General features: G+C 44.9%; 3 protein-coding genes across 10 annotated transcripts in view; 2 read left to right on the top strand and 1 right to left on the bottom strand.

The window, feature by feature from the left end:
- Positions 1 to 52,921, bottom strand: part of GRAMD4 (GRAM domain containing 4) — a 119,769-nt gene extending 66,848 nt beyond the window's left edge. For all 7 annotated transcript variants that reach the window (XM_068401629.1, XM_068401630.1, XM_068401632.1 and 4 more), the window contains exons 1-3: positions 52,773 to 52,921; positions 24,686 to 24,890; positions 16,077 to 16,197 (exon numbers count right to left, since the gene is read on the bottom strand). In XM_068401629.1, coding sequence (XP_068257730.1) covers positions 16,077 to 16,197; positions 24,686 to 24,890; positions 52,773 to 52,801 — 355 coding nt within the window. In that variant the 5' untranslated portion in view covers positions 52,802 to 52,921. The remainder of the gene's footprint in view (positions 1 to 16,076; positions 16,198 to 24,685; positions 24,891 to 52,772) is intronic.
- Positions 52,922 to 53,311: 390 nt separating this feature from the next.
- LOC137663843 (histone H2B 5-like) lies at positions 53,312 to 74,954 on the top strand. Of its 2 annotated transcripts, none has more exons than XM_068401441.1 (2): positions 53,312 to 53,501; positions 69,100 to 74,954. In XM_068401441.1, the coding sequence occupies exon 2, from the start codon at positions 69,129 to 69,131 to the stop codon at positions 69,507 to 69,509; it is 381 nt and encodes a 126-aa protein (XP_068257542.1). In that variant the 5' UTR covers positions 53,312 to 53,501; positions 69,100 to 69,128; the 3' UTR covers positions 69,510 to 74,954. The 2 variants fall into 2 exon arrangements, with proteins under 2 accessions (XP_068257542.1, XP_068257541.1); XM_068401440.1 differs by having other exon boundaries at positions 53,314 to 53,396.
- Positions 74,955 to 101,148: 26,194 nt separating this feature from the next.
- On the top strand, positions 101,149 to 284,021 carry CELSR1 (cadherin EGF LAG seven-pass G-type receptor 1). The gene is given in 38 exon segments (XM_068401357.1): positions 101,149 to 101,457; positions 101,459 to 104,345; positions 180,358 to 180,996; positions 201,994 to 202,216; positions 206,578 to 206,693; positions 209,823 to 209,911; positions 232,070 to 232,227; positions 233,353 to 233,516; positions 234,961 to 235,086; positions 239,936 to 240,102; positions 240,559 to 240,744; positions 241,073 to 241,186; positions 241,511 to 241,685; positions 242,418 to 242,559; positions 244,541 to 244,661; positions 245,908 to 246,091; positions 247,246 to 247,347; positions 249,141 to 249,235; positions 249,544 to 249,753; positions 252,427 to 252,610; positions 255,128 to 255,271; positions 256,454 to 256,655; positions 256,991 to 257,158; positions 262,680 to 262,806; positions 263,200 to 263,400; positions 268,614 to 268,788; positions 273,346 to 273,458; positions 274,788 to 274,867; positions 276,145 to 276,271; positions 278,232 to 278,357; positions 278,667 to 278,803; positions 279,314 to 279,417; positions 280,190 to 280,357; positions 281,265 to 281,300; positions 281,303 to 281,410; positions 281,413 to 281,505; positions 281,811 to 282,075; positions 283,997 to 284,021. Coding segments are annotated over 38 exon segments (8,790 nt in total).
- The last annotated feature ends 4,337 nt before the right edge of the window (positions 284,022 to 288,358 follow it).

Raw genomic sequence — 288,358 nt, 5'->3', positions numbered from 1 at the left:
CACTGGCAGTATCCCTGTTCATGACCTTATTTTACTCTAGAGCTACGATGAGATCACTATCACTGATTGCTTTTCCCAGGCAGGTATACAAGAGACATGACAAAAAGACTGTGAATCTCTCTCTTTTTTTTTTTTTTTCCTTTTTAAACAAAAAAATTACTCTGCATTTTGGTCTCTGAGCTGGTTTTTAAGCTCAATCTCAACAATAAATAAGAGAACAGCAGGTGTATTTCAAGCTTAAAGCAAACCAGAACAGAAAATACTTGCTAATTCCACTATCAACACAGACACAGGGGTTCAGACTTTAAGTCGTTTTACAAGATTCATGTATTATGTTCTACCCTCCAGCAACCTCTTCTGTTTCTTTTCACATTTTGCCATGTAAATCTTTGATAACCAGATAATTTTGATATCTGAGCCTCTCTGACTTCAATCATTATGTGTTTTGAGAAGGTCTGAAGCCCTAGTGCAAATATTCAGAACTGATAAACTCCCCCTGCTCTGTAGGAGGCTCTTGTGCAGTATCTCCCATCATTTTACCCGCTGTGTAAGTTAGGTGGTGGTAGATTAACTGTATTCCTGCAGCACTAAGAGGTTTAGAGCACAGAATTAGGAGAGACGGGAAAAAGATACATGAATCGAGAGGACACTACAATGTGACGCTTCCACCATGAGGCTACAGGTTGAACTCCGCCAAACTGAAAGGACTGCTGTCCTCTCGCCACTGATGCTTTGTTCGTGACCCCAGAAAGACGAGTTGGAGCACAGATACCAAGTTATCCTCCAGCAACTAAAACTGGAATTTATTTCTGAGGGTAGGGTAGGGAACTTTCACTGCTGCAGCAGGTATTGTCTCTCCTGTAAATAAACTGAAAGATATGGACATAAGGGCACACCTATACATTGAGTAGTTCCTAATTACATGTCCACAAGAAATTTTAAAGTCAACAAGAAAACTACATTTATGATTAGCTCACCCTACTTTCAAGGGCTCGCCTTGTTCCAGAACAAGAAGAGCATGCACACAGCTGAGGGGAAACATCTGTTGCACTTCAGATGCACTGGAGCTTGTGCAATATCATGACGATATCACAAAAAGTTCCAAAGCTTGATTGGGATGTTATCTTCTCAAGACCATTAAAGCAAAAAAATTCTTCACTAAGCACTTCTTTTTTTAAAGAGGAAGTGACTATGCATTGTGTGTACATAAGAAAACCACAAGTAGTGTAAATTAACTTCAATGCCCTTGAAAGTCTACTCAGACCTTCCAGCTTCCTTAATTCCAGTTGTTCTGATTGCGCTACATCTTGTTCTATTAAAAACAAAACAACACCCCCAGAAACTTGACCACTAGGATGACAAGCAGTACCAGAGATGCAGAATTTCTTTATGCAAAGAGGCAGAGTTAAAGGGTACACAACAAACACGTCAGAACTCCTATAAAGCAAAACAAAAAATACAGCATCTCATCATTAAGGATTGCCACAGCTTCCCGCTTCACAGCATTTCCTAAATTTCAAGTACATAACTTTGCAATTTAAATCCACCCCACTACAACTGCTCTGGCCCCTCCAACTCTTTAAAGCAGCATTTGTTGCTACTTTGGCAGCAGTGAGGTCTGGCATTGTAAAATCTCCGTGTTTGGTTAGTTAAATACTTTACGTTTGCTAAGCAACGGAAACCATGGGAAAGGTGGCAAAAAAGAAAAAAAAAAAAAGAGGGTTCTTCCTTGCCTTCTCCCCTGAAATAATCTACCATTTGGCCAAGCTGAACTGAACTTACAGAGGACATTTCTCTAGCCCTGAGGGCTCCTCCTGCAGAACAAGTGAAGCTGGCTACAAAGAGAAGCGGTCATGGACCTGTAAGAACATTTCACCATGAAAGTTTCATCTACCATGGTATCTATTACTGAGCTTTACAGATGAGTATCCTCCTTGACAATGAGAACAGAGTGCTCCTTGGATTTCATCTTCAGACAATCAAAATTCAAACATCCCCCTCCACATGCACACAAAAGGGTAAAACATAAAAGGTCAAGCTTCAGGTCCAAGATTAATCAGCTTTCATAACTTCCCTCCCAGGCATATCAATCTCAGCTCCCTATCTCTTGCTGGGCAAGAAACATTAAAATATTACAAGTGGCTCAGTGCATGTCTTAACTGGACTTGCAGGTGATGTGAGCAGCCATAAAGGTGACCTGGTTAGAAGGGGAAAATTACTGAACAAAGTGTCTGCTGAAATACTGACAGAGAAAATGCCTGCCAGCCTGGGAACTACACCTGGGATCAGAAGCATCCTTGAGAAGTGCAGCTGGCCTTAGAAGTACACAGCTAGGTACCTAGAAACTGGAGACATCCTGAGATACCATTGATATGTGCAAAATCAAGGAACTGTAGCAGTAACATCATCGGAAAAGGTGAAAAACAGTCTGAAAAAAGGGAAAAATATCCTGAGAAAGTAAGAATTGGTAACTGCCATTGGTTGTTCTATCTGCAAGAACAGAAAAACAGTCTGGAAAGATGAAAATTGACCTTAGAGAAAAGAAAACAACATCATCTACTGGAGGTGAAAAATGTAAATTAACAACATTTATTTGCTGCATGAAGTGGTAGTGTCCTACCCCTCCCTCTTTCTCTGTGATATAAAAATGACTTTATTTTTACCCAAAATGAAGCTTCTCTCTTTGAGAACTTCCCGTGCTGCACATGCTTTTCCTTTCCTAAATAGGTTGAACTCTCCGCCCAAACTTCTAAGAGATCTTGGACCCTCGCTGAGGAGGGTTTGGTTTGTCCTCCCACTTCTGGGATGGTTGGGTCCCCCTCTGGGATCAGTTTGTCCTCCCTGCTGGGATGGTTTGGCCCATTCTGAGATCTGTCCAATAAGCTTGATACTGGTATTATTGTAAACATATGTATATGTGCATATAAGTAATATATCATAATTACATCTGCTGCTAGATTATTGATAAGTTTGCTTCACTAGTGATGTTTGTAGTAACCTATAATAGTATACATTTACTTGGTTGCTGCCACACTATTGATTGCTGCCAATAATTTGTAACAGCTTTATATATATTTCTTTTTATTGTTTTTTATTTTCATTCATAGATATATTCACTTTATCAATCATATATAGAATTGCTAGTGGTGACTTTTGTGGTACTTGTGGCAGTCTCTTCCAACCTGATTGATTCTGTGAATCTGTAACAAAGTAGAGCAATTTAGAGTAAAAAGCTTCTGTGTCCTTGTATATTACCGAATCCTATCAACCCATGGTCACAATCTCCACATACCTGCAGGCTGGGTAACCCTTTCGGTCGTGACAGCAGGTGTGACCCTGAAAAAATGCTTTAAAATCTCTCTAGCAAAGTCAACTTGTGTAGAAGAGCAGGACAGTATCTGGATGCTATAGCACTTTTAAAAATGAGCTTTAGAAGTCTGTGAGACAAGGCAAGAATAGTGTTTCAACCACATTAACCTGCATTATTATTGCACTGCAAACTCTAGGAGAATGTCCCCATAGGAAAAACCATCATCAGCGATGCACCTCACAGGCTACCAAAAAAATTTATCCATTTCAGTTTTTCTACAGCATTTTATCATCTATTAGGTGTAACATACCTGTTACACTTGAACTATAAGGATTTGACCATTTAAATTTAAAGATTTAACATTTCAGAAAGTTTAGTTGACATCACACAATTGCTAGAAGACAAGCTACTGAGTGTTTCATTGCATCATCATATGCCACCAGCCACTTGAGCAACTGAAAAATTTCAGTTTGCTCCTCAGAATACACCAGCTTATACGAAATGTTTTGATAAAAAGCTCTTAAATACCGAAGTATTTAGTTCAGGTCAGACTGAACAGAATCTGAGCAGTATTTAGAAAAGACGGATGATACACGAGGCTGGGAAAGAGTGGCAGCAGGTCAGATTTCTAATTCAACACTGCATGTGCAGTAAAGCGGATGTGTCCCTTAATGTGGGGATTAGAAGTGGATTAGGGAGTCTCCTAGTAGCTGTTTTACATAATAACATTCTTCCGTAAGCCTACAGGTACGCTGCAAAATCCCCTTCTGGGACAAAGTGACCAAAAACTTCTTTCAGAGCATAGCTAGAGGCTGCAGACCACTGTTTCTAGCTACCAAATAATTTAGTGTTAAATCTAAGGAGACGGAGCTAAAAACTAAAAATTCTAAAAAAATAACGTATGTGCACCATGTCATATGTACGTGGGGAAACACCAATACTAAATAAGACAGAAATAACCCTTCTACGTCTATGCTAATCATGGCAAATCTCCCTACAACCCTTTGAACATCACCAGAGTTCAAGTACGTTGTTTAATTGGTACTAAATGCACTAAATCCCAACCACCCACCATCAAATGCGATGTCACCAGGAGAAGTAAGAGTCAAATGTTGGAAGTTATCTCCAGTGCAGGCAGCTTCTACCCTTGCCAGACTCCCAACTCCTACAGAAAGCTAATATTTTAAGTTTGTCCCAAGTAAACCAACTATATGTCATTAGTAACAAGATGTTAGCAGTCTAAAAACATGTCTATTTTCATCATCATAGACATTGAAGAGCTTTTCGTCTTTATCTTAAACACCAGCAGCAAATGGCAGTGCTGTGAAAGACATGGAACAGCTACACCACTTCTGACAAAGCAAAGACATACAAAGAACATAGTCTGACCAACAAGCAGTGATGGAGGAAGGAAGATCCACAACAGAAATCCCTGGAGTTTTTTCCTGTTTACAGTTATTTTGTAATTCATGTTCTCCTCTGGAGACAAGTTCACAATTCATAGCTACAACTGGATACAGCTTAATTGCGTACTATTTGTTACCCGTTCTTCTGATCTCTCACTCTCCTTCCCCAGGGCTTATGTTCTCTCCACCAGTGACTCGAGAACCACAGAGACTACCAAAGACTTACCACAAATCTATCCAAAAGACTTCAGATAAAACATTGGCCTTTAACCCCAGACACTGCAAGACATTCTACTACTTTGCATGCCAGATGCTTGGAAAAGAAAAGGGCTTGCCTAAGCCATCGCTCTAGCAGCTCCACTTTATTATCTGTCCATCCTTCTTTAAGTCACCTCTTAAGTTCATATCCTCTTTCATGCTTGGACTTCTACACTTCACTTGGGAAGCACAAAGCTCACCTGCTTAGGACTACTCTTAGCATTTTAAGAACCAAGAACCTAAAAACCTCCCTTCTCAAGCCCCAAACTCCAGGTTGACTGTCTAACCCTTCCTTTGTCTTGTGTGGTTAGATGCTCGCTTCGAAAACCAGCCTTCTTGTTCTTCATAGCTCTTCCAGAGCTGGACAAAAGTGGTCTGGAGAGTCATCTCAGCAGACAGACAGCAGCAACAGTAGGAATAGGATGGTAGATGCAGCCTGACTGTGGCGTTATCTGATCACGGTTTCAGAAATTCCTTCCTGCTATAACCATACCAGATACTATCACCAAGAAGATTCACCACAACACTGTAAACTGATTGCACTTTAAGTGAGAGTTCTTCACACTATTTTTTTTCTGGACACTGTCCTCACATTCTTTGCTGGAAAAGTAGGAATCCACATTATCTTGACTTTAAGTCCAGCAATCCTTTTACATCAACAGACTAAAGCCAACCTATGTTCCTACTCTAGATTTTTATTTTTCTATTCCCTTTAATTCAGAAAAGGCATGAGTGAACTTGGCGAGGCATAATGATGGGTTTCAGCATCACTGATCCCTCCTTTGCCAAGTGCTTCCTCAGAATTTGTTTTGGTAACTACGTTTTATGTGGACTCCATATTACACGATTTAGTAGATTAAGGGGAGGTCCTGTTAAACTGAAGGCAGATCAGACTTTGTCTAGCTCAGAGGTTGTTCTTTATGACAACTCAAGCACAAAGATGACAATATTTTTTTTTTTCTATTTATCTTGCCATAGATATTTTGTAAGCAACATTGAGGAGGCTGTGTCATATACACACATTTAGCAGCTACATGAATGAAACGAAAGAGTAACTGAGCTCAGCATCCTGTTTGGCGATGGTGAGGAAGAGGCACTCCTCCATCAGCACAAGAAGAGGGACTTGTGGCAGTACCCTCTGAACCACCACCCACCTGCAGTGCAGGAACTTCCTCTGCCAGGCATACTGCACGGTGCTAAGGAGTCAGTCGGAACAGCAGCCAATGTCACAGCATCACAGAGAGTATTACACAAAAACTATTCCCAAAACACTGATTACAGTTTCCTCTTTCTAAGTGCACAGTTTAAGGTGCCAGTGAAAGCATTAGCTACTTAGAAGGAACAGAGCCATCTACAAGCCCTGATTCACCTCCATAACCTTTAGCACTTACTGTCAAAATGAAATTCCCCATAGCAAGACTGAACTCCCGTCATACTTTTTCTATCATTCAACTACTTATTTATTCAGTGGTGAGGAACCCTAGGTGAGCAAAGAAACCCCTGTATGGAAAAAATAAAATCAAAAGTGAAAAAAAACCAAACCCAAACCACTCCAAAGCCAACACCTCCACTACTATACAGGGATCAAAATGCGTTGTTCACACATTCACCTACACAACTAATCCCCAGTGAACTCTCATTCCTTCTTCCTAAAAAACTACTTTTCATATTGTTCCAAAAGACTCATCCCGAACTACTTTTATCTTCAGCTGATCTTTGCTCAGCTACACTGTGTAGAAGAAAACAATGATAAAAACATGAAGATTATTTTTTAACCCAACCAGCCTATGGATAGGGACAAAAAGTAAGACGTCCAAATGCTAATCAGATAAGCAAAACCAAACAAAACAAAAACAAGGCAGCAAAGAAGGAAAACTGAAGGAATAACTATTTGGGGTTTTTTGCATTTGAGAACACCTTGCTTTGTCAATTTAATGGTTTTCCCTTGTGGTCAGGCCTCTTGCTTGTTTGCATGAGGCTTGTCTGCATTTGTCTTACATACAGAAAAAAAAGGGAAAAAAGATTTTCTAATAAGAACACTGGTGTCATAAAAAGCCAAAAACACCAATGGAAACATTAACTACATTTATTGAGTGCATATCCTTTTCTCCTCCCTACTCCATTTTATATAGGCATTTTGGTAGAGTGGAGAAATGAAACTGTTAAATATAAAAACCACTTTCACTATAACCTTCCTCCAGCTCCGTCTGGTTTATCTGCACACATCAAAACGAAGAAGAGACTTCTCATATTCGGAAACAGTCATGTCAATTTGCCTTAAAAAACCCCTAACACAGGTTTGGGGGCTAAACAATTCCTCTTCATACTTTTTTGTTTCCATCATTCTGTTGTGCCTCTCTCTACTCTTTCAAAGGCAGAGCTCCTGCTCCACTACTTACAATAAGCATAGCTTTTGAGGACCAATTTTTGAGGCTCTTTGGATACGCCTACAGGGCAGGAAGCAGCATGGGCTCTCTCTAGGTGGATAGGAAATAAGCCAGCTCTGATCCAAAAGCAGTGGAGGGAAGGCTAAGTCTGAACCATCATCCTGCTTCTCAGTGCAATTAACATTCTCCTGGTACTATTATCCTCATCTCAATAGCAGAGTTTCATATGAAGTGTTCTTCTATTTCATGCGATGAGGGAGACTGACTTACAAAGCACATCATATTTGACAAGGTCTTTTTCCTCTGTGCAAACCACTCTAGTCTCCTCTCTCACCATTCCTGTTATGTCCCACTTCGACCGGGTGAGGTTAGAAAGAATTAAGATGTCATTACTATGGTATGTACAAAATAGTTATGCTAACAACCAATTAATAACTTCACATTTACATACAGTGTTTTCAGTGGAGTTTTACTGTGTTGTAAGAGACACGGGATCATTTCCCCTTCATTACGGAAGGATTTTAAATTAAGCTTCCTGAAAATATGCAAACTATCTTAAAAATCAATACCTTACTGAGACAGGTCCCCCTCTCAAAACATCAAGTGGAAAGTTTTCTATTGCAGGATACACTTTTGCCAGCTTAAAAGTCACGAAAAGTGATGCTGCTCTATGAATTTTCAGAAATTTCAGAGACAAAATGTCAGAAGAGTTGCAGAATCCATCTAAAATGGAGCTGTGAAATTTTTGTCATTATTGCAGGAACTGTTTTCACTCCCTAGTTGTGGCAGAAGTGAAACAGGCTATAAACACTGAAATAACGTCTGGCTTGGGAATGGCAGCAGGCTCGTCCAAGGCTTTTGTGTTACTAAGCCGAGCAGGGAAGGGCAGTTTCTACATGGGGCTCCCAAAATCTCTGCAAGTCATGAAGCCAAGTTGGGCATGCAAAAAAAGGCAGAAGCAAGAGTACACCCCACCTACGTAACGTGATGTGTAGGCAGTATCTGTTCGAGGCAGTGGAGGAGCTAAAACAATACATCTCTGTCAGCGCAGTGCTGCACTTCGGTTAATTGGCCCCATGAAAAGGCGGTGTGATGGCACGTGATCCTCCTGGGTTGGGCCCTCCAGCGTTCCGGTGTCTTCATGCCACCACCATTTATGTGCTCTGTCCAATGACAAGGGCAGATTGCACAAGCCAGGCCCAGAACAAGGACCAGCCCAGGACCCCAGCCTGCTGCCAAGCTGGGCTGGAGTCTCACCCTTTCCCTCTCCCCTGGTCTCGGGAAGCTTGTGCTCTTGGAAGCTGAGTTGAGAGCGAGTAAGAGCACAATCCATCCTCCACCAGTCAGAGCAGAGTCCTTGCAGATGAGAAATGGAGGGCTGAATTCTCCTCAGTCTGTACTGAGGCCCCCTAAACCCCAGACAAGTGCTCTAACCTGCTCATGACTGCCTCTTCCAACAATGTTTCTGGGAAAAATGAGCCTGTGTCTAGCAGAGTCCCTCAAGGGTCGGTACTGGGACCAGTACTATTCAATATATTCATTAACGACTTGGGTGAGGTAATAGAGTGCACTGTCAGCAAGTTCGCTGATGACACAAAACTGGGACGAGTGGCTGACACACCGGAAGGCTGCGCAGCCATTCAGAGAGACCTGGACAGGCTGGAGAGTTGGGCGGGGAGAAACTTAATGAAATATAACAAGGGCAAGTGTAGAGTCCTGCATCTGGACAAGAACAATCCCACGTACCAGTACAAGTTGGGGACACACCTGTTGGAGAGCAGCGGAGGGGAAAGGGACATGGGGGTCCTAGTGGACAGCAGGATGACCATGAGCCAGCAGTGTGCCCTTGTGGCCAAGAAGGCCAATGGCATCCTGGGGTGTATTAGAAGGGGTGTGGTTAGCAGGTCAAGAGAGGTTCTCCTCCCCCTCTACTCTGCCCTGGTGAGGCCGCATCTGGAATATTGTGTCCAGTTCTGGGCCCCTCAGTTCAAGAAGGACAGGGAACTGCTAGAGAGAGTCCAGCGCAGAGCCACGAAGATGATTAAGGGAGTGGAACATCTCCCTTATGAGGAGAGGCTGAGGGAGCTGGGTCTCTTTAGCTTAGAGAAGAGAAGACTGAGGGGTGACCTCATTAATGTTTATAAATATGGAAAGGGCAAGTGTCATAAGGATGGAGCCAGGCTCTTCTCAGTGACATCCCTTGACAGGACAAGGGGCAATGGGTGCAAGCTGGAACACAGGAGGTTCCACATAAATAGGAGGAAAAACTTCTTTACAGTGAGGGTAACTGAACACTGGAACAGGCTGCCCAGAGAGGTTGTGGAGTCTCCTTCTCTGGAGACATTCAAAACCCGCCTGGACACGTTCCTGTGTGATATGGTCTGGGTAATCCTGCTCCGGCAGGGGGATTGGACTAGATGATCTTTCGAGGTCCCTTCCAATCCCTAACATTCTGTGATTCTGTGATTCTGTGAGCCAGAGCTTTGGAGGTGTTTTATTTTTTTGTCCAGGAAGGCTAGACATGAACTCAATATGCATGGTGCATCGTGTAAGCACCTCTGGGTATACACAAAACCTCTGCTCCACCTCTTAATAAATGTTTCCTAGTTTTATGAGAAGCCTCTCAGTCAGAGTCAGACCTAGAAAAACTTCTGAACAAGTTTGTTAGTACAAAGCAAGTGAGAGTGGCTCTGGTGAACAGACAGCTCTGCAGCAAAGCCTGGACTCACGTCTTTTCCCTGTGACTTCTCTGGGTGCCCAGGGAAAACGTTCAAGAAGATTCCCCATGAGTCACCATACACAAACCACAGTCCTCATCACAGGAACTCCACAAGGGTGAGGGACATGTGCAGATCACCCAGGAACACCCTGTTAGTGTCTGGGAGTCCAGGATCTTAAGCTGAAAGAAAGGAGGCTTAGGGGAAGGAGCAAAGGGTGAGAGAAGCCCAGGGTAAGCTCCACTGCCACAGCAGCCTCGGTGCTCACCAGCACCAGCACGCTTTAAGAGCCCATGCTGCAGCGTCAGGATCCCTTGGCCAGGGTTGCCATCTATCAAGGAATGGCTACTATGGTCCACAGCTGGTATTTGAATGCCTCAGATATACACAGCAGCTACTTACTCTCTTACCAGCGTCTTCACTTGCTACACAAATCAACTCTTTATTCTGCTTCAAGATTTCTGAACCAAAGGTGGCTATAAGGCTGCCAGGTCAGGAGGAAGACAGCAAAACCAATGAGTGAAACTATTCCTCTGCTCCTCTCTAGCTCTGCTACTGCAGCAGGTGTTTGACCCTCACATCAGGAGAAACTACACCAAGGGTGTTCTGATGCAGCTGGTAATTGGACTCTGACTCAGCTTCATAGTCAATTTGTTGCATACAATTACCTCGTCTGTTCCAGGAGGTATTAGCATTTCTGTACAGAACAGGACTTTGTAGTACAGGTCTTTTGCTGGTCACAACCACCACCACACACTTCACCTCTAAGGTTTACCACTTTTTAACATCTCAGATCTGCCCAAGGACCACATACTGTTTTCAAGAGCTCTACTTTCATGAGGTCTATATTCTGCTAGGTAGCTCTTCATATAAAGAATCACTGGGTCATTTATACCAAAAGCAGAAGCCAGAGAAAACACTGTGGAGTTAGTCACATACACGGTTTAAAAAGACACATGAGAATGAGGAGTGTGGGGAAGCTGAAATTTCAATGAGAAAGCAGCATAATCCCAACTTCTTTTGTAACATTGGTATAAAAATTGTAACTGAAACCAGCAGTTTTGTAAGCCCCTAGAGACTCCTGCCACAGCCTGCTGTAGAGTGAAATGCAAAACCCTTGCGGGAGAGGACTGTACTTCCTCCTGAAGCTTTTCATCCTCACACGGAGTCTCTTCAATTTACCGATTCATGACTAACCGTCTTCTCTAACAGCCACCTGGTTTGTTTACTCTTAGCTGCTGCTACTACCACCTCGTCTTCCCTGAGCTGCTAAAATTAGCGTTGCAAAAGGTTGAATATCCTTGAATGAGAATTAGCTAATACTCCATGTAAACCACAGGATGCAGGTGTGCTTACAAAGCACCTTGTAGCACAGGGACCAGAGCGCTGATATCTGCAAAATTGCCCTCCATAAGCAGGCACAGACAGTAACAGGAAGAAAAGCAGAACATTTACCTCAATAAGGTGCAGACCCAGAAGGATATTGCCTATTGTTTTGTCCTTCAAATGCAAGAGCAGCAAGCACATTTTTATTTCTTGTTTAGATACAATTAGGGTTTGAAATGGAAGCACTAAAACCGCTACTAACAGCGTATTGATCTAGCTGCCCCAGTTCAGTAGTTGCCTTCTCAGTCTGAACCCTCAGCTAACGCCAAGGCAGTGGTCATGTACATTAAAAACGAGGCTACAGTAATACACAAAGTCCCTTAGAAATGGATGATTCTGATGGCAACAGCTCCAACACAAAGCTTCTTCCATCCACATGCATTCGGATGTCCAGCAAACTAAGCTCTTTGTGCTTCTCGTTCAGCAGCTGTTCAAGCCTTGCTCTGCAGGCACCCACCCCACACCACAGTCTCGACAGACCCAACACGCACGTTTTCAGCGTTCAATTTACACAGTACACGTTTCCTGTACTATGGCTCAGGAGAAACCACTAGATTACAGAGATTAAGACCATTCCCGCACAGACAGGAAAAGCAACTTTAGCCCTTTTGACTGGAAGAGTCAGATGATCCCTCCCTTCCTTAAGACTTCATTATCCAAGATCTGTTCCTCTGCGTGCCTCATCCTCCTGTCAGTCTGCAGCTTAAACCCCTCACATTTCCAGTCACATTTTGTTTGCATTTACAGCTATGCAACACGCCAAGCACATCTCCGGATGTTTATATTATCTCTTTGCTAAGGAAAAGATTCATCCAGCATTAGATGAAGATGCGTTCCCCTTACAGACAACGGTTTGTCTCCAGTAACTATTTGCTCCAGCCTTCCCCTGCAGCTTGTAGAGGCTACAGTTAGGTTTGGGATGTGTTTTGCTGAAAACAATACTGAGCCAAACTGCACCTTTTATTTGTGCCTACTAATGGCTGAATGGAGTTTAGGGAAGACTAGCAGTTTACTCTTGCTTTAGCCAGGCACTTGCAACTACAAACCCACACTGACTTGTAGCTGTGTTGTATATGTGTACATTATACACAACATTATACACAACACAGAAATCACACAGAATCAACCAGGTTGGAAGAGACCTCAGGGATCATCGAGTCCAACCGTTGCCCTGACACCACCCTGTCAACTAGACCATGGCACTAAGTGCCATGTCCAGTCTTTTCTTAAACACATCCAGAGATGGTGACTCCACCACCTCCCTGGGCAGCCCATTCCAATGTCTAATAACCCTTTCTGTAAAGAAATTCTTCCTAATGTCCAACCTGAACCTCCCCTGGCGAAGCTTGAGGCTGTGTCCTCTTGTCCTATCGCTAGTTGCCCGGGAGAAGAGGCCAACTCCCACTTCACTACAACCTCCCTTCAGGTCATTGTAGACTGCAATAAGGTCACCTCTGAGCCTCCTCTTCTCCAGGCTAAACAACCCCAGCTCCCTCAGCCGTTGCTTGTAGGTCAGACCCTCCAGACCCTTCACCAGCTTGGTCACCCTCCTCTGGACTCACTCCAACACCTCAACATCTTTCTTGAAGTGCGGGGCCCAGAACCGAACACAGTACTCAAGATGCGGCCTCACCAGTGCCGAGTACAGAGGGACGATCACTTCCCTAGACCGGCTGGCTACACTATTCCTAATAGAGGCCAGGATGCCATTGGCCTTCTTGGCCACCTGGGCACACTGCTGGCTCATGTTTAGCCGGCTGTCGATCAGCACCCCCAGGTATCTTTCTGCTGGGCCGCTTTCTAACCACTCTTCCCCCAGCCTGTACCGCTGCATGGGGTTGTTGTGGCCGAAGTGTAAGACCCGGCACTTGGTCTTGTTGAACCTCATGCCATTGGACTCAGCCCATCTATCTAACCTGTCCAGATTCCTCTGTAGGGCCTTCCTACCCTCCAGCAGATCGACACTCCCATCCAGCTTGGTGTCATCTGCAAATTTGCTGAGGGTGCACTCAGTCCCTACGTCTAGATCATCTATAAAGATATTGAACAGCACCGGCCCCAGAACTGAGCCCTGGGGAACACCGCTAGTGACCGGCCGCCAGTTGGACTTTGCCCCATACATACAGCTAGCTAGTGCCCCACAACATACAGCTAGGAGGAAATCTCTTCTCTTTATACCTCCTAGCTAATAACACACCTATAGAAGTAAGAGGTACGGAAGAGGCAAAAATAAAGTTACAGGATCAGGCTGACAGCACTTAGAAACTCAAAACATTAAAAAGTAAATCCATGGAACTTTAAATATTTCCCCCACATACTAGCAGGTGGTTTGATTTTTGCACACCTAGCTACAGGAAATGGAGTAAGAGAAAGTGGCAAACGGTTTATGTAAAAATAAAATTACAGCAAGGTGTCCTTAAGGAATTCCATAATTAAAAATAGTAACGCAAATGCAGCTGAGTGACTTGCCTTCTTAAAAAACACCTACTGCAGCAACAGGATTTAAAAAAAATAATGATCAGACTTTCTTCCAAGGGCAAATTAAACAAACTGCACATTTCAGTAATGTTTTTCTGCTCACCATCAGCTCATTTTTGGGAGGAAAAAAACCCAAAGCATTACTAGTAGGAAAAAAACCCTGACATTAACTCAAACAGCAAGAGGAAGAAAATAGAAGAATATAGGAACCATATCCAAAAAGTGAGCTCCTACTTCACTCCAGCTGACATAGAGTTACATATTTCAGCCCAAAATTTTGAATGAGGTGTAGGGGAATAAAGGATAAGTTTTACTGTGCTTACTGCTCTACCAGTTTATAATTCTTTCTCTTGTTTTTACATACAGAGCTACACCCAACTTGCCAGGACAACTCTGTAATTGCAGCTACAGCAAAGCTCAGGCTTTGGTGAAGAGCTCTTGACCTAGCAGTAAGGGCTGGAGACACCCAGGACTGACCCAGCCACCCAGGACTGACCCAGCCACCCAGCTGAACTACCCCATTGGCCTGAACCTCCAACTATCTGCTCAAAGTCTATATGAAAGGGTGAGCTTCATTACCCTTTACCTTGGAGTTTGCTACAAAGGTCTGTGCAAATCAAAAAGATTCAGCTAAAAGTGGTACCATAGTTGATTAGAAGGTTTTCAAACTACAGCAAGAACCTGAAGAGTAAAAATATTCACACATATTCACAAAAATGTGTGCCCCAAGTAGTTACTGTAAGCACATACTAAGGACTGAGAATGGATTCCCCAGCCATGGAAGTGTTTGGGAACCACATCGTGGTTTTTATAGCAAAAAGCACGTCCTAGTGCAAACCAGAAATCAGTTATGGGAAGTCCTACTGTTTCTGTTACACACCAGATTACATCAGGAAATCACAAATGTCCCATCTAGTTTAAAAAACAATTTGATAACAGGAGCTTAAACAATATGTCTTTGGGGATGGAAGAAGTACATGGTAACTCCATACTGCATAGTTAAATAAGAGTTCAAACACATCAACGAAACCAACAAGGCAAGTCAGAACTTTCAGTTTTTGCTTGATATTCCAATCATGATACCTCTTCCAGACATCTGTGGAAGCTGATAGCAGCTCGCTATAAATTCTTGCCCAGTCTTCTTTATCAGGCCTCCCTCTCAAACACACGGGGGAAAAAATACCAAAGAAATATTGCAAACAATAAACAAGTCACAGAAAATTAATTCAAAATCCTTGAGAATATGCTGAAGATAAAACACAAGTCTCATTGTTAGATTATAAACTAGAAATTGAATAGAATCTATACCCTTTTTTCTACCCCTTAGAAAATACCTGACAAGCTTTGAACACATAAAAACAACCCTCATGTTCTGAAGTTCAAAACCAATCCATTAAAATGACCTTTTTGGGAAGCAACTGAGCAAGAATTCTCGTTGATTTATTACAGAGGTCTCTACTTCTATCAAGTTAAAGGAATGCTTGTCTTCCATTTTTCTGGTTTTAACTATCCTGTCTTACAAGTCAGCAGTTCAGATCTGCTGAGAAAAAATCCCCAAAGTCTTACGGGTGCCTCTAGCCATGAATGACAATTTTGTCTCATATACACACACACACATACATATACACACACATAAACCCAAACACGTAACACTCAAAATCTGCAGATACTCTTAACTCTATTTCTTACACCACTTACCAGTAATTCATATACTGTTAAGAAATGTGTGTTTTAAGACTTATTACTTGTTGAAAGGAGCTGCCAAGGAAATGCATTGGTCGCCTCTCCATAAATCTCTTCTTACAATTACTACTAGACAAAAAAAACACCTATTGCAACCACATTAAGGCTGAGTTCATTCTAACCTGCAGATGTCAACATCAACACTTCAACTAAGAAGCTTTTGTCATGTAGTGAGGTATGTTGTGAGGAATGGGATGAGGAAAAAAAATATCCAAGTGACCCAGAAACCCTGGGAATGCCTTTAAGTTCCTCCTAGGGAAGCATCAGTCCACGTGCTATCCACACATCAGCACACCTCAAAAATTCTGATGCCAACTTTTGCAGTTTAGAGAAGCCTTATTTCAGCAGGCTTAGGCCATTTCTTTCCACAGAGCATTAATTTTATACTTACGTAAAAAGTGTTTTTCCAGTAAGGCTATTTCCAGGTGACCTTTGATCTCATTCAGTCTGTCGGACTCCGTTCTGTTAAAATCCTGGACTCCTGAAGCCATGATGATGGTCCCTGGACCAGCCTATAAGAAAGCCAGAACACATTGACAGCTCAGAGGCACGTGGGGTTTTTTGTCATTTAAATACATCAACTTACTTATCATAGCATCATCATTTAGCCTTTAAATCAGCAGAAGAAAAGGCATATTTATACTATCCCTCTCGGCTCCCAATTAAATGAACGATCAATGCAGCATACTTCACATACAGAATTGTGAAGCTAGCAAAAGTAATACTTTCCTATATATTCACTGAGCTATTAGAAAACAATATATTGTATATTTTAATATCCATTTATGGAATGTGTAATTCTGAAGACCACGGTCTCTCTGCAAGGAAGGGGTCCCCTGCTCCCCCACCTCCAGCACAGCCCAGTTACTGCTGAAGGATGTCATAAGTGCCCAGCAGCTCATCCTGGCAGGCCAGGAGCAGGGGGAGTCAGGAGATTGTGTGTCTTGACAGATTTACCAGCACCTCTCGAACGAACTCGGCACTGGAAATACTGCAGAACGCAGGAATTAACAATTTGATGAGTTAGGAAGAGCAGTGACAACCACCACCTCCACAAAGTGAGGACAGAAAGACCCCGAGCCCAGAGAGAAGGCGGCAGGTAATGCTGTCTTCCTCTGATGAAGTGGGCATTTTCAGACAGCCGGGGAAAGGGTGGGTGAGGGCATCTCCTTGGTAATGGCTGTTCAAGCACTAGGTAGAGTTCCTACCAGGTACAAAAAGTCTGTCAACGAGAATTACAGGAGCTTCTCCAAAAGCTTATACTCAAAATCAAAGTGCTAGATTACAGAAGTCTACATCTAAGAAACGATCTCAAGACAAAACCGGATTTATTTACCTACCCTAATCATTCCCCCAGCCCTTGTTTGCACCCTGAAAACACAGAGGAACTGTACTGCTTTCAAAAGTAAACTTGCATACATTTAACCACGACAGCTAAAATTACATACATATATAAACTTAACTAATCTACAAGAGAGTTAATTAAAAGACATTTTCAATGTTTTAGGAAAGATGTGCTGAAAGCTCACTGACAGCAAAGTACTTTCACTGCTGGGAATGATTTGCACTTTTAAGATAAAACAGTGTGGAGATACCTACTAAACATCTGTCTTCTTGCTTGAGCTGAACAGATGCTGAGTTTAAGCCTCAGAATTTGTCTATACAGACAAATTAGCACTCTGTAGGCATTTACTGCATGGCGTTTACCTGGCACCAACTCCCCACCTGGGCTTGCTCAATACAGTGCCAAGCAGAGATGCAAAGCAACACACCTCCAACACGGCACGCTGTCAACGGTGTGGGCCCCGAGAAGGAGCAGAAGCCATTAGCTCAGCAGCAGCCCTGTGCTGCTTCCCATTTTGGAGCCTGCACAAACCATGCCATAGCAGAGCCAGGCAGACCTCAGGGCAGTCCTTGCCCGGGGAGCTGCAGTACAGCATCCTCCTCCCCATGCTCCACATTTCCCATTCACACCTGCCTTTAGCCAGAAAGGTGCAGTAAGACATACCATTTGCAACTGCTCCAGGCACTGCCGAAGAATTACAGCTGCCTGTTTGTAGATGAGCACAGGATGGCAATTAACCTCTGTGCTGATTTCTTATCTATAGAGCTGGGTCTGATTTACTTACGCTGCAAGATTTAGTGTTATTGCTTGCCAGACACTTGGAGAGCCCCAAGGAGGATGGTGTGGCTGAGGTCAAACAGCAGCACCCTTACAACACACTTTACGGGCAGGCACAGACTGCTGCCCAGGCATTAAAGCACGGCTTCCTATATTGTATATCCACACCTGGCACAAAGGGACAATCTCTGCTCCCAGCACGCAGGAGTTCATACGGAGCTGTCTAAAGAAACAGTGCCACTGCTTAAAAATAAATAAGATAAATAAATAAAATCATGTACAGGTCAAAGAGCAGGATACTGTACTCATTAGGAATGCGCCCGGGCTCTGCGCATCAGCCCAGCGTTCAGACAGCACCTGGCTCCTGCCCAACCAGTCCCCGGTCCCATGTGCTGTGGTGCGGACAGGAGCACAGGGACTGAGGTGAGGGAGGAGAGGAAGAAAAAAGGGGCTAGCAAATATCTAAGCATTTTCAAGTTTTCATCCTCATTGAAGATACTCAAGATATTTCACCCAGAGATGAGCTACATTTCAGAAATCCATCTAGAGAACCAGCTTCACTTTTGCTTCTGCAAAGATGTTAAGTCATTAATTAAAGCCCAGGATACTCTGACTGTGCCTCTTAGGAAGAACGAAAAAGCAAGAGATGCACAGCACTGGGGACAGTGATGCGAGTTCACAGGACTCATTCTGAAAGTTTTCAAACGTGTATCTGCTGAAGTACTGGATCCAAGAACTCTGACATCAGTTGATGGGTTAAAAATCAGGAGGTATGCATCATTAAACTAACCACAAAAGGTTACAATGACCTTCTAAGTTAGAGAAAAAAGGAAAAAAAAATCCAGTGAGTTAAAACATAAGGCTGCTTGCTAAGAATACTAGGAGCAAGATCATGTAGTTATCGTGTAATAATAAAACTGTTTAACCAGAGTAGTAAGATACACAATGATACAAGTTTGGTGGAAAATAAAGCACCCAATTTCCAAGACTAGTGACACCATAATGTATTAAATGAATACAATTTAGAAGCGTTCAGAAAATTGAGCACTTCCAGGACATTGATATGGGAGACATTTAAGCAGAGGGTTCTTTTGTCCCAGAAGTTTCTTCCCCACACCAACACACCTTATTCTATCAAGAGGTGTTAAGAAGATAAGAAATAAGGTCTATACATTTGCTGGAGGTCAACTGCCTGCCTCTGAATTCAAAGAGTACCTCTGTTTGAAGTTAGCACAACTGACTCAACTCACAAGTTAACAAAAAAATACCTTCTATTAATTCCAGTGTTAACTGGGTAAAGGTTTCTCCTTTCTGCTGCCTCTGTAGGCTAGTGCTGGGACTCGGGCTGGATTAACTACACTGTACTGTACAGATGCCCTTTCTTGCTTCTGACACACAGTAAAAGCCTTGAAGGCTTCCACAGATCTCTGCTTTTCCTTCTGCCTCTCTAGCTTTGAAAGTATTTGACACAGGAGCCCTCTTAAATTGTTGGCAATCACTATTACTTAGTGAAGACCGTGCACAAGGCTTGGCAGTGCCTAGGAAGCCAGCAAAATGCCAGAGTTGAGCGTGGAGTCAGAGGGGTTAAAGGAAGGTTTCTGATGACAACAGATTGCCTGTAACCCACTATCAAAGTTCAGAGCTCCTGCTCCAAGCCACATCCAGCTCCAGATCTGAAAAACCACATCTCCCCACAAATGTGTTTTTCAAGTCATCTGCAGTTCAGGCTTTTCATAACAGCACCTCCCAGCCTGAGAGTCCTCCGCCTTCCCTCCCCAAACACCCTCCATCCTGCGAGCCCCAGGGCTTGCTTTGTGCGCTGAGCACCGACGCCGCTGCCGCTGTACAGCCACAGAGATGGTCTCAAGTCACGTCTTAACCAAGCAGATGCAGATCTGTCCTCTCCATCTGCAGCACAGCACACCTTCAGCATCACACAGAAACTTAACCGGCCAGCTCTCTCCTTTTATTTTACTTGCACAACATCATATGCAGATGATTTTTCTCTAGGAATACCTAACAAAACACTGGTCTCATTTCCAAGTTTGCAATTAACTTAGGAGCAGTTCTCAAACATGGAGGATGGGGAGCAGCGATGACAAGGCATGCAAAGCCCAGGGGCATAACCATCCACCAAGTAACTCCTCAGGGCCCGGCAGTGGCCAGGACACGACATAGCGAAGAAGTTGTTTAAGATACAAAATTTTAACTTGCATTCATTTGAGCAGCAAAGTGGGGGGGGAAAAAAGTCTCCAGTAATACAAACAACTACAGAGCCTGTCTAGAGAGGTCGTAGCCTCCCAAGTTTCCCAACTGACACTTCATGTGCATTTTCTTACTTCAAATTACAAAAGGGTTCCCTGTGGCTGCTGCATTTACCTGCTGTAAGGAAAGGGAAAACCCAACAACACTGCTCAAGAACGAAAGCATCTGCATGAATAGTTAATCCTTAGTAGTTATTCTTGGAAGTGTGCCCATATTGGCAAGCTCCTAAAACACAGCTATATTTTACACAAATTTAAAAAAAATCTAGTGCTAGCCAGATTTAGAGACTTTAATGTCTTAATTGTAATGTTTGCATCGTGCTTTATACCATCCAAGCATCATGCTTTATACCTTCCAAGCATTGTAAATGAGGTGACCAATACAGAAGCATTTAAAGTTTTAATTGACATGTTTCAGGAAAAGCAAAACTGTACTGGAATAGCAAGTAATGTTTTCTGTACCACAATAACTCAGGTTTAATCCTAGCACACTGGCAGAGAACTTGCATGAGATTAGACTGCTTTCAGTACAATATGCCAGGTATGAGAGTGCTTTGACTTGTAATTCTCACTGCCAGGTTAGTGAAGAACCTCCACAGGTTTAAACCCCTATTTGTTTTTTCCCCCCACCCTCTGTCAAAGGGGATGTGATCCTCCTCTGCACCGAGTTCATTCATGTACTTGTACAGTATATAGTACTGAACATTTTCTCCCTTTTATAAAAATGGGACATTTGTCACGTTGTGAGTACATAAATTTATCTATAGCACAAAATGACGAGGCATAAGTTAAAATGAGGCAAATCAAGCCAGAACTGGCAAATACAAGGGCAGGCTACGATTTTCAGGGCATAGTCGTCCCCCCCCCGAACATTTGCCTCTTAGCAAATCAAATTGCCGGAGCAATGTTTTAAAGCTTTTTTAGGTGCAGAATTGTGATCTATCAGGAAGGAACCCATGTTGCAGCTACAGAATAGGAAACTGCGATGGCACTGAATAAAGGCGAGTTTAATTACCAAGCAAGCAACATTACCTGAATTTCCAATGTCACAAGACAAATGCTAATACGTTCACTATTAGGAAGCAGGAATGGACCAGGTTATCCCCTCTACCTATTTTGTGGTTGTGGTGTTTTTGCAAAACAATGCAGAAATAACAGTGCTGCATACAGCACTGAATGTCCTTGCTTTAAAAAAAAAAAAAACACCACACCACCCACCTATGGTAAAGAGGGAAGGGAAGAAGAAATCTGGGAAGCCATTCAGGAACTGAGAGAGATGCTTAGCAAAGGGTTAATTTGTTAACCAACAGGGCTGGCTTAGCAATGAAGTGATCATGGTGCCCAAGTACCCACAGAGACCTCAGAAAGTACCTGCTATCCAAGACATACCTGGTAGTCAGGGCACTTAAACGAGAGGGGGAAAGTACCCACACAAGCAAACAGCCAGCCTGTAAGTTGCTGTTTCAAATTAAGCTGCTAGTTCAAATTAAGAGTAAGACACATTTTGAACAAGAAGCCTCAGAAACCCCAGAGGAGAATTCAAAGGAAAATAAAAAATCCTTCCAACCCCAGGGCCCACCTACCCAGAGCTAGCTGTGTGCTTTACCCAAACACGAGTTAGGATGTTTATTACTGAACTAAATAGGTAAAGCTCACAGTTTTAATATAAAGAATATAAGATGGCCTCATCTGGCCGTCCTTTCTGTCCTTCCACGGGACGTAAATTTTGCACATGCTACTTGAATAAGACATGTGAAGTGTTGGGACTAAGTCCCACTGCTGTATGTGTGGCCTGGGACTGAACATTCACTTGTTGGAGGTGTGCAAGAGAGGATGCTCTTTGCAGATGGCCAGAGCTCTGCAATCACAAGCTTTTATGACAAAGCTTTTTACTCTAAACCCTCCATTTGTGGCAAGTTTTGCATATACTTGTCAAGTTCAGACACATACATAAAGAAGAGGCACCTAATGTGCACATTTCTAAGTGCACTATACATCCTTGAGGCACAGCACAGAAGGGTCTTTCATTCATATGACTGTGCTGTACTGTTCTAATAGACAGAGATCTTTCTTTAATGGCTCCATAATGATTAAAACACCAGACTGGGGGAGGGAAGAAGTAGAGAGGGGCGGAGATGAAGCCTTTGCCAGGGGAATGGCTGACAGTGGAGTCAGAGACATCTACGTATTGAAGACGCAGATTAGGGGACCAGGACTCAAATTTTGCATGCCTATGCTCAGTTCCAAGCCACCAAACTTGCTCTTTTAAGCCCATCAGTTCTGTACTCAGATTTTAATAGAAACAGTGAAGCAACAGAAGTGGAAGCACAGTACAGTTCACATCTCTCTGAAAAGACACGCAGACTAACTTCAATTTACGCACAAGACTTGCACTGACTTTCGTATGCTTTCAACAGTTCCCCAAAGGTATTAAACAGGAAGAAACCAACAAGACTTAGTATTATCCTTTTATTACACTGATCATGAGAAGACCAAGTTGCTTACACAGCCTATAAAAGAAAACCACCCTGTACAAGGAATTTAAGATTTGAGTTTTAGTCACTGAATTAAAAACAATTCAGGTACAATTCAACATGATCTCAATAAGAAACAGAGCCATTACTCAGAATCACCCTGTTCACACGATCTCACCCACTATTTTAATATTGACTTAAATATACAAGCATTACTTTCTTTACTCCCGGCACCTCTGCAGCACAGGGGATTATTTCTTCTCCCTTCATTTTATGCATGGGCAGCAGCGCTTAGCGGGCAGATGTCTGTGAGGGCCAAGTGCTAATCCCCCAAACTTCCCATCTGAAATTTATCCCTTATACGTCAGACCTCTTTCCTCATACAAGTTTGCTTATTTTGCTCCTATCTGTAACACAGCTGCTGGTCTTCGTGTTCCAACATCACAGTGGGTTTGGAGCTCCCAAACATCGGGAGCAGGGCAAAACAACAAGTCTGATGCTGTTGCTGCTTTCCTCTTTCCCTTTCTCCTTGTTTTTAAACAACTATGCTCAACTGTATTCCCAAGGACTTAGATCACGACAGCCTACTTAACAGTATTTAATCAGCCAGAAAGTAAAGTGCTTCTCAGCACACAGAGCTCAATAATTTGAGAAAACAGAGACCATCGCCACTGATGTGTTACTGTATAAAGCTACATGTAAGGAAACAATAAGGTACACATATGTAAAGCCACAGATTTATATAACTAGTCAAAATTGTAGGTTTACCTCGCTATTCCCTCAGCCATACCATCCCGGAGCTACTATCCTACTAAAGAAATACAGAAAATAGGATCTAGGGTTTTAAGACAGATCTTTCCGTAGCCTCTAGCTCTACCATTCAGATCCTTCTGATTAAATACAAAGGGTATTCCCTGCTCTCCACACATAAATATAATGCCTTAAGTTTAATGAAAATAAACCAGTATTTACCTACAAAAAACCTCAGAAAATACCATGTTGGAAGGGCAGCAGGACAGATTAGTCCCAGTATACACAATACGTACGTCTTAGCAAATGACAGATGTCTTCAGTAGAGTAAGAGCACAGGAAAGGCAATCAACAGACCTTCCTTGTCTGAGAAGCTTGAGGATTTGCATGCAATAGACTTCTTGTGACTGAAAAATGCTCTGTCATTATCACTTCTGTGTTCCATGATCATAGGGAAAAAAAATTCTGGCAAAAGAGCTCCATATAAGCAAGACTGTATGTGATACCATACAAGCCCCCTTAAATTTAAAAATCTTAATGGCTACAGAACAGGATACATGCTAACCCCAAAGATGATGCTTAAGCATATACAGTTTGAAGTGGTATAGTTTAACACTTGCAGTGAGCAAGCCCTGTGCTTCTAGAAATGAGCTTTCAGGCAACAGACCGGCCACATTTTGGGGATAAAAAGTACCACCCTATTTGGAAACTCACCATGCACAAATTCTGACTTCCAACTCACGTTCTAGAACACAGTTAAATGGATAAAAAGTAATTCAGATTGTAGCACTCCAAGCTCAAGGATCCACAGCCATTTTTTAACAGTTAAAGCAGGTTGGGTTTTTTTTAACCAATATTTAACTTTTCCTGAAACAGTCTTTTAAAAAGGTAGGTCTGTTTGGGTGCTTCTGCTTACAAGCACCAAGTTTTAACACCTGAAGAGTCTTGCTCCTCTCCTGCATAGGTTTAAACCAGCTCTATAGCATGGAAGCATTACTGGATACAACGCTGCAGTGAAGAACAAGAAGTCTTATCCCTACAGTCCTGGCCAGTGTCATTTGAGCAGATCTGAGCTCCATGGACTGAAAAGTCTTTCCTTCAGATCTGTTCATTAGTAATTCAACAAAACAAATAAAAAACAGACAGCATTCAGAAGCCCATCTAAGGTTAACAAACCTGTCAACCCACAACATCTAAAATCAATAGTAGGGACAAGGAACCCTAATACTAAGAAATTAATTGATTTTTCCAGAAAATGGAAGCCTATTACTGGAAGCTTACTTCCTAGTCCACAAATCTTCAAGTGTTAAATCCAAAATACAGGGACAGAGAGTTATTAATTTTTGTTATTTTTCTGCCTGACAATCAACAAGTTCAATTAAGTACTTACAGGGTCTCTCAGCTCTTCATTGTCTCGAGTTGATGTTCGAGGTATTTTCACCAGGATTTCATCTCCACATTCAGTATCTGAAGCATTTGGAGACTCTGCTAAATCAAGGAACTCATCTCTCTTGTGACCTCTGAACCTTATTTTGTCCAACTTCTTTAGCATGTTCAGCACTGCACTTTTCTGCTTTACATGACGGTTGGAGTTTCTGCAAGAAACAAGACATCAAGAGTACTTTAGAAAGCTTGCAATAAACCTAAACACATGCATTCTAATCACTAACTATGTCTAACCATCTTTCAAGGGCCTTCCTGCCTGGAGGAAAAAACACTGCAGCTTAGCTTTTTAACAGGCATTTTTTTCCACACTGTAACAGATGCATGGCTTGCTTTTCAGTAGTTGATGATTTACCATCTTCCCACACCATCACGGCCTCTTTCTCATGGCTATTTTTAAAGCAAGTCAGAATGGGCGCAAGCTCACAACTGGCACTCCACAGAAAGATTAGGAAGTCAGTTCCTAACAGGTTACTTGAAACAAAAAAAACCTTAGCTGATAAGTCCACATTCTTCAACTTGCTGATGCTTCTAATCAACGACATGAAAATCCACTAAGCTTCACAACCAATCTTTAAATTCCCAGGAAAAAAATGGTCAGAAGAGTAGGGAGGCTATCATATCTCCCTAGTGCTTCAGGCTATGAAAACAAAGTACCAAGGGTTTATTGAAGAAAGCCACGAGACAGATCTATGCAGAAGATCCCACCAAAAACTAGAGATTACGAACATACGAATACACCGTCAAAATCCTTAAAATTACCACTATTGACAACCTCGTATATCCTTTGCTAGATTTCTACTACTCCCTTGAGCGGCAAAGAAGAATCACTTTATTAGTGATGCCTGCATATTTTTTTTTAAAACTAGTATGACCAAAACTTTACTATAGAGAAACAGAGCATCCAGTATTTTTAGAGAACACGCAGGTGTCACGGCATCCAGAAGAACAAGAAATGCCCAGGATATTTCACTTCCAGAGACAGTATTTGATGTGAGCAATACTTAAATCATAAATCTTACTGGGAGAAGCATTTTGCTTTTTAAAAGAGAAAAGAAGAAAGTTTAATCCATGTATGTAAACTCACTGTAATGGCAGCTTTCCAAGACACTGCACTGTACAACTTCTGATTTAAACAGATCTGCCGAATCAGTCCGATTCAATGCTCTACATGTATCACTCTGTACCAAAGGTTCCAAGCTCCATCTTTTTTAAGAAAACAAAGTTAGTTCCTTGATCCTGCCACTCCAGCAGCTACCGCTCTGGCAGTTTATAACAAACCAGCTGCAATTTTCTCTCCTACAAACTCTGTTCCTCAGCTCAGCACGTTCCTTTTGGAGAGTGCCGCAATGCTCTCCCAAACTGACTTTGCAGTGGTAAAAATTTATTTTGAGCACTTGTTCCTGTTACTAGCCTTTTTTCCCTATGGTCAACACTGCCCTCCTCTTCATTGAAAAACATGCTTAGCTTCACAGCACATCATCTCAGGCACTGGTGTGAGATGAAAAAGCAAAGGCAGATCAGATTTAGATATGCATCACTTCAGGCATATAAAGAGCAAGAAAGAAGAGCCTTTGGCTACTGGCTCCCACAGCCTTTGCACTTGAGGCAATTCTCACCTTGTAACACAAATCTCTTTCCAACACAGCTCTTAGTCTTTCCCTGTGGATTCTCCACTTACTCTAACACTTTGGCAGCAACTACTCACATCAAGTTCAAACCAGATCGTTATGTTCAAAATCTGCTTTAGTTTGCACCTCTGCCAAGGTTTACTAGCACCTTTCACTTAATCACAGAAGTTTGAAAGTAATACAAATCCCCTATAGCGCAGCTGGCAAAAAAAACCCACAAAACTCTTCCTTTATCAGACATGCTTAAAGTTGCAGCCCTGTGTTTAACATTTCAGTTAAAGAGAATCACTTGCGGTAACTCACACCAAGGATATTTCCTACGAAGTGCTTTTCTTTGAAGTTCTATTACTTGTCAAAGCTAAGTTTAAAATAGAAACACTTCTTGCTCATTCATCGACTATTTGATGAAGAAACTTGTCAGCTATCACCATCCAGAAACATCTCTAGGCCCTACTATTAATAGCAACCGGAGAACAAATGCTGTCAGGGAAGTTTAAACCTCTGACAAGCACTGGCACAATTGTATCATGCTCCCACCCACCTCAAAGATCTCCATCTATGTTAAACCAGTTCTACGTACCATGCAAGTCAGACCCACAACTAAAAAAGTTCTAAACCCAGCCTCGTTTGTTCATCATCCATGCCGTCACTACTAATGATACATCACATACTAATGATACTCTACTAATGGTAGAGTGCTATCCCTTTTCTGGTCAGCACTCATCAGCCCATACCAATGGAGGACAAGCATGCATCCCAAGCCATCTCCAACCCTCTTAATGGATGGAGCAGTTAACTCAAGGCTGCAGGTGAGCACTGCTGTCCTGGGCGGAATCAGGAGTCCTCAATGTTCTCCTGTTAAAACCATGTGTATCCACCGCTCCCCAAAGACCAGGGCTGGATCTGGACCTCTTTTCATAGCCCAGCATCTACAGCACTTCATGGACGTTTCCAGATCTGAATTCTGTTTTCCCCTCAGAGTGGATTCACATTTACTTATCACACAAAACAAGTGAGAGGCAACAAAAACATCTTGAGATAGAGCAACTCCAAACCTTCTCTTCAAGATTTGCCTTCAGGCAATGAAGAATGAAAAACCCACGAGGCTGGTGAAAAGGCCCAGCAGTGTAACTGCCCGGGTTGGACACCATCTGGGAACACGAAATCCTGAACTCCAGCCTCCTCCTAGGATGGCTCATGCATTTCAGCCCTAGGTCACAGAATAACCTGGCCAACAGATGTACCCACAGACACATTTATGGTATTTTTTACTAGTAAAACTGATGTGCCTACCCTTAAGTGTGTTACCACCTGGTCTTTTAAAAATGCAAACCTTTCTTTATAAAGCACTACAGATTACTCCACTGAACATAGTCAGCTTAAATTCTGTAACACAGAGGCTAGCAAAAAGAGATGTCATCAGTGCCAATATTTTTAAAGTATTATTCAGTAGGTTGACCATTAAAAGAGGAAATAGTAAAGAATCATGTTCCTAGGCATTTTTTAAGTACTTTAAGTACAAGAAGCTATCACATAAATATATCTGCTCAGTTATAACTTAAAAATAACAACATCATTTTGTCTAAAACTTGTTTTGAGCATACCAGGCTCCCAGATTACTTACAATTACTTTACGTTGACCTAAACAAAAACCTAAGCTTGCCAACAAGTTCCTATAGAAACTCATTATCTGGCCTCCAGCCAAATGTGCAATCTAAGACAATTATGTCAGCAGCCTGTTCTTGCAACTAGCAACTTTTTTTTTTTTTAAGATAAAGATCAATAAATATGGGGACTTTTCAGCAGTTTCAGGCTCACTAGGGAAAAAAGCTTCTCAAAGATTTTGTATTCCAAGTGACTTGGGTCAAATTTAGATAAGCTTGAAGAAGCTTTTGTAAAAAAGACACACTCCAGTCTTCAAAAAGGGCAAGAAGGAGGACCCGGGTAACTACAGACCGGTCAGCCTCACCTCCATCCCCGGAAAGGTAATGGAACAACTTGTCCTTGGTGCTGTCTCTAGGCACATCAAGGATAGGGGGATCATTAGGGGCACTCAGCATGGCTTCACCAAGGGGAAGTCATGCTTAACCAACCTGATAGCCTTTTATGAGAACATAACCCGGTGGATAGATGATGGTAAAGCTGTGGATGTGGTCTATCTCAATTTCAGTAAAGCGTTTGACACAGTCTCCCACAGCATCCTCACAGCTAAACTGAGGAAGTGTGGTCTGGATGACCGGGCAGTGAGGTGGATTGTGAACTGGCTGAAGGAAAGAAGCCAGAGAGTGGCGGCCAATGGGACAGAGTCCAGTTCGAGGCCTGTGTCTAGCGGAGTCCTTCAAGGGTCGGTACTGGGACCAGTACTATTCAATATATTCATTAATGACTTGGGTGAGGTAATAGAGTGCACTGTCAGCAAGTTCGCTGATGACACAAAACTGGGACGAGTGGCTGACACACCAGAAGGCTGCGCAGCCATTCAGAGGGACCTAGACAGGCTGGAGAGTTGGGCGGGGAGAAATTTAATGAAATATAACAAGGGCAAGTGTAGAGTCCTGCATCTGGGCAAGAACAACCCCATGTACCAGTACAAGTTGGGGACAAACCTGTTGGAGATCAGCGGAGGGGAAAGGGACATGGGGGTCCTAGTGGACAGCAGGATGACCATGAGCCAGCAATGTGCCCTTGTGGCCAAGAAGGCCAATGGCATCCTGGGGTGTATTAGAAGGGGTGTGGTCAGCAGGTCAAGAGAGGTTCTCCTCCCCCCTTGGTGAGGCCGCATCTGGAATATTGTGTCCAGTTCTGGGCCCCTCAGTTCAAGAAGGACAGGGAACTGCTAGAGAGAGTCCAGCGCAGAGCCACGAAGATGATTAAGGGAGTGGAACATCTCCCTTATGAGGAGAGGCTGAGGGAGCTGGGTCTCTTTAGCTTAGAGAAGAGGAGACTGAGGGGTGACCTCATTAATGTTTATAAATATGGAAAGGGCAAGTGTCATGAGGATGGAGCCAGGCTCTTCTCAGTGACATCCCTTGACAGGACAAGGGGCAATGGGTACAAGCTGGAACACAGGAGGTTCCACATAAATATGAGGAAAAACTTCTTTACGGTGAGGGTAACCAAACACTGGAACAGGCTGCCCAGAGAGGTTGTGGAGTCTCCTTCTCTGGAGACATTCAAAACCCGTCTGGACGCGTTCGTGTGTGATATGATCTAGGTAATCCTGCTCCAGCAGGGATTGGACTAGATGATCTTTCAAGGTCCCTTCCAATCCCTAACATTCTGTGATTCTGTGAAAATATAAGACCAGAATCTGATCTAGAATTAGATTTATTGTAAAATATAGTAACTAAATATCAAAACATTTGCTTCACCATCATAGCTCTTCATCCCTTCACCCTTTCCCAACTACCCATCCCCATCCTGGACTCAGCCGGTTCAGCTCTAAGTTTCAGGCTGTTTCTAGCAACTCTCTGTACCAGCAACACCAAAACCAACATGCAGTTTTGCACACGCAGAGCTCAGAGGGTGAATGCAGACCCACATCTCCCTCTGCTTTCAAACTAACCATAAGCAAATATTATGAAATTATAATAAAAATACAAATATTTTAACCCCATGCATTGTGAACACTCATTTCCCCAACACTGTCATACACGTGACAATAGTTGGTTCTCACTACCATACAACAAACAAGCTATAAATAAGAATTAAGACTGGTATCATGCTTGCAAATTAGTCACTTGAGCAAAATAAAGTCAAATCCATCCTCCACAACGAAGTTTATTTCTGTATACAAACACCCTACTGTTCATGTAAGCAACAGGAGATCTTTCCCACATTCAATGCTGTAACAGGAAGTGCTGCAGACCACAGTAAGGCAGACGCTGACTCTGCAAGACTGATTTAGGTCCAACTTTGTTGCATCTCAGCCAGATCTAATAATACTAGCAGGTTCTCTGTCGTAATATAGGAAGGATATCTTACATTAACATGCTTACAAACAAGGCTATTCAGGCACCCAGGTTTTTAAGAAGGTGGCTTTTCTTTCTCTTGTTGCAGTAGCAGAGGTCAAAACAGCAAAATTAAGCAGAAGCCTGTAAAAACTATCCTGAAGTCTCAAACCATCTAGTAAAAAAACTAGGCAACAGTTTATGTATACAGGGCTTGATTAGTGAAAAAGGTCTATATTTTCCACATTTTAAAAAAACACTCAACTAAAATCATCTTTAAAGGCATTTTTTTTTAATTGCCATCAATATCTAGTTGCTAAAGCAAATCCTTCAACACAGAAGTTTTATTCCTTTTACAGAGGGCCAGAGATGACTTTATTTGGACCTAATATGAAAACCTTCAATCAACCCCCAAATAACTGTTAGATATTCAGTTTAAACAAATATATCAAGACCCAAAACCCCAAAAAAATATATGCACACTTTCCAAACTTATGCTAAGTAGAGAAAAATCAAGTTTGGGATGCAGAAGGGAGGAGGGAACTCAGGGAAGGGCAGCACTCAGTGCACCGCTGCTGTCTGAAATCGCCTTAACTCGCCCCGGAGTCTCCTACACGGGCCTGAAAAGTTTTGGGTTTCTGTTGTTCCACCTAGTTTTTACACAAGAATATGCCGAATCAGAGAGTATGTCCTGGTAGGCCAGGCAGAGATTGAACAGCTAAATCTCCATGTGTGCTTTGCCAGCTTTGCAACACTGCGATTCAGTTTTGCTTAGCTGTTAACGAAACGCAAACGCAATGCACAAAGTCAAACAGCATCGCCTTAGCAAGTGTTCATCTGGAGCCTGGGGGGAAAAAGAAAAACAAAACCACCTGTTAAAACACCATGGATTAATTTCACCTCAGGTCAAAAAGGCCATACAAGACTATGACACACCAAAGTAACCTCTAAAGCACCTTCTGCTAGAAAAACAGTGTTTCAGAAAGCTGAAGACGACATTGGAGCTGAAGTAAATCTAGCATACTTGTAGTTCGCATCTTTACACTCCATCTCCTGCACATTCTCCTTTCAGTCTCAAAATGTCTTTCCGCAGAAGTTCTAGGTAAGAGGTCTGGTATCGAAGAAAAGCCAGGCTCTGTGTGGATGAACAAATACAGACACGGTGTCAACACCAGGATGTTTCAGTCTTATCATGAGGCGGGCGACGTGCAAATTGAGGGAGTGGAAAGCATCAGGATTACGTTAGGTATTCATTACTTCTTCACTGAAATGCTCCTGCGTGTTATCCTAAAAGAGCTGACAGGAAAGCATGAGCACAAGATACACTCGGGCCATCCACATACCAACTGATACTGAAAACAAAGCTTGGCATGTTTTTTTCTGGCCACGTCTAACTAGAACTGGAAACTTCAGTGAGTACGTCTAAGCCTACAACAGATTCACGGTCCAGCTCTATGTACCACTCTGTGCAAAATGTTCACGTTTGCTACATGATTTTTTTCCCCCCAATTTCTCAATTTAATGGATAGAATCTCATCTCAAGTCACTGTCTGAACATTTTGTACTTATTAATATTTAAGAAACTAACCAGAAAAAGATCATCTGACTGCACTTGAGAGCCCCTTGTCTGCTCGGCTTTTCTTCCCCCTGGGCACACAGGTCTCCCAAATGGCTCTCCAGAACGCTCACATCCGTGAACAAAGCCAAACCGTACCCACAGCGTCTCTTCTTGAGCAACAGGGAGTGGTTTTGTATAGACGGACTTGGCACCTTTCAAAAAATTTAAGCTCAACTCAACAAGACATTTAAGCACACAGAAGGGACACAAACCACACTCAGTGCAGCCCTTCAATGAACAGTGCCCATGTGAGACATCACCCAGGACTACACAGTATGTGAAGTTCACTGTATAGAATGACCATCATAATGTCTCCTTGGAAACCAAGAAGCAGCAACACTTTGGGCCAAACACCCAGCTGGACTGGCCAAGAGCAGCTTACACTCTCCAAAAGTTACAAGTATTGCACAAGTGCCCTCAATTTCCCACATCGACAAACACGTGGGGCTTGACCTTCAGAGCTGAGCTCTCCCCACGCTCACCCCATCACAGGTTCGTCCTGAAATTAGTCACCGCCTTAGCATCACAGCCCAGTAAAGTCTTCCTCCAATTATGTCACACTTGGCCCCAGGGTCATAATATGATGTAATGCACATACAGAGCAGACTGCTTTCTGGTTTTGAGTAACACCTACTAAAAGCTCCCAATCCTTTCTGGGTCAGGAGTCCTTAAAACTCTAGGGATAGACTAGACTAAATAGGGATAGATAAGGGGGATAGACTTTGTTGGGGTTTTTTGCATGAGACATGAAGTGATCAGTTAGGCTACCTATGGTGTGGAGAAATCTTATGCTCAGTAACTCAGGTTTATTTTTCCCTTGAGTCTAAATGAACAAAGAAAATCCCACCAGAATCATCTCCTCTGCCTTACCGGCTGCTGGCAGAAGCAACACTTGATTAACATGGGTCAGAAATGAGCAGGAAGTTGTGCTTCAGTGTTGCAGGCTTGATTAGATGCAGCTATTAATTAAGCATCAACTCTGAAACAATGTAAATTGTCCACTGACTGGGGGGAGGAGGGGAGGAAAAAAAAAAAGAGTGGAAAGCTGTGTAACATGCACTATGGTACAACACGGGGACTGGAGACAGAAGTTCAACATACCGATCTTGACTGCCAGTGGTGAGGTTGTCACAGCAACCATAATGCAGCTTCATGAATATGCATTACACTACAATCTATTTTTTTCTCCAAAAGAGACGAACGTGTCATTCAGCTCACAACATGAAGCTGCCTGGGAGATCAATCAGGGTTGTACAATAAAAGTGACTTGTCTTCAAAACCTTCAGCTCGACTGCTGCAGGCAGGAGGGGTTGGGGGAAAGAGGAGAGACACAGAACATGGCGGCATGGGGCTGTAGGACTCTCTTCTGTACCTGCCTCAGCCAGAGGGTACTTCAGACATATTTGGCAAACATTTTAAGGCAGAGGTTCCCCAAATGAGCTGCTCAGTCCCTCCAAAGCTTCAGACCTGTGCAAGGCATCAGCCTTAATCCCTTGGCCACCTGGGGACAGGCCCTTTAGCAAGCCAGAGGAAGAGGCACCTCCAGTGACCCTCCACGGAAGGACAGAGAAGAGGGAGCTGCTGTTCCCACTGCTAGGGACAGTGCCCAAGCCAGCTGACACTGGGGGCCCTGACTTGATCATCACTGGAAAATCACGGGTGGAGGGCTCCCAAAAAAAGCCCCAAACCACACACATGTTCCTATACAGGTCACACACACGTGTGTCAACAAAGAAAGCGAGGGAAGTGACTATTTCAGCTGAGTAGCTGTGACAGTTGTACTTAATCCCCAACCTAACATCACACCTTCCAAAACACACCGCTTCCACAAACACGTTGACACCCTACACACCTCTGTCTCTCCTTCATCATGAAACCTAAAATTACCAAGCTTTGTTAAATTAATTCCTCTGTAAACTGGTAAACTGGAAATTTTAACTCCCAAAGCAGGAAGATAAAGCTCATTTTTTCCTCAAGACACCTGTGTGGAAAAAAAAAAGTGAAACATTTACTATGCCATCTGAAGAGCAGCACCAAAAAACCCTGCAAGAAGATGACTTTCCCTGCAGAGAGGAGCTCAAGCAGCAGGCACGGGCTGGAGGAGCCACCAGTTCAAGCCACGGGGAAGCAGGTAGTTGCTCAGCACTGGTGTTTGCCAGCTACTCTGCCTGGCAGATATCCTGTGAAAGGGGTAGCATGGCAGGATAGTAACAAAAGCCTATGGCCCTCCAGGTGAACCCCTCCCTTCCCGGTCACCCACTAGGTCCCCCCTGCTATGTACCCATCCCAATTCCAGCCAAGCCCAGCCAAGCCTGAAGCTCACTTGATCACAGGCTGACACCAAAGGGAGCAACCCTGTTCATTTCTGCCATGGCCTTTATGTCACTTGACCACTCGTGCAGTTTATCAGCTCATTGCTGATACAACTAATTTTCATGTTTGTTTTGTGGCAAGGTCAGCCTAATCGGAGCAGACAGCTATGCAGCCTCACTCGGGGCTGCACAAGCAATTAGAGCTGTTGTGCCTCCCTCACAGAAAATGTTTCTGGTCATGGGCAGAGGCAGAAAGCATCCTTTTATAGCAGCCACCTGCACTTAAATTAGGTTAAACGACTGCACAGCCTCACCCTAAAGACAGTGTTTATGAAGCTCCCATGAGGCACATTTCAGAAATCAGTCCCACGCCAGAGCTTCAGTCCCTCCTCTGAAGAATGGGGAAAGAGCTTCATCTAGTTCCAAATCAAAGATCATCTAGTTCCAACCACCCTGCCATGGGCACGGACACCTTCCGCTAGATCAGATTGCTCAAAGCCCCATCCAACCTGGCCTTGAACACTGCCACAGAGGGGGCATCCACAGCTTCTCTGGGCAACCTGTTCTAGTGTCTCACTACCCTCACAGTCAAGAATTTCTTCCTAAGATCTAATGTAAATCTACCCTCTTTCAGTTTAAAACCATTCCCCCTCATCCTATCACTACATGCCCTTGTAAAAAGCCCCTCTCCCGCTTTCCTGTAGGCCCCCTTCAGGTACTGGAAGGCTGCTAGAAAGTCTCCCTGGAGCCTTCTCTTCTCCAGGATGAAGAGCCCCAACTCTCTCAGCCTCTCTTCATAGGAGAGGTGCCCCAGCCCTCCAACCATCCCCGTGGCCCTCCTCTGGACTCGTTCCAACAGCTCCATGTCCTTCTTATGTTGGCGGCCCCAGAGCTGGACACAGTACTCCAGCTGGGGTCTCACGAGAGCAGAGTAGAGGGGCAGAATCACCTCCCTCGACCTGCTTGTCATAGCTCAGCATGGAAGAAAGGCTTTTTTTCTGCTTCCTCACTCTGAATTTTGTCTACTAATCAGGGGACCTGAGGGCAAAGATGGAAAGATGAACATCACCAGGTCAGCAAGAGCCTCCACGCACAAAAAGGCTCAGGCAGCTCAGGTCTGGCTGGGCGTCAGCCAAGTAAGAAGCCAGGGCACAGGGGAAGTGCTTCCATAAGCAAGCACCACAACTTCTGCCTGTAAAAGCAAAGGGACATGGGGGTGATGGATGGCGGGGAAGGACAGGCCACGACTAACACAGGGTAAGATTAGGCTATCCCTGCATATATCTCCTCTTCTGCTCTTCAAATGGAAGTGTAAGAAGCCTAGCTTGACGTAGCACTCAGAATAAAGTTGGCCTTTTACAATCTACTTTAAAATAAACATTTAATGTTAGAAGTACACATACTAGCATGGAATATCTTATTCAGACTAATAAGTGTATTATGGAAGGTGATCACTAACTGTTTAGAAAGTGAGCCCAGTCAGCCCCAAAGAAGAATTTTAATTCTACCCCTTCAAGTAAAAAAAGCGCAAGTTATTGAGACCAATGCAGTTATACCTGTTCGATGCTGACTGCGTTTTTCATAATCTCAACTGCATGTTCATCATCTTCAGATAACAAATAGAGATAAACCAGAGAACGGGGATACTGCTAAAAAAAGACACTGTGGAAACAAACCATAATCCAGGCTTAGAGAAAGACACTTTGAGAACAGCCTTCCAACTTCTATGCAGAATGGCTTGGACCTAGCAGGTATTTCTTTGAGAGGACTCTCAGCAGCAGGCAAGTAATTCATCTGCTCAGGGTGACTGCTTGTAGCCCACCCAGCAACCTTCAGAAACAGACCAAAGGTATATAACATGGTCTAGTTTTAAAGAATAACTACGTATTCCTTTTTTTTTTTTTTTGATAAACAAAGATTTCACCTTGCTAGTCATTCAAAAAAAAAAGAGAACCAAGAGGTACACATTTGAAGCAGGACACAGCTCACATCTAATGACTGTGGCCTGACTAATCTCTGCTGACCTCCGTGCAGCACATGTACCTCCACGGAGCACAGCTGAGAGCATGCAACCCATTGCTAAGGAGAAGCCTGTCCCAGCCCTTACCAACAAATATCCACAGACCTACAACTGCTGTGTTACATATGCAGTGATAAAATGAACTCCCCTACCTTTTTGTTCACAAAGCAGCCACAGGGCCATGTTCATACTCTCCAAATCACCCAGCTATTGGGGCACCTCACTGAGAACACAGCTAAGGGCCAGAGTTCAGCAAGATGGTCTGTCTTGAGGGGCTTCCCTTAATTTAGGGAGACAATTCAGCAGAAGCCAACATTAACAGCTTTCTAACAGAGTAACAGGAGTTATCCTGAAAGCACCTAGATGCAAATTTTCAGAGAAAGATTCCCAGGCTGCAGTGATTTTGTGTACAACACTTTGTAAATTGCTTCTGCAAGCTTTAACTATTCTACTGCTGACCTGAGAATTCATTAATGGTCTGAAATAATCTATGTTGTAAAAACAAAATACAGCAAAACCCAAGTGTTTGAGATGTGCTGACTACAGAAATCAATGACAGACACAGCTGAGGGAAGGAATGGAGTCTTCTACCAAACACCAGTAGCTCTCCAACCACCATACAGTCATAAAAATATTTTTTTTTTTTTTTTTAAACTTTTCCCCTCATGAGTAAAGAAGTTCAACATTTCTGGTACACGAAGAAGAACCGCAAAGCTATAGCTAACACATGCCAATTACAACCACCGCTGTAATTAAGAAACTTTGATTTCCTTCCTATATACTGGCCTTCAGCTTATAAAGAATGTGTATAATCCCCAAACCATGCACATTTCCATGCGAGAAGGAGTGCTGCTGCTTATTCTGTTCTTTCTCCCTCCCAACAAAAACCTAAAAATGCTCTTGAAGTTGGTGCTACGGGCACAGAAGGGATAAGGCAGGGAAAAAAAAATAAAAACACTGTGTGGATTATGGAAGTTTGTAGTGTTGTAATTCCTCATCATGTCAACTTCTAAATGGAGGGGCATGAAGTATGGTGTAAAAACTTGCGTAAGTAATACGTTAAAGGACACTGCGTGAAAGAGTGCTATGCTGCATGATACGTGAAGCAGGGATTTATCCAAGTTAAATGAAGGAGTACCAGAGAAACAGCAAGTTTCATACAGTAAGTCTGGCTTCAGGCATCAGCTTCATTGCTGGCACTGTCTGTACTGCACAGCTGCTTGTAAAAGCCATGTAAACTATTCCTTGAAATCTTACCACAGAGTAAAAAACTCAAGGTCAAGCCCCCACGAGACTGACAGAAACGTGAACCGCAGCCCTGCTGGAAAGCAGCACGCTGGAGAAGAGCCTCCTTTATCCCACCTACACAGCTTGTTAAAAGATCAAAGGGATATTTTTCTCCATGTAGCAGAGTTTGGAAATCGCAGAGGAAGTTGCGTGACACAGGAAAGCACCAAACTTGTCCTGTAGGTATCGCAGACCCCTCCATCCAGAGTGCAACCCTTTACGTAAGTCCATCTGCACTGTCGGCACATTTGCTATAAACAGAGCTGAGTCACAGTACCCAAAAGATAGTTTTGATTTCTGGACTGCAACTACTTGTTTAAATAATTTGGCTAGTTAACTGACTTGTCTGCACATAGTGAAATGGCAGGCTTAAGGCTGAAAGGCCTTGCTGTTCAAGGTGATCTCCGTTACAGCAGCAAACCCCTATTCCCTCATATTTCAAACTGCATCATTCCCTCAGTAGGCAAAATATCTGCTCTTTGTCCCCACACTTATAACAGTAATCCTGAATTAAAAACAAAAAAAAAACAAGCTGGTATAGCCACACCAGGCAGCAGAGTATCCAACCCTATGAGAAACTAGAGGAGCCATAAGGAATATAATCACAATGCTGCAAGTTAACTCTTTTGTTTAGTAAACTGCTTGGGTATTCTACCTTAACTGCAGTTCTTTCATTTCACATGTTGATTTTAACATTCTTTGGACAGCAAAAATAAGTAGAAATCTTTCCTATTAAACCTGATTATTCAGAAAAGCACATGTACTCTGGACATCTCCTCCACCCTCTTTCCCAATAACCTCTGTACATAGTATCAACTGCTGTTAAAAAAGCCAATTTTGATTATGCCTCTAACTGCTCTAAGTAGAGGACAGAAGACAGACACCTGTCCAGCCCAGGAAAAGGCTGCCATATGCACTTAGCAGTTGCTACTGGTTAAGTAGGCAACTGGTGGTGAAGCATGAATGTGGGGCTGAGCAGAGGCTGTCCCCTCACCCCCACAGATGGGGGACGACAGCATGGATCTGTGCCAGGAAAGGGAATAACCTCAAAAAATGACAGAACCTGCAGGTTAGACACTCATAGGGAAATACAGGGGAGGGAAAGAAAAGAAAGAAAGAAGACATTACTCCAGTTAAGTTTCCCATGCATTCTTGTCTCTTCTCCCAAATTTTATTAGTACATGAAACCAATTTCACTTTGCAAACAAAACCAAAATAACTCATCACTCAAAACACTCAACGCTGCCACAAATGAACTCCGGCCAGCAATCGTAACCCACTTGTCTCCAGACACATGACAGCGGCGCGGCTGCCCACCTTCAGAAGGTTGGCAAACATGGCTGCGAGCGTGACTGATAGAGGAAAGGGGAGGAAAGATGGAGATACACAGCCAAAATCGCTATAAGCAATTTTGAGGCTTCCTTAAAGCATGTGTAGAGTGGAGGAAAACTAAAAAAAAAAACCTGCATAATTTCAAGAAAACACAGAAACGATGCGTTACATAAGTCTGTAAGGAAGGTACAAAGCCTCTTCCTAACAAGTAAACCAGCCAGCAGAGGCTATTGTCCTAAACTAGCCCAGTTCTTACTAATTTGGCCATATTTGTAGGAAATTAACATTTTAATAGCGTTTGTTATATCCCTTTGCCTCATAACTGTAGATGGCAAAAAAAAAATTATACAAGGAGCTAACAATTTTATTTTTGAAGCTGCTCGAAACAACTGGAACAAGATATCTTAGAGCAAGTCTTTAAATAAACCAGGGCATATCAACATACCCAGCTCCCCTCCTCTGCTGAGGGGGAGCCTGCTGTTGGCAGAATCACCGAAGTGTAGTGACGTGCTGAGTGGCGTTTCTCCCACGAGAAGCCAGCTCCTCTCTTGATAGAGCCACATTAGCAAGTTTTCCATCGTGTTTCAACATGAGATGTACTGGACACAAGGATCAGACAGAAAAAAATCTCTGCCAGTTTGGTTTTTTGATCCCAAACCTGGGGTAATCTACGAATCCAACGGTGATCGCACTTAACAGATCAGCTCTTCGGTTTATTAACCAAGCCTGTACAAGCACTCTGATCTACCACACTTCTTGCATGCTCTATTTCAAAACAAAGTATTTTCTTGTCTCAAAATGTCACAAACACACTGCAAAGCCTGTCAGGCTGCTAAAACGATACAAACCCAATGACAGTAAACAGCAACCTGGCACATCGCTGAGCCTTCAGACTTGAAATAGATTTAAATTAACACAAAGATAGCAGGACAGAGACTTTAGTAACAAAGTAAAGAAACCAAGGGAGAAGAAATAAGATTATTTCAGTCATCATTTCAATCAGACCAAGCAACTTAAAAGCCAGCTACAGGATGGCATTTACGTCTGCCTTTAAGACTGGGATGAAGGCCAGAACTACACTACTTGAGCTGACGGGTTTATGCCATGATGACGGTTCAGTTAGCAATGATAAAGGTCCAAAGGTCAAAGTACATTAAGAAAAAGAGCCATATACATGCAGTATAACTTTCTGAGCAGTTATGGTTGGGGTGGGGAGGGAAGGGGCAGGGAGCATTATTCCTCACATGTACCCACCTGCCCCATAAGCCACCGTAAAAACAGTTCAGCTGTGCCCATTTCAAAGCTTCCTCAGTTCACAAAGGAGATTTCTGTAGAGATGCCACTGTTCTTTGTCCAACTACTCCTAAGAAATGGTTTGTTTTTCAAGTCAAAGCCAGAGGGAAGCCAGTGGTGCCTCACGGCAAAACTGAGAGGCAACATCACTAGCTGAAGCCCAGAGACCACCCACAGATCTCCAACAGACCTCCCAAAAACTCCCTAAAAAAATCTGGGGGAAGGAGTAGAAACGAAGGCAAGGCGCAGTATTTTTGACACTTCTGTCAGTCTCTTAACCAGGGCTTCTCCCAGCTCTAACTTATTCCCAATTACTTCACAGAATCACAGAATGTTAGGAATTGGAAGGGACCTCGAAAGATCATCTAGTCCAATCCCCCTGCCGGAGCAGGATTACCTAGACCATATCACACAGGAATGCGTCCAGGCGGGTTTTGAATGTCTCCAGAGAAGGAGACTCCACAACCTCTCTGGGCAGCCTGTTCCAGTGTTCGGTCACCCTCACCGTAAAGAAGTTTTTCCTCATATTTATGTGGAACCTCCTGTGTTCCAGCTTGTACCCATTGCCCCTTGTCCTGTCAAGGGATGTCACTGAGAAGAGCCTGGCTCCATCCTCATGACACTTGCCCTTTCCATATTTATAAACATTAATGAGGTCACCCCTCAGTCTCCTCTTCTCTAAGCTAAAGAGACCCAGCTCCCTCAGCCTCTCCTCATAAGGGAGATGTTCCACTCCCTTAATCATCTTCGTGGCTCTGCGCTGGACTCTCTCTAGCAGTTCCCTGTCCTTCTTGAACTGAGGGGCCCAGAACTGGACACAATATTCCAGATGCGGCCTCACCAGGGCAGAGTAGAGGGGGAGGAGAACCTCTCTCGACGTCCTAACCACACCCCTTCTAATACACCCCAGGATGCCATTGGCCTTCTTGGCCACAAGGGCACACTGCCGGCTCATGGTCATCCTGCTGTCCACTAGGACCCCCAGGTCCCTTTCCCCTATGCTGATCTCCAACAGGTCTGCCCCCAACTTGTACTGGTACATGGGGTTGTTCTTGCCCAGATGCAGGACTCTACACTTGCCCTTGTTATATTTCATTAAATTTCTCCCCGCCCAACTCTCCAGCCTGTCCAGGTCTCTCTGAATGGCTGCGCAGCCTTCTGGTGTGTCCTCCCAGTTTGGTGTCATCAGCGAACTTGCTGACAGTGCACTCTATTCCCTCATCCAAGTCATTAATGAATATATTGAATAGTACTGGTCCCAGTACCGACCCTTGAGGGACTCGCTAGACACAGGCCTCCAACTGGACTCTGTACTTCATTAATATTCACATATTTAAATCTTGGAATTTTAAAAACTAAACTATGGATTTCACTTTTCAAGAAAGATCCTAAAAGTTTAATTACCAATCTGGCTCAAATTCTGGTTTGAGGATACCAAGTCTTTTGTTTACACCACATAAATGTTTTAACAGATAGAGTCTTTCAAAGTCATGGATACTTGGAATTCCAAGATGTTTTGCATTAATGACAGAAGCACGCTGAAGACTGCAGGACATGATCGAACCACCAGCTAGCACTGAATGCTCCCCTAACCTCTGATTTGCTTACATAATTGCCATCAATGTTAAAAAAAAAAAAACAAAACACCACCATAAAAAAAAAAAACACATTATACCACATTATTCTTGAACATTTTAGGGATTCCAAGAGACTCCCATCTGTGCCCAAAAGCAAACTACAGAGCATCAAAATTGCTGAAGGGGAAAAAAAGAAAAAAAAGAAGAAAGTTGACATATTTGGATTTCTTTGTTGTAGGCTCTGGGGCCTTCATCCAGCTGCAGGTTCTAGGCAGGCTGACTAAACTTGAGTGGGGACTTGGATGGCTGTAAATGGGAGTCTGTTCTAAGCAAGACGTAAGTCATGGAAGATGAGATGACAAGAAACAGGGACAGGCTGTCTTTAGGATGAAAAGAAAAGCCGCAAATACACAATAAAGGGATAGCTCATATCCTACCAACACTCCTGCCAAACCCTTCTATTTATTGGATAGTACAAAATCTTCAGAAACTAAACAGCAGTTTTAATCAAGGACTGTTCTGGGTTTTTATTGCTGCACTCTGATGCCCCACAGCACAGCAGAGGCATCAGGCCTCCAAGAGCGGTATTGCAACAAGCAGAATAAAAAACATGTCCTGCTACAACTTCTCCATCAGAAAAAGCAGCCACACAACCCAGAAGACATGAAAGCAAGTTTTTCTGAACTAGAAGACTGTTTTCCAATAAGTGGAAAGGTTTCTGGGTACCCAGGAATCACAACAAACAGTGAGATGGGAAAGCTGGGTCTGATTTGTGTATAACCAGCCCTAAGACCTTTGACTAAGAGCTCACACATACAAAAAAAAAAAGCCTTTGGATTTGGTATAGAAGTTAACAAGGCTACAGAAGAGGTCAGACCACTTCATACTGGTGTTCCTACATGAGGATGCATACAAGAGCACGTGGGGGATGGAAGAAGCTGTCTCCCTTTCTGGAATGACAGGACTACTGAACCTCATGCAACTGAATACTTTTAAATAAAGGTATTTTCCTTAGAGGACTGGCTACCAGGCCAGCTTTCCTTTCCACCTTGCCAGGCAGAGCGCTTTGCTCTCCCCCACATCCCAGTGACAATACTCAAATTACTAGTTATGACTGCATTTTGCAAAAAAACCTTTTACTTTAAGAGTTGAATCTACTGGTTAATCTTCATTTAAAAATTAAAAAAAAGTTATTTCAAATGCTTATCAACTTGTAAGAAAGAAAATCTGCACGCTTGTAGCTAATCTACTTACAAGAGTTGGCATCTGGCATTTCCTCCATGGTTTGGAAACACCAGCGATGCATCTGCTTCCTGAACGTGGTTTCTCACCTCCCATTTCAGATAACAAGCAATCTGTGGTCAGACAGTCATCTTCAGGGTCCAACCCTTTCTTAGCATTTGCAGTAAGTATATCTGTCAATACCTACTTATCTTCTGACTTTTACAAGAATGCAATATTAACTTCATAGCAATTAATCACCGAATTAAAAAAAGCTCTAGAAAACACCAGCCTATGTAACTACTAACACTTGGTTCAGCTGGAGCTTTTGAAAAGGGAGGAGAGAGTAAAACAAGCAAATCACCACCTTTAAAGCAAACAGACACTCTTTTTTGTGTCAGTGCATGTAGTGTTTCCAAAACTCATCTAACACAATTGTTCAATAGTTAAATATGCACATGAATTTTTTGTGCAATGGGTGAGGTCTGCTGTACTTTCATATTAGCTCTCAGATATTATGATGAACTTTTAGCCAGCTGAGAAGAAAGCCACCCTCAGGGTAAGATAAACAGATGTAGTTTGCTTCAGACAATAAGAAATACAAACTGCATGGAAAGATTTTCCATGATTTAACAAAGACAATAAATTGTCACCAACAGTAGACTAATGAGTCATACACAACAGCTTAATACTTAAAGCTTATCTCTAAAGAAAAAAATACATATGCACTTTCAAAGTATTAACAACAAAACAGAAAATGAGTTCTGAGCAAGATCCCAGTCTCCAACCAGGACAACTGTATGCATCCAAGTGAAAGCCAAAGCGGACACTGCGCACAGCCAGGCTTGCATTCCACCAGGAAAACCAGACTGAAAATGCCGGTCATTGCTCCTCATTCAAAAAGCATACGCTGTCCCTGCTCTGCTCTAACAGAGGACTGCCAAGGGCCAGAGAGCTTCACCAGGCAGATTGAAACTGCTAAGCAACATGAGCTCCACGTTCCTCCTGTAAAATATTCCAAGAAATGGTATTTGTGCCTCACTTGTTTTCAATGTCTGTCATAGAGGGGTAAGTGATCCAGCATTAGAGGAAATCGTTGTTGGCAGAGCCCTCAAACTGGGGAAAGGTTGCTACTGGAAGAAACAGGAAAGAAGCAGAAGTAGCTTTAGAAAAAAGTATATTTGCTGTAAAAATGTTTTCTAATACAGTTTTCTGGGGAAGTCAGAACTATCCCACTTTGGCTGGTTATTCCCATAACTGAAAGTAAAAACAAAAGCTGTTGAATGTGCGTACATTCATCAGTCCCATAAGCAACTCCACTGGGGAGGGATGGCAAAATCCTTCAAAACAGGCCCAGACCCTTTTACAAGCATCAAAAGCTTCATATTCAGAAAGTTTCTCTGAAACAAAACAGGGCTAGCTCCAGATAAGCTGGAAGAGACCACAGTCCTCATTTCTGCAGTGTTTTGCAAACTCTTGACGTTAGCTTTAATTACTCTAAGTTTCCAGGAAGCTCTTACAGCTGAAGGAAATCTTGGGAGCACAGCACCCTGTAACAGCTGGCGGTTCTCCTAAAGGATCGGTGTGTCCAGCCAGATGCTCCATGGCTTGTTGGGAAGGACATTTCTCATTGCATGATCCCAAGTGACCCCACAGAGCTGCTGAGACTGTGCAGGGTTTTACACAAAACCAAGCCGCACTACATTTTCGTACAAAATGTAATCTCAGACACTCAGCGATATCTTTTGGGTTGCTTTGTAGATTAGCCTTTAAGAGGAGAACAAAGATCTTTGATAAAAGCACTGCAGAAGTGCAAAGAATTATAAAGTTAATCAAACTGGAATAATGCCTAGAAGCAGTTTAATGCTTTGAGAAGTCAGACTACATAAAGAACATAATTATACAGACTCCACTTATTCCTGCTCCTTTCGATGACATGATCCTTGCAAGCTGATGCAAGACTTAGTCTACGGAGCTGGTTTTTACTATTATCAGACAATTGCAGCCCAAAGCCACCCTAGTATCAGTCACACAAGGATGCTTTGAATGTTTTGCTGCTCTCAGGTCCCATGCTTCACAGCTACCTTTGTCCCACACAAATAGGATGGCAGCTGCTGGGAATCAAACCTCTCAGCTACACACAGCAAGAGGAAGCAGCCAGGAACTTCAAGGATGGTACATGCAGTCAACTCCCTTGGCATTACTCCCTGTCTCACAAGGGAAAAGGTGAGCAAGAGGAAAGATGAAGAAAGCCCTAAACCCAAAAGTGAGTGTAGGATCCCTTACTACAGATCATCTTGCAGTTTGATTTTGAATCAGTCAGCCAAAATCATGTTCATCAAAGGCCGTCTAAGTGCAAGCAACACAACGCCGAAGCTACACAGCATTTCATCCTTGGGTGCTGAACGTGCTGGTTTTTTCCTGTTCCAACATGGTATCTTGTTGCAATAGTTGGGCCCCTCACAAAAGGCTCAGAGCCCAGGTTACTATTCCCTTCACTCCCAGAATGGGATTATGGATATTTTCAGACTGGTCTCTTCTCTGCTGCTCAGACCTCTAAGGCTCAAATTGGGCATGCCGCTCTCTACAGCCAACCCAGAAAGCATGAACTCACCCAGTTTCTGGCAGCTTGTCATCCCTGAAACAAAACCTACTACTGGTAGTAGTCCAAAAGCTACTACTGGTAGTGGTCCCACTACTACAGGAACATCTGGAGAAGCAGCCAGTGCCCAAAGTACACAACTGCACAGCTCCCTAGACTCAGATCTGGAGTAAATTACAGGGTTTAGACACCCACGTCAGTCCTAACATAAAGAGAAGGGGCCCTGAAGCTGTACAGCTACAGACGTCACCTGTCTCTACCAAAAGCAAGATGGAGAAAAAGATGTCAGGCTCATAACACGGTATCATAGACTGTGCATGGCCTTCAAACTACATTTTAAGAGATCCTTCTCTATAGGCTTCACGTTTCCCCATCCCTATGGCTGTGACACTGCTTAGATACTGCTGATAGTTATAAATCCACATGTCTCTCCATAGCTCTGCTGCCTTTCCCCAGGAATTACAACATGCTGTTAACCTTGAAAAGTGCAGCAAGTTATTTTAAAATGCAGTTGTTGTGCACACCTGGGAACACAGAGATGAGATACAGAGAGAGGGGAAGAAAAACACGCAAACTGTTTCCTGAATGTAGAAGGAACTTGGAGTCTCAGGTAGTAAAATCCACGGTGAGAGGCTGGAGGACTTTTTTCTGAAGGCAGCTCTAGAGCTAAAACTCTGCTAAGAAGTTCTCTTTTGCATACACATTTCTAACTTGAAGAAGCCACTTTTCAAAATTTAAGCTAAGGATAAACTTCAGGTTATGAAATAAACCCTGCTTTGAGCATCTAAAGATGCCTGTGTATCCTTCATTGAAAAAAACCTGGTACTAATTTTCAGTCTCTGAAAACTGGTTGGTTTCCAAACCAGTGAATTTGAACTGTTCTGTATATAAGTAACCTGATACCTGAAATGAATATTGAAGGAATAACTGGCTTTTACAACATGTTAAAAAATGCCAAGCATTAGTAATGCCAGAAACTAATACAAACTGCTGACAGTCCTATTGAGAGCTCTGATAAGACAGTTTTAGTGGTTGGAAACTAATTGCATTCAGTCACTAATCGCATACATCAGGCCAGCACAGAGTGCATGGCTTTGTTCTCTTTAATTAAGGTAAGTATAGACCTCTCATGTTGTGCAGTTACTTTCAGGGGAGTACTATGGAAATTTAAAATGCACCTATTAACCATTGTATTTGGACATAGAGAAGGCAAGCAACTGCTAACTGCTTTTTCCACATAATTTTGACATATTCTTTAAGAACCTTAAAAAACCTTCTTAACCAACTACACACACCTAGATATACAGGAGGGGATACGCAATGGTCAGGAAAGGAGTGTCCCCTCCCACAGAGTTTGATGAGAATCCCAAGGATAAAGTAATATGTTGTGCTTTATGCCTTTGTCTTGTTCTCCTCTCTCTCTCCAGTCCATGAGCAGTGTCACCAGCATTACACTAACAGTTTTAATCTGCACCTGAAGTGTTGACCTAAAAATAAAAACCCTGTTTACAAATTCTATATTTAACCTCGACTACAGAGTTACCCATATAAGCATACAAAACAGACATGGCAGAATAAGGAAGCATCCAAACCTCACTCGATTTGGTTTAAGACAGATGCTCACCTTCAGGCACATCATAAGGGAAACACAGTAATGGAGAAAGCACCCATGGAGCAGGCAGGTCAGCCCCAACAGAGTACAACGCAGCATGGGATGGCTGCTGGAGAACCAAACCAGCCCACAGCAAGGATGTGCCCTCACAAAGGTAAGCAAGCACTCACCCTAAACTAAAACTAGCTCTGTTTCAGACAGCAGCCCGTATGAACACACCCCAAGAAACACACGCACCCACGTGACTCAGCATCTAATGATCACACTTATTAGGCACGTGTAGCCAGCAAACACAGTCATAAATCCCTTAATCACAGGTCAAAAGCATTGTCAAAGCCTGCACTGATGGGATCAAGAAAACGCTGAAGCATTTGGGGTTTTTTAACAAGGAACATCAGCTCCTGCAGAAGAGCAAAAGTACTCAGAGAAGCTGCATCAGTGACTTACAGCACCAAAGTGACCTCTCCAGCCTGCATCCTAAAAAACTACACTCAAAATTTACTTTTAGAAGATTTTAAAGCATACTGGGAAATGTGAGGCCACAGCTGGAGTCCAGTGTCCGGTTCTGGGGCCCAGTACAAGAGAGACATGGAGATATTGGAGAGAGTCCAACAAAGGGTCACAAAGGGACTGGAGCATTGCTCCTGTGAGGAAAGGCTGAGAGACCTGTGACTGTTCAGCCAAGAGAAGAGAAGGCTCAAGGGGGGGATCTTATAAATGTATATAAACACCTGAAGGGAGGGTGCAAAGAAGATGGAGCCAGGCTCTTCTCAGTGGTGCAGAGTGACAGAACCAGAGGCAATGGGCACAAACTGAAACACAAACTGAAACACAGGAGGTTCCTTCTGAGCATCAGGAAACACCTTTTCACTGTGAGAGTGATGGAGCACTGGCACAGGTTGCCCAGGGAGGTTCTGGGGCCTCCATCCTTGCAGATATTCAAAAGCCATCTGGACTTGGCCCTGGGCAACCTGCTCTAGGTGGCCCTGCTTGAGCAGGGGGGGGTTGGACCAGATGACCTCCAGAGTTGCCTGCCAACCTCAGCCACTCTGTCATTCTGTGAAATAAAAACACTAGTTCTCTTCAGTCACTGATGAGACACCTCAAACAAGTTTTACAGTAAGTTTGATGCATTCTTGTTAACGTGTATCTAGAACAGGTGATGTGTTCTTCACAGACCATTACAAAGAACTTGCTGCACTAACTCGGCATTTGTAAGAAGCTACAACTAAACGGAATCTCAGTTTCCATTAAGATGTAGACATAGATTTTAAACTGAAAGAGACAATTTTAAGTATTCTCAAGGAATGTTTAGCATATAGTGCCAGCATTTTATTTCCTCATTAACACAGGCAAGTATTACACACATATAGTGACCCAAAATGCAAATAGAAAGGATTTTTCAAACGCAACTGAACATATTTGGCATCTTTACCTTCCACTATTCTCAGAAGCAAAAAGCTGCATCTTCAATCATTTAAGCACCTCTGAATATCTGGTCTTGTAAGTCACAGAGTTAAATTTACTGCTACCAGAACATGCACCAGGAGAAAGGACTGGGTGTTAAAGAGAGGAAGGGAAAACCAGCAAGAGTGCTCCTAACCACAAATACTGTATTTTTGGTTTGCATCTGATAACTGCTCTTTCAGTTTAGTCAAGGCAAGGAGATTCACTGTGCAAAAGAAACTGTACTACTAAGGTGAAGAAAAAACATCCAGAACTTACTCTCTGTGAAGACTGCAGAGCCTGTTAATATTCATGAAGTCTGAAGTAACTTCAAAGACTCCTTATTTTATTTTCTTATGTCATAACAAAAATCAGCACTAACTCATTAAATTTTAAGGTGAGTTCACTCCTAAACTACAACTGTTTAAATAAATTCTGATCTCCTAGGAAAAGGCCTAACTTCTTTGCTTTTTGTGTGTGTGTTTGTGTCCCTCATATCAATGACAATGACCACAAGATGAAAAGAGAAAACTTGCATTTGTTCAGAAACTTGAAAGATCAAAACACACAAACCCTAAGAGCACCCAACATCATGACCCAAAAGCTAAATCTGGCAGCTGTATTTCTGTGCACAGATTATTCCATGGATTAACCTGTCACCGTGCAAGGCCAGGGCAGTGGGCAGAGAGAGAAACTCTTTTGGAAGACCCTGATTAAGCACTTACTGTCAAAAGCTTTGCCTTTGATCACACTCTGTGTCATAAAAATTACACATTACAGGAAGTCATCTCTCCTCCTAGCACGGATGCTGCCATGCAGATATTATTTAGATTAAAAAAAAAAAAAAATCTATGTAGGAAAGAAAAAGAAACAGTATTACAGGATAAAGCTAGGAAATTGGGTACTTTATTTGGCCCTGACACGGTCAGGTTTGGGCAAGAGAACCTCCAATCTGGGATGGCAGATTTTTCTGCACATAAAGCTGGAGTATTTTGGTAACAGCCTGGGCTTTGGGGACTTCAAAGTTAGAGAGTATCACTGCTAAGCCTAATAAATACTGGGGGCAAGGAGAAGGAAGAAGAGACCAGGACAAGCCATTGAATAGCTACATAGTTCTCACCCAAAAAATTCACCAAGGTACATGTTGCCCTTGACTCAAGCATTCCTGAACAGCATTTATTTTCCAGACCTGTAAGAAACAAAACATGAGGAAATGTGATCTATTACTCCTTAAATAAAAAGGTATTCACCATAAAACTGCTAATGGGACCACATTACACAAAGCACAGTCTCCTATCTTCAAGAATCCCTATGGATTTGCTGGTGACTGAGTCACCAAAACAAAGCATGACTTTTCAGCAGACAAAATGAGGTGAAATGGGGTCTTTGTTAATTTTCCAACAGATCTGTCATCACTCTGGGCGTTAAACTTAACGCTCCTCCTTAGCTTTGAAGTCTCTGTATTAAGGAGTGAATACTCAAGTATCAGAACAATGCTGAAGACGCAACACATACATGTGATTACTACATATATGTACACCATAAGTATCCACAGACTATGTTCAATATCCCAGAATCACACCTGACCTTTAACAGCAGCACTAATCACTTCTCAGACACTGCAGAAGTTCCCTTACCAAAATAAAATATTAAAGTTGGTTGCTTTTCCTCAGGTCTCAAACAATATTGAATCTCTCTAGCATCTGATACTGCCCCAGCCATTCACTCTTACAATGTTCCTACAAGCTTTGAACATCACACGCCGGGAGGAGGAGAAGGGGTAGGGTCAGGAAATAGCTTCTGCATTGGCTACCTGCTGTAAATCACCGGGAATTGGTTTCCAGACGGGAAGACAGCAGGGCCGCATGTCAGCCCCCTGATTTTGCCTCCTCAATTGAGATCTCCCTTCTGCCAGTCTCTCCAAAACCGAGTCCCAGCAAAGAGCAGAGCCAGGACAGGCTTTTCCCAGCTGCTGCCCTTAATTCCTCCCTCGCCCACAGGCGCTGACGTCAGGTCACCAGGCCACAGAGATGGTGGCAAGGTGGGCAGGAGGGAGGTCAAAGCCTGGGTGATGCCTTCACCCAGAGCAGAAGTCGTACGGTGCCAAGGAGCAGCACACGTACATTCCAGCAGCAGCAGCCTTCCCCGCACCACTCAACAGTCACCCCCTGACCCAGGACGTGCTGAAGCACACCAGGTCTCAGCAGTGCCACAGTTCAAAGAGAAAAAAAAAACAAATACAAACCCTTCAGTCTGACGCTTTAGCTCAGGTTAGTCCCACCTGCCACCGGCCAAAACCACCTCCAAGAGCTTACCTGCAGAGCTGGAAACACGACATGGCTCATCTTCAATTCAGTCTGGCATCTCAGCCCAAAAACACCTTTATTATGACAGAGGGATGAGCCAAACATACTTGTGTCACCGCCAGTGAAATGTAACTCAGGCTTCCAGGGATTTCTGCACAATTTGGTATCATAACACCATCAATTAATTTTATATTTTATCAGTTTCACAGCTAGTAGCTTAAATGTCAGCTTCAGAAGAACACAGACTAAGAGAAAAAAAAAGCCCCCCCCTTTTTGAATAACTAGATAACTAGATATAGCATTTGATAACTAGATATGTCATTTAAAAAAAAAGAAAGGTTTAAGGGTTTAAGACAGCTCGCACCTCTAATTCTGAGGAATTAAACCACTTATATGTTAAAAACTAAGGCAGGATACTGCCAGATAAGACAGAGCACAGGCACCTGGGATCCCTGCTTTATTAAATATTTCCCCTCCCCACCCACATCTCAACCACCACTGGAAATGTGATACCCGAGAACTTGTCCATTGTTCATTCCACATTCATACAAGCTTAACAGTACCACATCTACTCAACCTAAAACTCTGCAGCTGCAGCACCAAAGCATGACACAAAAACATGAAAAAAGCTGTCATTTTCCCATTTGCCCCATACATGCATTTAAGGCCAGTGATGACCCACAGAAGCATGCAGGAGGCCCACAAAACAGGTGCACACGTATCAGACCTTCTCCAAAGGAGCCCAGGTTGACAGCTTGGACTGTAAAACAGCCATTTACCCGGCACCATGGCTCTGCCATCCTCCGAGTCGCCTTGAAAGTAAGCTCTCCAGCAGCATTGCTCTGCTCCTACCCCTCCAACACTCCCGTGCCTCATCGCTCCACATCGAGATGCACCCAGACACTGCACGCTTTGGGGGAACGGTACATTGCTGGCTACTACTTAATATGAATATGAGGCCAGCCCCTAAGACGGCCAGGCTCAGCTAAAGCTCACAGCCGAAACAACACGCCTAAGTCTCATTTCCAAATCAGGTGCCACCCCGGCCGGGGATTGGGAAGAGGTAAAGGAGGGGTGCGATGCAGCTCGGACTGCTCCCCCCTCACCAAGCAAGGGCTGTAGGGAATACGACCACGACCAAGCCAGGGACAGCGTACCAGCAGCCACAACACCGTCCCCAAGACCACAACTCGGGAGACCAGCTAGGACGAGCCGCGTTTGTCCATGAAGACGTGACCTTTACCAGGTTCACGGCCACCCTACACAGGCTGTGTTTACTCCAGCCCGTGACTCCCGGCTCCGCCTTCCGCCCGGGCGGTGGCGGGGATGCCCGCCTGTCCCCGCAGCCCAGGACGGCTCCTCCGTGCTGGAGGGGCGCGGGGAGGGGAACTGAGCTGCTCCCCGCCCCGGGAGGGGGCAGCCGGACACCCCCGGCGCTGGTCGCCAGTTTCCCGCAAACGGATGAAGAAGGCCCAGAAAGGCTAAGCCACCGGCCGAGCTCCCCGGCGGCTCCCCCCAAATCCCCCGGCCGCCCCCTTCCCTCTTCAGCCCCGGGAGATCCGAACAAAAGGCGACAGAGGGAACGGGGGCAGCGATCCCTTCCCGGGTGTCTCCGTCCCGGGCTCTGCCCGGCCCGGCCCGGCGGGAGGCACCGCTCCCCGCAGGCAGCCCTGCCCCGGGGTGAGCGGGCGCGTCTGTCCTCCCGCCCGCGCGTCCCCGCCGCCCCGGCCCGGGGAGGTCGGCGCCGTGCTGGGGGCGGAGAGGCTCAGATAAAAATAAATTAAGTATATTATTTTTCCCCCGAAGGCGGCCCGGCGGGGCACTTACCCTGCTCGTAAATCGGAGCAAACTCTCATTCACGCTCCCCGCCGTGCCCAGGCCGCCGGAGCCAGGAGACGCCCCGAGAGCCGCCGGTCGCTAGGCTACGCTGGGCCGGGCCGGGCCGGGCGCTGCCGGGGCCGGGCGCGCCCCGCTCAGCCCCGGACAAAGCGTGGCGCCCCTGCCCGCTGCGGGCGAGGGCGGCAGCAGGTGCCCGTCCGCCGCCGCCGAAGCCGTGCCGAGCGCCCTGCGCAGCCGCCGCCGCCGCAGCGCCCGAGCCGCTCGCCGGGGCCGCTCCGCGCTCCTACCCCGCCCCCGGCCCCGCGGCGGGAGCCCGCAGAGGCGGGGGCGGGCGGGGCCGACGGCGCGGCCTATGGGCGGCCTATGGGCGGTGCGGAGCGGAGCGGCGCGGCCCGGCCCGGCCCGCAGGAGCGCGGCGGCGCAGAGCGAGGCGCCCCGCGGGCCGTAGCCCGGCCCTAGCTCCCGCGGCCGGCGGCGGAGGCGGGTCCGGCATTGGCACGGCGCGGCCTTCCGCAGGCTCTGCGCGGAGCAGCAACGAGCAGCCCACCAGCCCCGCCGCCGCCCGCGGCGTGCACCTGCCCTCGCCTGCGAAGGAGCCCAGACGCCTAGCAGGCAAGATCCTCCCTACCGTGCTGGCCGTTCATGGTGCAGCCGGTGCTGCCCTCTGCTCTGTGCATTGCACCCCGGCATAGCCTGCAGCGGGACCGCGCTGTCCGGGTACGCTGTTCGTCACACAGCCTGTACCGCGCTGCTGCGTACGGGTAGCGGTAGCGTGCGGTGGGGCCGGATCCTGAGCCCAGCAGGATCGGGGCTTCGTTGTGCTCCGGGCTTGACAATAACACAGACAGGGCGGCAGCTTTGACTGTGCTTTGCTGTCATCGTTGGGAGCCTGTCGCCGGAGCTAATTGCGCTCCGGTTAACCGGGGGCTGAGGACGAAGCAAGTGCCCGAGCCAGGCCAAGGCGGTGGCAGGGCCGGGGGCTGCGGTGGCAGGGCCGGGGGCTGCGGTCGGGGCCGGGGGCTGCGGTCGGGGCCGGGGGCTGCGGTACAGGCCGGGGTACCTGCAGTCCAGGCCGGGTACCTGCTCTGGGGCACCGGCTGCAGTGGGCCGGCAGTGCCGGTGGGCTCGGCTGGCCCTCTACAGCCCCACCACACAGGCTGAGGAAACCGTGCCTGCAGGGAAGGGGTCGGTCCTGTGTATGGACACCCCTGTGTCAACACTGTGTATGTTTGTTAGTTAGTAAACATACAGGGCTGTACACCCATTGCTCATGCACTGTTTGTTGTCTTTTGCACTGCTGATCTCTTTTTCATAGCTTAAGAAATGTAGGGAGTATATACCATAAGAAACCCTTTATTTCTCATTCCTCTCATGTCCCATCTTCTGGGTTTGGCGATGTGGGGACTACCGTGCAGTGTAAGCAATATTATACAATTTTGTCATAGATTTGTCTTCCTCGGCGCGTGCCTCTAGCGCAACAGAGATGAGCGGTGGTTTGCTGCGCAGCGTCCTCCTGAGAGCCCCCGGAGAGGGTGGCCCTGGCTCCGCTGCTGTTCTCTGGCAGATTTGGCCGTTTGCACGCTGGTGACTGACGGCACGTTCTGCGCTTGCCGGCGTCCTCGTATTTCACGTCATCTCGTGCCCTTTGCATGCTGGCTTTGTAGCTCTGTATGTTTTGCGATCAAGAATTTATGAATCAAAAGATGGGGGAGTGGAACCGTGTGGAGGCTGAGTCAGATCGTGAAAAAGGAAAGCCAAGCGAGAGTGTGCAATTGCATGTCACATTTACAAACACAGTTCCATTCATCTCCATGTGTTGCTCCTGTTACTACTAATAAAGCTCTGGTTTCTCAGACTGGTGCTACCCTGGGAGCACTGTTTGATCTTCCTGGGGTTTTTACTCTATAGCCTCCATAGTATTTTTGTTAGAATGTGTTCTTTTCCTGATTATGTTTTTATTACATTGAACACATGTTAACAACAGAAAGAATCTGGTAATGTGAATGTATCTCCCACACACTCCTCTTTTGTTCCTGTTATTTGATCTGCAAAGGAGTGACAGTTTATTTACCAGCAGCAATTTTTTCTCTCTATACTGGTAAGATTTTCTAATTATAAAAACAGAAAAAAAAAAGAGCCTTTTCCCTGAGCGTGCACCCCTGTTTGCATCCTCTTTCTTTCCTCATCCTGCTCATGATACCCAGCTCCATCAAGGTAATTTTGGAGCTGCAGGAAATCTTGCTTTGTCTACTGAAGTATTTCTACAGAAGCCTCTATACGCAAAGGGAGCCAGAGAGCAAGGTCTGCTGTAGGCATAATAGTGTCTGGGGTTTTCTTCCCTGGCAGGGAGGTACGACTGTGGAGTGTACAGTAATTAATTTAATCCAACATTGGGAGAGAAGGAGGAGGATTGCATTGGAAAAAATAGGGGTTTTTTTTAAAGTTTCAGATATAAGTGGCAATTTCAATGGCCTTCATGATTTCTATTTTAGACAAATGGTGCAGTGTAGTACAGTGGTGTCGTTTGTCTTCTCCTGGCCTCATCCTTTGTTCTCCTTGGGTTTAGCCTGTCACTTCCCAGGGCTTGACTGTCCCTCATTGGGGCAGCAGCACCTCTCACCTGTGACTTTCAGAACTGCTGTTCTGGCAGGTGATTTTTTTTCTCCAACTGCTTGTTTCACATCTCAGCTGTGCAAGGTCTTTCCTTCTTCTTATGACCTTCCGCATCTCTCTGTGTCTTATTTATGCTTCAGAATTTCTGTCTTGCCAAACATTGTGCTGGTTACTTTACCTTCCCCCTTCTCTCTGCTTTTTGTCCACTCACACCTTTTCTCTCATTTCTATCCCCTTTCATATATCCTCTCCTTCTTCCATCTTTTTATTTCTCTTCTGTTCTGTTTTTTATACCCTGTCTTTCCGTCTCCTTTTGGACATCTCACTTCAGTTCACTGCCTTAGTCTACCTTCCTCTTGACGTTTTCTTCTCCATGGTGCTCCTTTGGTCATTGTCCTCCTCCATCCTTTCTCCTGACTTACATTTACATATATATATATATATACATATCTCTCTACACCACTCCAGATCTTCCATTCTCCAGCTGAAACAAAGAAGTGACTCATGCTGATAGTCTGATCCTATTGCATCCCTTTCTCAGCACCTGAAATATGCTGCTGAAATCCTCAAACACATGTATCAGGTAGACTGAAGAATTAAGTACATGGGAAATGTTCCTAAATTCAGAAGCGGACTTGAGAAAGCAGCTTGCTCAGGCTGCACTGTGAACAGAGCAGTTATTGTGATCCCACTGATGGTACCAGAGGAGGATTGTAAGCCCCCTGAACTCAGGAACTAATGGCATTTTCTTCACATTTCTAAATTTCTGATTTGTGGTAATAAAAAAGTCTGTAATTTTAGATAAGGAACACTGCCATCTATTTGAATTATCCCTTGAATCCTGGACTGATCCAGAACAAGACCCCGCAAAATGCTTTTCCTTTTTGCCAATTGTTTTATTTTATACATTTGTTAAGCCACCTTTGTGCAGCTAGTGGGAGAGAAATGCTTTTGTCTTCCTCAGAGCTAAGCTCTGCCTCTCGAAAGGGCTCTGTGTGGGGCGAGGCTGGGATCTCATCTCAGCAGCTTCCCTTTTTTTCTGGAGCCAGAGGGAGAGGAGAGAGCTGTGACTGTAGGATCATATGCATTGGGTGGGAGATGGAAGAATAGATGCATAACCCAAAAATGCTACATTAGCCTCAGGGGGTGGGGGTGGAGTTGTTTAATAATATTTCCCCTTGACTATCACTGACTACAGACAGCATCATCGGGGATCAAGGGCAAATGTTAGATTTTGCTGTTTAAATAAAACTCTTAGTGTAAAAAAAATCTGATTTAATAATTAAACTATTTTTTTTGTCTTTCAAAAAGCATACTACTAGCTGGCTGAAATGAAAACAGCTCCATCCCACGGATTCCACCTCTGCTTTCTGGCAGCTTACCTGACTCACAAAGAGATTGGGGGATTTTATATGCCACCTACATCAACTCAACATTTTCCTTTGTGGTGAGAGTTAATCACCACCCTTGTCATATTATTTCACCGACCCTCTTGAAGATATGATCCATCGGGGGAATTGTTTATCTTTCAAACCAGCCTTAAAACTTCTTATAGAATAGGGTTTTTTTTTTCTGAATTTGGTGAAAATACACAGGCAGTCCATTGCAATAAGGTTTTCTGTGTTTTTTGTTAAAAACTGATGTTGACCCCAGGATCAGGGAATAGAGAGTTTCCATTTGCAGAGGACTCATCTCTGACATGAGATGTGCCACCTGCGGAGTTGAGATGCATCAGCTGAAGGTAGAGGACCATCCCCCAGGTAATCATTGCAGGAGGTGTGTGCTGAGGAAGCAACTGTGGGGCTGTAGCCACGATGATCAAGGATTTTAAAGGGCAAAGTTTTGCCAGCAGAGGCAATGTTTGTATTAGACCAACAGACAGAGTCAGGAAAAATGAACATGCTTTTGGGCACATAAAATCTCTCGTTACAACCTGTTTGTATAACCTACGTGACCCTGTCTCTTGTGAGGACAGAGATTGTATGTAGTAGACTGATATTTGTTAAGTAGAAAATACTACCCTAGAGAAGTCAGGAAGATAGGAATGAGAACAAAACACAAAGGTGGCGATATAATAAACACAGCGTGCACAGGAGGCAATGGAATAAGAGGTAGGAGGAAGTGAAGATGCACCTCCAGGAAGGTTATTGGGAGGTACAAAGAGGACATGAGTTACCCTGGAAGGTGAGAGGAAGCTTGAACAGAAAAGTGTGTGACATTTTTGCAGAAGTTCTTGAAATAAGGTACAAGGAGGGCACAGAGGAAGGAACAGCTGAGACCACTCTGGAGCTCAGCACTGAAAGAGAAATCTTGGTGTGAAGGAGGGCCAGGGAAAGCATTTGGTGAGAGTCTCGTCATTTCTCTGTCACAAGGACAGGCAGAATCAAGGAAAGAGAAGGAAAGGGGAAAACCAAAATAATTGAAGTGAACCGTTGATGAACGTAGATGAAGGAAAGGTAGGGAAGCTGCTGCCGTTTGACAGAAAGGGAGAAGTCCTCTTTGGGTTCTCTGTGGGACCTGAAAAATGACTGAGTAACAAGTGGGATGCTACAAGACAGGAGGCAGGAAGCATCCCATCAGGAATGAGCTGTCTGACCGTACCCGATATAAATATGGGTTATTTCCATTCTTGATGTATATAAGCCTTAAAATGCATTGCAGATACAGCAGCTCTGCCTTGAAGATGAGGATGCTGCAGCTGTCTTGCCCTTTCTGTCACACCTCCCTCTTCCTCCATGCCAGAATTAATCCCATATGCTCTCCTCTCCTGCACTGTGGGTCCTCAGGCCAGCTCCGATCATCCTTCTTATCGATTGCGCCTGCCTGAAAACTGGAGCACAACTCAAGATAAGAATTCAGGAGTCACCCGCAAAGATGTGCTTCTTGAAGCAGAGGCACTAATGAGCTCTGCAGAGGGTGCGTGCTGAGAGAGGCACTGGCAGGGAGGAAGAAGAGCAAAGGGTGAGCACTTCATCTGAGGACGAAACAGGTTGGAAGACAGTAGCAGTAGGGAAACTAAAGGTATGGAAGCCTCAGGAGGAAAGTGAGTGTAGGAGGATGGAGCCACGGATGGTTAAAAATAGCAGTATGGTACAGATAATGTGGCACTTTAAACTGGCATTTTAAACCTGATGCCTTTGAAAACCCTTCTGTGTTTTGAGAAGTGAGCCTTACATTTAATTGTTCTAATTGCTACTGACCAGCCAGGACCGCTCGCATTTTGGGGCAGTCATTTTGTCCAGCAACCCCTATTTTCTTCACTGCTGGTCTAGTGGTTGCAACTGAGGCTTCAGCAGAGAGCTCTTTGCACCCCTGCCTGATGTAAATATTGATGTATCCCTAATGATGCTTTGATTTCTCTGGAAGGGAGATGGCCTTTTTTAGCTTGTATCAGTATAGTGACTAGCACACTAAATCCATGTGATAATGACACTATCACAAATTAGAGCTAAATTAAAACACCATTCACAGGCAATTTGTACAATGTGGAATTTGGGCATGGGATAACCTGGCCTGAAAGCCATTTTTTTCAATGTTTCTGGAGAACTGCAAGCTTTTCAACCCTGTGGCTGCTCAAAGTAAAGTGTTAGTCTCTGTACAAATATCACATGTTGGACAGGACCAAGTGGCAGCAAACCTGCTGGGGCTTTGAACCTCCTGGCACTTGTAATGGGTGTGAGAGAAAGAAGGAAGGAACAATAAAGAAAAGAATAAAGGAAAGAGAAGTGCAAAGTGAAGGACCTCTGTGCATTTTGATAACAATTCTTCAGTAGCACAGCAACATAGAATGTAAATACAGTGGTTAATGTAGAGCAGTTACTTGCTATTGCCAGAGCCATATCCTAGAAATCTCTTTATTTAAAAAAAAAATCAGGTTTTGTCTTTAAACTATGTAGGGTATGGTTTTCTTTATCTTTTTCCCCTGCTCTGTTGCCCTCATCCTCCCACTTCCAAATAAGGATGTAAATGGGGTTCCTTCTTCTCATCTCCAGCGTGAATTTATCCGTCAACATTTTAAAACAGTTTATCGTCAGTTCTTCTGCCAGAGTTTACTTTTACCTTCAATAACTCTTGTGTCCTTAGCGCTCACCCCTGTCTATTTCTGGAGAGTAGCCAGCTCCCCTCTTCGTCGGAGCTTTGCCGTGCTGTCTCAGCCATGCTTTTCTCCTCTCCTTCCATCTGACAGGCTCTCCACTTTCCTGCTTCGTACAGAAGATGACCTCTAACGCTCAGAGGACTCTCTGCCTGTGGTAATGTGATCTGGTGGCTGCAGCAGAGAAAGGTGTCAGCAGTCCTGGATCGTATTCCCCGTCTGGTTATTGGATGATGTGAGATCTGGGGAAGGACATTTATATTTGTTTCCCCACAGGCTCCAGTAGTAGTCATGCATCTCCATTTTACAGTAAAATTGCTATTACTATGCCAAATTAATTATTAATACACACATTACAATATTTTCAGTATCCTGTAGCAATGAAATCTGACTCTGTGCCACTCGCTGCCCTTTAGCTTGTGGCATGGCATGCAGTCCTTTTGGATGTACCTGTGTGGTACCCACAGCTTCTGCATTTACCCTCCATGTTCCCAGGCACCCTTGCTTTACAGCCATGATAAAGCAGCTTTCACACATTCCTGACTTCTTCATTAATTGCATGCTTTCTGCTAGTTTTTTGAAATCGTTTTCAGGACTTGCTGAAATGTGAGTAATGTAACTAGGAAACAAATGAAGGAATTCCTTCATTTAGAAGGAATGTCGGTCATGATTGATTAGAGCTGCACACATCATGCCCTTGCTTGGCTCTTTCTCCCCATGTAGCGGGGCAGCTGGTGATACTGCCCAGGTCTGTTGAGCGTGTGTGCGTTAGACCCATATACATCACATGAAGGTTGTTAAAACGTTTTGCTGGGCTTATTTCACCCATACCATTGAGGACATGTGGTAATACTTGCATTGTGATGTACCCATCACGTCACTCTTAAAAGCCTTAATGACCTTGGTCTGATCTTCAGTCTAATTTGGGAACATAGCTTTCCACTTTGGCATGGCTTTATATCCATATGCATTATTCCTGGTCAACATGGTGAGCCAGAGTAAACATTGTGGGCTACGATCCCTGCTTTTGTTTCTTTTTGCTACACAAATTATCTGTAGCACTGGAAAAGGTCACAGAAACCTACTGAAAACCTGGGGATGGGGCACGTGGGAGGAAGAGGTACCACACGTGTCTGCGTTGGTTCCCACGTAACTCCTGCCTTAATTCAGAAGCAAGTCTCATCTTCTGGGGCTGCTGCTTCTCCCTCTCCCACCCACTCTCCCCTTATGGCCTGCAGGTGTTGGGCTGTAGCTTCTCTCATATTTTTGGGCATGGCTGAATTAGCACATTTTTAATGGATGCCTTTTTCAGCACCGATGAAAATAGTCTAGAATTTTGCTAATTCTCCGTTACTCCATAAAATCCATAAAAATAGTTTGCTTAAATGCCATAGCAGTTCTTTAGACTTACTATCATTACTAGTTTAGAGACCATGGCTCCATTGTAGGAGGAGATATAGCAGACCTAGATATAGCAGACTCAGTGAGTTTATGGTCTTCTGCTTTTCCAGAGAAATTGAAATGATGAGGTCAAAGATCAAGTGATTTTCATTTTTGATATGGCACAGAGCAATTTACTTTGAATCTGCACTTTTTGTTTTCAATAGCATAGGGCATCATGGAACAAGTAAAGTATTACAGACCCCAGTCACCTATTATTTTTGTTCTCACATCCGTCTTCAATAGCCTGTACTTTGCAAATCACCAAGAAGATAAGCAGAGCTTGTGATGATGCCTTGCTTGCTTCTCCTGGCCAGCAGGATTGCTCCAGGTCAATTGGAGATCATCTGCCTGTACGTGGTTAGCAGGCTCTGACCTCTCCCTGCCTTCAGAACAACTGTGCTGAGTTAGTCTAAGGACAGGAGCTAAATGCTGCACCAGGACACAGAGTTACTCCTGACAGGTTGACCCCCAGTTGGTCCAGTTGAGTTGAAGTGGGATATCCCTGGAGGTATTTAAAAGATGTGTAGATGTGGTCCTTAGGGACATGGTTTAGTGGTGGACTTGGCAGTGCCGCGTTAATGGTTGTACTCAATGATTTTAAAGGTCCTTTCCAACCAAAACAGTTCTATGTTTCTGTGAAGGGAACAGAAGCCTGTTGCTTGAGGAAAGGATTTGTGGCAGAAGCAGCAAATCCTGATGACTGTGACACTTGGAGAGGAAGCTTGTGCTGAAGTTTATGTTGTGTTAAGGTTTTAACTTATTGCTAAAACCCCAGGAAAGGAGTGAGCCTGGTTGTGTCCTCTGGTGGACTGTGTTACTACTAAGGGCTTTCCAAGGATGGCTGCGGTAATATAGGTTTCTCCTAAACCCTGGTGCACCATGGGAAAGCTGACTGGAGTGTAATTGTAGCAGATGCTGGTACTGGGTGTACTGTCGTAAACATTTAACGGGTATTGATCTATAGAAGACATCATTTCTCCTTTTTGCATTTATTAGATCCTGTTCGTCAAGCGTGTAGATCAGAGATATTCCAAAGCAGGTAGATAATGGATGCTCTTATAAAGAGCAGATAAAAGTCATGCTAAAGCTTTTTTAAGTACTCAGTTATTTATTCACAGTAACAAAAGCTTGATAAAATGTGGAGTCTGATTTTTGTAAAGTACTGAGCCTCCTGGATTCCAGTGGAAATCAATGTCAGCTGTTGGTGCTAAGCATCTCCAAACATTGTATTTGTGGTTTCAGACCCAGGTTAAACCCCCATTGACTTCAGGCACTCCTTTAATCAGAGTAAGGACAGCAGTATTTAGCCTCCTGACAGTCATTCTTCTTGCAGCACTGTGTCTCTCTGTTGCTTTGCTTGACTCATGGATAAGATTTTCCTTTCTTTAAAAATTCAATCTATCTTCTCTGCAGAGAACTGTGATCTAGGGTCCTGCTCCTTACTTTGTACATAAGCATCTCTGACTGATACCCCCACAACCCTGAGAAATACTTGCAGCTTGGGCAGAAGTAGCACAAGAAATTACAGCTGTTGCTGGTGATGAAAAATGTGTTTTCTAAAATCGTAAATGGAAATGCTAGAAAAGAAAAGGAGAGAAAAGAAAATGTTACTGGAGGGAATATCCTGCACTGAACTCCCAAGCAATGTGTTAACACAAGCAATGATAAGGATCAGCCAAAGAGCTAGGATGGCAGTGTATCTCAGTGCTCTGTTCTGCTTGTATTTCTGCCAAAGAAATCTAAAGATCCCTTTGAACATAGTGTATCTATCTTTGTAAGGGAGTGAGTTTCTAGCATTTCTTTCTATGTTAAGGAAGAGGAGGCATCTTCAGTTTTAACGTATTTTCATGGTCCAATACACAACGATGAGTCTCTTCACTAGAAGAATTGCATGTGTGTATCCAAGGTTAAAAGTTAGCCATTTAAATGATAACCTTACAGGAGCAATCAAATAAAATGCAGCAGAGCATGTGGGATTGGGGATGGGGCCTTATTATTGATACTGAATTACCTGGAAGGAGACCTGGGATCCCAAAACTGATCTCTGCGTCCCTCCACCATTGGAAGAAATCTGGCATTTCAGACTAGTTTACCTTATTCTAGGAAATTCTCCTCCTCATTACTTCAAAGCAAATATTACCTCATCATCACATGCTAGACTACATACCAAGAGAAAAAGTCTTTCCAGTCCAAAATATGACTATCAGTTTTTGCACATGAGGCAGCATCACTGATGTCTCACGGTGACTCATCACGCTTCTGAGCTGATTTACTACCTAAGGCAGAGCTTGCCACCAAATAACCATAAAATATCTGCTTGCTCTCAGCTATTACTATTTAATGGCACCTGTTGGATGAGCATATTCTTGTTTAATAACTTCCAGGTAGATGGCTGTACATTAAGAAAGGGAGGGGATTTGCAGTTTGCAGAAATAACGCTGTTCCAACAGCAGTCCTTTGCTGACCTCTGCTAATTTGTAAACTGTATGTACCAGATCTGCTGTCTGTGCTCTTAGAAGCATTTCAGAGCAGATGAAGCCATTAGAAAGCCTTTTCCTTTCGGTGGAAACATTCCCTAATTTGTTGCCCTTCTTTGTGTTTCAGAGAGAGCAAAACAAAAATGAGCAGCAAATTTCACTTTATGTTTCTTGATGTGTAGGACTAAAGCCAAGTTTTCTTTATTTTATACAGCAAGAGAAACTAAGGAAAGGGGCAATAATTGGACAGAACTAAAACAGGACATTTCTGTTTAAAGGGTAGAATAAACAGCAAGTGCCTGGTGGCTCTCATTTACCCTAGCAAAGATTAAAATAGATCATCAGAAGATTTGCAAATATCAGAATATGAGATGTCCAAAAGATGAGAGCTTGAGTTTTTCCTACAAATGTTTAATTTTTCACCAAAACCTCCTGAGAACAAAGTGCTGGTTCTAGAAATGTACCTTCTATGGTTGATTAGGAAATTACAGCAAGGGAGCAGCCCGGTTGGCATGAGGATTTACAGTGGATGCCACAGAGCTCATCACAGCAAGACAGCTTTTAATAGGAAAAAGAAGGAAAAAAATCTCAGTGCTGTTTCCACCCCTGCATGAGGAGAGGTCCAAAAGCCCAGCTAATAGTCCACCCGTGGTCACCCACGCATACCACTGGCACTGGCTTGGCACTGGTCCTACAGACTCAGCAGCAAGGCCAAAAATGAACAAAAATGCTGCGGGAGCTTCCCTGCCTGTCACTCTCTCTCCATCAATGTATCATGCCTGGGGAAAAGAGATACAGCATCAGGCTTCACATGGGATTTCTCAGCAGGGCTCCTCTCCCATCTCAGATCTGAGGGACTGCGGTGATTTGTATCTTTGAATATGTTTTCAGTTCATTTTCCTTTTAATGATGCTGAAGAAAGGGGTGTCATCACAAAGGAAGATGTATCTGTCGCTCCGCACTGCTCTAGTTTCTAGCAGCAGGCAGGCTGCTGCTTGGAGCTGGCTAGAAAAAATATTGTGGTTGGTTTTGTTGTTGTTTTTCTGAGGAAGGAGAAAAATGCCAGCACTGATAACTGATTGACTCAGAGCATACAAAGCTGTAAAGAAAAAAAATGTGCCCAAAGTTTTTCCTCAAAAAAACTGAAACCTTCCAAATGTCACCATGATGCTTCAGAGTGCCTCCTCTTGCATGGCCATACCCTGTATCCCAGGGACTGCAGTGACGTGGACCTGGAGATGAGCACCATCTCCCCTCCTTAGGGGTCCTTGTGTGAGTCTCTGGCTGCAGTATCCCATGGGAAATGTCCATCAGGGAGCACAACTCATAAAGCATCTTCTAGGTGAGAGGTACCCAGCTTCAGTCTCCAAGAGTCACAGAATGGCTGAGGCTGGAAGTGCCTCTGGAGAACATCTAGTCCAGCCCATGCTCAGAGCAGGGTCAGGTGTTGAGGGTTGCTCAGAGCCACATCCACTTGGAGTTTGAGTATCTCCAAGCATGGAGACCCCGCAACCTCTCTGAGCAACTTGTGCCAATGCTTGGTCACCCTCACAGTAGAGAAGTCAGTCGTGATGGCAACACTTGCAAACACAATAACCTCTTCAGGTTTTCTCTTTTTTTTTTTTTAAAGGAAAAAGAAAGTAGTACAGCTATTTTCATAAAAAGAAACCATTTTCTTAAAGGTCGCCTAGTTTTTCCTCAACAAACCCTCCGCATGGACGCTTTGGGAATAATCCCACTACTTCTGTCTTCATACCAGAGCAGCACCTGCCTGTGGATTGTGTTGCACAGTTGACAGAATGGTTGGTGATACTGTTGACCATTATTAACAGTATTTATTTAGCGCCTGGCAAACACAATCAGGCTCTTTGTACCAGGCACTGCCCAAACAAACTGGAAGGAAGATAACCTGTTCCCAAAGAAAGTGTTATTTACCTGTTAAACAGTAGGCTGCAAAGAAATGGGTGGAGAGAAGCAAGGACACCGAAGCTTTTGTGCTAATCTGTGAACTTTAGCATCGTGGCTTCCCTCATTGTGGCCATTCATGGGAGAAGAGCAAGATCCTGGCCGCACTACCCGAGGGCGTTAGCTGGTCAAATGGACAGAAATGTTCTGTAGGTGTGACCTTCTCTGGAGACACATGAAATCACTCTGGTGCCTGTTGGGCGCTGTATTCATTTTCTAAAAGCTGCAGTAGAAGTGCACTTAACAATTAATACATACTTTAGAAGGACACCCTTTCTAAAAAACCTAAGAAACAGTAATTTTCATTTTTCAGTTGTGGTGTTTTTCAGTCAGGAAATTAGCTCAAGAGAAAGAGAAGCAAGTGCACAGTTATTTCTTCTCTTGGAAAAATGCCTTTCCGTTGAAAAGACATATTTTTGAGTCTTCAAACAAGAGCAGTAGGGGACTTCTTTTCCCAATATTGCTTCCCAAGTAGAGGAAGAAAGGAAGAAAAATCATGGTTTCACCAGGGGAAGAAAATGTGGTGTTTAAGGGGGCAGGTGTCAGAGTTTGGAAGGGTGTCCAGGACTTTTGGGGCAGTCCAGCACTTGCCCTTCCAAACGCCTCCACTGAGAAGAACACTCAGGAAAATTAAGAAAGGGGATGACATGGCAGAGTCAAGCACATAGCACAGGAAAATCGTGTCTTTGGCAATTTTAAAGAAAAACTAAGAAATTCATTTAGGAGTGCATGCCTGCGTACCCCATCCTCAAAGCAAAGCGTGAAGCTCTGGAGGCTCGTTCCAGCTGCATGTTTCTGCCATTTCTGCAACACTGTTTATTCATATGCTCACACTGAGCATTTTGCCATGCCAAGTCTTAGAGTCCACTTTGGTCAGAACCATCCCATGTGTCTCTGGGCGTGGTCTTTGTCTGTGGTTTTCCACCTAGCTCATCTCACTTGGCCATGAAGCTTTGCCAGGGGGTGAGTTCAGCTGAAGAACTACTCTCGCCACCTGCCCATCTCCTTCATCTTTCTATGAAACTGCTTTTCCTTTAACTTCAAAGAGTCAGCAAAATATGTTAGTTTATGATTGCCAGGTGATGTAACCACATACGTTACAACTACAGGTTTCCTGAAACTAGGAAAAGATATTAATGTTCATAAATGAAAGCCAACTAGAAGAAATCATCAACAGCTTTCAATACATTTGTTTGGGTTTTTTTCTTTTCTTTTTCTTCCTGTCTTCCATACGTGATGTTAGGTTGCTAGTTGTTCCAGAAATTCGAGAGGGATTTATATGTATTTACCCAGTTTTGGTGTTTTTTTGGAATATTTGTGTGCTTTAGTATGAGCAGTTTGAGGTTCTGGTACAGCGAGGAGTCGGTGGTGTGCTTGCACCCTGTACATGAAGCTTTCCTGTACGCTGACTTTTTCCACCTAGTTAGACAATATCCCATTTTGGAGTGACAAAATACTTCTTTTTGCAAGATGAAGCAAAGGAAACTTGGGTGGGTCTTGTCCTTTGCACAAAGGCAATACTCCCATTAATGGCAAGGAAGAAACTGCTTTGCTTGAGCAACAACTCAGTGCTAAGGACACTGGTGCCAACATTCACTTCTAGCCGGGCAGGCGTTTTGGAGGGCTGTGGTGGAGATGTTGCCTCCCCACTCCCTGGCATCCTGAGCAGTGCCAGCCTGCCCTCGCAGCTGGGCGTGCACCCACTTGAAACGCTCAGCATTGCCCGTTGCCCAACACCTGCCAGACCATGCGGCTACCAGAGCCCCGTGTCGGTGCCTCGTCGGGTAAAGCAGCCAGCAGTGGCCCTGATGCATCTCACGTACTGAGGATTTGGAGCCACGGAGGTTTTTTGCGTGGTTTGGAAGCAGGAGCTGGTATCCACCTAAGACATGGGCATGTAAATCCATCCTCAGCATTAAAGATGTCTGTTCCCACAGGGAGCAACTGGGAACTTCTTATAGACTTTGTTGCAACACAGCTGCTACGTCTGGCTTTGATTGCCAATGGGGGCAACAGTGGAGAAACCAGGCCAGGATGGAGGGTGGCATCTCATTCCTTCCCAAGGAGGAGAGGCAGGGCTGAGCATGCAGCCATTGCTTTCACACAGGCACCGTTTGGGTCCCTCTCTGATGCTCTGTGTGTGCAAACCATATGTTACATCCCAGCTTTCTCTCTCCTGTTTACTTCTATCTGTTTTCCCATGTGCCATCAGCCCTGAAGCTCTTCTTTCTCTTCTAGTCTCTCTTGGCCAGCAGACTAATTCCTAGGTCATCTTCTCTTCAAAAGAGGCACAGAGCAGTAGAAGCCCAAGCCCTGGGATGATGCTGGAAGCTGATCCTGCAGCAAAGCCTGGAGAAGCCATGCCTTTCAAGGGAGCACTCAAAGTGTCCTCTGAAACACAAAACCGTTTACCAGCTTATAATACAGTTATTCCCTTGACCCACATAGTAAAGCACATGTAAATTTGTAGTGTAGGGGAGGCACCCAGTTTTATGACGGCTTTACATACTGTCTTTTTGCTACTACACTTCTGGATGACAGCAGTCAGCTGCAGGTCAGGGCTCTGCAGGTTGCAGCCTAATGAAGAGAAACTCGGAGAGAGGATCAGGCGTCTTTGGTGTCGGTCTCTTCTCCAGGTAACAAGTGATAGGACAAGAGGAAATGGCCTCAAGTTGTGCCAGGGGAGGTTTAGATTGGATATCAGGAAAAATTTCTTCACTGGAAGGGTTGTCAAACATTGGAACAGGCTGCCCAGGGAAGTGGTTGAGTCAGCATCCCTGGAGGTATTTAAAAGATGAGTAGATGTGGTGCTTAGGGACATGGTTTAGTGGTGGAGTTGGCAGTGCTAGGTTAATGGTTGGACTCGATGATTTTAAAGGTCCTTTCCAACCAAAACAATTCTGTGATTTTATGTAAACTGGCCAGCGGAGGCTTGCTCTCCAGAAAGCAGAAAGCACCAAATAGCAGGAAACAATTTCAGTCCATGTTGCTTCTCTCCATCAACATGTAGCCCAAAACCACTGATTTTTTCCTTCTGTCCACATTCCTGTTTCTCTGCCAGGTGATTCCTGTCTCCTCCTCTGAGCTTTTCTATACCCTCTGGTATTTTTGCTAGCTAACATGAATACTGAGAGATTCCTGTAGCTCAGCTAGCTAGCTTAAAACTGTATGATTTTTATATTCCACTGGAATACATGGTATAAAACAATAGCCACAGAAATGTAAGCATCCTCAAAATAAACTCTTACCCACATGCAAAGAAAAAATGGCCTATTGGAGATTGTAATAACCATATAAAATCATTTTGACCAGTCTCGTATAGAGGTGGCTTCAGTGATATCTTGCAACAGTCTCCAGCCCATTCCAGCAAGATTTAATTTAACCCATGCTGCAGTTAGTGTTTTCTTTGGAACTGCAATGTTCTTCTCAGAAATATGTTCACCCTCCAGCCCATATTTACTAAGTAGATGCCAACTAGGCCTGGGTTCAGTGATTTTACAAGGCTGGTGTTACAGGGATTTAAACAGAAAACAACAAAAAACTATACCCAAACCACAGCAGTTCTCACTGGCAGTTCAAAAATGCTTGCATGGGGTCATGGGGTGTTTGTCTCAGATTCAGAGATGTCGCTTGTCTCCAACTCAGTCTCTCTCATCTTTAAATAAAACTATACTGTAAAAGAACAAAAAAGAATTTTGTTTTTTTTGGTGTTCTTTCCAAGCAGCTCCAAGACCCAGAGAAAGAGCTCTCAGGATGCCAGAGCCAGCGAAGTCCACCTCTGCCCCCAAAAAGGGCTCCAAGAAAGCCGTGACGAAGACCCAGAAGAAGGGCGATAAGAAGCGGCACAAGAGTAGGAAAGAGAGCTACTCCATCTACGTCTACAAGGTGCTGAAGCAGGTCCACCCCGACACCGGCATCTCCTCCAAGGCCATGGGCATCATGAACTCCTTCGTCAATGACATCTTTGAGCGCATCGCTGGAGAAGCCTCCCGCCTGGCCCATTACAACAAGCGCTCCACCATCACGTCCCGGGAGATTCAGACGGCCGTGCGCCTGCTGCTCCCAGGAGAGCTGGCCAAGCACGCCGTCTCGGAGGGCACCAAGGCCGTCACCAAGTACACGAGCTCCAAGTAGCCGGACATGCCCTCTTCAATGGGACCATTGAGCACTGGACCCTCCGCACAAGCACAGGTAGGCAGCCACAGTCTGGATAAACATCACAGCTATTATCCACAGCAATCTACAGCCTTGGGATGGGCATGAGAAGCTGCCTGGTGGAAGACGAGACGGTGATCTGGATGTCGGCTGATTTTCATAGTCTGTCTGGGACGTGCAACGGGTTCGGCGAGGCTGTCGGAGGAGGCCCCTGCTTTCACATCTCATCCGAAGGACTGACCAGCTGTAGTATATCCAAACTCTCCTCTGTGCTTGGCAAACGTGCATGTTTGGCACTGGTGGGGGAGACTGGCACGGCAACACAGAGGCGCCATCTCTGAAGTCTTCCTGTTTGGCTTCTTTCTCACAGTCATCCGAGACGGGCACCAAGGAGTCAGCGCTGGTATCCTCTCCCTCGTAGCCCAGATCCAACCTGGTGTACAGCAGCACAGCCCACCCCGTGCCAGCAGAAGTGGCATCAACAGCTACCGGGCACAGGCTGTAGAATAAAATCCATATTGATTCAGCAGCTATCTGTGCTTGACAGCCTGTTTTAAAGAGCAAGCCTGGCAGGCAGGCAGATGCCTGGGATGACACCAAGCGCTGTTCCTCCTCATCGCTCCCGATGGATGAGCCATCGAGCAGGCTGAGGGCGCCGGCGCTGGAGCTGCCTGCTGCCTCCCACCTTGTGCCAAGGCGGACGGACGGACAAGGGGGGGATGTTGGAGCTGGGTCGCTGCCTTCTCTGGCTGCTGCTTTGCCTGCTTTAGGACTTGCTTTGGTGTGTAAGACGTTGCTAATTCTGCTGCTTTTCAGAGGCTTCTCCTGCCTCAATGCTGCGTGGGTGCTCCCTTCCACCATAAACATGGATGAGACGGGGTGGTGCCCATGGGGGTCCCCTCTCCTGTGAGCACTGGGGTGGTGCAGGACAAACAGCATAGAGGTGTCAGGAGGGGACTGAGGATTTGGGAAGGCATCTGGAGTGGGAGCAGAGGTGGTTAATGCGGCCTGGGGGAGAGGCAGGCTCCCCGCAGAGATCACTGTGGGCAGCTCACCTGGCTCTCCCTTCCCTGTTTCATTCACCGGTTAGAAAGCAAAAGCAAAAACTGGGGCTGGGTGGATCTATAGGGACACTTGCCTCATCCCAGTGATATCTTAAAGATTACATAATTTTAAACTACTTCAGATACTCCCCATGTCTTCTCAAAGACCACAATAAGGTGAGCAATAATAAAATCTTGATAAAAGCCATAGAGATTAGTGGAGGAAGGTCTTGGTTGCACATTTATCTTGCCCAAACTGCTGGATAGCAGAAGAGCGTGTGTAGAACTGGTGTGAAGTTGAAACTTCCTACTCGAAACACAAAATGAGGAGACATTTTTTAAAAAATATCAAAATCTGTGGTAGGCAGTAGTGCTCAGATAGATAAAAAATATCCATGTCTAAAATAACAACCGCTTTTTGTGACTTAATCTGTAAATGAAAAAGGCAGCAAAGATACAGGATCCAGAACTAAGTGCAGGTTCTCCCCAAACTCCAAGACCTTGCTTTTAATTGGAAGGTAAATTCATACCCCAAAATAGCAACCTTGCAGTACGTCTCTCACTTTCCCCTGCGTTTATCTCTATCCTGTTTCTTTGCACGTTGAGAGTGATGGGGACCCTTGACAAATTTATGTTGGTTTTGGAGCTGTAGGACTCAGCAGCTCCAGAAGGTTCAGTTATTTCTTATTTTTGTAGCAGTGTTGCAGTCATTTTCCAATTAGTCTGAGGAAAGGACTGTGTAGACCTGCTCAACCAAGAGCACCTCAGAAACCCAAGAGTAGCGTGGGGTCTCGTGTGGTATCTGTGCAAGAGTGAAAGTCAAGTTGCTTATGGGCTGCTTCCATCCCCCTGCTTTGGGTTGGAACATCCCACACCCAAAAAGGGCCTTTCCTCCCCCATACTTTGCTCAATGATAGCACACAGCCATGTTTCATACTCTAATGCCAGAAAATCCCTAGACATATCTTTCAGGAAGAGCAAAAGCCGGCTCCCCAGGTGTCATCACCCACAACGCGCAGCTCCCAGGAGCAGTACCTGTACTCGGTAGCGTTCGTAACCTGGACCACTTGGCCAGGACACTTTGGAGGTGACAGCTTAGCACTTCCTTTTGTTTTCCAATCAAATAGTCAAAATCAGATATCAAAGATGAAAAAATGTACCTGCAGTGGGCCTAGCGCCACCATCCTTGGCCCCTGTCCCACCAGAAATCAGACAGCGAATGATGCAGAAGGGGAATATAGGGAGTGAAGGGCTGGCTGACAGTGCTGGAGCTTTCTCCTCCCGTCCCTATGAGCTGCAGGTCAGAATTCATCCCTTTGGGGAGTCTTTCTGAAGGTAGGAATTCAGAGTGGAATAGATCTGCTCCAGTCCAAGCCATGTGTGGGACCCAGGACACACATCTCCCAGGATTACCCAGCACAGCCTCTTTCGTGCAGTGCAGAGTTTTGCTCCAGTCTCTGCAGGCTGCAAGACATCAGGAAAATAAGAGGAAGTGTTGTGCCTCCAGGGTCTCCTGGGCAGCTCGGGGGTCCAGGGACAAGACTGGGTGCTCGGACAAGAGCTGCCAGCCCCATATACATACTCACAGTACTGGTCTGATTATCTTCAGCCACTGTTGCCACTCTTCATTTTTGGAGATTGTTTCAGAGAGAGAAGAAATGGTAATTTAAGGCTATAAAAATACTTGAAGGCTTAAAGAGAATTTTTATATTGTCTAAAGCTGAGTGACTGAGGCTGGTCACGTCCGTCCATTTATAGTTTAGACTGTCATTTCACACATCGTTTGCTCTTCACTCTCCATTTGCATCGTGTTTTTACTTGCCCCTGACAATGTGGAGCACAGGACTGAGGAACTGATCCGGGCTAAAATGAAGCTTTTTTTTTCTCTTTTCTTGCAAGCTTTGTTTTAACCCAGTTCTGGTGGTTGCTCTGGTCTGTTACTGTTGTACAGATGCTTGTGCCAACCAAGGGCTGATCCAGGAGAGGCAAGGCTGGCATAAGCTGAGACTGCTGCAGAAAACAGTCAGGAAATTAATAGCCTTAGTGTCAAGGAAAAATGAAGAAAGGAAATCTGTGTCTCCTGCAGTGGTCCAGTTAGCAGCAAGTTAGTACCCTTGCATTGTGCCACAAGCAGTTTCTCCAACAGTCCTGATGCTGGAAATCAGACACGTCCCATTTCTGCAGATCCCAGAGGACTCAAGTGTTGCATAAGGGAAAGGGAGTGGATTGGGAAAGGGCCTCTGCTCCCCTGCAGCCTCCCAGCTGTAGTGGCTGGAGGCTCCTTGTCCAGCAGGCAAACAGCACGCGAGGCCGCCTGCCCTTCCCACAGCTGCCTGCTGCTGTACAAGAGCGTGCTCACAGCAGTGTAACCGGAATTACTTTGACTGTGATGAGCTTGGACGGAGGCTTAATAGTAGAGGCAATAGAAGATGGTCTAAAAGTTGAAGTGTTGATTGTCCACTCAGTAATCTGAGGTGTGACATATTCCACAGTTCGCTGGTAAGGGGATTTGCTGCAGAGGAGGAGTTCTGCACTTCGGGAACTATGCTTTTAAAAAATATGTATTTCCAGCTCTGGAATTGATAAAACGTTTTAAAAATTAAGATAATATACGAAACCCCACTGTCCCTACCTGTTTGCTACTGCAATCCCAGAAGCATCTCTGGGCCATTCCTGTGTTTTGCCAATTAAAAAATCGACTGCAGATTGAAAGTTGGAAAAGGAAGCTGAAAAAGAGTAATACAGCCTTGGTATTAACCTCATATTAACCCCATGGACATGACTGCACTGAGTTATTTGTTTTCATGTACAATTTAAGAGATAAAATTAGCTGCTATAGATCTACTCCTGATTTTCCACCCTGCTTCTCTAGAAGGGCTTAAAGTCCATCTGCCCTTTGCGGCAGAGCTCAACCTACAGAAGAACTGAGTGGCCACATGCACAGAGGTTTGCTCCTGCTCAGGACAGGAAGGTCTTTAGTCAAGCATCGGGAAAACAAGAGTAAAAACAAGTGTGGAGGACGAGTGTCTGTCCTGGACACCACTACGTGTCCTAGGAAAAGATGCCTGAGCTGAGACAGCTGAAGAACCCTGCCCAGAGGAGCTGCGTGGCTGCGTGCCCTGCTGCTCTGGTGACAGGCAGCCATGTGGAGGTAGCCCCAAGTCCTGGCCACCCCTGGAGTCAAGCTTGGCATGGCCTCTGCACAGCCCTGAGCATTTGTCCCATCATAACATTTCCTGACAGTTTACATCCAGACCAAATTGTTTACAGGGAAAGGAAGAATGTGAACTAAATCATAAAAATCACTTGCTGCCAGAATTCTGAGAGTTCGCTGGAACCAGCACCCGGGGAACAATCTCTCATGCTTACTCTCCATGCATGGTATCTTGTGGGCTTATATACACAGTTTTTCTGACAGTAAGTGTTACATCAAGTATGATCTATGTTATATTACTGCTGTTTTATGACCTCTCTTACTGCTAATTACCTGTTTTCTGTTAAATGTATAAATAAAATGTAAATGCCAACCTGTTGAAAATCACATGAGACCCAGCTGTCAGGATGTCTTTGCTTCTGCCATATCACCGGGGCCCCCCAAGCCCTACATTTCTTTTTCTCCATCATATTTCCTCCAGACCTGAAATGAGAGCAGCCACCCTTCCAGCAGAGATGGACCCTGGCTGGTCCTGGCAGAGGGTCAGTCAAAAAAACAGAGCAGCACCTCACTGAGGGAATGTCACAGGCTGCCACCATGAGTGCCCATGGGGTGTCACTCACCCCAAACATCAGCGCAACATGAGCATGTGTGTGTTTTCCAGCCCTTCCAGTGAGCTTGCCCTGGGCAAAGCCGAGCCTGCAATCTGTCCTTGCCACACTCCTGCTTGGGGTGCGCTCTGCCTGGCACCTGTCCTTTAGCCCCCGAAGGGCAACAATTTTGACTTGCACAGACTGAGCACTGTGAGATTCTGTGGTTGGAGAAGTGCTTTATACACATTCAGAGTTACTGTTTATCTGAATTAATGCTACCACTAGAAACATCTTTTCCTTGGACTAAACTTTCATAGGCAACAAATGTGGAATAAGATGTAACATCTGAAAACCACAGGAAGGAAAAGATCTTCCTTTTAAAGAATGATTGGTAAATACACTCAAGTGAAACACTTACCTGCTGGGCATCAACGTCTTAATGCACTCACTGGAGTGGAAAGTGCATGTGCCGTGCTAGATGCTGTGTGGTGGAGAAACAAGCTGAGAGTTCAGATACAGAATGTAACAGAAATCGGAGCTAAAAAGATATAGAGTCTTTTTAAAGATAGACACATAAGTTTACCATAATTGCGCAAAAGCAGTATTGGGAAAAAAATAAAAACCTTATAACTAACTGATCTGAAGTATTTGTTTCCAAAGAAATAAATTATGCTCCTTCTGATGCTGATTTCCATGTTGATACCCCTTTGCAGAGCAGCACCCACAATGCACTTTCATAACAGAGCTGACACCTGGGCCTCGGGAAGGGCCAAACCAGGTTAGAAAAGGTACAGCATAGCCTATGGTCATGCTCCTTCAGGGTATTGGGAGATAACTAATTCTTTTTTAGTTATTCGGTTACGGTTTAGTTATTATCGATGGGTTATTCAAAGACCATTAGCTGGACTCGGGTGCCACATGGCTAAGGCTGTTGGTGGAACCAGATACAGAACTCAGGAGCATCAAAAGAAGCTATGAGAGAACGAGGTTTAAAATAAGTAAAAAGGAGCAGCGCTTCATGCAGCAAGCAGTCCAGCCCTTTGCCAACAGATGTTGGAGATGTTACAGTTTGGTTCAAGAACAAACTAATGGAAGAGAAATCTATTGAGAGCTGCTAAACACATATAAACTATGTTGAAAATTATTAGAGGCTGGCAGAATAGAAGGAGGACATTACTATATGTGTCTGCCCTATTCCTACAGTCTTCCTTGCCTCTTCTCTCATGGCCACTGCTGGAAACAAGATTTTGAGCTGGATCCACCAAAGGACTGATCCAGGTTGTCTGCATAAATTAATGTCTGCCTTGTACTACCCATGAACTGCGGAGGGTTTCAAGCAGTTTTCTTAGGCCTCTGAGGCTTAGAAGAAAGCATAAAAGCAAGCTTTTTATCTTCCTTTCCTACATGGCTTCTGCACTTACCATGATGGTTATGTGGATTGTGTTAGCCTGGCTTACATGAAAGATATAAGAGATGTTTTCTTTCAAGAATAGTTACAGTTAATAAACACAGATGGTGTGAGAAAGGGAGAGGAATGGAGATTCTGCTTTCTCATATAAAGGAAAGCTGTTCTCAAAAACATTTCTCATTTTCTCCCTTGAAGCAGGAGAACAATTTCCTGACTTTTAATGTCCATAATGCTAATTCCCCCCCACAAAAAAAAATCTCTTACAAAATTAATTCAGAAAAAATTTCTTACAGATTTAACTGTCTTCTAAAGACAGAAGAAGATTGTAATAGTAATAGAAATGGGAAGATGATTGTTAAGAATGGGGAAGGAATGGCAATGGCTGGGTGTGAAGCAGCAGAAGGGACAAAAGGCAGGAGACTGTAAGTGAATGCTGTAAGAGTGACTGGTGCTGATGGGACCTCGATGAGGAGCCTACCAAGATGCCAGCACATGCTGTGTGCAGCTGCTCGGGACACAGTTGGGAAATGAAGGGCAGGGAGTAAATCCTGGTAACTCCCAGGGGTGGAGCAGGATGGACAACAACTAAAGGGTACAAAAGGCACATCCAGAGACAGCACACAGTTGCCAGTCTAAGGGAAACCCACGAAATTTTATGAGGACGTGATGGCACCATCCCTCATCCTCAAAGTAATCACGAAGATGGACGCATGCATCCTGTCTGCATGCTGGTCATACGGCTTGGATACACCCATCTGGTGAGTACGTGGGGACGAGATTATGAACATGAGTGAGTCATATCAGTACTGCTTTAAAAAAAAATCACCTGCCTGTAAGATGATAAAGTCACCCTCCTACAGGGACTTGCATTGAGTTTGCTATGTTGTGGCTGTTCACCAATTATTTGCGTACATCCAGCTTCTGTGCACCTCTCCAATTTACTGCCCATTGAACCTCTTCCTGTGCAGGTGTGGGAGAGCTTGCTTTATACAAAGTACATCCATATTTGCAAACACTGGAGAAAGTGGCCAGCCCAACTTTTTAAATAAACCAAGAGATGCTTCTAACCTAACCTGGCCCATGGGGTAGGACATGTCCTGGTGAATACCAGGCTGCCTCTGAGAAACATAGCTACAGACAGGAGAGCCATGAGGGCTGTCAATACAAGCACTCAGTCCCCTCTCTTAACCTGAGACTGTCTGGGAAGACCAACAAAAGGAGGGAACGTAAATGCACCACATCCACTTTCACTAAAATGAAGGAAATCTGAGGCTCCTATTGCCATTTACCATCTTCTTTTTGTAGACTCTCTGTTTCTTTGGAGTGCTGCAGTATTCAAGGGTTCCCAGGAGGCCTGGTCTTGCAGGCACTGATGGAAACAGGCTATTGAACTGCTCCATCTCAATAAAACCTGCCCTTGTAGAAAGCTTCCTGAGGTATGGCTCAGTTCTAGTGAAGTGGGAAGCCTGCAATGGCAGGGGCTGCTGGTAGACGGTTGCTTTCATTGAGAGGTTGCTTTGTTGGGACGAGTGTTTATCCCACAGCTCCTTCCTCCTGTCCTCAAGGTAATAAAAACTCACATCCAAGTGCTGTCTTCGGAGATGCAGCATCCTCCCCTCTCTTCTCACAGACTCCCTGCAATGCCACGTCTGTACGGTAACATCCGCGTGAACTCACGTTAAGCCCATGCTGCTCCCGTACTGACTTGCACTCTGGCCCAAACTGCAGCTTTAAATGGAAAACTCAGTGGGAGAGCAATATAAGAAAACACAAATTTATCCCCCCACCCCTTTTGCAGCTGGTGTTATGGCGAGAGGACCCAGACACCTCTCGCCACAGCTGATCTTGGATAACAAAAGCTGCCTCCATGGGGTCCACCAGCAGCCCCTGGCCACTTAGCAGGAGAGAGACAGAGCTCTTTTTAGCCCAGATGATTCAGCACAAAGAAACCTTCATAGCCCAGCAGCAGGCATCTCGCGCCTCTTCTCATCACGCCTCTTCTCAAGTTTTAAATACAAGGGGACAAAAGTTCTCACAAACCCCTGATTCTGTCAATTCCCTGAACATATGCCTGCAATGCTGCTTCTGGCATTTAAGTATCTTTAAATGGAAAAGATAGCACTCTTAGGAATCACGGGACACCGCGTGCACCATCTCTTTTTCAGAGCCATCATCTTCCCTGTAATAGATACTGAACAACACCGAGCAGCCGCAGAAGAAAGTTTGGTGCAAGCAGCTGCGCACCATGAAGGACGAACAGGAGGTCCTCCATGCGGAAGGGTGTCACAGCAACCAAGAGCCCAGATGTATTTGAGAGGGATTAGAAGTGCATAGATGGCAAGAAGAATTATAATAACAAAAGACTGAATAGATGCAAGTTTGCAAGTAACGGGAGCTCTCTGCTTTATAGCAAAGTTACACTTGTTACAAAGGAACAGCAGGAAGAAGCCTTATCTCACCCTGCCAGCTGCAGTGGGGCTTGCAGCATCCTCAGCAACAGCCCATACCTGCTGGCCCTGGCAAGAAGCCTCTGCTAGGGAAAGGCAGAACAGAAATTCATGCCCTAAGTGCCCTGTAGACATGAATGAATAGTCAATTCAGACTGTTCAGAAAGGACTACTCAATTTTTGGAAGTTTTCCTTTTTCAAGGCCAGGTTGGATGGGGCCTTGAGCAACCTGGTCTAGTAGAAGGTGTCCCTGCCCATGGCAGGGGGGTTGGAACTAGATGATCTTTGAGGTATCTTCCAACCCAAACCATTCTATGATTCTGTGATTGCTTCTTTTTTTTTATGGTTTTTAATTTACCATTTGGATCACAGTTTTCATGTTTTCTTCAGAATCTCAGGGCTTAGCCTGGCTGTGGATTGCTTTAACATCCACCTACACACCTGGCAAGGCCTGAGTGGGCAACAGCTCTGGAAGTGACCTGGAAAAATGTAAAGGCAACCTAAATACCTGCAGTTTTGCTTCTGGGCACAAAGATGCCAAAGCATCTGTGCCTATACAAGGCTGAACAACTCTGTACTGATACTTAAGCCTGATGTTCTTCCAGTTTCTCTCTAGCAAGCTGTCTTAGGAAAAGGAAGAGCACTGAACCACTGCTCGCTTAATCCTATAGCTTAGAAAACAAAAATCCCTGATTTCTTTCCTTCCTCTTTTTGGATGAGTGAGGGCTTGAAACAAGGCTACGTGCTGTTAGGAGGAGCACAGGAATTGCTGGCTGTAGCCACCTCCTTCCTAGCTCACAACCCCTAGCCCTGCACTCACTCCTGTTCCTAACCTGGGGCATGCCTTTCTATTCCTCCTGCTGAGGTTGTGCAGCTATTTGGAAGAAAGAAAACAGGGAAAATACATGAAGGAAGAAGCGTTTCTGAAGTAAGGAGTAATAGGTCAGTACCCTAAAAATTGTTTGCTGTTATCCCTTAATTGCTTAATGAAAAAGGTGCAAGTGACGTGGAGCGGGAGTCCGTTCCCCAGCAAGTGCCATCTCCTTCAGGCTCAGCATCAGGCGCACTTTCACTTTCTAATGTTTTTGGACAAGGTGACGATTTAGGAGGAGGGCAAGGGTGAGGACTCAGGGATTTGGCTGCTACGGTCAAAGATAACAAAAAAAAGCTTCTACAAATACATCAACAGCAAAAGGAGGGTCAAGGAGAGCCTCCACCACTTTCTGAATGAGGAGGGTAGTGTAGTGTCAGGGGATGAGGAAAAGGCAGAGGTGCTCAATGCCTTCTTTGCCTCGGTCTTTAATGTCAAGACCAGTTGTCCTCAGGAGACTCGGCCCCCAGAGCCTGAAGTTACGGACGGGGGGCTGTGTGAACCTCCCGTAATCCAGGAAGAGACGGTTAGTGACCTGCTGTGCCAGTTGGACACGCACAAGGCTATGGGACCAGATGGGATTCACCCCAGAGTAATGAAGGAACTGGCAAATGAACTTGCCAAACCACTCTCGATTATCTACCAGCAGTCCTGGTTAACTGGAGAAGTTCCAGCTGACTGGAAATTAGCAAATGTAACGCCCATCTACAAGAAGGGTTGGAAGGATGATCCAGGGAACTATAGGCCTGTCAACCTGACCTCGGTGCCAGGCAAGGTGATGGAACAGATCATCCTGAGCGCCATTACATGGCACATGCAGGACAATCGGGGCATCGGGGCCAGCCAACATGGATTCATGAAAGGCAGTTCCTGCTTGACCAACCTGGTCTCCTTCTATGACAAAGTGACACGCTTAGTAGATGAGGGCAGGCATTCGACGCTGTCTCCCACAGCATGCTCCTAGACAAACTGGCTGCCTGGGGCTTGGATGGGTGGACTCTTCGATGGGTTAAAAACTGGCTGGATGGCCGAGCCCAGAGAGTGGTGGTGAATGGGGCAAAGTCCAACTGGCGGCCGGTCACTAGCGGTGTTCCCCAGGGCTCAGTTCTGGGGCCGGTGCTGTTCAATATCTTTATAGATGATCTAGACGTAGGGATTGAGTGCACCCTCAGCAAATTTGCAGATGACACCAAGCTGGGTGGGAATGTCGATCTGCTGGAGGGTAGGAAGGCCCTACAGAGGGATCTGGACAGGTTAGATAGATAGACCGAGACCAACGGCATGAGGTTCAACAAGAACAAGTGCCGGGTCTTACACTTTGGCCACAACAACCCCATGCAGCGCTACAGGCTGGGGGAAGAGTGGTTAGAAAGCGGCCTGGCGGAAAGAGACCTGGGGGTGCTGATCGACAGCCGGCTAAACATGAGCCAGCAGTGTGCCCAGGTGGCCAAGAAGGCCAATGGCATCCTGGCCTCTATTAGGAATAGTGTAGCCAGCCGGTCTAGGGAAGTGATCGTCCCTCTGTACTCAGCACTGGTGAGGCCGCACCTTGAGTACTGTGTCCAGTTCTGGGCCCCGCACTTCAAGAAAGATGTTGAGGTGTTGGAGCGAGTCCAGAGGAGGGTGACCAAGCTGGTGAAGGGTCTGGAGGGTCTGACCTACGAGGAACGGCTGAGGGAGCTGGGGTTGTTTAGCCTGGAGAAGAGGAGGCTCCGAGGTGACCTTATTGCAGTCTACAACTACCTGAAGGGAGGTTGTAGTGAAGTGGGAGTTGGCCTCTTCTCCCAGGCAGCTAGCGATAGGACAAGAGGACACAGCCTCAAGCTTCGCCAGGGGAGGTTCAGGTTGGACATTAGGAAGAATTTCTTTACAGAAAGGGTTATTAGACATTGGAATGGGCTGCCCAGGGAGGTGGTGGAGTCACCATCTCTGGATGTGTTTAAGAAAAGACTGGACATGGCACTTAGTGCCATGGTCTAGTCAACAGGGTGGTGTCAGGGCAATGGTTGGACTCGATGATCCCTGAGGTCTCTTCCAACCTGGTTGATTCTGTGATTCTGTGGAATCCAACCTCCATTTCTCATTCTAGATTCAAAACAGAAGTCATCTTCTTAGCTGGGTCTGAAGATCCAAGCACTAGTTATAGTAGCATCTGTTGTTGGTTTTGTTGTTATCAACCTTCGTAAAAGGTCTTTTTCTTGTCCCTGAAGGGAATTTAACAGTGAAGCCCTTGTTATTATTTCAGGACTGAGAATAATGTCCTCTCCTTATCTTGGTTAGGTAGTGTTCCTGCACTTGTCAGATGAAGAACGACCCAGAAGAGGCAGCAGCAATATCAGACAGTCTTCTCAGTCCCCTAGAGTCAGGCAGGTATAAGGTTTGACCGAGTATTACAAAAGATTTATTGGAAGACATGTGGTTGAACTGACGTCTCTGACCACTTTTGGGATTTCATGGCACAACACGTCAGGTTGTGTTTCGCTGTGCAGGGCTGTGCGTCTCCCATACTGGCATCTCCCTGGCTCTGTCACTGAGCACTCACAATCGAGATTTAAGATGTGGATGTGTTTTGTCTAAACCACACCAAGTATTATATCCTGTGTGTCTTGCTAGAGGCCCAGTTGCTGTGATCAGTAAGCTCCTGCATGAGAGCCAGCTTAGATTCTCAGGTTATAATTAAGTGTGATTTCTCTAAGAATTGAACTTATTTTTAACAAGGTGCAAAAAGTCCTTTTTCGTCTTCTGAGACTCGGTTCTCTCCTTCGAGTCAGCCAGCTAAGACACCTCCACCAACGTGCTGAGTCACACAACCTAAGATGGTAGCACCTTGTCCTTACAGAAATGAGTGTGATATTATCAGGGTTTTGAACCCTGAGCTGAAAGAGTGCCTGTGCCGTACTGACAAGCTGAGTCACTGAGACAGCCACAGGGAGAGGTGCCTTGGCCACGGCAAACACGCTCACTTGCAATCCAGTCCAAACACCTGACCCTGAGGACAACACACATACAGATCCTTCCAGCAACTCCTGTATTAGCTGGCTTAAACCTGCTGCTGACAGTTATTTTCATTCCTGTAGATAAAGATAAGCTCTGGATATGACAGAGCAGTATTTGGTATAAATCAGTTCATTGAAACTCAGCCAACTTGTGTCAGGGCTGAAATAAAACTGAAAAGAGTAAGTCATTCATCCCCATTATTTTATTTTTATTTCAGCAGTGCTAAAATAATTCAAATGAGAGCAGGTCTCGACAGCAAAGAAAACAGCTTCTCTGCCAGAGAGCCTGCTCACAGGCACAGGGACAGGCTGGGAGGACGGCAAGGGCACAGCGAGAAGGAGCACACCAGGGGACCCTGCCAGGCACCAAGGGAGCAGAATGCCTGTCCCTGGCTCCGCTGACCTGCCCGGCCCCTTACCAACACGTTGCAATCTGCTCAGTCTTCGGCAGGTCCCAGAGGTGCCCCGTTGATGAGGTACAACCTTCACATGCAACAGGGTTGTGACAAGAGGCTGTGGCACTGTCACGTGCAGCCATTTATACGTGACTTTGGATAGTGGAGATTTATGCCTGATGCTTTGGTCTGCTAGGCACAGAAAATGGCTGTTTTCTAGGCAAAACTAGCCCTATAGGGTGTTGTCCATGATCTCTACTCCCATATATCATGGTCTGCAGCAGCAGCAGGCTGTAGGCAGGACCCAGCAGGCACGGGGTGGTGGCTGCTTCAGTTCACCTCTAAAGCCAGAGGGAGCATGGGGCTAAACCCGGCCACCTCCAGCTTAGGCTTTACAGATGCTCCTCTGATTGAGCACTGATGATCCCCGCATGTTGAGGAAGTTTCCGGAGAAGACCCCAATGACTTCGTCCATTTCGTCTTTTGTAGGTCTCTAGTGGCTTCCAGACACGTGCATGGCATCCCTTGTTGCAGCCTGCTCAGTCAACATAAAAGCACAATGCCGATATCAGCTTATATCCTACCTTGTCCTCCTCAGCTTTCCAGCTTCTCCAGCCAAGTGCTGGCCTCGTTGGGTCTCTGCCAGGCTCAAAATCCTTTCTGCAGTTTCCTCAAGCCCCCCACTCTTTCTTCTGCTCCTCACTGCAGGTGGCTTTGGCTAGCTTTTCCCTAACAGGCAAGGAGGTACCATTTCCCTCTCTCTCTGAGCCCTTGTCTCCAGAAGTAGATTAAACTCGAAGAAATTAGATTTTTATCTGTCTCATAGCCCCTCACCACAAAGCACGGTTGGCTCATCACACCGCTGCAAGGGAGGAGGCTGAGCACTTATGGTGCAGTTGAAAGGGGAGTTGCAGTCCCCACACACGCTGGCAGCTGCAAAAACCCAGCACTGACAAAGTCACTTGGCTTTGCTTTACTCCACTCTGCCTGGATGACTAGTGCAGGTGCTGGTATCTCTCGTCACTGGAGCGAAGAGCAGTTTCTGTGCTGCAAGCCAGCTGACCTGCGCTAGGATGAAGTGACCTACACCCCAGGCGTGCGCATTTCTCTCATTTTACAATGGAGGGAGTCTGAAAACCTTCCTTGAAGACCAATATCTGAACTTAGGCAAGTTTGTAGTAGATAGGATGTGACAGAGGGGGAACACAGACCCACAAAGGGCCCATTCAGCCCTTGGCATCCAGCAGGATGTCGCATCCTGACCCTCCCACCAGCAGTCGTGCGTAGGCTGTTAACTGTTTGCCGTGGCAGGCTGCTGTGCTGAGAGATGCTGAACCACATCTGGTCCAGCTCATTCTGTTAGAGGCTGGCACAGACATGTCCTCTCCACAGACCTGATGCTCACTAGAGCTGGGGACATCCCCCAGCCAAAAGCCCTTCCAGAGCTGCAGCCCTTCTGGGCTTCCCTGTATTGTCTTTGTGTATTTTAAGGCAGAAACTCTGCCTGAGCCACCTCTCAGCAGGGTTTTTCCAGAAGCAGCATGCCAGGGACTCAGCTCCTGCCCTCTTGGGCAGCAGAGAGCCCCTTCAGAAGATTATGCCTGTGGCTCTGTTCTTCTTCGACCGCTCACCCGGCAGGGCTGCCTTGCCTTCCCCGCAGGAAACTTTTTTGCTGAAGGGAAAAACCCAGCACTTGTTTCTGGATCCCACAGAGAGCAAGACAAATCCACCTGTGGGGAAAAAGAAGAAACAGAGTGTGTGAGCTTTGCAGGCAGCTTTCGCAGACACCTGACATCAGTCACGCACCTCTGTCCTGCCTGCAGCCGCTGCCAAAACAGAAGTTTTCTGCCCTTCCCAAATCTGTCCTGGAACAAGTTGTCTCTCTGCTGCTTGGAGATGGTGAGCACAAGCCTGCAAACATCCTTGGACTTCAGGAGCTTCAGCTTTACCTGCCTATGGCATAGGGTTGACACGAAAAGGACATCTCTAAGCCACCTGGCTGTGCTTCTCTTGCACTGAGCCATGGCAGGAGCAGCACGAAGCTGGGCAAATTCAGCCAGCAGCTTCTCAGGGGCTTGATTCATGCCTAGCGCCAGTGGCCATGGAGTGGCCCATGCACCCCCTTTTGTCTTCTGGTTAGAAATAAGACATGAAGATCATCCTTCCTCTCACCCTGCCTCCTGTAAGAAAAGGGATAAGGGAAGCACAGATCCCTGGAACTTATGGAGGGCAGTTAAATATCGCCACAGACAGATCGAACGTTGTATTCAGCCATCCCCACCCTCCCTCCAGTGTTTCTTCTGCCTAACAGCACAGGTCAGACCCACAGTGCTAATGTGAGGGTACTCCCATGGGCATACTCTGCAGCAGAATTTTTATTCCATTGCACGGTGGGTGTTAGCTTCACCCAGCGTCATCATTTTGAAGGTGGGAGAGAAGGTTCTCTCTTCTACTGGTGTCTTGGAGATGCCCTGTGGCAGACAAATCTATGCACTTCACAGAGGCAATGGGAGGATTAGGGACAGTTATCTGAAGCCTGTGTAGCTTCTCCTGATGCTGAAGGGCTTACTCCCCATTGCACCAGTGTGGCAGGGGCAGAAGATGGCTCCATTTGATTTTGGCTTCCCTGAGCTATCAGAGCACAGTGCTTTCGTTAGGCAGCAGAGCAGGCTGTGTTCCTTCTTTTGCATTTAAACCCCAGAGAGCTGGGTTCCTTTGATTCTTCTTGCAAGTCATATCCCATACTTTGCAACTTATTTCATAAGGTACTTGTGGGAACAGAATCTGACATGCCGCATCTCTCCCTAAAACTAACATGATCCTACTGCAGTGGGAGTCTGGGGGATTAGTAGCACTTAATTATACAGTTCTTTTAGTAGTATGAATCCTCCTCGTACGCAGGTTGTAAGAGTCACAAGCTAATGACAAATATTTGTTCTCTTTAATTACGTGTAGCAAGGGAGGACAGCCCAGCTCCCTCCAGCTTTCCTCTTCCATCACTCTGACAGCTTCAACACCACCTGCTCTTGGAGCAAAGCAGATGCAGAAATAAAAAAAACACTGATTTTTAGATCGCACATCACAGGCTTGTCATGTGAGAGCATGCACTTTATTTATAAGTACCAGTAAGGAACTTGGGCACATGTGACACATCACTGACATTCCTGATCATAGAATCATAGAATTATTTAGGTTGGAAAAGACCTTTAAGATCATCTAGTCCAACTGTTAACCCAGCACTGCCAAGTCTACCACTAAACCATGTCCCTAAGCACCATATCTACACAGCTTTTAAGTACCTCCAGGGATGGTGATTCCACCACTTCCCTGGGCAGCCTGTTCCAACGCTTGACAACACTTTCCATGAAGAAATATTTCCTAATATCCAATCTAAATCTACCCTGGTGCAACTTGAGGCTGTTTCCTCTTGTCCTATCATTTGTTACTTGTGAGAAGAGACCAACACCCACCTCGCTACAACCTCCTTTAAGGTAGTTGTAGAGAGCAATAAAGTCTCCCCGAGCCTCCTTTTCTCCAGACTAAACAACCCCAGTTCCCTCAGCCACTCCTCATAAGCCTTGTTCTCCAGACCCTTCACCAGCTTCGTTGCCCTTCTCTGGACTCGCTCCAGCACCTCAATGTCTTTCTTGTAGTGAGGGGCCCAAAACTGAACACAGCATTCGAGGTTCGGCCTCACCAGTGCCGAGTACAGGGGGACAATCACTTCCCTAGTCCTGCTGGCCACACTATTTCTGATACAAGACAGGATGCTGTTGGCCTTCTTGGCCACCTGGGCACACTGCTGGCTCATATTCAGCCAACTGTCGATCAACACCCCCTGGTCCTTTTCCATCAGGCATCTTTCCAGCCACTCTTCCCCAAGCCTGTAGCATTGCATGGGGTTGTTGTGACCCAATGTAGGATAATATATCCCGATATGTAGCCCAATAACTTACATTTGCTTATGTTTCTCCTTCTTACAAGTAACCCCTGAAAACTCCTGAAAACACCATTAATATAATATAGATACTGCTGTGTATATTTAGTATTTAATACCCTTGAGTTTTGGTGCTAAGATTTGGCCCTTTTTTTTTTAATGATTCTTTTCGTAGAATCATAGAACCATAGAATGGTTTGGGTTGGAAGGGACCTTAAAGATCATATAGTTCCAACCCCCCTGCCACAGGCAGGGACACCTTCCACTAGACCAGGTTACTCAAAGCCCCATCCAACCTGGCCTTGAACATTGCCAGGGAGGGGACATCCACAGCTTCTCTGGGCAACCTGTTCCAGTGTCTCACTACCCTCACAGTAAACAATTTCTTCCTAAGATCTAATCTAAATCTACCCTCTTTCAGTTTAAAACCATTACCCCTCATCCTGTCACTACATGCCCTTGTAAAAAGTCCTTCTCCCACTTTCCTGTACTGTAGGCCCCATTCAGATACTAGAAGGCTGCTAGAAGGTCTCCCCGGAGCCTTCTCTTCTCCAGGCCAGAAGAGAGCCCCAGAGCCTTCTCTTCTCTGGCCTTTTTATAAAGTGAGATTTGAAAAGACTGTGATTTAGAAAACTCTTTAACAGGCAAATTTTTTTTTTCCTATGAAAACGAAAAGACTCCTTCTAAAGAGCTTCACTGGATGCTCGTCGAGAGAGCTAGCACTTACTCTACTGTTTTTATCATTGTCCTAAAAGGTAGAGCAACTCTACCATGATTATTTTTTCATGAATTGGGTAGGAAAGGATAATTAGATTGTTCTTCATACCGATTGTCTGCAACTGCTTTTGAATTAATTAGTTGACTACAGAGCTAATGAGATTCAAAATTAATTTTTATATTTGAATTTGGCCAGAGCCATTTTAAGAACCGTGAAGACAGATTGGCCAGAAGCTCTCATTTGATGTCAGTCATACTGGTATTTTGGAAATACTGTAATATTATTGCCTGGGTAGCTGTTTTGCAATGGCTTTTGCCTCTACCTGGTGGCTGGAAGATGAATTGCATGATTCCCAGTTTTTCTTTGGTGGGAGGCAGGCAGTCTTTTGGGATAAGAATATATAAACATGAAAAACACTCTAAGCTATCACTGTCTAGGGACTAATTTTTTTTTCCCTGTTCTGCAGACGGGTGAAGAAACTATTGGAATAGATTGGTGGTGTGGATATGTGAATAAATACAACATATTCATCACAGCAGTCCTGACTCACATATCTGTAAGAGTTCTTTAAAAGCATTGACAAGCAAGTGTCAACAGACAAGCAGAACCCAACAGATACAGTCAACTGGATTTTCAAAAGACATTGGGGAAATCCTTCAACAACAGCTCGTAAAGTAGCTGCCATGGAGTAAGAGGGAGTATCTTCATGTCAGCAAGCAATTGGCAAAAACCAGGAATACACAAGCAATATTCACAGGGAAGGGGAGTCCCAGCTGGAGTCCTACACTGACATGTGCTGCGCCTGCTCTGAGCAACTGATTTCTAAAAAATCTGAAGAAGGTGAAAAATACACCTTCAGGGATAATGGGTAAAATCAGTCAACTGTACGCAGCTATCCAAAGTAATAAGAATGAAAGTTACTTCAGCAGTTGTAAAAGGGTTTCAGAATACCCAGAAACTGGACAGTAAACTAGCAGATGAAATTTTCAGATAAAAGGTAGACAAGCTTAAGTGAAACCCATTAGCAAACCCAGTTCAAATTTTCAGTATGCAGAGATACAACCTGAACCAGCTATTGCAAATCAAAACGTGATGCACAGTTCTGGGCCCCCATCTCAAGGCAAATATGGAAAAAAAAGTTACAGAAAAAAATCACAGCCATGAACCCTGAAAATAAATAATTGAGAGAGGACTGTGATGGCTGCCCATGAAGTCCTGAGCAGTATGAAGAAAGGGAGCAGAGGGCACTGTCTGAGGGTGTCTGAGACCCCAAGCAGGTGGCAAATGCTACGGGGAGGGTTTCTCACACAACACGTGCTGAAGCCACACAACAGCTTGCAAGAGGATGCCAAAGTTTACACAGTTCAGAAAGCAATCAGCCAAATTTATGGAAGAAAAATCCATTTGGCACTATTAAAAATGAAGGCGTCATTTGTGGTCAGGAAGTCTTTGGACCACAAATGGTTGCAGTCTGAAAGCACTTTTGGGAAGCACCAGTACCTGCTTGTCCGCTCCTTACGCACTGCCTGCAGGACCTGTTACCGGCCACTGTCAGAGACAGGGTAACAAGCCAGGCAGCCCTTCGGTCTGCTTATTCTTGATTTTTGTGTATCACTCACACCCAGTACTTTCCACATTTGAGAAAGACCCCAAAGGCTACTAAGCTTTTGCTGGAGCACATCTCATCTCCCACTAGATTTCATTTAAAACCTCAGCAGGAGCTGTTTATCTACAGAGTCCGTGATAGGAATGGAGAAAGATACCCAGAAAAGCCTCAACTAAATGTGAAAGAGGGCTAAAATCTTTTCCGTTATTAAGCCCATACAAGTGCTACACTGAGAAACTGCAACATACTCCCAACAATACGTGTACTCAAAGAAGCTGTATAGCGTGCATAGGTCACCTTAACTCTGGCATACTTAAACTCTTGAGAGCTCGACTTTGCAAAGGCAGTAATGTTCATTTTATTTGGTCTGTGTGTGTGGTTTTGAGAGAATAATTACTATGAATCCTTTATAAAATCAGCAATGCTTTACATTTGTACTCATTTTGAGATGACTTTCCTTTATCAGACCCAACGTGGCTCAAGCTGCCTGCTCTGTTTCTGTAACCAGACACGGACAATGACCCATTGGAGGGTCCTGTCTGTCTTCATCCTTCAGTCAGACTGTGTCTCAGGGCAGTCATTGCTCCCACAGTGCTGAAACCCTGAACGTGGTCCATGGTGAGCACTGGTGCTTGATGGACCTGAGAGATGCTGAGCACCCGCTGCCATGGCCACCCCACCTGTGGGCATGGTCCTCACTGCATGGCCAGCCTCTGAGACCACAAAGAGTGAAAAGACAGGTCTTTGTGGCTTTCAGATACGCTGATGGGTGCCCGATAAACTCTTGCAATGAGAGCACTGATAACAGTAATAGTGGCAATCCAGCCCAAGCAGGGACACTGGGCTCAGACCTGCCAGCAGACGTCAACTGTGATTATCACATCCCGGTGTATCTCACTTAGCAAAACTGTCAGCGGATAATTCAGCAATCTAAATGAACACTGTCGGGGAGGCCCACGCCGCGCTGTGTGTGTTTTATGTGCCAGCTGCTTCCGATCGAGTGCTGCAGCGCTGCAAGCTCATGCCCCGAAGCAGTTCCAGTTGTCAGGATTCAGACTCCAAGGGAGAAGGAAAAGCACAGAAAAGTGCTTGATTAGGACCCACATCTCTTGGATCACCCTGCCGTCACCTCTGCACATCCACAAGAAACCTCTGTGTCCATACCCCAGTGATGAAGTGCAGGGATGAGGCAGATACTGGGCAGCTTTTCTGGCACTTCCAGGTTTCACTGGCTCGATGTCACAGGAGGACGGGCTGGCTTGGCACAGGCTGACTACAAACCACTGACAACCATGCTGAGAACCTCAGTACCAAGTAGGAAGCCTGCCAAGCTGTGAAATGATTGCCATTTTCCAGTTTGCAGCCACTTTCTACTGCAGCATTATATCTCAATAAGTCCTAAGAGAAACTGGTCTCAGATGGGGTCAGAAGAGAGCGAACGCTAACCAGTGATTCCTCCTGGCAGTCTCATCCTTCTCTTCTGTTTCACCTCAGTAATTCACCTAGCTCCATCTTTCTTGCCCTTTTTTATCCTGCCCCTTGTCCACTGTTGACTGTCCTGTTTTGAATCGCAGAATTACAGAATAGTTGGTGTTGGAAGGGATGTCTGGAGGTTATCTGGTCCAACCCCCCTGCTTGAGCAGGGTCACCTAGAGCTGGTTGCCCAGGCCCATGGCCAGGTGTCTTTTGAATATCTCCAAGGACAGAGACTCCACAACCTCTCTGGGCAACCTGTGCCAGTGCTCAGTCACCCTCATGGTGAAAAAGTGTTTCCTGATGCTCAGAGGGAACCTCCTGTGTTTCAGTTTGTGCCTGTTGCCTCTGGTCCTGTCACTGGGCACCACTGAGAAGAGCCTGTGTCCGTCTTCTTTGCATCCTCCCTTCAGGTGTTTACATACATTGATGAGATCCGCCTGAGCCTTCTCTTCTCCAGGCTGAACAGTCCCATCTCTCTCAGCCTTTCCTCACAGGAGAGATGCTCCAGCCCCTTCATCATCTTTGTGGCCCTTTGTTGGACTCTTTCCAGTACATCCATGTCTCTCTTGGACTGGGAACCCCAGAACTGGACCCAGCACTTCAGCTGTGGCCTCCCCAGTGCTGAGCAGAGGGGAAGGATCACCTCCCTCAACCTGCTCTCAATGCTTTGCCTAATGCAGCCCAGAATGCTGTTAACTTGCTTTGTGGTGAGGGCACATCGCTGGCTCAGGAGTCCTGGCCCTGACCCACGCCCTGGGCACAGCAGGCCAAATTCTGCTTTCAGCTACTCCTGTGATTTAAGAGGATTTTCTGGATCAGGCTGAGTTTGGCTTCATCAGCTAGGTCAGTATGACAAGGCAGGTAGAGAAGCGGAGATGTTGCTCTGAGCTCATTCATGGCAGACACATTCAGTATCGCTTTTTGGCTGAAAAGGCTTGCGCAACCTCATCAAAACCAAAACGGTGCTCACCAGAAGTAGCATGGAAAATGAGGCAAAGAAACACTCTGCAAAGTAACGAGCAGAAACCTGACAAGCAGCACTTCCCTACACTGCACGGGACCAGAAAAACGCTGCTGAGCTCACCTGAGAAGAGAGGTTACACTGGATGTACTCTATTAATAGACACCAAGGTCCTACCTAATGGTAGCAATCTTGGCTGTATTAGAAGAGGACACAGGTACAGGGCAATATGCCTTCACCAGCCCTACTATTCCCAGGTGCTCTGGCATCTGCAAGGTATATGCAACATGTGTTTGGGTGAGAAGCAAAGGGAAAATAGGAAAATTCCCTCTTACAAACAAAAAGACTGAAGGCTTCACTTCATCCCCTTTCCCAAGAAACAATCCACTAGTGCCCAGTGATTTCCACCCTAGAGAAATCCAGCATCCCAGTGCTACATCCCATGAAAAACCCAGGACCCTTCTCTGCCCCTGCCTGTGCTGACAGCACGAGTTGCTGGTCAAGATTTTCAGAATAAGCCAATTTTGACAACCGTTTTCATCAGTGACAGTGGCAGCTGGAGGAATATTTTTAGTTCCGAGTCTCTCAGCCTCCTCAGAGTTCAGAAAATATTTCATTTTTTGCCCTGTGGGTGGAAATGGAGAATAGCACTTCCTAATGTTACAGCGATGCTCCACGGATGAGTAGCAGCGATGGCAGTGGAAGTCCCGATGCTTCGCCCATGGTCTGCAAAACCCAAGAGCACCTTTGCATTTTCCTAACGTGACATGGCAGAAGGTGCAACTAATTGTAGAGACAACGCCTAGGGGTGATGCTACATATCCCTGTAGGAATGTCTAGAGATATTCCCAGAGGAGTTTTTGCACCTGAAAATGTATTTTGTGCACCTGAGGACAAAGGAATCATCAAGACAGCATTTATAGCTGTAGGTCAGGTCTGGAGAAGCAGGCAGGGTGGGTATGATGCCATTTCAGCTCTGCAGAGCCCTGTGCTGTTTGTCTGGGAACTGCTGGTGGGGCAACAGCAATGTTGGGATTTGAAACCAAAGCAACTCCATGAGAAACCATCTTGTGTGACTCTTGTTACCCTGAGGACTGTGGGACCTGTGTCTGTCAGTATAGAGAAAAATGTCTCGGCAGGAGGAGTAGAGATGGGGTACAAGCGTGACAACCTAATGACCTTCCCACGCCCCAGCCCGTGTAACTGGTGATTATTTTTGCAGTCCTTTTTCCTGACTGCAGCTTCCAGGCTGGAGCATCTGAAGATAAGGGTGTTTCGGGGAATGCCAGGCAGAATAAGAAATGCCCCCTGGCCGTACCTGAGCAAGAAAGCGGGTCCCCTTGTTTCCACATGGCGCATCCTCCCGCAGCTGCTGCAGAGATGCCCATGAGGCTGCTGCGGGTAGAGGGGCTCCAGTCGCTGCAAGTAGGCTTGACCAATTTTACATAAAAACAGAATTTGGAATGTTTCCCAGATTATAATTACCTATATATAAATAGAATGATAATTACGCTACCTAACAGAGACCTCAGAGCACAAAGCTGACAAGTGATGACAACCAAATTCATTAAGAGTGCAAATGTTCTTCCTCTCTTTTATGAAACAATATTGAGTGATCCCTGAAGAAATCCAGCAACCAGAGACATGATCTGCTAGTAAGTGCTGAGCCCGGTGAAGGCTGGTGGAGAGGCAGGGCAACTGATCCCCCCCCCCAGGAAGAGCCTTGGTGCTACATACCTAGTAGAGGAGCAGAAAAGCGAACAGTTAAACACTGGACTTTGAAAATATGATGTTTCATCCACGTGAAGTGAAACGTAACTTTTCACTTAATTTATGATGGGAAATAAGTCAGGGCAGGGCTGTTCTTTGGCACAGAGGTCAAATCGTACGGCATGGCTTGCACCTAGAGAAAAGCTCTTTTGCTTTTTCCAACATACATAGAGTAACCATGTCCAGATTTGTCACGGGACATGGTCCCAGGGCTGTGCTAAGCCCAGCCTGGCATGGGCTGGCCAAGGTGGTGAGCTGACATGGGGCAAAGCTCAGCCTGACAGCACGACAGTGGTGCAATGCGCTGGTCCTGCACCAGCACTCGGGCCTGACCCCTCTGCGGGGTTCACAGGAGGATGTGGTGCCTCTGCGTACCCATCCTACAGCCAGAGAAAACTGAAAGTGGGGCCCCTTGCAGTCTTACCAATGCTTTTTAAAGCAATTTGGTGTACTGGCTTTTCGAACAATTTCTATTTTTTCACATTCAGAGGTGCCAAGCCCCAGGGATGATGACAAATCCTCAGAAATATGTGACAAAATGCATCTATGAGAAAAATATTACTCTTCCTAGGCCTCTTGAGAAAAGGTGAAAAGTGATGGTGGTTCATGGTGTGCTTCCAGACCAGGACTAGAAACTAAGACAGTATCTTCCCATGAAACTCTAGGTATGAAATACCACTAAGAAAGAGGAGGAAATAGCCATAGCCATAATACCTCATCTGCAAAAAATACAGTGTTTAAGAGAGATGCTGAACACCTACATCACCTTCTCGGTCTGTTTGCTGAGACAGTCACAAAGCCTCAAACCCCACCGTTATCTGAGCAACCTTCCACGCTGACTTCATATTCCCACATTAAGCATTTTGGTTGATGTTTTTATTTTTCCAACAGGTCAACTAATCTCTTGCCTGCAAGTGCTTCATTACAGCTGTGTGCTTCCTCCCCTAGGAGTCTGAAATACTTCGTCTTTGAATGTAATTGAACTGCTAGAAAAGGAACAGTTTAGACCAAAGTCACGGTGTCCTTGCTTTCACTCCGCCTTCAAGCCCATCCACCAGAAGCTCTTTGGATGCTCTTTTATAAGCAGTTGAAAGAATTTCCCTCGATGGTTTTCCTGTGCAAAGGTTGCTGTGTCCGAGGAGCCCACGGCAAGCTCATGGAAAACAGGCTACAAAGCTGCACTGCTGGAAAAGAGTTGAACAGAAAGGTGACTGAGTGTGTAGATGTTACAAAAATAGCCAGGATTGTTGGATCTGACGACATCAAATCTAATCAGCTTCTGGAGGGGTGAAGAAGAATCTCATGGTGCTGAGCGAGTGGGCAATATAATGGGAGATGATGCTTGGTGCTGATAAGCACAAAGTAATGGAGATTGGAGGAAAAAACCTAATCCTGTCTCTATGTAAACCATAAAAAGGTCAGAAAATATTAGTTCACTCTGGAAAAAATATTTTGGAGCCATTAAAATCCTTGGAAAACAATGTTTCAGTACTAAATTGGTGACAAAAGGGTAGAGAGAGCTTAAGGAATTACTAGGGGAGAAACCAGAGCAGGCTGGAGTCTAACAACACATTACAAACACCCAGGTGTAGTCACCAAGGAGCAGCTACTGACAGTGGTACAAGAACATTGTCCCCATACTCCCATGTGAATGTAGGTCATGCCTACCCCATGAGCATGCTGTGCAGTCCTGCAGAAGGCTGCTCCACAGCCAGAAGCCTCTCTGTCAGTACTTGAACCCTACCACTCAATCCACTCATTTTCCATGTCATCTCCTTACTCCTCATGTTCTTGTACCACCATCAGTAACTGCTCCTTGGTGACTACACCTGCATGTTTGTAACGTGGTGTTAGACTCCAGCCCGCTCCAGTCCCTAACCTGTCTCTTAGCCAAGCTAGATGTGTCTCCCTTTTGCACTCTTTCTTATTAATTAGTCCCCCAATCCCCCGATTAAATAGCAGAAGCTGGCAAAGCAAGGAAACCTGTCCTGCTGCACCTTTATTTTGATGGGCTGGCAGCAAACTTGCAGCAAACTTACCTGAACCTCTTGGGCAAAGCCACAAGAGCTGATTTTTTAATCTGTTTGTACAACGTACGGTGAGACCCGCTGAGAAAGGGCGAGTCCTGCAAAACAAACAGTAAAAGGTAATTTCCAAGGGTTTGTTTTTCACTCAGTACCTCTGTTAATGTATAGGAGATATCTGAAAAGAAAAGAAAATCACATGAATCTATAGACCTGGGCTTTCTGCTCTGCTTGCTTGAACTGGCTACATTTCTGATACATTAGCCTCTGCATCACTTTTCCCATAAATAAAAGTTGAGCCATATTCATCTTTTATTTGCTCTTAGCTACTGTGCAGTTTTGGGGCATGAGATTTGCTCTTTTATTGGTTTATTTGTCTATTTGCATGTGGTAACCTGTTGAGCCTTTAGCTAATGTAAGTGAGGAGGGGGAAAAAAGTACCCAAACCAATTTAGAGTGAGGAAATGCACAGGCGGTGTTTGAGAAGGGTGGAGCTGAGCTCCTTAGGGTAAATTATAAATGGATTGTATTAAGTCTAAGGAAATAAACAAGTTCCAACATCGAATCGCTTCTATCTCCACCGAGGATTTTAAAAGAAGCAACAGTGTGATTGGCTACAACAAACTCGCTAAGAGCTCTAAATTGTTTCTCCTCTTACTACAAAAGAGAAGCTTCATACAGCCAAGAAGCCTTGAACATCAGTCCTGCAATAAGGATCCCAGCGTTTTGGAATCTGTTCTTGGCTTTAAGAATAATGAATGTTAGCAATAAAAGTATTTTCTGAAATGGTTCCAAACCTGTGTGGTTCCTGCAATAGGGGAAGGTTCAAGTTTCACCTTATGGAGCTTGAACTAATTCTTCTGTTCTTAAAATAACTCAGATGAAACATGAAAAAAAGTAATGACTTTTGTTCATTTGGGCTTTCTTGGGTTGGATGTGGAACAGATTCATATGGGGATTAAAAGTTTAAATGCCTGTTCACAGAGCAACTCATTATCATGCGCTTTTTTTTTGGGGGGGGGGGCAGACTCTTCTCAGTGGTACCCAGTGACAGGACAAGGGGCAATGGGCACAAACTGAAACATGGGAAATTCCATCTAAATATGAGGAAAAGCTTCTTTACTTTGAGGGTGACAGAGCACTGAACAGGCTGCCCAGGGAGGGTGTGGAGTCTCCTTCTCTGGAGATATTCAAAACCTGCCTGGATGCGACCCTGTGCAATGTGCTCTGGGGGAACCTGCTTTGGCAGGAGGTTGGACTAGATGATCTCCAGACATCCCTTCCAACCCCAACCATTCTGTGATTCTGTGATTCTATGCTGCTTTACAGTGATTAGAGAAATTGTCTAAAATTGTGGTTTTATCCAACTTAAATTCACTGGAGTGACACTGGGACTTGGCTCCGGTCCTCAGACCGGTCCGGCACACCACACTGGGTCCAGATCTCCTGCGGGTGCCCCTGGCAGATGGAGACCCCCTCTGCGGCATCCAGCCCCAGAGAACCAGGGGCAAGTCAGCCAGTAGCAGCCCAGGGCTCCCACCTGCCTCCTGCCATGGGCAGGGGGGAACAACATCAGGGCAAGGCTCCTCTTCCAACTTGAGGAATTTCTCTTAGCTTGCCCCTCTCTCTTTTTTTTTATTAGACTTTGTGATCACAGAAGACTCATCTCTGCTGATGTGAGGTCCCAGACGATGAAGAGACCCAGCCTTGAGGGTAGGATGTAACAGCAACCAGCACAGGCAGCCTGAAAACTAGCAAGTTGTTATTTGGGTGGTTTTTTTTAATGTCTAATATGTTGTTAGTTTATTTGAGATCATGGATAATAAATAATGTTCCCCTCCAGAACCTACTTTTGTTCACTTCTAATGTATGGCATAAAACTTCCAGTTTCTTTCCAGGTGCTGGAAAATTGGAAGGCTGAAGAATAATGTGTGGTTAAAGGCTGCTTTATTGCTGCCTGTTGTGGTTGCTCATTTTCTCAAAGCGTTACGTTAGCAGGAATAGATCACTGGTGCATTTGTGAAGTAAATAAATGCTGTTACGAATATGTGTTACATATATCAATTTATGTTTAACACTATGTATATAGCGATCCTGTGCAAGATACATTTTGTGCCGCATGGATGCCTAAATTTGAGGATAATTTTTCTTCTTGTGCATAACCTCCCCCCCCCAGCAAGAGTTTAGAAGATAAAACCACTGGTTGGTGGGGTGGGGGGCACACTGCACATGACCTTTTTGAAATACATTTCACAAATCCCATGACAAAAAGATTTCAGCAGCAATTATTCTAAAAAAAAAAAAAAGTGAACTGTTTGTAACATAGCATTACTGAGCATGAATTTTTAAGCCTTTCCTTAAAGTATGGATGGGCCGAGATGACAAAAACTCCGGCTCCTTCCAGAGAACCACCTCCTCTGTGGGGATGGATGTCACACCGAATCACTTCATCTCCAACCTTAAAAATGTTACTGGATCTAGATGCGGGCAACCCCAGCTCTGCGTTCCTCTTCCTCCGGGCTACAGATCTCACAGCAGAGTTTCAGTTAGGAATGATTCTTGGTCTCTTCCTTCCTTAAAACTTCATGTTTTAAGAAAATCCCTTGAAGTTTAATTATATTTCTTTTTAGAGCTGAGCACTGAAGAACGCTGAGTAAAAATGCTATCCTTTTTTTTTTTGCTTCTCAGTTTTGTTCTAAATTCACTTGGGAAAGAAACTTGAAATACTTCACTCCCAGGCAAGTCGAAACGGAACATTTTTTGAACTGTGAAATGAATATGTCATTGATTGGTACCAAGGAAACAAAGGGTCAGGCAAAACCTCACCCTATTGCATATTTTTATGGACATCGCCCACCATGGTGATGTCAGTGTGATTTCTTCTACAGAAAAAGGCAGTTTATACTGGAAAATCTGCAGAATCAGACCCAAAGAAAGATTTTCTTAGAAGGATCAACCTTCATTGAAACCTTGCCAGTTAAAACACAAGACAGATGGAATCCTGATTTTCCTCCCCACCTTCATTTGCCTTTACCCACTGTTTGGTTTCGCCGTTGCCTTGCTCCGACTCTTCCGGACCCACAGGAGCAGCAGCAGAAATGGATCACGCCAGCCCCCACCTCTGACCAAGCAGGGACCCCCATTTCTGTATGGAGTGATACGGGAAGAGGCGTGAGACATCTCACCATGCCTGTGTCTGAAAAGTGGTTTGAGTTGCCAACGTGTTAAATAACCCACTCCTTTCACTATGGCAACGAGTCAGCCTTGTGTTTCAACACTACATTCACCATTTTGCATTTGAAATCTATTTTTAAGGTAAAATTATACGACAAGCGGTGTCACTCGTGAAAGGAACAACAGGGGTTATACAATTAATGAGAAAACAGTGAAGCATGTCTGATAAACAAGACAAAATTAACGGAAAATAGAGGGCAAGTCATAGAAACAGGAATAGGACAGGCGAATTTGTGTAATTATGCACATAACTGGTTTCATATAGATGTTTTTACAATATCTGCCATTTCCGGACTCATAGATGTTCCCTCTTGTTGCAATAAAATGGAAAGAAAAAAAGTTAAAACTGTCTTTTTTTGCAGATCTATTTTATCTAATAAAAAATCTGGAAACATGTACTTGGATCTCACTTTTAAAAAGCCGTAGGAAAGGATTATTTTGTACCAAAAGCTTATTTTTCAAAACACGGGCATTAAGCATCACAGCAAGAAAAGGCAGAGAGAAGTAAGAAAAGTACAGACTTAAACTAGGGTTTTCTTATACATATCCCAACTTAATATTGATATGGTTTAAACCAGCTACAGAGTTGCTTAATTTCTGGAGTATAAAACCGATCACCACATCCACTCAAACTTGATAAAAGGAAGGTTATGTTTAATTTTTTTTAACCTATTTCTTTCCTCTTCCTTTTCATGAACTGTCATTGTCATCAGAGGATCTGAAAAGCCAACTAAGCTTCTAAATTCCATTAAAAAAAATCTAATTGAGTAAAGCTGAATCAGCTAAACATTTTCCAAAACTGCAATTTACAAAGCTTTTTTCCCCTCTGACAGACGTATTGGCAATAATCCAGGCATTTTTCTCCCCCCCTTGCAATAATGCAGTTCCGGGGATGAAAGCAGTTGGAAGAACCTGTTTTTTTCACAGTCTTCATGTAAGTGCTGCAGAGCCTGAACTGACAGTAACAAATCGCTCTAAAAGTTGCCTTCCAGCTCCTACAAGGCACAACATTTTCAAAGGGTCCAAAGAAGGGCAACAAAGCTGGTGAAGGGTCTGGAGAACAAGGCTTATGAGGAGCGGCTGAGGGAACTGTGGGTGTTTAGTCAGGAGAAAAGGAGGCTCAGGGGAGACTTTATCGCTGTCTACAACTACATGAAAGGAGGTTGTAGCGAGGTGGGTGTTAGTCTCTTCTCCCAAGTAACAAGTGATAGGACCAGAGGAAACAACCTGAAGTTGTGCCAGGGGAGGTTTAGATTGGATATCAGGAAAAATTTCTTCACTGAAAGGGTTGTCAAACATTGGAACAGGCTGCCCAGGGAAGTGGTTAAATCACCATCCCTGGAGGTATTTAAAAGACAAGTAGATGTGGTGCTTAGGACCATGGTTTAGTGGTGGACTTGTTAGGTTGATGGTTGGACTCTATGATGATCTTAAAGGTCTTTTCCAACGAAAACGCTTCTATGATTCTATTAAAATCCCAGTCGGCAACCTCTGGTGTCTTATTGCTTGCCACCCCCCGGTCTTCTCCGTACATAAAGCTCTTGTGCGCAAGATCTCTGTAGATGAGCCTCGGTGTTTTGCCACCGACGGCACGATGTGCACCGCGGGTCGGTAACCCACGTCTTGTGTCCCTCGGAGGCTGCTCCTGCGTCCCTCGCGTCCTTCTCGCCGTGCCCACAAGAGGCCACTGCAGCCGCAGGGATGGAGGCTCCGCCCGGGCGCGCAGCTTCAGCGCGTACCTTACAAAGAAAAAAGGATATAAAGTGTTTCACATAAATTCATAGACTTGACGTTATAATCACCAGTGCAACATTTACATGCGGGGTTTGGCTTTGCTTCTTCTCACAAAAATACCTAAGTTTGCATCTTGTCTGTAATTATTTGCAATTGCCCCAAAGAAATCTTTAATTCAAGGCTCCTACCTGCTGTTGTGCATAGTTCAGAGCAAAGCGTGAGCACGCCAGCAAAGCCCACCGCCGGGCACACGGCAGGCCCCGAGTCGGGCACATGATGCTGATTTTGCCCTGAAAAGTGATTTTACTGTTTTTCCCCCCTTTCCCTAGGGAGAATAAAAACAAATAAATTAAGATTCCATTTAACTTTGTTCTGGACGACGGATCCGAGACAACAGGTGGCTACGACGTGGGGAAGCGGCTGCCGGCCGCAGCGCAGCGCGTTCCCGCCGCACCCCCGCCCCTCGGAGCGCCGTTTCGGGCGGGGGCAGCGGGGCTGCGGCAGCGGTACCTGCGCCGCCAGCCTCCCGCGCAGCCGCCACCCAGCCGGAGCCGGGGCCGGGGCCGGAGCCGGAGCCGGAGCCGGAGCCGGAGCCGGAGCCGGGGCCGGAGCCGGGGCCGGGGCCGGCCGCTGAGAGGCGCCGGGTGGCGGGGCAGGAGGTCCGCGGGCCGGACCCAGCCCGGCCCCCGCCGCTGCCGCCGCCCGGGAGGGGCCGGGCGGGGCCGGCAGGAAACCCCGCCCCGGGCAGCGCCCGCCGCGCTCCGCGCAGCCTGCGCCGCTCAGCGCCGCCGCGGGACCGAGCGGGGCGGCAGGAGCGGGACAGGAGGGGACGGGGCGGCTCCGCCGTGTCGCGGAGCCACGCGGGACCGCGTCGCCCGTGGGCCGGTCCCGCCGTGGGGGGGGGACTTCGGTATTTAATTTTCCTTTTTTTTATTTTTTTTTTTTTTTGGCGAAGGAGACTTGCAGCAGGTTTATGCTAATCACCCTCTCGGGAGCGGCAGTGGGAGGAGGAGGAGAGGAGCCATTTTGAACTCACTTCAAAGTTTAAGGTGGAAAAGTTGGAGCTCTCCAGCCCGCTGCCCGGGGACCGGGACGGGGCGCGGGGCTCTGGCCGGCGGCGCCCGGGCGGCGAGGGCGGCGCGGGGGGAGCCGAGCCGGCGGCTGATGGATGAGGGCGGACGGGCAGCCCGGCGGGTGGATGGATTGTGCGGCAGCCCGCTGCCCGGCATCGCTGCCCGCTGAGCCCCGGAGATGCTGCATCTGTCCGCCGCCGCCTGCGTGTCCTGGGCCGCGCTGCTCTGCGCCCTGGCGCCGGCGGGCGGCGGGGACCTGCGGCCGCCCCGCGCCGCCCCGCTCCTCCACCTGCCCCCGGGGGCCGCGGGGCGCCGCGCCGCCGCCGCTGCCGCCGAGCCGCCGGCGCTGCCGCCCGCCGGGCGCCTGAGGGCGGCGGGGGCCGCGCTGCGCCGCGCTCCGCCCGCCGAGCCCCGCGGGCCCCGCGGCGGCGGGCCCTGCCCGCGGCGCGCCCGGCAGCGGGCGGCCGCCGAGCCCTGCGGAGCCGCCCGCCGGCTGCGCCCTGACGCCGGGGGAGGAGGGCGGCGGCGGGCGGCGGGGAGCGCGGCGGGCGCGGAGCCTCAACAGCCCCCCGCAGTTCCAGCTGCCCAGCTACCAGGTCTCCATCCCCGAGAATGAGCCGGCCGGCACGGCGGTCATCGTGCTGCGGGCCCAGGACCCCGACGAGGGGGAAGCCGGCCGGCTGGCGTACTCCATGGAAGCGCTCTTCGACGAGCGCTCCAACGACTACTTCTCCATTGATGCCGAGACGGGCAGCGTGGTCACCGCCCGCAGCCTTGACCGGGAGACGAAGGACACCCATGTGCTGAAGGTGACCGCCTCCGACCACGGCTCCCCGCGCCGCCGCTCGGCCACCACCTACCTGACAGTGACCGTGAGCGACACCAACGACCATGAGCCGGTGTTTGAGCAGCCCGAGTACCGGGAGAGCATCCGGGAGAACCTGGAGGTGGGTTACGAGGTGCTGACCATCCGCGCCACTGATGGCGATGCCCCAGCCAATGCCAACATGCTTTACTGCCTGCTGGAGCCGGGAGCTGGTGACGGAGTCTTTGAGATTGATCCACGCTCCGGGGTGGTGAGGACCCGAGCCCTGGTGGACCGCGAGGAGGTCTCCGAGTACCACTTGGTGGTGGAAGCCAATGACCAGGGCAAGGATCCAGGACCACGCAGCGCCACGGCTATGGTGCACATCACTGTAGAGGATGAGAACGACAACTACCCTCAGTTCAGTGAGAAGCGCTACCTGGTCCAGGTGCCAGAGGATGCCCCGGTGAACAGCCAGATACTGCAGGTGCAGGCCACAGATCGGGACCGGGGCAGCAATGCCCAGGTACACTACAGCATTGTGAGTGGCAACCTGAAAGGCCAGTTCTACATCCACTCTTTCTCCGGCGCCATCGATCTGATCAACCCTTTGGATTATGAGACTATTCGGGAGTATACACTCCGGATAAAAGCCCAGGATGGGGGCAGGCCTCCCTTGATCAACTCCAGTGGCATGGTGTCGGTGCAGGTTGTGGACGTGAATGACAATGCCCCCATCTTTGTGAGCACTCCCTTCCAGGCCACGGTGCTGGAGAACGTTCCTCTGGGCTACTCGGTGTTGCACATCCAGGCTGTGGATGCTGACTCTGGGGAGAACGCCCGCCTGGAGTACAAACTCATAGAGATGGCACCATCCACCGGAGGTGCCCCCGTAGCAGGTGACTCTGGGTTCCCTTTTCAGATCAACAACAGCACAGGGTGGATCACGGTGGCTGCAGAGCTGGACCGAGAGACTGTGGAGAACTATCACTTCGGGGTGGAGGCCAGGGACCACGGTGTGCCGGTCATGACCTCCTCAGCCAGCGTGTCTATCACTGTCCTGGATGTGAACGACAACAACCCCACCTTCACAGAGAAGGTGTATCACCTCAGACTGAACGAGGACGCGGCTGTGGGCAGCAGCGTCCTGACCCTGACAGCCGTGGACCGGGATGTTAACAGCGTTGTGACTTACCAGATCACCAGTGGCAACACCAGGAACCGTTTTGCCATCACTAGTCAGAGCGGAGGGGGGCTGATCACGCTGGCCTTGCCCCTGGATTACAAGCAGGAAAGGCAGTATGTGCTTACAGTCACTGCCTCTGACGGCACTCGCTTTGACACCGTCCAGGTCTTCATCAACGTCACAGATGCCAACACGCACCGCCCGGTCTTCCAGAGCTCCCACTACACAGTAAGCGTCAGCGAGGACAAGGCCATTGGCACCTCTATTGTCACCATCAGTGCCACTGATGAAGACACAGGAGAGAATGCGAGAATCACTTACATTTTGGACGATAACATCCCCCAGTTCCGCATCGACCCTGACACAGGCACCATCACCACCCTGATGGAGCTGGACTATGAGGATCAGGCTTCCTACACATTGGCCATTACAGCCCACGACAACGGCATCCCCCAGAAATCAGACACCACCTACGTCGAGATCCTCATCCTGGATGCCAATGACAACGCACCTCGCTTCCTGCGCGACCGCTACCAGGGCTCGGTTTTCGAGGATGTGCCACTCTCCACCAGCGTCCTGCAGCTGTCTGCCACCGACCGCGACTCAGGCCTCAATGGCCGTCTCCTCTACACGTTCCAAGGTGGTGACGATGGGGATGGAGACTTCTACATCGAACCGACCTCTGGAGTGATACGCACACTGCGGAAGCTGGACCGCGAGAACGTGGCTGTCTACAGCCTGCGGGCCTTTGCTGTGGACAGGGGCAGCCCACCGCTGAAAGCCTCAGTGGATATCCAAGTTACTGTGCTGGACATCAACGACAACCCTCCTGTCTTTGAGAAGGATGAATTTGACATCTTTGTGGAGGAGAACAGCCCCGTGGGCTCTATTGTGGCACGGATCAGTGCGGCTGACCCTGACGAGGGGACCAATGCACAGATCATGTACCAGATCGTAGAGGGGAACATCCCTGAGGTCTTCCAACTAGATTTGCTCAATGGAGACCTCACAGCCCTAATGGACCTGGATTACGAGAGCCGGACGGAGTACGTGATCGTGGTGCAGGCCACTTCAGCCCCTCTTGTGAGCCGGGCGACAGTGCACATCCGCCTTCTGGACCAGAACGATAATCCACCCGTGCTGCAGGACTTCCAGATCCTCTTCAATAACTACGTGACCAACAAATCCAACAGCTTCCCCTCTGGCGTGATTGGCAAGATCCCAGCTCATGATCCCGATGTGTCTGACAGCCTGGCCTACACTTTTGTGCAAGGCAATGAATTAAATTTGCTCCTTTTGGACTCTGCCACTGGGGAACTCAAACTCAGTCGTGATCTGGACAACAACAGACCCCTGGAAGCCCTTATGAAAGTGTCAGTCTCAGGTAAGCAAGCGTTCGAGGTTCATAAAGTGCGTAATTCTGTTTGTCAGACCAGTACGGGGGCATGGGCAGAAATAACCCACTTGCAGTGTAGTGCGCAGCTTTCAGTTTCCTGAGGCAGCAATTTATCTGTGACATTTTTGGAGAGGAACCACAAAAATGTATCAAGCCCATGTGCTGTGGATTGAAGTAGTGCGTTGAAGTTGTTTAGTAAACGTGGATCACAAGGGTAAATAAATACAAGTGTGCGTGGAAGGGTATATACTCCCTCAGCTGAGGTGGTACTGTGGCTGAAGCGTTTCTGATGTGGTTACATAAAGGTAATAAATGATGTAACTTGCAACCACGTAGGGAACGCACATGTATCTCTAATGCTGTCTCCTCTCCTTTTTTTTTCCCCTTAAAAAAAACAAAAGTTGAGATTTGGTATCTCTACTTTCTTAGCAACAAAACATGTTTATTCCCTTCTGCGTACCCGGAGGTTTGGCTGGTAGATCCTTAGACTTCAGACCCATTCTCCGCTGGTGGGACCCGGGTGGATGTGACGCTGGCAGAGCTGCGCTGGTTTGCATTGCTGGCGTGTGTTCCTGTGGGAAGTGGCAACTCCAAAAGCAATGAGTTAGGCGGTGTAGGAGCTGTGTAACGCTGCTAATTGCACTGGAGTTGCTTTAGTAGCGTGAGGGGCAGATACTGGCCAAATACAGCCCCAAAATCAGCACTGTTGTGGGGAGGGAGAGGAGGAGAGAGGGAGGGCTTCTGTACTATTAACTTCTTTGGAGAATTTCTGTCTCTGTGTGTGTGAAGACTGTTTAATATCGCCCGATATATACTTCTATATGAGCACATACGTGCTCTTAGGATATTATTCTTTTTCTGCTTGGTTGCTTGTTTATCATGGAATTACTTTTTATGCCTCTAATTGTGGCATCAATCATGCAATGAGTAATTTCCTCTGCAGGTGCCACTCTGTAAAGTTTACTGTGGACCTGATCCCATACTTCTGTTGACTTTCAAAGGTTTAAGCAGATATGCTCCTCGCTGCCTCTCTCTGCAACCTAAAACTAATATTTGTATTCTTTTCGAAAAAAAATTAGCTCAAAGTGCTAGTTATGTAAAATGACACTTTGGGAGATGCTTCTTTTCAGATGGTTGCATTAAAAAAGAAAATAATGAAACTGTGGCGTGATCCTGGCAGCGGTTGTTTTACTGTAAGTAGTCATGGCGTGCAGCAGGGCCTCGGGGGAGCGAGCTGTGCTCTCCCTGTGTTTGCAGGCTCGAGGTCCTTTTTGCTTCACGAAAACGAAAGTGATGTTAACTGAGCTGACTGAATTTACTGCGATGTATCACCTGACAAGCCAGTCCTGGTTCTTCCAAAATGCTGGGGGGCAGCTGATGTGGTACGGTAGCTCATAAATGCCGTTCCCATGTCCTGTGAGGACTTGCAGAAAAAACAGACGGTTGGCTTGTGACCTTAAAGAAAAACATTTGGATTAAGATGCAGGTAATTGCATGGTCACTGTCTGTCTGAACCAGTAGCTCTTTATCTGGTAGCAGAAGATAAGAACTCATCTTGGAGCACAAAACTTGGAAAAGTTGTTTCGTTACACTAGATGAAGAGTGTGTTCAGAACAAAAATAGGTGACATGAACTGTTCCTTTCTTGGTCTAATGATTTGTGCAGTTTAAGTGGATGAAATCACAGGTAGGAATGAAGACCTCTGTTTTCTTAAGTAACAAGAGCTTGATCGTTCCAGCATCATTTTCATGTTTGGTGAAGGTGTGATCTTTGAAACTCTACTGTGGTGTTGATCAAAACTGGCTGTCTGCTGCATGTCTTGAGATATTTGAAAGACTAAAGCTTTTATGGGCAGGATTTAAAAATAATTTTGACAAGCACTGAACGCCATTTGACGTTAATTTGGAGAAGTTTGCTGTTTGGAAATTGAAAGCGCAGAGTTTGGCAGTGCGGGATTAGTCCAGGAAAGTCTCACCTACCTGCTTTCTCTGGGTTATCTGATGCAGTCTTTAAAAAGCAGACAGAGAAGCAGCTCAGACAGAAGTACTCCACAGGGTTATCTCTAAGTGTTGCAAAATACCTGCAAATCATTTGCTAAAATGACCTGCCAGTTAACTGAAAAACGTGTCTGTGGAGTAGCCATTAACCTCTCAACCCAGACAAACACAAAGTCCTGCCCTACTCGCAGCTGCTGTTCTGGTCAGGGAAGGATTGGAGCTCTTTATGAACGTGGGGAATTTGTTCTGTATACGAGTCGGAAGTAACACTGCTACTATAAAAATCTTACTTCCACCTAGTGATGTGTTGTGCTGCAGGGGCATGTGAGTGCGTGCGATGCTAGTGAGGAGCCGTGCTACTCAGTTGAATTACTCTGAGACTTTGATACTTGGCTAAAACCAGTATTCTTTTGTTTGGCTTGGGGATTATTCAAATAAGCACGGTAATTTTGGCCTTCTGCATATTAACAAAACTTTAAGAATCATGAAAACCAAGCAAATGGAGATAGTCGGTTTTGTAAAACCTAATGGGAAAGGCACACTCAGCATTTAAAACTTGCTGGAACAGTGTAAGCGCCATCAGAAGCTACGTGGGAGGGTGGGCAGCCCTGGGCAGGCTCGGCGCGTGCGTGGCTCTGCCTTCGGCCTGATGCCACGGTACCTGCCCAGCTGTGCCCCCACAGCCGGTCAGGAACCCACCCAAGCGGAGGAGGGAGGAATGTGGGTGGTGTGGATATTAGCATGTTGCTTTGGATCGGGAGAGAGCTTTTGAAGTCAATCTCTTTTGAAGTGAGTCTTTTTGGGTGCCCCTTTGCCCGTACTTGTCATGTGGAGCCATCTGAGTGAACAGACTTTTGGATTAACTAATCCAGATGTGCTCCAGGGGTGCTCTAGGGGTCCCTTGAAAAGACACATTCTCCTTTTTCCATTGTACCTTCAAGGCTTTCCTACAGAAAGGCAGAGCTTGACCTTCTATTCCCATGCCTGCACGTTGTGTTGTTAGCTTTATGTTGTTTTAACAACTGGGGTGAAATCTGGACCCTGCTGAAATCCTGCCCTTGCTTACCAGGGGGGCAGGATTTTACTCTGGGCTTCTGAAACAGGTGGTCAAGAGTCGATCAGTCTGTGATTTCTTAGTGTTGCTAATAAATATATGGCTTCAATGGACAGGATCGTTGAAAACTATTATTTTTTGTCCACAGTGGTGTTCACAATAATGTTAAATTGGGATTAATTTGGTCAAAAAATGGGTTAAAGATTGCTCAAGTCACATTGCATTTGCCCGTGTTAAACATTACACCGTGTTCCCCGCAGTGCTGGGGGGAAGGCTGGTGCTAGCCTCAACTTTGCACAAATGTTGCACAAGTTTGTCTGGGTATCACATTGCAAACGCTGCTGGCACCTGCTCGGCTGTGCTGCCACAAGTAGTCCCACTTATCATCAGCGACAGCTCGCTGGGATACAATAGATGTGTATGCAGACTCCTCTGGGAACTCTGCCTGATTCACCACTGCACACAAAAGCCAACCTGACTGTATGCTACAGCTTTCGAGTAGTCCAGAGAAATGTAAAATACCGTGATATAACATACAATTTTGGGAAGGTAGAAGGTAGTGCTCCTCAGGAGAGCTGGTTTCCGCAGTCAGGGGTAGACACCCAAGGATTTTTGAGGGCATGCAAGCTCATGTATCATCTTTTATGTTTCTTTGGCTTTGAATCTCCAGTGGCATTCAGTGAGGTTATTGACTATCAGCAAACACAAATTAAGATAGAGCTCGTTTGTGCTGCAGTAAACTTGGGACTTTTAGTCAGGGCTTGTTAAAGCATCTTCATTATTATTGTAATTTAAAAGTCATTATGCTAATGATCCTGGATCTCCAGCTCTGTACCTTCTCCATCAAATGTAACAGAAGATGCACCACTTTGGTGTAGCCCTTCTGATACAGAAAGGTAAGGCCACAGCTGTGCCTGAGGTGCAAGGCATTGGGGGGTTATTTGTGTGTGTGAAGAAGATTTGAGATGAAAGGAAAAAAGAAACTTGAGGGAAAAGGCATCTCTGTAAGCACAGGGGCACCTTTGAGCACAGAGGGTGACCGCTCAGGATGCGGGCCAGGCACCTCAGCAGCATCGTTGCGCCCTGGCCTTGTGCCCCTGCCTTTGGGGAGCGGGGAGGACGGGGCTGCTGGGCCCTTGTGAGTTTTGGGGGGCAGATCCGCAGGGTGACTGGTTCTTTTAGGTGTGATGCTTGTGGCTGCCTGTGAGGACTTGCTTTCAGGGTCAACAAGGGGCAGTTAGCACCCAATATGCGCTCCGTGGCCCCGCTCCCAGGGAAACACATTCCCGCAGGCGGCTGTGGTGGGATCCCTGCAGATTATACAATTAGGAGATGATGGAAACTGTTGGGCGGAGGCTCCTCTCCCCCTCCCTCCGTCTGGGAGAAGGTGCGTCAGCATGTCCTGTGACTGCAGGGCTTTTGCAGGCTGATGTTCCTGGGGACCTTGGGCGCTTGCACTTGCCTGTGCATCCTGCACTACGGTGAGCGAAGAGAAGGCAGCGGCTCAAAGGCTGCAAAGCTGAGGGAGGCAGCGATGAGGGACCTCGTTTAGAAGGATGGCGTGATACTTCGAGCTGTGGGATTGCATCCCCAGTCGTTGCTTGGTGTATTAAGTGGGGCTGAAGTGAAGGCTGACCTGTAATAGTAGCGGCGGTTTTGAACGCTTACGTTTATTGTATTAAAACTGCAAATCAAGAGTAGTGCCTGTCATTTTAAAGTTAGGGTAGCTCCGGGATCTGATGTGGCTACCTAAATCCTTTATTGCGTCTATATAGGTTCTCGATTCTATTTTATCCTATAGGTGAGATGCATTTTAAATGTGTGTCCCTCCAGCCTGCAGGAGTGTGACTTTCCCTCTGCATCTGTATGATCTGTTCCAGCTGATAAAAAGCTGTGGCTGCCTTGCTGCTTTCCTATGTGCTTCCTTCCACTTCATCCCTGGATTTCATAGGAGTGGTGTATTTTCATTTCAAAGGACAGGAAAATGTCTATGGCTACAAGAGGAAAATATTTATTGGAAGGCTGACTGACAAAATAACTTTTTACTGAGATAAAAGATATCTTCTGCATGTAAATAAATAAAATAGGGAGTTATCTGCAGCTCAAGCTACTGTAAATAAGCAATTTCTTTGCTAAAATGGTGATCCCTAGTAATAAAAAAAAAAAAGCAATGTTTACCACAGCACACTTTAAAAAGTAAATGAGATGTTTTATCTCAGACGAAAGCGATTTTGTTAGTCACCTTCTTTCAGAAAATGCTACTATGCAATGTAGCCATCACTAAACGTGTTGTTTCGCCCTCTTTGTGTATGTGTGCAGTGCAGGCTGTATATTCCCATTTTTTGTTACACAGTTTTTAACAAGGTATTTCTACCTTAGTATGGCTTGGTGGTTGAAGCGTACACACATGGCACTTCTTAACCTCATCCCACAAAGGGAAACTTTGAGCCATAAATATTAGAGGTCACAATTGGTTCCTGGAGAAAAAAAGAATAGTGTGTATCAAAGCCCTACATAAACCCAAACTCAGCAATGCTGTTTAAAAATCCAAGGGCATGTTTGTATTTACAGCATCTTCTTGTTAAGATTTCTGTACCAGCTATTGGGTCTGTACAAGCTATCAGGTTGCCTTGATGGAGAGGGTATGAGAAGTGGCTTATTGAGGTTGCAGGGGTTTTTGGCTGGTTTTGTACACACTTTGCTCAGTGTACTAATATTTTTATTTTATTTTTTAATTGCCTAAATGTTGATGCTTTTCTCAGTGGTTTCTGGGAAAGAAGGAGACTTTAGGATGGCAAGGAGAAGGTATAAGAAGAATGAGACTGAAGATGTGAGAGGGAGAAAGATGTACTAGGCTTTACTTGATAACCAAGTCCCAAGGGATAGAAATTAAATGTAGAGAAGTATGATGGTGGGATTGCCTGGAAAACTTTTTTCCCCTATTTTCAAATTATTTGCAAATGGGGAGATAGTTGTAATAATCATTTTTGAATTGGATTAGTAATTGGTTTATATTTTTTGATTACTTTTTAAGCTTCAGGGTGCATTAGTGAATTGGTTTCCTTGGTGTATTCCCTTGTTGTGATTTGCTTCCCTCTTAGAAGTCACTGAAGTGCTCTTACTTCTGACTTGCACGTGCAGGTTGGGGAGAATCCTCTTTTGTTCTGTTGTTCTGGTCACACGTTTCCTTGCAGTTCAGAATTGGTTTAGGCTGGGTTGCGGAGCCTGCTGCAAACTGCCAAATACAGAATAAACATCGAATTGTTGTCAAGGGCAATGACAAAAGAACCCTTTGTTTAGAAAACAGGAACAGCTTTCTAGGTTTGGATGTTAGGATGATGGTAAACCTGCAGTAGAATTAGCGGTGGGGAAAGTAGGTGATGTGATGCAGTGGGATTTTATACTTCATTATCTCCAACATCCCAAGCGCTACCTGAGGAAGTGGCTGGCTGCTGATAAAGTGTATAATTTTACATTTGCTCATTAAATGGTCAGTTTTCCTTCATCATATATACTTAATATCTTGAAACATTTTTGACTCCCGTCTTTGAGCTGAATGGATTTTCTCAGACATCTCATGAACAAGGAAAGTAATACTAGGTTTTAAAGTATGACATTAGGTGAAGGTAGGTAGCGTGCTCACCACTCTTCTGGTAGGGCTCTGGCTGGTGGTACCCTTAGCAGATGCTTGGATGGGAACCTGAGTGTCCTCACATTTCCACCAGTCTGGTCAGAGTGTGGCCCTGGTGTCTTCCAGCATCTTCAGGGAGGGGTTGGGGAGACTCATCCATGGTCTCCTGCCTCCTCCTTGGGGTGTGTTGCAGGTCTGCCAGACACCCCTGCAGCTGACGGGTTGGTTGTCTCTGGCGTTTTGGCTGGCTGGGTGCTCAGGGTTCATGGGTTCAGGGGCATGTGATAGCATGCAACACCTATGATGGTGTTTACAGTTCAGCCAGATGTGTAGCTGCTGCATACATTGGCATAGCTGAGCTCACTTTCATCTGGTTATTTTGGGTACAGACAACAATGACTGCACCGTAGCACGGCTTCGGCTTGCGATTTCATTGGGCCCCTCGGTTCCCTCATGGGTCAGGTGAGATTGATACAAAGACTGTGGGAACGTGACCACTCTAAAAGTTGAGAGCAGAATTACTTTCTGGGCAGGAAACAAGCAAACGTGAAGCAGAACCTCTTCTAAACCTACAAGCTACAAATACCTTTTCAATATTTAGCAGCGTAGGCAACTCTAGCTGTAACGTTCATGCATGGAAGATGAGTAACGGGAGGATCAAATGTCAGACACAAGATCTGCACTCTCCACCCTTTCTCCCTCTCTTTTATAAGCCCTCAGGATTTTGAGAGACACTTGGTGGGCACAGACTCACTACATTTGAATGCTTGAGGTAACAACACAACTTACCTGCTTACCTCACTATTGCCCTATTTACAGGATTTGGGCAACTGTCTCTCTTGTCTTCCTTTGGCATACTGACTTGTATTTCCAAAAATATCTATGGACAGTCTCTAGGAAACATAGGAAGGTTAGAAGGGCTGAAGATATTCAGATCAGATCTAATGACCCTTTTTGGGTCCATGTTATAGTCTTTCTGTCCTGGTTTCAATGGGAATGATAATCTTTTCAGGTAAAGGTACTCCCAACTACTCTGACATCTAGTTTGTCATTTAAGAAACAAGTATGGCAGTGCTATGTTTTATGAATGATAGGCTATTTTGTTGTCTGCTCCTTTTTTTAAAGACTATTTGGCCAAAAGATTGCATAAATCAGAGTACAGAACAAGTCGACGAGGGGCTCGGTTCTTCTAAGCTTTGTTCACAGTGGTTGTCCACTTGAAAGAAAGAACATCTGAGACCCACTTAAATTCAGTTTTGCCACTTTGTGTTTCTGTGACATGTGACAGTTTTATTAGTTTTCCCCCCAGTGCAGCTCTTTTTCCAATGTTGAAAAACACTGAACTATTTATAGATGTAACACAAGTTTCCAAAAGGGGCAGGATGTAATCTTCATGGAAAATTTTGAAATCTGCCATGGAGCGATCTTTTGTTTATTTGGTGAGGATTTGCCTAACACCTTTTTTTGTAAGACCTGGGTGCGTACACTTTGGTTGAGATTTCATGGCAATGAGTTGATTTTGTTGGATTGAAACAGCGTAATCAAAGGTACAGCTTGGCTCTTAGGCTCAGATTTGTATCGCCGACCATGATCTGCCCAAGAAATCAGGTATCTCTTCAGAGGTGGTCATGTAGGTTGCAGCCATGATTGGTTGATAGGCAGGAGGGCAGCTGGCTGGAGATGCCCATCTCACCCCACTGATTAAAGAGGGAACATAAATGACTGACTTGGGCTAATTGCCTTGTTGTTACGTGGCTGAAGTTCAGTGGGATGAACCCACCCTGAATGTGTGTGCCAGGACAGAAGGGTTTGTTTTCTTTCATAGCGATGATTGTACTTATTTCTGTTACAGCAAACTACCTGTAGTAACAGGCTCAGCAGACTAGATGGAAAGGATGGGGGAGGCTATAATTTGCAAACAGGAAAATGTTTTGACATGAATGATGTTAGGAGAGACTTTAAATATTGTCAAAAGTTTGAGTGAATGAGGGGGGAAAGTATGCTTTTATGGGGATTTGGCTTTCAACAAAGAAATAAAATTTTAAAATACTTCAGAAAGGTGATCTTTGCACTTGGAAGAAAAAAGCAATTGGACAGAAGAGTAGGATTTGCTGGAGAGAAAGGAAAACTCTTAGACTTTGTTTCAACAAGTTGTTAATGCAGCTAAGCTGTAACCACCTTCGTATTTATTCCAGTATTTACACTTGACAAGCACAAAAAAAAGGCAAATAAATGAAATGGTAAACCTGTAATAAATCCTCAGGGGACCACATAATAAACATAACATGTTATGCTTATCAAATACAAAGGAAAGGAATCTGTTTTCAACACCATTGCCGAATGCGTGGTAGATGCTATGTTCCATCAAGTCTCCAGCACTTTTGGAAATGACACATCTGGTCAAAACATTTCAGCGCTTTTTGAAGGAGGGAGAAGGGGAGGCCATCATTAACAACCAATGTCAGCATGGCATCTCCTGCCTACTCTAGAGTCTGTGGGCTAGATCCAGTTTCAGGGAGAAGCAAAAGCATCTGGACCCCACCAAAAAGGGCAAAGCAAGGACTCTATTATGAGATTTGAGTTTCACAGATATGATGGCCAGCACCTAGCAGTCTGTCTTTGCTGTTAAATCCCAACGGGCTGTTAGGTTTGGAAGCAAATGTACTCAAGGTGATTCTCTGTAGCTGCCATGCCACTGAAGCATGCATGATGGGTGCAAAGAGCTGCTGGATTAGTTGGGTTTGCTCTTTTCTTGCACTAGCTCCAGATCAGACTCCTTAACCCTATTCAGAACTGATGTTAGCAAGCTCTTGAGTGTATTGGATTGAATTTCTGTCATAGCACTTTTTCCAGGAACCAGCCCAGCCAAGCCTCTCATTTACTTGTGTGCTTGCAGTGATGTTCATGCTGGGTCTTATTGTAAAGGAGACCCTTTAACATCCAAGCCGTGATTTTTATTTTTTAAATGTATTTATTTATTTGGCTGCCTGAATTTAGTTTAAATCATGTAAAAGCTGTCCCACACAAGCGCATTGCTTGTTTTAGCAGTGCGTGATCGCCAGCCACCAGACGCTGCAGGCACAGATCAGCGGGGCGAGGAAGAGGCGTTTGGCACCTTTCACAGCTTAGGTCCAGTGGAGGATTTATATCTAACCATCAAATGCCACAGCACCGCACTTTTAGGTTCCTCATCCCTGCAGCCACCTCACTTTTAGGTGCCTGTTCTCTGCGGCGGTATCCTGTTTTAGGCAGTTAAGTGTCCTATGAAGTGGGAGTACTTGAAATACCATCACGCTACAGCTTGGGCACTTCACTCAGCATAACGATCAGGACACTTAGCGAGGGCAGAGATGGGCTGGGCTCCAGGCCTTGATCTCAAAGCTCTTGCTGTGCTATACATTAAAGAGGAGCCGAATAAGGTACAGAAGCCATTGCGGGACTCATATTTCCCATCTTTTAGGTAAGTGCCATAAGCTACAGGGTCATGCTCACACTTGCAGGGCGCCGGAGAGGAGCCTTTCTGGCTCACGTTCATGTATGTGGGCACCTCTGCTTCAGTCAAGCAGTGGTGTGGGCAGTCTGGCTTTGTGCCTCAGCTGCTGGATTTTGTTTAAGCCGTAGTAAAGCCTGGATCATGAACCATTCAGGCCATGTCACGACTAGGTCAGTTCTGGCTGTAGCCAGGGACTCGGCTCTTCCCACCTGGGAACTCAAAGGTAAAATAAACAAGAACCCCAGGGCTTTCCAGGGTGTACTTTCCTGTTGATCAGAGCTGATTTGTTTGTCTTCTGGCTTTAACTATTTGTAAATGTATTTTGCTTTTATGTGGAGTGGCTCCCACATGGGCAAAAGGGTCAGTTATGGAAGGATTCACAGGCTCAGACTTAAATTACACTGCTAAATATCCAGAGTTCATCCCATCTTCGCCTACTGTTTAATCCTCTTTCTCACTGCAATTTGCCGTGATGATGGACTTGCTAGTAATTACCAACATGTTGCCGCTTGTCGCTTGGATCCCGTGGCTTTTCCCGCAATGTGCTTATTGACGCTACAACTAGCCGACATTGTCCTGACACATACAGTAAAGGTCTCTTGGCAGCAATGACTGGGTTGAACTATCCCACCAGTTGACTCGGTTTCCCTTCTCACGGGGCGTATTTCTGATGTTGGCCTCCTTTTATTGACACACTGTAACTTAGCAATGTGTGCTCTGCATGATGAGCTCTCCATCTGGCAGATAATTGCCTGCTAGTTTAAATCCCATCTTAACTTCAGTTTCTCAAGATCATGAAACCTGCTGGTGCCTTCTGGTTGGTTTTGAAGGCTGTTTGCAAAAGGATTCATTACAAGCTTGTGCTGGTTTTGGCTGGGATAGAGTTGGTTTTCGTCATAGTAGCTAGTATGGGGCTGTGTTTTGGATTTGTGTTGGAAACAGTGTTGATAATACAAGGATGTATTAGTTACCACTGAGCAGTGCTTACACAGAGTCAAGGCCTTTTCTGCTCCTCACTCCAGCCCACCAGCGAGTAGGCTGGGGGCGCAGAAGAAGTTGGGAGGAGACACAGCTGGGACAGCTGACCCCAACTGACCAAAGGGATATTTCATACTGTATGGTGTCATGCTCAGCATATAAAGCTGGAGGAAGAAGAAGGAAGGGGGGGACATTTGGAGTGATGGCGTTTGTCTTCCCAAGTAACCATTAGGTGTGACGGAGCCCTGCTCTCCTGGGGATGGCTGAACACCTGCCTGTGATGGGAAGTGGTGAATGAATTCCTTGTTTTGCTTTGTTTGCGTGTGTGGCTTTTGCTTTACCTATTAAGCTGTCTTTTATCTCAACCCACGAGTTTTCTCACTTTTACCCTTCCAGTTCTCTCCCCCATCCCACTGCAGGGGAGTGAGCAAGCGGCTGTGTGGGGCTTAGCTGCCCACCAGGGTTAAACCATAACAGAGCTAAAGTGATGTGGGCAAACTTCTGTGAGTTTTTTTGAAAGTTAGGTAACACAGGTTAACTTTTAGGTCCTGCTTACTAAGCTACCCAACATTACTCTGCATTGAGTTTGGCAACCTAACACTTGAGTTTATTGACTAAGCTGCTGACAGCAGGTGCTGATTGTTTGCACTGGTTATGCAAAGTGGGAACCCTGGTTACATTTTCAGACCTGGTGGATGCTGAAAGCTTGTTAGACAAAACACACTGGTGTTCCTCTTTCCTTCTTGCTTATCTTCTTCTCCCCTCTCCTTCTCCCTTTGCATTCACTGGATCTGTTTGCCGTGTGCTGTTTTGCAGCGAGGTGTCGCATCTGCAGAGTTTGCCGGCTGCAAGTTTGTACAGGGCCGTGCACAGTGGAGACCTTGCGGGGGCCGCTTTTGTAATACCTGGTGTAAATGATGAGGATAACCACCAGACATCACCTGACCGACAGCCCTGTGAGATAGCCAGATACGGATGGCGGTGCTGGGGACTGCCCCGGGCCTGGCTGATGGTGTGTCCAGCAAGCGCTGGGAGGTGGCTGGCACCTGCCCCCAGGCACGGTGCTTGCTGATGGTGTGGCAGCATCCTTCTCGCTGCCTTCCCTGTTGCCTTTGGGGAGGCACTTGAGGCAGATGAGGAGGTTTCTCATCTACCTCTCGCCCTCTTCTGACCACTGTGGTGTTACTTGCTATTACGTGGGTGCGTTGGCCCAAGGTGAGGGGCAGGGTCCATCCCTTCCAGGGATGCCCCATGAGATGCTCCTGGTGAACTCGTGACAGCTATCGCATTGCACAGCCCTCATACTTTCAGTGGCCTTTTTGGGACTGGGACCTCAGTGGTGCTGGCTGTTGGGTGCAGCTTCTAGAGGCTTTGCAGCCACAATCCTTTGACCCTGTCCTTGCACGGGGTCTATGGGGCCATGGCATGAGGTGATGATGGTCCCACGGAGGTTTTGCCGCCGGGCACGGGCAGTTGCAGGATGGCTGTGGCCAGCCCCACGTCACAGGGCACACTGCACACTGAGTGTTGGTGCTTGTTGTCTTTGTAGTCCGTGGGAGCAACATCTGTACCCATGAACTGTGAATTTGGCCCAGTTTGGGTATAAATGGTGATATTGTTTTTTTTCCTATCCCTCATGATAAGTTGCAGTTGCTTTTACTGGCTGGTTCCTTCGTGCAGTGGCTGCCTTATGGCTCAGCTAACAGCGGTGTCTGGGACTTTATTCTGAATTAAGAGGCTTTAGGCTAAGACATTCCTGTTCACTACTGGCAGCACTGATGCACGTGGCCGATTAATGGCAATAAACTCAGGTGAGAACTGAGAGACAAGGATAGTTTTTATATTGTACGCAGTGAACTTGTTTGTTTTATATGAACGAGTTTTATGAACTTCTGTATGATCTGCTTTTAAAATATGTCCCTTGCCAAATGGTTGGGAATTTCTTAAGCTGAGATGACTGATTCACCCCTTGACTCAGCCAATGTGCATCAGGCTGCACTAAAGCTGACCTGTGGAGATGATCAGATAAAATTACCTGAATTCTTCATGCCACCAGTGGCAGTTGAGCATCCATCCCTTTTTTTTCCTGGGAGGAAGTCCTCCAGGAGAGGCCGTTTCGCCTGCTGTGAGGTGGTGTCAGTGACTCCCTGGGTTTTTAGTCTGTGTCTCCTTGATCAGACTTTAGCTGTCAAAAGATCCCATTGCTCTTTTCAAAGCCTAAAGGGAAAGTAAAGTGACAACTTTGATGGCCAGTTTGAAAGCTTTCTCAGACTGGAAAGTGTCCCATGGGGTAAACAACTTTACTCATGCTCTACACATGCCATACTGAGCATATAGGATGGCATTTTACTGGCTTAGTGCAGCGTTAAGTTGGGACATTGTGCATTTTCAGGTATTTAAATTAACTGCTATAAATGACTAACGATAAGGAAAGACTAATTAAATTTTATTCCTGTGCGAAAACTGAATTTTAAAGAAATCAGTCTGAGATTTCAGTAGTTGTGAAATTCGCAGTGTTGTTCTTTGCACTGTAGAGCCTTTGTGCTTACTGCTGTAGTCATATTACACGACATTGCCTAACGCCCGGCAAGGCGTATTCTTGGCTCATTCAGCAGGTAAGGCTCCCTCAGGGTCACTGAGTCCCTCCATGTACTCAGCAGAGAGCTCAGCCTCATGGTTTTATGGCCATGCATCTGCATTCACATTTCCAGTGCCTCTTCCTTTTTGCAGTAGTTTTCCCTTTTACAGTACAGTGATTATTAAAAGCAGGGCTCTGACTAGTTTTGTGACCATTGTCATCCCTTCCTGCTTCCCACTCCTGGTAGTCAGCAGCTAATTTGCTGGTGGTCCATCCTAGGGATGGGTTTTTTGCTGTTGAACACTCGCTCTGTCCTGGTAGTGTGGTGGGAGAGGCTGAAGGGCGTAGGCACCTTGCGGAGATGCTCAGGTCCCGGGGTGGGGGCTCGAGCTTGCAGCTGAGAACTGGTCCTCTGGGATGCTGATCCACTAGAGCTTCAGGGTAATTTAATCACTTTTGGAAAGCACAAGTGTTAATAATCCCACACTAAGAAACCACCACTGCTTCTGTTCCTTATTAGACATATTAATTTATTTTCCATTTCTGTTCTTAGGCATTTCATAGCATTTACTTTTCTCTATAATGATTTATGAGTCATGAAATCTCTTGGAACAGGTTAGCCTCCGTGTGACGGCATTTCAGCCCCTCTTGCGCTTCTTTGGTTGGAGCGTGTGTTGGTGCTTGTTTAGAGGCAACGCTGCCGCTTCCCCAAGGAAAGCAATATATTGTTACCTGGGTGTGATGTGTCAGGACCATGCTGCCCTCTCTTTGGAGACAGGCCCTCCACCTACTCTGGTAGTATTTAAAGTGCTTATCAAAAACTGGGATGGAAAATTATTCCATTTTCTGAAATTACAGTATTTGGGTGACTTACTTTTCTTGTCCAACCACTGTCTATGTGTTTGAGTTGATTCAGAAGGATGGAAGCAACAGACCAGCTGAAAAATGGGTTGGTGCATGGGGCTTCCACCACAGGGGTTTGTTAAGTGGGATGGGTTTATTAAAGAGAGTGAGGTATTACATGCCATTGTACAAGGCACTGCTAATATCTCATGTCTGTACTATTCTGATAGATCCTAGTCAAGGAAAGTTAATTTATATTGTTAAAGAGGACAAATTGTGGAACAGAGAATTTGTTTAACTGGAGGTATCATTTATGGAAGAAGATTGCATCTTTCTCATTGCAAAATAAAAACCAAAGAGGGCTATGATTGCTACCTACTTCTCTGAAGTACTTTTGGAAAACAAAGTTAAGAGCAGGGCAGTTTAAAGGAAAAAATCTGTAAGTGAACCAACTCTGAATAAATTTAGGTGGGATGTTAGAAGGTGGTTTGAAACCTTTAGGGAAGCAAATTTCTGGAACAACCTCTCTGTGAAGGGATCCCAAGAAGTGTAGCTGGGTTTAAGATAAAGCTTGATAAATTAATGAACTCTTGATGGTTTATGAGTAGTATTATGTATATACAACACACTTCCTTGAGAAGCTTCCTTGAATAGAAAATTGAACTTGTTGATGGGAAAATTCTTTCCCATTCTCATTTTGCAGAAATTAAACAGACATATTAATAAACTGCAAATGCATGAGCCCTTTGAACTTCCTGAGCTTGTGTAAGTTGTTGTGTGTTGATAACAGCATTGCTATCTTCTCCTAAATTTGGTATCAAAAGAAGATAAAGCACCCACAAGGCAGCATAGTTCAGCAGATAAATGAATGGGGCTGGAAGTTATTCACAGATGTCACAGGCTGCAAGTCACAGCAAACCTGAGCCAATCTTGCTTCTGGCTGTTGTAGTCCTACCTTTCCTGGCACCTCTATGACCTTGTGCTGGGCTGTTCCCATGCACCAAGTTGCTAAAAAGCCAACCTGCCATTAAAAAAAGAAAAACAACCCAAAACCAACAAAACACAAATTTCTGACTTAGCGTGAAGAAGCAGCTCGGTGCATCAAACGAGTATCAGAGACAGTGCAGGGGAGGATGAAAGTTGATAAAAAGCCAAACTAACAATAAAAAAATAACCAAACAAAAAACTGCTGACTTAGTGTGAGGAAACAGTTCAATGCAGTATGAGATGAATGCTATTGCAGAGCAGAAGGGACTGTGGCAGCCAGCCCTTATATTAGCTTAGGGCTGCTGTGCATTCACAACCAAAGTCTAAAGAAAAATATTCATTTTCATGGGCTTTTTTTGAGTAGGATTTTTATTGCTTTGTGCTTGAACAGTTTGGCGGGTGGTTGGACAGGTACTGGGGATGGTATACAAGGAGGAGGCAGTAATTAAGTGGGCTTAGGCTCTGCCCTTGGCTTGGTGGGTTCTCTGCTGCTCCTTCTTGGAGGAGATTATCTATGTTTGCCATGATTGTGTTCTGTCCCTTCTGGAAGGTAGAAAGTCTCTAGAAAGTCCCTTCAACATATGAGAAGGTTATGCTCTCCCTCCCTTAGGCCTGTGTGACCACATTGACTCAAAACTAAGGGTAGAGATTCTTCCAATGCTCTTTGAACAATAATTACCACCTAACCCACATAGGCGAGGGTGTCAGCACTCGCCACTCTGTGCTGTGGGTACAAAACTCCCATCTTTCGTTTGTATGAAGTTCTGCCACCCCTACAGCTTGAGCCTACCACAGATTTTGTGATGCAAAATGCAGCTGTATTGCTAAGATCAAAACCATAGGCGATTCAGTAAACACGTTTAAAAACACCTACCTTGGAAACACACAAAGTGCAAGAAAACGTTGTAATAAATAAATGCGAAAATAAACTGAATAGTTTTAACTCTTCGTTCCCTGTAGATTGCTGCCCTTCTAGGTTTGTTAATTAAAAAATTAACAAATTTTTGTTAAAAAAGGTAAGAAATTATCTGGTAATAAGGATTTTGCATTGAGAAAGTGTATATATTCATGAGCTCTGGCTCAGTCCTTTGAATTATCTAAGCACTACCGTAACAGATAAGTGAATGCTGATAACCCCGTTAATATTTCAAGGACTCTTTGCAACTATAGGGGAGCAGTCGGTAACTATCACATTCCTTTGCATTGCAGGACAGGTTTTTTATTCGCTATCTTAATGGTGTTATATACATACAGTTTTTTCGAGCTCTATTCACCTTGTCTCACAGCAGCTCCTTGGCAAGCAGCCTCATGAACTCTTTAAGATGCTTCTCACAGTGGCTGGGCTCATTGGCTGCCCCTATGTGCCTGGGATTTGGATTGCAAATTCCTGATTCCAACAAAGAGGGGGAATAGAAAAGGCTGGTCTCTGGGCCTCTCTCACACTTCAGGAAACCTTGCTGGCTTCAGAGGATTGTACTCATAACTCTGGCTACACTTTAAAAAAGGAAAAAAAGCTTCCATTTTTGCAAAGGTGGGTGCAGCCCCACCAGCAGGCATGTTGCTAGAGGAGGGGAGAGAGAGGTAGCTCCAGGGAGGCTCCTTCTGGGATTTCGGGCATCATTTTATCTATAGCTACCTGAAGCCATGTCCACACTTGCTCCATTTTTCTCTCCCCCCCACTTGTCTCCTCAGAACTCTGCAGGGCTGGAAATCAGTGTTTTTAGAAAAGACAGAGGGTGGGAAAAAAACTGGATGGTGACAAACGGTGTGTGCAGGTTGCGTCCACATGCGTTCCCTCACCGCGCTCATCAGCTGCACCCAAAGGCCTTCCAGTCTGAGAAGCAGCTTGCTGTAATTGCTTTCACGAGACAGTGTCAGCTGCGTAGGATTTGGCCTGTACCGGCTTGTGTTTGGTGAGAAGCAGAGCAGATGAGTCAAACTAAACAGGGTGACTCATCAGAATCAGGCTCATGCGACAGTTTGTGTGTGTAAAAATGCTCAGAGTTGGGAAATGGGCTGTCACGGTCATGAAATCATTATCTCCCTTTGGGTTGCGGCTCTTCAGAACCATTGGAGAAGACTTATAAAGTCCACATCAGCCATAGTCAGAGCAAAAGGTGACTGTGCTTGGCTGATGTCTGATTGCCCAGGAGCTCCAGGCAGGGATACTCGCGTTACTGTGAGGCAGCCGCCGACACTAAACATGTGTCCTTGCACATGAGGTTCCCTTTTTGTCGTCTCTATCATCAAAGGTGACCAAAGATCAAACCCCTCGTTTGTGTGGAAACCTGTATGGAGGACTTTGCACAACAGGTAGCGCTGGGCTAAGCAGCCTGTAATTATTCATCAATTTGGTTTAGAAAGTGTGGCAGTTGCTTCCCTGAAGCCAGGCTTGTGTAGCGGGACGAGGAAAGCTCTTCTCATGTCTCCTGAGCTGTGTTTTGATTTGACACCATCCTCCCTCTTACTCTTGGGCATCCTTGTGTTAAAGACATCCACCACATGCTGAGATCTCCACCTTTCTTGTGGGATAAAGTCAGAGATCTCAGTCTTAATGGACTTGGAGGACCCAGGTGGAGGCAGAGAGAGCGTGGGCAGATGGACACCGGGATTACCCTGCCCCTCACCCTGGGATCTATCAGAAGAAAATCCAGTCAGGGACACTTTTCTCCTGCATGAGGAACCCTCCTTAAGAGGTGAACTCAAGGCAGAGCCAGCTGCGAAGCCCTAGGAGGAGAACCTGGTTTGATCTGCAGATGAGAGCTCTTGCGGATGCAGAGCCGGCATGGCAGCCGGGGGCTGCACTGGGAAGGAGCCCTGGGGCTCCCTAACACCGATCCCTGCAGACAGGAACAGTCTCTCATGAAATGTTGTCTCGAATATAGTATGCACAAAACCAGCCTCTGGGAAAAGCTGGTGCTCGCTGGAGAAGTTTTTTTGGGTGTATCCTGCTCTGTGAGTGAGTTAACGATTTCTGTGAGGTACAACACACCCTTTTTGGATGTGTTTGTTAGTCAAAAAGTACGCTAACTCCCTTCTGTTTCAGGAGAAGCGAGTCTGAAGGAGAGGCGGGTAAACAGTGAAAGAGGATCTCCTGGCACGGCTCATTTTAGGGCTAGGAGCCTGCACGGGGACTGGGATTTAGCTGGGCTGCCTGATTCAGCTCCATGTGTAGGTAATTAAGGTATACCCTCCAATTAACCTAAGTGGCCCTTTTATTGATGTGTGAGATCAATGAGCCCAACTGCCATACAGATAGCAGAAAATAGTCTGGATGATTTTAACCACTGTTTTGCATGTTTAAGTAATTCAAAGTTAGAAAGGACCTGCCCTGCTAATGTTTACAGAAGCTCATTAAGCAAGGCAGGGATGCTTGCATGCCCCGCAGGCTAAATGGCAGAGCCTGGCTGGTCCAGCACAGCTCCCTCGGCTCCGTCCCATGCCAGCCTGGCCAGGATCTGTCCCTGCAAGCGAGACAGCTTGGCAGGGTGCTGCTGCACCTGGTCCAGTGCTGCTGCTGCTGCAGGTGATCGTACATGGTGCCTTGTTTTTTTTACTACCATAAGCATCACCTCTCAGACCTGCTAAATTATATGAGGCCAAAGGGCTGTCTGAGCTAATATCCCCACTCTAGCTCTGCCTAGTAACAAATATTAAGGAAAGAGTATGAGAAACAGGACAAGTACAGACTGGTCCTTCCCTTCTTGCACTGTCCCAGCTCCCAGCAGGCAGATGTTTAAGGGCTTTTGAGGCTACAGGCTTCCCCTGGATCACAGAATCACAGAATCAACCAGGTTGGAAGAGACCTCAGGGATCATCAAGTCCAACCGTTGCCCTGACACCACCCTGTCAACTAGACCATGGCACTAAGTGCCATGTCCAGTCTTTTCTTAAACACATCCAGAGATGGTGACTCCACCACCTCCCTGGGCAGCCCATTCCAATGTCTAATAACCCTTTCTGAAAAGAAATTTTTCCTAATGTCCAACCTGAACCTCCCCTGGCGAAGCTTGAGGCTGTGTCCTCTTGTCCTATTGCTAGTTGCCCGGGAGAAGAGGCCGACTCCCACTTCACTACAACCTCCCTTCAGGTAGTTGTAGACTGCAATAAGGTCACCTCTGAGCCTCCTCTTCTCCAGGCTAAACAACCCCAGCTCCCTCAGCCGTTCCTCGTAGGTCAGACCCTCCAGACCCTTCACCAGCTTGGTCACCCTCCTCTGGACTCGCTCCAACACCTCAACGTCTTTCTTGAAGTGCGGGGCCCAGAACTGGACACAGTACTCAAGGTGCGGCCTCACCAGTGCCAAGTACAGAGGGACGATCACTTCCCTAGATAGAGGCCAGGATGCCATTGGCCTTCTTGGCCACCTGGGCACACTGCTGGCTCATGTTTAGCCGGCTGTCGATCAGCACCCCCAGGTCTCTTTCCGCCAGGCCGCTTTCTAACCACTCTTCCCCCAGCCTGTAGCGCTGCATGGGGTTGTCGTGGCCAAAGTGTAAGACTTGGCACTTGTTCTTGTTGGACCTCATGCCGTTGGTCTCGGTCTATCTATCTAACCTGTCCAGATCCCTCTGTAGGGCCTTCCTACCCTCCAGCAGATCGACATTCCCACCCAGCTTGGTGTCATCTGCAAATTTGCTGAGGGTGCACTCAATCCCTACGTCTAGATCATCTATAAAGATATTGAACAGCACCGGCCCCAGAACTGAGCCCTGGGGAACACCGCTAGTGACCGGCCGCCAGTTGGACTTTGCCCCATTCACCACCACTCTCTGGGCTCGGCCATCCAGCCAGTTTTTAACCCATCGAAGAGTCCACCCATCCAAGCCCCGGGCAGCCAGTTTGTCTAGGAGGATGCTGTGGGAGACAGTGTCGAACGCCTTACTGAAGTCTAGCTAGACTACATCCACAGCCCTGCCCTCATCTACTAAGCGGGTAACTTGGTCATAGGAGGAGACTAGGTTGGTCAAGCAGGACCTGCCTTTCATGAATCCATGTTGGCTGGCCCCGATGCCCCGATTGTCCTGCATGTGCCATGTAATGGCGCTCAGGATGATCTGTTCCATCACCTTGCCTGGCACCGAGGTCAGGCTGACAGGCCTATAGTTCCCTGGATCATCCTTCCAACCCTTCTTGTAGATGGGCGTTACATTCGCTAATTTCCAGTCAGCTGGAACTTCTCCAGTTAACCAGGACTGCTGGTAGATAATCGAGAGTGGTTTGGCAAGTTCATTTGCCAGTTCCTTCATTACTCTGGGGTGAATCCCATCCGGGCCCATAGCCTTGTGGGTGTCCAACTGGCACAGCAGGTCACTAACCGTCTCCTCCTGGATTACGGGAGGTTCACACAGCCCCCCGTCCCTAACTTCAGGCTCTGGGGGCCGAGTCTCCTGAGGACAACCGGTCTTGACATTAAAGACCGAGGCAAAGAAGGCATTGAGCACCTCTGCCTTTTCCTCATCACGTTCACGGTGTTGTTGGATCACGTGATTTGTTGGATCACGTGATTTGTTGGATCATGGTGTTGACTTGCCATGGGGCGAGTCAGTGCCACAATCCATGGCTCCCTCATCTCAATGTGTTTAATCCTCCTCTGAGGTTTCTGCTTTACTCAGTGCCTGATCACAGTCCCCACTGTTCAGATGCACACACTTGCAGAAGTTGTTTCCCATTAAATCAAGTTGCCTGATTATTTCACTGAGTGATCTTTAGTATTTATATTGTGAGGAACAGGGATTATTTGTTCTTTGTTCCCTTTCTTGTTGTGATTTTATATTTCGTTGTCGTGCCTCCCCTTAGCCATCTGTCTTCCCATCCTACAAGGAGTGCTCCTGGTCTTGTAACATACTATGAAGATGGTTTCCCCACATGTGCCTGACTTGCCCAGGTAGGTGTAAATGAAAGCATCCCACTGTAAATGAGTGTATTTATGCCCAGACCATTTCCAAGGAAGGCAAATTACAGAGGTGGTAACTGTCTGCAGTGTTCTCAGATGCTTTGAGCTTCATTTTTTTCCTGAAAAATTTTTATTGTGTTTGCATCATTCTCTAAAACTCCCTTGCAAAGCTTTGGCCATAGAAACACCCATCCCTGGGTGGCTGCTGCTGGTGGCTGCTGGCTGAAAAGCAGTGGGGTGCCCCATCTAGTTTTTTTGTTATTCTCTTTGCTCATCCCTCTAAGTGGGGTGTTTTGGATACAGCTAATACCCATTTCAATACACAAATAGTAGCTATATTGCCTCCCCACTCATGTTAGAGCAAAGCTTAGTCATATATTTCAGAGAAGAATGAAGAACCAGGTGCAGCAAATGTATTTTTACTTTTTTATTTGTATTTGTTGGCAGCCTTTTAGCCTGCAGATTGCCAAAACAAACGTGGGCAGGAGAGCTGTGCCGAGCAGGGTTTGCTCTCCTCCCCGTGCTGCAGGTGACACAGGGTAGCTGTGACCTGGGCTGGGTTTCTTGTCAAAATTAAGATGTTTGTCCTCACTTGACTTTTGATTCCATTTGGGCCCATCTCCGGGTAATTGCTGGTTGCGGAAACAACCAGGGGAAGGGGAGGGCAGGAGATACCCATGACTTCAGGGTCTCTGCTTGTCTTAAGCCAGCGTCTGCATATCACACCTGCCAAGCTGACCCCTGCGCTGGCGGCTGTGATGGGAGCAGGGACCACTGTGGCTCTCTCATCCCTAGGGGAAGAGCTTGACTCAAGCTAAACATTTCACCGTTTGCCAGTTTGTTTATTTGTTTATATACCTGGATACTTCTGCTATTATAACCACTTTAGTTGTGAGTACATCTGAACCCGATACTTTATTTGCTCTATGAATTGCCTTTGAAACCCTAAGGAAAATCCCTGTGTTTTCCTTTAACAATTAATGATGCCTTCCTGGTTGGGATTTTGCTTTGAGGTGGTACAGGTACAGCTGCCTGGTTTCTTAGACCCCTTTCTGAGCCCTTTGTGATAGAAAGACCAAGGTGAGTGTACGTGGCGAGAGTTTTTTACAAGAGCTCTTTCCACTAAAAGCAGAACACACTGAATTTCTTTACTAAGCCAAAATCAGTTCAGGAAAGAAGATTTCTGTAGGCTCCAAAAAAAAGACCAAAGCAGAGAGAATATTATCTAGTTAGCATATGGAGTTCAGGGCTTTGGGAGCCTCGTGGTGCTGGGGGAGAGGCTCTTCATGGGGGCCCTGTCACCAACCCGTCGGAGAACAGCTTTATGCAAAATGGGAGCTCCGAGCTTGCCTCGACGCTAACAACATTGGATGCATTATTTTTAGGTGTTAGGTTTAAAATTGTTTCTATTTACTGGTTTAAAAAAAGACAAAAAATGAGAACCAGAAAATCTTTAGCAACTTTTTTCAAAGGACATCAAAAGGAAAGTGTTTGCTGTTTTTCTTGTGTTTATGTTTGTAGAGCATAGGGCCTTGGTCTTGGTCCCATTTTGGTTTATAAATCACTGTAATAGAATGAAAAAAGCCAGCAACTCTGCTTTGCCTTGCATGCAAGTATAATAGAGCATTTGCTTTATTTAATTTTTTTGAAGTTTTCCGTATATGTTTTTGACTCCACTTCTAGTAGGTGATACTTAACCAGGATCTTACTGGTGGTGTCTCAGTCACAGATGATTGAGCAGGGAATTATTAACCCAGCATAAGAGCTAACATGAGGATTACTGGAAAGTTCCTGCCTGTGTCAGCTTTAAGTGAACTGTGCTGCTGCAAAAGCTGTGGAAAGTTCAAATTGCTTGAGATCATGCCAAAGGACTGTCAGTGGTCTTTTGTTAGCTGCTGACCACCTCACGCAGGACTCACAAAGACAGCCTTTTTTGTTTAAACTGAGCAGTGCTAACTCTGCGCTCCAGAGTTACAGCCTAGCTACCTTCCCCTACATCAGTGCCTGGGATATTAAAACCGATTATCAGTGTCTCTCCAAAAGCCTCCAGGAGGGAACCTGGCAGCAGTGTGACTCAGGTCTTCCCAGCTTTACTGGGAACTTACTGCAAAGCTTCTGTAGTCTTGTGGGCTACCTCCATCTTTACCCAAATCATAAACCTTGGTTTTGACCAAATATTGCTGGCTGACCCCTCAGTATGGCTGGCACCTGGATCATCGGTGCTGAACTGGACATCTCTGCTGACATTGAGCATTGCCAGGTTGATATATCATGGAAGCAGAGCAATACTTTGGGCCCTGGACAGTCCAGGTGAGGCTCCGTGTCTTTTCTTAAGCAATGCAAAGCTGTGATGGAGACATCTGCAAGGCCCCTTGTGAGGCTGAGGTCTGAGGAACAGGTCTGCATGGCCACCTGTTCCCTCCTCATTGTTGTTGAGAGATGCCCTCTCCATTGCACATTCTCCTCTGAAAAGGCTGCGTTGCTTTGGAGAATCTCAGATATTGCACCGCTGTAGTTCTTGTGGAGCAGAAGAGCCTGAAATGACATCAGTTGCACTGAGGAACAGGGTCTTCAATGCATTGTGGCCGAACCTTTCTTATCAAATCAAACTGGAGTTGGGATGCTGGACAACCCATGTTTCTCGTACTGTCATTTAAAGCATCCTCCACTGTAGAAATGGTGTGCTCAATGCCAATATGTGCAACATCTGGATTTTAGATAATTTCAGAAGGAACTTGTCTAGGTTAACAAACCCCTGGAGGCAGAGGAAGTGGTGGTATCAGCAGAACCAGGAACTGTTCTTCACTGTCAGCTCCTGGAGAGGTCAAGATCATTCTCCAGGAAAGTGGAGGAAATGTCTTAAGTGGTGCCTGCAAGAGGCCAGTTACAGGGCAGAGCAGCGAGGACTGGAAGAGTTTCTGTCCGTTCCCCAACTGCTCACATCTACTGAAGCCATACATTACCAGCGGCTGCCCTGAGTATGTGACCACAGTTTTCCCACGTGTTCCTGGAGGACGCTGAGAGGACCAGCTGGAGAGCTGCGCACCCTTGTTGCGAGTGGAGCTCGGTGATCTGTGGGTAGAGTATCCTGACATAAGTCTCCCAACATGAACACATTCTGTTGAACTAACCTGGTCGGTGTCACTGTGCCAGCAAAATTTGTGACTTTTGGCTTCTGTGTGAGGTGCGAACAGGTCGATGACCTGATCTCCTTGGTGGCCCAACTCAAGGAGGAGGTGGAAAGGTTAAGGAGCACAGGAGCATCCCAGGAAGAGGTTGGCGGGCAGTGCTGTTCGCTGCCTGTCCTGGGGAAAACAGACAGGCCTAATGCTCCCTGGGTAGTAGAGGATCCTCTTCCTCCTCCACAAGGAGCAGGAGGAGACCTAGGGGATGGGGGGGAATGGAGGCAGGTCCCTGCTCGGGGTGGCAGGTGAATCCCATCCCGACCTTCCTCCCCTCCCTATCTCCCCCTGAAAAATAGGTATGAGGTGCTGGAGCCTGAGCGTCGTCCTGAGTGTCAGGAAGACACGAACCTAGGTGAAAGACCTTCTACGGGGCTACGTAAACAGAAGCAACCAAGTAAGAGGGTTGCAACCAGCTCCAAAAAGGAGAAAAGAAAAGTAATTGTTATAGGCGACTCCCTGCTAAGGGGAACGGAGGGCCCCATATGCAGGCCAGACTCGACTCACAGGGAAGTCTGCTGCCTCCCTGGGGCTCGGGTAAGGGATGTTGCCAGGAGGCTTCCTGAACTGGTGAGGCCCTCTGACTACTACCCACTATTAGTATTCCAGGTGGGTAGGGATGAGATTGAAGAGAGAAGTGCCAGGGCTATCAAAAGGGACTTAAGGGCCCTGGGGCGTTTGGTAAAGGGGGTAGGTGCACAGGTTATATTCTCTGCAGTTCCTTCGGTGTTTGGTGAAAATAGGGAAAAGACTATAAAAGTACAACAGATTAATACATGGCTAAGAGACTGGTGCCGTAGGTGGGATTTTGGGTTTGTTGACCATGGGGCGGCTTTCATGGCACCAGGCCTTCTTATGCCGGATGGGGAACAGCTGAATCAGAAGGGGAAAAGGGTTATGGCCCAGAAGTTGGCAGGGCTGATCAAGAGGTCTTTAAACTAGGTTCGATGGGGGAGGGGGATAAGACCAGGGCAGCCACAAATGAACCTAGGGGTGACAGGCCTGCGTCGGGGGCAAGGCCGCTAGCCCAGCTGAAGTGTGTTTACACCAATGCACGCAGTATGGGCAACAAACAGGAAGAGCTAGAAGCCACTGCACAGCAGGAAGGTTATGATGTGGTTGCCATCACAGAAACGTGGTGAGATGACTCTTATGACTGGAGTGCAGCTATGGATGGCTATAAGCTCTTTAAGAGGGACAGGCGAAGCAGGAGAGGCGGTGGGGTAGCGCTGTATGTTTGGGAGTGCTTGGACTGTGTCGAAATTGAGGAAGATGGTGAGGATGACAAGGTTGAATGTTTGTGGGTGAAGATCAAGGGGAAGGTCGTCAGGGCGGACATTACGGTGGGAGTCTGTTATAGACCACCCAACCAGGATGAGCAGGCAGACGAGGCGTTTTACAAGCGGCTGTCGGAAGCCGCCCGGTCGCTGGCCCTTGTACTCGTGGGCGACTTCAACTTGCCGGATGTCTGCTGGAAATACAACATGGCAGAGAGGAAGCAATCTAGGAGGTTCCTCGAATCTGTGGAGGACAACTTCCTCATGCAAGTTGTAAATGAGCCCACTAGAGGAGGGGCCTTGCTTGACCTGTTGTTTGTGAACAGAGAAGGACTAGTGGGAGATGTGAGGGTCGGTGGCCGTCTTGGGAATAGCGACCACGAAATGTTAGAGTTTTCGATAGTGGGGGAAATAAGGAGGGGCAAGAGCAGAAATTCTGCCTTAGATTTCCACAGGGCAGACTTTAGCCTGTTTAAGAGGCTGGTGGACCGAGTCCCTTGGGAGTCGGTCCTGAAGGACAAAGGAGTCCAGGAAGGCTGGACATGCTTCAAAAGGGAATTGCTAAATATTCAGGAACAGGCTGTCCCGGTGTGTAGGAAGACAAGCCGTCGGGGAAAAAGACCGGCCTGGTTAAACAGAGAACTTAGGCTAGAACTTAAGGAAAAAAAGAGAGCCTACTTGCTCTGGAAGAAGGGTCAGGTAACTCGGGAGGTCTATAGGGACGTGGCCAGGTCGTGTAGGGAGAAGATTAGAAGGGCCAAAGCTCAATTAGAGCTTGATTTGGCTGCTACAGTCAAAGATAACAAAAAAAGCTTTTACAAATACATCAACAGCAAAAGGAGGGTCAAGGAGAGCCTCCACCACTTTCTGAATGAGGAGGGTAGTGTAGTGTCAGGGGACGAGGAAAAGGCAGAGGTGCTCAATGCCTTCTTTGCCTCGGTCTTTAATGACAAGACCAGTTGTCCTCAGGAGACTCGGCCCCCAGAGCCTGAAGTTAGGGACGGGGGGCTGTGTGAACCCGCCGTAATCCAGGAGGAGACGGTTAGTGACCTGCTGTGGCAGTTGGACACCCACAAGGCTATGGGCCCGGATGGGATTCACCCCAGAGTAATGAAGGAACTGGCAGATGAACTTGCCAAACCACTCTCGATTATCTACCGGCAGTCCTGGTTAACTGGAGAAGTTCCAGCTGACTGGAAATTAGCAAATGTAACGCCCATCTACAAGAAGGGTTGGAAGGATGATCCAGGGAACTATAGGCCTGTCAGCCTGACCTCGGTGCCAGGCAAGGTGATGGAACAGATCATCCTGAGCGCCATTACATGGCACATGCAGGACAATCGGGGCATCGGGGCCAGCCAACATGGATTCATGAAAGGCAGGTCCTGCTTGACCAACCTAGTCTCCTTCTATGACCAAGTGACCCGCTTAGTAGATGAGGGCAGGGCTGTGGATGTAGTCTATCTAGACTTCAGTAAGGCGTTCGACACTGTCTCCCACAGCATCCTCCTAGACAAACTGGCTGCCCGGGGCTTGGATGGGTGGACTCTTCGATGGGTTAAAAACTGGCTGGATGGCCGAGCCCAGAGAGTGGTGGTGAATGGGGCAAAGTCCAACTGGCGGCCGGTCACTAGCGGTGTTCCCCAGGGCTCAGTTCTGGGGCCGGTGCTGTTCAATATCTTTATAGATGATCTAGACGTAGGGATTGAGTGCACCCTCAGTAAATTTGCAGATGACACCAAGCTGGGTGGGAATGTCGATCTGCTGGAGGGTAGGAAGGCCCTACAGAGGGATCTGGACAGGTTAGATAGATGGGCCGAGACCAACGGCATGAGGTTCAACAAGAACAAGTGCCGGGTCTTACACTTTGGCCACAACAACCCCATGCAGCGCTACAGGCTGGGGGAAGAGTGGTTAGAAAGCGGCCTGGCGGAAAGAGACCTGGGGGTGCTGATCGACAGCCGGCTAAACATGAGCCAGCAGTGTGCCCAGGTGGCCAAGAAGGCCAATGGTATCCTGGCCTCTATTAGGAATAGTGTAGCCAGCCGGTCTAGGGAAGTGATCGTCCCTCTGTACTCAGCACTGGTGAGGCCACACCTTGAGTACTGTGTCCAGTTCTGGGCCCCGCACTTCAAGAAAGATGTTGAGGTGTTGGAGCGAGTCCAGAGGAGGGTGACCAAGCTGGTGAAGGGTCTGGAGGGTCTGACCTACGAGGAACGGCTGAGGGAGCTGGGGTTGTTTAGCCTGGAGAAGAGGAGGCTCCGAGGTGACCTTATTGCAGTCTACAACGACCTGAAGGGAGGTTGCAGTGAAGTGGGAGTCGGCCTCTTCTCCCGGGCAACTAGCGATAGGACAAGAGGACACAGCCTCAAGCTTCGCCAGGGGAGGTTCAGGTTGGACATTAGGAAAAATTTCTTTTCAGAAAGGGTTATTAGACATTGGAATGGGCTGCCCAGGGAGGTGGTGGAGTCACCATCTCTGGATGTGTTTAAGAAAAGACTGGACATGGCACTTAGTGCCATGGTCTAGTTGACAGGGTGGTGTCAGGGCAACGGTTGGACTTGATGATCCCTGAGGTCTCTTCCAACCTGGTTGATTCTGTGATTCTGTGATTCTCTTATCTTTTTGCCTTGTCTGGATTGATTGACCTGTATCTTCAGCTTTAGCTTGGGAGGTGTTGCCTTCTGGGCTGATTTTTTTTCCCATCACTGTCAGCAGATTGGTGGGGCTGTGCCTCACTTTCTGCACCTGTGTCTCCATTGACTTTGATGGATACATGAGTTTGTCACTGTTCAAGCTACTCCCAGCTTGGCCAGCATCTGTCCTGGAGGACTGGACAAGGGCCAGCCTTTGTCTTAGCTGAGAGACAATGTCATCTATGTACAGAAGCTATAGATAGCCCAGGGCTAAATGTATGCTCGCATAGCTCTGCTGCCCTCAGAGCAAGAGGCTGCATTTGGGGAAAGGAATTTGTCGCTCTCATAATTCAGCGGAGAGCAGCATCGCCAGTCCTGCCCCGTCGGCATGTCCTGCCCGCTGCCAGAGGTCTTCACTAAAGGGCCTTTTTGCTCAGTTTGGGGGGGCTGTGGGCACACAGCCTTAACTGGGTGTCGTGTCTTGAAGTGGGATCTGGCTGCCAGTCCCTTTACGGATGTAATTTTTCTGACAAAGCTTATTTTCATTAGCCAAATGTACAGGCATTCATAAATGTTCTGTAGAAAAATTCCTCAGATCCCTTGGCTGAACACTTGGGAGCTTAGTTTCTTTTTCTCTGATGATAGCATGACAGAGACACAAGTATTACCAGTTACTTGGTGGTTTATGTTCTCTGAGAGCTCTGTAAATGTCCTTATATTGCAACATTTTTCATGTTTACTGTGTGTCTGTATGTGACCGTATCCCAGTATATCACTGCAACTATTTTTGAGGTCAAAATATTGAGATATCCACTATTCTTCCGATATTTTAACCTGTAAATAGTGACAGTAGCATGAGACAAGATCTTGTATTACTGTGACCCTTTCGATGGCTTTCTGAAGCGACAGATCCTAGTGAGAGTCACAGGCACAGATGTGCAAGTTTATGTGGGTTCTTCTGGAAACAGAGATGTGTCCCCAACCCCTTTATTTGTTGTGTTTTTTATTGTAACGTCTTTTTTTCTTGTAACGTATGTGCTGCTTCTAGAGCAGACGGCTCAGTGCAGTTGTCGTACTCTTAGCAAGTCAAAGGCCAACCTGCAGGAGTATATTCTACTCAGGCACATCTTAAATAAAATTACCTCCTTTCTTTTAACTGTTGTGTACTGTATAACATGGTATTGCTATTGTATAACATTGAAACCTTCTTTTTTGTGTGCACACCTGCACGCAGGATGCCACTGCGGTAAAACACAGAGCACGCTTCCCTGGTGTGCAGAACACCACTGCGGCAGAAGTTCTGGCAACATGTTGATACTGCCATCAGCCGCCGATGCAGGCGGTTGTTTGAGTGTGTGTACAGCCTGTCCATCCCCCAGATTCAATAGCAACAGCTGCTGGGGCTTTGTGCCGGCTACGATTGCAAAACCGTTCTCTGCCTGTTTCTTCCCGCGCTCACCCCTGCAGCAGGCTGCGTGCAAGCTCTGCGTAGTGGGACCATTTGCATGGCGTGAGGCTCTAAAGTCCTCGTTTCGCACTCCAGCATCTGCCACTGACTTACTGTGAGCTGTTTTAGCTGCGCCACATAACCTGTGTTAATTTATTTCCCTGTGAAAGGAGTAACAGGTCAGAAATCAGAGCAGAAAATGAGCTCGCTGGAACCTGGGTGGGTGGAAATCTTCACTGAAAGGGAAAATGGGGCAGCCACGTGGCTGCAAAGCATCCCACGGGAATGCAAAGCCCATACGGGGCTGCGCTAACGGGCCTCCAAACTGACACCGGGTTGGAACTGCGCTGTGAATATTGAAGAGTCTCTTTTATCGTATTCCCCATGAGGTAATTCTTACAGAATAACATCGAATCCCTGATGAAAGGGAAACCCTTTACTTGCTTATTCTAGAGAGAGATGGCAATATAGTACAAGAAATGCTCTGTAAATATGAGTTGCGAGAAATGGTTGCATTTGATTTTGTTGATGGAGACATAGCAGAGACTTAACAGATAAAGACTGACAAATGTTAAAGGATCTTTATTGTGGATTGAAATAAAATGCAGATTTGGACAGAGTACCTCATATTCTCCTTATCTGTCCCTATACAATGCATCTTTATAGGTTTGCAGACTCCTGAGGTACCAAAACCGTTAGAGCTCAGAACAGCTGTGTTTTACTCAAATGATGCTTATGGCAGTTTGGGGTTTTTTTTCCTTATTCTCTCTATTGTTTTTTCCCTTTACAGCAGCAATCTTGGCCAGTGATAATGCAAAATTCCCAGTTCTTTTTGAAAGCTGATGTTTGCCAAAACGGTAACCTCATAGATTATCTTCTTGTCAGTAAGGCTTTTAACCACAGTTTTGGCAGAGCCTTGAAACATGCCCTTTCTCTGGAAAGAGTTGTCTGGGCTAGAAAAGCATTGACATTAAAAAGAGGTTGTCATAGTGATTGAAACCTCCTCAGAGACATTCCTCAGGAAAAGTAGGCTGCAAGATGCACCTTTGTAGTCCCTTTTTTAAGTAAGGGACCCTTTAAATTGAAGAGCCTATTTCATTGTCTAAATGCAGATTTCTGTCACTTGTAAAACAGTAGGGCTCTGGAGTGCTGTTTGTGTATCAATGCTTATTTTAATTACTTTCTACAAGAAATGGCTCAGTGGGAATTAAGTTCCAATTTCTCGCTATTGCAAGGCTCCAGGTTTTTTAGGTCTAAACCAGGATCACAGCTTGGTTCCCTAGATTAACAGGAAAAGATTCGAGGAAGACACTCAAACCGAGCCCTGAATGACTGGATCTGAGCAGGCTTGAAAAGCGCAGCCTGGGAAATCTGTCCTTGTCGATGTTAGGTCTTTTGCCTGAAAAGACCTAAAAAAGGTTGGGACTTCACTGTTATCTCCCAAGCAGGCAGATCCACATGTATGACCAGTGTGTTGGGGTCTGGACAGAACTGTATGTGGATAAAAACAGAGAGAATTGAGAATATGAACAAATTATTTTTATACTAGATCTAGAAGTATAGCATTTAATCAGTATGGGTTTTTTATATATAGATGTAATTATTCATTTGAATCACTGTTATTTCTCTGTTATTGTCACAGTTTAAAGCTGGGCCGGCTATTAAACCTGTGGCAGATGCTCTCTGTTAACCCTCTCCCCCCCCCCACCCTAAGGGAAAGGGAAAAGGGAGAGAGACTTATGGGTTGGAAAGTTAAAACAGTTTTAATAAACTATAGTAATGAAAAAGAGTATAATAAGAATAATAGAAATAATCAAATATATACAAATATATACAAAACCAAGATCGAGAGCTTGGAAATCCTCCTCAGGCAAAGTTGCTCACCCCAGCACGGGCAGAGGGGAAAATGCAGTAGCTCCCCCTGCCATCACACCTGCAGGCTTTTAACTGGAGAATTGGCAAAGCTGGTACCAATCAGTGGGAGACAGGAGGGCCCGTCCCTCCTGGGCCCCACCTCCAGGAGGCGGTGGGTTAGTGATAAATAGGAAAGTGAGAATGATATGTATGGGATGGAATACCTCGTTGGTCAATCTTGGGTCACCTGCCCTGTCTGCTCCTCCCTGCAGGTACAACCCCCCTTTGGCTCTTCACTCGTAAGCAATGAGGAATTTAGCAGTGACCTTGGTTTCTCTAAGACTAATTGGCCTGGTTTGGGCCAAACCAGGACAGTTATATTTCTGTTTACCAAAATAAGATGAGGAAGCACATGTTTCTAGGATAGAGTCTTTACACTATAAAGGAAAATTAAATATATGCTGGATAATCTGGGAAAAGATCAGAAGACAATTAAGCTAGGAATGAAACATGCACAGGGGATGGGGTGAGGTTGTAGAAGTCTCCTGGCGATTACATCTTTCAGTGCTTGGAGTCTCTGCATGTGCCTTATTCCATACACTGACTTCCAATTCTTTCATAACGCATGCACACGCAAGGAATATTAATTAGATGAAAACGAAACTCGTGGCTAGCCCCGACCCATCTGTTAGAAAACCACTTTTTTTACCTGGCTGCCCAACAAGAAAGGTCTAATGGTAAGAGATTTGGAGGCGGTGGCAGAATGAAAAGTGTCGATGTGAGCTGCACCGGATTTCAATGCCTACTCCTGCAACAAAATTAACCCCAGATGCCAATCCTTTTGGGATTAAAGGAAGAGACAAAGAAAGAGACCTTTGGGAAGATCTTGTTATTTCTGGAAGTACCCAAAGCCCCGCTGGAAATGGCCTAATGAGAACCTATTATTGTTCGTATTGTTCTCTCTGAAGTCAAAGGGACTTCTGCAATCGACTTGAAAGGAGCAGGACCTGGGAGCCATTTATTTTACTTTTATCTCCTGCTTGAGAGTTCCTCAGTTCCAAAATAGTGACTTTGGGGTTTGTGGGCATGGGAAAATCCATCTGAGTGAGAAACAGGGGCTAGTTTTTATATTGCATCAGGATGTCCGGGGAACTGGGCGAAGCTGCGGTGTAGTCTAAATCTGTCTCACGGTGGGTGCATCTACGTTACCATTTTAGTTCAGATCACAAGTGTGCTTTTGAAGCAGATCTGCTGATCATTCCCATTTACTCCACTTCGATGTGCGTGGTGCAGTCGCCTGGGAGCACATGAACTGGGTTCCTCCCAGATGAAATGAGTCTAGAGGATGCTCTCTAACCTCTGTCAGCCCGTCCTCAGGACTGAGCCAGGGCAGGTGAGACCAGGAACCCCTGAAATGGGGACAGAGAGGTTGTCAGCCCCTGTGCTTTCACCTTACAGATCCTATTGCACTGCCATGTCTACATCATGTGCCTGTGCTGCCACGGCAGCCCCGAGGGGAATACATGCTCGACCCTGAGTTTCCCAGTTGTCCATCCTTGCCTGGGTGTCACGTTGTAGCCTGGAGCAAGTCCACAGGGTCTTATCAGGTGGGGAAGATCCACAGGAGGGTCACCGAGCTCGCAAGACCTTCAATAGCAGGAGACGAGTTTTGTCATTTCAGCACACCGCAGTGCTCACCCAGCGTCTGCCTTCTCTTGCTCTTGGGGTGCCGCAGCAGGCGCTGGGTTACTGTTTCCATAGAAAAGTTTCTCCTTTCACATAAGCAGCTGATTTTAAATACTAAAGAAATATTCCTTGGCTAATTGAAATATGTTTGGTAGTAGATTTTTAAAGCAGCACAAGGGCTTGGAGTTACGCTTGGCAAAGCGGTTGCTACAGGTGATCTGTGGTTGAAACAATGTTATGAACAATTTTCTGCCTGCCCTTTCTTCTTGAAAGCCCTGAAGTTAAGGAGGACCAGAATCTGGATCCAATTCAGAGTTTTGTGGCTGAAGTTCCTCTTACATGTTACTCTCCACATGAGAAATTGCTGTAAATACTCATTCAAAAATCCTTTAGGAAGAATAATAAAGGCATTTGGAAAAATTTGCTTTAATATTCGCTTTACGGCAACTCCCACCAGTTACAGGTGTCTCTCCAGCTGCAGTTTCAGCTTGGCGACTTCCCTGGGCTGCCTTGCCCAGGGTTTGTTCCGTGCTGCAGCCTTTCATCCCCGGTTCCCGGCCGGGAGGGCGTTAGGGACCCGGTGGTGCGCGCCTTTGTCCCCGAGTTACTCATCAACCGGAGGGGCCGGGGGGCTCGGGCGGGGGGCACCCGGTTACTGTGGTTACCGGCAGCATTGCGCTCCCCTTGTAAATGCGATCTTTGACCATAGCCAGCGCTCCGGAGGAATTTTCACAGCTCCCGGAGAAGACAAAACTCCGGGAGTAGGGACGTAAAAGGTTATCTGATACGAGGCGGATGAAGTGCAGGCTTGTTCTGCGGTAAAGCGAATCCCTCTGCCTCGCAATGAGGGAAGTGTTGGAAGGTTGTTAAGTTTCGGGCATATTCCCTTGCATCTATGATCTCGTTAAATTTGTTTTCTTTCACTCTGGTACAAGGGTCGTGGACGGTGGTAGGGGTTTGGTTGCTGGCCGTTTGCAGAGGTATAAGATCACTCAAAATTGTTCTTGCTCTTGTGTGTTCGCAACAAGAAAATTTTAATGAGTCTTTCATAGGTAGTAGCCAGATCGTATCTGCTCCAGGGTATCACTCATCTGGCCCCAGCAGAATTAATGCATTGAATGCCCTGAGCTAGGGGCTGGACTTACAGAAAAGGAGCTCCAGGCTTTGTCTGCATATTCACAGCAACAAAACCACGGCTGAGTTATAAATTTCTCCAGGATCTCACAATAAATGTGTTTTAGCCTAAAAGGTTGTGGTCACCTGCCTGTGGGAGGGTGTTCTCAGTCGGGACATTTTTTATTTTGTTCTTATCTGCTGCAAAAAGATACTTCACTGGGTAACAGAAATCGGGGCCAGAGCACTGGAGACACGATAATATTGCTTCATTTCCCATTGTACCTTGTCTTACATTCACTGTAACGTTACTTTAATGACTGTTTTTCAGAGGAGTTTGTATCCATAGACCATATCTATCTGTTCCATATTGCATCATTATTTACTCAAATTACTAAAAACATTTGGTTCCAGGCGTGGGTTTAATGGGGGAAGGGGCTGGTGCTCCCCAGCGCTGCCCTGGCTGGAGGGGAAGCACAAGGGGTGTAAGCGCTGGGGTTGCCCCCCCTTGCCGGGACTCTGCTCCCCTTCTCCCTGCTGCAGACCCTCGCTCCGAGCTCTGCTTAGGATTTTAGGAGCAGTCCTTGCTTCTTATCACTCCTAGTACGTCCCTGGAGTTCAGGTCTTCACTGCCTTTATTCTTTAAATGCTTACATGGAAAATACACCAGCACCTATACAGGTAATGAAAACACCCAAGAAATGATTGCCTGCCTGAGTTTAATATCTGGGTGATGGCTCTGAGCAGATCCTCAGCCCTTGCAGTGGGAAGATGGCAGCTCGCTGTGACAGCAGAGGTCCTACCTCTGGGTCAGAGGAGGAGAAGGAGTGACAGTGGCACGCTGTGTTGGCTCCTGGCCCCGGAGAGGGGGTGAACAGCTGTTCAGTTTTGGATGATGTCAGGAACAAAACCAAAGGAATTAATGCAGTTAAACCTGTATCCAGTTTTTTCTCAGTTCCCTCTTTGCTTCTGTGGGAAGTTCCCAACCCGGGTATGATTCAGTGGGGCCCAACAATCTGCGTTTTTGAAGATGCTCTCCTTGCGCCACGTCAGGAGCTGCAGACGCAGAGCTTGTGGGGTGCTGCGAGGAGAGAAGTCCCGAGGCAGATGTGTGGGTAAAGGCAGTCAGGGTGGTGTGGCAGGCAGGGGCTGCCTGCCTCTGTGGGATTACAGCCCCAAATGGAGATTTGGGTCAGATACAATTTCACCAGGGCTTGTTCGGTGGCATAAAGGGTTCTTTTTGGAGCAGCCAAGAGTCCCTTTAACCTTTTCTTTTCCTGAACAACCTGTCTCCTATCCGTTGGCAGTACATTTTAGTTACCTAGCATCGTACAGTGCGTCTTAACGCGGTTTGGGTGTAAGATGCATCTCTTTACATTTACTCACATTACAGGGAATTCTGTAGCTTCACTATGACCAGCTCCTACGAGCCTTAGTCGCGCAGGGTGTCCTGCCTGACTCCGTGGGTCTGTTCCCAGCGGAGAGGTGAGCAGGATTTGGCTGCTAGTGCCACCGCAGCCTGCCCAGCACAGTCTGTGTTGCTCGGGGCGTTAAACGTGTCAAATTGATTCGAGTGGTCTGGGGGGTGATGCCTTAGAGCCTGCAGAATTGTAGTACTCAGTGGTGAAACTTTTGTGAGGTGTTTGACTTACTTACAGGAAATATTTTGCTCCTTTCCTGTTATTTTTGAACATCTATACCATTTTCAAGACAGAAATCCCCCACCTCTTCCCCTTGAATACACTGAGAAAGCAACTCTCTTACTGTGTTATTAGCATTATAATACTGGCTATGGGCACCTTCTAGTTCCTATAATGTCACATCGCTCTGGACTAGGAGCTTGTTAAGATACTTGCTTCCAAATGTTAACTACTGTCTATGAAATAATAAGTTAGAAAAATTATTCAGTAGTTTAATTGAAAGAGTACCCAAAATATCAAAATGTTGTATCATCAAAATTAAAATAGTAGATATTAGGCGATAGCACTCTTATGTTAGTAGCTTTGTCTGAACTAGAGGAAAATCATCCTATGAAAAACCTTTTATCTGTGTGTAAATGTATCTTAAAACTGTTTATAATCTTGTTGAGTTACTTTTGAGTGGTCCTTCTGCTGGGAGAGGTAAATACTAATTTAATTTCACTTTTTGAAGGAGCTCTTTTAGTGCCCATGTAGATACCAACGGCTTATAATTAGTCATGCCATCACACATCATCACAGAAAGTGGACTCTCCAATGCTGACTCTCAGAATAAATTGCTTCGAGAAACTGTCGGCAAAGAGACTATTGCAATTAGACAATTTAGAACAGGGCCAATGAGGATAAATTTGCCAGGATATTTGGCATGATTCAGTGTGGCTAGGAATGGTGGCCTCTGCTGTTTCTGCCTAAAATACTAGAACACGTGTAATATGGTTGCAAGCGGTAAAACAGTTTTCAGGTATAAACAGGTCAATTGACTGTAGAGCATAGAGACACAGAAGCTTATTATAATAATTTTCAGGTCCAAAAATTCTGTCTGTCCCTCATAAACATCTCTCCGGGCACTGACGCTGCAAATTCGCCCTTGGGTGAGCTGTCCTCTCTTCCTTGAGCAATTTCATTAACTTCACTCTGACTGCCTGGGTAGGAAGAGGTTTGCAAGACCAGGTCAGCACTTTGACTTCCTTTCCCACAAGGTGCTAGAGTTCATTATAACAAACTGGTTTTTGCCATTTTCAATTAATTTTTAAGAGGACAGACTATTTTTGGTAAGCAATCTAGACCCTGTTGTTTGTCCTCTTTTCATATGGATTTTGCCTGCCTGGGGATTTTGTAACATGTTCCTCTGTTGAGATCTATTCTTATTAGAATCATTATTTAGGTAAAAGCCGTACGCTCACAGGGATTTGCATACCTAAAATGCTGAGGTCGCTTGTACAGTGATGCCATTAGGTTTCCATGTCTTTCGTCTTTGTCTCCCTGTCGCATTAACCATTCTTGCTACACCACCAGGAACATCTGTCAATCTTTTCCGGCTGTCTGGCAGCTTCATTACGGATCTCAAATGCCTGTAAACACCTTGGGGCTGGGGCTGTCTCCGACAATACAGTGCATTTAGCCAGTGCTTAACCAGCTACAGTTCTGAGGAATAATGGCACAGATACTATGTGAGTACTTGTAAAAACCAGAAAATTGTCTCATTTTGAAGGGTTTGGGAACCGGCCTCTCCCACAAAGGTCATTGGGGCAGGGAGAACTTGGACTTTTCCATGTCAAGCTTTTAATCTCTAGAATGTCCTTTTTACTTAAAAAAGGCCAAATTATTCCACTGGCTGTTGTTATTGCAGGACATTCCCAGGTTCTGTTCTGCACTGTGGTTTACTGTTGGAAAGGTATTTGAGGTCCTGGTAATTTTATTTGTTTATTTAGGTGAGGTTTTTTTGTGTGATTGCTTGAGGGAATCAATGAGTTCTTTTGCTTTTCTTAATTTTATTTTATACCTGCATCATAGGTTGTTGTACAGACCAGAGGCGCAGCTTGCTCTTGGTACCTGCACTTCAAGTGCCAATTCCAATGGCAGCCATATGAAAAAGCAAGCAAATAAATTTAGTAGACAAAATACTTCCTTAGGGTGCAATTACTTTTTAAAAGGTACATTGATGGAATATGCCTTCTAATCAGGAGATACATAGAGGAGAGGCTGAGGCCTTCACTGTGTGGGTAGGAAAGCAGAGGGATGGCGTTGGCAGTCATTGGGGCTTTGGCTGCAGAGTGAATGTGGAGTGGGATGCCTGGAGCTGTGCATCAGGCAAAGCTGCCCTGAGATATGAGGTCTCCCTTCCCTGTGGGCATGGGGTTTGTCCTTTTTTTGGAATGCAACTTCCTTGGGCGGAGCATAATTCAAATAATCTGTGATTGATAGCTGTTATTAGTGCTTCTCTTCTCATATACTGTTCAGGGAGGGTGTGAAGAGAGGGCAACCAGGAGCCAGATCTGCCTCATCTGGGGTGGATCTTTTCCATCTGTATGTGGCACCTGTGCTTCAGAAATAATGCAAAGACTTTTTTAGTGGATGATTCCATATTTTTAGCTTCAAATCATGTACAATGTCAGGTGTAGTTTCTCTGCCTAAAGTACCTACTTCTTGGGGTTGTTTTCACTATGAAAAGTATGTTGTGTTTTCTGACTTGACTCAAACAATTCAGTTCAGTTACCCAAGGCACAGGATCAAGATGAGGGACTTCTATAATCCTCTTGCCAATTTGCTGAGGTCATTAGAATTTTCCTACCTGAGCCCTGTGAGCTGACCTTACAGAAAATATGGGTGCCTTATCTTGACTGTGATTTCCCTCAGGGTGTGTGACATGTGCTAGTTAACTGCAGTTAAAATAAAACAAAAACCTCCCTTCCATGGATTCAGATCCCAAATACTCTCCTAAACTTCCTTCCTCTGCTGCTGCTGCTATTGCCAGTGCTAACATAGCTCTTGCTGAGTTCCTGGTGCACCCTCATGGGACTCTTCTGTTTCCCATTGGATGTGGATGGCGATCTAGCTGAAGGATCCTTATATGTACCCAAATACAGAAGACAAAGGACTGTAGCTGTAGGTCACAGGAGAGTTTGTTTTGTTGTGTCACTGTAGCCTTAGGTCACTGTTTTCCATGGCATACAGTTGGCCCAGTTCTAAATAGTGTACAGGCTTGCATTTCCTCTATGTATTTTTCTGTATAAATTATCTCTCTGTATATATTTGTGAACGTATCAATATCTATATATATTTCTCTTATAAAAAGTTTAAAACTCCACAGAGCTTTTTAAGGCAATGACATAAACTATGGTGTTATTAAAAGACACAAACATGTTGCCTTGTTCTTATATTTAGCCCAAATTACAGTGAGTGGAGAGTGATTTAGTACGGCTTTGAGGATGTAATGAGTGCACTAGCAGTCTTAAAAAACCAGTTTGTGAATCAAATCCTGACTCATGCACAAGAACTTTTGACTTGTTGAGTTGGTCTGTTGGATTTCAGAGAGCCAGCAAATTCATAACGATATGAATTATTGACCTTTCAGCAACTCCTCTTTCCTTTTTTTAAATATGTCAAAATTGCTAGTAGTTAAAAAGTTGTTTTCATTCTGTGTGTGGACATTTCATATTATAAAATCATTTTGGTAACTGTAGACTCCTAGTTAGCATTTTCTTGTCCTTTCTTAGTAAAATTGATGCTCAGGTTTCCCGTAGATTTGCATTGACACAAATCACTGTCCAGCCTCAAAGGGCTGCAGGTGCCTCCTGTACACAGACTGTGGATCTCTTCCTCCTTCTGAGCTGCTCTTCACTCCTTGAGCAGTTGTGGCATGGTCAGGGTGCCCAAACAGGTTCCTTAGCCGGAGGAAAGTACTGGAGATGACATTAGCATTTTTTTTTCTGGTGTGAAACTCTTGCAAGCAAGCACACTTACTGGTTTTCTTAATGCCCTGACACCTGAAGCTCTGGTATTTCACAGGAATCTGTTTCCCATTTTAAGAAACATGGTTTTCTAGAGAAGCCTCAGGAGCCCCCAGTCCCCAGTGTCATTTAACAGCTTAATTTTATATCACAAATAGTAACACACCAGTATTTATTTTTATTTGGATAAACCTCCTTGTTCTTTTTGAGGCTTAGCTCCTGATTTTTGAATACACGGTGTTGGAAAAAAATACAAATATTCAAATACTTTTGTAAATGAAGTCTCTCGGGCTTCAAGCAGGGAGAGCTAATATTCTTACATTAGCATGGAAGCGCCTTAGGCCTTTCTTCTTTCTCCTTTATTGATACCATCTGAAGCGTCTTTAGAGTCAAGTTCTAGATTCATTAAGTCTGAATTTATATGGGTGAGACATTGCTAATTAGCCACCACACTCAGTTTACACTAGTCCAGCTGACACCTCTCTTCATGGAAATCAGTAGAATTACGTGAGCTACGTGGGTACCACTACAGGTGTACGTCCCCTTACAGCAAGCACTGTTTAACAAGGTCAGGGGACTTTACCGGGTTTGAGCATGACAGGCTGGGTAGCGACTAGCAGCATCGATCATTGCTGGAGCATTACCGTGCTTTGCTGCAGTGCCTCTTCTCCACATACAGCGTGGGTTGGGTTAACCTTGGCCATAAAGCTCCTCTGACAATTTAAAGTACTGCTGTTACAGCTAATGGGACTTGCACATCCTAATCCTTTAGATCAGTTTGAACATCTTAGACTAAATTTAAAAAAAAAAGAAAGGGAGAAAAAAAAAACAGTGTTAAGCTAACATTAAGGGTCTAACTTAAGCTTTCAGAAAACAAGAGGATTTGGCATCATTATCTCTGCCTGTTGTTCCTGGGTATTACTGCTATTGTCATCCCTTATAAGAAAGACCCTGACCTGCATGAGATTGAAATCTTGGGTGAAAAAAATAAACCACTTTAATGAGCAAACGTTTAATAGCTTTAATACAAGATTTCCCAACCTGCTGCAATTTCGTTTTAAGATCATGTGTTATTATGAAAAAGCCATACTCTGACAGTTGTGCCACATTTTAATGGAGTCCTAGGGCCTAATTCTGCCATGTTTGCATTAAGAAACACTTTGTTCCAGGAGCAGTCATATGGCAATTACCAGGCGTATGTTACTGCACACCATGAGTAAGCGTGTGATTTAATTAACTAGTGGAAGATTCTCATCAGTGTAAAAAGAAATATTGACCTCTCCGAAGTCTAATACCTGAAGTTTAGCAAAACTAGTTAAAGCTGTTTTCTATCTAAAAGCAAGGGTATTCGTTGAGCATTGGGAACTCCTTGTAAAAATGTGATGGGAAAAGTTGGCTGCAACTCTGGAAGAAGTGCGGTACAGGCTGGAGCCTGCACCGTTCCCGGGGATGGGAATTTTTCCTTTGACTTGGCAGAGAGCAAGATAAAGATCGGTTTGCTGAGCTGTGAGGGACCAGTTAAACAACTCTGGTGTTGGTCTCATTCTCATGGTAAGCCTATGGACTAAATGTGCAACTACTTCAACAAGTAAATGCCTCTATATTAACACTGATAAATTAACTAACCTAATCATTTACTGTAAATAATGTCTGCTGTGTGCCATATTTTAGCACGTTGGGATCTTAAGAGGTGTATAACAGAAGAGCAGAGTATGCGCTCCGATGAGGGAGAGCAACAGTCTGCAAGCACACCTCACATATACCTTACTTTTAGGGATCTTAACTGGGCATTAATCAGTATATGCTTTATTAGCAAAATTCTCCTTTCAAGTGTATTTACATACAACACACTAATCACCATTCATCAGATTTTCTTTCAGAGGGAGCGGCAAGAATCTCTGACGACAAAACTCGTCTTAGTGCGTTGTGTTTGCAGGTAGCTCAAAGGAGGGAGTTACACGCCATAGAGTTTACTCTCATCAGACCGATGTAAAGAAAATCCACTCATTGCTTGCATGGTTTTCGTAATTTTTTTGGTTGGTCTTCAATGAATGTCTTAGTGGTCTTGTTTGAAAGGTGCTTTGCTGCCCTGTAGATTTCTCTATCATTTGTCACTATAAAGCTGTCAAGTTGGGTTCTCAGCTAAGCTCTCTTCTGAGGTGCATCGCTCTGGAGGTGCATCTTCTCAGGTGATGATTTTTGAAGTTGGAAGCCAGGGGAGCAGAAGATCTTGGTGTATGCTCACACAGACCTAGACTGGCTCTGACGAGGATGGCTGCTGGGTGCGCTGGGTGTAGCTGTGGTGTGGCAGTTACATTGACCTGAGGTCAGGAGAGCCACAGAAAGCAAACCTGGAGGGAAGAGTGCTCTCTCCTTAAAAAAAAAAAAAATAAAAAATTACCTGTTGTTTACTTCCGTTGATGGAACGCATTTGGTGCACTGAAAAGATTTTAGGGCAACAGCATTAGCCAACAGCATTTAACAATTTGTCTTCTAATAGTTAAAGAGGTGGTTTCATGGGGTGAGGAATCAGGATCGGCCTCTTTTTCTCACGGAGTCCTTTCTGGTTTGCAGACAGCTGGGTTTCCTGTTTTGTCTTCTCCAGTTGACTGTATTGCAGCTAGCATTGTAGCACGTGCCATGGTGAAGAAAGGGTGTCTGGAAATGCTATAGCAGGATGTGAGCGCGTGAAGAGCAGGGACAGCCATTAGCTGTACAGCGTTAGAGTCGCCTTTGCTTCCTAAGTCACAAAACCTGAGGGTTACACGATGTACTGTTTTGTTCATTGTCTGAAAATTTTCTGCGACTAGGGAAGTCCATAGTCTAGGGTCTGTTTATTCATAAATACCAGCCCAGTAATTTTGTTTAACTTCTCTGACTTTATCTTGGCAAATAGTTATCTGCAACACTGTAGACCATAAATGCCTATAGATGCTATGCCTTTTTGGATAGCATTTTTATTGGAGTCTTACCTTGGCCTTCAGAGAAATGCAGAGAATAAATGTACTCATAATTAACCATATAACATCTGCTCAGATGACTTACTGCCTGACTTGCAGATGCGGTTGGATTCATATGCAGTGTTGGTATGTTTGCTTTGCAGTATATGTTACCAAATTTGTGTGTAAGGTTGCTGGAATACAGTAGACACCAAGTCTGCCATACCTTCTGCATAGGATGACTGTCATGCAGAAGATTCGTTCCTTGTGCCACAGAAATATCTCAGGTGGTTCTCATTCCCACACAAGGGAAACAGATTTCTTATTTCATTACTTTTGCACTCTCCAAAGTATTGAGTGAGGACTCTCTGTCAGGCAGTGTTGAAATGTGGAGATCGGGAATCCCTCTCTACTAAACTAAACAGAGAAAGAATTAATCTATAAATTCCCTTTTAAAACTTCCATCTATTAAACCAGGATTATTTGAACAACATAATACAAGAAGTTATGTAAAGATTTTAATGATGTGCCGTGTACTGCTCTCAGTTTTTAATAGAGATCTCTCTCATTCATTGTGTTTTGCTGTTTTGATGAGTAAGTGTTTTCACATGAAGACGATGAGTGAGAGCTATGAACGTTTTGGCGGGGTGCGTCACTCGGGCAGATGGATGGCTCTGGGCCTGCTCAGGGCGGCCCATCAAGTAGGTACCCGTTGCTCCTGAGGTGTTGGTGGGAGCTGCTTGGACGGAAAACACTGCTTGACTTTTCATCACGGTGGCAGCCATGGTGCTTTGATGAATACCGCACTAAAAGAGCATGGTTTATACCGCTTTGAGTAAGAGCTTGATCGTACAAGCCTTACTTCATCAGATTTGTCTGCTTAGACCAAGACCAGAGGTCGTTGCAGAGCGTTTCTCTGAGAAGTAACTCTTACAAAGGTGAACCTGAGTTGACTCCTCTGGCATGGGCCATAGGTCCTCGCAGTTTAGGCCTTGCAGTGAGATTCCTCAGAGGTGTGAAGGTTTCTCGGATCAAAAGAGTAGATTAACATAAAAGTGCTTAATATGGAGATTTATGAACTTGCTGTATTACACGTGGAGATACATATTTAAGAAGTAAAGTGACCACAAACGGCATGTGTTAGAGCCACTTATCAATCTCCCAGCTGTGGCACATGAGGCGATGTAACTGTCCCCTTTGGTCATGGCTCATTGTCTTCACCTTGAAATGTTAGCCCTCCTTTTTTCCTTTTTGTGCTGCTTTTATAAACCTATGGGCTGGAGCGCATTCTTGGCATTGTTGGGTGTTTTTGGGGAAAGCAATTCCATGCATTCTTAGCTTTGGGAAGTCATCAGGCAGAAAGGCGTGAGCCAACATCAGATGATTTATCATTGTTCCACCAGAAAAGGGACGCAAGATCTTAAACTACTGGCTGTGTAAGCCCAGAAAGTTATTTTACATAGGGTTGTTTAAGCCTGAAATAGGAATAGTGACAGCCTTGCATACTGGAGAGGTGCACTCCTGTTTGAAACCACAGGCATTATATACTTCCATGTTAATTTTGATAATGCAATAATAGGAAAAAGTGTAAAAAGGAGAGGTTTGCTTTCAGGAAAAATATTAAGACTGTGAAGGCTTAATATGTCAAAATGTTGAGTACTTTGTTCAACCCAGGAGGTCTTTATCTTTGTGTTTGTAACAATGGTCTTCTCCAACCTAGGATTTAAGTTCATTGATGTGCTGTCTTGGTGAGTGAAGAACTCCCTTTCTGTGATGCTGAGAGAAAGAAAACAATCCTACTTTAGTGAGATTCCCCTTTTATTAGATCCAAAATCAGTTACTGGGCGTCTGATCATACGTTCCTGAGTTATTCATAGCAGAAACCTTGCATTTAAGCCCCTTTTTTATTCTGCTGCATATACTGTAGAGTAGAAATTGGCTAATTTAAATACAATAGTTGTAAAAGGAATATGTCAAGTGCTCTGTCAACTTCACACTCAGAAAGCACTGGCAAATCAGATAGGCAGTAAATTGTTTTAATTTGCTTATGAGTTTAGTAAGAATTATTTACAAATTATCTACACTTCTAGGTTTTCTTGGACAAGTCTCCTTTCTTTTCCCAGCAATTTTGTCCAGGCAGAAAAACAGGACTTTGCCTATATGAAAGCACATATGTCAGGCCCTTAGAAATATACTTTAACTATGTGAAAATTTTGCCTAAGGAGGTATTTGATAATTAGGCTAATTAAAAGCAAGCACTAGGGCAGATTCACTAAAGATATTCATGGAAGTTGTTTCTCTGTATAACAGAAAAAAAGAAATGGGAGGAAGAAGAAATACAGAAGTAATTATAAAGGGTGAACCTCACTGTAATGTACAGCTCTTAGATTTGCTTAGGTTTTTCCTCTTGCTTTAAGCAGTCACTGGACATTTCCATGTAACAGTGATGCAAATGACCCACCTTCCACATCTGATTGACTGCCATGTCAGGAGAGCTGCTTACAAGGATGAAAGCTTTCTTTTGCGTCCTTCAGGCCTGAACCAGAACAGTAGCTAGCACGGCTGCTACTTTGGCTTTAAAGATAACAGTGCTGTGAAGACTTGTCTGTTTTTAGGTACATAGTTTTCTGGGTGATAGTCTTTTGAAGTTTGTGATGGACTACTTTGTACAAACACAGGCATGAAGTGCTTCCAGCCCTGGGTCATGATAAAGCCTCTTTAAAAGAAATGAAGCAGTGTATTTTGTTCTGGTTCACAAAAGTGGTATTGAGTAACATAGTGAAAACCTGTGCTGCTTAGTGAATCGGGAGAGAAACAGCAGTCTAGCCCTGGAGGGAAGAGAGTCATGATGTACAGAGCTTCAGAAAGGTGAGGTCCCAGGGCCTTTGGGTTTATATTCCAAAAGAAATGAAGTACATTTTCTTTTAGAGACAAGTCAGTCTAATTCTGATGTCCTTCAAACAGGAACCACGGGCAGAGTCAGGATCTGGCTGTGAAGGAAAGCAGCCCCCCAAGGTGCGAGGGTGAGAACGAGGGAAGTGGGAGGGAAAGGAAAAGGCTGTCGGTTGTGGGAAGCTGCTGGTGTTGGACACGCTTGCTTAATCCTAAAGGTTTTCCTTTCCAAAATGCCCCAGAGTTCCTTCCCAGCCCTCCTGGGTGAGAAATACCTGGTGCCCTGGACCTGGCAAAACATCCATCTCTAAAGGCATAGAGATTCCTGTTTACAGCTTTATTAAGAGAGGGAATATGTGGGAAGGGAGGAATGCGTGATGGGTTTTGGGGAACTTCATGTGTTTCCCAGCATGCAAAGGACACGGGAGTTAAACTCACTGCTTGGAAGACAGGACTGTCAATATATGTGTTTGTCCTCAGTCCATCCCTATATATATATCTATCTGTGTGTGTATGTCTGTCTATGTAATATATAGTCATATATTGGGATTTTATATGGCAATGCCACTTCCAAGTCTGTAAAGAGAGTGTTGAGTGAGAAATTATCTATATTGCTATATAATTACTTAGTAGCATTTGGACTAGATGGAAAATAGTGACCAAAAATACTTCTTTGAGATGAAAAAACAAAACAGAAAAACCCATTCCTATAAATGAAAAATTATCATATTCAGCATCTGCAGCTGGAAATGCTTCACCTTCAAACCTGAAAGTGAAAACTGCTTAAAATGAAGGAGTTGGGGGGAAAAAAAATCCTAAACCCAGAAATGTACATTCAATTTTAGAAATTTGATCTTTAACACTCTAAGAAAGGTGAAGGCATTTGTCTTTTTGCAGTATACATACACGTGTGTCTGTTTTCAGTCGCAGTAATATAAACCTCATCAGAACCACTGGGATTACTTCATGTTGGCATCTGTGAATGTGAGAATAATATCTGGCTTGTGATCTTGATATTTTAGCTTCTCACCAGGACTCAAATCCACAGGTAAAACACACTGATATTTTCCTGCGAAAGTGTGAATTCACGAGGGAAAAAAATGAGTACATGGAACAGTATCATTAAAGTTGAAAGCTAAAGAGAAGTTGTGCAAAGTCCTAAAATGCAGCTACTTAGGCTTCCATACATCTGCTTCCATTATAGCTAATGCCAAAACTCCTATTGTTTTCACTGGGAGCTGGATTAAGACTTTCATTGATATCATGCCAGTTTGAATTCCTTCTCTTATTCTTGATTTTGATATTGACAATCACTTCTTCCATTACAGTTCCATTAGAGCTTTAAAACACAGTATAATAAAACTCAGTGAAGAAATAACTTAATGCACCTAAATTATTATGCAAATGGATACAAATTTAAACTCATTCACATCATTGCAGTTTTCTCTTTACGCTGAACAATAGAACCCAAGCTTTATTCTTTTCACTTGCTAATCAATTTTTAGTTCACTGTCTTTTTTTTCGGGGGTTTCTGGAGTATCAAAATAATTGAAAATAATTGATCTTTCAGTTATTTTACAGTAAGTACTTGGATAATTAGAAATGAAACAGATTATGCACGTTGTATTTTAATAAAACAATTAATTATTATTCAGTGGCCTTTATTCAGTGGCCTCTATGGGGTATGCCTGGCAGCGCTCAGCCCCAAGCCGATGGAAATCAGTCCAGATCACAGAACTGGCCTCTGTATTTTGGCAGCAACTGAAATTGCTATTATCGAATCTCTGCAAGGAAGCAAAAATAAAAAGACTGAAGTGTCTTTTTTTTTTTCTCGGGAGAAGTTGCTGCAGCAAAGATTTGGGAGCAGGGGCAGCGCAGAGGCTGCAGGTGTCAGAGGATGCCGGGTTAGCTACCTCTCTTCTTCATTCGCTTGGGCATTTTTTCTAAGACTGAGGTAGAGGTGTCTGTTTTGGGACCCTAAGTAGATCTCGATAAATAGTCCTTAGACAGTCTATGTCAATGTAGTAAATTCAGTCACAGGTGACCTCAATATGGCGATCTTCCATATTACGTATTTACATAATTCTGAAAAATCATAAACTTGATTTTAAAGACTTTTGCTTCAGAATTTGCCTGTAGAAATAAAAGGGTATTAACTGGAGATGCTGTTGGCTTTCAGTGTGCAACTTTGCTGTCGTTCAGACTGATCGTGATTTATTTTTGTTTATATGGTTTTGATATGAATTTGAAGATAAGATACAAAGATATGGTTTGAAGAAAATTTATATACTGTGTCTAAAATGTTTGCAGTGGAAAACCAAAGTGTTTTCTCCCATTTTGGTTCTGGGTCTCCGTGATGTGAGTTCATTTTCCTACAGCTTCAACATAGGATAGATGTAGGAGCATTGATGTACTGTTTCACCACTTCATTTGGCAAATATTACAGACAATTAAAGACAGTTTGAGAAATGACTGTATTTTTCAGATTTGAAAGAGCTTTTGTGAATAGACCAGCCTCTTGTCCACTGTCAATATGCAATACAGCTTTCATACTACACCGAGTAGTAGGGCCTGATGCAGACAAGGGAAGTTCTGCAAGTGCCGACTCCCTGTGAGCTGCTGGGAGCTGAATCTATTTTGGGACATTTCCACCGCTTATCTACATTAGCCGGGTCTTCAGGTACTGCATACAGACGCTGAGTAAATGGTGGTACAGTAAGAGGCATCGTTCCCTCTTCTGTACATAAGAGCACACAAGCGTTAGATGCAGAATCTCAAGTCAGTCCCAGCAGCCTGTCACTCCCTGTGAAGCTCAGGCCGGTACATATGCTGGGTAATGAAGCAGATGTGTATGGCCTCCAAAAGTTTTGTCTGTCGTTATGACAGGACAGTTTTTTAATAGGGATGACGTGGGGATAGGGCGCCTGTCACGTTCAGCCAGTGCTGGCTCTGTGCTGGCTGTTAGGGAGCATGAGCACGTTCATGCATTTCCCTGTGTGGTTGGACCAGGAAGAGAAGAGTGGATTAGATAAACACAGTTAATGGAAATATTAGAGATATGTTATACCTAGGTATTTCCCCTTCTTTTCATACATTTTATTTTACATACATTTCAAACAGAATGAGAATTGCCAGAAGGGATGAGCCCCATGTGGGGATGATGAAACCTGAATTGGGCAGCCTGCAGCCTGCCGAGGGCTGGGAGCTGGGGGGTGCAGCCTTCGTGGGGCGTCAGACCGGGTAGGCTAGCCCACATGCAAATCCTTTTGAACTATAATTTGAACTATAAAATTTGAACTATCAAAGGGCTTTTGGGATGGGTGTTGCTGGGACGGGTGTTCCAGATCATTCTCATATTCCCAGGGCACATGTATTACTGTTTCAGCATTTGGTTGAGACTCACCAAGTTAGCTTCACTGTTGAAATCAGTAAGAAGTAAAGCTCAAAGTTAGCTTTACTGTTGAAATCAGGGATGCCAAGTTCTCTCTTCAGTAACAGTCGTGTAAACCTCATCAAAATCGATGCTGGCAATCATGTTGGCATCTTTGAGGGTGAGGACAGTGATGTTTTAGCTTCCTACCAGACTTCCAATACAGAGATAAAAAGGAACTGATGTCTTTTGCCTTGCTACAAACCAACCCGCTTTTCTCCAACCAGATTTGAGTGAGTTTTCGTGGCCCGAGTCTTTCATTCGTCGTGCATGAAGCATGGTGTGAAGCTGCTCTGCTCAAGCTCTTGTGCCCCCTTGCTTTGCAACAACTCTGTTCACATGCTCACAGGTGGGTATGTTTGCCAGGAAATGTGCATCGAATCAACGTGGTTCCATTCTTCAAGGGTCTTCTAACACTCCACGCAAAAGTTGCTGATAAAGTTGTCATTTCCCTGCAGATTTAGAAAGGTCTCTCAGCTCCACTTTTCAGTAAAATTACATTATTTAAGGGCATGTGGGGACAAATCTTATGTGTTGCGCAGCACTGGGGTGACATCTGCACCTGTGGCTGGAGGGGCAGCTCCTGCTCAATACCCCTTTAGGGCAGCAAATAGTACTGCCCCAGTACCATGTATCCAGCCCCAAGGAGTGCTACTGAATTCCTCTTACAGACTTTCAGTATTTTTTTATTATTATGCACACACCTATACAAAAATAGGTGTCTTTTATGACGGCTGTAGGTTTATGGACTATGTGAAGGGATTTCATTAAGAAGGGATGCTGGGGGGAAGGTTGGCGCAGCTGCAAGGACATCAGCAGAGCCATTGCCAGCGGCTTTCTGCTTTCTCCATTCAAAGGAGTGGGAGATACTTTCTGTGGCCAGTGTGGAGTGTTACCTGCCTAAAAGTAATCCCCTGGTCCCTTATAGCCTCTGCGAGGCCTCTCAGGTGGGTGAACACAAGCTTAGTAGAACAGAACAGTTCAAATAGTCATCAGGGTGTTGTTTGGATAGTAATATTTTTTTATCCTTTCCTTCACAAAAGGCTTCATCAAGGTGTGGGTTACTTGTTAACAGCTGAAGTCAAGTAGAGATAGGTGAATTGTTCCTCTCTGTTTACACAACACAACGCAAGAAGTTCTGTTTTAGAAATAGTGTAAGGACTGTAAAAACAAACATATCCACCTTTCACAAACAACGGCTTTACTGGAAAGGCCATTTGCCATCTATAGAGCAGAGAAGAAGAAAAAAAAGGGTAAAAATACCATGTTCCCCATGGAAATGAGAATCCTGGCCATTCTCCCCTCCATGTTTGCAGAGCTGAGCATGAAGGAGGGAGAGAAAAGCTTTGAGGGAACAGTATGCACATCAACCACCTCCCAAACCAGGGCATTTCTGAAACAGGTTTGGTAAGAGGCTAATGCCATTTGGCTCCTCTATGAGCTCCTCAGCATAGATTGCTGATGGGGGACTTAAGTTTCTGAAGGTCGGTGCTTGCTATTTCTGAAGGCTGATGCTTGGCCATAACCTCACTCGTGCCCTGAAGATACCCGCTCCTGTGCTAGTCAGTCAGCAGTCTTATGTTTTGTACGCATTAGCTCCTGCTCCTCAAGCAACCGGAGGTGCACCCCAAACAGGTTGCAACAAGACCCTTTAAAATGCTGAAAGGTTAGAATGCAGCACATGAAAAAAACAATCTTGTAAACCTTTCATCCCCAAATTTTTAATGGATGCTTTTACTGTATGTGTATATTTATAGGAAAAAAAAAATTACTTGAGGAGATCTAGAAGTATGAATTCAGCTGTAAATTGAATTGGGAAGGAACATAAGATGAGACTCCTCTCCAGCATTTTTGCAATCATGCAGTAGGATACAAGACCTTGTAATGATTTTTCCAGTTGCTTATTTTTATTTCTTTCAATATGGCTAGCTTTCCCTCTGCCTCTTATTCTTCAAAATGAGGCTTGGTATGAATTGAGAGGTATCTCAGATCTCAGCAAATAGGGTATCTGAGCTCTACACCAGCTGCAGTTGCAGGTCTCCCCCACGGCAAACAAAAATCCCATAAACAAGCGTTTTTCTCTCTGTGTCCATGCAGAGCAGAGGCACACTTGGTTGTCTTCTTCTTCCTTACACTGGAAAAGATCTGCAGTAGAGGCTTCATTTGCAGAACACAAGGATGTTTCAGGTCTCATAGACTCCTGTTTCTGAGATAGTGGTCTGCAAAACAGCACAGAGAGACCGTTTGGTGCACTTCGGAAACTGTATAGTGTTTTCAGTTTAACATTTGCTGTTAAGGTCGTGTTTTGGGGCTCAGAGAAGTCAGGTGGCCCAAAAAACACTGACAGTGGTTCTGCAGATCTTATCTAGAGGGGACTCTAAAAGATGATAGCTGAGGCAGTGCTCAGCAACCCGCAGCGTGCCCGAAGCGGTACGTGGGCAGCGTTTGAGTGACATGGCACGGGGCAGGCGATGGGAGCAGAGTGGGAGCTGCTGCTGCAGTGGGCCCGGGCCATTTTAGCAAAGTTGCCAGAGTGTAAAGGAGCTGAGCAGCCCAGGCTGGGAGTGTTGGAGGCAGGGAGTGAGGGGCAGCTTGGGAATGGACTGAGCTGCCTAATAATAATTAACTCGAACTCTGGACTAGAAGAAAAATTTGCAAGGTGTTTCATTTTCTTTTTTTAATCCTTTTTTTACATGCTCATACAAATGATAGAATTGTGATGATCAGCCAGATTAGCTGGGATGGCAAATGAAATGACCATTATACAGGAAAGGATGTTACCTTGGCATTCCTGTCTTCAGTTGAACTATGTTCGTTGTGTCTTCTTATTGTTTAAATTGCCTAATTGCTGTGTTCTGTGAAGGTATTATTTTACTCAATTTATGATTCTTTAATTTGCAAGGTAAACTTTAACTCAGTGCCAAAAGGTCAGCTCAAGAATATTTTTAAATTTTTAGTTATATAACTTTGCTTTTAAGAAGTCTTTCAGTGACCAATATTTGCAACTTAACTGTGCTAATTCTCTGTGTCCTGTAAAATAACTCTTGAAATCCACTGAATAAAATGAGGAAGATAAAACACGGGGTAATGATCAATAAAATTTATCAGGAGCAGGGCACCACTGGCTTGCCCAGACCTAAACACTATCAATCAGTGATCACTGGGTCTACAGCACGTTAGCCCTTGCAGAAGCAACTTGTCCAAGAACGCGCTTAGTTTCTCTTGGCAAGGGTAGACTCTGATGCAAGGAGGAAGAACATCTCCCGGGTGCCAGCCTTGAACGGCTGCCGACCCCTGCGCTAACCTGTGTTAGTCTAGTGGAGACAGATCGATGTGCTTCTCCCAGCATGTTTTAAAAATGTTGCTAAAACCTTCCAACTGCTAGTCTATACAAGTTAACTGGCTGGATTTTCTCCCTCTTCAGTGCTGCAGGAAGGCATGCTGTGAGCGTCTGAGCTTTGCCTGAGCTCGGCTGTTTGCTCTGGTTTGGAGCAGTATGGGAATAACAGATGATATACATTCTTTTTCACAAACGTATTCTTTTTTCCATACTCCTCCTTGGATGAGTTTGTGCCAGAAGTTGCTGAGATGTTAGGAAGGCTCCGGAAGCCGGTAATTTGCTCACTTAGAGCTCCACAAAAGATACCAGTTTTTTGCATGGTTCTTACCATCTAAAGGCAAATGTAATTAAGAAATTGAGTCAGTTTACAAATAGGTCATGGATCTTGTAATAAACTACAATTGTTGACATTTATGGAGGCTTTTTCTCCCAAACATTGTTTATGAAAGGCAACTGGCAAAGGCAACGAGACAAAAACTGCTGTAGGCTCCTTTTCTGGGCAGAGCTCAGACTCTCCAGCTCCTCCTCTCTCCTCAGCATATCTTTTGAAGCTTCCTTTTAGTATTTTCATGTATGTACATGTGCTACACTTCAAGTGGTGCAGTAGTTGATTTTCTTATACTAAGAGCTGTGGGACGTTAATTGCTGGGCTGGTTTTAATGGGTTTCACCTGAATGCTGGCTTTCCCCTGGGGAGGCTGCTGTGCATGTCCGTGATTTCAGCTGTTGTCCAGGGCTTGGCAGAGCCTCACAGGGTGAGTGTCCCAGGCCAGGCACAGAGTGTCCTGCCAGGCTGCCAGATGTCCTGCAGGACCATCACCTTCACCGGGTGAGTGTGGAGGCCACCAGCTGTCTCCAGCAGCACAGACCTCTATGCATCACAGCCCCAAATTAACCTCTGGAACAGCTGTAGGTGCACGTAAGGTCTTGCTCTTGGCAGGAAAGCAGCAGTATGTCAAAGCACCATAGCTATTATAGTCAAGACAGGGTCAGGGTATGGCCTGTTCTTGAAGTGGCCAGTAGATTAGCCATCAGGGTTTTCTTATTTTGGACTGCTGTGGGTTGCATCCCATTCTTGTACCAGAATCATCTACTCCAGTCAGAGGCAGCTGAGCAGAACTAAAAAAACTCTTGCTCGAGGCAAAATGCATATTCTCTCTTCATTACCCACACCAGACTGGTGAGAAAAAAACAAAGGCGGGGGAGGCAGCGAAAACCAGATCAGGAGAAGAGTTAAAAGACCTGAGGCTGAGCTGAAGCCTCATCTGTGTTCAGTTTTTCTCCTGTGTCTTGTGTGCTCAGAGATACGGTTAGTTGGATTCAGGAGAAGGAAAATAAGGTTAGCCAAGGAATGACCTGGAGCTGAGCTTCTCCAAAGCTGGAAGTGTTGGGTTGCAAAGTTGTGGTTCGGCCCTGTTGGTAAGGAGGCAAGGACAAGGCCAAACAGGATGGAAGCTGCATCCTGTGGGGATCTTCGAGGAACAATAGCATCTTTCATACTTCACGGCTATAAAATGCATGAATCAACTCACCTGAAGCAGGAGAAGGCAGGAGCAGCTGACATCAGCCGCAGGAGCCGAGTCACTCATTCTTTTGGGGTTAGCGCATTTCCCGACCGACCCAGTCTGCTCTCCAGAGGCTGTCCCTCCCTCCCTGACGATATGATCTGGGGACAGATGTTTCATATACTTTTTTCGTTGTATTGGATGACCTGCCACTTCTGCAGAGCCCAGCATGCAGGAGCCCAGTGAGAAGCCCAGGTGGATGCTCCTGGTGCTGGACATAACGCTGGCAAGAGGCCTTGTGTCGTGGCCTTGGTGGCATCTTCACCCGGGTGCGGTACCCTGTACCACTGTTGAGGACAGTCCCGCCCCATGCGGCATGGGGACAGCCCTGCTCTCCCTCCCGACGGCCAGCTGGGGATCAGTGTGCAGGGCTTGGCTTTTTGGATGGTCCATGTGAAGTCCCACAGTCATTGTCTGAGAGGCCGCCTTTTTTTCCCAAAAAATGTCTATAGTTGAAATTTTAGTGTAAAAGGTCCTAGAGTGACCGAGCTGGGATTGAACCCATCCACGAGAAAACCCCTGGGTGCAAAATCCCCCCCTCCCCACGCTGCATGAGTTGGTGTTTGGGACACCATGAAAAGCCAGAGAGAAGCCAAGTTAAACTCATTTAATCTTTGTCTTTGCTGTGGCACTCAACCTGATGTCAAAGACTCGTATTAATAGGATTATTCTCTTGTCAGATGGAAGCTAGAGATAGTTGTCCCAGATGTGCATGTGTGGTTTGAAGGCTTGATTATCTTGTTGGTGTCAGTTCTTGGCTTCTTATCAAAGGGACTCACGCAAATCACCTTTCAGCTCCTCACTCTCAGCTCTGCAAGACGAGCGCTACATTTAAACAATTTCCAGCTAGTAAGCCAATGTTTGTCATTTTTTTCCTCTGGGGCAGTAGCTTCCAGAAGAACAGGCTCCCGAACTTGTCAGGTAGAGGTAGGATGGATGAAGGTTTCTCCTGGTTGAGGACTGTAGATCAGTGGGAGGGCTACAGTGTGGTGTGTTGCCAAGCACATGGCGCCTGTTGAAGCCTTTTGGGTGACTGGGATTTGCTTTATGGTAGAAGATCTTTTCTTCACTCTGCTGGCTGCGGCATGTGTCCGCTCGAAAAGCAGCAAAATGTAGTGTTGCTCTTGGTGGGCATCATTTTAAAAGACCCTAAAGAAGGTAAAATGAAGTTTACAATCTGAAAGTGTTACCAGCTGGCTTGAGAGGTGACTTTAAAGAGAGAAATCAGAAATAGTGTAAATATTTTTTTTTAAAAAATCATCTATTATTTCACCTTTATCAACATATCAAGTAGATTAACTAGGAAGTCTGCTGTTTCTGGATTCATTTACATGACCCACATAGTATTTTTTTGTAACAAAGGTATCAAGAAGTGAAACCAACTATTTCCTACCTCTGAAATCCCTAAACATCATTTGGTGCCTGTCAGTGTGTCACCAGGCTAAATACAGGCATACGTCCTTCTGAAAACAGCCAGAATATAATAAATACAGGAGCTTAAATCTCCATCGTTCGCTGGAAGGGAAAGCTTGTCCTTTCCCAAGGCATGTTGATGAGGGGCTGTTTAATTGAGCTGAACAAACCAGTGCTGGGAGGGGGGGGGGGGGCGTGTTGCGTGGGGGGAGATGCTGGAGGAAGAGCAGCGCTGGGCTCTGGGGTGGCTGGGTTGGCTGGGAAACCCGCGCTCGGCGAGGAGTCCCGGCTTGAAGCGTTGAGTGCGCGTTCTCCAGATGACTTCATGAAGTGCCGAGAGCCAAGCCCCCACGCTGCACCGCAACCAGCAACGAGAGACAGAAATTAAACCATAGGAGGTGGCAGTTAAAGTAAGTAGGTGTGATGCTCCCAACCAGATTGGCACATGCAGCTGTTGTGGACTCAACATTTTGTGGCCATCTAGTGGGTCCAGGTGGACTGGAAGTTACTTCTGTGATTCAAATAAAAACACTCTATAAAGATATTCAACTTTTATGGTATATCATTAAAATCAGGAACTAGTCTATGTAAGAAAAGTGCAACCAATGAAGTTTCTTTTAGGTTAAATTAACTTGTGTCGTGTTTGAATCCTGCAGATAGTAGCATCACTAGAACTAAAATATTTTCTTGTTGTATTTGGCAAATCACTTTTAAATATGCTGGCTACTGTGTTCATTACTAGCACTAAACTACCTTGTTGCATCACCAGCTAGTTCTTGCTTAAATTTGTAAGACCTCTTAAGTCTCTTTCCTTGTAATTAGATTCTACTGTTTCTGTATCACAGAACTGTTCTATAGCTCTGCTAGCAGAAAATAAAGATATTTTTCTTACAGTATGTGAAAACACGTAGTGTGTTAAAATTCCCTACCTCTTTGAATAGTGTGAAAAGCCAAGTAAGTTTATATTGTGCTGTGATATTTTCCCGACGTCCAGCTTTGGTTGCCTCTTACAGTTGCTTTGGTTTTCATCCTGTTTATTCACTCCCATAGTGTTTCACCTCCTTATTCTTCTGCATTATCTTCAGGTTTTTTGTTAGCAATGTCGAGCATTGCCTCACCCCTCCGCCTCTGTCTCTGTTCTCTCTCTCCATTGCAGGTCCAAGAATCATTGTTCTCTGTTTAGTGATGTTGCCTAGGTCACAAATTGCATCATTTATTAACGTTTTTACCATAGCTTGCTTGTTTCCCATACACTCTCCATTGTGTGTGCATGCATTAATGTAGCTGTCTCCGAGTGCTTGTATTTCACTCTTTTAATGAGTATTTTGACTTTTGAGGGACTTTTAAGCCATAAAAAGTGCCAACAGAGAGATGGATTTGCAGAGTCATGTACTCAGCCATTCCACCAGGCTTGCAGAAAGCCTGGATTACATAGACCTGAGAGGTGTTAGGAAGACGTTTGCATACTGCAGGGCTGCCAGCAGCAGAGGCAAACACCAGCCATCAGTGTACAATGTGCAGCTTAGCTTCTTGTAACGTGTATTGTGGCGTACAATTGAGAAGTGAGAATGTATATTTAGGATGTAAGAAAAATAATTCATTTATCTTTTCTTTTATGCTATATGCTGAAGCCAGTGATGAGACCTCCGAGCCAAGTGCCTCCTCTGTTTTTTTCCACTTATCTTGAAGCTCTTCTGAACTGTCAGCTGTGAACACAGGAAGGTTAGCACCCTCTTTGCTTAAGACCATTTAATCTTAGCACTAACCTTTCATCACAGAAAGCACCCGTAAGCCCTGCCAATGCAGGTCCGTTTCTGTGGCACTCCTGCTCCCTTTGGCTGCTGTGCAGTGTCTCTGCTGACCTGCGGCGGGTACCAGAGCAATCTCAGAGAGGGCTTCCCCTTGGCTTTTCTAGTCTCACATTTCTAGCGTGATCCTATTAAGCATTGACTTGCCTGCTGCTTGTCTCATTAGTTCTCACTTGGAAATAGTGACTCAGAAAATTCCGCTGTATTCCTGAGGTTATTTTCCTTCCATACATTTATTATATTAATCCCATCCTAGCTCCCAGAAGGGCAACATAGCATCACACTCTCCTTGTTACAGACCACAGATCTGGCTCTTCACCATGAAGCTACCAGTCACAGTAACTTATTTTCATCCTCCTGTCTCATGTTTGCTTCTTGACTGTGAGTTTGGAGAGTTTTGGGTACGTGTCTCCTTGTCCATGCAGTGGTCTCTGTGGGAGCTGCAGCTCAGTCAGTCTGAGCAGTCCCTAAGCCCACGCAGTAATTTCTTCACAAACATATGTCCTGGGACCACAAATCCTTTTCTGCAGAAACTCCTCTGCTGTGTCACTGTTATCTTATTGTAAGTTAGCAGCCTGCTGAGAGCCAGAGCAAGATGCACAAACACAGAACAGACATCCAGCCCTTGGGGCTGAGAAAAGAGATGGTAAAAGTTTGTCAGGCTCACTCAGGGTGAAGGGTGGTGGAAGGGCAAGGCCAACAGTCAGCCATGTACATTTACGTCTACATTTGCAGTTGAGACCCTTCCTTATCCACATTAGCATGTGAAGAAGGGAGTAGGGACTGAAGCCTCTTGCACCTGCTCCCACCTGCCATCACAGGCAGGCAGTTTCCCATAGGTGCCTCAGAAGAGAGAAGTTTACAGTGAGAGTAGGAGGGAGGACTTTGTGGCCACTCTGGGAGGTGGAGGAAGGGGCAGACACGTGAGAGGAGGTGAAACGTAGGGGAAATCTGATATTGGGAGCTGGAGCCTCATCGTGTTAGTGGAACAGAGGTAAGCTGCAACGTGTCATGAGTAGAGGCAGCAGAGTGACCATAATGGTGCAGAAACCTCAATGCGCCGTGCCTACAGTGAAATGTGAGCTCTCCAGCACAGTTCCCTGGCTCATGAGCATCCTGTGAGCCACTACACTACTGCTTTGAGGACTATATTTGCTTTTGTTGGTGTGCCAGTTCTCCTCTCTTTCCCATCTTCTTTAAGCTCTTTTACAGAGGACTTCCTACAGTTCCCAGGTTTCTTCTTTGCAAGCTCTGCAGGTCTTTCTGTATCTGCTCCAGACAAGGGCTGACAGGACCTGAGCCCACGCTGGTAGTACTGAACAAAAAATAATATGTAGTTACCCTTGAATGATTAATTTTCATATCTGCATTCATGGTTTTCCCCTGCTTGTGCTTCTCTGCCCCACTTCTTTACTGACTGTTGACAATTTGCATTTGAAGTAGTTGGCTGCAGTATTAGTAGTGGCAGTTTGGGATGCCAAACTGGGTGCGGTTCACCTCACCAAACGTGCATCTGCCTCCTTGCCCTGCTTTGCAGATCTAGCAGCTGCGTAGAGAGGGATTAGCCTCTCTAGACAGGGCTTTCAGAAAGAGACTTTAATTAACAGTGCAGGATGGAGCTCAGTGATCACCTCTGATTACTGGTGCAAATGCTTTAAGAACTAGAGCAATAACATATTAAGAGGTGAGTTCTCAGGTCTTAATATCTTGAGCAGTTCAGTCTTTTTAAAGTATGTGGCCAGATTCTGCCTTCTGGTGTGCAAATCTGGAGTAACCCCAGTACGCCAAAGAAGTTGCAGAGCAGAGTGGTTACTTTGCTCCTTTTGGGAGAGACTGTTTTGAGTTCAGTGCTGCTGAGTGCGTCACTCAGAGAGGAGAGAGGGAAGCGCTGTATTTATTTTACAGTGGTAAGTGGAAATAGAGAACTATTCTGTGTTTCATGCTTGTACGACCTCATTGTTGTCACGTTATTTCTTACTACCTTAGTCAGCTTCTGCTGGTGACTTGGGATTACTGTTTGGTATTTTCTGGGAGGGTATAATCCTACCACTTACACAGTAGTGCACAGCGTGCACTGAGTGAGATCAGTACTTTGGAAGTAATTACAGAAACATCATTACTTGATTGGCAGGTTAAAACAGTTGTGAAGGAGAGGTACAAGATGCACTCAGACACCTATGGAGTCCCCCTATTTCCATGGTCTCCAAAGCATCCTGCTCTTCCCAGACGACTCAGTCAGTAAAATGCAGCAGATATTAAATGATGCTGTATATTAACAAATTGCAATATCCTTTCTGTTGGCCTTGAATAGTGTCTGGGTATGAGTCATGGACCTGTGCAAAAAAACCCCAAATTCTGGTTACAAGTGTGGATGTAAGGAAAAAAAAAACCTTGTATTAGGTAGGTAATATTAAAATGTTTCCTCTTTTTGAGTGCTGACTTAACTTTAACCACTTGTTACAACATTTTCTGAAGGCTTGGGTTACCACTGTAGAAACAACATGCAGGAAGTGTCTTGAGCCACCTGAAAAAGCGAGTCGAGAGGTCATTTTACAGAGCTTGAGCTGTTTTAAAGAGTAAGTTGGCCAGCACGGGAGCCTGGTGTTACCTGTTCACGAGAGCCGCTTTCAAAGTCGAATGTGAAAGGATTTCGCCGTCAAACATGGAGCCAGCAGCACTCCTGGAGCGAGACCATGGAGCTGGATTTCCATAAGAGGAGACTGTGAAATGTCTTCTTTGCCAAACAGGTCTCTGAAAAAGAGGCAAAGACAAATTGGTAGTTTTTTCAGGGCTAGAATATTTTATTTTGAGCTTGAACATTCTTTGAGGTTTTACTGCTTTTTTTTTTACTTTTAATTATACATCCATCCTCAATTAAAAGGTTTTTTTTTTTTAATGAAACTGAAGTGGAAGATGCGTTTGGCAACTGGAGAAGCACTTTTAAATTTTACTGTAATGAAATTAGAGTAAGTTAGAGGTCATGAAGGCTTAAGTCTGGCTAAACACACCCCACCCTGCAGGCTTCATGCCTGTGAACAGTTTCCTCCACACACACGAAATGCACCATCAGAGTTTGCTTCTGCTTCACTGCTCAGCGTAGCTCACCCACGTGGACTGTCCTGCTCCACCTCTGCCTCCTTGTGTCTACAAGCGCAGCAGTTTGTTTTGGCTGGGAAGGCAGAAAGGGAAAAAAAGAGGAGTAAAAGGCAGCTTCTCTGGGGCAATTCTCTGCTCTTGTTGGGGGTATTGAAGGAAAAGCTGCTTCCATCTCTCGTTTGCAGCCACGGGAGTCAGCTATAACGGAGACAGCCTGAGCTGGAGGTCAAGAGCAGGGACTCACAGAATCACAGAATCACAGAATCAACCAGGTTGGAAGAGACCTCAGGGATCATCGAGTCCAACCGCTGCCCCAACACCACCCTGTCAACTAGACCATGGCACTAAGTGCCATGTCCAGTCTTTTCTTAAACACATCCAGAGATGGTGACTCCACCACCTCCCTGGGCAGCCCATTCCAATGTCTAATAACCCTTTCTGTAAAGAAATTCTTCCTAATGTCCAACCTGAACCTCCCCTGGCGAAGCTTGAGGCTGTGTCCTCTTGTCCTATCGCTAGTTGCCCGGGAAAAGAGGCCAACTCCCACTTCACTACAACCTCCCTTCAGGTAGTTGTAGACTGCAATAAGGTCACCTCTGAGCCTCCTCTTCTCCAGGCTAAACTCTGTACGGTCATCCTTACCAGTACAGGATTTTGAGTTATATATAGACATCAAAAATATATATGGGGTGGTAGAAATTATCTAAGTCATTGCCAATGAAAGGCTCACTGGAATGGATGTTTCTGTTAATTTATATTGGTTTCAGTGACACGATGTTGGAAGATTTCTGTCAGAAATGTTTTTTTCTCCACTAGATGCTTTCTGCAGACGTTGCAGGCAGCTGTCGTGGTACTTTTGTGTGCATCCTGCTCTGTGTTTATTTGACACGAGGAATGACGTCTGTGTGACTAATTGTGGAGCCAGGCTGGGTGACAGACGGGTACCACCGCTGGCCACTGTGCTGCCCCCAGCCCTCCTGCCTGCGCTGCCTCTGACCTGGAGCACGCCGAAGCCCTCTCCCTTCCCGGCACACGTTTATAGGCATTTTGCTGTCCTTTCCACTAAGGTTGCCCCATGCTGTGCTGCTGCTGCCTGCGCTGCTCCGGCACCCCAGCAGCCCTATAAGCCTCTCCTGATCTGGGTTGCAGCTGCTTTGCCTTTCTCCCCATCACCAGCTGTCACGTCCAGAGAGGAATACTTCTTTTTTCCACGCAAATACTGAACCTCTGCTTCCCTCCCAGGAGTCCACCTGTGAGACATTCAAGGAAATTAATGCTTTGAGCAGCCAGAGCTGTGAGGTCCTGCAGCTGTGGACCACCATGAGTAGGATTTGGCCACCTCAGACATCAGCGGGTTTCTTGCAGGCTGGGAGGCAGAGAGGGGTTTCTGGTGTGCCCTGCAGAGAGAAGAAGCAGGTCTCCTCAGGGGACACGGGACATTTGCAGGGATTATTAACCCAGTGCAGTGTCTGCAAGTGCTATGACTGGGTGCCCCTGTCAGCCTTCAGAAAGCTCCTTCATGAAGATGCTCAGCACTGGCCAAATACAGTAATATCAGCCTAAATCTAAACAGGGTGAAAGAGGTTCTTGAAAACTGAGGAGATTTTAGAAAATATCTAAAATACACTTTTATTCCAAGAGCTGTTGTCACTGGATTGAGACTATGACATAAGCCTAATTTTATCAGTGGAGAGAGGGAACGAGTGACTGCACTCGAGGGCACGGTCCAGAGAGCTGAGGTCCTGTCCATACAGATGGCCCCGGAGCTCAGGTGGTGAACAAGTGTGCTCTGGACACTGAAACAGCAAATCTTTTCTACTAATTAAACTTCAGCAATTATCAGAGCTCTTGGGAAATGACTCCACGGTATGAAGCATCCTGCAGGAATTCAGATAGGCTCTTTGCAAAGAAAATCCTGATTTACAGACAGCTGCTTTTCACAGTGTGTAGTACAAAATTTTAAAAAGGATTTTTTAAAAATAAAATCAGTATTTATACTCACTCAGGGATAATATTTATCCCATATTGCATGCATACAAATGGCTGACATGGGGGTTTGGTATGTTTTATGGAAAGGTGATAGGGCCTCTATTAATGCTTGGTGAAATCTTGCCCTTCTGACTCAGTGGTTTCGCAGACTCATACGAAAGTACGGTCTGAGAGCTCGGGCTGAAGGCTTTGTGTCCAACAGTCCTGTAATGCTCAGGCTCTGCCAATATCAGTGGGACTATATGGGTAAGGATTCCCAGAGTGAGGATTTTCATGTTTTTCCAGAATGATTTACATTTTAAGGCTCAACATTAATGGTGACAGTTTTTGAGGATATTTTCCATAGGCTCAGTATTTTATATTTTTACACAAAATACGACTAAAACAATGAAAAATAATGCCTTTAAAGACATTAATAGCAACCTACTGCTGCTATAATGAAGGAGAGCTATATATTCATTAGCCTTTGCAGAAAATACAAACAACCTTGAGAAAATTCAGTGTACAGTGAAACTTTTTTCCATGGGTAGTTTATTCCATGGGTGTCAAAAGGTGCTTCTTCCATGGCACCATTAAGGTCATCGTATGTCCAGCTTTCGCTGGATGTGTCCTCTTTTCCACCTGGAAATTTTGCTTGGGTTGAAAGAGAGGGCTTTGCTACTGGATGTTAGGATGTCCAGCAACCTGGTAGGAGCAGTAGTTTCAATGGGGTGCCTGGAAATCGTGGATAAATCGTCACTGCACCAGTAAAACTTTGTGCTCCTCATGATGTAGGTGGCACAGGGAGTCATCCTGCCCTGCTCAGTGGTGGGCACATGCCTCCTGGGTGTCGGCACTCTCCTGTAGTGAGCCTCTGCTTGCTGTTGGGTACCCTGAGCTCACCAAATACTACTTCTCTGGATTGTCTGCAGCCTTGGCAGAGTAGAAAGGAAAGAACCATCACCCAGAAGAGAAAGACACAGTCACCCTGCCTTTGGCCAGAAACTGGGCAGAGTCTAGCCTGGCATGCTCCTGGTGATGGCCTGCTAACGCTGTGGTAAGATCAAGGATGTATGGAGAGCCCCAGTGTTTTCCTCTGTTATTCAGTATAGTAAATTCCTTTAAAGAGAATCTTTTGCTTACAGAAGTTGTTGGGTAGCCTTATATTAGTCCTAGAATGCAAAATACCTGTTTCGCTTGAGATCTGTGTCTTGCAAAGTGTCCGGCAGAAAATGTTATCTGATTCTTAAAGAAATGAATCATGTAGTTACGACTCCATTTCTACAGCTCAGCTGAACAGAAATCATTAGATTGGCATTTGAGATCACAGCGTTGTTTCTGAAGGTCGGTGTAGTTTCTGCATTTCACCAGTGACTCCGAGTCACTGATGTTACCCACTCTAATCTGTCATACTTGACCTGCCCTTTCTCTGCATCGGCTTCCCAAGATGACGTACAGTGATAGGAGTCAAGCTCCTGCATTCCCCTGATTTTGTCTGTGGGGCTGCTTTTCTCTTTGGGAAAGTTTTGGAGAGAAAAATACCCACTGCAGGTTCAGGACTGTAGAAACAGGAAACAAGTGCTTTGTCCTTTTTGATTCGTGTCCAGCATGCTAGTTTTAACGGCAGGGATCCAAGAATAATCTCAGTTGACCATGCGGCCAAAAATACGATGATCTCATTGCCAGTGGCAAGTGACACATAGATGGTTAGCTAAGCAAAGTTCTTTTTTGTTTTTACATGGCATTTTTAAAAGATTCTGTGGATTGCCTATCAACAGAGAATCTGAACAAAGTACATAGAATTTTTTCTTATAAATATTGCCAGTGCCCCGTGAGTCTTTCCCAAAACTACGAAAATTTGGTAAGGGTGTTTTTACCTGTTTATTTTCTCTTTCTGTTCTTATTTCTTTATTTTAATCACATGATGCAATCAAATATTTTTATTTTAGTTTCTTATTTGTTTAAGTTTTATTTCCTCAGGTTTCTTATTTGCTTCTTATTCTGCTTAACTCAGCAGACCTCGGTTAACAGAAAAGATCAGCAAAACTGGTCAGTTGAAAATCTAGTATGAAGAAAGAAAACCTGTTCCCTTTGAAACCAAAAATGGGGGAAAACATGATATTTTGTTGAAGAAAATATTTTCATTCTAGGGTTTTCTAATGGAGTCAAGCTACTTGAAAGTCTGAATTCATTGAACTGTGGGAGATGGGTGTATTTTGTGTAGGATCCCAGCAGATGGACCTTGATGCTTCCCATCGCTTCTCTTGATTTTGATCTTCTACTTATTAAAAACTCTTAAACATTAATTGAACTTGAGAGAGAAAAGAGAGAGTTCTAAAGGCATTGAAACCTTTCCTTTAGGACGTGCATGTTACATGTGGGACATCTGTGTCCCAGTCATCACTCCCATCAACAAATTTGGTGTGAACCGAAGCAGCACAAGAAGGTTACCCTGCTTGTGTGGGTCCCTCGTGGTCAAGTGTGTTCAAATCTCCTGGGGCAGAAGAAGTAGCTGAAACAACCTTTCCTGTGCATGTGGTGCATGTGGAAGCTGACACATAGGCAGTACTGCTTCTCCTTCCCCAGATAGATAGCCCTCTCTTTTTCCCTTGTATTAATTTGCAAATGGTGTTACCATGACTGAAATTACAGAAAATTGAAAAAAATACACATATGCCTAAGAACCCTCGTAGTTTCCCAAGCTGTGCAGTCAGCAACCTGTTGAGCTACCACAGCTGAATTTTTCTGATGGTTTTTCTGTTTCAGCAAGCTGGGCAAGTTTCTCCATTGCCCAGTATATCAATAACACTTTCAGCGGATACGTAGATGTTTTGAAAGCTTGGCTGTAAACAGAAATGACATCAGAAAAACATGACCATCATCTTTTTTCATTGTTCCCTCCTTTGTTTTCCAGTCAAGATAGCAAACCTGAACTCCGTCCAGCGGGAAGCACCCCCGTGATTTCACTGTGGGTCACAGCAAGGAGCAGAGTGTATCTCCAGGCAAAAGGAACATGGGAATATGGAGACATTTAGAAAAATAAATGTGACGGATTTTGTTTTGCTGACACTGATTTGAAAGGATCCCTTTGAGGTTACTAATGTACGGGTGCAAACACTGAGGCAGAAAAGCTATTTCTTTATTTCTGCTCTGGGTTTTGAAACTCCCAGGCCCTCACCCCAACTCTTCCCACCCCCCTTGCCATCCCCAAAATAGTTTCTATCCATTCCTGCTTTGAAACAGCAAAGACAGGGATTTCAGCAGAGCCCTGACTTGCCTGGGGAAGTTCTTGCTTTCATCAGACCGAGCGAATGAAAATGTTTGCCAGGGATGCATAGCTACAAGGAGAATGGAGGCTTTTGTGGGAACCCATCAGTTGCTCCCCCGGCAGTGCGGCTGGGCACCCCAAGCAGGGGCTCTCTCTTTTGAAGTGGGGTTGGTGACGTAAGAGCATGTCTTGGGGTAAACACGCTGCTGTTATCTTACTCTGTACAAAATACATCATTTACTTGAAGACCATGCCCTGAATGGAGATTAGCGCTGGAGCATCCCATGACTGCAGTTTAGTTTGTCCGATGCTTTCATGGTTCTTTAAGAAACCTGTATACAACTGGTTACAGCTGGGAAGGTAGAGATGCCCATGAATAGCCCTTTAGCTATGGGGTGAGTGGTTGGTAGGGCTCCCTGTGCCTAGGCTTCATGCACCCCGATGCTCTTCGGCATCTCCCGCTGCCCGGCAGTGCCCCGTCCCTGCCCCTGCGGCCGCCGCTGCAGGGTGTGATGTGACTGCAGGCAACGTGGGCCTGCTGGGAAACCGTCTTTTAGCTGTGGACGTTTAGCTATGCGTTTAATTAGAATGAAAATGTAAATGATATTAAAACCCTCTCCCTTTAAAGTTCAGAGAGGCTTAAAAATTATTGCAGTAGTTACGCAATGGTTTTGATTATACATGAAAGGAGATCAAGCTTGATGGGAGGTGGTGGAGCCCTCAGCAAGTCAGTCTGTGAATCTATCTGGTGTAGCGATCTGGAGTGGAGTTTTTCACCTGAACAGGTCCGACGAGTGCCGTAAGACATGCAGTCCCCGTGGACGTTAGCATGAAATGGAAACCCGCCTCTTCATCTGGAGTTTAAAAGCTGTATTGCAGCTTGTGTGCTGGCCGTGGAGCCGCAGTGGGGAGGGCTCCTGGGCTGTGCACCCCCTCCCTACAACGGCCTGTGCAGCCGGGAGCCGGGGATGCCAGGCAAGGAGCCGGCCTGAGCCGTGACACTGGGGCAGGCTCAGCCCCGTTGCCAAGCACGGCCGGGCAGAGGAGTCTTGCTAGTCCTTGCTAACAAGGAAAACCAGATGAGGTACACGGAGATGTGCAGAGCCTGGGAAGAAAAATCAGTTTGCATTTTAGCTAGCAGGGAAATCTCATCAGTAAAATGGTCTGGAAGGAGCTGGTTATTAGTGTGCTCATGCTATCTTCCCACATATCATACTTCCCTCTAAGTATCCTTCATCCTTGTGCTTTCTGCTCAGGACAGGGACTTGTTTCCACCAGCCTGCCTTGCTGCTGCTGCATCCCTGCCAGCTTCCCCTGCCTGCATCTCATCCCCCACAGCAGTTGTCATAGAATCACAGAATGGTTTGGGTTGGAAGGGACCTTAAAGATCATCTAGTTCCAACCCCCCTGCCACAGGCAGGGACACCTTCCACTAGACCAGGTTGCTCAAAGCCTCATCCAGCCTGGCTTTAAACACTGCCAGGGAGGGAGCGTCCACAACTTCTCTGGGCAACCTGTTCTAGTGTCTCACTACCATCACAGTGAAGAATTTCTTCCTAAGATCTAACCTAAATCTACCCTCTTTCAGTTTAAAACCATTCCCCCTCATCCTATCACTACATGCCCTTGTAAAAAGCCCCTCTCCCGCTTTCCTGTAGGCCCCCTTCAGGTACTGGAAGGCTGCTAGAAGGTCTCCCCGGAGCCTTCTCTTCTCCAGGCTGAACAGCCCCAACTCTCTCAGCCTGTCTTCATAGAAGAGGTGCTTCAGCCCTCTGGTCATCTTCATGGCCCTTCTCTGGACTCACTCCAACAGCTCCATGTCCTTCTTCTGTTGGGGGCCCCAGAGCTGGACGCAGTACTGCACATGGGGTCTCATGAGAGCGGAGTAAAGGGGCAGAATCCCCTCCCTCGATCTGCTGGCCACGCTGCTTGTGATGCAGCCCAGGATACGACTGGCCTTCTGGTCTACAAGTGCACATTGTGGGCTCATGTTGAGCTTCTCATCAACCATCACGCCCAAGTCCTTCTCCTCAGGGCTGCTCTCAATCCATTCTCTGCCCACACCCATGTGTGTTAGACCCCATGTGCACCAGGTACCTGAAGAGCAAGAGGCGATGCTGTGGGAGGGTGTTGGGAGAGGTCAGGCATCTTTTCAGCCTCACTGCAGTCAGAATTCAAGAGTGCTTGTTCCTGCCAGCAGATCTGACTTGCCTTACTTCCCACCCTCTGGAAATATTCCCCCAGATTCATGTTATCAACCCAATTAACATTTCAGAATTCTTAGCTTGCAGGTGCTGGTTTCAGAAAAGATAATGGCAATCTTGTACAATGTTGAGCAATCCAGTTGGCATCAATTTGTTCTTAATCCCCTGCTCAAGCTGCAAACCGAAATATGTTTTTTTCTTTTCAATATCGTGTACAAAGTAAATAATCCTGCACAGGCTACATTAAAGATAATGGTGCCAAAATTAGTTTTTTTCTCTTACACGCGTCGTGAGTTCTCAGTTGCTTTATGCACAGTTTTTCCTCCCACAGCTTGGGGGTTTTTTTAGGTGTCTGATTTAGCTGGTATTGCTGTGGCTGCTTCCAAGGGGTCTGCGAAGTGAGAGCTGCTGCAAGTCGCAAGCCCCAGGTCCCACTGCCCACCTTCCCCAGGTGTCCCAGATACCCATCTCTGTCAGGATGAAAAGGTGACTCATCTTGCAAAAAGAAGTACATGAAAGTTTGATCTGAAGTGGTTTTTAAGAGTGTCTGCAGCCTGTGAGCATTAGAGCTGGCTTTGCCTTCAAGTGTCTGGACAGACTCGTTGGGATCCTTTGCTTGCTCTGACCCCGCCATCATTTCACAAGTGCGGATGTGGCTAACGCTGCCATGGGGCAGTGCAGTGGCAGGGCACAAGCTGGCATAGCTACAACCCAGGTGCGTACCCCGTGTCCTGGGTGGGCCAGGGCAGACCCCTCGGGCGCCCTGAGCTGCCACAGTGGCAGCGGGACGGTGCTGGAGGCAGTGCTGTCAGTGCTGATTTAGGGAGAGCTGGTCGCTGGTGCTGTCATACATAGGCACTCGCTCTGTGCCAGCGTGGACCATTGCCTGTCCTCCAGCAATCTTCCAGCCTTGGACTAGTTAATCCCAGATGCCTTCTTTTCCCCCCAAAGACATGTTTTCCCCAGGACACTCACCTCCCTTGTAGCTCACTCAGGACTTAGCCCCCGTTGCCAGTGTGCTTGCAGACCCCATGCGGCTGTCTTACCTTGCCCTGGGATCTAAAGTCCCGCGATAACACCACATAACACGTCTTTCTCTTCCCCCTTCCTGTGACCCTTCTGAACACTCTTTTCTTCAAAGGACACTGGGCAACATTGGCCAGTGTCTTCAGAACTGAGCATCTGCAGAAGGGGGGCTGCAGCTGCTCATCCTTCCTGGAATTTTAGAGATGCTGAGGTACGGATTCAGACACCTGATTTGAGGGTTTTTTGATAAACCCTTACAACCTTTACAACTCTTGTTGTACAGCCCATGTTGCATGTTTCTTCTGTCCATGCTAGAGAGAGTCCAGCGCAGAGCCACGAAGATGATTAAGGGAGTGGAACATCTCCCTTATGAGGAGAGGCTGAGGGAGCTGGGTCTCTTTAGCTTGGAGAAGAGGAGACTGAGGGGTGACCTCATCAATGTTTATAAATATGTAAAGGGCAAGTGTCAAGAGGATGGAGCCAGGCTCTTCTCAGTGACATCCCTTGACAGGACAAGGGGCAATGGGTGCAAGCTGGAACACAGGAGGTTCCACTTAAATTTGAGGAAAAACTTCTTTACGGTGAGGGTGACTGAACACTGGAACAGGCTGCCCAGAGAGGTTGTGGAGTCTCCTTCTCTGGAGACATTCAAAACCCGTCTGGACGCGTTCCTGTGTGATATGGTCTAGGCAATCCTGCCCCGGCAGGGGGATTGGACTAGATGATCTTTCGAGGTCCCTTGCAATCCCTAACATTCTGTGATTCTGTGATTCTGTGATGTGCTTGCCCTGCTCATCCCTCGCCTTTTGCTTTCTGCTCTTGCTGTCTTGATTTTCAGCCCTCAGCCTTCTCCCGGGCAGACTGTTGCTCGTGTTTGGGGCTGCCAGCTTGGGAGTGAAGCTCTGTGCGAGTGCACTGGCAAGGACTCGGGGAATTAGGCTCCAGGCCCAATTTTGGCTGGGAGCGAAGCCCACTGAAGTCAATGGGATTCTTCCTGTTGATGTAATGGGCTTTGGAGCAGACCTGCGTTTTGATGTTCTTCAGAGCAGTGGTTCTAACATGAACCTTTGGCGCTGTGTGAATAGGAGATAATTATTTTTATATATCCTTTCCAAAGCCCACAACTTGTGTTGGCACTCAGTGCTCCTAAATGGGTGGAGCTGAGACTGGCAGCCTGAAATGAAGGGACAAAAGCAATAACACGAGCTTCATGTGGCCGAAGGGAATCATTTCCATGTCATTTCATCCAACTTGATATAAAGAAGGAATTGCTCATCAGCGGCATTTCCAATCCCAGAGCTGGAGGCTGGAAGGCTTTGACAGAATCCATTAGTGCCTGTCTAAGAAATGGTAGGATGTTATAGGCAATATGTTTTATGTTTTTCCAAAGGGAAGTGATGGAGTGTATTTCTTATGGATGTTACTTTTCTGTTATTGCACAATTTAATATCACTTTTCTCTAGCAAAAAGGAAGTTTGTACTTTCATCTGTTCCAACCACAAAACAGGGACTACTTAGGGATGCACAGTGGACATTTGCCACTGCCAATTGCTCTGGCTTTTCAGAGAACTAAGGCCAACACCAACTCCCACATACTTTGCCAAGGTGCCCTGAAGGCACTCAAACTGGGGTCTGTCCTGAAACGCTTCTCCAGTGAGGCTGCTTGCTAACTGGGAAGACCCTGAGGTAGGGTCTCTGTAAATTCACAATTATGCCTATATCATTTTCCTTTCCGGTAATGTTTTCTGCTGTTTCAGCAAAGCATCTCACTTAGGTTCCCACCTGCCATTTTTTGTGCAGTTTACTTTCAGGATATTTTGTCTGCACTATAAGCTCCTGAACTTTTCCATAATGTAGAAAATTTTTTAAGGAGTTTGTCTTATGGATGCTCATAGACGTCTTATTTCTACTCGTAGAAGTGAAGCTTTGTATTGCTTACATCAGTGGCTTGGAAGAGACGATATTAATACACTGATACTTTATGCGTTTTAAACCTGTTTCCATGGTGGTGGAAGCACACATGCAAGGAAGGGGCTCTGCACTGCAAGGCTTGCAGACTTTCTGAGGCAAACTGAAGCTTAGCACAGGACTGTGCACCTCACTTTATGGACACTTGCTGATTTTCTACTGTTGCTTGCTCAGCAGGAAGCATGGTTTGGGTTCCAGCTCTGCTCAGGCAGCCAAGCATTGCCTGCGGTCTCCATTTCTGTGAGCTGGTGCTATTTACGTGCGGTGGAGAGGATGCTGAAAGTATGACATCCTCATCATTAAATCTAGGCTTAGTACTGGACTTGGTATGTATTAACTCCCATATGTAAAGACATGGCTGGAAGCAATGGGGGGTGGAGGTTTGATCATTCGAAGGCATGTTACCAAGTGACGGCTGCTACCCATGGGCATGCCTGCTTCTTATGAGCTGGGAAGAGCAAGAGGTTATTTGAACCTATGGAGTGTCCTTATTCTGCGTTTTGCTAGCCAAGGAGGTTGCATGGCTGTCGTAAACTCTGACATCTGTTATTTCCAGATGCATTATAAAGCAGAATTAGAATAGATGTGGGTTGGGATATCTGTGAAAGCAAGCTCTGATGCTGAAGTATTTATATAAAATATGCAGCTTTCATAATTAGCCCTAAGACCTTTATATGTAATAAGCCAAAAAGATGTTAATTATTTTATTTCTGCCAACTCAAAAACAAACAAAAGAACCTTTCTGGCTAGGTGTTGCCATTGCCAAATATGCATTTCAGTTAAACTTTGCTGTGTTTACATTTCTAGATAATAAAATTCTTTGGTTTATGGACTGCCAGAAGATAGAAAGTTGAGATTAAAGTCTCAGGTTTGATTTGGTTTGTTGTAAAGTAAAGGTAATTATGAAACAATGACTATTTAATCAATTATTAGTTATCTGTGTATTTTAGAGAGGTTCAAGCTTTTGTCAGCCTTACTGTCTTCTCTTTTCTTTGTAATGCGTCAGGGTATGGGGTTGCTATTAAAGCTTTTCATTAGTTTGATGGAAGATGAAGATGAGTAGTTCTGTTTTTAAGGAGCCTGTTCAGCAATGACAATGACACAAAAGACAACAGTCTGCTTTGATTTCTACCTTCTGGAGATTCCTTTTGTAGAAAGCATACATAAAATAATATTGCCAGGATAGAAATTCAGTGTGCAGGGACTGCATTTCTAATGAACACCTTTTCTCCTGTGTGCCTGCCTGGACATCCAGAATCCTCTTTGTCCATTCACTGATAAACATTAAGTCATTAAGAGTCTTTTATTTTAATCTTTCCACCGTATTTTTTATAAACCTGGCTGCAACAGCTTTTGAAAGAACCTTTTATGATTTGTTCAGGATATTTATGTTGCCTTCGTTACCCCAGTATCTCAGCATTTCAGGATCTGCACCCACTACTCCACAATGTACATGTCAGTGCCATTATCTCCACTTTACAGAAGAGAAACTCAAGGGCAGAGTGACAAAAGCCATTAGTACAAGGGTTTTAGGAGCCAACCCCACAAAAGGAATCCTGTCTTCCTCCTTGTGCATTTCCCTTTTCTCAGTCTATCCAGGTGGCAGTGGCTTGGGCTGCTAAGGTCCAAGCTGTCTACTCAGGCCACTTGTGGCAGGATGCCTATTGCCAGGACGGCTCGTGTTTTTGAGCTCCTTCAGGAAGACTCCTGCGTCCAGCCAGTTTGCTGAAGCCAAGCAGATGATGGCTGTGAGAACTGATGACAGCTAAGCCTTGCATACGTGTATGTATTCATCTGTGCAAAGGTCCGCTCCAGACAGTAAAGTGTAGCCAGAGTTTCTCCTGTGTAGCATCACTTGAAGGATGTGTCACACCCCTAACTGAAGCCATCTTGCATCTGCTAAAACATGATAGGAATTTTTTATAGCTGTGTCATAAGACCTTTGAAAAATCAGATTGTTAGAGCCTTTTTCGCAGAATAACAGATTGGTTGTGCGTGTATATCGGACAGCTGCATATGGTAGGCATGTCAGAGAGTGAAAGGCCATTAAGGATTACCACTCCATAAAAAAGTACTTCCTAATATTATTTTTCTGACATTTCTGGCAGTCAATATTTGAAACTCTCATGGGGTATTTCACTCATAAATCTGAAAACACATATATTATTGTGTATTTAGGGCTTAATTCAATTCCCAGTAAAGACGAGGACACAATTTCCACTTTCTTTGTTGCACTTGTTCCAGCCCTCAAAGCGAATATTGTCTGTTGAAAGTAGAATAGATACTAATTTGGTCCCATAAAACCACAGATTGTTTCCACTTTCCACAAATTTCTGAATGAATACATGGTCGGATCCCGTGATGCTGCTCTCAGACTCGCTGGCGATATGAAAGAGGCGCTTGTCCAGCTGGCTGTATAGCCACACCGCTCTTTTGTTGCCTATAGCACACATGCTCAGCTCCTTTTTACTCTCTTTTTATATTAATGCTCTGCAGCAGGGCTGCACAAAGTTGAACTGGCTTTTAAAACACGACTTCGTTTTGCAGCTATACGTCTGTGCCCGGTTTTCTTTTGTGCTGCCTGCGGAACAAGGAGGCTGTGTGGTATCTGACACCGGGCTTTCTCCTGTGATTTATTAACTGTGTCAGAAGAGCTGTTGTGAATGCTGGGAAGCTCTTGCATATTGTGACAGTCGATATTGATTATGACAGTTTGTAGACTCTAGTGCGTTGTCAGACAGTGGATCGTATTTTGTCTTCTTACTATACATACCACGGGCTATAGATCATAGTGTTTTCTTCAGCAAAGGACCCATTGTCCAGCGTTCTCGCTGATATGATGGAACTTCTGTAGCGTATTGTGCAACAAATAGCAAAATAGTTCAGGCACCCTATGGGACAGGCAGGCAAATGTCAATTGCTTTAGGAAAAAAAAAAAAAGGGAATAGTTTGTTCTGCTTCTGGCCTTTGGGGGGAATGAGCCGTGGAGTTGACAGAAGTGGGTAAATTAGTCTGAGGGTGTCATTTATGAAAATCTGGTGCATCCTGTGTTGTCTGTTGGCCAGAAATCCACAGACAGCACAGAAGGAGAAGAAGATTGCAGTGAGGATTTTGGCTATCCATCATTTTTAAAGATGACTTTGGGTCTTGGTAGAGGCTGAAACTACACGTTTCTAGAATGAGCCTGAGGAAGAGGAGATAAAGATTTCTGCAAGCTTGGGAGAAAGTGAAAGCTGGCACATCAAACGGATCACCTCGAATAATGACCTCTTCTGACTGTTTGGTTTTAGCTAGGCAGTAGTAAAGTAGCACGCAGGAGAAAAGATTTTTCTGTTTGCCTGAAAGCTGCTTCAGTGTGGAAAAAAGTCAACAGCTGAGCTTTTACAGACAACCTGAACAGGAGGAGGGAGTCAAAAGCCATTTGGTTACATATGCTGCTGTAATTTACTGTATTGCTACTATATTATTGGAGGAAAAATCTTCCAACAATACATTTCTTTTTAAAACAAAACAGCACTTGAGCTGTAGCAGTGACAGTGAATAGGAAAGGAGACATCCTGATTTTTGTGTTCTTGGAAGGCCTTTTATAAGAGACCATAATGGGTCATAAACTTTCACTTTGAAATATTAAACCTTAGGAAAATGACCGTTAGCAATCCATGCTATTAGAATTTTGATCTCCCACTGGGTTTAGCTTGATTCAGTTGCAGTTTCTGCTGCAATTTTACATTGATGTGATTCAAAATCCATTTCCACATGTACCTTTTGGTTTAATTGAAATAAATGTAATAGCAGGTCACTTGTGAAATTATTATTTCTGGGATACTTTGTGCCAAGACCATGGCATTGAGCTGGGATCTAAGGGAACTGTGTTCAGTTCTTAACCCCCCTGTGGGTCTGATATTGGCCACTCAAACAAGTTCATCTCTCTCATGAGATGAACTCACCCCCATTTCTGGTTGTTTATTTACACTCTGAGGTCTTTGAGAAGGAATGTTTCCTATCAGAAGCCAGTCTTAATCTCTCCTGGGACTTCTAAATGCTGCTGTAATGCTAACCATATTTTCTGCAATGCAATCTGTATTTTCTTAATGAGTCCTTGATGTTAGCAAGGAGACAGAACTAAACTAAGTGGTTTGGTTTCAGTGATGACGCGACTTCCCATTCCATGCTCACGTTGAATTTGGATTAATTATAGCACTCACTGTGTCATAATTATGTTTCATAATGATAGAATGCTCTAGATTTGTATTAGTGCTGTATTTATATATTTACGGGTTTTATTGCAGAACATCCACAGCAATATCAGAAATGCTTTAAAGGAAGGGTAAAATGGAAGAGTTTTTAAATACCTGCTTTTTGCTACAGATGTATTTTATTTGATTTTTTTTTCCTAATTCTCATGAAGTATTTTGAAGAAGTGAGGTGTGAGGAATGAAGAAGTTCAGGTGTTAAAATGTGAAGACTGTTTCCTTAGGTGACTTTTATCTAAAGCACTGGGCACAATTCTCTGTCTGTGCATAGTTCTGGCTCCTTAAGCCTGAGACCATGCCTGGAGAAGATAATTTTGGTGTTTTGCTGTGAAAAGCAACAACTTCCCAGCACTGGTTGTAGACTAGCAGTGACTTGTATGAAGATCTAGTCAGTTGCTGTCATGAGAGGCCCCTTCTCCTTGGCTTCCCCTTGGCCATCTTGGGGCTCTCGGGCTGTCCATTTGCTTACTAGCCCTTGCCAGTTGTTTGCCTGGGACGTTCTCCAGGTGTTCTGGGCTCTTCAAGATGTCTCTGGTCCTTTGAATTGCAATCCTTAAGAGATTTTGGTTTGTTTTCATGAGTAAAGGCATTGGTAGTCGCTGCAGAAGTTGGACACATTTTCCTCTCCCATCCCGGTGCCTTGAAACGCCTCACAGGTCTGTTTTTTTTCCAGGAGACTGTGGGAGCCTCCTTGTCTGTAGGTTGAAGCCTGCTCTCTGACATCACTGTTATCCTTCTCTCTTCCCTTCAGATGGTGTCCACAGTGTCACGGCAGTCTGCACCCTGCGTGTCACCATAATCACGGACGACATGCTCACCAACAGTATCACGGTGCGGCTGGAGAACATGTCCCAGGAGAGGTTCCTTTCTCCCCTCCTGTCCCTGTTTGTGGAGGGGGTGGCAACAGTGCTCTCTACCGCAAAGGACAGCATCTTCGTTTTCAACATCCAAAATGACACAGATGTCAGCTCCAATATTCTGAATGTGACCTTCTCGGCTTTGCTCCCCGGTGGCATTCGAAACAAGTTCTTCCCCTCCGAGGACCTACAGGAGCAGATCTACCTCAACAGGACCCTGCTGACCATGATTTCCACGCAGAGGGTTCTACCCTTCGATGACAACATCTGCTTGCGCGAGCCCTGTGAGAACTACATGAAGTGTGTCTCTGTCCTGAAGTTCGACAGCTCGGCCCCGTTCATCAGCTCCAACACCGTCCTGTTCCGCCCCATCCACCCCATCAACGGGCTGCGGTGCCGATGCCCCCCGGGCTTCACGGGCGACTACTGTGAGACGGAGATTGACCTCTGCTACTCCAACCCCTGCGGAAGCAATGGGCTGTGCAGGAGCCGAGAAGGGGGCTACACTTGTGAATGCTACGAGGACTACACTGGTATGTGTTTATCTTATCTTTGACCCATGATTTGTATGTTAGACCATAAGCCAGGCCAGCTCTGTGTCAAGCTGAAATTGCTGACATTCTTAGTCAAAGGGAGAAAAACTCCTGGTGCTGCCTTCTGGTCAGGAGAAGTCTTGTGAGTGTCAAATATCACTTAGGGTAAGTCCCATGTCACTTAGGGTAAGTCCTGTATCTTAGTGCACACATGGTGGTAGGAACCATGCATTGCTCCAGGCCATGCAGAGGGCCAACAGCTCCTGAAGCAACTCATGTTGTGTGAAGTTCTTCTCAAAACACTTTATGCAAACATATTTCTTTTATCTGGAAGGAAGAAGGTGGGACACATCCCCTGGTTCATGGTTTTGCATGTTAACGCCACCTTGGCCCCTTAGCAGTCCCCTGGTACCAGGGTATAGTGAGGGTGCGCAGCCTCAGTAGGAGGTCATCAACGCTTGGTTGTCAACAAGAGCAGAGCGTGAGGATGGTTCATGGTCCCAAGAAACCAGAATAATACACATTTATGGGAAGTACTGAAAGTCAGCTGCAGTTTGTATATGTCCAGATAAACTGCAGAAGGATGCCGCTGCTTCCAGGGCTGTCTCCGGCAGCCTGCTGAGGAACGTACATTGCCTCATCATGGACTTGACAGCTAATAAAGATCAAAGTGCTGCTTCTCAAACGCTCCTGAGAAGTTATGGAAGAATATAAGCTAAATGTTTTCTGGTGCTTCAGTAAAGTCAGTGGGATTATTTATGTATTTGAAATTGCACACGCAGTTAAGCATTCTGCACTGACGTGCTGCCGGCTGTAATTTATGCTGACGGCTCAGCAATGTCTTCTGTGACTCCCACAAACAAGGGGTGACGCAGAGGGGGCTGTTCCCAATGCTACCTCTCAGTGCTGAAGTTATAAAAAATTGAAAACTTAAATTATTTAAGTCTCCATGTAAAAAAAAGTCTAGATAATGTGTATGACTACTGGGCTGGATCCAGCCGTCTAGGTGGAAGGGTTTTCCTTCACTTCCCATGGCTTTTGGCTCAGGGCTGTAATTAAAAGTGCAATGGTGGAAGGAGTTGGAGTCAGTGAGCAGGGACATGGCAGCAGCAAGTGAGCTGGGCTTTCCCCAGCAAGGGGGACAGGAGCTGCTCCCTGAGATCAGAGTGGGGCTTAGGGCAGCAGGACCTTCCTAAGGAGATGCAGACAAACTTTTTGCCTGACTGGTGAAACCCTGAATAGAACTGTGAGATAGGTGGGATATTTGGTCTTTGTTGAGGGGTGATTTTCCTGCCAGTCCTCTCATGAATGACTTCCACAGTGAAATACATTATAAAGCCCATTATCCATTACATACAGCTAATGCAAAATACGTGCAGCATTGGGCATCAGAAAATAGATTTTATGACCAGTTGATTTCGTTTAACATGATTGTGTACTATTATACTGTAAAAAGGAATGGTTAGAAGTAGCAAGTTTCATTAAAGAAAGATATGGATATAAATAGAGTTAATTCATCCATGTCTTAGGTTTTGGAATGATATGCATTGCTACATCATGTTTTGAGAGTCTCTTGCTAGAAATCCTCAGAAAAAAGGCTAAATATTCTTTAAAAATGAAAGAGAATAATCTTATATTAATAATTGATGAACATATTTAATAATTAACGCTGTAGTCAGAACAGACACGGTACATATTTAGAGGAGAGGCACCATATTATTATACACAAAGAAAGATTTGATCTGTAACTGTATTTTCAGTGCATAGTTGTTGAGTTAAAAATTAACTGTCCTGCTGCCAGGATGTTAAAGTGATCAGAAGCTAAGGAGCGAGTGCTGCTTATAGCCTTGCCATCTTTAGGTTTCAGAGTTAACTACGCTTCAGTGAAACACTTTATTCTTTGGAAGGACAGTTTGGGTCGGGTTGACCAGGGGAAAACACACCCAGCCGTGATCAAGAGAGCTCTGGAATCCCTTATCCTGTAAATTGATACAAATATTATTGAATATTTCTGTTTTATTGCTGAATGAATGCAGTAGAAATTTAGTATTTACTGTGTGGTTGGTTTGTGTTACATTAGTGCCTTTAGGCTCCATGTTGCATGAGAATGTTTTTTCCATCAAACCTGACACACTTACCCACATAGGGTGGTCATTAGTTGGTTGATTTTCATCCCCTTTACAGAACAAGGTGGAAAATGTTATCAAGAAGTAACCTATTACCAGAAATATTTTATGAAGATGCATTATTGAATCTTGTCCCAATCTCCCTTAAGAACTTTTATTTTACCTGTGACTTTTGTCCTTCCTTTAAATACGTTCATATCCATTTGCAAGTTCAGTTTATATCTATTAGTCATAATACTGTGTTTTCTGTTTGTATATAAATATTTATTGTTTACAATGGTCCAGATTTTATATCTATTTAATATTTAAACAGCATAGGTTGGTTTCAATAGCAGCAGTGTGTATTGGCTCATGGAATGCAGCAATTGTAAATTGGAATGAGCAGAGAATTGCTGAGGCTGAAAGTTGGGAGATTCTGGTATTACTGAAATGTTACCAAGGTATTAACTCAGTGTAGTAACATACCAGTATGAGGTACTTATGAATCTTTGAATTAATTGTAAAAGATGAAATATGAATGGTAATAGTCAAAGAAATGCAGCCTGCTCTGGGAGCTCTCATGTTTCCATTTCCCAATTAAGAGCCTATGTAGAAAAATAATTATAAGAAAATATTAAGATCTGTCATCTCTCTGGGGAGATATGCTGCGACTCGATGAGAAATCACTACACAATCATAACCCTGTCCTGAATCTGTCCAACTGGTCGGTCACCTGCTAAAAATATAGCGTTTATTTCCTGTAGAAGATAATTATGTCCTATCTTAATCAGATGGAATTTCCCCCCATTTTTCCACCCCCCTTTGAAGCCCTCCATTTGTTTTGATGTAATTGTTAGTCATTTATACATGATGAAAGTTTCTCTGTCTTCAGGAGTCTTCTGTTACGGCACAAAGGTAAACTGAGCTTCTACAATATATTTCTGAAACCTGATTACTGGCTGGTTTGGGGTGATTTGGAATTAGCTTCACTTCCTGCGATGTAAGGACGTGATTGAAGAAGGACGTATATTTTTAATCATGTTTTTTTCAGAACAGCGACCCCTTTAACTTTTTTTCTTTATGTACAAATTACTGTAGAGAAGTGAACAATGTACACAGTAACAATCGGTGCCATTGATGGCAGGGAGCTACATAGCATGGCTAAAGGGTTAAAGGATGTAATTTAAGTTAAGTGAACAGATTTAGTGAACACTGTGGAAAGCCTGTGTAATTTTTCCGGCTTTATTTCATGTATCTTTGAGCACTGCAGAATAAGCTGAGGTGAACTATAGGTGAATGCATCATGTCATCCGCACTGATTTTGGAGGTGAGGTTGCCGCAGCGGTTCCTGAATGAGCTGTACTTCCAGCCCCATCCTGATGCCTCCTATAGGACGTACCACTGTGGCCATAAGTCGCCACCTTTTTGAGTGTGAATTCCCACAATTCCTGCCCTGCTGTGACTGGGTCCTTCCTGACATCGCTGGGTCCTCCCACAGCTCTCGCCACAGTTCGATGCCCGCGGTCCTTCTGCTCAGCAGCTGCCGCAACTGCTCTCTACGGTTGTGCTCCCAAAAAGTATAATGTAATTTTCACAGAACAAAAGTACTCCAAGGGTAAAAAAAACCAACCACTGAAATAAGGAAGAGATTTAATGTTCCCACAGTTCTCCTTAGCACAAGACATTCTCTCTGCCTCCTTTGCTACCTAACCCCTAGCAAGGAGCAATTTCTAGGGAAAAAAGATCATCAGAGAATTTCCCATATCCTCTGCATCTCTCCTTGGATTTCACTTCAGAGAAGGGAGAAATCTTAAATGGTTGTAAATCTTCTAGTAATCAAATACAGCAATTAGAGATCTTTTACATGTTATACATTTTTCCTCCTAATTTATTTTTGTGATACCATATTGACGTGAGGAATCATGACATCTAACTTGGCCACCATGAATTCTGACTTTGTGTCATGAGAAGGTAATTACAGCTGTTTTCATAGCATCGTGCCAGAAATCCCTATTCGTATTGTTTAGTAAGTTCTCGGCATTTGGCTCTTGCAAACATAGTGGTGAATGTGAAGATTTGCTTCTGTGTTATCTTTACTTATATCCATTCTTCAGATAGTAATTTCCCAGCTCGGTCTGATAACAGATTCTCATTTTTCAGGCCAGAGATATTTATTTGGGAGAATTTCAGCTTTCAAGTAGAGAAATCTGGCAGCCAGGGTAGCCGTAATGAGTGTTTTATCTTGGGCGAGAGGGTCTGAAATTCCACTCTCGGTTACACTTCTCCAGCTCCACTGGAGAGGTGGGATCACAAGTATGTAACAGCCAAAATCCTGGGCAGCAACCCTTCCTTTGATTCCTTCAGGTTCCTTAATGCATCTTTAACTCCTTGTTTAGCGTATGAAAGGCCACATTTTTTCAACGACAGGGCTGAACAAAGATTATCCTCACAGCATTGTGGGACTTTGCCAGCACTTTCTAACAGCTGTTGACCAAGTTTGTCTTTGCCGCAAAACACCAAATAAGAAATTCTGTCATTTCCAAACAGTCCTGTAAATATAGGGATATTGTCTATAGTATGGGACAATTTCATGGGACGTTACTCTGATACCTCATTCAAATGTTAAGGCGGTGCAGTGAAGACACTAAAATGTATTGTATCGTTTCTGCCTTAACAGTGTCCCTTAGTCCAGGTCTTCAAGCTTGTGCTGCTGGATTCCAGGTGCATTTATATAATAAATATACAAAAACAGTGGCATGGTCTAATACTGTTAAAAATAGTATATTCATTTTCAAGAGCTTAATTACTGCTATTAGGGCCCTGGGTGATTTGCACCATTTTCAGAATTTAAAGGCTGGATCATTTCCCATTCACAAAAGTCTTATGAGTTTTTTGTGAAGTTTTTCTCCTGATACTGGATGTAGGAAAAGTCAAGTGCTGACTGTCAGCTTTTTAATAACTTTGGTTGTTTCTTGGTGCCTCAGAGGAGAATACCTGGTTGCCTTTCCTTGCAGTTTCTGTATGGCAATACCATGAGAAAACTTATGTAGGGTGGTTGCACCCCAGGGAAGGTCTGTATAATGTCGCAGGTCTAGAAATTTTTCTTCTTTTTCAACAGTGCTATGCCATGCTGTTGTTTTCATGTTTGTAGTGAAACTGAGTCTTTATAACTGCAACACCATTTCCCTTTGATTGCTGTGGACCTGTCACTCTCTGCAGCTAAGCTTTTCACATCTGATGGGGAGAGAAATGGTTATTTACGATGAGTACTCCTTAGTTTTGTTCTCTGCACAGATCTCCCAGCACAGTCTTTTCCATCAATCTTCAGCTTTCTCTGTCTCATCAGCATGAAATTTTTGCGAGGAAAGCCCTCTTCTGCCTTTATTGAATAACCAGACGTCTCTGTTGGTGTAGGCATGGCAAGCTGTGTCCCTGTGGTTGGGAGCAGTTGCCTGTAGGTGGGTACCTCTGTTTCCTCCCAGCCTGTGGCCCCGTCCAAGCCCCCAGGGGCTCACAGCCCTTGGGTGGCCAGTGAGAACCCCGTAAGCAGTGCAGTGGATGGTCCAGAAGCAGAGCTTAACTCCTCTAAACGTTTTTCAGAGCCTGACTGGTGCAAAAGCTGGAAAAGCCTATCATTTTCTCTTTTTATGATCTTCACCACTCAGCTATGTGCTGTGAGATGTAGCGTCTCATAAATTCTACTCTCAGTGCTTTGAAGTTTCCCCATATGACCATTGCATTTACCCATGCCAAAAAGCAATGAACCCCAAATGTCGTCTCATGAGGTGACTTGATATCTAAACATATAAGGAACCCATACAACCTATTCTTTGCAATTAGCCATGGATAATAAGTCTTCCGTTGGCTCTTGGACAGTGCATGCTGCATTTGAAGAGCACAGCAGTCAATTGAGATATTTACTTTCCTTTCTCTCCTTTTAGCGCGATATCCATTTAGGGCCATGAATTCCTAAAATAAGTATTAGGTTTGGGTATTCAGATTAAGAGACATCACCTGGCAAAATTATTTCATTTGGGTCTATATATGGTCAGAGAACTATGACTTCAGATCATCACAAGCTGTGCCTATACAAAACACTTTTCATCTAAGGATCACTATGGACTCTGCAAAGGTTACTAACACCGAAGGAAGCCTCTGAGAAACCCCTTTGAGCAAGAGGGTGTTGTCCCCCTCACCGAAGGGATGGGAAGCTGAGGCACAGCATTTTCATCTCTTCCAGGTCACATAAAAGCAGCCAGTGGCAAGTCCAGAGCAGCTGAGGCAGCTCTTCTGCACCATGCCTGGGCTGTCCACAGCTGGAAACCTGGGGGAGATGCCCATGAAAGACATTTCTTTCCTGACATAGACTCTCAACAGAAGCCTGTGTGCCCACTCGCCTGCTGTGTTTAACTCAGAGTTTTACTGTGTGTGTTAAAATGGGTCCTTGCACGTTTTTGTAGCAAGGCTCACTGTTAAGAGGTGCAGGGCTGGGGCCAGCATGCCACAGCCTTATGGCTGGACCCAAGTGACGCAGGGTTGGACCTGAGGCTATGGCCCAGATAGCACAACTGCATGACTGCTTGCTCCAGAAGATAACCAAAACAATAAAAACAGAACAAAGTTACATTTTTGTATAACACAGTCAAAACCTGAAGTCTGTCAAACTTTTAAATATTGTTATGTTTCTGTTGGTTAAATTTCTGTCCATGTCACCAAGTCACAGGAGATGAATGTTGGAAATCTGGGGTTTATATCAGATTCACAGGACTCACTGAAGAGGTCTACCACTTCTATAGGTGGATTTTTATCTGGGGGATATGTCCTTCAGCTAATCTTCAACCTATGCTCACTTGTCAGGATGCTTTTCTAACTGGATTACTGTGGCGTATTTGTTGACAGTTTAATTCTCAAATGGTGTAAATGGCCTGCAGCCTTCACGTCAATCTGCTATGCCTTTTCCTAAACTCAAGCAAAGAGTTTTATCACATTACCCTCATCCTGAAGTGCATAAACTAGCTACTGTTTAAAGTTTGAAAGTTTTCCCAGTCATGTACGAACCCTCCCTTGCCCCCCACCCTGAGATGCTGCACGTGGGATTATCTTTGATTCAGCTGAACTGCTCAAGTGCTGGAAGTTCAGATGCCTCTTCTGGAGCCTCACGTCTTATCCTCCTTGCCTGTGGAAATACTTGCACTGATCAAAGTCCTTTGCTGTCATGTGGAAGCCTAGCTACAGACTTAATGTTGTGCTTGTTCTTTTTAATGAGTTTTAGAATGGTTTGACAAGAATTCTGTTCTTACCAGGCGCACCTACAGTGCTTTGTAAGAGCATGCAGCAGATCACACACCAGTATAATCACTTAGCCCTGGCTTCAGAAGCTACCTTAGAAATTCTTCTCCAATATACTTATGAATTCAGCTCTTCCAAACAGTTCAGGGTCTAGGAAATCCTCCTTACTGATTACAGCTACTTTTGCTTCTCCTTGAGATGGCTGTGTGGCTGGCCTGTTCTTCTCTTCATTTACCCACTCCCCTTATTTGTCATCTGCAGAGTTTATCACTGATGGTTTTATGCTTTCTCTGCTGTTGTTGATAATTTCAAGTAGCATATAGCTAAAATTCAGCGTCCAAAGAACTTGGGCAATAACCTGTTCGAGGATGGTTCCATGCTTACAATTACATTTTTACACCTACTTGCTATTAATGCCATCGATGTCTGTTAGATTATGTTGCAGTATGGGGAGAAGGTAGGTTCTTCATTGAGGTCTGTACGGTATGCAGTCAAGGAACGTGCAGACATGAGAGGCCTGCGAGTGCACACTGCGGCATGACGGCATTGCTGCTGTCAAACAAGTGCTGCCCCAGCTCTTCCGCAATGTAAGCGTTTAATACTGAGCCCTAATGGCCAAGTATAATCATAGGACCATAGGATGGTTTGGATTGGAAGGGACCTTTGAAGATCATCTAGTCCAACCCCCTGCCATGGCTAACATTGGCTTCAATCTCTTCTGTTAAAGTCAAATCATGTTAAATCCCTGATGTGAAAATAACACATTAGACCCTGAAGCTGTGTGAAGCTAAGCTCGTGTTCAATGTCAGGCAGCTGGCTTTACATGAGCAAGGCAGACGGCTAACCTGGTGTGGGTACCTGCGTGCCTCTGGCGCCTGACCTCTCCTTCCCACCTTTTGGCAAGAAAATGTCCCACGAGTATGAGCTTATCGGTTAGCGGTGGTCCATGGGAGAGAGATACGTACTGAGCACCTGGGGTTTCCTGTTGGCGTTCTGGTTAACAGCGGACAAGTTTAAATTGAGGGTTCCCTTTGTTCTCACATATGTGAAATCTGTTTTATTGTCTTTAACCTGTTGCACATATATTTCTTTTTGAATGGTCTTGCTCCATCAGTTTGCAGCAGTTTTTAGGCTGTTGACTTGTACTCCTGGTTTTCTGTTGGTGAGATTTCTGTTACCACACCTCCATGGGAGTTGCAATTCTCCTAGGCTTTTTGAAAACCTGTGTTGTAATGCATTTGCTTATCTTCATTGGTATAACAAAAAAAAAAGTGGAAGGTGGAGCGTAATTACACAAAGTGGAGCTCTTTGCTATTATAGTTTTGTAGGTAAAACCCCTTCTCACTGACATAGCTATTCCCACACGCTGTCATAACTGTAAACATGTATATGCGTTGTAAAACGTTGATCTGAGAGAAACTACACACACTGAGGTTTGTTTTAATTAAAATTTTTTAAATAGCAGTTTATTAAACAATGGCCAACTTCTCTGTGACCATAGTTTACAATTGTGTTTTTATTAATTTAGCCAAGTTGAGCCTTGTGTAATTTAAGACTTGGGTTTTTTCTCATAGGTTTTTTTTAATGTCAGATAGGTTAGCTGGATAAAATATTAAACTGCATGTAAGCCACACAAATGCATTCTAATATATCAAAACATACACTTGCTGAGTGTCAGAATAGCCCATATATTATACCACCCTTATAAGTGGGGTTTTTTTGCCAATGGCTAGGTGTGTTGGTTGTTTTTTTCTTGCTGAAAACAGATCAGATAGAGAAAAAGGAGAAGAGAAAGGAGGAGAAAAGATCCAACAACTTGCCTTTAAGTTATTTGTGGGGAAGATAAAATCATAATGAGAGAGTATTTTTTCCAATATGCCTCATGTTCTGGAAAGCCCCTCACAATTTTCACAGCAGATCAGAGGTGAAGGCTAAAAAAAGAAATTCCAGGAAGGCTGGAATTAAATATTTTAGATCTTCCAGAACAAAAAGGAAATTTAACTACCAAGGAACAAGGTAACAGGGCTCCTTTCTCCTGGCTGTAAATACAAAACTGGGAAACAAAACTGCAAAGCCCCCTTACAATTCAGTAAGACTGAATTATGAAAAACATATTGGACTTCTGTACATATTTATAATTCCCAAGTTAGGCATTTTTATTTCCATCGGGACATAAAATACAGGAAAGTGGCAGGAAGGACGATTGGATGCAGAGATGAGAGTATCAGGATGATGTCCTGTTAGGGAGGAAAAAAGTATAAAGTAGTTTCTTGTCTGTTCTTTGTGTTACGGTGATTGAAAGTTTCGACAATTGAGCAGCAGACTGAGGCACTTGGCCTTGAACATCAAGATAATTACAGTGCTGCAATACAGTTGTGCCGAGCATGGTGGGAACCACAACTTCATTGTTGTTGCAAATGCTCTTTTGTTTAGAGCATCATGGTTCAGTGCCTGCATCCCAGCCCCGGCTCCTCCGGGGGCAGGTTCTGTTCTGCGACCCGCACTGTACCGTGCCCTCGAATTGCAGCTTCCCGAGCAGTCGTCAGCCCAAATTTTCAGTTTCTAAAAAGCAAGATGAAGATACTTTACTTCAGGTGTCTCTCAAATTCTTCATAGCTAACTGCATGAGAGCTATTATACAGCATTTTACAATATAATAATTAAAAAACATATTTGAATTAGATAGGGCCACCCAGCTTCAAGGGGTCAGCATACTGATGTGCATATTGTAAGAAACATTATTATCATGATGAGTGTCATATTAATAATTAAACACAATCTAGATGATACAGTAAAGCATATTAACTCTTACAAGACAGTAAGCATTTAAAGTGACTTTAAAATGAAACCGTATTTTACACAAAGGCTGAGTTTTAATCTACTAAACTATTGTAACGAGTTAAGTACAAGTTGTGGAAGCTTGTTAGATTCATTTTTTATGAGTCTGTTTAAAAATTTTTTAAAGATGTAACTTTTTCACTTCTACCTATTCTGTAGATTCAAAAATATTACAATGGCTTTTTTCACGAGTAATTAAGAAAAAGTCGGCTTCACTGATTAAGTTGCTTTTTGTTTCCAATTTATGTTTACTGACCTGTGTAGGAAATATTCTTGAGACTACCAAAACATAAGATTATGGGATTATCTTTTTAACCCTAGTCCTTTTATTATGACAAGCAAAGAGGCATTTTTGATTTTTTTCAGAATTTGTCTTCAATGTATAACAATGGAAATTTGATGAGCATCAGATTGGTTTTGGCAGTTCTATCTACTCCGTCAAGCAAAACCTCTGAACTCATATGATAATGAACTGATATGATGTGTATACTCACAATAAAGGCAGTTATACAGTACTTTTAAGCATAACTTTCTTTTAACCTAATACTTCTCATATAAAATGTAAATATAAAGCTCCAAAATCCTAGCCTCCTAAGATGTAATTACAACAGTAGATGTACTTTAAGTATGTTTTTCAGTTCGTTTATTAATATTTTATGGCTACTCTTCAATTATTCTCACTAATCGGCCATTATGCTTATTTCCACTGGATCTTCTGGGACCACCTAGGACGTTAAGGAGCACGATTTGGTTTGAAGTCTGCCTATTCCTAAATGCTATCATTTTTACCATAGCATTGGATTACACAGAAGATGTGAGAGAGATATTTTCCTGTGAAAAGTTCTAATTTATGGGAAACACAAAATGCAGGCTCTCACCAATCTTCCTTTAATGGAGGTGTGCAGAGTTAGCTGCTTGTGCACTTAATCCCAGCGAGCTGCTGGGGACCAGGGCAGATGGTTTCTTCTGTGCCTTGTCTCCTGTTCTGAGCCGAAACATCAAGTCTGTAACAGCTCCATGGAGAAAATTAAATGGGATCTTAGTGGAATAAGGGCTGGGCTCTTCTAAAGAAAATAGTGATGTTTGCCATTGAAGGGGAGACCCTGATCTCCTTTTTCCCATATTCCTGAGCACTTTTCTTTCTTCCCCTTTTTCTGAGGTGAATTATTTGCCGGTATGTTCCCTTTTTGAACCACCTCAAGATGTTAACTTGCTCAAAAATAACTGCCAGAGCTTTCCCCTCAGCTACAAATTTGGGAACTGGGAGTTGCAGCCCTTTAGTGTCCTCCTCTGTGGAAAGCAGCTTAGGGAAACCAGGCTGAAAGTGAGCGGGATGCCTGACGGTGCCTGAAAGCACGTCTGGTTTTCTGACTCGTGAGTTCCTGTTTATAAAAGATGTTATTGCACACACACCGTGGCACAGCCACCATGCCTTGCTTGCTTTCCTCATTCACATAAATAGTTTAACATATTTTGAACAGCCCAGCGTGAGGCCACAACGGCCTGTGGAACAAGAGCCTTGGGGAGTTAACGGTGCCGGTGGTGGCATTCGGTGCCCAGTAAAAACTGCAACTTTGCGCGTTGAAATAGTCTTTTTTGTCATCTGAGCAGAGGCACACCATGTCTCTGAGTGCCCTTTTTCTTTCTCAGTGCTGCCTGTGGGAGGAGATGAGAACTGGGCATGGCAGGTGGTTCCCATACCAGAGTGCCTGCAGGCGTTCAGGGATGCAAATACGGACCAGACTGCAGAGGTTGTCCCTACGGGAACGTGTCCTGCAGGCTTCGATGGCTGCTCCAGCCTTCTGTTCCTTCCATGTGCCCTTCCTCGAGTAATGCTCCTGGAGATGAATCAAGGGACATAGACAGCAGAGGGGAAAAAAAAATCAGATGTATATGTAGTAAAGGTAGAGGATGATTGTTTCTCTTAAAAATAAATAGAGGGAGGGATATTCCTCTGTACATTAATATAAGTATGTTATGCAGAGATGTGTTCTGTTCTTACACCTCCAGGTTTGTCATTGGTTTTAAGGTGGGATTTTTAGGAAGAGATTTATTTCAAGTAAGACATAATGCAAATTGCAGACACAATGGCATAATCTAATTTGGGTTTTATCTTTGACATCTACAGTAATGTGTTCCCCCTACTAAATACATCCAGAGATAAAGCTTAGGCTTTTGAAAGGCACTGCTTCATCACCATATCTTACCTCAAATAAGTGCAATTTGCATTATGATAAATCGTCTTACATATAAACCTGCCACAGAACTCAACATAAACCGGAAATTTTGGTGCGTTTCTTTTTTCTCTTGTGTAGATTTGTGCTGTGTATAGTCCTGGGTGAGAGACAGAAGCTAAAAAGGTCCTTAAGGCTTTAACTTACAGGTCAATGCAGAGGGAGATGACACCTTGCAAGGGCACTGGACGTTGGTTCAATAAATTCAATTCACAAATGGTTCAATAATTTACAGAGCTTAGAGATAGTTGTAAAATCAGCCAACAGTAAAGATTAAGACATTAAGAAATTAGCCGTTGGATCCCATAGAGCAAAAATTGTTGGTAGATAGCTGTGGCAGGCTGAGGGCATGGATGTTTTAGTTCTTGTTCTCCTCTGCCATATCTAACTCATTCCAAAAAAGTGCTTTTCCTCAACATTTCCTCAGAAGCCTGGGTGTGATTATGTCCAGTGCCATGGGAGCAGGCGGCGGGGAGAAGCCAGGCATGTTGCGTGCACCTCTTTTTTACTGTAGTGTCTGGCTACTTGCTCATCAGAGTGCTATAGGAAAAAAAATCACAATACTTGTTTGTGATAAGTGTTGGTAGCACTTCTGGTGCTCGCATCACTCCTGGCCTCGTTGCTGGAAGGTGAAAGGCGAGCTATGTGGTGTAGATGGAGTGGAAGCTTAATGACTGAGAATTTTTAATCCTCAACAAATATACGAGGAAGAGAGCACAGGTATTAAAGACTCAGTCACGGATTTTGTCTGTGCTCTGCTCCTGCCAGCACTGGTGGAAGTTGCATGGGAGTGTATATCATCTTGAGAACATGCTCATAATTTCTGGAATCCACATACTAATTCATTTCTCCAACAGATGTGTCCCAAATATCACTAATCCTCCTCAGTATTGTTTCTTTTTTTTTTTCCCCCAATTATTCCTTCTTATTTAAATGCAGAAATACACAAAAAAACCCAAATCCCAAATCATCTGTCCACCCATCCCTGCAGGGTGTCTTTTGTTTTGCTTTGTTTTGTGACCAGGGAAGGGGAGGAGGCGAGGAGAAGAGGAACATCTTTGCTCATGCTGGTGCTGCCTATAGGATCTTGGGCCTGATTTTGGACTGGTGAGGGGCCAGGTACCATTTCAGTGGCTACTCTGCACCTGCAGTGCATCAGCGGGCATAGCCCAAAGCAGCTTGAGAAGTGGAGACCTGAGCTTTCCCTGCTCTTGTTTTTGTAAAATACAGTTTAGCTTGGTTGCTAGTGGGAAAGGATCAGGAGTTGGGATGGGGTCTAGGCCTTTCCCTTGCCTCTTTGGCCAGGGGAGTTTTTCATTGTGGTCCTCCTCCTCCCAGGAGCTTGCAGGACCCCAGAGCAGCCAAGATACAGATGCTGTCCCCAAGGACCCTGGTGGGAAGAAGAGCTGGGAAGGGTGGAGCTCTTCCCATTGGGGTGGGAGTGGGAATGGGAACTCCCTCAGAGCAGCTGGTTTCAGTCGTGTGTTTCGGGCTGGAATTTGACCACCAAGAGCTCTCACATGCCTTGGGGCCAGCAGATGCCACCCGCAGCTTCAGAGGCAAATAAAAGAAAACAAAAAGCCTTGCATGTTCATTATTTTGGAGCATCTCATGATTAAAGATCTCATGACCTTGATTTAGCCCAGTCTCATGATTTTTGGAAATCTGATTTGTGAGTTTTCAGGGATGCCCTGGGGGGAACTTTGTGGAAGAAGGTACAGGGAAGGGAGAAGGGTGATGGTGAATGAGAGGGATGATACATAGCTGAGAAAGTAATTCTGCCCCCTCTCTTCCCACCAGCTCAGAGCTTAGTGCTTATGCCACAGAAAAATTAAACCAGATCCAGAGATAAAATGGTGATTTCCTGAGTATCTTATTATAGGAACTTTTTCTATTTATTGCCTCAGAGAACTACTTGGCGAGATATATATAGATATAGAGAGAGAGAAATAGAGAGAGTGAGAGAGATAGTGTGAGAGGAATGTTTTTGTTCTTATTTTGCTTGGTGCTTTAAATTCAGGTTACTCTCTTGCAAATACATCTTGTTAAATCTGGAATGGTTAGCAACTTAAATCACGAAGGACAGATGTCATTACGAGTCAGCGGGATTTAGTCCTGAACAGTGTGAGTGTGTATATATGTGTGGTGTGTGCTTGTGACGTGTTTATGTATTTATGTATTATTTTACTTTAGCCTGTTTCTCATATTCTGCCTTTATAGTGCAGACAACAGCAAAAGGAGCAAAAAGCAAAGGGGAGGAGGGAGACCCCAACCTGGACCTTAAGCTGGTGTTTCTTCCTATAAGAGGGTTTGGGCTGATTTTAATTCTTCTAGATCAGTCCCAATTCTAAAAACGTAAATCATGGAATTATAGAATGCTTTGGGTTGGAAGGGACCTTAAAGATCATGTGGTTCCAAACCCCCCTGCCATGGGCAGGGACTCCTTCCACTAGACCAGGTGGCTGGTCTATAAATGAATGAATATAAATATAAATACATGAACAGGTAAAAGGAATGACCAAAGTACATTTTCAAATTTGAATATTTAGTGGCAGCATAATGTAGAAACCTCATGAAGTGATGACCATCAGTGTCAGTATTAAGTCTAACAAGTGCGTCTGCACAGCCTCTCTGAAGTGGCAGTAGGGGTTTGGCCATTTTGGATTTCTAAGGGACCCAGATTTTACCTCTGCTCTTCAAATAGCACTGCTGAGTCGTCTGCGTAAAATGGTACATGAATATAGTTGTCCCCTAATTAATCATGGTCCCTAGTACACTGATGGCTTCTAACTTCTCTTTGATCCAGCTTCTCCTTCATTCAGAGTTACTTGGCTACTTTTTTCTGCGTAACTGCTCTCTAACTTCTGTCATAAAACCAGTAGGTTTTGTTTGTGTAAATGTTTCATTGGTAAGTGGCATTTGCTGGGAGGTAAGGTTGACTTCTCCCATTTGGTTCTGAGAGTAGGCTTATGCACCACAGAGCCACTGAAGTAATGAATTTCACATAATGAACTACACTCACACATGAGCCATCTAAAATGGCTTACAGCTGTATTTCCATAGCAGTTAAACCTTTCTAAGACCATTCCTTCATTCTTATTCCTGGGTGCATGGTCCTGCCTCCTTCCCTTGTGCCTGCTGTGCTATTCATCCCATCAGTCCTAGGAGGGACCTAATGAGAAGATCACTAACCCTACAATAAAGAAATTAATGGTGTTTTGCCATCTTAGCTCCACAAATCAGTCAACAGCAGGATTACATGAATGCCAACACAAGGGAGGGGGAGGAAAGTGCAATGTGTTTAGGGAAAGGAGGGGACTATGGTAACTCCCACTCAACCTAAACTATGGTGAAACCACCCCTGAAGTGAGTGAGCTGGATCCCAACCTCTTTATCTCTTGTCCCAATACAGATTTCCAAGCTGATTCTGCAGCTAATTTGTTTTTAACAACCTTCTTATTACTTAATGCACTGATTGCTTTAGTGCCAATTGTCATTTAAGGTTAGCAGCGATTTAGTTACTTGAGGAAAAGGAGGATTGATTTTCCCATAATATGCAAGATAGCAAATACATTTTTAATGATAGTTCGTTCTTTATTAGGGCAGTGGGTCAATGGGAATTCTTTGAAGAATTTAGTTGCCCTATTTCTTATTGTTTCTCCTTTTGCCATGTTTCTTGTTGCTTCTCCTTTTCACTTTAAAGTACATCATTTTAGGCTGGCTGTTTCAATCAGCTTCTCAAAATGCTTTCCATTCTGGTGAAGCAACTACAAACATGAAGAAGATTAATGTGTATCTAGAGCAAATGGCAGGATGCAGGAAAGGAGAGAAGAATAAGTCAAACAATTACAGATACTGAGTGAAAAATTAACATGTGTCTAGGGAAATTGGAAAAAAAGAAACAAGACCATCAGTGCAGGTCTGCTGCTTCATGTAAATATGTATTTCGTGTAGTATTTCAGTTGAAAACAGAGAATAGTACAGATTTTTGAGGACTAGTCCCTAAACAGGGAAACTGTGGAAACACACCGGAGTAAACTCAAGTGTAGAGTAATTCTGTATTTATTCCAATGCCATCATGTTGTTTCCAGCAAGCTTTCCAATGTTATACATTGTCATTGTGAGGTCAAGCAAGTCACCAACAAAACCACAGGCAGGTTTATGCAAGGACCGGCTCATTGATGCACACCAGTGTGCTGTTTGAAACCCGTAAGTTCACCTCACAAGGTATTTACAATTGTGAGATTATTTTTTTCATTTTTCAGATAGCTTATTTGTATTTCTTTTCACTTTTTTATCATCATTTATTGTTTATTCATTAAACTCTTCCATTACTTTACTTGGAATAGGTCAGAGGAAGACCAAATCTTCTAGCCAATCTTCTGCTTTGTCTGTTCAGGTTATGTTACACATGATATCTATGTGTCCTCACTTGCAGAAAATTAATAGGAGAAATTTTATGATTAACGTCTTTGTAAAGTTAGTCCTAAAATTGGAGAAGAGACATATGATGGTTGAGAGCAGGAAACAGTGTTGAAAGCTACTGTCACGTTGTGATCTCAAGGGCTTTAAAACCGGGAAGCACTAAAGAGCTGTGTAAAAGCCACAGAACTTGTAGCTTTAAGAGTCATCAATATTAGTTGAGAGCATATAAGATCAGCTACTGTCCTGTAACAGTAAGTTGTTTGCTGGCTTGGGCCAGGATTTTTTCAAAGCCCGAAAATCTGCCAGCAGATAACGGGCAGCCGTGGCCTGTGTTATCTGACAGCGCATGCTTTAGATTTAGCAGCTGGAGGGACTAAGCTTCACGTCTCCTGCTTGGATTTCACAGAGCTGTGATATATAACTAATTTTGTAAGTGATTCCTAAAATGCTGGCCAGTGCAAAAAATGGAATTATATTAGCAAAGGGAATGCCATGAGGAGCGAAGGGGAGTTTCACGGGCTGGGTGAGGGAGTGAGCCATGTCGGCATCGCCAGCATCGCAGACCATCCCCAGGCTGTGTGCAGCACTATCTGGGCTGTGCTCTTACCACCTGAGCCCCTCCAGGCCCTCTCTGCACAGCAGCTCTCCCTCCTTCTGTACTATTTTTTCCCATCAGACTGCGAGACATCCCCTCTGACAGCACAACCCAGCCCTCCGAACTCCAGCTGCCAGCAGGCACACAGGCGCTTTTCATCCCGAAGGCTGGCAGATGCAGATCCCTTCCTTTTCAGCTCAAGCAGCTCTTCCCTTAGGGCCTTCTGACTCTGGCTCCAGCCAGCAGCCAGCCCATCCTTAAGTCCATGCAGGCTTCGGTTCAAATTTTGAGGGCACTTTCCAGGCCGTGCCTCAAAGCTCCCGCAGGGCAGTGCTGTGGGACGGCAGCGTGGCTGGGATGGGGTGGCCGCCCTTGGAAGTGACAAACCCAAGAGCCACACAAAGGTGTGTTGTGTGGCCAGAAGGGGTTAGGTGCTCCTGGTCAAAGCCTTGCTTCGAATACTTGCTCAGATGGCTACTTCATAAAGCCCAAAATGCCATGTTTCTAAATAATTTCAGGCACTTTTTTTGCTTTTGGATAAAAAAGGCTAAATAGGGATTTATCAAGTTTCTCGGTAGACCTTTGTGCCTTGAAGCACAGTGATGTCTTGGAATTACTGTAGAGATTTCAAACCCACTATTTTAATATATCTTGGTAAATATACATAACATATGAAAATTCAACATCAAAGAATATGCAACCAATGCAGTTCTCATTTACATTACAGACTAAAGAGAATTCAGAATAATTTTAGTAACTGGGACATCAATGATGCTACAGCTGGATGAATATAGGACAAAGGTTTTTATTTAAAGTTGGACTATGTTCTTTTAAATTGCTTCTTTAAGCATCATAATGAAAAACAGTAATAAACATAATTCAATAGAACTTTTCTGTAAGCATTCTTTTCTCTTAAATAGTTTTATGCCTGTGTAGGTATCTAAACAAATGATCTCTACATTTTTGTTATATCACAGAGTTAATACAGAGCCATCAATGACTTCCAGCTTAGGCTTTTATATTTCGCCTCCCTATTGCCATGGCATTTCCACAGCCTGCTGCAGTGCCAGGAATCTCTCCTTTCAGCTCACTCCTTTTTCTCCCTGTGTATTCAAGCCTGCGCGTTATTTGCTTTTGCCAAATATATCATTCTGTTTTCCAAAAGCCGTGAAGATTACATTCCTCTCTGAAGTGGAGAGTTACTTCACAAAATATCCTACTACTTTTTTTTTAAAGCGACAAACCTGTATTTAGTCTTTCTATAGGAACTGTGTTTTTCCAGGTCTTTTTGAGAGTTTTGGTATACACGATGTGTGTGTGTTAAGGGGGATTGGCCGTGCTTATGCAGCGGATCATCATTCCAACCCAAACCGTTCTATGATTCTATGATCAAGAAGTGCTTTCTGTAGTGTCCTCTTGGTGCATCTCATGTCTGTGTGCGCTTTGTTTGGCATAGCTGATACACTGAGGGAATTTTCTGTCTTGGATGATATATATAATTTCCCCCAAAAGCAGCATATTGCAGAGCATTTTAAAGTATCAAGGAAGGTGTATTCACATAGTCTTGCCTGATACTCACAGTTAATCAATGGAAACAGGAAGATATTTATCAAGTGACTTTCACAGCATTTCAACTTAATATGTTCAAGTGAGAATACAGGAACATCAGTGCTGAATCAGAAAAGCTCTAAGCACAGGACTGGAGTTGAACTCAACTGTATGGGTTATTACTTCAGAGGTTTTGGTGTGCACTCCCTCTAGCATGATGGGAAGGGTTTATTTCATAACTTGTTAACTGTGGGAATCATTATTATAGAGAGATGTGTTCAGCTCCTCTGTGCTTTGTATTACATCCTTTTTAAATACACTGAAACACCCCAGTATGTTGTTCACCAGGAGATACCCACAAACATGCTCGTCGGGAGGCAGCTGTACGATGGCTCCGCTCATCATGGGGCACATGGAGCGGGACCGGAGGTCAGTCGTCTGGAGCTGAGCCCACCTGGATGGGGCACACATTTGGCTGACTGCAGGATCACGGCACTGTTGTGTTTGCTCCTGCATCGCGCCGGCACACATCGTACCTGCCTGAGAGGCACGTGATGTTGATGTGAGAGGAGAAGGGCAGCAAAGCTGGAGAGCTGAAATGGCTGGGCTGTCCACCTCACCTTGTCTCAGAGATCACTACCCCTGGGGCAGTGGCTAAACCAGCTGCAAACCATTGCAGTTTACAGCCTGGCGTAGAAAAGAGGTGCAGATCCAGGTCTGGCTGCGGCCATGCCGCCGGCTACAGCCTGCTGCCCACCGCGGGCGGCTCTGGCATGGGAACCTGGGGGAGCAGGGCTGCGGGGGCAGCAACTGGAGCAAAACTTTCCGTTTTAATTTGCCTTTGTTTGTGAGTCACTGCCCACAGCTCCTGCTGCTTTTGCTTTCCTCCAGGAATGTATTCGCATGATTTTAACTGTGCTTGAATTAATGTAATTGTATAATCTGGTAGCGAGTAATCATGCAAATATCGAACTGTTGCGAATGTATGTGTTCCTTCAGCTGGCTGTGTTGAGTAGTTTTGCTCTACGTTTATTTGTCAGACATTGTTACTGGGTAAAATTCAACTATATATGCCATCTTCAGTTTCTCTAAACAGTTTTACGTGCAGGATCTGAACACACTTCATACCTTGAAAAGACGCATGCCAAAACGTAAATGTTAACTAATTAACTCACATAGAGGGTTTAGCTTTCTGTACAATGATTAATTCAGCAGCTGCTTTTGTCCCAGCCGCAGCAGATTTTTTAAAGTGAATATCCTCTGTACATTATTTTTTTTAATTGATGCTTAATTACTGCATCATCAACTCTCACAGGGCACAGCTGAGCTCGCGACAACGCTCGCAAAATGTTTATAGAAAGACTAAGCAGGATGCCGATGACATAGGTATTGCTTCCACCTTTTCCCATGTATCCTGCAGGTGACAGCCATTTTCTGAACCCCTCAGAGTCGCGAGCTCAGCCGTGCCCTGCCGCCGCCATGGGCAGCAAAGCCAAATTCCACTCGAGGCGAAGTGCAAACACTTATCTGTTTACACAATTTCCAACCCATAAAGAAACGCCGGAACAATTTACACATATTTTGGTTGACAGGGAGCGTGGAAGTTTTTAGCTCGTGGTGTTACCTCCTCCCATATAGATCTGTCTTTCACCAGCTTTATATTTATCACTGGGTCTGGAAGCAGCCAAGGAATCTGAAAATCAGGGCCAACGTTGTTGGGTATTTGCAAGAGGATTGCTCAGCAAATCATATCCCGCACCCCTGTGAAAATTCAGACTTGAAAGACGGTGCAGCATCCTTACCCCCCTGCAATTACAGGCTCGTACCTCGATTGCAGAGGGGGTCAGGGGCAGAAGTTTGGGAGCAGCTTAATCTTTAGCAGAAACACTTCGGTAGCTGAGTGTCACAGCTTGCTGCTGGAGTGAGGCGACACCTTCCCTGACATCTGCTTCTCCCATTGCAGGAGAGTCCTGCGAGGTGAATGCGCGCTCCGGCCGCTGTGCTCCGGGCGTGTGTAAGAACGGAGGAACCTGCGTGAACCTGCTCATCGGAGGCTTCAAGTGCGAGTGTCCGCCGGGCGAATACGAGCGGCCGTACTGCGAGATGACCACCAGGAGCTTCCCCCCACAGTCCTTCATCACCTTCAAGGGGCTGCGGCAGCGCTTTCACTTCACTGTCTCCCTCATGTAAGTCCCGGTGGGGAAGGGCTCTGTGTCCGGTGGCTTCTCCGCTTCATCTTGGAGGGTGTTTGTTAAATATTGTTGCCAACCGAATTACCTACGTGTAGTGGTCACTCTGGGGATTTCTGACAGTGACTTCTGAGAGTGGGGCACAATCGTGTTGTTTGAAAGCACTTGATTTCTGCCATGGTGAGGATGCCGCTGAGGTGCTAACTCCCGACCTTCCTCTGCTGCAACATGGGGTGATGGTGGAGGAGAGAGGACACCAGAGCATCTTTGGCCACCTCTCAGCAGCCTTTGGCCAGAGAGGCACGAGGTTCGGTGGTGGGTTTCCCACTTTTTCTAGTTGTGCCTGTGGCCTCCTGACTTTCAGGCTGGCTGCAGAGCCGACCCGTTCGTGCTGCTTGTTTGGGAGTGCTCTGCCCCTCCCCTGTTACCCAGCCTGTGAGAGGACCTGGTGTCCTTAGGCCATGGCTGAGCACAGGCTGGTCCTCCTCAGGTCCTTGCTCTCCGTTGGTTCCCAGCCTTGGGCTTGGGACAACCCCAACTGTCCCAACTCCTCACCTCGCTCCTCTTGGCCTTCACACCAAGCTCCTGCTGGGTCCCATCCCAACTGCCAGGCACGACTAGCCTCATCCCCATCCCACCTGCCCTGATGTCCCCACATTGGACAGTCTTCTGGGCTGGCTGTCACTTTTCCCGTGGTGAAGGGGAGCGATGATGGCGGCCACAACGCATGGACCAGGGCACTCCTCCCATGGTTCACACCTCCTGGGAGAAAAAAAAAACCTTCTGGAGAAGAATTCTTGGGTCAGGCATAGGGCTTGCCTGCCATGGAGGCAGAGCTCCAGGTACACACACGCCTCTTCCCCAGAGAGGGGCTGGGTTTGCGGCTTTCCCATGGTTTAGCCAGTCAGGATCGACCTTTGTGTTCTCCCTCATGGTTGACTGTGAGTAAATAGCACAAAATGTGTTAGCCCCGACCCCAAAGGGCAAGGCCGGGGATTTGTTGACAGGTACAACAACAGCAGCAGTGACAGACATGTTTGTGTGTCTGTCCAGAGAAAGTGCTCAGGGAGGACACCACCAGGCACACGTCCCATCCAGCACCCAGCAGTTACCTGGTGGTTTACAGCTGTCAGGAGCCAGGCAGCTTCTTTCCATTTTATCCTTCATTTGCCTTAATCCCAAGGTCTGAAATTTTATGAAATCTTGACATTTTGTTTAAATCAGAAAGCGCAGACATGGTTTGCACGCGAGCTGAGGCAGGGAAGAGATGCGCCTGCGAAGATCATTTCAGAGCATGAGATCTAAGTACACGGAAAAGCTGAAGAGCAAAAGGCTCTGTTGGACTTGTCAGGCCTTCAGTGAGTGCAAACAAAGGAGCAGTCTGGGCTGGCTGCCAGCATAAATTACCTGCACTACCCTTGGCTTGTCCCCGAGCCACGTGGTGTCATTTTTCAGGCTTTCAGGAAGAGATCTTTGACTTGTGGAGTGCTTCAAGTTAAAGTGACTCAAATACTCTGTGTAGGGGTTATTGAGAAACAGCAAACTACTGTAGCAAGGTAGTGCTTACACCAGGGTTTCTTCACCATCTTTAAAACCAAGATCGCATATTTAGTCATGAGCTAAACACTGCTCAGTCCACTCAGTGTGATTATAAAAAGTCTAGACCATCATGGGGTTCATCCCACACTGTCTGGGATAATGATACATTTAGCTTTTCATACCTGAAGGTCATTTTTATTTACACTTGTTATTTCTTTGACTTTTGTTATCCTTCAGTGCAGGTGGAAAACATTGTGTGAGGATAAGCAGGAATTAGCAGTTTGACTAGATGATGATTTGCCATTACATATTTTGTGATTTGGGAGCATTCGTAAAATCCCAGGGTGTCTAGCTCCCCTCAGCCTCAAGTGACTCATGACCCGCTCCTGGCAAAGAGCAGGATGTTTGCATTGTGCAGGCTCATAACTAAAATGTGATTTTTTACAAAAGTATTTAGGTTACTGACCTAATGTCTTTCTGCTCCCCCATTATACGTCTTCCTTGCTTACTTCCAACACTTCCTACTCCTTCACTCCAAAAGACACTGTCAGTGGAGACGTTTTCTCCCTATTTATTCAAAATCCTCTAAGAAAGTATCTTTTGTTTCCTATGTCCTGAGATTAAAAATATCCTTTCTATTAAAAAACAGTATTTTTTCCCCAGCTGGTGATAGCTAGATAAGTTCAAAAGCAGTAGTGCTTTAACTAGTAGCATGATACAAAAAAATCCTTTTTACTAGTGGCAAAGAATGGAACTGAGCACACACAAAGAAATTTAAAAAATAGCTTAATAATATAATAGTTTAATAGTTTATTAATTAAAATGATGGTAGAGAATTGAAACCATATCAGAAAAATATATTCAAACAGAACTAAGGTTCCTGTTGTTAATCAAACTAAGTCTTTTGCCCGCTAAAGAAGCATCACTCATTCTCGTTTCTTTTGCTCATATATATTCTGGATAGATCTAATAAAAATGTTTTGATGAAGCAGTTATCCACTGAAAAGTACAGTCTTAGGAAATGTTTTACAGGAACTGTATTTCTTTGGATGAAATGTTTGATGGTGAAAAGTGAAAACTAAATCCGTGTTTTCATAATATTGAAGTATTTCATCACAGAATCACAGAATGTTAGGGATTGGAAGGGACCTCGAAAGATCATCTAGTCCAATCCCCCTGCCGGAGCAGGATTGCCTAGATCATATCACACAGGAACGCGTCCAGGCGGGTTTTGAATGTCTCCAGAGAAGGAGACTCCACAACCTCTCTGGGCAGCCTGTTCCAGTGTTCGGTCACCCTCACCGTAAAGAAGTTTTTCCTCATATTTATGTGGAACCTCCTGTGTTCATCGGTATTGTCTTAATTCATTCAGTTTGCCTTTTAGTTCTATAATATTATTTTATATCATTTTGATGGACTATATTGGATATTCTTTGGAGTTTATATTTTATTGGATATGTCAAAATTTTGACTTCTGTGTTTTGAACCAGAACAACTCATTCTCCTTCAAAAATATTTAAAAATGTATGGAATAAAAATTCCCATTTCCATGTAGCTCAAATTCAGGCTCCTGGTCCTGAAAAGTCCCTAGTCTGTGTGATCCAGAACGTACATATGTCTGACAAACAACTGTTGTTAGAAAATGTTCTTTGGTTTTGAAATTTTTTATTTCAAATACCAGACCTTGATGTTCTAAAATATTGCTTCTTTCACATTCTGTGAATGCGGGTTTTGTTGCATCGCGTGAGAGTCTTGCTAGTAGATGTGACATGACAGGCACAAGAGTCATTTCTTCTCTCCATGGAAGGCAGTTTTCATTAGCCGAATTCAGCATTTGATTCATTTGTAGGAAAAGTGGGTTAATTTAAATCAAGTGTATTTCCTGAAGTTCAAGATACAAAATCAAACTACACTGCCATTTGGAAACAGAAGAAATTCCCATGGTTTCTCTCTATTTCTCTCTTTATATAATATTAATCTTCATAAAAATGTTTATGTAAAGTGTAATAAATTTTTTTTGCATTTCTAAGTAAATGAAATCTGTGTGTAAATCCCCAAAGATAATAGGATTCAATTAAAAATGGTAAAATATCACACAACACAGAAATTTGCAAAAAAAGTTCTGTGCTGACAAAAAGCCCAGGCTTTTTTGAAAGTGGGGTCACCTCTTTTTCTGCAGGACAGGTGAGATACATCCCATGTTAGAAGCACAAGAAAAATAAAACCAAAAAACACCCATTGGTGCTGATTTAGTGGAATCATTTGTTTATTTTTATTCCTCCAATTGACTGACATGTTGATTGATGAACCCTGATTGTCTACGTGGCATTATTAAAGTAACTCTTATCTTTCTTTTCCCCTTGCCTCCCCATCAGGACTTTTTAATCAGTTGATGCCTCTTCTTGTACCCTGTAGCATTTAGACAGCAAGCAGGCAGCAAGTATCCCCCCTTTGATGTGAAAATGCTTTCTAGCTCTTGGACTGTTTGCAAAGTGTAGCAAGCGCTACTGTTTGGCGAGTGTCAGATACTCACTGTGCATCGTGCGTCTGCCTAATTTTACCCTTTGTGAGGGTCAGCATCCGCAGCAGATCTCTGCAGAGTAGATTTTTGTAATTTCCATCTTGCTTGCCTCTGTCGATTGTGAAAGAATATATTTATCAGGCCGCTGGCTCAGTTTTGTAATTTTCTGTCTGAAGGAAGATGCAAAGGCTTGCTTTTCTGCTAACTATAATGTTGCCTTTCTTCTGGGCGACTTGACCATCAGTCTTTAATTCATAAGCCATTAAGCATGAACTAACCCCTCGCCTCTGCATTCTAGGTTTGCAACCAGGGAGAGGAACGCTCTCCTCCTCTACAACGGGCGTTTTAATGAGAAGCACGACTTTATTGCCTTGGAGATCATCGAGGAGCAGATCCAGCTCACGTTCTCTGCAGGTGAGGTGTCCCTCGAGTTGAGCATTTCTGCTTGCAGTCAGGAGATCTTCTCAAGCCATTTGGAAATGCACTTCAATGATTTTATGTGGCTATTTGCTGCCTCGTTGAGTAACTGGCTGACATTGTACAGTGAACAACTGATGCGGTGTTGCAAAGTACTCCAGATTGTAGCGGTTTGTGGTGTTAACACTCGCTGTCGTAGGCAGGAGCTTGTCAACATATCAGTCATAAAAGCTGGAGTTTATGACTACTGTAAAAGATTGGCACTAGCCTGAAAGTTGGCCTCTGAGCCAATGTTTGCTTAAATGAGATTTCATTTTATCACACTGTGGTAAATGTTGTGTGTTTATGCATTTTTACACTATGCCATTGGTGAAACTAGGTGCGTAAATCTTATCTGTAAAATACGCGCAAGCCAAAGGAAAAGCTAGGAGACAAGTGAAAACTGCCTGCCATTCATTAGGGATTTGTGAGGAGCAATGCCATTGCTGGAATCCACTGCTGCGCAGTAGAAGCACCTTCCTTTCGAAGAAGCTGTAACCCACAAGGAATTTAGGAGAACTAAGCTACTTGCTCATTGCTACAGTGGGCTAGGAAACAAGAAACAGAGGCTTTGGCGTCTGCTTGCTTTCTGCACTAGGGCAAAGCCAGCGTCTTTTGGTGCTTGTGGGAGCAGAGAGAGGGGAAGACAAGTGAAGCTCAGGGTGGCATGTATCTCTGCCACTGTGGCCTTCTCCCAGGGGAGAGTTTTCCTCCAGAAAATCAGCCCTGGCAGTGGCAAAGCTCTTTCTGACGAAAGTGTGATCAGAACAAACCCTGACCTGTTCCAGTCTCAGCAGAGGGGTGTTTCCCAAGTTAAAAAAGTTCAAGTTTCATCCAAAAACTCATGCCCCGCTGTGCTAATTTCCATAACAGGGGTAGCAGGTGGAGCTGTTAGCACACAGCTTCGAGCACGTTGAAGCCACATTGAAGCCACCAGGAATGACCTCCTGGACTTCAGCAGGTCTTGGGGGACTACTTGCATTCCTGCTTGTCACGGTTTAAAGTTACTTAGAGGAGACTTAGCTGAAAGCAAAAATCACTGAAAGGAAAATCGGCCTGGTTTAGGCCAAACCAGGACATTGCTTCAGCCCAGGAGCAGGTCTATGAGTTCAATGGGAAGCCTTTGGTGGCATTATTGAATCTCAGCAGGGCAGACAACCTCTTGTCACAGGTTTAGGGGATGTTTTCTGTTGGGACAGAAACAAATATCTGGGAAGGGCTGTTGTCACGTAGGTCAAGTGAGGTTATGTGTAGGTCAAGTGAGACGTTTGTACCTCTGTACTGGGCACATAAGTCAGGAAATAATCCTGTTACTTCCTGCTGTCCATATTGAGGATAAACACGTGGGCTCTAGTCAACTCTTACTTTATTTTTGTGAAAAGTGAGACATTGCAAGCAGTAAAGCAGTAGAAACGGAGGCGAGGTCCACATTGGTGTTGCACACTCATGGCCAGCGACGGTCGCTGCCATCAGACCCCACAGTACATCGTATGTGACCCCATCGATTTACCAGCGATGCTTAAGTGCGTATCTGGGCCCTTTGGGTTGAAGGTATCCGGTTTCATTTCCCCTTATTACCTCAAAGATGTCCAAATTAGATTTTAAGGCAGGGTTTTGAATGGATTAGTGTAATGAAATAACATGCTGCAGTTGGAGAGGTGTGCTTTCTTCTGTAGGTCTGCTCCGCCTGTCTAAACTTGAACCAAATCGCTTGGAAGGCACCCTGAGGATGAACGAGAAAAAATAAATTCTACTTGCACTTATATGCATTTAAATGTGGAGGAACTCTTTAAAATACGTGAAACTAAATTTAGATTTGCACTGCTGCACCTGAGAACAGGTCTGGTCCTGTATATTGCAAATGGTATTTTCTTTGGAAGGAGAATGGTTTATGTTTTATAGTTTTAAGTGGCTTTTAACGAACAGTACAAGTTGTGGACATCTGATCTGTTTTACCTGTCGCAACAACTTTTTCACAGTAAGCAAAGCAAGAGGATTGGAGACCATTGATCTTTCTTTTGCAGAAACTTGCTAGCTGAATAACAAAACTAATTTTTACCACAGATTTTTTATCACTAAATGATAAAAAACATCACAGCAAGATGTCAAATGTGCTAAGCTGAAATCTGTATTGTTTAAGTAACAGAAGTATATAGGATGGGAGTTAAAGGAGAGTAGGGGACATGGGAATAATACTTCGCAAGGGGTAAAGTATTTGTTGCAAATAGAGAGTAGAAAGTACGCTTTAAGCTCAACAATACTGTGAACTTTGTTAGCTTACAGGAGGGAGTTATTTTTCCTGTGGTTTACTATGTAGAATTTTCCAACTGTTAAAAAAAATACAAAGAAAGACAAAGAAAAAAAAGTCGAAACCTAGCAATCCTTCCTCCGTGCCAGGCCTTTTATGTACTTTCAACACGAATGTTTATTTTGCTCCTGCCTCAGAACAGATATGCCTGGTTACCGAGCTGGTTCTGCTGACTCAGACCTGACTTAAAAGCTTCAGCTTTCCAGTTGCAATGGCAAGGACTTGCTTTCAAATTTAAATACTGAAAGGCTGCCAATAATTTCATTAATCACTGGTAAAATTTTGCTGCGGCCAAGGTTACCATCCATGGGTTTTTTTACTAGAGTACTTTTGGATTTCACTTTCTCAGCTCTGATGAGAATTTGGCTTCCCTTCCCTGACAAAACATCCTGGCACGATACTCATCATATTAATAACACCTCAAAGTGCTGCTTTGGGCAGAAATGCAGAAAAAATCATGTACATTTTTTTCTCAGTTGACCACCTCAGCAATAGCTGTATCTAACCAATGCATCTGCTACTGTGCTCTGCAGAGGTGTAATAAAAAATAGCATAATTCAACCAAGTATACCAGAAGCTATTTTTGTATTTGTGCACCACAATAATTCCGTGAAACAGGGGATATTTACTGTCTCATGGGATGAAACCCTAAATTCCTCCATGATGAAGTTAGATGGCTGCATCCTGTGCCAGATGAGGGTCTCTCTGTGTTTTGGTTTAGTGCAGAGCGGAGTTTGTATTGATGTTGACTTATTTTTTCCCTCTGCCTGCCCTTGCAGGGGAGACAACCACGACAGTGGCACCGTTCGTGGTGGGAGGGGTCAGCGATGGGCAGTGGCACTCGGTCCAGGTGCAGTACTACAATAAGGTAAGACTGATTGTGTTGGTGATAAACCTATTATTAGTAAAGTAATAGAGACGTGGGTCATCTAGCTCTGATCTGATGTATGCAGGTGACCTGAATTTTATTTATTTAACCAGGCACATTGCTACAGCTGTCTACAAATGGTACTGATCGTGCTCACTTTGCCTGGGACAAAAATTTCCTCTGAGGGCTTTTGTGTTTTGTCTCAGGAAGGCAAAATCAGACCTAGTATGTCCCTTTCAGTAGTACTAACAGGGAAACCTTCAGGTACTTGCAACTATTTTAGTTTTCGGTTCTTTAATCTCTCACAAGTGTCAGTGTATCTACAACTGATTCACTGATTTGTATCTTTTTAAAGAATTATGCAGTGCGGGAACTTTCAGTGTAGTAACTACAAGCCACTAGTGTAGAATTTTCTGAAGCAAAGCAAAATTCTTCCCTATAACTGTCTTTTCTTGTGTAAAATGACCAGTTTAGCTAGTGCAAGCTTCTCTGGTGTGGAAAATTTGGTTATTAAATGGTTGACACTTTTCAATAATCAAGGCCTATCTTACTAACTCATTTTTTTTGTCTGCTATATAAAAAGATATGCAAGAGAAATGCAAAAAGCATCATTGCACGCAGTCCATGGCACTCCGAGGTGGGCTCTGGGGTCCCTGTTCCACAGCTGCGCCCTTCGTAGCTGTCAAGAGCAGGTTCACTTTGACTGAACCAAAGGCAGCGGCTTTGTGCAAACCAGCCATTTCGTGATGAGCCAAAAAGCGGGCTTTTAGGGTGTACAGTGTCACTGCTTACAGATAGATGTCAGAGCTCTTCTATAATCTATACCAAAAATTAGATAATTCATTTAGCTACTGAGAAGCGTTACTTTTAAGTCCAACATGGTAGCATTATGGGGGAACACATAAGGAAATAGAGGAGCATTGTTGGCTGCTAAAAAGGAAACAGGATACTGGTGTAGGAAGCTGAATGGAAGATGAAGGATTAATATGATCAGCAAGTTCTTTATTTCCCAGCGCTGCATCCTTTCATCACAGTTTGTGTGGCAGTTTGAATGGGAGAATTAAAATTTTCTTTGGACTCCTAGATGGGATCTCCTAGCCTAAGGATATTTTATTGAGGAAATAAAAGCATTTTTTATTAGTTATGTTATAAAAACAAAAAAAAAACTTATTTTGTAAGTTTTGTACTTACTATACTTAATATACTCTCTACTACCTGGAGCACAGAGAAATAGAAGTGAAACTTGGTGTGTCGCCATGCATGCATCTGTGGACACTGTGAGGCTCTTCCTTACAAACTGCAACGTGCCGTGTTTCCATAGCCTGCATATTTCTTAGTGAATCACTTCAGCCGAGTAAGTGGCGCTTGCTGAGGCAGCGGAGGGACGCTCCAGCTTTCAGGCTCCTCAGTGGACGAGGAGGGGAGGGCACAGCCATGGGGACAGCCGCTGGAGTGGCTCGCTGAAGAGCTGCTGAGCAGATAAAGGGCTCGGGCAGCCCCAGGACATGCTTTAAAAGGCAAAGAGATCTGACACAGATGTTAAAAATAAACCCCTGCCTCATTTTCAGGGCTTGCTGCTGTTCAAGCAGACTAGTAGGTGAGCCATGTTAGCAGCTGGTGTTTTCCTATCGTTAACACATGCACCCTGTCATCATTTTCTTCTTCTGCCCGTTTTTTGAAGGGGAACAAGCCAGTCCTCACTGCCTGGGAGGAAACTCAGGAGAGAGGCAGAGCAGAGGGGCTGTGCCAGGAAACACCACTGACTTCACTGCCTCTGTGCCTAGAGCACAGGAGCAGCTGAGGGAACTGGGGTTGTTTAGTCTGGAGAAAAGGAGGCTCAGGGGAGACCTTATTGCTCTCTACAACTACCTGAAAGGAGGGTGTTGGTCTCTTCTCCCAGGTAACAAGTGATAGGACAAGAGGAAATGGCCTCAAGTTGCACCAGGGGAGGTTTAGATTGGATATCAGGAACAATTTTTTCACTGAAAGGATTGTCAGGCATTGGAACAGGCTGCCCAGGGAAGTGGTGGAGTCACCATCCCTGGAGGGGTTTAAAAGACGTGTACACGTGGTGCTCAGGGACAGGGTTTAGTGGTGGCCTTGGCAGTGCTAGGTTAATGGTTGGACTTGATGATCTTAAAGGTCCTTTCCAACCTAAATGATTCTGTGATTCTATGATTTGCCACTCACGTGACGTAAAAGTGATGAAAAGCAGGGTCACTGTGTGGAGAGCAGCACTGTGCCCTTTGCTGTCCATGTTAGAGACGAAGGTCATCACCTTCCCCTTAGCAGTATTTATTCCGGAATGGTTAAATTTGGGCTGGCAGAGGGGAGCTCACAATATTGAGTAAACGGCACAAGTAGGATATGCTAACCTCTATGTATTTAGCATGTTCTCAGGACTTTCCAGCGTGTCTGAGAATTGCATATGTTGCCCCAGCTCTCCAGCAGCAAAAGGAGGAGCGGGCGCTGCGGGGCAGCGGCAGCCAGAGGCAGCTCTGCAGACCTGCCCGCTGGGCTGCCCACCGCACCCTGCAGCAGGGTTCAGCCTTCACCTCGGCTGGTATTTGTTTGTAAAGCAGTTCCTTGGCTACTTCATGTTTTAACAAAGCTGGAAGAAAAGTTCCTGTGAGGAGGTTGAAAAGACAGAGATAATTTAGGGATTTGAGTTGTGCCAAGATAAATGGGATGCTGTGTCCAAACTTGACACAGCTAAGACATGTTTGAATAAGAGAGTACCCAAAACTCATGAGTTTGCTTAAATTATGCACTCATTTTGCAGGTACTACATCCTTCCACTCTTTCCAAAATCCTACCACACAGTGTCAGGTCCTTGTCCCATCACCACGCAGCCCCTTGCTCTGCTCAGACACTGCGCAGCCTTCCTGAGCAGGCGCAGCTCCCCTGAGCCGTCTCCCTCCTCCCTGCCTCTGGCTCGTGTTTGATCCCCACCTCCAGCCCCTTCTGGACTCCACTCTCTCCTCTCTGCCTCTGGCTCGCTCTGGCATTTTGCAGCAGCACCTTATCCCTAGTGACAGGGCCACAAGGGCTATCTCCACCAGCATCCCCATGGGGCTTCTTGTCCCTTCTTCTGTTCAGCTGTTTGCCCAGGGAGCTTTTGGTCTTTGCTCCTTTTTAGACACCTCCTCCCCATGCTGTCCATGGGAAATGCATAACCCATCGTCCCAGATACCAATAGAGATCCATTTTATTCATTTGTCTGTATCCAGCATTAAAAAACCCTTAAAGATATGTTTATACCTGCTCTTTCTTATCCCTCACTCAAGTTTCATCTCCTTCCATCTGCCTTTTGCTCCATCAGCAGGTTTTCTTTGTTTAATAAACATGATCACCTTTGCCTATCCATTCATCAGTCCCTTCCTGTGTCACCTCTGTGCTTTTTTTGCACAGAAAAATCCATTCAGACATTTTGAACTCTTCTTATTATTCACACTCCTACAGTTGAGTGCTGCCAGGCTGTTCGTCCTGCTACTGGGGTCATTACAGCTGTACCCGTCCTCTTCCTACCCACCACTGTGTCCTCGGTCAGTGACAGGCTTCGTCAAGCTGGACTCTTTCCTCCTGCCTCGGGAAAGTGAGAAATGTTGTGGTGCAGGTTAAAATAAATAGCAATTCAAAAATTTTCTGTTGTGCTCACAGCAAGCATGTGGGGTCAGGTACTCTCTTAGCTTCATCCATCTTTTGCAGTTCCTTTTTGTGTTAAGCTTCTTTAAAGTATCTTTTTAAAAACTAAGCTAGAAAGTGTTCAGTTTATTTCCTTCTTTCCACATTTGTACAGCATCTAGCAAGAAAAAAAAAAGGTTTCGGTCTTCTTTGGAGCTTTCAGATAATGCTGAAATTCACATAAGGAGTATTAGATTTCATCACAGCCAAGGTAAATTTTTCATCTTCAGTTTTTGAGGAGAGTGACTAACAGGCTTTGATACGTAATCTAAATCACTTCAATCCAAAGCAAATTTTTGTTGATGAGTTTTCACAGCTCTGAAAGCTGTTTCTGCAATCTGAGTTGATCATGGTCAGGTACAAGCAAAGGTTGAGTGTTTTTTGGCACTTGCAACTCTGTGGACTATATTTGGCTGAGCATCACTGGAATTTGGACTCCAGGAGTGGGTGACTGGTGGGATTTATCTTTAGTGTTGTTGAAAAATGTTGTTTTATAATTAACTCCTTATCATGAGGGTCCCCTGTCGCTTAGGGAGAAATGCTGGAGCCTCTGGACTCAGAGGTGAGTCCAGAGCCAGCTTTGTGCCACTGTGTTTGCAGAGAAGCATCAAACCAGTTCTCTATCGAATCAAGTATTTGATGCTTTCTTACAAATCCTGGTATATGCAGGCACTGTAAAACATTGCAGTAATGAAATAAATTGTATCAGAGGAGGAAGGGAAGCAATGTCGTTTCATTTACCACATAGTGATGGAAATGGATGCTTCCTCCCCTGGTAAGAGCTGACACACTGGGTTTCAGTGGAGGTGCCTAAGGGAAGCACATGGACGTTGTACTAAGAAAGTGTTGCGTCTGTATTGAATTTCTGGAAGGGAAAACATCAAGGGGAAGGAATTAGTAGCTGTAAGAGAGCAGAAGTGAACTAGGAGTGTTTTATAATCATTCTCTAGTTTCAGTTATATATTAAAAGTCCTGTCAGCTACCCAGTAGCAAGGTATCAGTTTACCTGTTAGCAGTGTTTCTTGCCACTGTAGATGTTTGCTAACAGCGGGTGGAAGGCAGGGAGGAAAGCTCCTCGCTGACTCTGTTAGCTCAAACACGTTACCTTCTGGGATCCTGATCTCACAGCCATTGAAGTCAATGGGAGGTATTAAATTAAAGGTGACCTGCATGTGACCTGCTTTCTCCAGGGATATATATATTGATAAGAAATTCAGAAGAAACGGGATTTTTTTTATTATTGTGGAAGGAAAGGTGGGAGGAGGGGGGAGATTTCAGCCTGGCAAATAAAACTGATGAGAAATAGAAGCAACCTACTGTGCTTGTTCACAGGATAGTTGGCGTAAGGGGCAGCAGCAGCAAAGTTAGCTGCCCTCTTTGCCTTGGTAATGTACTTACTTTCCACATGATGAGAGTACAGTCAGCCTCTGATGGAGTTTGGTCCTTATCCTTTGGCTCTCCTGAGCCTGCTGGCATGAGTGACAGTCATGGTTTAGCTATGTTTGATGGTAATGATGCTCAGTATCAATAGTATCACATGAACTATCTGGCATTCATCGCACATGGAGGTTCACGTATGATTGTAGGCAGTGCTTGGGACAGGAGAGTTTAATGAGCCCGGTAGTGGGTGGTGGTTTTAATTAAGTGAAAACTTCAAGCCACTCTCCCAAGTTTCTGATAGAAACGCAATTTTGTTCAGAATTTGAGATATACCATCAAATTTATGTTAATGTTTTACCTGACTCATTACCTCAGGGTAGAATTCATCATTTGGCACAAGATAAAAATGTTTTTCGTATGGACATGTTCCTTTAATTCTAGAGGGCATGTTCATGTATATTTATATACTGTCTTTCTTATATGTTACTTATAGATGTATGACATCAAAGTAACTTAAGGATGTTACTGTTCTGTGGGTGGAAGCTCCTTCTGCATCTTTTTAAGGGAGCACAGGGTAATTTTACCTAAATGACAGAAAACCTGAGAAGGACAGAGAGAACCTTGCTATCACTGATGTGCAGTACAGTAGTTCTGGGGGATGGGATGAACAAATCCCTGAATGACTCACAAAACGACTCACAAATGTAACGACTGTAAGACTGGGCAGTGTGTGTGCGTGGGATTCTCCTCCATGGTCAGGAGGTGCAAAAATGATGGGTGCATCGAAGAGCATCTCAGCTGTACTGGACACTTGAGCCTGCAGGCTCTCAGGATGAGATATTCAGGACAAACATTACCCTTTTTCCATAACTGGGCTAAGGTTTCTTCTCATATTTGATAATCAATAGTAAGCTGCCATTCTGTCACTCCTTTCTTGCATGTCTTTAGACTGAAGAGTGCCATGGTTGTTGTTTCAGGTGTTTGTCTTGGGAGTAGCCCAGCCTTTCACAGCAGTTACAGTTAGCAGGGATCTGCTGCTTTCCATCCCTGTGCACTTCCCACCCAGCAGAGCCCAGACCTGCGTTTAGCCTGAAGACAGCCACCAGAGAAAACCGGCAAATTCTTCAGTTAAAGATAAACTTAAAAGAACTGAGGGCTGCTTAGGGCTCATCTTTGGTGTGTTGTGAATTCAAAGCATGTTGCTACGTTCATTGCTCTAAATCAGACTCACATATGCTTTCAAAAATCTCCTGCCTGTGGTAAGTGATGGTTTCTCTTGAGTGAACTGGCCTTCATCTGGGCAAGCTGGAGCCTGAGTATCACTGAAGTCTGAGCTAATGCTGTAGAGATTTAGCTCTCAGCCCACTCGCGCACCAGAATTTGCCAGTACCTTTCCTTCCTGGAGAGCTGGATCTGTCCCTCACGCGCTGGCTGAAAGCTGTTTCCAGGTGCCAAAACACCCTCTGTGTCGGTGCCAAGACCCACACTGTAATTGATTTTCCGTGCCTCAGGTGCGTGCTGCAGCTCTCCCCTTGTGCTGGCTCAGCCGGCGGGCAGGAGGGTGGCTTTCTCTCTCGTCTGTGGGTTCCTGGGCCGAAGGTGATCCCAGGGTTATTTAACCATGCCTGTACAGCTGTGCTACGGTGCCGGCAGAGCTTACCATTTTGAGTCGGTGTCCACAAATCCTCCATACCATGGATCGCTAGTAGTGCCCCACAGGCTGGTCGTCAGTGCCGGGCAGTAGCATACATCTGGGCAAAACCAGCCAGCTCCGTATCTGGGGACACCTCAGTGAGCCCCGATTGCTCGTGCAGTCTAAGTGGCGGCTCTTCAGCACTGCTGGGCAAAGCTTGTGTGACCTGCTGGGCTCCGGATGGAGCTGGGGGCAGCTGAGGGTCTTGAGGATGGTGTGGACTTGGGACTGCTGCCAGCCCAGGTAGGCGTGGGACAGAGGTTGCTTCAGCAATGACCAGGTCCACCGTTTTTGGGAGACTGTTGCCCCCTTCCAGTGCCCATCTTTCCCCATGCGGCTCCCCACCATGTCGGCATCCCTGGCCAGCCATGGCCATCATCGCTGTCTCCATCAGCCTCAGCTTCCCTGTGTCCTCACACAGGATTCAAAGTAGGCTCCATGTGGGCTGGAAAAATCAAGGCCTTCAGTGGAGGTTCATTTGCAAAAGGAGGGTGTCCTGAAACTTGTAGAAGACAGTAGAAGACAGAAGCATCCCAAGAAAAAGCCCACAGGAAAAACTTTCTTGAAAAAAAAGTCTGTAGGTATATTTTGAGGTACTTTGTCCTTTTTCCCAGAAGCTTGTTTATTTTGGTCTTGTAGGCAGATTCAAGGATCTTCTCATCAACACAATTTCCTGATGGCCTTTCATGTTTTCTGGCAGCCCAAACTTCTCTGTCTGTTTGCTAGAGCTAGCCATTCCCCAGCAGTCATTTTATTTGCCCATTATTCAAAAAACGTCTGAATAGGCATAAGTTGAGTGTGTACCTAATGGGGAGTAGTATCTGTCAATGCTCTTACTGTTAAAATAAAACAAAAAGCATCTTCAGATCTGTTCCAAACCACCCACCTTCTCTCCATGAACACTCTTCATCTCCATGTGCAATTTTTGTCATGTCCAAGTGTACTGGTTTTGACTGGGTTAAAGTTAATTTTCTTCATAGTAGCTGGTGTGGGGCTGCGTTTTGGATTTGTGACCAAAACAGTGCTGATAACACAGAGATGTTTTAGTTACTGCTGAGCAGTGCTTACACAGCATCAAGGCCTTTTCTGCTTCTCACACCACCCCACCAGCAAGTAGGCTGGGGGTGCAGACGAAGTTGGGAGGGGACACAGCCGGGACAGCTGACCTCAACTGACCAGAGGGATATCCCATACCGTATGGTGTCATGCTCAGCAAATAAAGCTGAGGGAAGAAGAAGGAAGGGGGGACGTTCAGAGTGATGGCGTTTGTCTTCCCAAGTAACCGTTACACATGATGGAGCCCTGCTTTCCTGGAGATGGCTGAACACCTGCCTGTGATGGGAAGTGGTGAATGAATTCCTTGTTTTGCTTTGCTTGTGTGCACAGCTTTTTCTTTACCTATTAAACTGTCTTTATCTCAACCCATGAGTTTTCTCACTTTTACCCTTCCGATTCTCTCCCCACCCCACTGTGGAGGGGTGAGCAAGCGGCTGCGTGGGGCTTAGCTGCCCACCAGGGTTAAACCATGACACTAAGCAAGAAATAAGAAGCAGTTTACAACAGGCCTGGTGTTTAGCAGCTTCAGGATAAAGACTTTCTATAATGGACAGGAGCAAAGGCCTTGAGATAAAAATTGCAACATTTACCTGGCCATGTCAGAGATATAAAGGGAAGGCTGTTGGGTTTGGGGGTTTTTCCTCCGTTTTCTAAATGAAACAGAAAAGTTAAGCCAGTTTCTTTGCTTGAAAGGCTTTTCTGCACAGGTGCCTTCCGGATCTCCAGTCCAATGGCAGCTTCTTGTCTAGCAAAAGGAGAAGGGTGAGTGAATGTACGGACTTGACACAAATCCCGATGAACCCATTGAGCTCCCAAGGGAGACGTGAGCAGTCTCGTGGGGCAGCTGCAGAGGTAGTGGGAACGGGGAGTGCACAGTGGCCACCAAGGCCCACCAGCAGATGTGTAGGAGGCAGTTGCACACTGGAGCAAAAAGATAGCGCAAATTTGCCTTAGACACGTGATGTGTCTCACTGGAGCGTGCCTTGCTCAGACGGAGCATCTGCTTCAGCTGACCACATGGCGAGTGTAAGCTCTTGGCTTCAGTCTTGTACAATCCCTGCATTTTCTCATACTCTTACATGTGTTATGCCTGCCACTCATTAGTGGAATTATCTTTAGGATTATCTTTATAGCAAATCTCTTAACATTCATCACTGCCTTTGTTTTACTAGAGCCTCTGTTTTGATTCTGGGAGCCTGTATCACGCAACTGCCTGGCAGCAGCCAGTGGCAGAGCACTTCTGAAGGACTTGAGGATGCGTACACAAAACTTCTCTTTTAAAAACTCAGGTCCACCCCTGTTCTCCCACCCAAGAGCTGCCTGGGACCGCATTTCATCCAGCCAGCAGTCACTGGGGGCTGACACAGCTGTACCCTAGAAGTCAAGACCTATGGGGCTGCATGCTGGTGCACTCGTGGGCACCTAGAAGCTCGGTGGCCACTTGCATTCCCCCGCCGAGGGCAGGCAGGACCTGCCCTTTCATCCAAACCCCTTGCATAAGCACAAGCGTCACGGACGGTCGCAGGCAGTGGGAGTGGTGCTGGTCTGTGTTGGAGAGGTTAATGTAGCACTTTGTTTTGAAAAGGGTGGGATGAAATACATCAACCTGTGATGGTCTGCTGTGAAGACAAGTGCAAGCCCTGCTGGCTATGACAGACATGCCCCTGCGCCAGGTGCGTGTGGGGCTGACAGACAGGTTATCTCGTTTCCTTCTGAAAACATAGACCTTCTCTGATGATGGCAAATTCACCTGTTATGGAAATATATTCTTTATTCAGGACGGATAATTGATTTTGCCACTTTGCCTTGGAAAAAACAAGACAGATATCAACATTTTAGTGAAACTCAGATTGTGACAACTGTGCCGAAAGAGATGGATGACACTAGTTACTGCTTTCTCTCCTATAAAGGGAACTAATTCCTGTTAGAAGTTCTGGGTTCGTGGCACCCCGTCCTCCCCCAGGACCGACAGGCAAACAGGAGCATCACGCAGTGGCTCAGCACAGCCCTCCCCGTGCCACCCTGCCGCCGCACTGCCCCTCGGGCAGGAGGCTCCCGTTCCAGCACGAATGCTGTGTTTGCTCAGCCCTCGGTCTCCCTGCCGAGCCTGCCAACGAGGCTGCCAGCACCGCGGGTGATTTATGAGGCAGGCACATGCCTGCAGCTCAATAGGGATTGCCAGCTCCTTGGAGAAGAGCCACATAGCTGCCACCAGCTAGGCATAACTTTTAGTCATTGGACCCAAGGTGAAAGACTTTGCCCTGAAAGTATCCAGGACACCATCCAGTATCGTGTACTTCTTAATCTGAATGGTCAGGAAAAGTGGTTGGCAATTAAATTCTTAGATAGGTATTAGTATTACACCCTGTGCCAGGGAGCACCTCTCACACCGGGGCATGGTTGCCCCCGCCAAGTGCTATGTTTTGTAACATGGTTGGAAAAGATGGACCCCAACAGAAGGCAAATCACTGGAAATGCAGTTAGTAATAAAGGCTGGGTTTGACTTATGCAAAATGCCTATCGCTCGTGACATCTGAGCAGACATAATTGTGATTTGAGGGAGAATTTCTGAAGTTAATCCTCACGGTGGCTTCCAGACTAATTTGTTAAGGGATTGAGGGAGATTTTCTAAATAAACAATGCAGTTGTTGAAGATTATGATAATGCCACTGTTGATCAGATGTGGGCCCCACCAGAGTTTGGATTTTGCTGGCTCAGAGTCACTTGCTGTGTTTACAGCGTCTATGATCAACACAGGCCCGCTCTAGCATTGCTTTGCATTGTCTGGTAAAGAACAATGCAGAACATTAACTGCAGTGTTAAGCAAATATTGGAGGAGGGGTATACTATAAATACTGAAAATGTCATTCAGTTAGGAACAACCTACTTCTCTGAGCATTTTCCAGGAAGAAATACAATTGTGTGTATCTGCATTTCCAAACCTAAATTCATAATGTCTCTAAGAAATGACAATATAGCTTTCAAAGGCTCTCTCAAGTGTGCAAGGCAGAAAGCTTGTTAAAATTTAGTGCTTCCTCTTAAAACAAACCATGTATTCTTACTTAAGATTTAGCCATATTTCTGATTTTATCATTTCCTTATTACCCATCACATTGAGAATATTTAATATTTAATAGTGGAAGGTACTGCAGGGTTGTAGAGGTCAGTGGTGGCACAGTGAGGAGGAGGCAGTGGACAGTGCTAACTTCCAGCAGAGCGCTGATGGTATACTTCAAATCATCACTTTGTGCTGGATGCCTTCCCTTCTACGTCATTTTCATGGGATCAAAAGTTCTGCCATAGCTTAAGCCCGGGAAAGCTTGCAGGACACCAAAAACAGAGGGAGCATGACCGCAGTCGAGTCATTAGCTCTAGTTTTGAAAAGGATCTGTCTCTGGTTACCTGTGTAAATGCAGGGCCTCTGCTTCACAGAGAAAATTGCCGGGGTTTGCTCAGTTATACAAGGAGGAAAAGCAATTCAAGTGAAAAAGTCGCTTTCTTTGCTAGCCACAACCAAAATTTTAAACGAGCCTCCTGAGGGACGTGCACATTTCATTGACGTTTCAGCTCAAGAGGTCGAGGAGTTTTTACTGGATTACCAATACTGTAAGCCAGATGCAGGTTATGATAGCTTTTTCACAATTTTCTTACAAGAACAAAAGTTACTGTATCAGCAGATTATTGTGCTTTTTGGTGGGCTGGCTTGTATACTTGTGAAGCATGTGGTAGATAGTGCTGGAGGCACACACACAGTATAAGGGTGTGAGGAATTCGTAGCTATGCATTTGTATTATTTATCTATACTGTGTATTTTTGGTGGTAATGAGCATGGCCATTTAAAAAAACTAGCAATTAAAATTACAGCAGCTAAAGGAAGGGAAAGAAATGAGATTTTCCATTGCTGAATGTATGCCAGGGTTTTACATTTGAAGTTCAAAATGTTGTTCTAGTCAAACACATAAAATATGTTCCTCGTGTCTGAATGCAGAACATGTCATTTCCTACATGCTCAGAACTCAATTTTTAAAATGCCATGAGAAGAGGTAATCTCTGCAAAAATAGTTCAGTTTATGAGTCATTTCCTGGCATTCTGGCTGAAGATTCAGAGACTGCCACCCTTGCTGAGACCCAATTCATCCTCTTCCACCCAAATCCAGAGGATCATCAATGGAAGTCCTAGTCTAGATAAGACCATAGATGTGATATATAGAAACTGAAGCTCAACAAATTCTGATTAGACGTAATATATAATGTCGTTAATAGTGAAGGTGTATAATCTGCATGATAATCTGCCCACAGTTCTGATGGTCTCGCTGTCCTTTGAAATCTTTAAATCAAGTCGGTATTTCCCTTTCTAAAGGAAAATTTTAGCTCAGGGGCAAGCCACGTTACTGAGGCAGGACTCATGGGGTAATGTTCTGTGGTTGTTTAAGGCAAAAGGCTGATTAGATGATAACATGTGTCCCTTCCATCCAGAAAATGTGGCAGGATCCTGTGAAAACCCATCTCCAGCTCTAGCCTGCAGTATTGCAGGTGGGAAGCCGAGAGCCAGGAGAGCAGAAGTGTTGCTGCACATTTTCCCTGTTCTTACGCTCTTCCACAGCATCTACCGCTCCCTCAGTGGGACTTTGGTCTGGCCTGTGGCAACCATTTACATTCCTAACATCTCCTGAAAAGCACTGAAGGGCTACCTGGCTAATATTTACTTTTTCTTGGTCCCATTCGGACGTGGTTGCAGAGCCCTTGCAGGTGTTAGTGGGTGTAACATGGGCAGCTGATCTGCCCTTGCAGAACAGGCACACGTGAGCCTGGACTTCAAAAACCCCTCCCTGCAATTCCACTGGTATTTATTCATGTGGATTTCAATTAGTAGTAATTGTTTTTGTTGATTTTTTTTTTCCTGGTAGAGGGTAAGTGGGAAGTGATTGATATCTGGGAAAGGAAATCAAGATTTGGCGGCGGAGCGACATTCCATTGTCTTGACATGAAATAACAAATAACTCCCCTCTAAATCAGTGTCTCGCAAAATGAAAGTGTAAAGCAGTGAAAGTCATTCGGAGGTCATTGAGATGCAAAGTGTGTCCTGCTCCCCAGCCCTGAGTTGCTCAGCTCTCCGTGACAGCTTTGGGCATTCTCTGGTGTGGCTGGGGAAGAGGAGGGCAAGCACATACCCAGTGCCTGGATCTTCCTCTCCCCCGCCTGCTTTTGGAAGCGTTGATCTCACAGAGTTTGCAAACACCACCTGAAAATGTAGCGATGATTTTATATGCAAATTCATACACAAATGCAAATAGTAACTTTTCAGAAACCGTCCCCACGGTTTTTGCTCTGCGAGTGACAATAGGGACCTTGTCATGTCAAAACCAGCCTGAGCCCTGGCTCTTCTGGAAGCCTCATCCTCAGCAAGCCTGCTCAGCGCGTATTCCTCTAGCTCCTCCCAGGTTTTAAAAGGCTTAACTTGTGTGCCTGGTTATAGCACTGCCACTTCTAGGTCTGTGCCCACCCCACACCTGAGCTGGGTCTCAGCTGCGTGGCTTTCCTCATGGTGTGGGGCTCTCAGATCACCCCAGGGAACCTGGCACCCAATGGTGCTTCTTGAGCCCAGGTTCCCTCAAGCCATCAAACACCTCCACGCAGCAAAACTCCTCGGAGGTTTAATGGCACCTCCCAACATGGTGATTTTCAGCTCCTTCTGAAGGCTAAGGAGATGCAAGGGACCTCCATTAGAGCTGGCAGAGTCTGAATGGCCCTGGGCTCCCCATAAGGCCCTGAGGACGGTGCTTGAAGGCTGTGCTGTGGCAGGGCTTCTGCAAAGCCAGCGGAGTCATTGAAATGGCACCTCAGGAATTTGGTGCAAGTTCTTTGAAGTGCACTGTTATCTCCATTTAATCACGCAGTAAATCTGCAGTAGCTCACTGATTTGCAGTAACTTTTCAGGTATTTTGCATCTGTCTGTGGAGTGAGGGGAAGCAGCACTTTGCAATTACCTGGCCACGAAAGGGTCTGTGTGTACCAGGAGACCCTCGCAAAGATCCAGCCGTAGCGGGGGTGGGGGGGTAGCCCATAGAGCAGTGTGGGATTCCTGGATTTTATAGACCCAGTTATGTCCCCATCACCCGTGCTGAGCAGCAGTTTGCTTGGCAAGGTGTCACTAGGAATGAGTCCAAGAAGGGGTTAGCTGCTGTGACTAAGTGTCATATTGTGCTACTTCTAGGTATTTCTTGGACTCTGACAGCAATAACATTTGCATCCTGGATGCAAAATTAAGTCATAAAGCATAAAAGATTTATATAAAGCCAAAAATATTTGAGAGTGGTACTTCGGCAGTAGATAGGGACAAATGGCAAAGGGAGAAGGGTTTGCTGAACTGGGAGAGAAGAGCATGTGAAGGTGAACAAGGATGCTCTTCCAGCATCCTTCACGTGCTCTCGTCTCCCAGTTCTCCAAGGATGCTGGGAGAGCACCTGCTTCTTGGTGGAAGTGAGGGAGGCAGCAAAACAGGCAGAAAAAGTGTTCAGAGGGCAGGGAGAAGGCACACCAGCCACAGGGGCAGGTGAGAGGGGAGGAGAGGGCTGCAGAGGGCGGACAAGGGGGCCCACGGCAGCAGAGCACCGTGGTGAGTGCTGTCTCACACATGGAAAGCTGGATGTTTTCTTGAGGAGTGGGCATGGTCTCTCGGCAGCCAAAACAGGTCCTTCTTGCTGTGTCACAGATTCAGCATCAAAGAGCTGAGAAGCATCTGAGAATACAAAATTGAAGATAAAATTTCCATTTGCAGGCAGGGAAAACTCATTCTTCCCATCAGCACTACAGAAGCCTTTGCCAAAATCAGTCAAATCCAAGAATATAACCTTTGCAGGAGATGGATGATATTTGTGAAGATACTGGTCATGCTCTGTGGAGGGAAGGAGCACGTCTGGATGCCGTGTGTGTGTAACCATGGCTTTTCACAGCCTCACCGTGCCATTGCCACATGGTGGGACAGGAGGGCTGCTCCCCATCTCTGCCCTACCACCGAAGAGCAGCAGCAATCCGGGCAGCACCGGTCACACATGCTGGGTCTCATAGCTGTGCCAAAAGCCTCCTGCTTTTAATATCAAAGTTTAGCTTCTGGATGTGGCTCTGAATGTGGAGGAGATAACAAATCAGGCTAGTAAAACTCGCTTGACTTTGTGGCCCAGACTGGATCCCAAGATCGGTGTTTCAGGGAGTTTGTCTAGGAAAAGGAACTGGTCTGGTGGCTTTCCAGGATTTGCATTTTTGACTCACCGATGGGAAGATTTTTGATTTTCCTTTTCACTGTCACAGGCTCTCATGATTCTATGCAGACTCGAGCCAAGTTTGTATAAAGAAATGCCATTAAAATATTCAGGGAATAAAGGGGATATGTACATCAAAGGTGTAAGGGGTTTGTGTGAAATGATTTGTCCTGCCTTTCCCTGGTGACTAATCAAGATGTGTAAAAGATTCCCAGTTCTTCACACCACCTTATTTTGAAGGTGATCTGGAAAGCTGTAGGGGGAAACTTTAAAAAGCGGAGATTAACATTAATGGTTTCTCTAATCTGGCCTAATTTGGAGTTTCCCAATTGATCAGAATGGGCTGCAAGTCCATGCCACGGCACTAAGCTTCTCCGGCATTTCCTAGCCTCTCCCTCTGGGATCACAAGCACGGTGCTTTCCCCGTTTGTTTTTTCCTGTTTATTTAGTTATTTTCCTTGTGGGGGGCCGGCCTCCGGCCGCTTGCCCAGGGAGACCGCTGCTGCCGCGGGCCCTTAATGAGCTTTTTGACCAGTGAAGCAGCACAGCATCGCCTGGGAATCGGAGGGGGTTTCACCCTTCCCCGCGTCGGATAGCAGAGCAGAGGCCGGCGGGTTAACGAAGGAGCCAGGGCGGCTGGCGGGCAGCCTAATGAGCGCCAGAGAACCAGTGAGGGGGGACCCTAGTGGCGGCCGGAGCCCCAACAGCAGCCTCCAGTGGGACCCGATGCCAGTTGCTCCATTTTTTTCCCATTATTGCTGTAGCTGGAAGCATTAGAAAGCAAAGAGCCCCAAAGGGTATGAACACGATGCATTTTCCACCCAGCACTTTTGAGGGCAGTGGGGTCTGAACCAGCACACTAACAATGCAGAGGAGTGCTTTTTTTTGTATTAAAAATAACTAGGAAACAGATTCTTTTTAACCTTTAACCATTCCAACCAGTCAATAAATCATTAGCTACTGATTAACAAAAACAGAAGGGTAACTTATTGTCCGGTAAGCGAACTCTTGGAAGCACTGAAAGGCTGGCACTGCCTTCAGGATGGCTTTTCTTTTTACACATTTGCACTTATTAAAAAGACAAACAAGCCAAGCTCTGCATATTAAGCTATGCCACACAAAGCATTTTGCTAAAATACCAACTTTCTAAAATAGATATGTTTTTTAATGTGTACAGTGAGCTGAGCAAATGCAATATTTACGATATGCCATGTTATATCTGTCCCCCAAGAAAACAAGTCTCCTCATGCCAAGCATAACAAGGTGGGTTGTGTCTCATCTGCAAGCGTTCCCTGTTTGTGTTCGCAAAGTCTTGGCCATACTTACAGTCTGCTGCTGAATCGTCTCCTCAGCTCCTTGAAAAGACTCAATGGGGTGGCTAAAGCAGGCGGAAGTCCTCGTGGCCAAGGTTTAGGCTGGAGAGTACAGCTTTCAGTTTGAGTTCAGGGAATATCCATGGCATTGGAACGCTCTCCCATGGCCGACCAAAACCACTCTCCTTCTTTCCATATGTGCGAAAAGTCAAGTGGCAATTTTTTATCTAAGAATGGAAGTTGGAAAAAGGTGTTTCTGGTGGAGGAGATGTTTGTGGGACCATTGGAACAGCCCTATTATCTTGCAGATTGACTAACAAAAGTGTGGGATCCAGGAATCTGAGTGTCACCACTGCTGCTGGTTGACTGAACAAACATTTGCACTCTGTAGTACTACTATTACAGGTACAGTATCTAGTCTGGTTTAATTCAAAATAAGTCTACCAAAGATTGGACTATTTGCTTAAACCTCTCCAACAATTTTGCATCATGACTTTTGAAAACAGTAGTGTTTATAAAGCAAAAATATAACGCTCAAGTATTTAAGACAAGGCTTCCATTGTCCATTAATCTGTATGTCTTTTCCATTCACTGTGCATTGTTAGACCATCTGTGTCTTTAGTAAGTAACCGTGTGGGCTCTTGCAGTTTAAATACTTAGTTTAAAATAACAGAGGATCCAAATGAAACTGAGATATGTGAGAATATCCATGTCTGATGTTTAAGTGGAATGGGCGTAGATTTGTACATTAGATTTGCAAGCTATAAACAAATGTGTTTTGATGACCTTCTCTCCTCTATCTGGTCTCCATTTATAAAACACAAGTTCACAGTTTAAGCTTCTCAGGTTTTTACATGCACCTGGGAGAAACTACATGTGTTTCTGTTGTAGTTGTGAAGAGAAGTCCAAAGAGTTCATTGCTGTGTACTTGGGTTTCACAAAAATTGGATTTAGCATCGCTAGTAAAATACCTTCATGGTGGCATTCTCTCACTGCAACCTGAGAAAGTCAGTGCAGGTGGCCAGAGGGAGTTACACGCACCTTTGTGGCTTGAGACAGTCACTCCTCCAGGTCACCACTGAGGACAGTAGATGAGTCTCACCATTAACTCTGCTATGGTCAGCAAGGGAGCTGTAATTTTCAGAAGACATCCTGGGAGACTGTCATTCCTGCAATCGCAGTCTGCCTGGGACTCTGTCTGGGCAAGGGAGAATTGTCATGGATTAGACACGAGATTTGAGGTTGTCCACCCCTAGATCAGAACCACTAATCTCCTTCACGAAAGCTCAGTGAGGCAAAGTTAAGTTTCATGACATTGTGTACAATTTTATGTACTAATTGCCATTATTTGAGGAATATAAATGTGGTTCATCTTGTTTTACAGATAACGGTAGGTGGCTTCTGCTCTCACATGTGGATGCTGTGTCAGGGCTGCTTCTTTCTCTTCTCCAAGTGACTCTGTATGCGATTCTAACAAGAAAACATAAGGGTCAGCACAACGAACACAATGTACATTAATAAGGGGTGCACAGAATGTTTGAAAAATCACTATGTGATGGTGGTAGTACACTGCAACACTCAGGGATGCTTTTTTTTCCTTTTTTTTTGAGTCCAGGATGAATCCACTTCTTTCACAGTTTGTTTAAGGGAGACCAAGTTCTCTCTCTGTCACTGTTTGGTACCTCTTCTTGCTGCTCACTTTCACAGCATGTGGTCTTTGAAGTTTGAATCCCAACCTCTTTCTGGACAAGCACTAAGTAAAAAAGCAGCCTTTAGGGTTAGGCAGCACAAGGTAAATTTTCAGCCCCCGTGAGCAGTAACTCAGTTACATGACTTGCATTACCATTAATGGGGGTCATGCTGGTAAATTCCTGTACACCACAATGCACATTTACTCATGAGTGCAGAACTGGCACAGCTAATGAAACTTGCCTTTTGGGTAGCCTGGTGTTTCAGGAGATGAGTCTGACAGGCAGAAAGGACTGCTAAGTACCCAGATGAAAGTCCGGCTTTTAAGTCCTTGAACGTATTTCCAGAAAATAATAGTGTGAATTAATGCTTTTAGTGTTTTGCTGTTCCTACTGTTAGGGATCAGTCCTGCTCCGGTAGGATTCCATCAAGGCAAAGATCATGCCTGAAATGTAAATGTGTCTGCTGTCATTTAATGTTGGCAATTCACTTTCTTGTGTATTTTCCAAGTACTACTTACTGTTAATTTATATTCTTTCAAATTTAGGCCAGTCCTCTGCTAACATGAGCTTTTATAATCACAAACAGATTAAGTTCTTTTTTATAATTTTTGCCCCTGCTACTTTCCCAAAGATGACCCTCTCCTATGGTTGAGCATCACCTTGTGATTTCCAGCCTACATTACTCATGGGCATCTTATACCCATTTGTTCTTGTACTGTGTCCATGGCAGTGATAGCGTCTTCTTATTTCCGACACCCTTCCCCAGCCTTTACTTTGCTAGGCTAAACACACCAAGTCCATTTTGTCTGTTTGATAAGGTAAGCTTCCCATTGCCCTGGCTGTGGTTCTGTGCATCTCCTCTAGTTGGAAGTTATTTTTAATAAATGAAATCAAAATTGCCCACAATATTTTATCCTGTTCATTGTCATAAAATTTCCTTCATACCCATCTTCACAACAACCCACTGTTGTATTGCCTTTTTTACCTTTTAATCACACCATGGTTCATAATTGTTTTGTAGTCAGTTGATAGTTATTTTTTTCTTATTTTTCATCATTTATAGCTGATGGTCTCTGAGCCTGCGATAGGAGTTCTTGTCATTAGATCTCAAGTTTCATGTTGTGTAATTAATTCTCTTTCTAGCACTCAACTATTCAAAGTGATTCTTTTTTTAATGCATGATGCTCTAAATATCCTTTGCATCACCAGCAAATTATATTTAGTATTAATCAAAGTATTAAAGGAATAAAATCAGTTTCATGATTCAATTCTGAAGGAACTCCTAACTTAGGCTCCCTCTGTTCCAGTCTTTTTATTTCACGGTATTTCAGTTACAAAGTATTCCCTACGCTAGGTGCTGAGATGAGTAGTGTGGTACTTGCCACATATAAGAGAAAAAAGAGTCCATGTCACATTAAATCACTGAGAAAATCTCTCTTTCCTTTCCCAGAAGCATATTCTTCCATTTTGGGAAAAGCCTATTCTGTCAAATGAGCCTTTTAACATGGTCAGAAAATCACTACGTGTTTGAACTAAGTATGGTTTGAACGGCCAGTCAGTCTCTTTTTATTCACCGGAATGTTCCATTTCTTCTTCATCGGCTTATGGTCCTGTGTGGTCGTCAGAGCCGAAACGATGCCAGAGATCTGCACTGCAATGAACAATCAACATCTAGGGAAACACTTTGCAGTTTCTGTGTTAAATAAAAGTAGAAAAAAAATCAATTTGCCACTGCAGCTAGTTGACTGTGAAGGGGCAGCTGCAAACCACAAAGTCTCATCAGGTTGCAATCTTGATTAACATTGGGCAGATCCCCCCTGCTGCGAGAATAAATACCCTGCCTTTGTCAAGGCTCCCATGCACAAAACAATAGGTTATTTCAGTGAAGCCCAAGCACGTAAATGTTAATCTAATCATTCCTCCAAATGAATAGAAGTAGCACCCAGAATGTAAACATTTTAATTTTGGAAGAGAAGGTCTGCCTGTCGTTTGGTTCATTTTCTATATATTTTTTCATTTTCTTTGAAAAGCTGCTCACCAACATTGCCATCATTGCATACAGCAACATTCTCAGCACTGCAAATACGTATGCTTCCTGTCTTTCTGAGCTAGGCAGTGGCAAAGTCCAGGGAGTATCGGAAAAAATAAAATCTGCCTTAATATCACTCAAGAGAGGTCAAAACCTTATACTGTATAACTGCCAAACTATGTGATCACATTAGTTCTTGGTAGAGGAAGTGGAAAATACTTTCCAACTGGAATTGACACCAGGAAACAGCTTTTAAAAATATTTTTTATACATTAGGATAATTACCCTTAGAAATAAATCTGTGTCTCTTTACAGATGATGAAAGTGGCTTTAGGTATTTTAACAAATTTATGTGTGTACAAGCAAAACAGAAAGAATAGGCATTTATCCCCTTACTGCTTCCTTGTTTGCTGTACAAATAAGGGATTTCAGTACGCAGTTGAGCAATATATGTTTTAAAATGAGAGTACAGCAAACTACAGTGTGATGCCCAGACATCTTCTGTTTTCATATGCCTACAACTATTGTTGATCAACACATCATAAAAATGTCTCTTGGCTTTCAGTTGTGCCACATGTCTGGTCAGATCTTGGTGACTTCATTCCTGTGGGGTGTCCCTTTTCCTGTAGATGAATGGCAGCAAAGCCAAGGGAGTTCAGCTCATTGCTGCTCCTGTACCCATAAAGTCCCCAGACATCCTGCACCAGTGGTAGATTAGCACTCTGTAGCTCTCTACAAACACTAAACATGGAAAACAGTTTTCTTACGGAACTTGCTAGTTCTTCACTGAGGCTGCTATGCTGCTGTTTATACATGTACCCTTTTTTAACAGTCATGATGCACTTCTCCACTGGAGGAAGCTGTCTCTTGAGTTTCTGCATAGCAGATATCATCTCCTGTCAGTCATGCTGGGGTACATCTCATCAGTTACGAAATTAGTGGAGATGAAGGATGTGCTTGTGGTGGAGGCACAGAAGTTTGGTGGTTGAGGCTGGATTCCTGGTGGTCCCGTAGACTTTCCTGTCTGTAGGGATCACTGAATTTCCCCAGTTGTTGGTAGGTGCTGAAGTGGGGAGGACAACAGCTGCCGGCAGGGTGATCTGCAGAGCGAGCCAGTAACAGTGGAAGTGTGAAGCTGAGTGTGATAACTCTAGTTTTGTGGCCCACGTTCACCAGGGCATGTTGTGATTGAGTGGGCAGGAGTTTCCTACTGTCTGGGTGAAGCTAGAGATGAGGGAAAGCCGAAGCATTTATTGCCACTCTAGAACACACTTTCTTCTTATCTTCCGTGCACCACCCACGGTGTCAGTCTGCATGCCTGGACCAAAGTGGCTGCATGAGCAATCTGACGTCCATCCATTATTTTTGATTGTCCAACTCCACAGGTCACTGATCTCTCTTCTCCTGTGACTAGAAACTGGGGGCTTCTTAGCCAGCTCAGCAATGGGCACTGGTTTTCCATGCCCTCCATCTTGTAGCTGGAACAAGCAGTCTTCATCTAAGTTCCATCCCAGTCATCAGACAACCTTTCACTACAGCCTTTATAGGAGCCTTCACTCAGTTTCTGGTGGCCCTGACAGAGTACCCCATCAGAGGAAAATGGATTTAAGCCTTTAGCCTCACTTATGATATTACATCATTTTATAGTGTTTCGTCTTTGGGAGAAACAGTGTCAAAATTCAAGTGACTTCATTCACTTGAGGTGAAGAGTTGCAAAATGGGCAGAATTTATTAGAGTTTGTTGTGCAGAATTGGGAAAACGCCTCTTTGAAGTGATTTGTGCTAAAGCGGTTCAGCAGTGGAAAAGACCAAAGCCACTTCTGACCATGCTGTATATCACGCTGGGTGTGTGTGGACTCTCTTTGAAGTCACCCATTGGGGTTTTTTCTTGCCTAGATGTCGTAGGTCAATTGACTTCTGCTATTTTGTTTACATTTCCTATTTTAGTCCCCTTTGGAGGGTAGGAAGAAGTATGTTGTTGAGCTGGCTGAACCAGCATTTAAATCCCATGTGTGTGTAGCACTGTATGACGTGTACCGTTTATTTCTTGAAGCCCAACATTGGGCGATTAGGAATTCCCCATGGGCCTTCCGGAGAGAAGGTGGCTGTGGTGACTGTGGACGACTGTGACACAGCAGTGGCTGTGCGCTTCGGGAGCCTCATTGGAAACTACACCTGCGCTGCCCAGGGGACTCAGAGTGGCTCAAAGAAGTAAGGATTCCCTGTATTTGCGTTTTCCACTCATTCTCTTCTTCCAGGGGAGAGTCAACAATATGTGATTAACCACTAAGCAAATTAAGTTGGAAAAGCAGTTATGATTTAACAAGAAAAAGTCACAAGGTTTAGTTTGGTAGATGGAATTTGCTGGAGGCTGCTGCAAATGTCAGTACACTGGGTAGAATGAAGAGTTTTGTGTAGATACAGACATATGCCCAAATTACTTGTAAAATGCAAAAAAACCCGAAACCCGGAGGTCAATGTGGTAGCCCCCAAAAAGCATCTACTCAGTATGAAAATGTAGAGAGAATGGCAAATAAAATGTTAGACTTTATTAATGAAGGGGATGGCTGAAGAGCTCATTACTTCCATCATTTAAGTTGGAAGTCCTATCTTAAAAGGAGATAGAAACAAAGGAGATCAGAAAAGGCCATTGAAAATAAATAGGTATGAAAAAAATTTCCTGTGAGGAAAGACCAAAAAACATTAGTACTTTTGAGTTTAAAGAGGAGATGGACAGCAAGCGACATAGTGGGGGTATAAAGTAGTGAGTGATAGCAGAAAGACCATTGAGATACACATGCTGCTCTAACATCCCAAGAGAAGGGGGCACCATAAAAATTACTGACCAGGTGATATACTTTTCACACAGTACGGAGTCAATCTGTGGAACCTGCATCCACTAAATGTTATTAAGACTAAGATCTTCAGAGGATTTAAAAAGGGTTGGCACTGTATAATAAAGTCATTATATCAAAATCTACAGCATCTCAACCCTGGTGCTGAGGAGCACAAGCCAGCCCCTGAGTGACTGCAGTCAGAAAGAAGTGTCCTGCAGCTGCACATTTTTCCATAATTTTCATTTTCTTCTTCATATTGGCCACTGTTAGGGACAGGTCATTGGATTCTGTATGCGTATGACAGCTCCTAAGTTAAAAGTTATGGTGTTTCTGGAAGGTCTATTGATACAAGCTCTAGAAGTGCTGATGTAGCAGAGGGAAGTGCATGGCAACACAGGTAAACTAAACAGCTCAAATGTCCTTATGGAATCAGTAAGATAAAGAACAAAATGAAAGAAACTATATGCAAGAAATGATGAGCATTTCTTTATTTCTTCAGATCTTTGGACCTAACTGGCCCTCTCCTCCTTGGTGGTGTCCCAAACTTGCCTGAAGATTTCCCGGTGCACAACAGACAGTTCATCGGCTGCATGAGGAACCTCTCTATTGACAGCAAGCCGATCGACATGGCTAGTTTCATCGCCAATAACGGCACTCTGCCAGGTATGAGCGGCGACCGCCTCAAAAGTCAACATGAGAAGGCTCTCAGCCATACCTGTGTGTGTAACAGGGCTTAGGATGTCGAAGGGGCCGGCACTGGGAGGAACCCCAGGAAGCAGCAGGGGACAGAGGGGTCTGAAATGGCCCCTCTCCCCCTGTTAGCACCACTGAGTGTGAAGCGTTCACCCCAGGCTGCGTGGCAGGGGCTCAAGGTCCTGCTGGGCATTGCGCTACCGCCACGTCACTGGCACGGCTGCATCCAGACCTTGTTTGTTTGAGCAAGGTGCAGTCCGTCCCGGTGCCAGGGACGCGCACAACAGCCCGTGGCACAGCGCACGCTTACGGGATTAAGCAGCACACACAAAAGGACCGGGCTTGTTAAAACCTTCTGCACTGCTATGAGTTTCACCCAGGAATTTACTCCTAAATGAACTTTTCCTCTTTTTTTTTTTTTAACTACCTTTTAAATGCCACTTTTCTCTGAAAGGTGGTGGGTTTAGTTCATGAAAAAGACAACGTTTTTAATGACTTTTTCATAAATTATGTTTGTTCTGTAAATCAAATTCTGCGATCCTTCAAATCTGAAACCTGCTTCATGAAGCAGCATGTTGGAGGTTCTGATTCGGTTTCCAGTCCTTGGATCCCTGATCAGGATTAGTTCTGGTGTACAAATGTTCTTATCATCATAAAACCGGCTCTTACACGCTAGAATGGCAAGTCCCTTCCTTCCACGCTGCTGAAGGTGTCTGTGTAAGAGCTAAATTGCAGTTCTTAGGTATGTTGCATTGATCATGGATGAAGAAGGGAGTTGTAGCATATGCTTCAAATTGCTGTTTTGTCTTGGAGCCCTTTTTTAACAGTTATGTCTCTAATATTAGTTAAACACAAGTTTTTATCTTATGGAAATATACATCAAGAGGCCATGAAGTGTTTTCTTTAGGATGGATATTTTTTTTCCTCATTTAGAAACGTGATTCTGTGTAGTTGAAAACAATGATGTATAGTAGTGTTATTCCACTGTGTAACACTGCACATTGTCTTTCCCTGGTTAGTGTCTCAGTTAGACGACAGAAGGTTGCGAACGTGGTGCTGAGTCATAGCACCAGTCAGTCTGCCAGCCTCCAGCAGTGGGTGCCAGGGGAAGAGTATAAAAACAGGACAAGCATGCAGTGATATTTCCCCAAAATTTTCTCTTAGTCCTTGGAGATTTACAGCTCAGTGACTGTATTTAACAGCCTTTGATAGATTTGTCTTTATGAATTTGACACTTGCTCAGCTCACGTAAACTTTTGCCATCCACATTTTGCTTCACTGACTTCAAGGATATTAAAGAAAAAACAAACCTATAATGGTCATGTCTTCTTTGTACACAAAAACTCAGATACAATCCTTGAGAGCCTTTTTCTTGTTAAAACCATGCAAAGTAACTTGTTTTCCTGAATTTCAGGCTGTGCAGCACAGAGGAACTATTGTGAAACCAACTGGTGCCAGAATGGAGGCACGTGCGTCAACAAGTGGAACACGTACATCTGCGAGTGCCCCGTACGCTATGGAGGGAAAAACTGCGAGCAAGGTAGGATGCAAAGACCTCTTCATGCGTAGTTATTTGTGCATGTTTCATTACCCGTCATTATCTTCTCATAGCACGTATGTCAAACTGTGATGCTTAAGGGATAGGTAACAAGATTGCAATTAAGGCTAAAAGTCACCCGTTATCTATTTGAAATAATTTTAGGGATCACCTATATAGTAAATATGATAGCTGACATACTGTCATGAATAACAGCAGCTTTCATTGTTTTACTTACATAAGCAAAGTAGTTCCACAGAACTTGGCAGTATTTGGTAATTTGTTTATAGTAAAAATACCTCATCCCAAGCCCCTTTAAATCACTGGAAAGAATCCCACTGACTTTATTGGGCTTTGACTCAAACCAGGGATGAATGTGCAGTTTTAATCACTGCTTTCTTGGCAAGAAGGCACTCTGCTGAATACGAGCACTTTCAGTTTTATTGGGCTTTTCTTTGATTGAACACAATGTGCGTATATGTGTAAAACCTCATTAATAAAGGATGAGGAAGGAGCAGCAGGTGTGTTTTATAGGGCGTGAAGAACTTGCAGTTAGTTTCTTCCCAAGGAATCAAGGAGTCGTCTGCGTGAGGGGTTCCTTGGGGTCAGTGCAGCAGCGGGCTACCTGCTGTAAGGTGGCACCTCCATGTCTAGTGGAGGGTTGCTCATTTGGAGTCTTCCTGGAGGCTTCCAGGAAAAGAAAACCTGCTTAAACTAGGCATGGCTTTCCTAGAAACAGAAGGCCAAATTCTGGCCTCTGATGCAGATGTGGTAGGTCTTCATTTCCGTTATCCCTGCCATGACACTTAGCCCAGAATAGTTTGCAGTGTGATCAAGGATTTTGTTCTTTTGATGTATTTACCCCAAACCAGACATTCTTGATTGCTCTCAGCAGGGCATGGACCCTGGAATAGCAGGTCTCCAAACTGAGATTCACACACCAGTGATTTGCAAACCACTTTAGCACAGTGTGCCTCAGCCTGAGCCAGATCTCAGTGGTGACAACTGCTGTCCCCCTGCCTGAGAAGCAGAAGCTTAGGAGGATAGGACACATAGTTAAGTTTCTGGCTTGTAAATAAGGGTCTGCAGCGTAAGGAACAGGGGAAAGGAATGATGGAGGCCTCCTCCTATGTTCACAGAATCACAGAATCACAGAATCACAGAATCACAGAATGTTAGGGATTGGAAGGGACCTCAAAAGATCATCTAGTCCAATCCCCCTGCCGGAGCAGGATTACCTAGACCATATCACACAGGAGCCTCAAGCAGAGCCCAGAGCTGCTATTACTGCCCCTAGTGAGGTATCTGCTTTCTATAGCAGCTTCTCAAATATTTTGAGCTTCCCAGGTCTGTATGAAGATCTAATTTTTCCATATGTCTCATGACAAGTATCTTTGTCAGTGAAGTTCTGGTGTTTTCTTCATGATAGGCTGGTCTCTGTGGTACAAACCCATGGTGATGTCTCCTGAGAGAGTGCCAGGGCCCAACTCTGGTGTGACCTGTACTGGGGTGAATGGGCAGTAGTTCTATCACATGCAAAGACTATCCTTCCCTCTGTCTTTATCTTAGTTTTGAAATGGAACTTCAAAATTTGATCAAATGTGTGTTTTATTCCTCATTTTCTTATCCCAAACTCAAGACCAAAACATGAAGTTTGGGATTTAGAAAGTCACCTCAGAACTGCCCTGCAGCCATCATTGGAAACTCATTATAAGTTCACGTAATACAGATGATGACAATCACAGCATCACTGTCTCCCCCCGCTGCAGCAGTCTCATCTGCCTCTGGTGCTGTGCATTCCTGCATGTCCCCTTCAGTAACCCCGTGTTCTTACTGATGCCTCAATTTGTGGGGTTTTTTTATAGTTTGAAGGCAGCAGGCTGCTTGTTTCTTTGATGATATTTGTGGGGCAAAGTGTCCCTAAGGAAAAATTGCAAACCAAGAAAGAAATGAATTTTTCTGAAATGTGAACAAAGATTTCAGGAGCCTGAAGTTAAAGTCAGAAGGAATCACTGGTATACAATACTCCTGGCTTTCAGGTTGCTCGTTTGAGTGCTCAAAGATAATCCTAACAGCATTAGCTATTATTAGGCAGCTATTTTTTAAAAAGTCTTAGCTGTAATATTTGCATTCTTGTGTAGGAGTGACGGGCTGATGTAATTCTTCAATCCCTTTGGCAGTGCTCGATCTGCTTCAGGCTCACAGAGGACAAAGACTTTGGCAGGTTAAAAATCCAGCTTTTCTGATTGCCCACTCTTCAGAAGCTCTGGGATCTGGTCTGCCCTAGTGAGGATGGGGTGTTTTACCTTCACCAGCCTCCTAGGACCTGCTAACTTCACCTTCTAGCAGCTCCCATCTGCTTCTGCTGACACGTAGAAGGGAGATAAAATTAGGGAAAAATGAGTTTCACCTTTGTTGTAGTTTAATTCTTTTAAAAATTGAGATATTGCAATGCTGTGAAGAAGATCTAGCAGCTGTGCTGTGCCCGACTGGCTCTCAGATGGCTAGCATCGTTGCACTAGCCTTGGGCTGAACACCACGGGTTTGCACCAAAACATAAGCTGACACATGTCCTACACCCAAACTGAAAGTGACATCCCCATGCTGGCAGTGTGTTTCCCCAGGCCCTCTGTCTCCACAGTGAATAGCCCTCATGTCTTTCTGATGGCCTTTTAAATGTAGGATTCTCTTAAAAGTGTATGTAGATACACAGGCAGCACTTCAAAGTGACAAACCCTGAGAAAACAATTAGTTTGCATCACTGCATCAATGATGGCAGGCAGATGCTGTGCTTGGAAGCACGTGTGCTAACCTTTGTGGTGACAGGGATGGTCAGGTCCCATCTGGGTACATTGGATGTGGCCACCAGCCCTGCCTTGGAGACACCTGGCCCCAGGCATGAGGAAGGGCTGGGGGGGAGGAGGGAGGTCAGAGGGGGCTGACAGATGGGGATTTCTGTTTTACTGGCAGGAGAAGGTGCACCCTGGCCCTGGGGAAGGGAGGGGAGTTGGGAGGAGGTGTGGGAAGGGAATGGTATTTGCAAGCAGGGAAAGTCACCATTGGTGAGAAAAGGAAGAAGGTGGCTAATTGCCATGCCAGTCCAGTTCTCCCAGGAGCCGAGCCGAAACACCTGCAAACAGCATTCCCAGGCTCCAGCAGGTGGGAAGCCCACAAGGTTTGCATCCTGGCTCCGCTCTCCACAGTCAGGCAGACTTAAAAACCTCAGCAACAGTCTAGAAAACCACTAGCAAAGAAGTTGGAAGTTGAGGTCATTGTGAAGGTTGGCAGGGTAGACGAGGAAAGAGAGGGCTGACTTTTGCACGTGTGGAGCAGAAGGACGAAGTGATCCTGCTCAACACCGATGTCCCGGTTACATTTACAGTGATGTGGTGCAGTGCGGGCTGATGAATTGTGCCCTCGCCCAGACAGCCACAGCTCGAACACTGGATTCAACAAGTTTTGACTTGGCTAGTGGTAGTCCAGTAGTTGCTGGCATCTTGTTTCTCACAAATAGGGAGCTGAAGGGCTTGCACTTTCCTCCGACCCCTGCGCTCCCCACCACACAACCTTTCCCTTTATAGAGACCAGCAAGGCAGAAACAGCAGAATTTGGGGTTTGTGATTTTTCCTCAAAAAAATGCAACTTCATGTGAACCTGACTCCATCTTCTGCTATGATGTCATCCCTCTACCTTTTTCTAAGGACTTGCCATTTTATAATAACACGTACACCTTTGTATATATGTGATCTCTCCTACTACCAGAAAATCCAGAAGTCAGCAGATATGGTAGTGTGGGGCAGAAGGGGAGGGAGACTGTTGAGCCCTGTCATCTCACTGACCATCCACATGGGCTCAGCGCATGATGAGTTACAATGCTGGGTGCCAATCTGTGGTGGTAGTACCCAGTCTCTAAGGCCTGCTTCCACTTGCAAAAAGCTGTCCTGAACTTCACCAGCAAGCCCGTGAGTGAGGACACCAGGACAGGCTGACTGCAGATCCCGCTACAAGGTGCCACACACGGTGGAGGAGCCATATGAAGTGCTGCAAATAGCACAGAGATCCCACAGTTTAATTTGTGCTTCTAATCAGTGGCATCAACTAATCCATGGTACTGTAGCTCCTATTACCTGAGATAACTACTTTAAAAGTCCAAAGGGCGGGTGCTCCCCTATTTTCCATCAGCAAAGTTCTTTCCATTGAAGGCTGTCATCAGTGTCTCCCTGTAGGAGCTGTGTTCGTGCAAGGTTAGAGAGGAGGGCAACTCTTCAGCTGTCATGTTGAGATATGTAATACAGATGATTTAGGCAATTCCACACAAGCTTTCTCCGTGTGAAAAGGCTGCGCAGCTGAGACAGCTGAATAATCTGGCCCTGGAGTATTTATAATTAATATTTCCTGTTGCCTCCCAGCCTTTTCCTCTGTGTTTAATCTGTTAATTAGAAGCAGGTAATCAAGGATATGTTGAAAACATCCACAGCAACTCTTGCCCTCATACTTCCTGCTCTGTCCACCCACTCATCAGCAGAACTGTATCAGTAGAGATCCTGAGCTTACCTTTCTAGGAACGTCTCTCACGTGTGTAATGCCATAGCAGTGTGGAGGTGCTGCCTTTGAGTGCAGGCACTGAGACAAGGTGCCTACCCCACAACAAGGGTAGGCTATGAATCTACAGTATTGTCAGCTGCTTCATAGTAACTCCCCTAGACTGGCTCTTACTCCATAGTAGATTAAAAATAGCTCAATGGAAGAGGGTCTAGCCACTTTGTGCCATCATTGCAACATAGCGTCATTTCTCCTCTTAACCTTTGTCCTCAGGATATCAACTGTTTCTCTCCTGTCTTTTTATTTACAGCAATGCCTTCTCCTCAGCGTTTCAGTGGTGAAAGCATTATCATTTGGAGTGACCTTGACATTACCATCTCTGTGCCATGGTACATTGGGCTGATGTTCAGAACACGGAAAGTCAATGGCATGTTAATGCAAGCCAGTGCTGGGGCTGCATCCAAGATCAACATTCAGGTAAAAAACATGGCTGCCTTTGGTTAGAAAAGAATTAAGAAATTCTCCCCCATCAGTGGATACGGCCACATGAACTACGTAGCGTCATCCACCCAGCTAAATGCACATCCGTAAATACAAATGATTCCTTCAGCCTTTTACAAAGATCAAAAGATCATTGTAAAATTCAGATTCATTGGTTTAAGATTTATTTTTAAACAGAAGCAGTAGTGTGCATTAATATAGATGCAAAAAAATGTATCTCTTGATTGTTTTGGGGTTTTTTTGTGAGTAGGGTAAGTTAGAGTCTGAATGTCCAAAGTTATATGAGGAGTTATTGCAAGTGTTCCCGTCTTTACTGTTGGGCTTTTTTCCCTTTTGGGTTGTCTTAGGAAACGTTATTATCTTCTCCTCTGTCCCCTTCCGCATCAAATACAATTATGTAACAAAAAATAAACATGATTTTTTTTTCAACAGATACTGAACAACTACGTGCAGTTTGAAGTGTACAGTGGCCTGAACCAGGTTGCTAGTTTGAAGATGAGCCAGTCGCGAGTCAGTGATGGGGAATGGCATCATTTATTAATAGAGCTGAAGAGCGCTAAGGATGGTAAAGACATCAAGTACCTCGCTGTCATGTCCTTGGACTATGGGATGTACCAGGTAAGGCAGCATCATAACTTTGCCACTAAGCACTACAGAAATGTTTTTAGGAGAAAGTAGGATAAAGGATTGTGGATGAACACTTATGCTGTGAGCCATGTTCTGCAGTGATTTGTGCCTAATGAAGTTATATTAATTTATTAAGCCTAATGATATCTTATGAACAAGTCTGTAAAAAGCCACATTCAGATGTCTAGCTCCTCACTGCTTTGATATTTTTTCTGTAATCTACGGTCAGCTACTGCTTGACTCCATCACTACGGAAAGTGGGCTGTCTGTGTCACAGAGGATGATAGTGCTTCTTATCGACTGTCCTTTTCTTCAACAGAGCACTGTGCAGATTGGAAATCAACTACCTGGACTGAAAATGAAAAGCATCATTGTGGGAGGTGTCTCTGGAGACCAAGTCTCTGTTCAGCAGGGATTTTATGGCTGTATGCAGGTATGAAATGAAAAGTGTAGCAACAAACTTCAAACTTTTAAGAAAATACCCGTGTGAAAATGTGGGTTTTCTTTTTCATCCTTCCCCGAACATTTCTGTTTCCTCCATCAAAATATCTAAGAATCAAAATATTAAAGTCCACCCACTTTTCCAGGTACAAATCTGGTCTCACAGGGGAACAGCATTTGAAAAAAAAATCTGGGTTTGGCTCATCAGGTGATGCTTCTTTAAAATGTAGCCTCATAGTTTAATGGAGGTAGTGAAACACAGTACTGTATTCTGAATGAAGACTCTAATTTAAAAATAATTGTCTTTTGTCACCAGGGAGTAAGAATGGGAGAGACATCTACAAACATAGCTACACTCAACATGAAACAGGCTACCAAGATCAACGTGAAGGAGGGTTGCGAAGTGGATAACCCCTGTGATTCCAACCCGTGTCCCCAGCACAGCTACTGCAGTGATGACTGGGACAGCTACTCCTGTGTCTGCGACCCAGGTAACCCAGTGACCATCCCATGCACTCATCCAGGAGCTGGATCACATCTTCATGCGTTCATCATCAGAAGAAGAGCAGCAGCAGCAGTATGCTTGCAAAGTGCTCATCTTCTGATTCTTCCTCTTCCAATCAGTATTATCGTTCTCAGTCTTAGTGTAGCACCCTTGGAACTGCAGTCATGGACTAAGGATCATTTGTTCTAGGCAACGTATCAACCAAACAGAAAGACAGTCTCTGGTCCGAAGGGCTCTTTACATGCACCTCCCCTTTTCTTCTTGTCTGTTTTCTTTTTCTTCTTTTTCTTTTTCTTTCCCAGCCTTTTCTGCTGTTGATTTTCAGTCTCACACCCTGCATCCTAATCGAGATACTTTGAATGTTTTCTCTGTTTTGGTGCATGCAGCCAGCACATGCTGTCAGCACCCAGCACAGTCACCTCCCATACACGCAAGGAGAGAATACAAAACTATTTGTAGCACATGCCTTGAATATAAAACTGGGAACCAAAGGCACAAGGGTGCCTCAAGCATGTTAACACACTTTCGAAAAGAACAGCCCACTATCTTTTTTGCTGAGAGGGAAAAGAGTACCTTCTTTCTGACAGTGTCTCAGGGGGAATTTACTGATTATTGAAGATGTGTTATTAGTGTATAAGCTTAAAATAGATGGTCTTTTGGAGACATGCAAATCGTAAATTACAGTGGTTGCTGTAATTTTATGACCTTGTCTCCCCAGGGTACTTTGGAAGAGACTGTGTTGATGTATGTAAGTTGAACCCATGTGAGCATGTTTCCACATGTGTGCACAAACCTAGCTCATCCCATGGCTACACCTGTGAATGTGGACAAAGCTACTATGGACAGTACTGCGAGAGCAAGTAAGAGAATTATTTTTGGTCTTGGTTTCTTGATTGTTCCAGGTAGCTCTTCTAAGGCAGTAGTCCGTCCACTTCCTTTTCTGCTTTGGTTAGCTCTCCTGTTACAATTTGAGTGTTCAGAATGGATGGTATTTGCAGGCTCCCTGCCCTTTGGCACTCCTGAGTTCTCTTCCCAGAGACTAGGCAAACTTCCATATACTCAGGGGGTGCTTTTCTTCATCAGCAGCTCAGGGGCTCGACCAATTGTGCTGTGTTACACAGCACTGCATCTGACCTGTCCCTTGTGGTGGGCTTGGCCTGAGTTTGCTCTGCGCCTCTCCTCCGGCTCCCCCAGCACACACACAGAGTGATGCACCCAGTTAGGTGGCCTGGGGCCAGATAAAATGTCTTTGCGTTTGGGTCCAGTCCCTGGGCTGGCAAAAAGCCATCTCTTCTGGACAGGCTGGGAGACCTATGTCCTGTTGCTGTGTGGGAAAAACGTGCAGATTCCCTTGTCACCAGCTTCCTGGTCTCAGATAAGCATTCAGCAACCGGCCTTATCCCAGAGATGGCACTTTGATTTACTGTAATATGGGCCATTCATGATGTGCAAATGAAGTGCATTTGTCTGCCCATTTAGGAATAGCTCATGTGATGTTTCCTTCCCTTTGAAAACCACAAGCTTCTTCCTCTGCCTTTTGTTGTGTGGGCTTGCAAATGTTGGCTGTGCTGTTGCCAGATTCATCTTTCATTCCTCTGGATTAGCGACGCTAATGTCCCTTGTCATTATCTGCTGTCATCATGTCAAGTGCTGCGTTGCGGTTTTTCATATTATAAAGCATAGAAGTACAAACCTGACAATTACCATAAACAAAAACTGGCATGGTCTTTGAAACAGACAGCAAACAGCTTTTCTTTCCTAAAATGAGCAGCAGGGAGGGGATTCCTTGTGCATTATGCTGATCACAGACTCAGCAGTGTCATCCTTCAGGCTATGGCTTGAAGAAGACTTCCAGCTAGCAGAGACCCTGGTCTCTGCCCCAGCCCCTTCCCAGAGCTCTCCTTGCCAGCACTAGTATTGGGGCATCTGTGGGACAAACCTGCTCAGAAGCTTGCCCAGAAGAAACAGAACCAGCAAAATTTAGGGTTATCCTTCAGCAGGGGTGGCTTTTGGGTTGCTGCACAGCCTCCGATGAGCTGTGCTGTTCTACTCATAGTCTGATTCTTAGTCCAGATCAAAGCTGCCACCCTTCCCTCTTCCATGTCTCCAGCCACATGTGTCCTCCTCCCCTGTGGCAGACCAGGGCTGTTCAGACCCTGAGGTGAGCTGGCTGAGAAAGCCAGGTTGGCTGAAAGAAGTGACTTTTCTTCACAGGGTGAGCTTGCAGCCAGCTTTGCACCTGAGCTGGTGTCCTCGCAGGTTGGACAAGTACTGCTGCCCATGGCAGGGCTGGGACAGGAACCCGTGGGGATAGGGAGTGGGATATAAAGTATTCGGGAGCTGTACCTCAAGGCTGTTTGTGGCGGTAAGTAAACCAGGCCATGGGCTCAGCACTGCTTGCAGGTGCCTGAGCTGTTGAGGTGCCAGCACAGCCCGACACAAGCTGTCCAGCCTGCCCCAGCCAGCGCTTTCCCCAGCGGGGAACTGGGGCTGGTGGGACCGAGACCATTTCCACTAGGCAGCATGGGCCCCATCGCCCTCTCCCAGAGGAAGGAGCACATTATTTGCTCGTACAGATGTATACTCCTTATAAAGACAATCTGGTCTGAAAATATGTAGAGAAGCATTCCCTCTAGGGTTTCATAGCACTGATATTCTTTATTTTCTTTTGTTACAGTGCATATATATTTATGTATGTATTGATTGTTGGCTGCTGCAGTGAGATGTGTTACAGTCTATAAGCTGATGGAGTTGAGTGCAGATTTGGCCCAAAGGTCTTTCTTCCCACCTTTTAAGAGGAAGCTTAAAAGAACTTTCTTTCCATTTTATTTTCTTTTATAGGATCGACCTGCCTTGTCCCAGAGGCTGGTGGGGAAATCCCGTCTGTGGCCCCTGTAATTGTGAGACTAGTAAAGGGTTTGATTCTGATTGCAATAAGACCAACGGCGAATGCCGCTGCAAGGTAAGCAAAAGAAACGAGTCATGTCAAAATTTCTTTAGTTTAAAAAGTAACTATACCACTAATAACTACAACAAGTGAGTATCTGAGGCAAAGTACACACAGTTGTGCTTTGTATCATATATATATATGTATATATATGTTCACAGTGTAGTTAATCTTTACCTAAAACATTTTGCTGGCACCGCCCTTCACAAAACCATACTGTGCAGCTCTTATCTTATTTGCATTTGGAAAGCAAAACCGAGAGGATGAAAGCCTGGCTCTCATCTCTCTGAAGTGCAGCCTGGTTTATCAGGGGAGATCAGACCTGGGTGCAGAGGAGAGCTGGTGGTGTTTTGTGTATCACAAGTGAGTAATACCCGTGAAACAGCTCGAGCCAGCTGGGTGAAGAGCTCGGTGTGCAGTGGCCAGCAAAAAGCCTAGCAGCTGAAGAGAGGTAAATAATATGAGAGGCTGAATGCTTTCCTCAGTGCCAGCTCTGTCGGGTTTAAGAGGAATTTGACATGGACAGGCAGGGACAGAGAAGGGACATGGGAGGGGAGGCGCCTCCCTCCTGAAGGTTTTACAAAGGACTTCTCACAACGGGTTTTACAATAGGCTTGAAGGACATCAGAGGAGCTGGGCCTGTGCAGACTGGCGGCAGTGAATCTGGCCCCATGCTCCTTTCCGAAATGCCAGCAGGACACGCAGCAACTGTTGCGTTAAATCAAGTCAGCATGGTGCCAGCCCCGTGCTCTTGTGTAATTGTGTAATGCCTCAGATCAAAAGCATTTACAGATGCGATTTTAATACGTGATCATTGGTTGCTCTCCACCCTGTACGTGAAATGCAAATGGACGGTGCAAGAAGTTTCCTTACTGGCTTGTTCCTGCTATACAAGAGTGGAATTGCAAAGCAGGGAAAACTGCAAATCCTTCAAGAATACATTTGCTGGGCACTGGCAGCAAAGCACCTGAGGAGTAACGTGGGCCCTCTGCCCCCACTGCAGATGGTGGCCCAAACGCCGGGTTTCTGCGGCACAGAGCAGCCCAGCCATCCCCCAGCGCTCAGCTGTGCCTCTCCGCGTTGCCTGGGCTAACGCAGCACAGTTCCCATAGCTATTGCGTTTTCTGTTAATAGCAGTGTCATTATTATTCCATGCTTTGCAAAATTAGCCCTTTTGTGATGCACATGCTGCTAGAGCAGGATTTCAGAAACGCAAGCAATTTGAAATATAAGTCAAATACCCTGTGTCTATCGTTTCTAGGCAAATTACTACAGGCCCCAGAGCAGTGACACCTGCTACCCCTGTGACTGCTTCCCGTCCGGCTCCCACACGCGCGCCTGCGACATGGAGACGGGACAGTGTCCTTGCAAACCTGGCGTCATAGGGCGGCAGTGCAACCGCTGTGACAACCCGTTTGCTGAAGTTACCCTGAAGGGCTGTGAAGGTACCTCCTGTCCAGCAAGCGCTGCTGATCAGCCGGGCTGTAGTTGCAGGATCAGAGCTGCTGGCAGCGGGTAGATGGGGGGTGCACAGCAGTGGGCATGCAGCTGCATCCTGGGGTGCATGTGAGCCTGGTGGGGTGGCTCTGGCAGGGGCAATGGGAGCTGCAGCAGCCTAAACATGCACCCCTCCTCCTAAGTCTGTGCCAATATGACTCATGGGGGCTGGGGAAAAAGAAAGACCTCATAGCAGCCTTCCAGTACCTGAAGGGGCCCTATAGGAAAGCGGGAGAGGGGCTTTTTACAAGGAGTGACAGGACGAGGGGGAATGGTTTTAAACTGAAAGAGGGTAGATTTTGATTAGATATTAGGAAGAAATTCTTTACTGTGAGGGAGGTGAGACACTGGAACAGGTTGCCCAGAGAAGCTGTGGATGCCCCCTCCCTGGCAGTGTTTAAGGCCAGGCTGGATGGGGCTTTGAGCAACCTGGTCTGGTGGAAAGGTGTCCCTGGCTGTGGCAGGGGGGTTGGAACTAGATGATCTTTAAGGTCCCTTCCAACCCAAACCATTCTATGATTCTATATTTCTTTCATTTTCATCAAACGGAAATATAGCAAGCTTAGGGGGGTAGAGCAAAACACTGGTCCCAATTTTACTTGAAACCTGAGTTCATCTGCCAGAGCAGCATTGTACTGCTGTGCTGCAGCTGAAGAGGCTGGCAAGAGCCCTCGCGCCTTCTGCCCCAGAGGCTGTGCCTGGTGCCCTCTGCCTTTCTTCCCCATCTTGCCTGTCCTGCCTGTCCTCTCACCCACCCACCCTCCTCATGTGATCAGTACAAAGCTGCTGCAGCAGCCACCTAGCCACAGTGTGTGGGTGAAATGAAGGAGAAACGTTTTCCCACAATAAAGGAGCAGGCAGAGATAGGCAGAGCCAAAATCCAGAGCCCCATAATCATCCTGAGCTCTTCTCTGCCTGTACCTGTCTGCCCGCACTGCTGGATAAGGAGCAGCTGATGGGTTACAGCTTGGAAGGCACTGCAGAGGGCAAGTATCCTGACCAGGCTTGGGAATTACAGGAAGGTCCTTTAGGCAGGTTGAATTATCTCCTTGTGATTTTTATCTTGTCAGAAAAATTGCGTCATTTCTTTTTCTGCTTTCAGTAATTTATAATGGCTGTCCTAAAGCTTTCGAGGCTGGTATTTGGTGGCCACAAACCAAGTTTGGCCAGCCAGCTGCTGTGCCATGTCCTAAGGGATCAGTGGGTAAGTTCCCTGGGTAAAACATTAACTATTTTATCTACATGCCTGTTCGAGGGGGGAGAAAAGAGAAAAAAAATGTGTACATAGGGAATGGTGTTAATTCATAGATTACAGCATAGCTCATGCACGTCACAAGCAGGAAAGTTTAGCTAGCTGGAACTCGAGAACTGTTAAAATACATTTGGAAGAGTCGCAAAAAATAAATGCAAAAGTGCAGCAGATAAACACATATAAAGAACAGAAATTCTGTATCTGTATTTTCAAAAAAGCACAGTCCAATTTTCTGTTGACTCTATCAAGCAATTCTTACATATGTAACAGTTTCTAGCAACTTGTACACGATCTTTAGCAATACAGCTCCTCTGGGCAAAGATAAAATGATGTGATGATTGCTTTACTAGCATTGCAGGCTAACAAAATGCAAGTTCTATTGTAACTCTTAGCTGTTCCACCCAACATCTTTTCTCTAACCCAGAAGTCAGATGGCTGAAAAATGCATTTTATAAGCATGAGAGCCGTGTCATTTTGTACTGCAAGCAAACGACAATCTGCTTTTTCACACGCGTCCCTGAAAATGTTTATCTGGTGGAATATCAAAGCAGATTTTTGAAAACGGAGTTCACAATCTTTTCCAAAGTCTCTTCTGTGGGAAATGAAACCTCTGCCTCATTCCTGGGCCTGGTAACTCTCTGCTGTGAGCGCTCCTCAGACTCAATGAGTTATAAATGGTTATGTGACTTCCCCAAATATTACCGGGGGGGAGGTCACTGCCTGTAGGTGTGCAGAAGATTTGTGGTCACCCAAGCTCCTGTTCTGAGGGTTTTAGGAGATAGAATTAATTTTTTTTTAATTGAGGAGTATTTACATTATTAAACATATAAGGTTGAATTAAAATAAATTCTCTCACTAAATTTGCGCTGTTCTTGTGGTTGACCCCAGTGTCTCTTCTAGCAAATAGGCTAGCAGGCAAGGGTACTTGTAGGAATTGCACGTTTTAAGTGAATTTACAGAAAGTTCAAAAAAAGTAAGCTTTATAGTAATGAATATTCACACTGGGAACCTGAGGCTTAACTATGTTCACCGAATCGTGGAAGAGAAATAATATAATTAGATATTGTTCAATTAATTAAAATTTTTTAGATATTAGTAATTAAATGGCTTAGACACGTGCAATATGTATCCAATCCAAGTTAACTAGCACAATGTAAATTTTGAATTTGATAACTTGCACTTCACTGTGAAGGATCAACAGCCAAGAACCACGTTTTAAAATTATTTGACAAGTAGTACGAAATAATAGGCTAAATTAAACAGTGAGCTGCTCACAGACCATTCACAAGGGGCAAAAGAAAATTATATGTGTTGGCTGAAGTGTTTACCCTGTGCTGCATGCGAGGGTGCTAACATGTTTTGACAAGAAGACAGCATTTATCTGGGAGGTCTTCCTATACTGGCTATTGCACAGAAATCTGAGCAGGGATGTGTTTTCATAAATATTTAGGAAGCGCACAGCCTTTCTCAAATCTGGTATAAATAAATTGCTGAATTCATTAGAGAATGTTAGGGCAGCGAGGCTGAGAGCAGTTGGGCAGATCCAAAGCTTACCTGACTTTTCTCTAAAGCCTGGGATAAAATGATTCATGAAGAAAAGTTTTTAACTTTTCTCAGACAGGAATGCCACTCTGGAAAGTGAAATACGTGCGTATCTCTAGAGAGTCTAGGAAATTTGAAATCTGTGAAGATTTCTCCAGCACAATTCGGAACGTTATTTACCATTAACGCTTTGTTTCCTTCAGGAAACGCGGTTCGCCATTGTAACATTGAGAAGGGCTGGCTGCCTCCTGAGCTTTTCAACTGCACCACCAACACTTTCGTGGATCTAAAAATCATGGTAAGGTGTGGTTTCCCTTTTTTACCTTTATTTTATAAGTGACCATCAGTTCAGACTCATTTGATATCCCTGCACTCCATCTTTTGACTGAGTCCTTGAACCCTCTCGTTTCCCATCAGGACACTTGTGCTTCTCTGGCTCTCAGTTACATTTTCCATTGAATTGTCCTGTCCACCCTTTCTCAAGACAAAAACCATTTTGATCAAACAACTCTTGTGCCAGAAATCCCTAAATGATGATAGTCTTTGTAACTAGAAGGAAAAAAAAAATATCATTGGGTTTTTTCTTCCTTCTTGTCTCTGATTCAGAATGAGAAGTTACACCACAATGAGACCAAGTTGGATGGAGACAAAACCATACGGATCGTGAGAGTGCTGCAGAATGCCACCAAATACACACACAGCTTGTATGGCAACGATGTAAGGACAGCTTACCAGATGATGATCCGGGTCCTTCGATATGAGAGCCAGCAGCAAGGGTTTGACTTGGCAGCCACAAGGGACGTGGAATTCAATGAAGTAAGAGAGATAGTATCTACTGTGCTGAGCCTTTACAGTTCCTCTTAAAAGTTTTATGGCAATGGATAATTAAATTTGTCTTTGACCAAGGTGGAGCAAGTATCATGTAATTGCTTAATCTGTTTCACAAATGAGTCAGTCTTCCCAATTTAGAATGGGAAGTTGGTTATGCATGTGTGTGTGCACACATAATAAATATCATCATAGTAACAAGCAAAAGCAAAATTCCCCAAATGAAAAAATAATCAAGTTAATGTGTTCTTCCTGCATAAAATAGCTTTGTGTACCATATTCAATTTTGTTGGAAAACCTGCCTAATGTGATCATTTTCATCTAAATCTGCAGCGAACTAACTCTGAGCCAGTTACTGACTCTGAAGGTTTCTTATAATTCAGTCTGGAAACACTTGAGTCATGTTTATTAAAGAGTTGATACACTGAAAGACACTCCGTACCATATTGATACTTAAAGTGATGCAGGCACATACAAGAATGCGTGCCAGAGGGCTCCTGCTAGTCAGAGCTTTCATGAAAGACCCAGTTATTACCAAAGACCTGGCCAGGTCTAGAGAACAAGCTGTAGCACCCTCCCTGTCTATGGGAAATACATAGTTGTGGTGGAAAAATGTGAGATGGGGAGGAAGTTGGGAGTTTTTTGTGGTCTGAAAATGTGAAGGTTGCATGACCCATGTCAGGCTTGTAGGCCTCTCCTTGTTCCCATGTGTGCTGGGGGTACTGCTGTCCACACTTGCCAATACTATATCCGAGGTCCTAATCATGGCACAGCAGAGAGTCCAAGCTAAAACATCCTGCTGGAGCTGTGCCAGCAGAGCCTGGGGCTTGAGCACCAGCATAGGGATGCTGGAACAACCCTCCATGCCAAGACTGGTTTCTGTCCTGGCCAAAGGTGGTCTGGCTCCCTTTGAAGGTGTGTTACACCCAGCTCACAGCTCACAGTACTCCAGGAGGACCAGCCAGGTCAGGCAGACTTTGGGGTGAACTTGGAGACCCTGCACAAGGCCAGGCTGCACCAGCAGAGGACGATCCTGGGGAGGTGGGAGCAGGAGGAAATGTGGCTGAGAAGATTCCTCAGTGTCTTGGGCTGTACAGTCAACAGAGAGCGGAGAACTTCTGAAATGTGTAACATTTTAGATGCACCAGATTTTAAGAGATTCAGTTTTTCCTTTCCTAAGGAGACACTGTGCTGACAAACTTGTACCTGCGGGCTGTGGAGTGATTTAATTCCTCCATTCGGATCTTGAGAAGGAACTTAGTTTTTAGCATATTTTGATAAGTAACAATGAGAACAATAAGGAAAAAAAAGGGGTTTGGAAACCTTGGCTTTAATTTATTATCCTCTGCACTTGGCACTGAAACTCATCTAGTTGATGTTTTCAAGAACTCCCTAAATATTTTTAGGTCAGGTCAGGAATTTGAAAACTAATCGGTAAAGCTCATGAGAAAAAGGAGGCAATATCCTAGGCTGAGAGAGCACAAGGGGAGAAGGAATTTTTTTTTATATGGTCTCAGGTAGAAGCCTGAAAAATGGATAATAAAAAAACATAAATAACATTCACAAACACTGAGGAGACCTGGTACCAAGTACGGCATGTGTCTCCTGCGTTCCTGGGGAACTGTGTAGTTCTTCTCAGCTGTGTAGTTCTTCTCACCCTAGATAACAGCAGTCATACTGGCAGCCTCTTTTATCTCAGATACAAGCTCACAACCTCAGACAATACTTAGAGAATATAGCATCTTCCCTGTCTGCTTCTAAATGAAGGGTTACGTGTATCGAAATACTCATCTTGGCTATTTTAGAGATTGAGGTGATTAATTCCTACCATCGTTTATGCAAATTTTACCTTAGTTAGGAATTAGGTTTTGACACAACAATGTAGTTCATACGTACACCAAGATTAAAAGCTTCCTAGCACCTTTCCCATTTAAGCATTTAACACTCTCTTTTGGGGTCTTCTTCCATTCAGCCTGAGGGTCCCATTGCATATTCTTGTAAGAAAGGGCAGAAAGGGCAGGTCCTCAGCTAGAACTTTCTTTTTAACACCACTTGTAAGCAACATAAAAATGGGGGAGAACAACATGATTTATGTTTTCTTATGTATTTTCAAGTTTGTATGTGCAAGTTAATATTTGCTCTTGTCATTCTTCACCGTGTAAGTTGTCCTAGTTAGGAATCAGCAAAGTAAAAAAAAATATAGAAAGCAATCTTGCTATCTGTGGCTTTCTTTTGATTTTTAACATATCACATTATTTTGATTTCTCTGGAGGAGTTTTTCAGTGTGCATACCAAGTGCTCTGCTTTTCTTGTCTCTCATCTCGCAGAGACAAAGAAAACACAGTTAGGTTTTCCTTCTGCATTTTCTTACTAGGTTTCCTGTCATAAAGAGGAAAGAAAGTAGGCAGTTCTATTACAGCCTCCAATTTTGGCTTACTTTGCTCATAAAAAGTTTGGAAGGATTTGCGTTATGTAACAAAAAACCTCAGGGTGAGTAACTGGTGTGCATATTTTCATATGGCTGCAGCAGAACATGCCTGCATTAAAATATTTCATTATACACTCACCTGAGGCAGTAATTGCCAATCACTTTCAATATTCCTCACTTGAAACCCAGCACTTTGTTCGCGTCATAATTTAGGCTTGTACTTTATTTCTCAGAATATTATCAAAGTGGGTAGTGCTCTACTGGACCCGAGCAATAAGGAGCACTGGGAGCAAATTCAGCGAACGGAGGGTGGCACCGCCCACCTGCTCAGGCACTATGAGGAATATTTCAACAACGTGGCCCAGAACATGAAGAAAACCTACATGAAACCTTTTGTCATTGTTGCCGCTAACATGAGTGAGTATCTATGTTGAAAACTGCCATTTTGTGTTAGAGACGCTAGCTGTTTGTTTTAGTAGTACCCACTGAGAAACAACATTCTTGGGGTTTCTAATCTAATCAGTGCGTTCATTTCAATTCAACTGAGCCTTGATCCATATCTCTGAGTTGCCGTGGGGGTCTCCTGGGAGATGTCTGATCTGTTTTCCCTCTGGGCCATGCCACTGCTCTGTGTGGCATTTTCTTGCAGCTACAGTAGTGTACAGATGGTAGGAAGGACAAAGTTTGTAAGTAAAGGTAATGCCTTTTGAGACCACCTAGTATAGTTGAACATAGTAGATCATGTTTTTGAAAGAATCTCACCACCACCACGGGAAGAATCACAGCAGTATAAAAAAAAATAACCTGCTCTTGATCATATAACTCAGATTTTCACATGCCTTCCTAGCCAGGAACCTATCCAGCAAATAATTTTCTGTAGAAATTCCTGTGCTGAAAGGTGTTTTCTCAAAATCACCCATCCAAGCCTTCAAACACCCTCCCAGCCTTGCAAAACCCATCATCAGAGCAAAATCCAAAATATTCACAGAATCATACAATCGTTTGCTTCGGAAAAGACCTTTAAGATCATCAGGTCCAACCATCAACCTAGCACTGCCAAGTCCACCACTAAACCATGTCTCTAAGCACCACATCTACATGTCTTTTGAATACCTCCAGGGATGGTGACTCCACCACTTCCCTGGGCAGTCTGTTCCAAGGCTTGATAACCCTTTCAGTGAAGAAATTTTTCCTGATACCCAATCTAAACCTCCCCTGGCACAACTTGAGGCCACTTCCTCTTGTCCTATCGCTTGTTTCCTGGGTGAAGAGACCAACACCTCCCTCATGGCAACCTCTTTTCAGGCAGTTGTAGAGAGCGATAAGGTCTCCCCTCAGCCTCCTTTTCTCCAAGCTACACACTACTTCACAGATGCCCCCACAGTACACGTGCGAATGAAGCACAGCAGCCACAGCCTGGTCAGCCTCTTTGCCCATTTTCTCCCTGCCCTCTCTATTTCATTTTCTCCCCAGGTACCAACAGTCTGAGCTAATCAGGTGTTGGTGATAGTCCTGCTCTGAGCAGGGGGTGCAACTGGGTTGGGTGACCTTCAGAGGTCCCTCCCAAGCAGCATTGCTCTCTGGTTTTCCTTTCAGAGGTGGTCTAAATTGTTATCAGCCTGAACTTGTATTTAGCTTTTCAAGCTGCTGCCTTTATTTCGGACCTGAAAAAGGGCTCATGTGCCAAAAAGTTTGTCTTATTTTCCCAACTACACCCATTGTATAAGAAGTGAATTTACCTTTGCCTACAAACCTTGTCCTGAGAGTGCTTCATGTCCACAGTCATAGGGACATAAAAAGCAAAGGCACGAGACAGTCAAGCTACAAAGTTATAAAGTCCTGTATCAACTCCAAGGGGGAAGGTTTATTGCTGAACTAAGCCGAACTGAAATACTTTGATTTCTGTTTAATAAACCAAAACTGAATTATTTCCTTTTGATTCAGGACTACAGAATCAAAATATTTTTATCTTCACACTTGGAAAAAAATGTCTGCTCAGTATTTTAACCGAACTGAACTGAGATGAAAACAAAAACCAGAATTTCTTGCAGGTTGTAAATCCTGATTTTTTTCGACCAGCTCTTCCTGAGTAAAAAGGTGTGAGCTTGGGAGGGATGAGGCAACTCTGGCCTGAAAGGGGTCTGTTTTCTTTTGAACAGTTTTTCCAGGTGAACATGGTGTTAATGGAGTTTCCTAATGGCTCATTTGGGAGTTATTTAGAGACTAGGAAAGGAATGGGAATTTGCAGATCTTAACTTGGATATTTCTTCATATAGAAACTTGCAGTGGATCACAGCTTTCAGGGTAGGATTACCCCGACTCCCAGCTTCTCACCTTTATTAGAACTTCTAAATTGGCACTCAATGACTTCTCTTAAATGGGAAAGTTCAAGCCAACTCAGCTGCTTTTAAATATTTTGGCAGTTAGACAACAGGCAGAGCTGATGAGGTGAGCCAGAGAGGAGCTGCTAGTGTAGAGGAAGGAGAACTGGAGGACTAAGGAGTAGTCTCAGGTAAAATCCAGTTTATTTTCTTTGCTTAGCTGACTTTGCAGTTTAACGGATGTAGAACGGATGTATTTCTGAAGCAGCAGTTTAGCCTTCCTTACGAGAAGCAAGTCTGAAATGGGAACATGCCACTTCTGTGTTTCCATGTTTGCAGTAGTGCTTTCCTAGTTTGAGATAGTCTTGTGAATTCCTTTCCACTGCAAAATAAATTCATAATTTGGTAAATGTAACATAATGCTGACATGTAAGCTTTTAGTTGTCGTTTAAGGCATTAATTGAGGTAGATAAATTTGGCTTTATCTTTTGGGATTTAAATGTCTTCGCTGCGTTGTGCAGATATTTTAACCTTTCAATCATGTTTCATTTTGTTTCAATATCATATTTGAAAGCATTGAAGTTAATTTTATGGGAAACTTTTTTTCCTCCAGTTATTGCTGTTGACATTTTTGACAAGTCTAATTTCACGGGAGCTAGAATACCACGATTTCATGAAATTAAAGAAGATTATCCAAAAGATCTGGAGTCATCTGTTGTCTTCCCTGATACTTTGTTCAGACCTTCAGACAGGAAAGGTAAAACCCTTCTGCTGCCGTTCGGAGGGCAATTTCGACTAGCTCCCAGGGAGCACGATTAATCCTCGGGAAGTAGAGTGGTACTAGGGTGAGAGCGGGGTGACCATCTACACAAGCGAACATTATTTAGGGATGGGGCAGCTGTGCATACTTCTGAGGCATTTTGCCTGCCGGCAGTGACAGGAGCATGGGGGCTGCGTAACTGGCTGTACCTGTCTGTCAGGTCTCGCTCACAGCCCCTCAAACCACCCTGTCAATGCGAGAGAAATGCTCTGCCTCTGTTCCCACCAGGATAGGATGGAACGGCTGCCTGGAGCCTGCAGCCCCACAGCCACCTTCCCCTGGTTCCTGCAGAGATGGAGGGAACCGGTGTGAGAGGTGGAGGATCCAAATCTGGGAGCAAAGCTGTGTTATCAGAACTAGATAGCAAAAAAAAAAGTCTTGAGCTGCGTAGGGAGATGGGTGATGAGGGGACGTACCTGCTTCCCAATGTCTCTGAATTACCCTGAGATTGCTGAGAGGAACCACAAGTTACCTTGGGCAAGGGAAGAGAGAGAGGGTAACCCAAAGTGCAGTAATTATACATGTGCCATGGCTGAATATCCTCTGAATGGGGAGGATGTGAAAATAACACATAATAATTAATAAGCTGATATAATTTTATGGCTGTTTCCTTAGAAACAGGGCACCTGCTTGTATGACTTGTATCTTTTCTGTAAGAAAAAAGAGAATGTGAATTTTAAGAGATACTGCCAAAACTGAAAGATCATTATATGACAGAAATAGCAGGGAGAAATCTCATGTGACCAGTTGGCATGTTCATAACACTAGTTTTGCTATATATAAAGGTACATGCAATTTAATAGCATGCATGTTGTTTTAATGTTCTCCTTAAATCATGCACAAAGTATTTATATACTGATGGATCTTCTAGCTTAGAAATGTCTTGTTTTCTAGCTAGACTAAATGGTTATTCATGGTTCAATGGTTATTTGATTATCAGCTGTATAACTATGAAATGTGCTAAAATTTTATTAAAAATATCAAATATAACATTAGTGTTATAAGCCGAGAGTTACCACAGCAGTAACATTTCTGTATCTTTGCAAAACAAAATTAACAGTTTAAATGGTAGCTCTGAAGTTGTGTGGAAAGAATTTAATATTTGTGTTAATTCCATAGCAGTGCCTACAATGAAACCTTCAAATCAAAAATTATCTTCTAAAGTGAGCAGTGATGCACTAAGCCCTGAGAGTGCTTTTGCAAAGAGAAGGAAGCGACACCCAGATTACTCAACACATCATACTGTTGCCATGGTCATTATATACCGATCCCTGGGACACCTCCTGCCTGAAAACTATGATCCTGACCGAAGGAGCTTGAGGTGAACTTCAAACCTGTTTGTGAATCGTGCAGATCCTTTCTTCCACTTGCTCTGAGTGTGTGGGGGGACACAGAGCTGCTTTTGTAGTAACCAAATGTCATCTGTGATGCAGTTGTCACCGCAGTACTGTCTCTTCTCCTCCTCTGGCACACTGTGGGAGAATAACTATGTCAGTAGTGCCAGCAGCTTTTGCAGACACAGCTGTGTGGAAGGCTGATGGTGCATCTACTTCACTTTCTAAGTGGAAGCAACTGGAAATCTATTTGCAGAACCTACCAAATCAGTGGTTTGCATTTTGACGTTTAGATCACTGTGCAATTTTTCTCCTTCTGCAGATTGCCAAATCGCCCTATTATAAACACACCTGTGGTGAGCACAGCCATTCACAGTGACGGAGAGCTTCCTCCCAACCTGGTGGAAAAGCCCATCATAGTGGAGTACGCCATGCTGGAAACAGAGGAGAGAACAAAGCCCGTCTGTGTCTTCTGGAATCACTCCATCATGTATGTCTCCAGCTTGCTTTAGGCTATGCGTGGCAACTGTCTCAGTAGCAGAGAAGTTCTGCCCAGGAAGATAATTCTGGAGGAAACCCCTTTTTGCTCAGTTCATTCAGCTGGCAACTGATTTCTGGTGAAATAGAGCCATGTAGCCATTTCCCACCAACCTAAGAAAAATGAAAATAATCATCGTAACTCTTCAAACAAAGAGTTTCTAACAAATTGTGTGTTTGTGGTTTCTAACAAACACAGTGCCATCATGTCTTTCTGCACGGTTCCTTTTCACCCAGCAATAATAAATCTCACAATTTCCTTGTATTTGCTCATGCTTTTTGCCCACAGGTGTATATCTGGACAGGCATAGTCCAGCTCCAGTGCCTGAATTCATGGCTTATCTGAGGTCCCTAAGTCAGAACTCTCATTGCTCCATGCCCTCTTTTTAGGAGGGCATCTCCAGGAAATGATTCAGTTCTTACATGGGCTGAATCTTCTTCTGTTACACTCCAGTGACTATGGACAGAGTACATGGCAAGCAGGCACCCACCCTTGATGCCTCAGCCAGGCCTAGTGCAAAAAATTACAAAACCAAGTCTTCATGCTGGTAAAAAGGAGTCCTGAGGTTTTGCGGATAAAATTATGTGAGTAAAGATTATAAATTCTTGAATCACAAATTTTTGAATCAAAAGTCAACCCAGAAACAGTTGCACTGATAAGAAGCAACTTACCTTTCATTCCATTAGTGGTTGTGGATTTGCTTTCATTTGTTTTAGTGAAAAATTGGAGGGAGAGAAAATACCTTCTTTGGGACCTTACACCTCTTCCAGTTGTTAGGAAGCAATCATGATACATAAGCAGAACATAAGGAGAGAGTATTTGACTCTCTAGGAGGGAAGTATGAGGGAAAAGATTAAATATTCTGAAAATGGCTCATTTAGGTATTTTGTATTCAGTAAAGTTAAAGATACAGACATATTTTTCTTGAAAATGTGAAAACTGCTCATTTTTTGTTGGGTTTATGGCATTGTGGAAACAGCATAGTCCTGTTGGAGGTATTTCAAGAGTGCAGGTAAAACAAAAGAAAATGTGTTGAGGGATAGGTACATGCTCTGCACGTTATGATTTCACAATACTGTACCTATTAAATATATAATGCAATTTCCAACCATAAAACCAGGTATATAGGGAGAGGATGATATTGTCTGCCCAGGGTACGAGGAATAGCTGTTACTTGTTTCTTAATAATCCAAAAATTCTAGTAAAGCTATGGAAAAATCCATTAAAAGGCACTATCCTGTGCTGGAAATAAAAGAGCAAACTAACATAGGAAATATTTGCCTCCTGATGAAAAGCTTCAGGAGTTTATATTGTTGAAAGGATTGAAGAGGCAACAGAAATCTGTTATGTTCACAATAAACTACTCCATTTGCCTGCATGTAAAATAGTGCTTGTATGTAGAGATGATTCTGCCCATAATGAGGGAATGGCAAGTCCTTTGTCATAAATTTTTAAACACTGTATGGGCTTGAATAACTCATTAGCTCTAAAGTGATTCATCTATTAGCTATTTGCTGGCAACTTCAATGGCATTGTTGTCTGTGGTACGTCTTCCTACAGCCACAATTGAAAAGCAGCTCTTAAACTGCATGTAATGAAAGAGTTTTTAAAAAGTGAGTACTTTTCAAGAGAAAGTGATATTAAAACAGTTTAACAAATATTTTATTGCTGTATGAAAAACATGTCCTGTTATATCTGACTAAAAACTCTTTCAGTAACTACAAGACTATCTTTATTACTCATTAACTTCGGAATAGAATAATTAATATTGATACAAAATAATTTCTGAAGTCACTGGAGTTAACCAAGGCTGCACAGGGAAGAATTTTTAAGGGAGCAGTTCCTCTGCAATGTTAATACAAGAGATCTCCTGATATGAAATATTATTTACTGGTTTTAACCTTTTCTTGTGTACTTTTCAGAGGAACACTATAACAAAATCACGTTATTCATAGAATCATAGAATCATAGAATGGTTTGGGTTGGAAGGGACCTTAAAGATCATCTAGTTCCAACCCCCCTGCCACAGCCAGGGACACCTTCCATTAGACCAGGTTGCTCAAAGCCTTATCCATCCTGGCCTTAAACACGGCCAGGAAGGGGGCAGCCACAACTTCTCTGGGCAACCTGTTCCGGTGTCTCAGCACCCTCACAGGAAAGAATTTCTTCCTAATATCTAATCTAAATCTACCCTCTTTCAGTTTAAAACCATTCCCCCTCGTCCTGTCACTACTTGTCCTTATAAAAAGCCCCTCTCCCGCTTTCCTATAGGCCCCCTTCAGGTACTGGAAGGCTGCTAGAAGGTCTCCCCAGAGCCTTCTCTTCTCCAGGCTGAAGAGCCCCAACTCTCTCAGCCTGACTTCATAGGAGAGGTGCTCCAGCCCTCTGATCGTCTTCATGGCCCTCCTCTGGACTCGCTCCAACGGCTCCATGTCCTTCTTCTGTTGGGGGCCCCAGAGCTGAACGCAGTACTCCAGGTGGGGTCTCATGAGAGCAGAGTAGAGGGACAGAATCACCTCCCTCAACCTGCTGGCCATGCTTCTTTTGATGCAGCCCAGGATACGGTTGGCCTTCTGGGCTGCCAGCACACATTGCCAGCTCATGTTGAGCTTCTCATCAACCATCACCCCCAAGTCCTTCTCCTCAGGGCTGCTCTCAATCCATTCTCCATCCAGCCTGTATTTGTGCTTGCGGTTGCCCCGACCCACATGCAGGACCTTGCACTTGGCCTTGTTGAACTTCATGCGGTTTGCACAGGCCCAGCTCTCAAGCCTGTCAAGGTCCCTCTGGATGGCATCCCTTCCCTCCAGCGTGTCGACCACACCACACAGCTTGGTGTTGTCAGCAAACTTGCTGAGGGCACACTCAATCTCACTGTCCGTGTTGCAGACAAAGATGTTAAACAGCACTAGTCCCAATACCAACCCCTGAGGAACACCACTCGTCACTGGTGTCCACTTGGACATTGAGCCATTGACCTCAACTCTTTGAGTACGACCATCCAGCCAATTCTTTATCCACCGAGTGGTCCATCCGTCAAGTCCATGTCTCTCCAATTTAGAGACAAGGATGTCACGCGGGACAGTGTCAAATGCTTTGCACAAGTCCAGGTAGATGACATCAATTGCTCTTTCCCTATCCGCCAGTGCTGTAACCCCGTCTTAGAAGGCCACCAAATTTGTCAGGCATGATTTGCCTTTAGTGAAGCCGTGTTGGCTGTCACAAATCACCTCCTTGATTTCTGTGTGCCTCAGTATAGTTTCCAGGAGGATCTGCTCCATGATCTTGCCACCACAGAGGTGAGACTGACTGGTCTGTAGTTCCCCGGGTCTTCCTTTTTCCCCTTCTTAAAAATGGGGGTTATGTTTCCCCTTTTCCAGTCAGTGGGAACTTCACCAGACTGCCACGACTTCTCAAAAATGATGGATAGCGGCTTAGCGACTTCACCCGCCAGTTCCCTCAGGACCCGTGGGTGCACCTCATCAAGTCCCATGGACTTGTGTACCTTCAGGTTCCTTAGATGGTCTCGAACCTGATCTTCTGCTACAGTGGGTGGTTCATCATCCTTCCAGTTCCTGCCTCTGCCTTCTGTGACTTGGGTGGTAAGGCTAGAGATCTTGCAGGTGAAGACTGAGGCAAAGAAGTCGTTGAGTACCTCAGCTTTCTCCATATCTTGGGTAACCAGGTCTCCCGTTTCCTTCTGGAGAGTGCCCCCATTTTCCCTAGTCTTCCTTTTATCACTGACATACCTATAGAAGCATTTCTTGTTGTCCTTGACATCCCTGGCCAGATTTAATTCTCTCAGGGCTTTAGCTTTCCTAACCTCATCCCTGGCTAATTGCACAATTTCCCTGTATTCCTCCCAGGCTACCTGCCCTTGCTTCCACCCTCTGTAGGCTTTCTTCTTGTGCCTGAGTTTGTCCAAGAGCTCCTTGTTCATCCATGCAGGCCTCCTGGCGTTTTTGCCTGCCTTCCTCTTTGTCGGGATGCATCGCTCCTGAGCCTGGAGGAGGTGGTCCTTGAATACTAACCAGCTTTCTTGGGCCCCTCTTCCCTCCAAGGCTTTATCCCAAGGGACTCTCCCAAGCAGGTCCCTGAAGAGGTCAAAATCTGCTCTCCTGAAATCCAGGGTGGTGAGCTGGCTGTGCGCCCTCCTTGCTGCCCTATGGATCTTGAACTCCGCCATTTCATGGTTGCTGCAGCCAAGGCTACCCTTGAGCTTCACGTCCCCTGCCATCCCCTCCTTGTTGGTGAGAACAAGGTCCAGCATGGCACCTCTCCTCGTCAGCTCCTCTATCACTTGGAGAAGGAAGTTGTCATCCACGCATTCCAGGAACCTCCTGGATTGCTTGTGCCCAGCTGTGTTGTCCTTCCAACAGATGTCAGGGTGGCTGAAGTCCCCCATGAGGACCAGGGCCTGTGAACGTGAAGCTGCATCTGTCTGTGGAGGGCCTTATCCGCTTGGCCATCCTGGTCGGGTGGCCTGTAGCAGACGCCCACTATAAGGTCTCCCATCCCTGCCCGCCCTTTAATCCTGACCCATAAGCTTTCCGTCCGCTCCTCCTTCATCCCCAGACAGAGCTCCATGCACTCAAACTGATCATTGACATAGAGCGCAACACCCCCTCCTCGTCTCCCCTGCCTGTCCTTCCTAAAAAGCCTGTATCCCTCCATTCCAACGCTCCAGTCATCAGAGTCATCTCACCATGTCTCTGTGATGCCAATAAGGTCATAGCCTTGCAGGTATGAGCACATCTCTAGTTCCTCTTGTTTGTTCCCCATGCTCCATGCATTTACATAGAGGCATTTCAGTTGGGCCCCGGACGAAGCTGCCTTGTGGCCTGAAATTTCTATCCATGGCTCTTCTGGTGCTCTCCTGTCAACCCGCCATCCTTCTCCAGTCTCTGGGCACCTATTACTGGCCCTGGCATCAAACTGGCTGAATTGGGATGGACTGAGGATCCCCTCCCCCAGCAAATCTGGTTTGAAGCCCTCTTTACCAGCTTGGCTAACCTATGACCCAAGATGGTCATTTGCTGAAACATATTTCATATAAGAGCTCTACATGTGGCATCTAGATCTAGGGAAACAGGGATGACTCAGAAACATGTATCTGTGGTTTTGGTATTTTTTACCTTTGCTACGGCCCGTTTGCTCTGTGCTGTCGCTTCCCTATATTGCTTGTGTGGTCACTGACCCAAAAGCAAATATTTTTAAATTTTTTTTTTAAACTCAAATGATTGTTATAAAACCACAAAATCTGGCCAGAAAAGCCAGCTGTCATATCAGAAACTACTTCAACTGAAGGCTTTTTAAGTTGATGATACTCTTTCAGGCAGGTGACAGCTATAAATATTTCTGTCTTGGTACTTACAGTCCTCTCTGGTTGCAGAGCAAGAGCTGCCCCGGAGAGCAATAGCAGTGGGAGGTGAGATCAGAGGACGGCTCTCAGAAATGCCTTTTTTCCTTGCAGGGTTGGCGGGACAGGTGCCTGGTCCTCCAGAGGATGTGAGCTATTTTCCAGAAACCAGAGCCATATCGCTTGCCAGTGCAACCATATAACCAGCTTTGCCGTCCTGATGGACATTTCGAAACGAGAGGTGGGTGATGTCAGGCTCATGATTTTTGAGGGCTTTGATTTTCAAAGGCTTTGATTCAGAGCTTGAGCTTGAGCTTTGAGCATGACTCAGAGCATTGTCAGCAGATCAGTCCCATGTTGCAGTGTGTCAGGAGTGCGTTGCCCCATGCCTGACAGCACCTGCTGTTGGGTCTGCTGAAAGGAGCTTCTTAGCTGGTCGGTGCACCCTCTGGGTGCTGCCCGTACACACTCAACATGTTGAGTGACTTAAGAGGTGGCATCATCCACTCCTATTGGTCCTACGTTGTACGTTGGCTCAGTAGTAATGAAAACATTGACATTCCGAGTAATAGATTTGATTGGAGGAAAAGGAAGGGAAAACTCACAGAGGTCCTGTCAATCTGTTTTTCTGCAGAATGGGGAGGTGCTTCCCCTGAAGATCGTCACTTACACAACCGTATCCATCTCGCTAGTGGCTTTGCTGCTGACCTTCATACTGCTGGTCTTGATCCGCACGCTACGTTCCAACTTGCACAGTATCCATAAAAACCTGGTGGCTGCCCTTTTCTTCTCCGAGCTCGTCTTTCTTATTGGAATCAACCAGACTGAAAACCCGGTAAGATTTACTCTGTGCTTATTGCCAGAGTTGTTGTCAAGCTTTAAATCAGGGTTTATATTGCCACTTTTACCTGCTTCCATCTGTCTCACTTTCTGTTCTTTTTTCCTTCTGCTTGGCCTCAACAGTCATTTGAAAAACATCAGACTTTTGATATATTCCTGTGTGTTTTACATGATTAATAGCAATGCCAGGAGATAGGACTATTATCTTATTTTCAGAGAATACATGACAGCAGTTGTGTTGAAGGCTTATCCCAGGAACTAAGCCCTGAATACTGATTTCTTCCTTGCTTTCCATCAGTACATTTTCTGTCTTGCTTTGTCTGTTCGGTAAGAGGTGCTCCGGTTTCTCTTGCAGCAAGTACCTCACAAGCAGCTCCTGATGTTGACTGCTAGGTTGTCAACTATGTGTTGCTGTGCAGGTGCTAATATGCATGTTGCACACCCACCATGGGCATTCTGTAGAAGCCACTTGCCAGGCATGGGACAGCTTGCTATATCCACAAATCAGTAGCGAACCTGTCGCTTTGCTTTGTGCCTTCCAGCCACAGTGATTGTTGGCTTCAGCCCATCATATCTGTTGCCAAATGCAGGCACCTCCAGCATTGTGCATATCAAGAAACACAAGCTATGGATGGACTGAATATGAGAGATATGCCACACATGAAGTGTGCATGTCCTGTACCTAGGACCTCATTGCTATCTTAACTATGTAGCATTGTATGTAGTATTGCTGCTAATTCCAGGCATGGGACAGCTTGCTATATCCACAAATCAGTAGCGAACCTGTCGCTTTGCTTTGTGCCTTCCAGCCACAGTGATTGTTGGCTTCAGCCCATCATATCTGTTGCCAAATGCAGGCACCTCCAGCATTGTGCATATCAAGAAACACAAGCTATGGATGGACTGAATATGAGAGATATGCCACACATGAAGTGTGCATGTCCTGTACCTAGGACCTCATTGCTATCTTAACTATGTAGCATTGTATGTAGTATTGCTGCTAATTCTTAGGAGCACTTGTCTCAAAAGTCATGGTTACCGTGCAGTCAGGTAGGAGACAAGCAGGCAAGGATTCTAGCACTGCCAAGCTTCACAGTTGCCTTTACCAGTCAGTAGACAGATGGGGGATGACATGCAATAAAAAGTATGTCCTTAACGGATATGAAGAATATTCAAAATGTTAGTGTAGGGATTATCTGAACATTCTGAATAAAATTTATATTCTAGAAATCCTTTACTGTACCTGTTTCAATCTAAATTTTGAGAGGGAAGTACAATCTTGAGATGAAAACACACACACAAAAAAAAATAACCATGCTGATTCCACATTGTCCAAGCAGCAGAGATGGAAGAAAATGCCTACATTCACTGGGTATCGTCACTGTTACGGTAACGACACCATCGTGCCTGACCATGTAGCCTCACTTACTATATAACTTAAGCCTAAAGTGCCACCCTGGATTCTGATACCCATTTGAGCTGTAACATGCATTTTAGAAAGTATCTGACCTTGATTTAGAGATTTGGTGTGATGGCAGAGTCCCTTACCTCTGTTAGCGTGTCATAGTGTCTCGTCCTAGTTATATGTGCTGTCAGATTTTGTCTAATTTCAACTTAGAGTAACTGGGTGCTGTGAAGACCTTTTCCTAGCAAATTTGAGAGACCTCTCTTATAAAAATTGTCTTCTCAGGAAGCCTCTCTTCAATAGTATTTCTTTAGGAAAACTAAATAAAATTAAGCTGCTTAAATTCGTCAATTTCTAAGATTCAGATTATTCTGTTGCCTTTTTTCTAGGCTTTCTTCCACAACTTTACCTTTTGGAAAATTTTGAGTTCTAAACTGGACAAAGCTTTCCAGCTGGTGCTGTTGCTTCCAGTCCCATATTCCAATATTCCCCTGCACCAGGAACTCCAGTTATCTGCAGCCACGATGAGGTCTTCTGCAGTGACCTACCCTCTGGGATATGGTCTCACATCATGTATGACACATGTTGTCTGTTTCATAACATACGAGTTTGCATATTAAAACAACTTTGCCCAAATGAACTTATCTTGCCAACTGATCCACAGCACTCCATGTAACTTGACCTTTCCCATGCCTTCTTGAGCACACCACTCATTTTTCACTGCATTTCACTAGCAGGGAGTTTATACTCTTTCAGTTCTCCGACATGGATACTGAGGAGCAGGGGACCAAGCCCACATCCCTGCAGGATCTTACCAAAAATTATGCTGTAAATGATGGCTCCTCATTTCCAGATTCCTTTCACAGTATCATGAAGCACCAAGCAAAGGTTTAGAAGAGTAGTAAAACAGTTCATTACAGCAATACCACAAATGCTAATGGTTGTACTTGGTGAGATTGTTCTCTTTTGCTCCTTCTCATTTTCATGCTTTGGGGCTCATGGTGTGATTGTGTCCTGTACTGTTACCAGGACTCAGTGAAACACTCCAAACCTTTAACCCTCTTACAAAGATCTTTAAGTTACAGAATATATTTCATACAGCAGAAAGCAGCTCCTTACAGCCTACCCAGTCAATTTGAGAAGTTAGGAGGGCTGTAAGCCATGTCTGCCTGAGACAATTATTCATCTGTCTGTATGGAATGAGAGTTGTCTAACGAGTCATGCACTGATGAACATAAAGAGGGAAAGAATGCTGGAGCACAAATAATGCTGTACTGCTTGGCACCCAGCCTGGCTTTTATGGGTTTCTGTAAATTAACAGTCACATTTCTGGGTGAGGTTTTAGTCTTTCCCTGGACTATTGATAGAAAGTAATTAATTTTCTTTATTTATTCTTACCTGAAAAAGGTGATGTTCAGGGCAGCAGTCTACTCATATGCGTGTGCCAGTAGGAACAAAAAAAGCCCTGCTTACATAGAGGGAAGAAAGGTCTTTTATTTGGTGAGCTACATTTTCAATAACACTTGGTGTTATAATAAAGCTGATGCAGTAAGTGAATCCAGAAAGCTGGCAGTCTTTGTATGACTCCTTCACTCAGCAAAGTTAAACAGGGAAACGCACATTTCTGAGCATTATACTATGAAAAGACACTAAAAAGTCATGCCAAAATTTGAAAGCAGGGTCAATGCTGCATGGGAACAAAAGGATCCAAAACACAACGTAAAACATTTTGAAACAAAAATTGAGTGGTTACACGAAGCGCTCTTAATTCAAGCTTATCAACAGATCCTTGGCAAAATCCTTTGCTTTGCTTCTGAAAGGAGAAGGTTAATTGCGAGATTTCAATTCAGGTGTCGGATTCCTGTTTTCACCCATCAAACTGTTAAGCTGGGAGAAAAGCTGGTTAGCAGATATTACAGAAATGCAAGTCTGTGAAGGTCAGAAGTTTCAAGGTGGCCATTTGGTCACAAAGATGACTTCGGCTACCAGTAGCTGTTTCTCCTAGTCACTCTAAGGACTCAGTCTCTTTGGTTTCAGCAGGTCCTTCATTTTTTCTGTTCTTAGCCTGGCAGCGCTCAGTGGTCCACCTTGTGCTGCTGACATAGGATAAAAACCAAATCCAGACTTGGGACTGGAAGGTCTAGATCCCCTTGTTCCTAGCCAAAGCTGTGAACTACCCGGCCAGCACTTGCTTGTTTTCTGCTTGTCCTTCATGACTTCTGTGCCTGACTGCAAGTAGCGCAGCCTCAAGAGGAGGGTAGAGCTGAGCATTTCTGGATCCAGAATATCTTACAGCCTGGTGGTTAGGGTGGTTTTCTGCAGTGGATGAGAAGGGGGTTAACCCACCTGCTCAAGCCACGTAGGGCCTAGAAGCCACTCTCCCACTTTCACAGAATCATAGAATTGTAGTTAAATACTGTGATTTTGACATTAGATAAAAGGTTGATTCCACTTTTTGGATTTATCTGCAGAGTAGGTGATGATCTACTTGGACTGCATCATTTTAGTCCAGTGATAACAGCCAGGCATCCTCCATGACATGTTGAAGTATAGATGTGCAAGGTCTGCAGGGTTCATCAGTGAAGGGCAGAGCTGCAAGGACAAAAGAGACAGCCACTGCCTTACCCCATGGATGCGTCCATGCTTTTGCTTCTCAATTTTTTTTAAAAGAGTCTCGGAAAAGGAGCTATAGATGGAACAGACCTTGTCAGACCTATGACACAGTCACATAGAGGCAAAATGGTCTGTCGATCTTATGCTAGATCATAAGATCACATCAAATTTTGCCTATTTGTGAAACAGACATTTCATTTAATTGATAAGAAAAATCTTCAAAGAAAGGCTGGATTTCTTTGGTTGAGGTCTATAGATCATTTGTTGCACATGTTCAGCACAATTACTTTTCCTGGGCTGAAGCTTCATGGATTTCTGTGCCAGAAGTGAAATTTTTCAGAGCAAGAAGGGCTTTCTCAGGGACTGGTCCTAAACTGAAGACTTAAGATCTGTCTCAAACTTCTCTACCTCTGCGAAACACAAGGAGAGTTTCTTTGTACTTCTTTATCTACTAATACCAGGCACAAAACGTGGTCTACTTTAAGACAAAACAAAATAGCACACTTCCTTGGAGAGAGATATCTCTCTCTCTGGAAAGAATGAAGCAACAGAAAAACTCATAGTATGGCCCTTGATGTGGAAATGGGAGACACCGAGTGAGTGAAAGGCTGAAGGTGGCCGTTCTCAGGAGCAATTTGGTGGCTTTGCAGTGAAACTGTTTTAGCTGATGCAGTTAAACATACTGTGGCTGAATTCAGTGTAGTGGCATTGTGCAGGCAAGGCTCATACACGGGGCAGGGCAGAGGGTCTGCAGCCTCTCTAGGAGCATCCCCACCTCCTGCTCCGCACCAGGAGAAAGAGTCAGGAGCCCTGCAAGCCCTGCCCCTCCTGCGAGCAGGAGGAATGTGGTCAGAACAGCCAAAATCCTCACCTGTGTAGCAAATATGCACAGAGAAGTTAACTACAGAACATGGAGCGCAAAGGCAGTGACCAAAAGCATGTGGGGTTGATAGGGTAATGCTGAATCAGACTCAGAACAGGCCACATAATTTAAAAAAAAAAAAAAAAAAAAAGCTTTCACATTATGAACAGCTTTTCTGAAACTCTGGAAAACTTAATTAATGGCAGTGTATCTGTTCTGCCAGAACCTTTTTATTACACTTGCCTTTAGCTGCACGGGGGAGCCAGTGACTCACCAGGTTATGATTCAGAAGAGCAACTCTAATTTCCCTGCCCTTTCCCTTCTGCAGTTTGTGTGCACCGTGATTGCCATCCTCCTGCATTATTTCTACATGAGCACCTTTGCATGGATGTTCGTGGAGCAGCTCCACATCTACCGGATGCTGACTGAAGTGAGGAACATCAACTTCGGGCACATGCGGTTCTACTATGTCGTTGGCTGGGGCATTCCTGCCATCATAACAGGTACCCTCAGCCACCCTGAAACAGCTTCATTTCCCTCCCTTGCCATCTTCACTGGCCAGGTTCAGGAAAGTTACCCCATCCCAGACTATGGGTGCACTCAACTGCTGCTGTCACTTCAGCGTTTTCCTGATCGAGGCCAACACCAAACCATGTCTAGCAGAAGTCAGCCTGAATTTGGCAGATCTATATACCAAATGTCTGTCGCCCCAGCTGAAGTGATACTGAGGGTTTTACAATAACATAAACATAATTGCACCTAGATTAAAGCAGGATTTGGTAACATTGCTTGGGAATAACAGTATTTTTATTTTAACAGCTTTGCCTGTAGCCTTCAGAAATTTTCCTTCCCTGTGCTGGTACCTTGGGGTATGGACACACGGTCTCTCGGGCAGGTAGCGGCAATGGTTTCAGCAGCGATGCTACCCACAAGGCATTACTGCCCTTCACTGGACGTTCCTCTTGCCTACCCTCAACTGGCAGTAAATGCTCCCTGAAGGAGTTTTCAGCAGTTCTGTTTTATTTGGCATAAAAACGAGCTGGGAATACTCAAAGCAACCTTTTACTTCATTTCAGGTGCTAAGGCAATAACTTCCAGTTGAGGAAAAGTAATCAAAAGCTGGAGGCAGTAATCTTTTAAACTGTTCCAGGATGATCCACAGGAGCACATCCATCTCCGCCCTCACCATGCCTATTTTTGCAGTCAGACATTTCCAGTGCTACCCTAAGCACATGGTGCTGCGTTAATTCAGGCAGACAGCTCCTCGGGAAGTGCGCTTCGCAGAACAGTTGGAGTGGGGTTTTTTTGGTTCAGCTATTTCAGCATCTGTTGCTATATGGGAAATCAGATCATAGGCAGACAGTTAACTTTTATCCAATTACCTTTATTTTTACAGATACTGTCAGCAATGGCAGAGATGTCTCTCAGATCAAACAAATAGCTATCACTCATATACACTTGGAAAAAATACTGTTAGAATTTTAAAAATATATGTTTTTTTTTTTCTCTGTGACTTAAGAAAGTGTAATACAGAAACATAAGGTAGGTTAGTACAGGTTAACTTCCATTCTGGAGAGCTAGTAAGTTTTTTCCATATCACCTTGTGCCTAAATATTTTCTGCTTCTATGAGTTTCTCCAGAACACAGTGGAAGGTACAGCCCAGAAGGCTCTGCCACTCTAGACATATCTCTGACATTTTAAATAGAAATTGTCCTTGAACTCCTAAAACATTTCAGACCTGTGTAACTTTTATCACTACATACAAGACTACTGCAGTATATTTAGGAATGTTTAAGTGCCATCAGATAGTTGGCAGCATCATTTCTGGCAGAAAAGTATTATCATTAAATAGCAGTAAACAATTTGTGTTTCAGAAGACAACTCTTTAGAAGAATTTTGTCAGAAGGATTTTCTGTTTCATATTTAGTTTCTCTCCTAAGTTTTAAATCAATTCCAACCTTCTCAACAGCAATATTACGCAATCCAAATATTACGAGTACATCATTTTTACATTTTTCTACTTAGATATTGTTCTTTGTGATATAGAACTAATTTGCACTCTTAAGTATGGTTCCAGGTTGTCTCCTGTAATTTAAACTCTGAATCTAATAAATTTGCAGCTCATGTAAATGAAAAGACAGATCTTTATTACTGAACAAGTCAGAGGATTTTGTGAAATGAAGGATAAAGAAAACTAAGCCTTTAGTATGCCCTTCCAGGTTTAGAAATCGTCTGAAGAGAAAATTATTTCATCATAAATAGCACAGTGTGGGATTTCTTGCCCCTGGAAAACTTTTGTTACTGTACATATTTTACATAAGCTTCTTTTATGAATTCTAAATTTTAATATCTAAACAGTAAAAAGGTTCCAGCTTCATAACATAGTCTTAAATGCAATTTCTTTTAAATTGCTTTATGAGAGAAGGATTGTGTATGTTTCTTAATAGTGGAAAAGTTTAGATATGGGAAGGGATTTTATTCTTGGACATCCAAAGAACTTTTTTGTTTTATTTGAAAGATAAATATCTAGCCCGTTTCATCTTTATCATAGCTACCCTGAGAAAAAAAAAATGAACCTCTAGTATCAGTGGATTTACTCTGCTTTGTTTATTTATTTTTTCTATTTTCCATGCTTGAGCTGACATTTCATTTCAAGCTGGGCCATAGTGGTCCTAAGGCATCTGTGATGGGACCAGGCTACTTGCAGAAGGCAACCTTGACCTTTAGGAAGGGGAAAAACTTAGCAAAATGTTTATGTAGGGAACACTCCAGCAGGGAAGAACCACATTTAATCACAGCATAGAAGAGCAAATTTCAATGAATAAAAGTAGGATGGAAGGTGGGAGAAGGCTTAAAACCATCAAAAGAGTACAGATCTGGAATATTCCTCCATGGGGAGCAATAGTGGAACATTTTAAATTTGCTTTTAGCTCGCTCATTTTAAAACATAGTTTGATCCATCTAGGAGAGGAATTTTATAACTTCCTTGCCTCAGGAGCAAAGGGCTGGATTTGGCACCCAGCAAGACCACTCCAGTTCTGCGTGTCTTCGTGGCAACACGGTAACCGATTGGCGTGTGTGTGCTGTAAATGCTTTGCCATGGAGATTGCAGTGCTCATGTTAAAACAGGTTCTTACATAGCCCTAAAACCAATATCCCCCAGAAAATGGCACTTTCTGAATCTGCTGTTTGCTGTGAATACTAAGCAAGGCGATGAGTCAGGAGAGAGGTGAGGCTGACCCGCAGTTGCCTGAGTCCACACAGCTGCTGAGCCCACAGGAGCTCAGAAGGTTCAAAACGTGCCCCTCCAGCAGCACCTCTCCATGGCATGCTCTTGACATGCTCCCGGCAGGGGTGCTGGTCCCCACAGGACGCTCGACTCAGCCATAGGACCAGCCTCTGTTTCTGCCAACATCAGTGAGCTATCATGCAGCCCACACACTTAGTCTTCCCAGGACAACCAGGCTGCAGCATTTAATTGATGTGCCAAAATGATTCTCTATGTTACATTGCATGGGCTTAATTCTGCCTTTGGGCAAATTTCACATACTGTTGATTCCAGTAAAATTTGAACCGCGTGCCTGGAGACTGCAATTCACCCCATTTGTTTAATGGAGAACTTTAGGGTAGGATTTTGAGAGTGAAAAAATGTTGCTGTCTGCCAGTTACTTTTAGAGCCAGATGTTTGGTCAGAATGTAGTTTAAGTTCCACTAATGGGGAAATCAAGTCCTGGGAAACAGGCTGTGTCTATAGAATTACATCTGTATAAAATACTTTATGGTCCCTTAATCATTTATAGCTAATTCTTTCTGGATGGCAACTGCTGAAGAGGGTGGTAGAAGGGCCAAGGGGAGCAGGGAGGGAGACCAGTCCTATCTCATTCCACACTGCAGAGAAAACAGATCCAATATCCACTGCTTTGCCAAATAGCCAGTTTCATTTTCATAGACCGTAGGGTTATACCAGATGTGAATATTGGCTGTGGGCCAGCTTTAGACAGTGAGAGTGAAATGCAGCTACCTCTCCCTTTTTCAGTGTCTTTTCATCAAAGCACATGGGCTTCGATTAAAAAGAAAAAGGCATTTATTAATGCACATGAATTCTCCTTGCAGAGAATGGCACTGCCATCAACCTTGGCCGTCTGCTTGAGTCAGGACATACGCTCAACGCAACAGGTGCCCCCGATGGCCAGACAACATGCTGCAGCCATTTACCATATGTCATTGGCCATAGGCCTCGCAGCGATCAATTTCTGTATCTTGAGGAAGGAAGACCTCTGCGGCGTTTTGCAGGTCAAAGGCAGCAGTTTCAGTCCACCACTAAGTGGGTGAGGTGTAGGTCACCAAATCAGACGGCACTGTAAATCAGCAGGTGGAGGCTGGACTCAGAAACTCCCTTGGAATTGTCCAGGCTTTGAAAAATAAAACAATAAAAGGTGTGTTCTTAACTCAGTTGCCTTGGGGGCATTAGCAAACTCCATTTTAAGCAGCGATGAAAGCAAGGTGAGGTGCCTGGGATGGCAGCTCAAAATGAATCCCACCTGAGCTCAAGTGGTTAACTCCCATGAGTTCTCAGGTTCCTTTGTCTCTGATGTTATTTTAGTGACAGCAAGCTCACGGCAGTTAAGAATGCACTTTTTTTTGTAGTATAGACATCTCCTCAGTTATGATTCATGTCATTCTGCTGCATAGGCTTATTGAAATTCCTCAATATGTCACTCACCCTCAAGGCTTCATCACACTATGCGAGTATGACTATAAAACTGCTGAAACAGTATTATTTTGGGACTTGCATTTATTGTCATTTTTATGCAGCTGAACTTCGTTCTGGTAGGCAAAACTCATAGTATCGTTTGATATGGAATGACCAGCGTAAAGTTTTTGATTTTAAAAATTTTTATTTCGATATTTGCCTTGGCTTTGACTTCACAGGCTGTCCTACTGAACACATTTTGCTATTATCATTTTGTTTGTCAGACAGTTTTTTGAAAATGTGCCTGGTTATATAGAAGATCTCAGCAGCATCTTTCTGATGTACTTTCTCTCCTTTTTGTGACCAGGCTTGCTGTTGGTCTGGATCCACAAGGCTATGGGAACCCTGATTTCTGCTGGTTGTCTGTTCATGACACTCTTATCTGGAGTTTCGCTGGGCCCATTGTAATTGTTGTAGTTGTAAGTATGGTAGAGTTGGCATCCTGAGCTGTCTCTTCCTCCTCACTGCTACCTTTTCTTTTATGTTTTGTCAACCAGTATTTATAATGTGAAGCAACTGTGTTCTTTACATTTGTAGCTGATGTACTTGAGCTTGCTTATTTTGCTTAAACAGGTAAGACATGAGCTAAGTTCCTGGAAATCAGAAGCCTGCTTGCCAGTGCAAAGATTGCTTGTGGAACAATGGCTGTATGGCCAGAAACCTATTTATTTTTTCCCATTTGCTTTGTTCCATGTTTGAAGGGTTGGTCAATGGGCTTATAAAACAAATCAATAAAATGAGCCATAACAAGTCCCTTCATCCAGAAGTCCTAAAGGAATGTTAAATAATTCCAATTTCAGGAATTTAAAAGAATTGTCTGGTGTTTAAGTTCTCCCTTAAAACATCCCTCAGTAACAGAGCATCAGCAGGTACATATCCACGGTGTGACTGTATCCTGAATGCCAAGTCTGATCTTTTCATCTCAAAAAGTACGGAGTAGACCTGGAAGTGGTGTAGATTGGGGTCATGAGTCATCAGAGACGTGGGACGGCCCTCACTGGAGGAGGAACTAAGTGGACTAGGAGCCTTCAGCCTAGAGAAGAGAAAACTGCAGAGAAGGGGATAGGGAGGAGCTTGTAATAGCATGGTGGCCTGGAGAATAGGACCATGGAGCCAACCATTCAGTGTCTTTCCAACACAATTAGTAGTAGGAAGTGGCAGATTCAGAACGAACAGGATGAGGTACATCGTCGCTCCACAGGCAGTTAAGTTAGAAATTCACAGAAACAAGATAGTGGCGGTGGTAAAGCTCTGCATGGTGTCAGAAAGTTAACTGGACAAATTCCCAGCATCAATATTCACAGTGAATGATTATGTACAAACGCACCATCCCATGTAGTACATCCCAGCTCTGGAAATCAGTGGAGGCTGGAGAAGTATTCAGAGGAATTGTCACTACATGTCTGCTCTGTTTCTGTATTCTGCTTTGACCAAGCTGAAACAAGATGCTGGGCTTAGTGGACTCTGGTCTAGACAAGGTCAGCCATTCTTCAGTTTTTATGTTTCACTCAAGCCTCTTTGTATAGGGCCATCTTACTGGTTCTACCTAGATCACAAAAGGTTCCAGGACGTTATTGACTATGTTGGCTTGAAACAAGATGAATCCTAGAATTATGAGATGTGTAAATGAAGAAAAATATTCTTGGCACCACAAACCATTTTAGGATGAAAATTGCATTGTCATTGAAAACTGAGCCCTAATGACTTTATAGAAGGAATCCATGCTGTTATTTTAATTTTCCTTTCAGATAAACACTGTCATCTTTATACTGGCAATGAAAGCATCGTGCAGACGTAGGCAACGTTCATTTGAAAAAACTGGAGTCATGTAAGTTTTGCGTTCAAAAAACCTGTAGAAAAAACTTCTAGCCAGAAACAATAAAGGGACAGAATTGCCTACAAGCAAGTGTTGGGGTGGGGAAATAAATAATATATTGGAGGAGACAGTCAGCATTGGTAGAGGTTGAAGCTGCTTCACCAGCACCTACTCCTGGGGTTCCCTTGGAGGCTCTGTAAAACCTCCACCGTTGTGCTCTGCACCACCACCAAGTGTAGGCAGGAGAAGGGAGGGGAGAGGGAAAGGTCTGGTCTCCAGATGGTATCATTACAGTCCTTCCAGATCTTTCATCACACTCCATACTACACTGTCACTTCACCACCACTCGTGGCGTGCCCTGGTAAACATAGTTCTGAGTCTCCCCATGCTCGCTCATGGCTCAGAAAGGTCTCCCCTCACGAATGCCTGGGCGACCAGCCATGTCGTGGCAGAGAACCGTTGAGGTTCCCGTTCTGAGGGCCAGCCTGCCCCCATCCCGCTCCCCGTGGGACGAGCAGAAAGCCTCGCAAGCTGCAACCTGCCGCCTTCCCGATCTGCTGTGGCAGCCTGTTCCCATTAACGTCTGTTTTGCCCAAAGCTCAGAATTTACCTGCGAACCGAAACATGATTAGCTAGTGGCAAGACAGTGCTTTTTTCTTTTCATATAGGTAGCTGTATGAGATTTCAAAAGACTTCTTCTAGCTAGTTATTCAGCCCTGGCTGTTGGGTAATCTTTTTAAGTTTCTTTTTTAAATCTCCCTAAACAAATGGAGTATAATTGCTACTTAATGGCAGCTATTTTACTCATAATACAAAACTTTTGCCACTAGAATTGTGACCATCTTTTGAAAGCATCTATGGAAATAACATTTTTAAGCAAACAAATATTCCCCTGAGTGCCCCCAGTCCAAAACCTTGGGCCGTAACATTGAGAAGGAATGTGAGAGTGAGCTCAACAAACAGAAATGAGACGGACGTGGCCATTTACCACCCAGATCTTTTCCTCTGAGTCAACAAGGCTGAACAGCATGGGCTTGGCAAACAGCCTGGTTTGTTCGAAGAAAACCTTGGAAATGAACTTGAAAACACCTTTTTTTTCTACCTGAATATGCTAAGTCACTGAGTAGTGCAATGAGAGAGCTGGGAGCTGGTGAACACTGCCTTAATTTTCCCAAAGGTCCTTTCCAGTTAGTGGATCCTTGGGCACATGGCACCACCCATGCGGAGAAGTTGGGCTGTTCTCTTGTATCCTGTCACGCTGCAAATGCCCTTCTGTGTTTGCTTTACAGCTCTGTGCTGCGAACGGCGTTCCTGCTCTTGCTGCTCATCAGTGCCACGTGGCTGCTGGGGCTGATGGCGGTGAACAGCGACGTCATGACATTTCACTATCTCTTTGCCATTTTCAGCTGCCTGCAGGTAAGTCGGATGGCATCTTGTCCGTGGCAGACCTTGGTGAGCACAGTGCTGCACCCAGACCTCCCAAAACCTGCTAGACATGAGCTGACTTAAGAACAGAGATGTCGAGTACGATTTTTTCTGTCTTTTCTCAAAGAGAGGGTTCTTTTCACCAAAACCATAACTTTGAGTAATTGCATCTCTCACTTTTAGTAATTCTAAAGATAAATGCTCTACTATTGTAACCTGTGACAGATAAATAACAAAAGGCAATTATACCTCTGTCTTTCTAGAGACAAAAATCTTCGTTACTGTCTTCTGCCTGATGGTGGTTAACAGTTGTTCTGTTGCTACAGCAAATAAGAAACTTTTATTTCACACAGAGTGGATGGCTCCAAGATCAAGGCTTTCACAAACTAAGTTACTGTTTAAGGAAATGAGCCAAATAATGATTTTCAAATGCAACTCTTTGCATTAGGGATTTACTGGACTGCCTGTCCTAGTGTGCACACTTGTTGATTAAAGATGCAGAACATCATAGTTATTTGTAGGAGACCTGGCATAGAAGTAGTCATGAAGCTTCATGTTGGTCATGACTTCAATGTGACCAAGGGTGGCAGTAACTGTCATGGCAGGTGCCTGCAGTATTAAAACAGCTACTTCTAGCAGGCCACTCTTGTCAGCTGCAGCACAACAGCCACAAATTGTAACCAGAGAGAAAAAGAGGTCTGATGGGTCTCCTCCAGAGATGATTGTCCTTGTCGTGGAAGCATACCAGGTAGGCCAGTCTGGAGGCCACTGCAAATGGTGTGCTCTGAAATAAATACACCTACTCAGTCTGTAAAACCAGGCTTCCACAAGCCTGAAATAAAATAAAATTAAATATAAACCTGAGGAGAGAGAGGAGAGTCAGCAGCTGGAATTCTCCAAACTTGCCCAGAGAGGCACAGTGGTATGTGGTGTTTCACGTCATTGCCCTCTTTGAACTTGTATTTTTAAAGAGAAATTTATGTGAATTTTATTAACGAATAATCCTGAAGTGCTAATGCCAGCTAAGATCGCATTTGATTGAATGTTTAGAAAGTGAGCTTGGAGTTTAAAGTTTCTCTAAGTCAATTGCTTTGGCTGAAATCACAAAATGCAGGCATCTTGTGATGTTGGTACAGCTGCAACTTCATGAGTGATTGGCTTCTATATGCTATATCTCCAACCAAAACTGATAACAATTTTGCAGCTGCATGAATTCCCTCAGAGCAAATACATCTGAAGGCACACACGTGTGTGCCCCCTGTCCCCTGCGAAAGCTGTTAATATGTGTTCCTGGCAGCCAGCTGCCCAGCCCTGAGGATTTCAAGGTGATTTTCCCACCAGGAGGTATTGCTGAACCGAGGAGCGTATGGGGCAAAAGGTGGGACCTCTCTGCCCCCCAGTATCTCTCCACATTTCACAAGACTTTCTAAAGTTCTCTAAGTAACAGTATTAAGGACACCTATCACAGAAGTTCCCCATTTCCAGAGGTTTTCACTAAAGGCTATGATATTTTTTGTGTGCTCTTACTGATTTGCCTCATCATTGTGTAAAAGTTCTAAAAATCTTAATACAAGTACAACCCTCCTGTCTTCCTGTGGGACATTGAGGTCCCCATTAGATATTTTGAGAACTTTTCCTCACAAACAAGGAGGGAGGGTGACACCTACCACAAGTTCTGCTCTGTAAATCCTGGAGGAACACATCATTGTGTCTGTTTTCCCAGGCCCTTTATGCACATTTGAAAATGGAAGCGAATTATGAAGAAGTCCTAGGAGATCAATCCATGCCATTTCAGTCAAAGACAGAATATAGTTATTGCTATTGAAATCATGGACTACGAACTAGAATTAGGGTTATTTCAAAAAGGCTGTTCTCTAATATCTGCTTGTATTTACAGTTTGGTAGTAATGAATCATTTAGATCTATTCTTCCTCTCTCTAAAACGATCCAGGGGCTGTTCATTTTCTTCTTCCACTGCGTATTTAACAAAGAAGTCAGGAAGCACTTGAAGAACACTTTAACTGGAAAGAAACCTCTTCCAGATGATTCCACTGCAACAAGAGCTACATTATTAACAGTAAGGAAAAAACACTGGGAAAAAACATCCTTTTGCTGGTAGAAGTTACCTAAATACATTTATAGGTGGCTTGTCCATAGTTAAGGGAATTCTCTGATTGATTTCAGTGACTTGTGCAAACATTACTGATGGCTTCTCTCAAAAGTTTTTATTACTGTTTTGATTAAAAATTTTGAGAGGAAATATTCTTTTTCCTGGGCATCAAAAACCACTTGGTTCCTTCAGGCTTTTAATGCAGTTGTGGGCAACGTGGGTTTTTGGTAGGATCATTCACTATTGCTTTGTGTCTCTTTTTTTTTTTTCCTTCAGCGATCTCTGAACTGTAACAACACATACATAGAAGAACCAAATATGTATCGCACGACTATTGGGGAATCCACTGTCTCTCTAGAGAGCACCGTCAGGTCAGCCAAGAGCCACAATAGCTACCTTGCTTATATTCTCAGGTAATCAGGTGGCAGGTGCATGGCTTTCAGGTGCTTGCCTTTCCCTTTCTGTTGCTCTTGTGGAAAACAGAAAAGTTTTGGTTCAAGTGCTACTTGGTTTACCTCTTAACAGTTCTGTTTTATGTGGCTGTCATTTTCTTCTGTGCATTTTCTTTTGCATGCATCTTCGGTGGGGAGCTCCAACATTGCAGTGGTTAACATAACTGTTAGGTTAACTATATGGGCAGTGCTGTTTGCCTGTTAAAATTCAGTCATGTCTCAAGGAGTGGGATTTAGCTTATTAACTTCAGGCTTTTTCAGAGTGTGATTCATGTGGCCAAAGGCAGACAGCTACATGAGGGTAACCTAGGTCTTGCTGTAAAAGTGACCATGTTGACAATCAAGCACAGGCTGGCTAGCGTCCACTGCAGCTGTCTGCATTTGACCAGAAGAATCTCATCTGCTTGTCTGCCTTCTTGTTAAGAACAGTAAAGTGTCCAAGAAATATGTCCCCTGTTTTTATTCTCTAAGGGATGAGGCTGCTCATAAGCTCAGTGGATCCTCAAGTCAAGCAAGGGCTGGTCAGACTGAAGCAGATTCCTCCATTTTCATAGGAAACCCATCAAAATCCAATGGTAAGAATTATTTCTAAGGGCTTTGGCCCAGTTGACTAGCCTGACTTGGTGTGTCTGATTCTCGTTATGCTCTTGGCATAACGAGCTATGCAGTGGTTGCTTTACTAGGGAATCCTGGAATGGAAATATCATGTATCTGCTTCTTGTGATGATTAGGTTTTAATCTGACAGCTGTCACAGCTGTTGACAGTTTCTGGCGTCCCCTTTCTTTCACAAAAATTATGTGCTGTTGCCCTTGATTTTTAATTGGAGGTCTTTTAGCATTTAAGACCTTGAGGCAATATCCTCTTTTACTACTGTGTGTCTTGTACAAGGAAATGAGAAGTGTCTCTTGCCTGACTTCCTTTCGTTTGGGGTGTTGATGTTAAATTTTGTTGCCTTGTAGCAGTTTTTAAGAGTGCATTTGCAGATTCTTGATATTTCTGCGTAGCCTGGTTTGCATGTGTCTTGTGTTGATTGAGATCCTCTGGAGTTACTGTTCTGCATATTGAATAGGGTAAAAAGTGTCCCCATTCTCTTCTGCACCTCCTGTGCACAGAAAAGGTCCTGCCCTGCTAGCTGAGCCAAGCGGTTGTGCTTCCCATAATTACTTTGATGAATGCCACAGTCCTTGTGAATTAATCCTACGTACACTTACGGATGTAAGAGCTCATCCCTGGCATGGCCTGAACCAGATGCCTGCCTTTCCTTTCTCCTTGGGCATTTGTCAGATAGATTTGTTCAACTCCTGTCTGCGCTCTCATTGCTGTGTTTCCCCTTCCCGCATTTGTAGAGCACGATTCAGACTCCGACAGCGAACTGTCCCTCGATGAACACAGCAGCTCATACGCCTCCTCCCATTCATCAGACAGTGAGGAAGATGGGCTTGAGACGGAGAAAAAGTGGAACACGTCCACTTCCAGAAATAGTGAACGTGGCCCGCTCCACAGCACACCCAAAGGTACTCCCAGTGTGAGGGGAGAGCAATGGGCTTATTCCCTTCTTTAAAATAGCTTTAGAGTAGATGGGACAATTTTGCCAGATTAGCAATACAATCGAGACAGCATGCCTACCACTGTGCCTAGTTTTTTCTTCCTCCCAGGGGCTTGTTCACAGGGGCAACTGAGTGCAAGTAAAAGGATGCTTGAGCAAATCTGCAGCTTAGGGTGCTCAGACAGACAGAAGTCAGTGTGTTTGCAGGCAGGTGCTACACAGCCAAGAAAGTCTCATATGGAGGAAGAGGAGAGGAGGAAGGACCTGGTTATTTTGAGGGCAGGGGAAACAAATACCTGCCTCTCCTCATGCAATACAGGCATATGGGTTTAGTGGGGTTGGGGAGGTCATGGACCTAAAGAGTAGGAGATCATTGGCCATTGATATCAATACTGTGTGGTAGTATTGATACTGCCACATACTACTGAGTGCAGGCATTTCTAGGCGCAGTTCATCTTATCCTAAAGATAAGTCAGCTTAGAGTGACAAACATCCAGGCTGTGTGCTGGTACTCTGCACAGACACAGCACGAGGTGCCTCAGATGTCCTCACCCCTCAGGAGCCAGCATCCCCAGGGAGCTGGTGGGATCATCAGCCCTGGAGAGCTGAGAGCACAGGTTTGACTCACACCTCTCAAGTAATGGAGCCAGAGACCTTGCTCTGGGAAGGGTTTGGACACCCTGCCATCCTACCAGGCATGTTTTGTGGGTGTTGCTGCATCCCAAGGGCAGTGCAGTCCAGCCAGGATCATCTGAAGCATTGCTCTGGTTTGACACACAACTCCTCCCCAGCCACAGGGAACAGGACTGGCTGGGCAGCGGTTGAGAACATCTATCAAAAGTGGTTTTCGAGCTAGTGTTTTTTTTGCATTGCAGTTGATACCCTTCCCAATCATGTGAAACCCTATTGGCCCCAGAGTGTGTATCAGCCAGCGACGGCGAGGACCCCAGCGGGAAACAGAAACTCAAAGTCGAGACCAAGGTCAACGTAGAGCTTCACAGGGAAAACCAGGTGAACCACAGCACGAAGCGCCCCAGGACAAGGAGAATGAAGGACAGCAGAAGGAGAACAGACCTCTGTCTCACCAGAATAACCAGCAGCCGGAGCAGAGGAAAGGTAGCACGGCCAACCCAGCCTCACAGTGGACTGGGAGACCGGGGGGGTTAATGAGCATTAATTAGTTCATGTGGTAGCTCTATCAGGGAAGAGCACTTTCGAAACGGCTCCAACCTGTGTAACCAGATACGTGGTGGGAAGCTGTAGGTAGTTGCTGAAGTCTAATATTTTGGTTTTGAAATAAAGTGACAAACTAGAAGTCTGATTAAGAGATATAAAATGTCACTTCTTGGATGTATTCAGCTTGATAAATGAAATTACTGATATGTTTCGAAATTCTCATTATTCCCTCTTTTCTGTAACAGGCATCTTAAAAAATAAAGTCACCTACCCTCCCCCGCTGGTGGATAAGAATATGAAGAATCGACTGCGGGAGAAGCTGTCAGATTACAATCAGACCACGATCTCATCCAGGACTACTTCCCTGGGGACAAATGATGGGGTCTGCTCTCCCTCGGACTCAGGGGTGACAGTGAAAAACGCTTGGAGGGAGCAGTCTCGAGACCAGCTCAATGGCATGGCCATGAACATCCATGTGGGAACAGGACATGCTGACACCTCAGACTCAGAGTAAGTGCCACATCAGGATGCCCTGGCAGAGCTCCCGTGGCTCTGGCCTCTCCTTCTGCTTTCCAGCCCCAAAACTCCCATTGGGCAAGGATTTCACTTGGTGACTGGACCAGAATCCTTCACCAGTGACTGTTCTAAGTGCTTGTCCATACCATGTCCGCAAGCCACAGTGTTTCACTGATGAGAAGGCCAAAAACAGGTATCACAGGCAAGGTGCCATGACAGACACCTGTCACTGGTCACCCTGGTGTGCTCTGAATTGCCAAGCTGATGTGTTACTGGCACACTAAGGACTAGAGCAACCTAGCTCTGCCCCGTCCCCTTGCTGTAGGACTTGCTGCGCTTGGCATGGTGACCCCTGGTCACAGTGAGCCAGCTCCCACATCCATACAAATTCTCTCTCCCTTCCCTGCCTGATGAGCTGCTGAGGTCATCGCCTTCCCCAGCCCATCACCAGGGCAAGGATGGGCTTTTTCTGCTCCCTCACACTGCCAGGCATCCAGGACGGCTCAGCAATGCCCACCCATGGCCCCAGGAGCTGTGCTTGCTCTGCTCAGGGCTACCCCCTGCTCCTGCTTCTCTGCCCCCAGCCCCTCACCTTCACCCCCCTTGGGCCATGGGAACAGTTGTTTTTTCCCGTTTTTCACCTGTCCTCCCCTTTTGCAGCAGGGAGAGTGTTTGGGGCCATTAGGGACCTGTCACTAATGAGGTACAGTTAATTATAATGTGGCCAGTACCAGGCACCCAAGGAAGAGGGTAAATGCAGGGGCAAACATGGAGGCAGCACCTCTTGATGTGTGTCCAGTCAGACTAGCAAGAGCTGTTGCGGTATCTGGCAGCCAGCATGGAGGAGGGCGGCGGGGGGCAAGACCCCAATGAAGAGGACCCCTGAGGAAGCCCAGTGTTTTGGAGGGGGAAGGCGCTAGGCTGGGGGGAGCATGGGGTGGGTGTCAAGCTGAGCCGAGGGAAACCATTGCTGGGCAGGAGATCCAAAGGCTGCAGAAGAAGTGCCATGTCAAGCTGGTGACCCTAAATTGCCAGGTGTGTGATTCCCACCCACCGCGTGGTGATCGGCGTGCGTATTTGCCATTGTAAGCTAAATCAAACATTAACAGAAGGCTGAGCAAGCTTTCAGCCAAAGGGTGTTCTCAGAAACCTCGTTACTCATCGTAATTCTCACATTTAAAATGAAGACAACAGCCATACATAAAGTCTGCGCAAACATTTTATGCACACAGTCTTCCTTGTATTAACACAAATAATAGTCTCATTCTTTCTCCAAACCAAGAGAAACTTTCTCACCCAGCTTTAAACTCTGACTTTGGCCCTCCATGCTTTAGACACCCGTGTTGTCTGGGCGCACAGAGGGTTGCCAGCTCGCTATAAAAGTACATCTTTGGGTTGCTGGGAACTGGCTGTTGAAATATACCCTGGTTATCCAGGAAACAGAGATGTCTTTAACAAGCGATAACTACTTGCTGCTACCAGGTAATACATTCATCACTGGAGAGTAACTAGCCAACTTGTACAAAGCAACTGTTTTATTGCCACACCTTTTGTGTACCATAAAACTCCGCTGTTTCACAGCAGAATGCGTGAATCTGTCTGAAATACCAGGTTTCTTAACAGCTTGTAAGATTTGTGTGTGAACCTCACATCTTCACCTGAGCGTTAGCCAAATACAAGCCCTCCATAGAGCTTCCTCTAAAGAGTGCATCTCTCATGTACTACCTGGGATTGTTTCTCCCAGCTGGTCTTCCCCTTCAGGGCAGCGTCCCCCTTGCAAGTGTTGGGTTGGCAAGGCATGGTAACTTCACACGGCGTGAGCCCTCACTAAAAAGGATTAGGTGGTTTCGGGTGGAGTGGTTTGCCTGTGCCTGTTTAACCCTAAGCCTACATGATTACTTCTTCTCACTAACAGAGGCAGTAACGAAACTTCAATTTGAACCATCAGGAAACTGTGATCGCTGCTGCGTGGCTCAGGACTCCTTGCCGCAGGGTCACCGCCTGCTCTCCTCGGACTTCATCGGAGTGGCCGCATAGCAAAGAGGACGAGGTGGGCATTGATTCCCACGTGGTTTCACTTTATGGCAGACTCCTGACCGCCCGCGGTGGAGACACGGTGCCTGGATGCACCTGCGATAAGGCTGCTGTGTGGTACGCTCCGCGCGGCACGAACCCATGCTGAAACACATGGAGATGGCCCCAGGGATGCACTGTGAGGGACGGGTACCTGCTCGCAGTGTGGACAGTGCTGCAGGGGTTGCTTATTTCTGGGGATAACCAAGGAAAAACACGTTATTATCACAGTGGACCTACAGTAACTCAATCCATCAGCCTTAAGACAAGCACCAGGAGACGTCCCCTGTGGAGTTTTGTTCAGATACAGTGTGAACCCTTCGTCTTGCAGGGCTCTAGGGAGGAATATCCCAACAAGTGTCCTTTTGTTTCTATGCCAGCATCTCTATCCACACCCCCACGGACACGTCGTCTTAAGAAAAAAAAAAAGTCCTTTATATATATATAAAAATTGTAGATACTTTTATATATTTTGTATGGCGTTGCTAAAGAAAACGTTCCTTTGTATATTTTACATTTATACTGATCTTCATTTGATAATAGGAAATCAATTAAAAGAGGTTTTGATATTTTTTATATGAACATTGCACAATTTTACTTGAATTTGGCATTTGATAAAGTAACTGAGGTTTGCATGGAAGCCACCTTAAGATGCAATGCAGTTTTCAAAGTAATACAGTAAAGATTACATCGAAATCCATGACTATAATTTATAAGTTTTGTTGACAGATTTTGGAACACTTTAAGGACACAGTATGTTTTTTTCGTAACCTCTTCTAAAACCCACGACAAATGTTTTGTTTTTTCATTTCTTGGTATTTTGTCCTCTTCTCTCAAGTGCATTGAAATGTTTAGCAATTGAACTTCAGGACTAAAAATAAGTCATATCATCTTCATCTAAAATTTCAACACAGTCCTTGTCTGGAAGAAGTCAAATCTGTATTTCCCTTACCAAGAACGAGAAAACAAGTGGTGTCATTGTAGGGTTGGTTTTGACTTTGGTCTGGTTCTGCGACAAACTAGTGCTCTGTATGTCCCAAGAAGAGAGGCCTCCTCCCGTGGGGCAAGTTCTGCCTCAGGCACAGTATTTTATTTTACTGTTAATTTCTTTCCCACTGGACTCGGCACGTTGCTAATCAAAGCAGAAATATGGGTCTTTAAGGATGTCCAGGTTTCACTGCCCAGCTCTTTGGCAAAGCCCTGGCCTTCTTGGTGTTTCAAAAAGCACATGGAAGGCTTAAGGTTTCCCACAAAACATGCTGGTTTCACAAGTATCGTAAAGTTAAGTGTGGCCTATCCGCCATCTTCACCTTCCTGCAGTGTTTACAAGAAAAGGAAAAATAAGATGTAAAAAAGTCTGCATCCAGCAGCGTGGGGCAGAGCTCTGCTGGCGGCTGCCCGGGGTGGGAACACACGACTCGAAGGGCGGCAATGGTGTGGCCGTGACCAAGGCTTTCAAGAGCCTTTCTCTGTTGCCAAGGCTTTCAGGAGCTCCTCGATTGCTGTAGCAGCCCTTTGGGAAAATACTCTGGCTTCATGTGTGTAACCTGGGTGTGTGAAAGGGAAAAACCAGAAAATCAGGCTAAATAAAATACAGGAGTTGAGGAAAAAATGAAATCATATATACTGTAATCTTGGTTTCATTATGTTCCTATGCATTTTCAAAGTATCAAGGAGGCCTTTGGAAGGGGAGAGGGAGGAAGGATGCTGTTCCTTTAAACATTATGCAACATACTGTGTGACATTTTCTGACTGAAAAAAGTTTTGAATGTTTTAAGGGTCTGGCACTTGGCTGCGTGCTCAGGCGTTGTGTATAACCCCCCCTGGTTGTTTTTACATCTGTGTATGTATATTTTGTCCCAGTGAGATGTAGGTAGTTTTTATTTTGATCAGAATTGTTGCAGTAAATGAGGGTCAGTTGTATTAATGACAAAAAATTAAAACCTATTTTTATGACTTTTTAAAAGCTTTATGGCAGATTAGACACTGGAGGTTTGTTTTTTTTTTTAACAAATGTATATTTATTAATGTGCAGAACACTGGAATTGCAGCACAGATGAAAGGAGAATTTACAATAAATTAAGAAAGTTTTTTTTGATTTGTGTTCTTCCTCTGGTGGTTTATTTTAAGTGCAGTATGGATGCTGAGGGTCCAAATGGCATTTCCCAGGGTTTAGGAAGTAGCAGGAGGGGGAACGTATGGGTACCCATCGCTCTCGCCGAGGAAGCAGAGGCTGTAAAGCATCAGCCACCAGCGCTGCGCCCTGCAGGGTGCTTCCAGCCCCGGGTGGTGTCTCGGGGGAGTTTGCCCTGGGTGGACAAACACCCCCCCATACACAATGCCCCTTCCAGCCCAGAGCCCTTTGCTGGCACACGGTACCCCTGCGTGCATCACCCTTTGGTCCAAATGTGCGGACCTCACACCTGCGAAACAGTCTGTGGAAGAAAAACACCCTCTGCTAAGCCGGACCGAAGCGGATGCCAGGAAAGCACTGGGTTTAGAAAACAAGGTTTGGAGAGGAGCTGGAGGGAGAGAGGCAGCCAGCCCAGCCCATGGAAGCCTGCAATGAGAAGGACCTTTTTGGACTTTCTTGGCTATGTTCTTGGCTTTCTCAAGCCAACTGAGGCCAAGCCATAGTCTTGCTCACTCTGTACTTTTCAGGCTATTGTGAAGTCTTCGTTCATGTGTCTCACGAGGCACAGCAGTGACCTGCACATGTCTGCCAGCTTTTTGGAAATAAAAGTATTTATCATCTGGCCAGCTTTTCCATGAATGTTTCTAAATGTCAGGCAATAAACTGAGAGGGTGTGAGGTCAGGGGGAGAGAGCCTGGTTATTCTCATGATTTAGCGGCAAAATGAAAGACGGGATCTTCAATTTGCAAACAGCTCTGCCAATACTTGCCCTTAAACAAACCCAAGCAATTGGGCCAAAGGGAAACTTCTAAATTTCATTGTACAAGTCCATTTTTTGGTAGAACACTAATACTTGAGTTTGTTCTCAAGTATTAGTTCACTCTACTGTGGAAAAGCATAAATAAGCCTCAGGTTTACGCATGAGCAGGATAGTTACGGGACAGACCAGCCCGTGATCCTGTCTCCAGTAGCAGCCAGCAGCAGATGTTTAAGAAAAGAGGATTATCAGCCACACATTACACAGCGAGGTGACCCCAGCAGGGTCCATAGCCCCCAGCACACTGCGGCTCGGGGCTCCCCAGCTGGAGGGGTTGTGCCTGTTTTTTCCTCCAATAATGTGTCCTGTTGTGTTCTGGACCCACGTAAACTTCTGGTACGCAATGCGTTGCCTGATTCTGTCACAGGCAGCAAGAAAATGTTCTTACTAGTCTTCAGCTTCATTCCTGTCACCTGCGATGGACACCTGTGCTGCCTGCACCACGAGAGACAGTGAGCAATCGCTTCTCAGTCACCTTCTCCAGGCCAAAGAGGAAAACAGGCTCCATCCTAGAGCACTTGGATTGTCGCACTGCACCTGAACAGCTCGGACCTCTGTAATTACTCCTTGTGCAGAAACACTGCTGTACCTTTTAGCCTTCCTTCTTGCTCTTCTTCAGCCCCTTACCGGGTCTAACGTAGCCTTCCTGGAGGTGGCAGAGAGAGAGAAGAGATCAGAGCAGCCCACAAAATGCAAGCGATAGGCCTACCAACAACCAAAAAAAAAGAAATCATTTTTTAAAAAGTCTCTTCCTGTCCTAATCTTTACCATGACATTTGTCCTAAGCAAATGATAAGAAAAAAGATTCCAGAAGAGAGGGACCAGTGGCAGCATCATGGCATGATAAGGCTGCAGGAACCTAAGTGATTCCATAGCCCAGGCTCTCCAACAACCCAGGATCAGATATACTCGGGCATTTGTCTCACATGATCTTAAAAATCCTAAATGACAATTCCAGTACCTCTGCCAATAGCCTGTAATAGCACTTTGGAGCATGATGAGCTAGTTTGTCCTTATCCCTGTGTCATGCTTAGACACACAGCTCGCTCAGCTGCAGAGGATGCTCCTGCCAAAGTCTGGGGGCAGGGTTCACAGAAAGGAGGTCACCCAGCAGCCCTGGTGAGATGTTCTCATCATCCACACCGTCACCTGCAGCGGCAGGGCCAGCCTGGTATGTGTTTGGGCCCCACAGTCTCTTCTGCAGAGCTTCTGCCTTGCCTTTGTGCTCCTGTTTGCATGTATGCAGCTCACTT

Source organism: Nyctibius grandis, chromosome 5, assembly GCF_013368605.1.
Source record: "Nyctibius grandis isolate bNycGra1 chromosome 5, bNycGra1.pri, whole genome shotgun sequence".
Taxonomy (NCBI): Eukaryota; Metazoa; Chordata; class Aves; order Nyctibiiformes; family Nyctibiidae; genus Nyctibius; species Nyctibius grandis.
Note: the sequence above shows the minus strand (reverse complement) of the source record. Positions and strands in the feature narration are given on the sequence as shown.

Excerpts from the sequence above, each read along its gene's own strand:
- LOC137663843 (XM_068401441.1), top strand. The coding sequence starts at position 69,129 with ATGCCAGAGCCAGCGAAGTCCACCTCTGCCCCCAAAAAGGGCTCCAAG.